Source organism: Anolis sagrei, chromosome 2 (assembly GCF_037176765.1).
Source record: "Anolis sagrei isolate rAnoSag1 chromosome 2, rAnoSag1.mat, whole genome shotgun sequence".
NCBI classification, from domain to species: Eukaryota; Metazoa; Chordata; class Lepidosauria; order Squamata; family Dactyloidae; genus Anolis; species Anolis sagrei.
The window spans coordinates 163481491-163769848 of NC_090022.1; the positions used below are offsets into that span (position 1 = coordinate 163481491).

The following is a 288358-nucleotide window of genomic DNA, read 5'->3' on the forward strand; positions in this document are numbered from 1 at the left end:
TGCTGCTCCTCCCTTGGCAGGCTCACGTGAGCCAGCCAAGGGAGGCTGCTCCTGTGCTCCATGCAGTCATGCCGGCCACATGACCTTGGAGGTGTCTACGGACAACGGCAGCTCTTCGACTTAGAAATGCAGATGAGCACCACACCACAGAGTCAGACACGACTGGACTTCATGTCAGAGGAAAACCTTTATCTAGGAAAATTGTGGAAGATCCAGTGTGGGAGAAAGAACTCTTGTCTGTTGGAGGTAGGTATGAATGTTTCAATTGGCCACTTTGATTACCATTTCATATCCTGACAGTTTTTAGGGAGAATCCTTTGTTGAGAGGTGATTAGCTGGCCCTGATTGTTTCTTGTCTGGAGTTCCCCTGTGTTTGAGTGTTGTTCTTTATTTACAGTTATAATTTTAGAGTTTTTTAAAATACTGGTAGCCAGATTTTGTTCAGTCTAGAAATAGGATGATTTCCCATTCTCTGCTCCTGGAATTATTGCCTAAAGAGGACTAGAAAGAACCCCCTCTAAGGGCCCTTCCACACAGCAAAATAAGGTATGTGCAATGTGCATAGGAATTTCTTTATTGATTTTTTTTTTAAAAAACCCTATAGTCCGGCCCTCCAACGGTCCGAGGGACAGTTGGAGGGTTTAAAAAGTTTGAGGACCCCTGTTCTAGAGCTTACAAAATTCTTAATTCCACAAATTCTCTGACAACATGGCATTGTGGCCTATGGATTCTGTGAACTGCTATCCAAATTTTTTTACCAGGTGCTGTTCAGCTTCAGTGGCAAAATTTCTCTTTCCTCTGTGTCAATGATAATCTCCATAATCAGGGATAGAACTCCAAGTGGAATGAAATCTGTATGAAAATTGACTTCAGATTTGTAACCTGCTCCAAAAATGCAGAACTGCTCATTCACCTTCCCAGAAGGTGAAAGATTTGCTCTTTTTTCCTGCTACTTTCCTCAGCTGTGATCATAGTTTTTCTATTTGGACATTGGTAGTCTGGCTTCTGCAGCTTAGATTATAGAGCAAAGCTTTTGGTGGGCTTCATCTCACAGCACCAAGCTGAGCAAGGTGGCTTGGTTCTTTTCAGGTGATCGGGTGGTACTGAAATCCCGCTCCCCCACTCAATCCCAGCTGCCCACTGCCCTATGTATAATTGATACCCGTTGCTCTCTGCTCTACCGCAATTATCCAGTCATTAGCCACCATCAATAATTAATTAACCCAGACAGCTGCACAGAGCTAGCCCTTGGATAATTCTTCTGGCCCTTCTCTGTCATTAACTTCCTTGAGAGCATGGAAAACATTTGGGTGGTGGTTGAAATGAAAAATCCAACTTTTCTGCTTCCATTTATAGCACACTCCACTAGGAAGTCTTCACATGTTAAAATTCAAAGGAAGCTGCTTTTCAGCTTTATTTCATTTCTTTGGGACTTGGGCTATTAAGGTTCCCTTCCAATTGTGCCCTTGAAACCCGATCTCTGTGTTTCCCAGACTCCTGACTTTCACGATCCCCCAAATCTGCTGTCCAGGGCACTTGGTAGACCTTACCATCTGGTGCAATCAAAAGCTAGTCCTGCTGCTTGCCAGAGAGGCAGCAGCAATTGGGGTGAGGACCACCTTACTTACTTACTTACTTAGGCAATCCCTTGTTGGCCGAGTAGGATAGTCTTCCAGGATTAGTATTCTTGTGGGTCCGTAGGTGGCTGTGGAGCCCTATTCTTGACCTGCATCTTCTCCCACAGTGAGGGCATTGGTTTCCAGGTGGAAGCCAGTCTTGGTTGGGGTTGGCTTGATGCGCCTTTGTCTTGGCACATTTCTCTCTTTATTTATTTATTTATTTACTTTATTTGTATACCGCTGTTGTCAGCCCTTAGGCGACTCACAGCGGTTAACTACAAGAACAGCAGAAATTCAATGCTACAACAACACTGTATATAAAAACAATTAACATCATAAACACCCTTTCACCCTCCATTCGTGCCTCTTCAAATTCTGCAGCACTGCTGGTCACAGCTGACCTCCAGCTGGAGCGCTCAAGGGCCAGGGCTTCCCAGTTCTCAGTGTCTATGCCACAGTTTTTAAGGTTGGCTTTGAGCCCATCTTTAAATCTCTTTTCCTGCCCACCAACATTCAGGAGTGTTGTGGAAAAACTGTTAATAACTTCAAAACTATTTTGTAAAATATTCATGGTGGATTTCTGGGGCAGTAGGATGACAGGATACAAGACCGTGATGACTATAAAATTGTTGAGTTGTCTGAGTGAGAGTCGATCAGTTAGGCAGATGGGCCCCAAAGCAAAGTTCCAAACAAATAAAAGTGACAGTGGTCCCTCACTGCATCTTCTCCCTTGTCCGGTTCTCTCTGTCTTTCCCTCTCTCCCTCACTTTATCACTACCTCTCTCTCAGTCTCGTCCCCTCCTCCTTTCAGGCCCAGAACCACTTGTCCCTGGCTGGGATGGCAGGCTCACCGTGATCTTGCTGGGCAGCCATGGTTGGCCAATCCTCTCTTTTAGCCCAGTGCCTGTTCAACACTTGACAGAGCTTTGTACCAGCAAAACGGAACAGGCTTTGAAATTGAAATGAAGTGCCAGGTGGGAGATGGGATAATGGGAGATGCTCAGGAGAAGAGGCAAAATGCTGTTGCAACAAGTGGGCTACTTTCTTGGCTGTGTTGTAGGTTTTACAGGAAAGAGTAGAAGACATTATTCCTTTCTAAGAAGTAATGATGAGGTGTTTTTTTATTCTACACGGATATAGAACTATGATTCCCCCATGAATTGCTGTCACTGTGTCCTATGGAGTCATATGTAGTACTAGTTGTCCCCTACCACACATTGCTGTGGCCCAGTCTGTGTGTATGTGTTTTGTGTGTCTATATTTGTGTGTAGATATTTGTGAATATGTGTATGCATATACATGTGGTTTTGCGCATGCATTCATTTTGTGCATACAACACCGCCTGAGCTCTGCAAGTGCAGTATTTTTCCAAATGAAGCAGAGTTTGAGGACCGGGACATGCGTAGGGATACCATCAGAGGCGGCCCTAGGTAATTTTCAACAGCAAGCAAACAGTATTTTGGTGCCCCCTGCCCCCAACCAATCATTGATATATATTTTCTGTTCGTCGTGGGAGTTCTGTGTGCCATATTTGGTTCAATTCCATCATTGGTGGAGTTCAGAATGCTCTTTGATTGTAGGTGAACTATATATTCCAGTAACTACACTTGCCGCACTTGCTCCCTTGCCTGGCCCGCTTTGGGTCCGGAGGTGTGCCTGAAGTCCCTGGCATGTGCACCAAAAGTCACCTCTTCTCCTTTCTCCTCAGCCATTGGGACCAAGATAGAGAGACATAGAGTCAGAGGTGGAGACGCCCACCTTTCCTGAAGGTAGGTGCAAAAACAAAGGAGGGAGCGGAGGTGGGAGATAACTCCAGCCGAAGGGGCTCTCTCTCTCTCTCTCTTGGTCCCAATGGCTGAAGAGAAAGTCAGGAGACGAGGCAACTTTTGGTGCGCACACTGGGATCTTCAGACACGCCTCCGGACCCGAAGCGGGCCAGGCGTGGTGGCTCCGCCCCTTGGCCCACCCACGGATTGGGGAGAGGAGAGGAGGCGGGTGGAGCACCGGTGGATTGGAAAGGGAGCCGGTCATGGGGAAGGGATTGAACGCGAAGAACGATTGAGCGCCGGCTCTGCTCGTGTACCTGGTGGCAGCATGGAGCCGGAATGAGAGGGGCTAGGCGAGGCTCAAGGGCCCGGCCCCTTTGGGAAGAGGATTGCCCGGCAGCAAGGCAAGAAAGCCGGGGCTCCCCCCGGACTGCTAGGGCTGTTGTGAGCTGAGGGGGAGCTCCTCAAGTGGCGGTCGAGGGGCATTTACAGAGGTGCCTCTGCGCCCCTGGCAAAAAAAAAGTGTTCTGCGACCGCTTACTTTGCATAATGGACGAGCCGCCCCTGGATACCATGGTGCTTGTTTATAAAGCTATTGTCCTCCCAACCCTGCTATATGCCTGCAAAACGTGGACTTTGTACAGACGTCACATGAAACTCCTAGAACGATTTCATCAGCGCTGCCTCTGGAAAATCCTGAAAATCTCTTGGGAAGACAAGCGGACAAATTAAAATAAGATGGGACCAGCATTTGGGTACCGTATTGTAATAGGTAAATGATAAACGTGGGGGTGGGCTATTTCCAGGGACCTGTTAGAATGACCAGGGTAATATATAGGCTGCCTCGAGTCCCCTTGGGGAAATGGTGGTGGGATATAAATAAAGTATTATTATTATTATTATTATTATTATTATTATTATTATTATTAAAAGTAAGCTCTCCAATGTCTAGATTTATTCAATTACTTCTGAAGATGCCTTCTTGGACAAAGATAATGGTTTCAAATATCTTCCAGTTATAAATGTATCCCCTTCTAAGGTAAGTATTCTACTTTCTTTGTATAATGTTAACAACTGTAAAAATGCTGTCCCACTGCATCGCCCAAATAGAGTAGGTTTGAAGATTTGTTCCATGCCAGAGGTGCCCTAAATCGAGGGTGGCAATCATGCAGCCTTCCTGATGTTGTTGCATTGCAGCTCCCAGTGTTCCTCTCAACTGACTACAACAGTGAGGACTCCTGGGAGTTGCAGCCCAGAAAAAGCTAGAAGACCATATAATTCCCATTATTTGCCTAAATTCAATTGCTGGTCTTAACTAGAGTCAATCCTAAATAGTACACCAGTTGTTACAGTGAGTCTTCTTTGAGATAAGGAATTGGGGGGGGGGGGGACGACCCATTTAATTATTATCATTAGCATTGAGAAAAAACATTTAATTTTTTAAAAACCTAGGGAAAAATCTGTCTCACTGGGTGTCAGTGGTTTTCAGAGTGAGCATATTTGGCAGGCATGAACCTTCACCCTGAGCCCTGGAGGCAAAGGAGTAGATGGCAGAGAACCCCAGGCACAAAAAGGGACTGTCTGTGGCTATTTTAAGCCTCCAAACACCAGCACAGGAGCTGTAGCTGTCAAAACCACTTAGTGGCCAAGGCTGGGTGGGCTTCCAGGAGGCCATGACCAGATAGCCATTATCTTAGCCAGGCCCGTGGCCAGGATTTTGATTCCGGGGGGGGGGGGGCTGAGTTTGATTCGGGGGGGGGGATGAGTCTGAGTGAAAGAGGGTCTACCCTAGCAAACCTTTTGTATCATTACCCCAATACCACCATGCATATGGGATATATTGAGTATGGTGATCAGATCATGATATGAATAAACATAACAGTTTAAATAATGCACCAGTAAGGCCTTCTCACGAACCACCATGAGAATTTCGGGAGGGGGGGGGGTTAAGCCCCTCAAGCCCCCCCCCCCTCCCCCAGCTAAATGCCTGATCTCAGCACAACAGAAGAAGCAAAATGGGGCTCACCATGCCCAGGATTTCTTTGGACCCTCCACAGTTGAAGTTCTGGAATGTGTTCAGCAACTTTAGATAAGAACCGCCATCTGTCTAGTCCATATAAAGGGATTTCATCACAAGAATGATATCTACATCTCCTTCATCTTTTGGGTTGTTTGCCTAAACTCAAATCAATATGCGAGCCTCCACCAGTATGCATCTGGTGGCCTGCATCAATAGGAGCATAGTGTCTAGATCTAGGGAAGTCATGCTACCCCTCTATTCCGCCTTGGTTAGACCACATCTGGAATATTGTGTCCAATTCTGGGGACCACAATTCAAGAGAGATATTGACAAGCTGGAATGTGTCCAGAGGAGGGCGACGAAAATGATCAAGGGTCTGGAGAACAAGCCCTATGAGGAGCGGCTTAAGGAGCTGAGCATGTTTAGCCTGAAGAAGAGAAAGCTGAGAGGAGATATGATAGCCATATATAAATATGTGTGAGGAAGTCACAGGGAGGAGGGAGCAAGCTTGTTTTCTGCTTCCCTGGAGACTAGGACACGAAACAATGGCTTCAAACTACAGGAAAGGAGATTCCATCTGAACATGAGGAAGAACTTCCTGACTGTGAGAGCCATTCAGCAATGGAACTCTCTGCCCAGGAGTGTGGTGGAGGCTCTTTCTTTGGAGGCTTTTAAACAGAGGCTGGATGGCCATCTATCAGGGGTGATTTGAATGCAATATTCCTGCTTCTTGGCAGAGGGTTGGACTGGATGACCCATGAGGTCTCTTCCAACTCTTTGATTCTATGATTCTATGCATCTATGCATTTACACATAACTAGAGAAGGCTCCTTCTTGAGTGCAGCCCCAGCCCTCTGGAACTCCCTCCCTGAAGTAATAAGGTCTGCTCCATCTTTGCTCAGCTTTAGGAAGAGGGTCAAGACTTTCTTATTTAACACAAGGCCTTTAATTGAGCCATGGCATGAGTTGGGGATTTTATGATCGAGATGGAGGAGGGGCACATCGGGGAGGAAGTTATGGTTTTAAGTGAAATGTGGGATTTTATTGCTAGTTGTTTTATCATGGTTTTATCTATTTGTTCTCCTGATTGAAGGATTTTAATGTTGGCATTCTGTTTGTGAGCCACTTTGGGTCCACGTTGCGGAGAAAGGTGGGATAGAAATATGCTCAATAAATCCTAAATATATCAAAACAAAGTACTGCAGACCTCAATTTTTGCTGTGATTAGGAGTAAAAGACCCTCAGAAAAGTGGGGGAAAGGGAATAAAACCCTACTTTTAAAAATCTTTTGTGACTAATTTATTGTTTTAATGAATTATTTTTAATGTTTTGTATTTCTAGGTGCAAAGATTACTGCAGACGCAGACTGCAGCCAGGAAATCCGGAGACGCTTACTTCTTGGGAGGAGAGCAATGACCAATCTCGATAAAATAGTGAAGAGTAGAGACATCACACTGGCAACAAAGATCCACATAGTTAACTATGTATTCCCCATAGTCACCTACGGATGTGAGAGCTGGACCATAGGGAAGGCTGAGTGAAGGAAGATACGAGGGGTATTTTTTAAGTAAGGTCCGTTTTGTTGTAGCCGCTAGTAGTTTGCGTGCATACTGCAACGAGCGTGTGCGTCATGTACCAGCATGCCTTGGGAACAACTGTGCTCAGTTTCTGCTCTGTAGCTAGCCTGTACAGTTCTGTTCTGTGCTTTAAAAATGTTTAAGACTATCAACTCACCCTCCGCATGTGAGGTTCGCTCAGTGATGCGGTTTTTGTCAGCAAGGAACCTGCCTGCTGCAGAAATTCATCGACAGATTTGTGAAGTGTACGATGATACTGTTATGAGTCAAAGCAAAGTGCGTAAGTGGGTACGACAATTCAAAGATGGCCGTGATAACGTCCATGATGAGGACCACTCTGGTCGCCCTTCTTTGATTACAGATGGCAGTGAACTCTTGGTTATCGGAGCAGGCGGCAAGTTTTTATGAAGAGGGTATTTTAAAATTGGTTCAGAGGTATGGTAAGTGTTTGAACAAACTTGGCGACTATGTCGAAAAATAGAGTGAAGTATGTGGAGAAAATGTGGAGGCCGTGACAGACTTTGTATTTCTAGGTGCAAAGATTACTGCAGATGCAGACTGTGGCCAGGAAATCAGAAGACGCTTACTTCTTGGGAGGAGAGCAATGTCCAGTCTCGATAAAATAGTAAAGAGTAGAGACATCAGACTGGCAACAAAGATCCACCTAGTCAAAGCCATGGTATTCCCTGTAGTAACCTACGGATGTGAGAGCTGGACCATAGGGAAGGCTGAGCGAAAGAAGATCGATGCTTTTGAGCTGTGGTGCTGGAGGAAAGTGCTGAGAGTGCCTTGGACTGCGAGAAGATCCAACCAGTCCATCCTCCAGGAAATAAAACCCGTCTGCTCACTGGAAGGAAGGATACTAGAGACAAAGTTGAAGTACTTTGGCCACATCATGAGGAGACAGCAAAGCCTAGAGAAAACAATTATGCTGGGGAAAGTGGAAGGCAAAAGGAAGAGGGGCCGACCTAGGGCAAGATGGATGGATGGCATCCTTGAAGTGACTGGACTGACCTTGAAGGAGCTGGGGGTGGTGACGGCCGACAGGGAGCTCTGGCGTGAGCTGGTCCACGAGGTCACGAAGAGTCGGAGACGACTGAACGAATGAACAACAACATGTACTTTCTGAAAATAAATTTACTTTTTTGAAATAAACTTTCGTTGTGTATTTATGTTCCAACGGACCTTACTTAAAAAATACCCCTCGTATTTAGCAACAACATCAAAACATAGAGTCACAACATGAACAAAAAAAATAACAGCAACAGCAACATAAGCAACAACACATAAATCTTAAAAGAAAAAATCCTGCCCGCTCTTCATGTCTATTTGTTAGGGCATTGGGTCAGAATAATTAAAAGGCTGGGTCAAGACTGATACAAATTGAAATAAAATGGGACCAGCATTTGGGTACAGTACTGTAATAGGTAAAATGACAAAAGCAGGGATAAAAGCTATTTCCAGGGGCCTGTTAGGAGAATGACCAGGGTAATATATAGGGGGCTAGATCATGTCTGGACAGTGTCTGAGCTGAGATAGCACTGGTCACTCTTGGAGATTTGCTGAAACTACCAAGTCTTCAAGCTCTTATGAAAGGAGGGGAGGGATGGGGCCTGTCTTATTTCCCTTGGAAGGGCGTTCCAGAAGCGGGGGGCCACTACCAAGAAGACCCTCTCTCTCATCCCCACCAACTGTGATTGTGACAGGTGGGAGTGAGAGGAGGGCCTCCCCAGAGGATCTTAGAGTTTGCGCCGGTTAATAGATGGAGATGCGATTGTAAAGATAGGCAGGGCCCGACCTGTTCATGACCATGACCTGTACCTTGAATTTGACTCGGCAACTTATTGGCAGCCAATGAAGGGTGGTATACTCCCTATAGCAGGGGTCCTCAAACTTTTCAAACAGAGTGCCATGTCACAGTCCCTCAAACAGTTGGAGGGCCGAATTATAATTTGGAAAAAAAATGAATAAATTCCTATGCATACTGCACATATCTTATTTTTAGCACAAAAACACTTAAAAACAATACAATAATTAAAATGAAGAACAATTTCAACAAATATAAATTTATTAGATGCCAGGCAACCTGAGAGCTATTTCAATGGGAAGTGTGGGCCTGCTTTTGGCTGATGAGATAGGATTGTTGTTGTTGTGTGCTTTCAAATCGTTTCAGAGTTAGGTTGACCCTGAGTGAGAGCCGGGTAAATGACCTTGGAGGTCATATCCGGGCCTTAGTTTGAGGACCCCTGCCCTATAGTTTGCCCCAGTAAGGAGCCTGGCTGCCACCCGTTGTATCAGTTGTAATTTCCAGGCCATCTTTAAGGGCAGCCCCACGTAGAGCGCATTGCAGTAGTCCAATCTGGATGTCACCAAGGAGTGGACCACTCTGGTCAAATATGTTCACAATTCCTTTTGTCAGTTCATAGAATCATAGAATCGAAGAGTTGGAAGAGACCTCATGGGCCATCCAGTCCAACCCCCTGCCAAGAAGCAGGAATATTGCATTCAAATCACCCCCGACAGATGGCCATCCAGCCTCTGTTTAAAAGCTTCCAAAGAAGGAGCCTCCACCACACTCCGGGGCAGAGAGTTCCTCTGCTGAACGGCTCTCACAGTCAGGAAGTTCTTCCTCATGTTCAGATGGAATCTCCTTTCTTGTAGTTTGAAGCCATTGTTTTGCGTCCTAGTCTCCAAGAAAGCAGAAAACAAGCTTGCTCCCTTCTCCCTGTGGCTTCCTCTCACATATTTATACATGGCTATCATATCTCCTCTTAGCCTTCTCTTCTTCAGGCTAAACATGCCTAGCTCCTTAAGCCGCTCCTCATAGGGTTTGTTCTCCAGACCCTTGATCATTTTAGTTGCCCTCCTCTGGACACATTCCAGCTTGTCGATATCTCTCTTCAATTGTGGTGCCCAGAATTGGACACAATATTCCAGGTGTGGTCTAACCAAAGCAGAATAGAGGGGTAGCATTACTTCCCAAGATCTATTTATTTTATTTATTTCTGGTACTTTTACCCCGCCCTTCTCAACCCCGGAAGGGGGACTCAGGGCGGCTTACAGAAAAGGCAGAATTCGATGCCTATACAAATTATACATAATATACAAGAACGTAATTAAAACAGTTATCACAATTAAAACAGTCAACAGCCAGTACATAACACATCATATAAAACATCATATAAAAGTCATTCTTATAATCAGCGTTTCGTTTTCCAGAGTTCCATAGATCCAATCCGTTAATCATTTCCTAGTCATCATCGAAGTTCTTTCTTTATCTGCCCGCTTGTCCAAATGCCTGGTCCCAGATCCATGTTTTTAGTTTTTTCCTAAAAGAAAGGAGCGATGTTGCAGATCTAATTTCCCCAGGGAGTGAATTCCACAGGTGGGGGGCCACCACCGAGAAGACCCTGCTCCTCGTCCCCGCCAATCTCACCAATCTCGCCAATCTCACCAATCTCACCCCGCCAATCTCAATCTCGATCTAGTTCTTTGGAGTGTTGTCTCTGCTGACATCCTCTCTTCCCATTGAGAATAAAGCCTCTGATTTTGCCTTCAACCCATTTGTGTCTCATCTGGCCTTCTGGAAGTTTGACACTCTGGATTCCAAACTCATGGTTTTAGCAGAGCTGAAATTTCATAACACTTGCATAATTCTGCAGTATTAACAGCATTCCCATACATAATTATGAGCTTCTTAATGTCATTGCAAGGCCCACTGCAAACTTGAACCAGATGACTCCCAATACCTTTCCAGACCATCATTTCTGTTCCATTTATCATTTCCCCAAGCACCAGTTCTCTCCTGCAGCTCTGAGTCTTGAATGGATTCATGGCATACCACTTCAGAGATGGTTGCTGAGCACAATAAGTGTGCTGTGGCTATCTGCCTCAGATATGCAAAGCAGCCTCTCGACTTATGCTGACACAACAGTATCCAAGGAACACTGAATTTCTGGCGATGGCTATTTCACCCTGCACCTGCTCCAGCTGCATCTGCTCAGCTAACTGCTGCGCCGCAGATGCCTTCCTCTGAATCTGCAGGCTTGGTGGCTTCGGTTTCTCACTCTTTTGCCTCCCTGCAGCATGCTGCAGCCTCTGTTTCACTCCCAGCCCTTCCTGGCAGTTCTGCTCCACTCTCTTTCCACCCGGGCAGCCTGCACAGTATTGTCCGTGGAGGAATAAGTATGGGCTGATTCATATAGCAATGAATCCCTAGTACTATTGTGAGATACTGGTGTTAAAACCACAATCTGCTGAGAAAGCTGAAGGAGGAAACTGGGCTTTCTTCCATGGGAGACAGTTATGGCTGGATTGCCCGTACAATCAAATACGGTCCTAGAGAAGGAAATGAGCAGGTTAAAAGGTGGCACAAATGTACTGACACTGTTGGATCATATTTTGAATATGATCATGTTGCAACACATGAACTCATCACATGGACTAATTTGCTTGTTGTAGGCCAGGTACTCTCCCCTTTTACCATGGAGCCCATCCCACGATGTACATCTACTTCTGGCAGGGCTCCGTGGCAAAAGGGAAGAGGAAGTGGTGTATGCCGCTGCATCAGCAACATGGGAGGCTTCCCATGTTGCCTGTGCAACAATGAGGGGAAGCTGGGCGGCAGACACTGATGGGGTGATATTGGAAATATAGATATTTATACTTATATTGTATGTACATTAGAAGCACTGAAAATTATTTATTTATTTATTTATTTATTTACTTTATTTGTATACCGCTCTTCTCAGCCCTTAGGCGACTCAGAGCGGTTTACAACAATTTAGGTATACACAATACAAAATCATTAAGCATTTAAAAGCAATCGCATCACAAATCATTAAACATCAATATCAATACATCACTACATCAATATAACAAATCCATCAGGTCTCATCAATGAAATCAGAATCCAAACTCGTTATCCGATATTCCGTGTTCCGATAGTCAATCAATCACACTGCTTAGTTGAATGCCTGTTCAAACAGCCAGGTCTTTACTTTCCTCCGGAATGCCAGCAAGGGGGGGGGGTCGATCTAATATCTGCAGGAAGGGCGTTCCACAGCCGAGGGGCCACCACTGAGAAGGCCCTGTCTCTCGTCCCTGCCAGGTGTGCTTGTGAAGCCGGCGGGATCGAGAGCATGGCCTCCCCAGACGATCTTAATGTCCTAATGAAATGTAAGAAAAATCAGGTTATCTCTGTATTAGAAAGTCAAGCTGACAGGACAAAGGGAAGCTGAAGTACTGCAAGAAAGAAGATTCCATCTGAACATGAGGAAGAACTTCCTGACTGAGAGCCGTTCAGCAGTGGAACTCTCTGCCCCAGAGTGTGGTGGAGGCTCCTTCTTTGGAAGCTTTTAAGCAGAGGCTGGATGGCCATCTGTCAGGGGTGATTTGAATGCAACATTCCTGCTTCTTGGCAGGGGGTTGGACTGGATGGCCCATGAGGTCTCTTCCAACTCTATGATTCCATGATTCTAAGTATCTGTGTCCAAGGAACAGGCAAGAGGAGGGTGAACATTCCAGGAGGAGGGAGATAAGAAAGGCCTGGCACAAATAGAGGTAAAAAGTAAGGGGTTTCTCCCCCTTCCTCCTGACAGTTAAAAAGTAGACCTCTTGATGGATCTAAGCTGAATCCTACTTATCGCTAATGCTGTAAGCTGCTTTAGAAAAAATATGAAGACATGCCCCTTGCATGTAGAAGTGCTCTGTCGCGTGCTGGGCTTGAAATGAATTGCTTTTAAAACAGGACGTGCAACTTTAGCCCAGCAGGAAGCCAGGGGGCCCGAAGAGAAATTCGTAAGGATTTCCACCATAAACAGTCTCTAGAGGGCTTGTAAAATATAACAAAGTCTTTTATTGGTGAACAATCAACAGAAACTTCTTTTGTCTTCAAAAGGTTAAACAAATGCTTCCAGGTTTTTGTGCAGCTGGTGGCTTCTAACTGTTACTTTTACTCTAAAGGAAAATCCCTTTCCAAACTTCTCCAAGGCTGACTGTGAACCTAAACCTAACTGATGTGGGCTCCACTACCGGGTTGAACTGCGTCTCAAAGCACCGAGTGGACCTACCAGTAGGCCTGTAGTCACTTCAGTTGGAGTTCTTAGATATTCAAAGCTGTTTTTCCCTCTGAAGTTCCTCAGAGTTTTAGGGCTGTTTCCCTGGAAAGTCTTTGGAGACTCTTTTCCTTCTGTTTCTGTTGGAATTTCTGTAACCCTGAAAATTCTTAAAGCTGTGGGGATGCTTCCCTGGAAATTCTTAAAGGTTGAAGCTTTTGTACAGGGGAAGCTTTACACACATCCTATACATAAGTTAACCTTGCTGAGACTGACTGAAAATGGCTCCCTTCCCTTCACAATTGTCCTGAACAGGGGGCGGAACCAAACTTAACGATGATGGACAGGAGGCCTGCCCTATAACTGCAAACTTTAACAAGAAGCCACCCTTCTGCAGAATCCCAAGCCTTGGGCTGCAAGCAAACACTTAATACAAGGCAAATAAAGTGGGAGCTTCTGGTACAGCTGTACCAGCACAAGAAGGCATAATTTGATATTTCTATGATACAAAAGTGATGTAGTGATGATGTTATGTATGTAGAAGCACACATTTTTTTGCCTGCATTTGAAGATGTATAAAAGGGAAAATCAATACCTTTATCTTCACTCTGGTTGGCTTTTGGATGTAACTCCATGCCAGAGTTTCAGCTGAAAATAAACGTACTTTTCTGCCTCCCAGAAAGGATTGCTCTTGGTATTATCTCTCCTATCTGTCGCTACAACACTTTCCCCAGTGGGATGGGACCAAGGCTAAGTCGGGTGATGCAGGGCATGGGATGATGGGTTCCCCATCCCTCCCGTTGGGCACCCAAGGATTTACAATGATGCGTGGTGAATCCTTAGGTTAATGTGATAAAGTCCAAAGAGTTAGTTTACACATGTATGCAGTTGAATATGTTTCATGTTGTTATTAAAGGAGTTATGACATAACAAGAATTATTTTCAGTATAGTCTTCATATGTATGCTGCTGAATACATATAGAGAGCATCCTCAGTGTTGAGGAGATGAGTAAACACAAATTGGAGAGGGTTTTTTTAAAGGGCGGGTACAAACATAAGATCAGGGAAGTAGTGAGTGATCCCTTCATCAGCATTCTGGCTTTGGCCTTACGCTTGCTATATTTCAGCATAAACTAAATGTCTACATCAAATATTTGGCTGGCAGTTTTGAGTCAATATGTGAACTGCTATAGTTCTTGGCTGCATCTCTCTTTTGTCTCTTCCCATTTTGCTGTCCTGCACCCTCTCAACTCTAGTTTCTGTGCCTCTTTATCATTCTCTTCTATTACCCCCCCCCCCAGTTTACTCGTTCCCAACCTCTGGACTTCCAGGTGTTTTGGACTTCAGCTTACTGGAGTCCCAGTCTGGCCAACTGTCAGGAAGTCTGAGAGTGGAAGCATAAAACACCCAAGGGACCAGAGGCTGGGTCCCATTGCCATTATTCCCTTTCCTGGGTGGTTCTTCCCTAGACCGCTGGGAAATTCCTCCTTGTTTTCCTTTATGCTCTGGCAGCTCAAGCAAAGGAAAGCCACAGACCAACCATTCTGCCTTGGATCTAGCCACCCTTCCCTGACATAAGAGCATTAGCATCACAAATCTTAATTTTAGATGGAAGGGGCAGTTGAAGTTACAAATGGCAAGACTGAAATTCATTGGGATGTACAGCTAGCACTGCATTGCTCAAAGTAAAGGGAAACTGAGTAGGGGTATCTTTTCTTCATATGAGAGCTCATTGTTTTCTGTCCCTCTCCCCAATGTTCTAGAAATGGCTTAATGTTTATAATTCAATGCACCATCAAATGTAGATTTTTAAACAACTGAATCCCATATAATAGTTTTGGATAGGGTAAGATAGATAGGGTTGGGATTGGGGATTACTAGGTTTGGATCTCGGAAAAGTAGAGAGGAGGAGGGGAAAATAAGGGAAGGAAAAATTTGTAGTCTTCCAAACTTATTTTTTGTGGTTGTTTAATAAACTATAATCTCTTTTTCTTTTCAAACTGTGTTTCTCCTGTATTGTCGAAGGCTTTCATGGCCGGAATCACTGGGTTGTTTTAGGTTTTTTCGGGATATATATATATATATATATATATATATATAATTTTGGGTATTTTTACCCTGCCCTTCTCAACCCCCGAGGGGGGACTCAGGGCGGCTTACAAAAAGGCAGAATTCAATGCCTATACAAATTACACATAATGTACAAAACCATAGATAAAACAATTATCACAGTTAAAACAGTCAAAACAATCAGTATACAACACATCATATAAAAACTATTCACATGCTCAGCATTTGTCTTTCAGAGTTCCAAATTCCATTCCATTAGTCAATTCCTGTCCCTTGTCAAAGTCCTTTCTTTATCTGCCCGATTGTCCGAATGTCTGGTCCCAAATCCATGTTTTCAGTTTTTTTCCTAAAGGAAAGGACTGATGACACTGATCTAATTTCCCCGGGGAGCGAATTCCACAGGTGGAGGGCCACCACCGAGAAGGCCCTGCTCCTCGTCCCCGTCAACCTCACTTGTGACCTCACTACCTCTGAGGATGCTTGCTATAGATGCAGGCGAAACGTCAGGAGAGAATGCTTCTAGAGCATGACCATATAGACCGAAAAAAACTACAACCCTGTGCTTCTCCTTTTCTTTCCTCTTCATTGGGACTGTTCCTTGTACTTATCTATTGGTTTACAGTATTATCATTCTTTTCTCTAAGTTCATATAGTCTTTAAATAGTTGCCAATCTGTTATTTTCTTTGGTCTTTCTGAATTTTTCATCAAAAATTGAGTTAATTTATCCATATCCATAATTTCCATGACTTTGGTTAACCATTGGTCTTTTGTTGGTATTTCTTTTGTTCTCTAGTTTCTTGCATATACAATTCTTGCTGCAGTTGTTAGATAATTAAAAATAATATTTTTATTTGTGTCCATCTCTATGTCTGTATCTGTTAGTCCTAATAGAAAGTATTCTAGTTTAATTTTAATTTTAAGTATTTTCTGGGATATTTCTACCTATATCATACATCATGGTTAGGAAATATGTTGTTGTAAATAAGACACACTGAAGCTTGAAATTATACAATTGGGTTGTTGTAGGTTTTTTCCTGACATTTCGCCTGCATCTATGGCAAGCATCCTCAGAGGTTGTGAGGTTACAAGCTCTGAGCGTGCTTGCCATAGATGCAGGCGAAACGTCAGGAGAGAATGCCTCTAGAACATGGCCATATAGCCTGAAAAAACCTACAACAACCCAGTGATTCCAGCCATGAAAGCCTTCGACAATACAATTGTACAGTTATTTATTAAAATCAAGCATATTAACCTTTGCATTATACACAGAAAATTAAGATAATAAAGTGCAATATTAATATAAAAATTATGAATAACATTTAAAATAATCCTAAATGAGAAGGGTGAGCCTTGTGTACTGCTATCAATGTATTAATGTTATTAATGCAGTGTGGATTAATTTTTAAAAATTCTTATAGCTTCACACTTTTATTAACTGTTTGTCATACAATTCAGAAACAATCAAAATTAGATTTCATACATGTCACCTATTTACAGTATTGTACTGCAAACAAGTCATTGCATTTATATATTCCTGCAGATTTTTTTGTTTCGTTTGTCGTGTCATGGCAACCAGTCAATTATATTACATTTCTAACAGAACAAAACAAACAAACAGACAAAATACAAAATTTGCGAGTTTGGTAGTTGATTAAATGTCCTTTGACTAGTATCTGGCCACTTGGAGTGCTTCTGGTGTTGCTGCAAGAAGGTCCTCCATTGTGCATCTGGCAGGGCTCAGGTTGCATTGCAGCAGGTGGTCAGTGGTTTGCTCTTCTCCACACTCACATGTCATGGATTCCATTTTGTGGCCCCATTTCTGAAGGTTGGCTCTGCATCTCGTGGTGCCAGAGCGCAGTCTGTTCAGCGCCTTCCAAGTCGCCCAGTCTTCTGTGTGCCCAGGGGGGAGTCTCTCATCTGGTATCAGCCATTGGTTGAGGTTCTGGGTTTGAGCCTGCCGATGCATGCTGGACTTCCCAACAATGCATGACATACTCACCTGCCAACACTTGCTGATTATGACCTGCTGGTGGACTTGACCACTGCTAAGCTATAACTTGCATTTGTGTGTTCATTTGGACAGTAAAGTAATCACTGTGGCTCTATACTGCAGAATTTGAAGAGGCATGAATGGAGGGCGAAAGAAAGAGGAAGGCGCATCAAGCCAACCCCAACCGAGACCGCCTTCCACCTGGAAACCGATGCCCTCACTGCGGGAGAAGATGCAGATCAAGAATAGGGCTCCACAGTCACCTGCGTACCCACCAGGACACCGATCCTGGAAGACTATCCTACTCGCCCACCAAGGAGCGCCTAAGTAAGTAAGTAAGCAAGCAAGTAAGGCTCTATGTTACATAACAGATAAAACATGTACAAAACATCTTTAAAAATATTCTTCTGTTCTTTCCTTATGTTTCCACTGCTCCCTTATTTTTAATCCTTTCTCCCCATTGCACCCCAAACTACCACTGCCCCTTGGATCATTCCAATACCCCCACCCCCAAAGATGGAGAGTATATAGCCCTCTCGGCAGGCATGTAGCCGGGGGGGAGGGGGGGGTTGAGGGGCTTCAGCCCCCCCCCCCCCGAAATTTTCATGGTGGTTCGCGAAAAGGCCTTACTGGTGCATTATTTAACTGTTATGTTTATTCATATCATGAACTGATCACCATACTCAATATATCCCATATGCATGGGGGTATTGGGGTAATGATACAAAAGGTTTGCTAGGGTAGACCCTCTTTCACTCAGACTCAGCCCCCCCCCGAAACTCAGCCCCCCCCGAACCCCCCCTGAAAAAAATTTACCCCCCTCCCCCTGAAACGAAATCCTGGCTACGGGCCTGCCTCTCGGTGTTGGATTGTAATTCACATCAGCCTTAACCAATATAGCCAATGATGAGAGATGGTGGGAACTGCAATCCAATAACATCTGGTGAGTTATACATTCCCTATTCCAGATTATAGGAGCCCGTGGTAGCACAGTGGGTTAAAACGCTGAACTGCTGAACTTGTGACAGAAGTTGCAGGTTCGAATTCGGGGAACGGTGTGAGCATCCCCAGCTTCTGTCAACCTAGCAGTTCGAAAACATGCAAATGTGAGTAGATTAATAGGTACCGCTCTGGCGGAAAGGTAACGGCGCTCCATACAGTCATGCTGGCGACATGACCTTGGAGATGTCTACGGACAACACCGGCTCTTCAGCTTAGAAATGGTGATGAGCACCACACCCCAGAGTCGGACACGACTGGACTTAATGAAGGTGGAGGCATTACTTTTCATTCAACCCTCGTATGTTGTGTGCAAAATAACAATTAGATTTTCAGATAAAGTCCATTTGAATCCACTTCTTCCAGAAATCCCCAAACAACTTAACAACTGATCATGTTGTGGGGTGGATTCTGTCAGTTGTAAAAAATAAAATGTCTCTTTTCCAAGATCTCTTTTGGGGCCTTGTGCAGTCCTGGAGGCGCTTGGGCAGGTGGGGTAGTAACACTATATTACACCATTTTTGTTCCTGGGTTATAAATGTCATTTCCTAATTGGTTTTATTATAAAAACATGGAAAAAGTTTATTAAACTGCAACAACATTGTTTTTGTGGGATATCTTGCAGCACATTTTGCTGTCGTTTTTCAATTACTATCTCATCGAGTCTCAACCAATTCAACATTGTTTGTGGCAGCCACAAAACAAAGTTTCCGGAGTATAACAACTACTTTTGAAGTAAGTGCCACACAATTAAACAGGAAATAATGCTTTCAAATCAGGATCAGAAAAAAATCCAAATATTGTTACATAGGTCAATCGTTAATAATGATAATGATAATAATAATAATAATAATAATAATAATCCTTTATTTATACCCCGCTAACATCTCCCGCAGGACTCGGTGCAGCTTACAAGAGGCCGAGCCCAAATACATCAATAAAACACAACAACAATACAACAGTAAATAACTCATAACAAAGCAAAACAATAACAATAATATCACGACGCATTTAAAACCTGTGGCAGGGCCAAATGTAATGATGCATGCCATGGTATCCCATCACCCACCCCCTTAGGTTGTCCGAGTAGGGTAGTCTTTGAGATCAGTGTACTGGTGAGCCCGTAGGTGACTGTGGAGCCCTATTCTTGATCTGCATCTTCTCCTACAGTGAGGGCATTGGTTTCCAAGTGGAAGGCGGTCTCAGTTGGGGTTGGCTTGACACGCATTCCTTTTGGCATGTGAAAAGAAGCAGGGGAGCTGAGGGATGATTTATTGTTGCCACCAATTTGAAAGGAACCAGTATTCAGGAGATTTTACCCCAGTTCCCAATTTTAAAAAGACAGCCGATTTGCAATGGAGGTTGCCAATTAGGAACCAAATTTACCATGAAGTTAGAAGGGAGGCTGTTCAATTGCACCTCCTCCTTTATTAAGAAAGTAATAACTTAATAGTAATTACACTGTATATACTGTAGTGTGACTGGAGAGAAGAATGTAGATTTATTTGGTTACTTTTCCCTACGTTTCTGCCACCACGTGAGGTAAGTTGTAATATTGTGAGAAATGGCACTTTGTACACAGAATAGATGGAGCTGAGGCAATCTTCAAATAAAAGTTAACAATTTTATTAAGTACACAGCGTGTTGTTGCAAGACGTAACTTTTCCTTGTTGCACTTGGAATAATACTTGTAACTTTAACAATTCATTCTTTCAAGTAACACAGTATCTTTCTGATGTAGAGCACTTGTTTCAGACAAAGTTTCCATACAGGGATGTTTCCCTTAGTTGATCCTCCCTAGATCAAATACTAAGTAAACTATTCTTTAGCCTCTCCTTAGACTAAAAGAATTCCAGCTATGTTTCACCATTCGGCTGCACTAGCCTGAGAAACTTCCAATAGCCAAACCCAGCTTTTCAAAGCCTCAAAGCTTTGCTTCACAAGTCACCAGTCACATCACCCGGCACCTTTCCTTTCCTTCTCTCCCAACTCCTAACTCTCACTCCTCTGAACCTAACTCCTGACTGCTCACTCCTCTAAACCTAAACCCTAACTGATTTTTAACTCGTTTTTTCAAACTCTCCCCTCTAAGCTCCTCCCACTTCCCTCTCTCCTGCATCGGTCTCCATGGCAACGCACATGGAGGACTCCTCTGACTTAGGCCGCTCCAGCATTACTGCAGCCAATCTAAACACAAATACAGTTAAAATCGTACAATTTGTAATCAACTCTTGTACAGCATGTTTCTCTCTTTCGCCCTCCATTTGTGCCTCTTCTAATTCTACAGCACTGCTGGTCACAGCTGACCTCCAGTTGGAACACTCAATGGCCAGGGTTTCCCATTTCTCAGCGTCTATACCAGAGTTCTTAACGTTGGCTTTGAGCCCACCCCCACTGCCCAGCTGTAGGCAAGAACAGCTCCTTCTTTAGCCTCCTCCTGATGTACAACACCCTCTCTCTTCTGTGTTCCCAGCCCAGCCATATGGCTGCTTTAGGGACGTATACCTTTTCCCAAGCCAGTCCCTGAGGTCATGCATCCAGCACCTGGCTCCCTGACATGACCCAGGGCACAGTCCCAGCTTCCTCATTAAAGAAAAAGCATGTTCAATCTCTCATTCCCACTTTGACCAGAAGAACACCAGGGGAGGGAAGATGAATTCTTGCTGGGTTAATTGCTGGCATATGGCTTCCTCATTCTCTCTGGCATGGGAGTTTTGAGGGGGAAGAAACAAACTCAGCGTCTGAGAACAGAATCTAAGAAAACTGGAATGGGGCCAAGAAAGCCATCCTAGCCTTGCCGGTGCTGTCTCCCAAAGCAAAATATTGATGTTTAGATTTTAGCCTTTAGAAGGAAAGGCTGCTGTGAGCTATATCCTGTGACTATAGGCAGGTCCACCTCTAAGGGATGTTTGTGACTAATCAGCCATTCTCATTTGCCAATAGGCAATTTAAAGGCATGTTAGGTACAATGTAAATATAAAGTGATGTATTGTGGGAGTAAATTTCAAAGGATTGGTTCTGTTGCAACCCTTTCCACAATCCAAGATTTTAGCTATTCCGAATGTCACTAAAAGCAAGTGTTTCCTTTAGGGAAAAATTGAAATCGGGGTTTTGGAACCAGGCTTTTGGCTAGTAGGCACAGGGGCACTTTGTGCATTGAATTGGACCATGATTGTTATGACAATGGAAACAGCTATGTGATAGGGCTGGGCGGTTTCGTTTCGTTAATTTGTAATCGTTAAAAATTCGTTATTTTTTTATATAACGAAGCGATAACGAACCATTCTGGAGCAACTTAAAAACGAAACGAATTTTTAAATTCGTTTCGTAAATGCTTCGGATTCATTATGTATTCGTTTCGTTATCGGTTTGAGGTCGTTTTGTTATTATTTCTGCATGTCTGGGGCAAGTTTTATAGTTGTTTTTTGTTTAATTAGTTAAAAAAATTATAATATCACACCAACAGTCAACAACAGAGGGAGAGGGAAGCTTCAGAAGTTCTCCCTGTCCCATTTGGAGGTTTTTTAGCGTATTGCGCGGTCGCGTCCGCCATTAACGAATCGATTTGTTATTGTTTCGTATTTGTTTCGTTAATGTTTCGTAATTTTTTTAACATTTACGAAATTTTGTAAATATCGAACTTTTTAAAAGAAAAATTTCGGAATTCTTTTAAATATCGAAATGCAAAAACCCCCCAAAAAACGAATCGATTTTAGAAACAATTTTTTCCATTGTTACCCAGGCCTACTATGTGACTGTATAATAAATGGGTTGTTGTAGGTTGTTGTAGGTATATGGCCATAGTCTAGAGGCATTCTCTCCTGACGTTTCGCCTACATCTATGGCAAGCATCCTCAGAGGTAGTGAGGTCTGTTGGAACTAGGAAAAATGGTTTATATATCTGTGGAGTGACCATGGTGAGACAAAGGACTATTGTCTGCTGGAGCTAGGTGTGAATGTTTCAACTGACCACCTTAAATAGCATATAATGGCCTGACAGTGCCTAGAGCAAACTTTTGAAACATTCACACCTAGCTCCGGCAGACAAGAGTCCTTTGTCTCACCCTGCTCATTCCACAGATATATAAACCCTTTTTCCTACTTCCAACAGACCTCACTACCTCTGAGGATGCTTGCCATAGATGCAGGCGAAACGACAGGAGAGAATGCCTCTAGACCATGGCCATATAGCCCGAAAAAACCTACAACAACCCAGAGATTCCGGCCATGAAAGCCTTCGACAATTAATGTTTTTTTTTTTTTTAATCTTTCACATATTTATGGTTTTATATTGTTGATATTGCGGCATCGAATTGTTGCCAATGTTAGCTGCTCTGAGTCCCATCTTGGAATTTGAGAAGGGTGGGGTAAAAAGGCAGTAAATAAATAAAATAAATAATAAAATAAAATTTTACATAATAATTCAAAGATGTCCCCCCTTGGAGGTTGAGAAGGGTGGGGTGAAAAAGCTGTAAATAAATAAAATAAATAATAAAAATTATATAATAATTCAAAGATGTCCCTCCTTGGGGGTTGGTAAGGCTGGGGTGAAAATGCTGTAAATAAATAAAATAAATAATAAAATAAATTTTTACATAATAATTCAAAGATGCCCCCCTTGGGGGTTGAGAAGGGTGGGGTGAAAATGCTGTAAATAATGCTGTAAATAAAATAAATAAATAATAAAATAATTTTTTACATAATAATTCAAAGATGTCCTCCCTTGGGGGTTGAGAAGGGTGGGGTGAAAATGCTGTAAATAAATAAAATAAATAACAAAATAAATTTTTACATTCTAATTCAAAAATGTCCCCCCTTGGGGGTTGAGAAGGGTGGGGTGAAAATGCTGTAAATAAATGCTGTAAATAAATAAAATAAATAGTAAAATAAATTTTACATAATAATTCGAAGATGATTCCAGTAGGATGGAGCAGCAAAGAAGAAAAGGCAAAGCTGAGCTAAGAAGTAGCAACAACAACAACAACAACAACAACAACAACAACAAGCAATGCAAGCAAACACTCAAGTTGGGTAAGAAACATGGATTTGCAGGGTCAAAGAATCTGAACAGATCAATAATGAGAAATTGTTTTAAAGATATGGTAATTGGGAGGTGGGAGCTAAATCCTGACATCATTTTAAAAGTTAGAAGAGCAAGATTATACTGGGCCCTAAAAGAGAAAAGCACCCAATGAAGGGAATTCAATACTTTCCTTTCCTATAGTTTGAGAACTTAAGAGTTACTTGATGAAGCTGCCTGGCAGCTGAATCTAGCAAAGGAAGTCCATCTTTAGACAATGTATAATTAATGTAGCACATTTGTAAAATGTGCTGATGGCCCAGCAATGTAGTCTGCTTATAAAAAGGACTAGCCATGATGCAGAGAAATAAACGCATTACTTTTGTCTTATCAGAATCCATGGAAACTCTGTGTCTGAAGGCAGCATATCTCTAAAGCAGTGGTTCTCAACTTATGGGTCTCCAGGCTACAACTCCCAAAAATACCAGCCAGTTTGCCAGCTCTTAGGATTTCTGAGAATTGAAGGCCAAAACATATGGGGACCCACAGGTTGAGAACCACTGCTCTAAAGGATGGTGAACGATGCAGGAAATGCTGTTGCCTTCACCTGGGCTTTCTAGTTGCCATTGGAAGCAAGTTGTTGGACTTAGGGCTGGGCAACCACGGAAAAATTTGTTTCTAAAGTCGATTCGTTTTTAGGGGGTTTTTGCGTTTCGATTTTTAAAAGAATTCCGAAATTTTTCTTTAAAAAAGTTCGAAATTTACGAAATTTTGGAAATTACGAAACAATTACGAAACAATTACGAATCGATTCGTTAATGGCGGACGCGACCATGCAATATGCTAAAAAAACCTCCAAATGGGACAGGGCGAACTTCTGAAGTTTCCCTCTCCCTCTGTTGTTGACTGTTGGTGTGATAAAACAAACAACAACTATAAAACTTGCACCAGACATGCGGAAATAATAACGAAACAATTTCAAAACAATTTCGAAACAATTTTTAGTTGCTCCTGAATGGTTCAATATCGCTTCGTTATCGAAAAAATAACGAATTAATAACGAATTATGAAATTAACGAACGAAACCGCCCAGCCCTAGTTGGACTGCAGAACCCTGTCATCTACAATCATAGAATCATAGAGTTGGAAGAGACCTCATGGGCCATCCAGTCCAACCCCCTGCCAAGAAGCAGGAATATTGCATTCAAAGCACCCCGACAGATGGCCATCAAGTCTCTGTTTAAGAGAAGGAGCCTCCACCACACTCCAGGGTAGAGAGTTCCACTGCTGAACGGCTCTCACAGTCAGGAATTCTTCCTAATGTTCAGATCGAATATCCTTTCTTGTAGTTTGAAGCCATTGCTCCGCATCCTAGTCTCCAGGGAAGCAGAAAACAAGTTCGCTCCCTCCTCCCTATGACTTCATCTCACATATTTATACATGGCTATCATGTCTCCTCTCAGCCTTCTCTTCTTCAGGCTATACATGCCCAGCTCTTTAAGCCACTCCTCTTAGGGCTTGTTGTCCAAACGCTTGATCATTTTAGTTGCCCTCCTCTGGACACATTCCAGCTTGTCAACATCTAATCCAGGATCACATTCCTTCCCTATAAACTCACCCTCACCCCGGAATCACAGATAGTAACCTTTAGCTACAACCAATAGTATCTATATTCCTCAGAGAGTAGGACAGAACCTCACCGCAGCTGACGATTTGCTCTGCTCATGTTCACAATCTGTTTCAGCACCACAGACAGCTCCCATCATTTTGTTCTCTGCCCTGCTAATCATAATCGTATAAAGCCAAACGTCCAGAATTCAAGTAATCTGATTTATTTTTGGCAGCCCTCTGCTACAAAATCTTAAAGTCTCTTTCCAAAGCTCAGGTCACCCAGAGGTGGAATACATTCAGTAAAAGGGCAGGGAACTGAAGCTTGACTTCCAAAGCTGCCTCAGTGTAGAGTTCCCATAAAAATCAGTTCTCGTGTAACTCATATGAGAACTGAGAGCAAAATTCAGATCATAGAATCATAGAATAATAGAGCTGGAAGAGACTACATGAACCATCTAGTCCAGTGGTTCTCAACCTTCCGAATGCTGCGACCCCTTAATACAGTTCCCCATGTTGTGGTGACCCCCAACCATAAAATTATTTTAATTGCTCATTCATAACTGTAATTTTGCTATTGTTATGAATCGTAATGTAAATATCAGATATGCAGGATGTATTTGCATTCACTGAACCAAATTTGGCACAAATGCCCAATTCACCCAAATGGGGTTGAGGGGGATTGTTTTTGTCATTTGGGAGTTGCAGTTGCTGGGATTTGTAGTTAACCTACAATCAAAGAGCATTCTCAACTCCACCAATGATGGAATTGAACCAAACTTGACACACAGAATTCCCATGACCAACAGAAAATACTGGAAGGGTTTGGTGGGCATGGACCTTGAATTTTGAAGTTGTAGTTCACCTACATCCGGAGAACACTGTGGACTCACCCAATGACTGATATGGGCCAAACCTGGCACGAATACTCAACATGACCAAATGCGAACACTGGTGGAGTTTGGAGAAAACAGACCTTGACATTTGGGAGTTGTTGTTGCTGGGATTTATAGTTCACCTAACAATCAAAGAGCATTATGAACTACACCAATGATGGAATTAAACCAAACTTGGCACACAGAACTCTCATGACGAACCAAAAACACTGGAAGGGTTTGGTGGGCATTGACCTTGAGTTTTGGAGTTGCAGTTCACCTACATCCAGAGAGCACTGTGCAAACAATGATGCATCTGGACCAAACTTGGCAAGAATACTCTATATGCCCAAATGTGAACATTGGTGGAGTTTGGGGAAAACAGACCTTGATATTTGAGAGTTGTAGTTATGGGATTTATAGTTCACCTACAACTCAAGAGCATTCTGGACCCCACTAATGATACAATTGGGCCAAACTTCCCACACAAAACCCCCATGACCAACAGAAAATACTGTGTTTTCTGATGGTCGTTGGTGACCCCTCTGACACCCCCTCGCAACCCCCCCCAGGGGTCCCGACCCCCAGGTTGAGAAACACTGATCTAGTCTAACCCCCTGCCATGCAGGAAAAGCGTTATTAAAACATTCCTGACAGATTATCATCCAGCCTCTATTTAAAAGCCTCCAAAGAAGGAGCCTCCACCAGTCTCTGAGGCAGAGAGTTCCACTGTTGAATGGCTCTTACAGTCAGGAAGTTCTTCCTAATGTTCAGGTGGAATCTCCTCTCCTGTAATTTGAATCCATTGCTCCATTGAGTCTTAGGCTCCAGTGCAGCAAACAAGCCTGTTCCCTCTTCCTTATGATATCCTTTCACATATTTATACATGGCTATGATGTCTCCTCTCAGCCTTCTCTTCTGCAGGATAAACAGACCCAGCTCCTGAAGTTGCCCCTCAAGGTGTCCAGACCTTTCGTCATTTTAGTTGCCCTTCTCTGGACATGCCCCAACTTGTTAATATCCCTTTTCAATTGTGATATCCAAAATTGGACACAGTGTTATTACAGGCAAGGCACCATGACGTCCCTATATCTAGCACTATACTTCTTTTGATGCAGCCCAAAATCTCACTGGCTCTTTTAGCTGCTGCATCACATTGTTGGCTCATGTTCAATATTGTTGTCCACTAAGACTCCAAGATCTTTTTCACATGTTGTTAAGTCAGGTATCACCCATCCTGTATCTGTTCTCTTTTGCCAACTGAACTGCTGACCTGAAGGTTGCCAGTTTGAATCTGTGAGATGGGGTGAGCTCCCATCTGTCAGGTCCACCTTCTCCTCCATGTTGCTACTTGGTATCTGTCATTTTACTACTGTTATAAATTGTAATGTAAATATCCGATATGCAGGATGTGTTTTCATTCACTGGACCAAATTGAACACAAATACCCAATATGCCCAAATGTGAATGCTAGTGGGGTTGGGAGATGATTGATTTTGTAATTTGGGAGTTGTTGTTGCTGGGATTTATAGTTCACCTATAATCAAGGAGCATCCTGAACTCCACCAGAGATGGATTAGATCTGAACTTGGCACACAAAGCTCCCATGACCAACAGGAAACACTGGAAGGGTTTGGTGGGCATTGACCTTGAGTTTGGGAGTTGTAGTTCACCTATATCCAGAGAAGCGCTGTGGATTAACACAGTGATGGATCAGAACCAAACTTGGCACAAATACTCAATATGCCCAAATGTGAACACTGGTGGAGTCTGGGGGAAATAGACCTTGACATTTGGGAGTTGTTGTTGCTGGGATTTATAGTTCACCTATAATCAAGGAGCATTTTGAACTCCACCAGAGATTGATTTGAACTGAACTTGGCGCACAAAGCTCCCATGACCAACAGGAAACACTGGAAGGGTTTGGTGGGCATTGACCTTGAGTTTGGGAGTTGTAGTTCACCTATATCCAGAGAACCGCTGTGGATTCACACAATGATGGATCTGAACCAAACTTGGCACAAATATTCAATATGCCCAAATGTGAACACTGCTGGAGTCTGGGAAAAATAGACCTTGACATTTGGGAGTTGTTGTTGCTGGGATTTATAGTTCACCTATAATCAAGGAGCATTTTGAACTCCACCAGAGAACTTGGCACACAAAGCTCCCATGACCAACAGGAATACTGGAAGGGTTTGGTGGGCATTGACCTTGAGTTTGGGAGTTCTAGTTCACCTATATCCAGAGGAGCGCTGTGGATTCACGCAATGATGGATCTGAACCAAACTTGGCAGAAATACTCAATATGCCCAAATGTGAACACTGGTGGAGTCTGGGGAAAATATACCTTGACATTTGGGAGTTGTTGTTGCTGGGATTTATAGTTCACCTATAATCAAGGAACATTTTGAACTCCACCAGAGATGGATTTGAACCGAACTTGGCACACAAAGCTCCCATGACCAACAGGAAACACTGGAAGCGTTTGGTGGGCATTGACCTTGAGTTTGGGAGTTGTCGTTCACCTATATCCAGAGGAGCGCTGTGGATTTACGCAATTATGTATCTGAACCAAACCTGGCACAAATACTCAATATGCCCAAATGTGAACACTGCTGGAGTCTGGGAAAAATAGACCTTGATATTTGGGAGTTGTTGTTGCTGGGATTTATAGTTCACCTATAATCAAGGAGCATTTTGAACTCCACCAGAGATGGATTTGAACTGAACTTGGCACACAAAGCTCCCATGACCAACAGGAAACACTGGAAGGGTTTGGTGGGCATTGACCTTGAGTTTGGGAGTTGTCGTTCACCTATATCCAGAGAAGCGCTGTGGGTTCATGCAATGATGGATCTTAACCAAACTTGGCACAATTACTCAATATGCCCAAATGTGAACCCTGGTGGAGTCTGGGGAAAATAGACCTTGACATTTGGGAGTTGTAGTTGTTGGGATTTATAGTTCACCCACAATCAAAGAGCATTCTGAACTCAACCAACAAGAGAATTGGGTCAAACTTCCCACACAGAATCCCAATGACCAATAGAAAATACTATGTTTTCTGATGGTCTTTAGTGACCCCTTTGACATCCCCTCACGACCCCTCAGGGGTCCCGACCCCCAGGTTGAGAAAAACCGGTCCAGATATTTTTGAACTGCAATTCCCACCATTCCTGGTGAGTTGCAGTCTAGCCACATTTGGGAAGCCATTATTCCTCCAATTCATGCCCAGAGAACTCAAAAAGAGAAGCTGCAGAAAGAGAGAAAGGAAAAGCGGGGATCCCAGGGAAGCTCTTACAGCAGAAGAGCATTCCCATCCACTTCCTGAAACATACAGAACAGTAGCCATATCCAACTGAGTGTATCATTCCGTTTCTGGCATGCCATTGCTCCTTCAGATAGAGGGAAGGCAAATCTTCATTCCCAGCATGGGTGCCTCGGCACATCCTCGCTTGCTGCTTCCCGAAAGGAAAAGTCATGCTATTGCTCATAGAAAAAAACACCTCATTTTAGGTATGGCGAGTGACCTTAGAAGGCATGTTATTTTGGGAAATCAAACAAAGCATCCCAGTGACATTTCAAACTAGGCAAAAAGAATATGTCGCTGACTCATTTTGAGCAGGATGACGAACACTTGATCTTCATTTGCAGTGGGAAGGAGGAGAAAAATGGCCATGACATATATGCAAAATATTGGTGAACTGAAAACAAGATGACCCAAGCTGGCTTTTTCATGTTTTAAACCAAAAGGAAATGGAGACGAGGTGCAAAATATAGACAGTGTGTGATGCAAGAGAAATCAAGCATTTCCTCCCCTGGCCTGTATATGTTTATATATTGACGTTGACGCACATCTATAATTACCCAGAAAGGGAGATTTAATTACTAGTTATTTAGACTGCTGCTTCTTACATCCTAGTGAGGACGTGAGGAGTGTTAAAAGTATAGAGAGAAATCCTCTGGAATATGAAAGGAGATAGCTTACTCCTCCTGCTGGAAGGAAGTAGGGATGCAGATTTGAAAAGGAAGCCCATGTCCCTCCCACCCGCAGCTACATCTGGGGAAATGTTTAGGGCTGAGCAGACATTTGGGGAGGATTTATTGTTATTGTTGTTGTTTTTGTTGTTGTTTATTCGTTCAGTTGCTTCCGACTCTTTGTGACCTCATGGACCAGCCCACGCCAGAGCTCCCTATCAGCCATCACTACCTCCAACTCCTTCAAGGTCAAGCCAGTCACTTCAAGGATACCTTTCATTCATCTTGCCCTTGATCGGCCCCTCTTCCTTTTTTCCTTCCATTTCCCGCAGCATCACTGTCTTCTCTAAGCTTTCCTGTCTCCTCATTATGTGGCCACAGTATTTTTAGGCGATCCCTCGTTTTCTGAGGAGGATTGTCTTCCAGTGTACTTGTGGGTCCGTATGTGGCTGTGGAGCCCTATTCTTGCTCTGCATCTTCTTCCGCAGTGAGGGCAGGGGTGGCTCATCCATTACATGAAGTAAGCGGTCACAGAACACTTTTTTTTGCCAAGGGTGTAGAAGCGCCTCTGGCTGGAGGTATCTCCCACCTCCGCTCCCTCCTTTGTTTTTGCGCCTACCTTCAGGAAAGGTGGGCATCTCCACCTTTCTCTCTCTCTCTCTCTCTCTCTCGGTCCCAATGGCTGAGGAGAAAGTCAGGAGAAGAGGTGACTTTTGGTGCACACACCAGGGTTTCAGGCACCCCTCCGGAGCCAAAGCGGGCCAGGCAAGGGAGCAAATGTGGCAAGTATAGTTACTGGGATGTATAGTTCACCTACAACCAAAGAGCATTCTGAACTCCACCAATTATGGAATTGAACCAAATATGGCACACAGAACTCCCACGACAAACAGAAAATATATATCAATGATTGGTTGGGATGTGTGTGTGTGCCAAAATACTGTTTGCTTACCGTTGAAAATTACCTAGGGCCGCCTCTGAGTGAGGGCATTGGTTTCCAGGTGGAAGACGGTCTCGGTTGGGGTTGGCTTGACGCGCCTTCCTCTCGGCATGTTTCTCTCTTTCGCCCTCCATTTGTGCCTCTTCAAACTCCACTGCACTGCTGGTCACAACTGACCTCCAGCTGGAGTGCTCAAGGGCCAGGGTTTCCCAGTTCTCAGTGTTTATGCCACAGTTTTTAAGGTTGGCTTTGAGCCCGTCTTTAAATCTCTTTTCCACCAACATTCCATTTTCCGTTCTTGAGTTCGGAGTAGAGCAACTGCTTTGGGAGACGGTGGTCGGGCATCCGGACAACGTGGCCGGTCCAGCGGAGTTGATGGTGGAGGACCATCGCTTCAATGCTGGTGGTCTTTGCTTCTTCCAGCATGCTGACGTTTGTCCACCTGTCTTCCCAAGAGATTTGCAGGATTTTCCAGAGGCAGCGCTGATGGAATCGTTTCAGGAGTTGCATGTGATGTCTGTAGACAGTCCACGTCTCATAGGCATATAGCAGGGTTGGGAGGTCGGGAGTTCTTCAACTTTGTCTCTACTATCCTTCCTTCCAATGAGCAGTTGGACTTTATTTCCTGGAGTATGGACTGGTTGGATGTTCTCGCTGTCCAAGGTACTCTCAGCACTTTCCTCTAGCACCACAGTTCAAAAGCATCTTATCTTCCTTCGCTCAGCCTTCCCTATGGTCCAGCTCTCACATCCGTAGGTGACTATGGGGAATACCATTGCTTTAACTATGTGGATCTTCGTTGCCAGTATGATGTCTCTACTCCTCACTATTTTATCGAAATTGATCATTGCTCTTCTCCCAAGAAGTAAACGTCTTCTGATTTCCTGGCTGCAGTCTGCGTCTGCAGTCATCTTTGCACCTGGAAATACAAAGTCTGTCATTGCCTCCATGTTTTCTCCTTCTATTTGCCAGTTATCAATCAGTCTTGTTGCCATAATCTTGGTTTTTGTGATGTTTAACTGCAACCCAGCTTTTGCACTTTCTTCTTTCACCTTGATTAGAAGACTCCTCAGCTCCTCCTCGCTTTCGGCCATCAAAGTGGTATCATCTGCATATCTAAGGTTGTTAATGTTTCTTCCAGCAATTTTCACCCCAGCCTTGCATTCCTCAAGCCTCGTACATTGCATGATGCGTTCTGCATACAAGTTGAATACGTTGGGTGAGAGTACTCTGGAACATGCAACATATAATTGTCTTTCTTTAGGGGTCCTTTTCAAATCTATGATACTATATCTGTGTATGTGTGAATCATATATATCTATCTATATCTATGGCTGGATGGCTCTTTGCCAGGAGGGCTTTCATTACGTTTTCTTGCCCTGGTGAAGGAAGTTGGACTGGATGGCCTTAAACATTTCCTGTTGGTCATGGGGGTTCTGTGTGGGAAGCATGCCCCAATTCTGCTGTTGGTGGGGTTCAGAATGCTCTTTGATTGTAGGTGAACTATAAATCCCAGTAACTACAACTCCCAAATGTCAAGGTCTATTTCCCCCAAACTCCATCTGTGTTCATATTTGGGCATATGGAATATTCACGCCAAGTTTGGTCCGGATCCATCATTGTTTGAGTCCACAGTGCTCTCTGGATGTAGGTGAACTACAACTCCCAAACTCAAGGTCAATGCCCACCAAACCCTTCTAGTGTTTTCTGTTGGTCGTGGGAGTCCTATCTGCCAAGATTGGTTCAATTCCATCATTGGTGGAGTTCAGAATGCTCTTTGATTGTTGGTTAGCGATAAATCCCAGCAACTACAACTCCCAAATGACAAACTCAATTTTTTTTGAGTGAAGGACATACATTGAGTTGTTAGATGTATGCTGTCCAAATTTGGTGTCAATTCCCACAGTGGTTTTTGAGTTCTGTTGATCCCACAAATGAACATTACATTTTTATTTATATAGACTAGCCATCCCCTGCCACGTGTTGCTGTCGCCCAGTCTGGTGGTCATGGGGGTGTAGGAGGTTTGGCCCAATTCTATCATTGGTGGGATTCAGAATGCTCTGTGATTGTAAGTGTACTATAAATCCCAGCAACGACAACTCCCAAATGTCAAGAGTCTATTTCCCCCAAACTCTACATTTGGGCATATTGAGTATTCATGCAGAGTTTGGTCCAAATCCATCATTGTTTGAGTCCACAGTGATCTCTGGATGTAGGTGAACTACAGCTCCAAAACCAAAGGACACTGCCCACCAAACCCTTCCAGTATTTTCTCTTGATCATAGGAGAACTGTGTGCCAAGTTTGATTCAGTTCCATCATTGGTGAGGTTCAGAATGCTCTTAGGTGAACTATAAATCCCAGCAATTTTTTTTTTTGGTCGTGTCAGGAGAGACTTGAGAAATGGCAAGTCACTTCTTGTGTGAGAGAATTGACTGTCTGCAAGGACGTTGCCCAGGGGACGCCCGGATGATATGATGTTTTATCATGCTTGTGGGAGGCTTCTCTCATGTCCCCGCATGAGGAGCTAGAGCTGGTAGAGGGAGCTCATCCGCCTCTCCCCGGATTCGAACCTGCGACCTGTCGGTCTTCAGTCCTGCCAGCACAGGGGTTTAACACACTGCGCCACCGGGGGCTCCACATCCCAGCAATAACAACTCCCAAATGACAAAATCAATTTTTTGGGGTGAAGGCCATACATTGAGTTGTTAGGTGTATGCTGTCCAAATTTGGTGTCAATTCCCCCAGTGGTTTTTGAGTTCTGTTGATCCCACAAACGAATATTACATTTTTATTTATATAGATTAGTAGTAAGGACTAATATCTCGCCAAGAACTAATGGTTTTTGTACTCCCAACAATATATGGAGGCTCATTTATTTATTTATTTATTTACTTTATATACCGCTTTTCTCAGCCCTCAGGCGACTCAAAGCGGTGAACAACATCAATACAAAACATCAGGAGACAAGTATAGGGCAATTAAAAACAATTGTAACATAGGTTCTTGTGGGTTTTCTCGGGCTCTAGGGCCATGTTCTAGAGGCATTTCTCCTGACGTTTCGCCTGCATCTATGGCAAGCATCCTCAGAGGTAGTGCTGCTCTCCTGATTGTCCTCACTACCTCTGAGGATGCTTGCCATAGATGCAGGCGAAACGTCAGGAGAAATGCCTCTAGAACATGGCCCTAGAGCCCCAGAAAACCCACAAGAACCTAGTGATTCCAGCCATGAAAGCCTTCGACAATAAATTGTAACATAAATCATTAAACATCCGTATAACAAGCATTAGCGCTTCAACAGTAAAATCAGAATCCAGTCTCGTCATCCATTATTCCGTATTCCTATGTTCAATTACACTGTTTAATCAAATGCTTGTTCGAACAGCCAGGTCTTCACTTTCCTCCAAAACGCCAGCAGGGAGGGGGCCGATTTGATATCTGTAGGCAGGGCGTTCCACGGCCGAGGGGCCACCACTGAGAAGGCCCTGTCTCTCGTCCCCGCCAAGTGTGCCTGTGATGCAGGTGGGACAGAGAGCAGGGCCTCCCCAGATGATCTTAGTGTCCTAGTCGGTTCATAGGAGGAGATGCGTTCGGAGAGGTAAGTAGGGCCAGAACCGTTTAGGGCTTTATAGGCTAACGCCAGCACTTTGAATTGGTTTTCGAAGTAAAACACAGGCCCCTCTCATCAAATCACAGCTCTTCACATGCAGTCTCTTTCTCTTGAGCCGATGAGCAGTCCAGATGAGTTGCCATGTGATGGTTGCTAAGCCTACAGATGTATGTGTGTGCAAGCATACATGCATGCTGCAAAGGCCGTGGTACATAATGGGCAACTTACATTTTGCAGAAGGAAAGGGTCACCTTTCCCTTTCCATGCATTCCTCCATAACACCATGCCTTGTGCATCCACAGCATGGCAGGCGTGCAATTCCCTTTTACTCCCTTGCTGTTCTCCTGATTGTTTTGGATATCTGAAATGACTGCCAGCCAAGCCCTTGTTCCAGAAGCAGTGGCTGCATCCTGGCAACTGCTCCGGCCCTTTTTATCAGAAACTGAAAGTGATCTTTCCCCAGCTTCTGCCGCTGGCTGCGTGTGATGCCCTCGCCTAGGTGGACTTGCTGCAGATGTTCATTTCCTTTGCTCGTATTCCTTTCCTTTCTTGGAGCATTCCTGCCAGTGAGCAAGTAGCCTGGTAAAAATTTCTTATTTCCAGCATTATACGTGAGAGTCAGGGCATGAGAAGGTATGGGTGGGTGCGGTCAGTTTGGGCTCATCTCTTCCACTGTGCAATCTGCGTGCGTGGCTCATGTACTTCCTCAGCGGAATAGGCCCGGCGTAGCTATAAATCACCACCGGACGTAGATACAAAACCGTTACCTAGTTATGCATGCGTGTGCCTCTCCCTTGCTGTTTCCCTTGAGACTTACTGTAATCCTCTCTCTTCTCTTCTTTTTCTTCCTCTCTTTCTCCCTCCATCAGAAATGGCGACGCTACTGAAAATGAGCAGATGCCCACAAGACACAGAGCGGTACCTCCTGAGTGCAAATGAGGTAGGGGTGCTGTCTGAAATGAATCGGCTTCCCTCAGTTATTACCAAATGCTCCCCTCCCCATATGCACATGACCAGGAATATCTGGAAGGGCACAGTGTATGGTACCCATGGGGAAGGGATATTTTGGGGCTGGGGGCATATATTCAGTATGTAGCACTTTGTGTAGAAGAGAAGCTATGGTGGAAAAAACACTGGATCTTGTAGCCAAGGGGATGGTGCATTGGCAGGCTGTTTTTTCTTGACTCTGCCTTTGATGGAGGTTGGTTAGTCTCTCAGGTGAGGCGCTGCGAGGCTGCAGGGCTCAGTGGATCTGGAGGAACTGTCCACAGAGAGTTGGGGAAAGAAACACTGAGGGTTTTGTTGTTGTTGTTGCTGCTGCTGCCTCTGGCACATGCCTTCTCAACAGGTTGCTCAATATTTCATAGGGCGGGAGAAAAGGAATTGAGGGGGTGAGAGGCAGGGGGCATGTCACAAAAAGGGGCGGCTCAACCATTACGCAAAGTAAGCATTTGCAGTATAGTTGATTTTGCCCAGGGGCTCTCTGAAGGCGCTCTTGGGGGAAAATAGACCTTGACATATGCAAGTTGTAGTTACTGGGATGTATAGTTTGCCTAAAATCAAAGAGCATTCTGAACTCCACCAATGATGGAACTGAAGCAAATATGGCACACAGAACTCCTGACTTGGCCACGGTAGTCCACGCTCTTGTTACATCCCGTTTAGACTACTGCAATGCTCTCTACATGGGGTTGCCATTGAAGATGGCTCGGAAGCTTCAATTGGTCCAGCGTGTGGCAGCCATGATACTAACAGGGGCGGCACACAGGGAGCATACAACCCCTCTGTTGCGCCAGCTCCATTGGCTACCAATTTGTTACCGGGCCCAATTCAAAGTGCTGGCTTTGGCTTATAAAGCCCTAAACGGTTCTGGCCCAAGTTACCTATCCGATCGCATCTCCACCTACGAACCCACTAGGACTTTGAGATCTTCCGGGAAGGCCCTGCTCTCGATCCCACCTGCAACACAGGCACGGCTGGCGGGGACGAGAGACAGGGCCTTCTCGGCGGTGGCCCCTCGACTGTGGAACGCCCTTCCCAAGGACATTAGATTGGCTCCCTCATTGATGGTATTCCGGAAAAATGTGAAAACCTGGTTATTTGAACAGGCGTTTGAATAGGCAGTGCAATGAATTTCAGGAAATGGAACTACGATTGACGAGTTTGGATCATGATTCTAGTCATGAGACGCCACTTGAATGTTTATTACTGTTAAATTGTTTAATCTGTTTCTGTGTTAATTGTTTTTAAGTACCTTGTTGATGCCGCATTGAATTTTTGCCTTGATTGTTTGCCTTGTTTTTGCTTGATTGTTGTAAACTGCTATGAGTCGCCTTAGGGCTGAGAATAGCGATATACAAATGAAGTAAATAAATAACGAACAGAAAATATATATCAGTGATTGGTTGGGGGGGGGGGGCAAAATACTGTTTGCTTACCATTGAAAATTACCTAGGGCCGCCTCTGGTCACAAAGGGAATCTTCTAGAAGCATCCAGAAATATTGAGAGAAAGAGAAAAGGAAAAGTTTTCAAAACAACATGGTCTCTGGAGGCCACACAGATTGCTGCTGGTAGACCAGAACTCTTCGGTTCTGAGTTCAATATGATAAGGCATGCCTACATCTGTAGATGACAGTGATTGAGAAATCTTGTCTTTGTGCTTCCTTTGGACTAAATCTACCTAGCGTTCAGCATGTGAAACTGGAATTACTCGTTGGAAGGAACTACTAGGAGGAAAGCGATTATAGCCTTAAATCCTCTTGTTACATAGTTCTCAGCAGAGTAGTCTCTTTGAATCAATGGGATATACGAGGGGTATTTTTAAGTAAGGTCCGTTGGAACATAAGTACACAACAAAAGTTTATTTCAAAAAAGTAAATTTATTTTCAGAAAGTACATACTTCACTCTATTTTTTGACATAGTTGCCAAGTTTGTTCAAACACTTATCATACCTCTGAACCAATTTTAAATTACCCTCTTCATAAAAACTTGCCGCCTGCTCCAATAACCAGGAGTTCACTGTAATCAAAGAAGGGTGACCGGAGAGGTCCTCATCATGGACGTTGTCACGGCCATCTTTGAATTGTCGTACCCACTTACGCACTTTGCTTTCACTCATAACAGTATCACCATGCACTTCACAAATCTGTCGATGAATTTCTGCAGCAGGCAGGTTCCTTGCTGACAAAAACCGTATCACTGGGCGAACCTCACATGCGGCGGGTGAGTTGATAGTCTTAAACATTTTTAAAGCACAGAACAGAACTGTACAGGTTAGCTACAGAGCGGAAACTGAGCACAGTTGTTCCCGAGGCATGCCGGTACACGACACACGCACTCGTTGCGGTATGCGCGCGAACTACTAGTGTCTACAACAAAACGGACCTTACTTAAAAAATAACCCTCATAGCTACCAGTTTTAATCAGTGTCTGATGTGGTTAGATTTGGAATTCTCTCTCCTGGCTCGTTGGACTAATTGCAGCTTCTGGGCACTCTTCAGAAGCAACCCCAGGTAGAGAGTGTTGCAGTAGTCTATATGGGATGTAAAGCTGTTGACCTCCCAACCCTGCTATATGCCTGTGAGACGTGGACTGTCTACAGACATCACAGGCAACTCCTGGAACGATTCCATCAGCGCTGCCTCCGGAAAATCCTGCAAATCTCCTGGGAAGACAAGTGGACCAACGTCAGTGTGCTGGAAGAAGCAAAGACCACCAGCATTGAAGCGATGATCCACCAACATCAACTCCGCTGGGCTGGCCACGTTGTCCGGATGCCTGACCACTGCCTCCCAAAGCAGTTGCTCTACTCCGAACTCAAGAACGGAAAACGGAATGTTGGTGGGCAGGAAAAGAGATTTAAAGATGGGCTCAAAGCCAACCTTAAAAACTGTGGCATAGACACTGAGAACTGGGAAGCCCTGGCCCTTGAGCGCTCCAGCTGGAGGTCAGCTGTGACCAGCAGTGCTGTAGAATTCAAGGAGGCACGAGTGGAGGGTGAAAGAGAGAAACGTGCAAGGAGGAAGGTGCGTCAAGCCAACCCCGTCCGGGACCGCCTTCCACCTGGAAACCAATGCCCACACTGCGGAAGAAGATGCAGAGCAAGAATAGGGCTCCACAGCTACAAGGAAACCCATAATGGAAGACCATCTTACTCATCCAACGAGGAATCGCCTAAGTAAGTATGGGATGTAACCAGACCGTGGACCACCATGGCCAAGTCAGACTTCCCAAGGTACGGGCGCGGCTGGCGCACAAGTTTTAATTGTGCAAAAGCTCCCCTGACCACCACCGAGACCTGGGGTTACAGACTCAGCGATGAGTCCAGGATCACTCCCAAACTGCGAACCTGCGTCTTCAGGGGGAGTGTAACCCCATCTAACACAGGCTGTAACCCTATGCCCTGTTCGGCCTTGCGACTGACCAGGAGTACCTCTGTCTTGTCTGGATTCAATTTCAATTTGTTCGCCCTCATCCAGTCCGTTACAACAGCCAGGATGTTCAGGACTTGGACAGCCTCCTTAGTAGTAGGTGGAAAGGAGTAACAGAGTTGGACATCATCTGCATACAGATGACACCGCACCCCGAAAGTCCGGATGATTTCTCCCACTTTAGGCCTCTCTCAGTAATCTCTTCTCCACTCCAAGCTCCTAGCTCCTTCTCCTTTGACACTCCCCGGGGAGTCAATTCCACAGATGAGGGGCCACCACTGAGAAGGCCCTGCTCCTCGTCCCCGCCAATCTCACTTGTGACAGAGGCGGGGCCAAGAAATAACGAGTGCAAAATAATAATAATATTAATAAGACAAAGGATTAAATGAAGAGGAGGTTTCGTCAGTTGGGATAGTCCGCTTTGATGTTCAGGACTTGGACAGCCTCCTTAGTAGTAGGTGGAAAGGAGTAACAGAGTTGGACATCATCTGCATACAGATGACACCGCACACCGAAAGTCCGGATGATCTCTCCCACTTTAGGCCTCTCTCAGTAATCTCTTCTCCACTCCAAGCTCCAAGCTCCTTCTCCTTTGACACCCAGTTTCAATCTCCCACTCAACAGGGTTTTAAAACGTCCCCTTAAAATCATTTTTTTCTTTTCTTCTAAGTTAAGCTCCACCCACTCTCTCCGAGCCAATCACTAACTCCTCTCATTTCCCTCCAAGTACCTAAGCTCGCCCCCTTCAGGAAATGAGATTTCAAAATGGATGCCCTGGCACCCTTTCCAAAATGGCTGCTGAATTTCTTGGGCCTACTTTCCTAGGCTTTTCCAAGCCTAACAGGTAGGGAATTCACTACAGAAGACATCCAAAGGGAATAAAGGACAGGTGTTGGCATGGTTGTGAACAAAGAGGGGTGTTTAATTTATTATTATATATTTGCTACATTTGTATACCGCTCATGTGCAATATCACTTGGATAGCAAAGATTGTTATTTGCATAGCACTGTAAGGATTTGCGGTGAAACAAAAACCCACCCACAAGTTTTTGGCGGGAAGCAAGCTCTGCCCTTCTGAAGGCAATTTTAGCAGTGGAGTGAGAAATAGAATAAGCCCTTTTTTCTAGACTGGGTATCAGCAGAAATAAGAAACCAATATGAAATAGAACTTGAAGAAGTTACTTTTTAGACTACCAGAATTCCCAAAAAGCAAGCTCTGGTGCAAGGTTGGAATAATGATAGTTTTAATGTATTGTCGAAGGCTTTCATGGCTGGAATCACTAGGTTCTTCTGGGTTTTTTCGGGCTATATGGCCATGTTCTAGAGGCATTTCTCCTGACGTTTCGCCTGCATCTCTGGCAAGCATCCTCAGAGGTAGTGAGGTCTGTTGGGATTAGGATAATGGGTTTATGTATCTGTGGAATGGCTGGGGTGGGGCAAGGAGCTCTTCTCTGCCGGAGCTAGGTGTGAATGTTTCAACTGACCACCTTCATTAGCATTTGAAGGCCTGGCTGAGCCTGGGAAAATCTTTTGTTGAGAGGTGTTAAAATGTGCCTGGTTGTTTCCTCTCTGAATTTTGCTGTTGTGATTTTAGAGTTTTTTAATACTGGTAGCCAGATTTTGTTCATTTTCATGGTCTCTTCTTTCTGTTGAAATTGTCCACATGCTTGTGGATTTCAATGGCTTCTCTGTGTAGTCTGATATGGTGGTTGTTGGAGTGGTCCAGCATTTCTGTGTTCTCAAATAATATGCTGTGTCCAGGTTGGTTCATCAGGTGCTCTGCTATGGCTGACTTCTCTGGTTGAAGTAGTCTGCAGTGCCTTTCATGTTCCTTGATTCGTGTTTGGGCAATGCTGCGTTTGGTGGTCCCTATGTAGACTTGTCCACAGCTGCATGGTATACGGTAGACTCCTGCAGCGGTGAGAGGATCCCACCAGGGACATCTTAACACCTCTCAACAAAAGATTTTCCCAGGCTCAGCCAGGCCTTCAAATGCTAATGAAGGTGGTCAGTTGAAACATTCACACCTAGCTCCGGCAGAGAAGAGCTCTTTGCCCCACCCCAGCCATTCCACAGATATATAAACCCATTATCCTAATCACAACAGACCTCACTACCTCTAAGGATGCTTGCCATAGATGCAGGCGAAACGTCAGGAGAAATGCCTCTGGAACATGGCCCTATAGCCCGAAAAAACCCACAAGAACCTAATGATAGTTTTCCCTGCTTGTTTTCTGCTGCCCTGGAGACTAGGACGCAATGGAGAAATGGCTTCAAACTACAAGAAAGGAGATTCCACCTGAACATTAGGAAGAATTTCCTGACTATGAGAGCTGTTCAGCAGTGGAACTCTCTGCCCCGGAGTGTGGTGGAGGCTCCTTCTTTGGAAGCTTTTAAACAGAGGCTGGATGGCCATCTGTCGGGGCTGCTTTGGATGCAATTTTCCTGCTTCTTGGCAGGGGATTGGACTGGATGGCCCATGAGGTCTCTTCCATCTCTATGATTCTTGGGACTTTTAATACTTCTGTCCTTTGGATACAGACTTTGTCCTGGAAACCAAGGCATAGTAAAGGGATTTTGTTGGAAAGGGCTGAGAGATCTGAAAGGAAGTGAGTCCTAGATTCTCATCAATAATTGTGATAAAATGGCAAAAATTAAGATGAAAGGAAATGGCGTTTTGGTTAACCGAGAGAGATAGGCAAAAACAAAAGAAAAAATGTGCACTATTTCCATGGAGAACTATCTCAACATTTAGAGCCCTTCCAAACAGGCCCTATAATCCTAGGATCAGATCCCAGGTTTTCTGCTTTAAACTGGATTGTATGAGTCCACACTGCCAGATAATCTGGGATAAACAGAAAATCTAGGATCAAATCCTGGGATATAGGGCCTATCTGGAATGGCCCTTAATCTTCTGGAAAAGAAACTTCCAAACACAAAATAAATGCACAAACATATGACCTGGATTTATGTTATACACATGTAAAATCTACACTGGAGAAGGGTTTTTTTAATGTCAGGAGCGACTTGAGAAATTGCAAGTCACTTCTGGTGTGAGAGAACTGGCTGTCTGCAAGGACATTGCCCAGGGGTTTTACCAGCCTGTGGGAGGCTTCTCTCATGCCCCCACATGAGAAGCTGGAGCTGACAGACAGGAGCTCACCCCACCTCACAAATTTGAACTGCTGACCTTTCGGTCAGCAGTTTTGCTGGCACAAGTGTTTAACCCATTGCACCACAGAGGGCCCCACTGGAAAAGTAATGGAGTCTCACATCACTTTAACTCCCATGGCTGAATGCCATGTTATGGAATGCTATGGATTTGTAGTTTGGTGAGGCACCAGCACTCTTTAGTAGATAAGTCTAACGAAAGAACATGGAGCCATGACAATTAAAGTAGTGTCAAACTGTATTTGAGATCTGTTTTAGTTCATTTTAATGTTGTTTCTATACTTTGCTGTTTTTAATTGTTTAATTGAGATTGTTATACGTTTATTGTGTTTTTAAATGTGTTTTTAGTTAGTAAACTCTGTTGTTCTAGGCTTGGTCCCACTTGTAAGCTACCTGAGTCCCTTCAAGGAGATGTAGCAAGATATAAAAATAAAATTGTTGTTATTGTTGTTGTTGTTATGATTCTACACTGTAGAGCACAATTCAAAGTGCTGGTCTTGGCCTATAAAGCCCTATATGGCTCCAGCCATCTTACCTGCTTACGTTCTGCCTCGTAGTTTAAGATCCACCGGGGAGGCCCTGCTCTCGGTCCCACCGGCCTCACAAATGCGTCTGGTGGGGACAGTGGACAGGGCCTTCTCGCTGGTGTCCACCCGCTTGTGGAATTCACTCCCCAGCGAGATTAAATCGGCATCCTCCCTCCTTTCCTTTAGGAAAAAACTGAAATTGTGGTTTTGGAACCAGGCTTTCGGCTAGCAGGCACAGCGGCATTTTGGACACTGAACTGGACCATGATTGTTATGATAATTGGAAACGGCTATGTGATTGTATAATTAAAGTTATCGTTTTTAATCTATTGCATATTTATGTTTTTATATTGTTGTTATTTTGATATTGCGGCATCGAAATGTTGCCAGTGTTAACCTCTCTGAGTCCCCCCTCAGGAGTTGAGAAGGGTGGGGTAGAAATGTCGTCAATAAATAAACAGATGCACCCTGGGTGGATCTCAACTACTCAGAGGAAAAGGTGTACAATATATATACACACTTCCCAGATTCAGCATCAGCTTCACCAGGTCAGGCTAGGAAAGAGTCTTTCATAAGCCGGATCGGGGTATAGGGTGACAACCTGTGCTTGACGGGGTTGCACTCCCCCTGAAGTCACAGGTCCGCAGCTTGGGTGTCCTCCTAGACTCATCGCTAACGCTTGAAGCTCAGGCGTCGGTGGTGGCTGGGAGGGCCTTCGCTCAATTAAAACTCTTACGCCAGCTGCGACCATACCTCGTGAAGTCAGATCTGGCCATGGTGGACCACGCCTTAGTCACCTCCAGATTGGATTACTGTAATGCACTCTACGTGGGGCTGCCCTTGAAGACGACTTGGAAATTTCAATTGGTCCAATGGGTGGCAGCCAGGCTACTAACTGGAGCGTCTTACAGGGAGTGGTCAACCCCCCTGTTTAAGGAGCTCCACTGGCTGCTGTTCATTTTCTGGTCCCAATTCAAGGGGTAGGTTCTGACCTACAAATCCCTGAACGGTTTGAGACCCACCTACCTGCGTGACCGATTTCTGTGTACTAACCCACGCGATCTCTTCGATCATCTGGGGAGGCCCTACTCTCGCTCCCACCCCTTTCACAAGCGTAATTGGTGGGGACGAGTGAGAGGGCCTTTTCTATGGTGCCCCCCAACTCTGGAACTCACTTCCCAAGGATATCAGGCAAGCCCCCACATTGGCAGTCTTTAGGAGGAGCCTGAAAACGTGCCTGTTCCAGTGTGCCTTCCCAGAATAAAGGAAATATTTCCCTGCAAAATGTCCTCAGAAGCACTTTAACTATCCATTGGGTTGTTCTCCCTACATTTCCTTTAAAACCCTCTTACTAGATACATCCTCTGTTCATGCCCAACGTTTATTTTTAAATTTTAAACTATTACATATGGCCCGGCCATAGGTTTTTAAACCCTTGCGTGTTATTGTCTATATCAGGGGTCCTCAAACTAAGGCCTGGGGGCCGGATGTAGCCCTCCAAGGTCATTTACCCGGCCCTCACTCAGGGTCAACCTTGGTCTGAAACTACTTGAAAGCACACAACAACAACATTCTTATCTCATCAGCCAAAAGCAGGCCCACATTTCCCATTGAAATACTAATACATTTATATTTGTTAACATTGTTCCTCAATTTAATTATTGTATTGTTTTTAAGTATATCTCCTTGAAGGGACTCAGGTACATTACAAATAAGATATGTGCAGCATGCATAGGAATTCATGGTTTTTGTTTTTTTTTTCAAATTATAATCCAGCCCTCCAACAGTTTGAGGGACTGTGACCTGGCCCGCTGTTTAAAAAGTTTGTGGACCCCTGGTCTATATGTTGAGTTATATTAATTGTATTGTTTTATTAGCATATTGCTTGTTGTTTTTATTGATGTGTTGTTGGGCTTGGCCTCATGTAAGCCGCTCCGAGTCCCCTTGGGGAGATGGTGGCGGGGTATACATTTTTTTTTGTCGTGTCAGGAGCGACTTGAGAAACTGCAAGTCGCTTCTGGTGTGAGAGAATTGGCCGTCTGCAAGGATGTTGCCCAGGAGACGCCTGGACGATTTGATGTTTTATCATCCTTGTGGGAGGCTTCTCTCATGTCCCTGCATGAGGAGCTGGAGCTGATAGAGGGAGCTCATCCGCCTCTCCCCGGATTCGAACCTGGGACCGGTCAGTCTTCAGTTCTGCCGGCACAGGGCTTTAACAAACTATTATTATTATTATTATTATTATTATTTCACACTCCCAATTATGGCAGTATGATTCCACTTTAATTGTTCTGGTTCCACCCAATTGAATCCTTAGATTTGCAGTGTTGGGGGGAGGGCATTTAGAAACCCCAGCCAGGGAGCTCATTTGGTGCAACTGACCAAACTACAATCCCCAGGAGTTCATAGGATGCTGTTGCTATGGCAGCTAAAAGGAAATCATAGTGTGTAATGTGAAAAGGATTTGAAACCTCAGCGTGTCTCTATAGGTCAATGTCACATTAAACAAGCCTGCAGATGGTGGACCTCTGGCCAATGGGTGGAACCCATGGTCCCATCTGGACTGCAACTTCTCTGCTATCCCTGTTCCTCAATAAAAGTTGAGGGATTTCCCTCTACTCCCATCCACATTGCAATGAGGTTTATATATATATATTTCCCATTGGAGCCAGTAGAGGCTTTTAAAAGCCTAACTGCAGCATGGCGGATGTCATTTAGGGACTATGCTCTGACTTCCCTCCCCTCTAGCTGGAAAAAGAGTCCGGCTTGGTATGAGGCAGCTTCCTGCAGTGTCTCATTTTAACTGAATCAGTGAATCAAGGAAACAGAACAGCAGGAAAGATGAGAGGGGACAGGACCTGGGATGTACTCTCTCAGCTTCGTTCCAGTTTTGAAATCTGTCCTAAGAATATATTTTTTTCATTGTCTTAGGCCAGCTCTTTTAACACAATAAAAGTGCCATAATCAAAGCCCTCTGAAAAGCTATTCTACTTATCACAACCAGTTGTTATAGTCTCCCTTCACAAGGAAGCAAGGGAAGCTCATTTGAGTATATTTACACCATGACATTTCCTTGCCCACAGAGCCCCAGAGATATTGTGTTGTGAAGTTACGTAGTTTTTGAACAGGAATGGGAAACCTTGGGGGCTTCCATTGTGCCAGCAGGCGCGATTGGTGGGGACGAGGGAGAGGGCCTTCTCTATGGTGGCCTCCCAACTCTGGAACTCACTCCCAAGGATATCAGGCAAGCCCCCACATTGGCAGTCTTTAGGAGGAGGCTGAAAACATGGCTGTTCCAGTGTGCCTTCCCTGAATAAAGGAAACAATTCCCTGCAAAATGTCCTCAGAAGCACTTTAACTACCCGTTGAGTTGCTCTCCTTACCTGCTTAGATATATCCTACCTCTGTTCATTGTCTATATGTGAGTTATATTAATTGTATTGTTTTATTTGCTTATTGCTTTGTTGTTTTACTGATGTATTGTTGGGCTTGTCCTCATGTAAGCCACTCCGAGTCCCTTTGGAGAGATGGTGGTGGGATATAAATAAAGTATTATTATTATTATTATTATTATTATTATTATTCATGCCCAGCATTTATTTTAAAATTTTAAACTTTATACATCTGGTCCGGCCATAGGTTTTTTAATTTTTTTGCATGTTATTGTCTATATGTGAGTTATATTAATTGTATTGTTTTATTTGCTTATTGCTTTGTTGTTTTTACTGACGTGTTGTGGGCTTGGCCTCATGTAAGCCGCCCCTTGGGGAGATGGTGGCGGGATATAAATAAAGTTATTATTATTATTATTATTATTATTATTATTATTATTATATCACCCAGCATATCTTGTTTTGCTGTGTTGGCAATTGCAAACATAGATTCCACTGCAATTTAGGACTTCAGCTCTGCAATTTTTGTTTATTTATTTATTTACAACATTTAGATGCCCCCCTTTTCACCCTGAAGGGGACTCAGAGCAGTTTACAAGATATATATATACATACAATATTACCAGCCATCCCCTGCCACACGTTGCTGTGGCCCAGTCTGGTGATCTGGAAAATAAAGTAATGAGAAAGTGTTGGTTTGTAATATATGTAATGTCTTGATGCTTGTGGGAAAACAGCATTTCTTGCTGTTTGTTGATGTGGAGATTGTCAGACTTGTCTACTCTGGAACACGCAACAGATAATTCTCCTTCTTTAGGGGTCCCTTTCAAATCTATGACTCTATATCTGTGTGTGTGTGTGTGTGTGAATCATATATATTTATCTATATCTATGGCTGGATGCCTCTTTGTCAGGAGGGTTTTGGCTACTTTTTTGCCCTGGTGAAGGGAGTTTAACTGCATGGCCTTAAGTATGTTCTGTTGGTCAGAATGCTCTTTGATTGTAGGTGAACTATGAATCCCAGCAACTACAACTCCCAAATGTCAAGGTCAATTTCCCCCAAACTCCATCTGTGTTCATATTTGGGCATATGGAATATTCATGCCAAGTTTGCTCCAGATCTATCATTGTTTGAGTCCACAGTGCTCTCTGGACGTAGGTGAACTTCAACTCCCAAATTCAAGGTCAATGCCCACCAAACCCTTCTAGTGTTTTCCGTTGGTCATGGGAGTCCTGTGTGCTAAGTTTAGTTCAATTCCATCATTGGTGGAGTTCAGAATGCTCTTTGATTGTAGGTGAACTATAAATCCCAAAAACTACAACTCCCAAATGACAAAATCAAAAAATTTTGAGTGAAGGACATACATTGGATTGTTAGGTGTCTTGTGTCCAAATTTGGTGTCAATTGGCCCAGTGGTTTTTGAGTTGTGTTAATACCACAAACGAACATTACATTTTTATTTATATAGATTAGCATAGTACAATGTCAGTATTATATATTACTATATTGTACTACACCATTATATTGTAATATTATTAGTAATATTACATGTAATATAAAATATAATAATAATATATTATTATTGTTGTTATTATCATTATTCTTATTATTGTTGTTGTTATTATTATTATTATTATTAGTATATTGTATAATATAATACTAATCCCTGACTGTTGACCATGTCGGGTGGGTCTTCTGGACCCTTCAGTCCCAAACACATAGAGCGTAATGGTTGAGACCTGCTTGTAAACACAGAACTGCCTCGCCATTTATTTACCATCAGGGAATTTGATTACATCAAGTGGTGATATACCAGGAAGTGAATAAATAATGTGGTTGCTTCTGTTGCTCTTGACAAAAAACATTAAAGCCCCAAGTCTGCTTGTATTTTTTGGGCCTGTGCTGAGAAGCTATGGCCATTGCACAGATTTAACATATTTGTAGTACAAATATGCCTGAAGAGATTCTCTCGTGTTCATCTAGTTTCAAGGAGAAAGGCAAAAATAATGCTGAGTGCGGCTGCTGCAGATGTTGTTTTCCAGTATCGAATATGACAACCAAAGCCAAGTCCAGGCTTGCCTCAATTAGACAAAGCATTACGTCAAACCCTCCAATGTGACTGTGGGAGCAACCGCTGGCCTTGAGAAACAAGGTTAGGTGGACTTCCTTCATTTTTTTCAGGCTAATAATAATAATAATAATAATAATAATAATAATAACTTTATTTATATCCCGCCACCATCTCCCCAAGGGAACTCGGGGTGGCTTACATGAGGCCAAGCCCAACAATACATCAATATACAACAAAAACATAGCAATAAAATCAAAGAACTAAAATACAAAACAAAACCATTATAAATAATACATCAATAATCTAAAATCACAACATTTGCAGTTTCTCAAGTTGCTCCTGACACGACAAAAAACAAACAAACCAACATTTAAAATGAAGAGATCAGTCTGAGTGGGCAAGGCCAGTCCCAAAAGATTAAAAACTTTAAAACACTGGGTTTTTTATTTGTTGTGTCAGGACAACCAGTCAAATTATATTACATTTCTAACAGAACAAAGCAAACAAACAGACAAAATACAACATTTGTGAGTTTGGTAGTTGATTAAATGTCCTTTGACCAGTATCTGGCCACTTGGAGTGCCTCTGGTGTTGCTGCAAGGTCCTCCATTGTGCATGTGGCTGGGCTCAGGTTGCATTGCAGCAGGTGGTCAGTGGTTTGCTCCTCTCCACACTTGCATGTCGAAGATTCCGCTTTGTAGCCCCATTTCTTGAGGTTGGCTCTGCATCTTGTGGTGCCAGAGCGCAGTCTGTTCAGCGCCTTCCAAGTCGCCCAGTCCTCTGTGTGGCCAGGGGGAGTCTCTCATTTGGTATCAGCCATTGGTTGAGGTTCTGGGTTTGAGCCTGCCACTTTTGAACTCTCGCTTGCTGATGTGTTCCAGCGAGTGTCTCTGTAGATCTTAGAAAACTATTTCTAGATTTAAGTCATTGACGTGCTGGCTGATACCCAAACAGGGGATGAGCTGGAGATGTCACTGCCTTGGTCCTTTCACTATTGGTTGCTACTTCCCGGTGGATGTCAGGTGGTGCAATACCGGCCAAGCAGTGTAATTTCTCCAGTGGTGTAGGGCGCAGACACCCCGTGATAATGTGGCATGTCTCATTAAGAGCCACATCCACTGTTTTAGTGTGGTGAGATGTGTTCCACACTGGGCATGCATACTCAGCAGCAGAGTAGCACAGCGCAAGGGCAGATGTCTTCACTGTATCTGGTTGTGATCCCCAGGTTGTGCCAGTCAGCTTTCGTATGATATTGGTTCTAGCACCCACTTTTTGCTTGATGTTCAGGCAGTGCTTCTTGTAGGTCAGAGCACGGTCCAGAGTGACTCCCAGGTATTTGGGTGTGCTGCAATGCTCCAGTGGGATTCCTTCCCAGGTGATCTTCATAGCTCGGGATGCTTCTCTGTTCTTGAGATGAAAGGCACATGTCTGTGTTTTGGATGGGTTGGGGATCAGCTGGTTTTCCCTGTAATAGGCAGTAAGAGCACCTAAAGCTTTGGAAAGCTTCTGTTCTGCCATCTCAAAGCTCCCTGCTTGAGCAGTAATGGCACGATCATCAGCATAGATGAAACATTGGGTGAGACAGCAGTGTAATGTATCTGGACAGGGATCCAGGGGATAAGTAGGATTTGATTGCACTAACAGGCAAGATAAAGTGCTTGCGAGGGCATTTGCAGAACTTGGTCAGGTCAGGGAATTATTATTCATTCATTCTGTGAAGGTACACTGGAATAGCCAAGTTTTCAAGCTCTTCCTGAAGATAGCCAGGGTGGGGGCTTGCCTAATATCTCTGGGGAGCGAATTCCAGAGCCGAGGGGCCACCACAGAGAAGGCCCTCTCCCTTGTCCCCACAAGTCGCATGGCATTCCATCATTGGTGGGGTTCGGAATGCTCTTTGATTGTTGGTGAACCATGTAGTTCCATGGCTATGGAATCATAGGAGATGAACTACAAATCCCAGCAACTACAACTCCCAAATGACAAAATCAATTTTTTTGAGTGAAGGACATACATTGGGTTGTTAGGTGTCTTGTGTCCAAATTTGGTGTCAATTCATCTAGTGGTTTATGAGCTATGTTAATCCCTCAGGTAGATAGATAAATAGATAGATAGATAGATAGATAGATTGACTGATTTATCGTGTCATCAGCAACCATACCATTGTGTTACAATTCTAACAGAACAAAACAAAGACACAGATTAAAAAGAAAAAGGAAAAAAAACCACAGAGATTTTGCAAACTTGGTAGTTGGTTAAATGTCCTTTAACCAGTATCTGGCCACTTGGAGTGCCTCTGGTGTTGCCGCAAGAAGGTCCTCCATGGTGCATGTGGCAGGGCTCAGGTTGCATTGCAGCAGGTGGTCTGTGGTTTGTTCTTCTCCGCACTCGCATGCCGAGGATTCCACCCTGTAGCCCCATTTCTTAAGATTTGCTCTGCATCTCGTGGTGCCAGAGCGCAGTCTGTTCAGCACCTTCCAAGTCGCCCAGTCTTCTGTGTGCCCAGGGGGGAGTCTCTCATCTGGTATCACCCATGGATTGAGGTGCTGGGTTTGGGCCTGCCACTTTTGGACTCTTGCTTGCTGGGGTGTTCCAGCGAGTGTCTCTGTAGATCTAAGAAAACTATGTCCTGATTTAAGTCGTTGACGTGCTGGCTGATACCCAAACAGGGGATGAGCTGGAGATGTCTCTGCCTTGGTCCTTTCACTATTGGCTGCTACTTCCCGGCGGATGTCAGGTGGTGCAATACCAGCTAAGCAGTGTAATTTCTCCAGTGGTGTAGGGCGCAGACACCCTGTGATAATGCGGCATGTCTCATTAAGAGCCACATCCACTGTTTTAGTGTGGTGAGATGTGTTCCACACTGGGCATGCATACTCAGCAGCAGAGTAGCATAGCGCAAGGGCAGATGTCTTCACTGTGTGGGGACATGAGAGAAGCCTCCTCGCAGGATTGCAAGACATCCGGGCATCCTCTGGGCGACGTCTTCGTAGACGGCCGATTCGATCCAGAAGCAACCAGAGAAAGATAGATGATAGATAGATAGATAGATAGATAGATGAGGGAGCAATGATTCAGGCCCAATTGCCTATGAAGAACCATTGTACGTTGTTGTTCGTTCGTTCAATCATCTCCGACTCTTCGTGACCTCCCTGTTGGCCGTCACCACCCCCAGCTCCTTCAAGGTCAGTCCAGTCACTTCAAGGATGCCATCCATCCATCTTGCCCTTGGTCGGCCCCTCTTCCTTTTGCCTTCCACTTTCCCCAGCATAATTGTCTTCTCTAGGCTTTCCTGTCTCCTCATGATGTGGCCAAAGTACTTCAACTTTGTCTCTAGTATCCTTCCCTCCAATGAGCAGTCGGGCTTTATTTCCTGGAGGATGGACTGGTTGGATCTTCTCGCAGTCCAAGGCACTCTCAGAACTTTCCTCCAACACCACAGCTCAAAAGCATCTATCTTCCTTCGCTCAGCCTTCCCTAAGGTCCAGCTCTCACATCCGTAGGTTACTACAGGGAATACGGCGGATCTTCGTTGCCAGTGTGATGTCTCTGCTCTTTACTATTTTATCGAGATTGGACATTGCTCTCCTCCCAACCATTGCACAATGGTGGTCATTTCAGGGCTTTGTTGAGATCTGGTGCCAGGTCAGGAGACACTAGCTTGAAAAGTCATCTGGGGGGCAGAGATTCAACCCTTCCTGAATTTATTTTCTGGCTACGGTCCTGCCCACCCTTGCAGCCAGGACTTGCACACCAAACGAGGCCCATTGCTGAAGTTGCATCTCTCCCCCTTTCCTTTTTCCGAGGTTGCAACTAGTGGACCACGCACTGCGGCTGCGCAGGACTCAGCGCTGGTTGGGCTCCTTCTTCCTCTTGGATGCTGATGCTGCGCTCTGCGCTCCTGCATCCCTCCCTCCTCCTCCTTCTCCCTGATACGTCTCTCCACCAACACCTGTTCTCTGCGTCCCCCCCTTACAAATTCCTTGGGGTGTGTGTATGTGTGTTGGGATCCGAATTAGCCCCCCCCCCCTTCCCGAGATAAATAAGAGGCAAAAGGGCAAAGAGGATGGAGGGGGTGCCATGCGTGATCTCTCTTTCATCCCTTTTACACACCTGATTTTGCCCAATTGCTGTCCCTAGGTGGGTGGGTGGGTGGCAGGGCGAGGCCTCCAATGGAGGGGGGGGGGTCTTAAAAGCCTTGGATGGACAGAAGGACCACTCCTTGGACTCTTAGAGGCCCGAGGAAGGAGGGACAGAAGGAGAGAAGGGAGCAGTGAGAAGAGCAAAGCGCTTCCTCCTCCTCCCTTTCCCCCCTTTTTCCTTTCCCTCCTCCTCCTCCGCAGGCATGTAGCTGGGGGAGGGGGGCTTGAGGGGCTTCAGCACCCCCCCCCCCGAAATTCTCAGGAAGGCCTGACTGGTACATTATTTAAACTGTTATCATGATCTGAGCACCATGCTCAATATATCCCATATGCATGGGGGTATTGGGACAATGATACAAAAGGTTTGCTAGGGTAGATCCTCAGCCCCCCTCCCCCAATCAAAATCTGCCCCTCCGGGAAAGCTGGGGGGGGGGGGCAGTGAGAAGAGCAAAGCGCTTGCCCCTCCTTCCTTTCCTTCCCCCTTCCTTTCCTTCCCCCCAAATCCCCGCGTGTACCCAGTCAAGGGCGTTTAAAGGACCATTGTGTGCCTCTCCCCACGCCCAGCCCCTCCCTCTCTCCGTTTCTTCCCCTTCTCTTTCCTTCCTCCACCTTTTCATCCCCCTCCTTCCCTTCCTTGTCTGTCTTCTTCTTCTTTCTCTGCTTTCCCTCCCTCCCTCCTTCCTTCCTTCTTTCCTTCCCTCCATCCCTTCCTCGGCGTGGCGTTTTCCCTCCGTTGGCAACAACAATAACAACAACACATCCACACATAACCCCCCCCCAATCCGGGAGATGGCTTGATCCGAGATTCCTCCCCCCACTTCTTCTCCTCCTTGTGGGAGATTCCCCCCCCCCCCGTCGTCCTCCTCTTCCTCCTTGTGGGAGATTTCCCCCCCCCCCCAGTCCTCCTCCTCCTCCACCACCACCTCCTCTTCTTCTTCCTTGTGGGAGATCCCCCCCCCCCAGTCGTCCTCCACCTCCTCTTCTTCCTCCTTGTGGGAGATTTCTCCTCCTCCCCCCCGTCCTCTTCCTCTTCCTCCTCTTCCTCCTTGTGGGAGATTTCTCTCCCCCGTCCTCCACTTCCACCTCCTCTACCTCCTCCTCTTCCTCCTTGTGGGAGATTTCTCTCCCCCCGTCCTCCACCTCCACCTCCTCCTCTTCTCCCTCCTTGTGGGAAATTTCTCCCCCCCCCCTCCTTTACTTCCTCCTTGTGGGAGATTTCTCTCCCCCGTCCTCCAGCTCCATTTCCTCTACTTCCTCCTTGTGAGAGATTTCTCTCCCTCCCCCCCTCCTCTTCTTCCTCCTTGTGGGAGATTTCTTTCCCCCCCCTCCTCCTCTTCCTCCTTTTGGGAGACTTCTCCCCCCCCCTGTCCCCCTCCTCTTTCTTCACCTCTTCCTCCTCCTCCTTGTGGGAGATTTCCCTCCTCCTCTTCTTCCTCCTTGTGGGAGATTTCTTCCCCCCCCCCACCGTCCCCCTTCTCTTCCTCCTCCTCCTTGTGGGAGATTTCTCTCCCCCCTCCTCCTCCTCTTCTTCCTCCTTGTGGGAGATTTCTCTCCCCCGTCCTCCAGCTCCATTTCCTCTTCTTCCTCCTTGTGGGAGATTTCTCTCCCCCGTCCTCCAGCTCCATTTCCTCTTCTTCCTCCTTGTGGGAGATTTCTCTCCCCCCCCCCCCCCCCGTCCTCCACCTCCTCCTCCTCTTCTTCCTCCTTGTGGGAGATTTTTCTCCCCCCGTCCTCCTCTTCCACCTCCCCTACCTCCTCCATCTCCTCTTCTTCCTCCTTGTGGGAGATTTCTCTCTCCCCCACCCCTGTCCTCCTCCTCCTCCTTGTGGGAGATTTCTCTCCCCCCGTCCTCCTCCTCCTCTACCTCCTCCTCCACCTCCTCTTCCTCCTTGTGGGAGATTTCTCCCCCCTCCCCGTCCTCCTCTTCCTCCTCTTCCTCCTCCTCCTTGTGGGAGATTTCTCTCCCCCGCCCCACAAGCAACCCCACAATCTCGGCGTCGCATCCATTTATCTCTTGCCCGCCCTCTTCCTTTCCTCCCCTCCCTCTCTCCCTCCCACCCGGACGTGTGCTACTGCTGCGATCCCCACCGCCTTCCTCTTTCCTTCCTTCCTTCCTTTCCTCCATCCTCTTTTGTAACGCAGCATCGTCTTTGAGGAAAGGGAGAGGAGGGGGGCTGCGAAGCGACGTCGGTGGAATCGGGGGGCCAATCCCTTCCGACCCGCCCCACCCGCAGAGAAAGAGGAGGAAGGGGAAGAGGAGGAAGAGGAGGAGGAAGAGGGGGCGGCCAAGAAGCCCGCTGCTAGAGCCATCCTCGTCCACCAAGGAGCCGCCGCCGCCGATACCCGGCTGGAGCCCGGCGCGCCCTAAGCATGGTCACTGTAGGTATTTGCCGCGTCCGTGGCTCCTCTTTTTTCGCGGGTGGAGGGGAGATGGGTGGGTGAGAAGAAGCAGTGTGTGTGTGGATGTGTGCTACATAGCCCCCCAAAGAAAAAAAACCCACTGGTACGCATTGGGTCTTTGTGCAAAGGCGTACAATGCTCTCCAAGGGAGAAATAGCACTGCTTTGGGATGGAGAAGGGCTGTCAACACCTCCCTATGTATGTATATAGGGAGAGATGTAGTTAAAGGATGAGCCACCTCTCCATCAGTGGGGCTGCTTGGTTTCTAGGGTGCGGAATTGGGGGGGGGGGGGAGAGAAGAGATGTCTAGGCAGCCCAAGCTGCCCTCTTGTGAGTGTGTGTGTATTCTGTATGTGTGTATATATATGTACACAATTTATTTATTTATTTATTTATTTATGTCAAACATTTGTACCCCGCCCTTCTCAACCCCCCCCAGGCACAATTCGATGCCATTACATATAAATCATACATATTTATATGTAATGTATGCACATATGTATGCGCGAGTATGTCTTATATCCCTGAATTTTATTTATTTATTCTATTTATTAAATAAATAAATAAATTTATTTATTTAATAAATAAAATAAATAAATAAAATTTATTTATTTATTTATTTATGAATAATTAATACCCTATTAGTTGTAGATTATTCTATTCTATGAGTTATATGTTTAACAACAACAGTAATAAATAACAGTATACAGGCATGTTATGTATACTATTGTATACCCCCCACCCCCAAAAAAAAATTCTCAGGAAGGCCTGACTGGTACATTATTTAAACTGTTATATTTATTCATATCATGATCTGATCACTTAATATATCCCATATGCATTGGGGTATTGGGATGAAGATACAAAAGGTTTACTAGGGTAAATCCTCAGCACCCCCCCTCCCAAATCAAACTCAGCACCCGCACCCCCCTCGAATCAAAATCCTGGCTATGGGCCTGATAGTATATTAGTAGTGGATTATTCTATTCTATTATGTCTGTATTATATACTACTAGTATACTATTAACATACACACAACAGGGCAGCTTGTGTATGTAGCCAGGCGCCATTGGATGGGAAGGCGCGCCCTCATTTCAGACCCCATTTCTAGAGAGGTTCCTATCCAAGGGGTAAATAATAATAATAATAATAATAATAATAATTAGTATTCGACTTGTGATTTTGTGATACGAAATCCAGCATATATTAATATTAATAATAATAGTTAATAATAATAATAATATAGATCTCATTTGCTGTGACATACTGTGCTTTTGTGTCAGTAAAATAATAATAATAATAATAATAATAAGTATTCGACTTGTGATTTTGTGATACGAAATCCAGCATATAGATCTCGTTTGCTGTGACATACTGTGCTTTTGTGTCAGTAAAATAATAATAAGTATTCGACTTGTGATTTTGTGATACGAAATCCAACATATAGATCTCGTTTGCTGTGACATACTGTGCTTTTGTGTCAATAATAATAATAAGTATTTGACTTGTGATTTTGTGATACGAAATCAGCATATAGATCTCGTTTGCTGTGACACACTGTGCTTTTGTGCCAATAATAATAATAAGTATTCGACTTGTGATTTTGTGGTACGAAATCCAGCATATAGATCTCGTTTGCTGTGACATACTGTGCTTTTGTGTCAGTAAAATAATAATAAGTATTCGACTTGTGGTTTTGTAATACGAAATCCAGCATATAGATCTCCTTTGCTGTGACATACTGTGCTTTTGTGTTAGTAAAATAATAATAATAATAATAATAATAATAATAATAACCCAATGTGTCTTGGAATGGAAGAAATCCAGCCTTTCCTTTCTTAGATGGTCACGCAGGGAAGGGAGAAAAAGCAAGGGCATCTTGAGAGGAGGAATGGGGAGCTGGGTGTGCCTAGAGAAAACACCCCTTCCTTTCCTAACACACATATACATGGGGTGCTGAGACTATGGAGATGCTTGGGGTCCAAGGAGTGGGGCGTTTGAAGGGCGCCTCGTCCTCTCTTTCGGGGCGTGCCTGACTGAAAGGAGCTTTGTACGTCTGGACGCGCCACTGACACGCGTGTGCCTTTGGGGGTGGGGGGCTGTGTGTGTGGGAGGGGGAGGAGGAAGAGGACGCCTCGAAATGGTTGAGATTTGGGATTGGGGGGCGGGGGAGCTTCCCTATGCAATGCTGAAGGTTATAAATTATTTATTTATTTATTAATTATTATTATTATTATTGTTATTATTATTATTGTGTGTCTGATGTGCATCAGAGCAGGAATAAGCCTGCCTTTGCTTTGGCATTGGGATACCTGTTTTGAGAAAAGGGGTGGAAATGGAAAAAGGGGATTAGTATCATCATCATAAGTAGCAATAGCAGCAGCAATCTCAGCATCCTGTGCCCCTTTGCCTGCCGCATCCTCATCTCCCTCCCACCCTGTGGGGCTGAAAGAAAGGGAAAAAAAGGGGGAGTGGGGGGAGGCGATAGTGAGAGCCTGTGCGCAGACGGGCTGCATTTTGCAGGCGAACAAAAGGAGCTGGCAGCCGTCGCCTTCGGGGAGGGGTTGGAGCGCCTCCCCCTGCCTCCCTCCTTCCCATTCCCCTTTCCTCCCTCCTCTGCGCGCGCTCCCGCTCTCCTCCTCCTCCTCCGTGGGCGCGTGCCGCTTGCAAATGCCACTTGGAGGAAGAAGGATGCAAAAGTAGAGGCAAGGCAGGCGCGCGCTCTGCTCTCTCGCTGGCTCGCGCCTTCGCCTTGAAAAGGGGAGGCAAAGGATTATTATTATTATTATTATTATTATTTTCCAGTGTTTCTACCCCGTCCTTCTCAACTACATTTGGCACCATTTGACGCCACTACATATAACAAAGCACTATAACAACTAAAACAATAAAAAGAACATTAATTGAAACAATAAAAACAGTATTAACCGCCCATATAATAATAATAATAATAATAATACTTTATTTGTACCCCGCTACTATCTCCCCAAGGGACTCGGTGCGGCTTACATGAGGCCGAGTCCACAATACATATCACCATTCCAGTCGAATTCCACATCCAAAGTGCTATTTATGCCTGCTGTCCAAAAGGAAACACGACTTCAAGCTCCCACCCTGGACCTTCCGCAGATATATAAACCCGATTTTCCTAGTTTCCGACCTCGCAACCTCCACAGATGCAGGCGAAATGTCAGGAGAGAATGCTGCTAGAATATGGCCATACAGCCCAAAAAACCTACAACAACCCAGTGATTCCTGCCATGAAAGCCTTCAGTAATGCAATAGAGGAGATGCTTGCACCTTGCAAGGATCCAAGCTCAATCCTAGGCCCCCTTCCTCACTTAATGATCCTCCTTATGGTCCCCTCTTCCTCATTGATGGGCATGGATCTGTGAAGGGTTCCATGACCAATCCCAGGCCCCCCTTCTTCACATATGGTCCTAAGAAGGACCATACAATACACTAGAGGAGGAGATGCCTGCACTGTGAAGGGATCCATGACCAATCCCAGGCCCCCCTTCCACAAATATAGTCCTAAGAAGGGCCGTACAATGCAATAGAGAAGGAGATGCTTACACCGTGAAGGGATCCATGCCCAATCCCAGGCCCCTTTCCTCACTTATGGTCCTCCTTATGGTCCCTCCTTCCTCACTTATGGGCATGGATCCCTGAAGGGATCCATGCCCAATCCCAGCCCCTTCCTCACATATGGTCCTAAGAAGGACCATAAGAAGGACCTAAGAAGGACCATAAAATAGAAGAGGAGATGCCTGCACCATGAAGGGATCCATGCCCAATCCCAGCCCCTTCCTCACATATGGTCCTAAGAAGGACCATACAATACAATAGAGGAGGAGATGCCTGCATCGTAAAGGGATCCATGCCCAATTCCAGGCTCCCTTCCTCACATATGGTCCTAAGAAGGACCATACAATACAATAGAGGAGGAGATGCCTGCACCATGAAGGGATCCATGCCCAATACCAGGCCCCCTTTCTCACATATGGTCCTAAAAAGGACCATACAATACAATAGAGGAGGAGATGCCTGCACCGTACCCAATCCCAGGCCCCCCTTCCTCACATATGGTCCTAAGAAGGACCATACAATACAAAAGAGGAGGAGATGCCTGCACCGTGAAGGGATCCATGCCCAATCCCAGGCCCCCCTTCCTCACATATGGTCCTAAGAAGGGCAAACGAAGGGACCCTGCTTGGGCCCCCAATACCCACCTGGATGCCTTATTATAGGGAGAGGACGTCTCTCTCTCCTCCCCCTTCCAAGCTCAAGGGAAGCAAACCGAAATGGCACAAAGACACGTTGACCTTGTAGCGATGCATCTCAGCCATTGCCCTTACCGCAATGTGCCCCCCTCCCCTTATTCTCGCCTAAGAATAAGAATCCCCGCTCCAATGTTTTTGTATAGAAAGGGCTTTTATAGAAGGGATTTTGGGTCCCCCCCCCTCTAAATCTATTGCATCTGCTGCCTTACGATTGTGCTAGAAGGAAAGGCAAGAAAGGGGGATGGCAAAGGGAAGGGTCAGCATCAGCAATGCAGCAGAAATGGAGACAGAGAGAGAAAGAGAGGGAGAGAAAGCAAGGGGTTCTTAAAGTTGCAGAGCAGGAGGCGAGCCTGACATGTGTCCCTCCCCCTCACTGATGGGCAAAAGAAAGCCTTTTGGGAGGGGTGGGGCTAATCAAAGGGGGGCCCTGCTGTTTTCTTTTTAGCCAGGATCCTTTGGAGGATGGGGCAGGAGCAAAGGCCCTTGTTTGATTTGTGCCCCCCCCCCCCCCCGCCACCCCATTTTGTCTGGAATCAGCTGGATCTTTGAAAGGAAACACAACGCCCATTTCTCAGCCCCCAGAAAGGGGGCTTTCCTATTGTTTATATTGAAATTTTGATGTCGGATGATGGAGAGGGGTTCAAATGAGAGGTGCAGCCCCAGTTTGTGATTATTTACTTATTTATTTACTGTGTTTTTACCCGGCTCTATCTCAACACTGGAGGGTTTGGTGGGATTATGGTGGGAATGAAGCCACAGCCTGGTCTTATCTTCCAAAATCGTTGCTCACGGTGTGATATCCAAAAATAAGCAGCATTGTTGAGGTCTTGGGATTTCTGCTGGAAGAGGCTGGAGCTCCTGGTTATTAATAACATTTGGCCCACAAAAGCGGTTGCCATAATAAACGTCTTCTGTCCTTAAGGTGCTGGAAGCCTTAACATGGCTACCTCTCTGGAATTCAGCCTACAAAACCCAGGGTTGGTTGCTCCTCCCCATGGACTGCTGTGTGATGTGTGGATGAAAGGGAGTGAGGGCATGGCTCCTTCCATTTTCAGATTGATGAATTATTATTATTTATTTATTTATTATTTGCATTTGTTAACCGCCACTCTCAGCCCGAAGGCGACTCGTGGCAGTGTACAGAACATAGAACATAGAGACAACAATTACAATGAATTCAAGGCCATGACACACATGTTACTAACACATAGCTAATTACTAAAACTAAAAATCCGCTTCGTCTTGTTTGGGTCATAATCAGTCTCGTAGTCATAATCATTAATATTATAATAACAATATTAATAATAATAATAATAATAACTTGGATTGTTGTAGGTTTATTCGGGCTATATGGCCATGGTCTAGAGGCATTTTCTCCTGACGTTTCGCCTGCATCTATGGCAAGCATCCTCAGAGGTAGCAACCTCACTACCTCTGAGGATGCTTGCCATAGATGCAGGCGAAACGTCGGGAGAAAATGCCTCTAGACCATGGCCATATAGTCTGAAAAAACCTACAACAACTCAGTGATTACGGCCATGAAAGCCTTCGACAATACAATAATAACTTGGTTTATATCCCACCACTATCTCCCTAAAGCAGTGATTTCCATTTTACAGATTGATGAATTAATAATAGTAATAATAATAATAATAATAACAACAACTTTATTTATATCCCACTACTATCTCCCTAAAGTAGTGGTTCTCAACCTTCCTAATGCCATGACCCCTTAATACAGCCCCTCATGTTGTGGTGACACCCAACCATAAAATTATTTTTGTTGCTACTGTTATGGATCATAACATAAATATCTGATATGCAGGATGTATTTTCATTCACTGGACCAAATGCCCAATACACCCAAATTTGAATACTGATGGGAGGGGGGCTTGGGGGTTGATTTTGTCATTTTGGACTTGTAGTTGCTGGGATTGATAGTTCACCTACAATCAAAGAGCTTTCTGAACTCCACCAACAATGGAATTGAACCACACTTGACACACTGAACTCCCATGACCAACAGAAAATACTTGAAAGTTTTGGTGGGCATTGACCTTGAGTTTTGGAGTTGTAGTGCACCAACATCTAGAGAGCAAAATGTAATGTTCGTTTGTGGGATCAACAGAACTCAAAAACCACTGGGGGAATTGACACCAAATTTGGACAGCATATACCTAACAACTCAATGTATGTCCTTCACTCAAAAAAATTGAGTTTGTCATTTGGGAGTTGTAGTTGCTGGGATTTATAGTTCACCTACAATCAAAGAGCATTTTGAACTCCACCAATGATGGAATTGAACCAACCTTGGCAGATAGGATTCCCATGACCAACAGAAAACACTAGAAAGGTTTGGTGGGCATTGACCTTGAGTTTTGGAGTTGCAGTTCACCTACAGCCAGAGAGCACTGTGGACTCAAACAATGATGGATCTGGACCAAGCTTGGCACAAATATTCAATATGCCCAAATGTGAACACTGGTGGAGTTTGGCAGGATACTCCATATGCCCAAATATGAACACAGATGAAGTTTGGGGGGAAATAGACCTTGACATTTGGGAGTTGTAGTTGCTGGGATTTATAGTTCACCTACAATCAAAGAGCATTCTGAACCCCACCAATGATAAAACTTCTCACACAGAACTCCTATGACCAATAGAAAATACTGTGCTTTCTGATGGTCTTTGGTGACCCCCCCCCCCAGCACCTCCTTGTGACCCATGACCTCCCAGGGATCCTGATCCCCAAGTTGAGAACCACTGCCCTAAAGTGACTCAGAGTGGCTTACAGAATAGCGCATAATAGTGCCATAAAAACACATAAAGTGGATCAATCCTCGTGACAATAACAATATCAAGTAACATAAGACAACATTTACAAAAAAATAAGAAAAAACAACTCCTCGAGTCTTAATCAATTCAACATAGTTTGTGGCAGCCACAAAAACACAGTTTTTGGAGAATAACAACTTCTTTCAATGCAAGTACTGCACAATTAAACAGGAAATAACACTTTCAAACAAGGAACAGGTCATTTTTCAAATTCTGTTACATAGTGTTACTTGAAGCTGATGAACATAGCAACATCCCAAATATACAAGACTGCTTTTTATTGGGGCAACCAAAAATAAACACAATACTGCATGAAAGCTTTCAAATCTTCACTGACTTCGGTGTAAGGTAACGGTGCTCAAAATCATACAGGAGAAGAAAAAAAAGATGAAGATGCTTGAGTCACAGGCCTATATTTGTCTTTAGATTTTGGTTTTGCTGATCTCTATTGAGATGGTCTAGAAGGATATCAATGCATGCCAAGGTCATTGCTTCCTTTGGCCACGGGGACCACGGGAGACAAAGAGTCATAAAATGTAGGCAATAAAATCCCATTTCCTTTGTTGTTGTTCATTTGTTCAGTCATTTCTGACTCTTCGTGGCCTCATGGACCAGCCCACACAAGAGCTCCCTGTCGGCCATCACCACCCCCAGCTCCTTCAAGGTCAATCCAGTCACTTCAAGGATGCCATCCATCCATCTTGCTCTTGGTCAGCCCCTCTTCCTTTTTCTTCCATTTTTCCCAGCATCATTGTCTTCTCCAATCTTTCCTTTCTTCTCATGATGTGGCCAAAGTACTTCATTTTGGCCTCTACTATCCTTCCCTCCAATGAGCAGTCGGGCTTTATTTCCTGAAGTATGGAGTGGTTGGATTTTCTCGCGGTCCAAGGCACTCTCAGCATTTTCCTCCAACACCACAGTTCAAAAGCATCTATCTTCCTTCTCTCGGCCTTCCCTAAGGTCCAGCTCTCACATCCGTAGGTGACTACAGTGAATACCATTACTTTCACTATGCGGATCTTGTGTGATGTCTCTACTCTTCACTATTTTGTCGAGATTGGACAATGCTCTCCTCCCAAAAAGTAAGCGTCTCCTGATTTCCTGGTTGCAGTCTGCATCTGCAGTCATCTTTGCACTTAGAATTACAAAGTCTGTAACTGCCTCCGTGTTTTCTCCCTCTATTTCCCAGTTGCCAATCATTCTTGTTGCCATAATCTTGGGGTTTTTTTTATGTTTATGTTTAGCTGCAACCCAGCTGTTACGCTTTCTTCCTTCACCTTAATTAGAAGGCTCCTCAGCTCCTCCTCGCTTTTGGCCATCAAAGTGGTGTCATCTGCATATCTAGGGTTGTTAATGTTTCTTCCAGCAATTTTCACCCCAGCCTTGCATTTGTCAAGCCCCCATTGCATGATGTGTTCTGCATACAAGTTGAATAGGTTGGGTGAGAGTATACAACCCTGCTGTATGCCTTTCCCAATCTTGAACCAGTCTGTTGTTCTATGGTCAGTTCTTACTGTTGCTACTTGGTCCTTATACAGATTCCTCAGGAGAGAGACAAGGTGATTTGGTATGCCCATACCACCAAGAACTTGCCACAATTTATTATGATCCACACAATTAAAATAGGTATTTTGTGAAACTCCCTGCCTTTCTCCATTACCCAGCGGATATTGGCAATTTGGTCTCTTGTTCCTCTTCCTTTTCTAAACCCGTTTCCTTTAGGAACAGGAAAAGTAACCTTCTTTGAGATCCAGGGTACTTCTGTGAGCTTGGAAACCCCAGGGCCAAAGGCAACTTGATGCTCATTGCTAGACGATGGCAATTTGACAACTGATTTGTAGTGTCAATGTCTTTATTGTGGGGCATTGCATAGCAGGATTTTGTGGGTTTTTCCTCTGTGAAGTCCTTTCTCTGGGTGAGGGACTAGTCTCTGAGCATCCTAATGTGTTTGAGGTGAAATAAAGTATCATGGGAACTGGAGTCCTAGATGATATACCTAAAACGTCTCTAACAAACACTTCAACACTGTATTGTTGAAGGCTTTCATGGCCGGAATCACTGGGTTGTTGTAGTTTTTTCAGGCTATATGGCCATGTTCTAGAGGTATACTCTCCTGACGTTTTGCCTGCATCTATGGCAAGCATCCTCAGAGGTAGTGAGGTACCTCACTACCTCTGAGGATGCTTGCCATAGATGCAGGCAAAACATCAGGAGAGAATACCTCTAGACCATGGCCATATAGCCTGAAAAAACTACAACAACCCACTTCAACACTGTTAAATCCTGTCCTTTCATCTGAGAAGGTATCAATGTACATGCAAATTGCTTTCTTCCCTTCCCATCCCATAAGATGTCTACCATTCCTTCATCCATTCTATTTTTTTCCTTTGGCCCACGAAAGCTTGCTTGTTTGCTTGCTCCCTCCCTCCCTCCTCTAACTTACCTGTAGTCTACCTGTGTTGGGTAAGTGCAGCATCTGCTTTGGTTGTGTAGCCCAGATTTTGCTCTTAATACTGTCAATCCAGTGCCAATGTGCGTAGGAGACAAAGGAAAAAAAAAGGAGGATGGTTGTTGGAAGAATACTGCAAAGAGCATGGATGTTTCAGGGGAAATCATTGCCATTTGTATATGTATCTGCACGTGGAGAGCTGGGTAGTTTCCATACTGATTCTGAAATGGGCTGACTCTCTTGTCCAAAACATAGCAAAACAATCACAAAAATCACGACGCACAGGTTGTTAAATGCATCATGATTTTTGTGATTGTTTTGCTTTGCTATGAGTTATTTATTGTTGTATTATTGTTGTTGTGTTTTTTGTTTCTGATGTATTTGGGCTCGGCCTCTTGTAAGCCACACCGAGTCCTGTGCGAGATGGTAGCGGGGTATAAATAAAGGTTTATTATTATTATTATTATTATTATTATTATTATTATTTTCCTTGAAGCCCTGAGGAATCATAGAATAATCAGGCTGGTGTGATGCTGGTAACCAGAATTTGTATGATATCTGGGGGAGTTGGAGTATTTTTTTGAGGAGGGGCACATCCCACAAGACTCTAGCTAGCATGGCAAGTGTCTATGCTGGGTGGGAGTTGTAGTCCAAAGAGTTAACTTCTCTGTGCTTCGGCTTGTTCTGAGAGAGGTGTCATAGGTCACTGCTTCTTAAATTGCGGATCCCATCTTCAATGGGTTCCCCTTTGCTTGATGTTGGGATCCTGAAAAATTTGGCAACAGTCAAAGGTTTCTGAATGCTACCCATTTACACCATAAGGTGCAGTGTTTACAATGGACTCTGCAGAAAATGCTTCTGCTGGACTTCATAAAAAAATCAAATCTGTTTCACCAGCCTTGTAAAGGCCGATTTATTATCAATTAGTATTATTAAATGTTTGATTTTATACCTATTTTATATACCTATATAGCCGCAAGTGGAAAAGGTTTAAGAGGCTCTGTCATAGGCAACCAGGTAACAAGCTTGGGGCCTTGCTTCAGAATTAGTCTGGTGGCAGAAAAGGAGGTCTATGAGGTTTTCGTCTACACTTCTGTCCAATAAGCTACTAGGTTAGGATTCTTAACATGCTCAGGTTTGGGTGGGTGTTGGGATATCACAGGAGATACTTCATCAGTTGGTGTGTGACCAGGTCATGGACCAGCTTCTAAAAATATGGTGATTATCACTCTTTGCTTCCTCCCCTCCCCCTTTTTCTAAACCTCTAGATTTTCTTTTAGAATGCTGATGATAATAATAATAATATTATAATAATAATAAATCTTTATTTATAACATCTCCCGAAGGACTCGGTGCAGCTTACAAGAGGCCGAGGCCCAACACATCAATAAAACAACAGCATAACAAATACAACAATAAATAAACTCATAAAACAAGCAATAAACATTAAAACAAAAGCAATAAACATTAGACAATAACACCACGACGCATTTAAAACTAAGGCCAGGCCAAATGTAATGATTAAAATTTTAAAAATGCTGAGCATGACAGGTGAGATGGATAGGTTTTTGGAGATAGGTGCGGTGTGCAGACAATCTTAAATCTCTAGTAAAGTGCATTTGGGACATGATGCTAGGAGTTTCCTATTCTGGGAAGGCACACTGGAACAACCATGTCTTCAAGCTCTTCCTAAAGACTGCCAACGTTGGGGCTTGTCTGATGTCCTTGGGGAGAGAGTTCCAGAGTCGGGGGGCCACCACGGAGAAGGCCCTGTCCCCTGTCCCCACCAACCGTGCTTGCGACGCAGGTGGGATCGTGAACAGGGCCTCTCCAGATGATCGGAGAGATCGTGTGGGTTCGTATACGGAGATGCGGTCACGCAGTTAGGCGGGTCCCAAACCATTTAGGGCTTTGTAGGTAAGCACCTGCACCTTGAATTTGAACCGGAAAATGAACGACAGCCAATGGAGCTCCTTAAACAGGAGGGTTGACCTCTCCCTGTAAGGAGCACCAGTTAACGACCTAATATTACAAATTAAGACATAGTTTACTTCTCTCAGATTGTTTCTAAACAGTTCAACCATCTGTGGCTTGAAAATATCCCCACCCAAGCAAACCTTGATTTCATCACTTTATTTAAGGGACTCCTTTTGACTACACCATGGAATAGGTATAATGCAGTTTGAGCATCCACAGATTTTGGTACCCATGCAGGGTCCTGGGATTCAAACCTAACAGAGGACTGACTACCTTTATGTAACACAATATACAGTATTAATCATTGCAATTTGTGATCTAGGTTTCCTTTTTTGCAGTTGTTTTAAAACAATGAGGGTATTTTGGGTTGGGGGTGAGATGGAGTTTGCATAATCTTTAAAAGATTGTATATTTTCCAGAAAACAGGCACCCATCCCTTGACTTCAGAATTTTCTGAAATTTTCCCCATTGTCAATGAATTGTGCGGGTAGAGGGCCATAACCAAGAGATCTGTTTGCAAAATCTCGTATAGTATCTTGGATCAATTCATTCCATATTTTCCTCTAACTCAGCAATTAGGTTTTGAATGGTGTTTCATTGGAAATTATGTGTAACATCATTGGCCAAAGTAGTTTGTATTTCCAGATGTGAGTTCTAGTCAGATTGCTTTATTCCTTCTAATTTCTGAAAAGATAATAGTAATAGTAATAATAATAATAATAATAATAATAATAATCTTATATAAATAAAAATATAATGTTCGTTTGTGGGATTAACAGAACTCAAAAACCACTGGTCTAATGGACACCAAATTTGGACACAGGATACCTAGCAACCCAATGTATGTCTTTCACTCAAAAAATTTGATTTTGTCATTTGGGAGTTTTAGTTGCTGGGATTTATAGTTTACTTACAATCAAAGAGCATTCTGAACTCCAATAATGATGGAATTGAACCAAATGTGGCACACAGGACTCTCATGACTAACATGGGCATTGAGTTTGGGAGTTGTAGTTTACCTACATCCAAAGAGCACTGTGGACTCAAACAATGATGGGTCTGGACCAAACTTGGCACAAATATTCCATATGCCCAAATATGAACACAGATGGAAGTTTGGGGAAAATAGACCTTGACATTTGGGAGTTGTAGACACTGGGATTTATAGTTCACCTACAATCAAAGTGCACGCTGAACTCCACCAAAGACAGAATTGGGCCAAACTTTCCACACAAAACCCCCATGACCAATAGAAAATACTTAAGGCCATCCAGTCCAACTCCCTTCCCCAGGGCAAGAAAACATAATCAAAGCCCTCCTGACAAAGAGCCATCCAGCCATAGATATAGATAGATATGATTCACACCCACAGAGATATAGTATCATAGATTTGAAAGGGACTCCTAAAGAAGTACAATTCTATGTTGCATGTTCCAGAATAGGCAAACCAAACAATCTCTACACCAACGCTGACAAAGAAACAGCAAGAAATACTGTTTACTGACAAGCATAAAGACATTATATATATTAGAAACCAACACTTTCTCATTACTTTATTTTCCACATCACCAGACTGGGCCACAGCAATGCCTGGCAGAGGACGGCTAATAATAATAATAATAATAATTTATTTATACCCTGCCATCATCTCCCCAATGGGGACGGGGGGCAGCTTACATGAGGCCAAGCCCAAACAACAAATTACAGCAAAATAAAAACAAAAACAATAAACAACATCATGATTACATAAAACATATAAATGCATAACGATATAAAATTACAATAAACACAATCACAGTGACAATAGGCAGGCTACATGTAATGATTAAAAGACAAACTAATTAAAAACTGATTAAAAAGACTCGGGTGAGATAAAATCAAAGTACTTACTCCAGGAGACCTAATGTTGGATGCAGCTGCTTGGAGTGCATATTTACATGGGAAGGATCTACTAAAACACATCTCATTGGGTTCAAAATATAAGCTTCCTTCACATTCAGCTTGGATAATTTGCATAGAATATGGTCAGATGAAAACAAAAATTATTAAGCAATTTCAAGTACATTAGAAAGAGGAAAAAAAAACACCAATTCAAAACTAAGGAGGAGGAAGAAAAGAAATAGGAAAAAGAAAAATATGCATTAGATTTGATATATAGGTTTGAAGCCAAGGACCCTATCTTGTTGTTCTCCAGATTTATTGAAATAAATAGCCAGGAAACATCTGGAAGACTAGAGATGGCCAGGCAAAAGGAATCTCTTCAAACTATCATAATTCGTATCTGATTATGTAGCAATAACTACACATCCCCCCTTTCATAAGAAATACCCATCCCTGAGGACTGGGAGTCAATCATTTTACAATTTGCCAGATTAGAAGAACTATAAGAAGTTTTCCTTCAACAAATCCCAGTAGTCTGAATGGGAAACCCTTACAGGTTTATTTTTTGAAAGACATTTGGTTTGGCTCCTTTAAGATTGCTCTGTAACATTAGGTTTACATTGCCATGGGAAACATTTAATGGGAATGACTTTGAGAGAACTTACTCTGAGCAGGATATGTGTTAGCTCATCCTGTAAATTGCATCGTATTTTAGCATATGCCTTAGCAGGATGTCCTGAGCCTGCAAGTGTTCAGCAAAGTTGCTTGCTTACATTTGCTGGATTGCAAGGCCTGCAACCAGAGGCGGCCCTAGGTAATTTTCAACGGTAAGCAAACAGTATTTTGGTGCCCCCCCCCCCCCAAAAAAAACCCCAATCACTGATGTATATTTTCTGTTCATCGTGGGAGTTCTGTGTGCCATATTTGGTTCAATTCCATCATTGGTGGAGTTCAGGTTGCTCTTTGATTTTAGGTGAACTATACATCCCAGTAACTACAACTCGCATATGTCAAGGTCTGTTTTCCCTCAAGAGCGCCCCTGGGCAAAATCAACTATACTGCAAATGCTTACTTTGCGTAATGGGTTGAGCCACCTCTGCCTGCAACAGTGATGTTTGGGATAGAATCATTGAGTTGGAAGAGACCTTGTGGGCCATCCAGTCCAACCTCCCACCAAGAAGCAGGAATGGAGGGAGCCAGTAAAATGGCACATACTCCAAGGTCTGTTCTATGTCTTTTCAAGACCATGTCGATGCCATGGGGAACGACTCCTTTGTAACATTGCAGAGGGTCTGGAGGCCCAGTCTTTGCACGGCAAGTATAGCAGATCATGTCTTTCATCAACTGTGCCTTGTTTTAGAGCTGTATCTGTGGCCCCATCTACAATCCATATAAAATCCAGATTATCTGAACTGAATTGAAATGTAGCTTTGACCAAATGCTCCAGGCCATAAGAAGACCTTTTCAGTTCTTCTCTACTTTCTAGTGCTTCCATTTATGAAGTGGTGGTCATAGAATCATAGAATCAAAGAGTTGGAAGAGACCTCATGGGCCATCCAGTCCAAACCCCTTCCAAGAAGCAGGAAAATTGTATTCAAAGCACCCCTGACAGATGGCCATCTAGCTTCTGTTTAAAAGCCTCCAAAGAAGGACCATCCCCCACACCTCCACCAGCTTTCTCTTCTTCAGGCTAAACATGCCCAGCTCTTTAAGCTGCTCCTCATAGGGCTTGTTCTCCAGACCTCTGATCATTTTAGTCACCCTCTTCTAGACATATTCCAGCTTGTCAATATCTCCCTTCAACATAATTAGCTTGGAAAACTTACCTTTCTAATAAGTGCAGACCTAGCTGAGTTTGCACAACTTAACTTTGTTGGACGGGTCACCCAGTCATGCTTTCTGCTGTAGACAATGCCTTTTTCTTCTCTGTTTGCTTCTGGATAGTGCTTTGGGACTCTCCTTGCTCAGCTGTTGGCCCTAGATCTAGCAGGATGTGGGTTTATTGTACAAAGAAGTATGACTACCTCCTTTTGCAACAACAAGTTGCATACACTGGTGCAATGGGAAGTTAATTCCCATGTCTGTCACTAATAGGCTACAGGTTTGCAGACTCTCTCCCTAGAAATACTGCCCTTAAACACAATTGTCCAAACAAAATGAAAGATATCAAAGGGGGAAATGGTTGCCTGGTCCACAGATCTGTAGAACTCCAGAACACATGGATCATAGTTAAGGGATTCCTGGTTTAGGATATCTTGGTGGATCCCTTGCCATGGAAATGATGAATGCACACTCACTTGTTGTTGCTATTATTATTATTTCATGCATGTATATACCAACTTTCTCCTAATGATGGGACTCAAGATAGCTAACAACATCTTTAAAAACAAAAAAAGATTTAAAACTATACAGAACTTTGGATAAAAATATAAATGTAAAAGTAATTTGAAAAGCAATTTTAAGTTTATAAAATTTATTAATCATTAAAAATATCTATTGACAATTTTTATTCAGAAAAAACTAACACAAAATCTGCAAACAGATATTAAAAAACAAGAATATATACCACAAGATAAAAGACAAAGACAAAAAACCAGCAGAAATGTATTTTTTTCTAATATAAAAAAATACTACTCCTCCAACCTTTAAACCAGGGGTCCTCAAACTAAGGCCCGAGGGCCAGATACGGCCTTCCAAGGTCATTTACCCGGCCCTCGCAAAGGGTCAACCAAAATCTGAAATGACTTGAAAGCACATAACAACAACAACAATCCTATCTCATCAGCCAAAAGCAGGCCCACACTTCCCATTGAAATACTAATAAGTTGATAATTTTTATTTAGAAAAAAACTAACACAAAATCTGCAAACAGATATTAAAAAGCAAGAATACAGACTACAAGACAAAAGACAAAAAAACAGCAGAAATGCATTTTTATAATATAAAAAAATACTACTCCTCCAACCTTTAAACCAGGGGTCCTCAAACTAAGGCCTGAGGGCCAGATATGGCCTTCCAAGGTAATTTTCCTGGCCCTCGCAAAGGGTCAACCAAAGTCTGAAATGACTTGAAAGCACACAACAACAACAATACTATCTCATCAGCCAAAAGCAGGTCCACACTTCCCATTGAAATACTAATAAGGTTTATATTTGTTAAAATTGTTCTTTATTTATTGTATTGTTTTTAAGTGTTTTTTGCACTACAAATAAGATATGTGCAGTGTAAATTGGAACTCAACTGATGATTTTTTTTCCAAATTATTATTCCGGCCCTCCAGCAGTTTGAGGGACTGTGACCTGGCCCCCTGTTTAAAAAGTTTGAGGACACCTGCTTTAAACATTGACTTTGTACAGATTTAAACTACTTTTTTTGTGTCAGGAGCGACTTGAGGAAATGCAAGTCACTTCTGGTGTGTGAGAATTGGCCGTCTTCTAAGACATTGTCCAGGGGATGCCAAGATGTTTGATGTTTTACCATCCTTGTGGGAGGCTTCTCTCATGTCCCCGCATAGGAAGCTGGAGCTAACAGAGGGAGTTCAACCCGCTCTCCCCAGATTTGAACCGTTGACCTGTCAGTCAGCAGTCCTGCCTGGACAAGTACCTAATCTAAGGGATTGGCATTCTCTGCCTGGTGACTTTATTTATTCAATTTTCCATGTCGATCAAAAGATGGAAAAACATTAATATGTCTGGGTTGTTGTAGGTTTTTTCGGGCTATATGGCCATGTTCTAGAGGCATTTCTCCTGACGTTTTGCCTGCATCTATGGCAAGCATCCTCAGAGGTAGTGAGGTCTGTTGGAACTAGGAAAAAAGGGTTTCTATATCTGTAGAATGACCAGGGTGAGACAAAGGACTCTTGTCTGCTGGAACTAGGTGTGAATGTTTCAACTGACCATCTTGATTAGCATTTGATTGCCTGGCAGTGCCTGGAGCAATCTTTTGTTGAGAGGTGATTAGATGTCCTTGTTTGTTTCCTCTCTGTTGTTGTGCTGTTCTAATTTTAGAGTTTTTAAAGTACTGGTAGCCAGATTTTGTTCATTTTCATGGTTTTCTCCTTTCTGTTGAAATTGTCCACATGCTTGTGGATTTCAATGGCTTCTCTGTGTAGTCTGACATGGCGGTTGTGAAAGTGATCCAGCACTTCTGTGTTCTCGAATAATATGCTGTGTCCAGGTTGGTTCATCAGGTGCTCTGCTATGGCTGACTTCTCTGGTTGAAGTAGTCTGCAGTGCCTTTCATGTTCCTTGTTTCGTGTTTGGGCAATGCTGCGTTTGGTGGTCCCTGTGTAGACTTGTCACCTCTCAACAAATCTCTCATCAAATCACCTCTCAACAAAAGATCCCTCCAGGCACTTCAAAGCCATTAAATGCTAATCAAGGTGGTCAGTTGAAATTTTAGGTTTTTTTTTAAATACTGGTAGCCAGATTTTGTTCATTTTCATGGTTTCTTCCTTTCTGTTGAAATTCTGTGCTGGTCCACTCTAGCAACCACCATGTCAGACTACACAGAGAAGCCATTGAAATCCACAAGCATGTGGACAATTTCAACAGAAAGGAAGAAACCATGAAAATGAACAAAATCTGGCTACCAGTATTAAAAAACTCCAAAATTAAAACAGCAAAACAATAGAGAGGAAACAATCAGGTACATCAAATCACTCTCAACAAAAGACTTCCCCCAGGCACTTCCAAGCCATTAAATGCTAATCAAGGTGGTCAGTTGAAACATTCACACCTAGCTCCAGCAGACAAGAGTCCTTTGACCCACCCTGGTCATTCCACAGATATATAAACCCTTTTTCCTAGTTCCAACAGACCTCACTACCTCTGAGGATGCTTGCCATAGATGCAGGTGAAACGTCAGAAGAAATGCCTCTAGAACATGGCAATATAGCCCGAAAAAACCTACAACAACCCAGCGATTCCGGCTATGAAAGCCTTCGAGAATACATTAATATGTCCTTTTCTCATAAGATGACACTTTACTAATTCAAAAAGGGCTCTATAAACCACAGAAGAGCCCAGCTTGGTTGTACAGTTGCTCTTCCTGCCACTCTTACAGATGACACAGGCGTCCTTCAGGTGCTGGTTCCTGTTTATGAAGGACATTCAGCACCTGGAGAGCGCCTGGTCAACCTGGAGGAGGAGCAGCCATAACATGGAGAGTGCCTTCACCACCGCCACCACCTTTCCTGGAATTAGTAGCATTCTTGGTCTCTGTTGTGATGTTAAGATCCTGCTTCAGCTTCCTCAGCCAGAGCAAAGCAATGGTGGCTATTCCACGGAAAGCATCACAGCCTGGCCTCACAGCACCCGGAGTACTCAGTATCCCGCTGTGCATGAAATATTCAGTGCTCGCTGCCATGTTTGCGTGAGAGGAAATTGGCGCACCATTTCCCTACCCACCCCCACCGTGCCTCTTGCCTATACATTATTCAGTCGTTTGCATCAGCTGTCACCAGAAGGTCCCCATTGCCATAGGCTGCTATGGGGTGGATACATTGTCCTGTTGCCCCAAATCTCCCCCATCCTAGAGCAGCTGTTTCCCTACTGTGATTTCTTTTGCATTATCCTTGGCGACCAATATCTCAAGGAGAGGAGGAGGACAAACGGCTCCTCTTTTGTCTCTCCTCCTCCAAGAGCCGTGGTCCTTCTTGTTGGCTTTTTTGAGGGGTGTCAGCGAATTAGGGATGCCTCGGGATGCCTGGAAGCAGTGGGGCTGAGCCGAAGGGGGCTGATGTGAGCCAGGACTCGGTTGTTCTATTTCCAGCTCGAGGAGGAAGGGAAGAGAGGGCTGTTTGTTATATAACTGCTGCAAGGCTCCACTGGACAAATCGAAATGACTCAGCAGCTCATCTTCCCCACTCTTCTAAAAAGGAGCAAGCCAGGCTCTGGGGCCAAGTCCACAGCACAAATCCTGTGGCCTTGCAAGGGATGGCGGGGTGTGGAAGTGTAGCTGTTACTCACATCTGCCTTTGTGTGTATGTATGCACATTCCAGTGGCAGGTGGTATTTGTATTTTAATGTTCCACGCATATCCTCCATCCATTTTTTTATGCTGCCCTGTCTCCATAGAGCTTGGTTTTACTGCATTTCTTTGTCCTTGTTAATCCCTCTCTATTTTATTTATTTATCGAGTCATCAGCAACCAGTCAATTATATTACATTTCTAACAGAACAAAGCAAACAAACAAACAGACAAAATACAAAATACAGAATGCAAAATTTGTGAGTTTGGTAGTTGATTACATGTCTTTTGACCAGTATCTGGCCACTTGGAGTGTTTCTGGTGTTGCTGCAAGAAGGTCCTCCATTGTGCATGTATCAGGGCTCAGGTTGCATTGCAGCAGGTGGTCAGTGGTTTGCTCCTCTCCACATTCGCATATCAAGGATTCCACTTTGTAGCCCCATTTCTGAAGGTTGGCTCTGTATCTCGTGGTGCCAGAGCTCAGTCTGTTCAGCGCCTTCCAAGTCGCCCAGTCCTCTGTGTGCCCAGGGGAGAGTCTCTCATTTGGTATCAGCCATTGGTTGAGGTTCTGGGTTTGAGCCTGCCACCTTTGGACTCTTGCTTGCTGAGGTGTTCCAGTGAATGTCTCTGTAGATCTTAGAAAACTATTTCTGGATTTAAGTCGTTGACATGCTGGCTGATACCCAAACAGGGGATGAGCTGGAGATGTCTCTGCCATGGTCCTTTCACTATTGGCTGCTACTTCCCAGCGGATGTCAGGTGGTGCAATACCGGCTAAGCAGTGTAATTTCTCCAGTGGTGTAGGGCGCAGACACCCCGTGATAATGCGGCATGTCTCATTAAGAGCCACATCCACTGTTTTAGTGTGGTGAGATGAGTTCCAGAGTAGCACAGCGCAAGGGCAGATGTCTTCACTGTATCTGAGAACCTGGCAAGGTAGGCAGGTTGCACCTTAAGATCACTGTGTGCTACTTTGCAGTTTGTCTTAGGCTGGATCTGCACTGCTTTATAACCCAGTTTCAGAATGTGTCCAATTCTGGGCAACACAATTGAAGAGAGATGTTGACAAGCTGGAATGTGTCCAGAGGAGCTCGACTACTCTTGGAGAACAAGAGGAAATTTGCACACCATTTTCCTACCCACCCCCACCGTGCCTCTTGCATGAATTGACCACCAGTATTTCAATGGGAAGTGGGGGCCTGCTTTTGGTTGATGATATAGTCAAGTTAATTAGGATTATTGTTGTTGTGTGCCTTTAAGTCGTTTCAGACTTAAGTTGGCCCTAAGTCTAATGTTTAGGGTGGGGGTCGGTTAAATGACCTTAGAGGGATGCATCCAGCCCATGGCCCTTAGTTTGGGGACCCCTGGTCTATACTAAAACCCAAAATGGGGTTACACTCCCCCGAAGATGCAGGTTCACAGCTTGGTGATGATCCTGGATTCATCACTGACCCTGGAATCTCAGGTGTCAGCGGTGTCCAGGAGTGCCTTTGAACAGTTAAAACTTGTGCGCTGGCTGTGCCCATACCTTAAGATGCCAGACTTGGCCATGGTAGTCCATGCCTTAGTCACATCCCATTTGGACTAATGCAATGCTCTCTATGTGGGGCTGCCTTTGAAGACAGTTCAGAAGCTTTATTTAGTACAAAATAGGATTTTGGCCTGCATCAACAGGAGCATAGTGTCTAGATCCAGGGAAGTCATGCTACCCCTCTATTCTGCCTTGGTTAGATCTCACCTGGAATATTGTGTCAAATTCTGGGCACCATAGATGTTGGCAAGCTGGAATGTGTCCAGAGGAGGGAAACTAAAATGATCAAGGGTCTGAAGAACAAGCCCTATGAGGAGCAGCTTCAAGAGCTGGGCATGTTTAGCCTGAAGAAGAGAAGGCTGAGAGCAGACATGATAGCCATGTATAAATACGTGAGAGAAAGTCATAGGGAGGAGGGAGGAGGCTTGTTTACTACTGCCCTGGAGACTAGGATGCAATTGAACAATGGCTTGAAACTACAAGAAAGGAGATTCCACCTGAACATTAGGAAGAACTTCCTGACTGTGAGAGCTGTTCAGCAGTGGAACTCTCTGTCCCAGAGTGTGGTAGAGGCTCCTTCTTTGGAAGCTTTTAAACAGAAGCTGGATGGCCATCTGTCAGGAGTGCTTTGAATGCAATATTCCTGCTTCTTGGCAGGGGGTTGGACTGGATGGCCCATGAGGTCTCTTCTAACTCTAGGATACAATGATTCTATGATATGACACTACTGAGGATCAATTCAAACCCAAGTTACTTACCAAGTATGCATTACAGGACATTGCAGTCACAGAAGATTCTCTGCTGATGGTCTCTGTCTAAGCTGCATTCCGAAACTGGGTTATATGGCAGTGTAGACCCAACCTTAGTGATAGGAGGATTTTGGTAGTTGCAAAGGCCTAAAAATCATCTCTTCCAGCTTGCCTTTGATGAATGAACATTATACCCCATACCATCTCTGCCCCAATCCAGACTTGTCCCCTTGATACACTTTCTCTCATCCCTTAGTGAAGGTCAACCCCATTGTTCGCCCCTTCTGAGTTCTCCCCTCAGACACACATTACTCCATCTACTTCTCTCACCCAGGGTTTTATCAATTTTATCCTGTCCATTTGGCCTGCCCACTGTGGTTTTATTCCTCCACCATTTTATTTTGTGTCTGCGTATTGTATATTTGTTATTGTTTGCATTTTACTTTGATGTGATTATTTGTCTGCTGTATTTTACTTTGCTGTATTGTAATTTTTGGGCTTGGCCTCCTGTTAGCTGCCCCAAGTCCCCTTTGGAGAGATGGTGACGGGGTATAAATAAAAATGATGATGATGATGATTATTATTATTATTTGAAACACAACAAGATGAGTCCACAAAATCACTCTGCTGGCTGTTCTATTGGATCACACGTCGGACGCTTCCCAAGTGTCTAGGACTGTGTGATGTATCGGCGAATAATGCATGCAGATCCCAGTAAGGTGGCTTTCTGCAGCTAGCAGATGGTAATTTTGTCAGCGCTGATTGTGTTTAAATGCAGGCCAAGGTCTTTAGGCACTGCACCCAGTGTGCCAATCACCACTGGGACCACCTTTACTGGTTTGTGGCAGAGTCTTTGCAGTTCGATCTTTAAATCCTCATATTTATTTATTTACAGCTTTTATATTCCGCCCTTCTCACCCCGCAGGGGACTCAGGGCGGATTACAGTGTACACATATATGGCAAACATTCAATGTCAATTTTTGACATACAAATTTATACAGAGGATATTTAACTTTTTCTGGCCGCCAGGGGAGCTGTCGCTTTCATCGTCCATCTGCGACGCTGATGAAGCACTTCCGCATTCCCCGCATGCTTCCCCGCTGGAATGCTTTGCTGGAGTCTTCTTTATGGCCTCATAAATCAGTTAATTTAGCCTCCCCACACTTTAAGGTGGTACCTAATTTTCCTACTTGAGAGATGCAACTGTCTTTCGGGTTGTAAAGGTCGACAACAGGCTACACACAATTGGTTGGAAACCCACTCCAACCCGAGCTGGCTTCGAACTCATGACCTTTTGGTCAGAGTGATCTTAATGCAGCTGACACTCAGCCAGCTGTGCCACAATCCCGGTGCAGTTTTTCCAGTTGTGTCAGTTTTTCCAGTTGTTTCTCTTCAATCCTTCTGTTGACTGGGATTGCAACATCAACGATCCATACTTTGTTTTTTAACATGATCGTGAGGTCAGGAGTATAGCGCTCCAAAACTCTGTCAGCCTGAATTCAAAATAATAATAATAATAATAATAATAATAATAATAATTAAATAGAAGGGGATAAGCTATCAGTCAGATTGTAGAGTAACGTTGTGGAAATTTTGGTCTTCCAGAGGTTTTGGACTTCAATTCGCAAGACTCTCAGACTCCCAGGCAGCATGGCAAGAGATGTTGGTAGTTTTAGTCAAAAGCAGGCAGAGTATGGGTTTTTTTTTTGTCCTAGAGAATACAGAGCCACAAGGGAATGTCTCTTCCCTCTAGGATCTGCTGGGCAGCATTCCTCAGCTCACACCTGTGTGCCACTCGCACCTTATAATAAAAGTCTCAGGTTACACAGATTGTGATGTTTCTCTACTAGTTGACAGTGTGGCAGATGTGGTGGCCTGTCATTTTACAGTGATCCAAGCATGTACAGAAGTACATTTCTGCCGCCCCCAGCATGCCGGCTGCAAGGTTCTGAAATATGGGGAAGCTCCTTTATCTGTCAGGCTTCCGGCAGTAATTAAAAAGCAAGGGTGGTGGTGGAAGAGGCAGAAACCTGATCTGAAAGGGACTCGTATCTGTTCGGAGGGTGACAGCAATGAGAGGAATGTCTCCTTACACCCCTTTTTCTACACCTGCATGCAGGTGCCCATAAGCAGCTTGTAAAAATCATATGCAGCTTTAAGGTGCTGCGGAATTGGGTTCACATAGATTAAAATTCATCGTGCTCTACCTTAGTGTATTAGTTACCCAGCTCCTACAACTTGCAGTATCTAAACCTGTTAGAACTGAACAGATTTGAGCTAATTATCCCTTTACTGTTGCGGGAAAGCAAAATCTCCTTACATATGCACACACACACACATACACGCATATCTCAGTTAGTTACACAATCATGCCCCATTCTGAACTCCACCAACAACTAACAGAAAATACTGGAAATATTTGGTGAGCATTGACCTTGAGTTTTGGAGTTATAGTTCACCTACATCCAGAGAGCACTGTGGACTCAATCAATGAAGGATCTAGACCAAACTTGGCAGGAGTACTTCATATGTCCAAATATGAACACAGATGAAATTTGGGGGAAATAGAGGGTTGACATTTGGGAGTTGTAGTTACTGGGATTTATAGTTCACCTAAAATCAGAGCATTCCAAACCCCACCAATGATAGAGTTGAGCCAAACTTCCCATACGAAACCTCCATGACCAACAGAAAATACTGTGTTTTCTGGTGGTCTTTGGTGACCCCTCTGACACCCCCTCGTGACCTTTCCCCAGGGGTACCGACCCTTAGGTTAAGAAATGCTGGCTTAAGGCCAACCAGCCCAAAAAATATAATTAAAGCCCTCCTGACAAAGAGTCAAACAGCAATAGATATAGATAGATGGATGGGTGGGTGGGTGGATGGGTGGGTGGGTGGATGGATGGGTGGGTGGGTGGATGGGTGGGTGGGTGGGTGGGTGGATGGATGGATGGGTGGGTGGATGGATGGATAGATAGATAGATAGATACGATTCACACACATATACGTATATGACAGATATAGTATCATAGATTTGAAAGGGACCCCTAAAGAAGGGCAATTATATGTTGCTTGTTCCAGAGTAAGCAAACCAGACGATCTCCACATCAACACTGACAAAGAAACAACAAGAAATACTGTTTACCCACAATTACATAAATTAGAAACAGCACTTTCTCATTACTTTATTTTCCAGTGTCAGTGTTGATGTGGAGATTTTATAGTTGTGTTTTCTCCAAACTTCATCTGTGTTCATATTTGGGCATAGGGAATACTCTTGCCAAGTTTGGTCTAGATCCTTCATTGTTTGTATCCACAGTGTTCTCTGCATGTAGGTGAACTACAACTCCAAAAGTCAAGGTCAATACCCACCAAATCCTTCCAGTATTTTCTGTTGGTTGTTGGTGGAGTTCAGAATGTTCTTTGGTTGCAGGTGAATTATAAATTCAAGCAACTACAACTCCTAAACGGTTAAATCATTTTTTTTGAGTGATGGTCATTGATAGATATCTTGTGGTCACCAGACTGGCCACAGCAACGCGTGGCAGGGGGTGGCTAAAGGGGTTTAGTTAGTCCAACCAGTTAATTAATGAAAGGATGGAAACCTACTGAAAGTAAGTTTAAAGCTGTAATAGAGCTTAGTTTTTACAATGCTTCCTAGCGAGAGACAGGGAGCCACTTTGCTGAAATCCCTGTCCAGCAGCTGAAATGCCAACTTGAGTCTTGGTAATTGGACAAACCTTTCAAGGAGGGGGTGTGATGTATGTGGGCAGAGTTGGTCACATTGTAACTCTGGAATGAAAATCTCCGCTCACATATGAAGAGCACAAGGCATGATCTGATGCTGACTTGTGATATTTATGCTCCCGCCTGCTCTGAATACGTGCCACTCTACTTTGCGAGCTATAATTTCAGAGCCATGCTCATATATACTGGCATGTGCGTTGCGCAGTGAGATTTCCCACTTCCACATGGTTGATCATCGAGATGGAGATGTTAATGTGAGAGGGCTGTGTATTCCTGGAAATGGGCCTATATTTTTGAGTGGGAGGAACCTTGTGTACTCATTTTTACATTGCAGAATGTATACAGCCTTTAGCACTGCTATAGATTTGGATGTAGGAAATCATAAGAAGAAGGAGGAGGAAGCCCCACTGCACCTTCCCCTTTGTTTGTACCTTAGTGTTGAGCACCCAAGAAGTATTGCAATATAAAAATGGAAAGACAAGTAATGATATACATTTTAATACATTTATTTATTACTAGCCGTTCCCTGCCACGCGTTGCTGTGGCCCACTCTGGTGGTCATGGGGGTTCTATGTGGGATGTTTCGCCCAATTCGTTGGTGGGGTTCAGAATGCTCTCTGATTGTAGGTGAACTACAAATCCCAGCAACTACAACTCCCAAATGTCAAGGTTCTATTTTCCCCAAATTCCACCAGTGTTCACATTTGGGCATACTGAGTATTCATGGCAAGTTTGGTCCAGATCCATCCTTGTTTGAGTCCACGGTGCTCTCTGGATGTAGATGAACTACAAATCCCAGCAACTACAACTCTCAAAAGTCAAGGTTCTATTTCCCCCCCCAAACTCCACCAGTGTTCACATTTGGGCATACTGAGTATTCATGGCAAGTTTGGTCCAGATCCATCCTTGTTTGAGTCCACAGTGGTCTCTGGATGTAGGTGAACTACAACTCCAAAACCAAAGGACACTGCCCACCAAATCCTTCCAGTATTTTCTGTTGGTGGTGAGAGAACTGTGTGCCAAGTTTGGTTCAATTCCATCGTTGGTGGGGTAAAGAATGCTCTTTGTAGGTGAACTATAAATCCCAGCAACTAAAACTCCCAAATGACCAAATCAATTTTTTTTTGAGTGAAAGACATACATTGGGTTGTTAGGTTTCTTGTGTCCAAATTTGGTGTCAATTCGTCTAGTGGTTTTTGAGTTCTGTTAATCCCACAAATGAACATTACATTTTTATTTATATAGATTGTGTCCTTACTGATTATTTACTTCATTTCTACCCCGGCTTTCTTGACCCGAGGGGGCACTCAAGGCAGCTTACAAATTCAATGTTGCACAGGTAAACAATAAAACACATCTCATAATAATATAAACAATCTAAGCATATAAGCAATTAAACTTGTAACAAACTACCAAACAGATTAAAACCACATATAAAACACTGAGTCATGATCGCATGCCCAAATCGTTTTCCAAAATCCATAGTCTATTATTCAAGCTGTTGAAGTCTCATTTCATAGTTTCCTATTCACCAAGCACCTGTGTAAAAAGCCAGGTCTTAAGTCTCTTTCTAAAAACCAGGCGGGATGGGGCCTGCCTGATGTCACTGGGGAGAAAGTTCTACAGCTGAGGGGCCACCACTGAGAAGGCACTGCCTCTCGTCCCAACCAATTGTGCTTGTGAAGAGGTTCCAATTTTAGTATATGTGCTGTCGAAGCGATGTGAGGGTGATCTGGCTGCGAAGAGGTTGGGACGGAGAGGGGGGCCTCCCCAGCTGATCTTAAAGCTGTTGTAGGCTCATAGAGGGAGATATCTTCAGATAGGTAAGTTGGACCAGAACTGTATAGGACTTTATAGGCCAAGAGAGAGAAAGGATTCCCCGAAGTACAAGGGCAAAAGGCCACTATACACAAAAAGTAATACAGTTATATAATCATGAGAATGTATATCAGAGCTATGCTGTAGTACTACATTAGCCTGTAGATGGATGAGAGGAGATATGATAGCCATGTATAAATATGTGAGAGGAAGTCACAGGGAGGAGGGAGCAAGCTTGTTTACTGCTTCCATGGAGACTAGGACAAAGAACAATGGCTTCAAACTACAAGAAAGGAGATTCCATCTGAACATGAGGAAGAACTTCCTGACTGTGAGAGCCGTTCAGCAGTGGAACTCTCTGTGGTGGAGGCTCCTTCTCTGGAAGCTTTTAAACAGAGGCTGGATGGCAATCTGTCAGGGGTGATATGAATGCAATATTCCTGCTTCTTAGCAAGGGGTTGGACTGAATGGCCCATGAGGTCTCTTCCAACTCTTTGATTCTATGATTCTATACAACATTCAATGTACTAACAGCTTGTACAAAGTATACTTAACAGAGATACACAATGCAAATTTCTAAACCAAAAAAATCCTTTATGTGGGATAAACACTTGATTCCTACAGCAAAATGCACAAGTTTATCAGTCCTTTTTGAAAACCAAAAGTTTATAAACGACCAATCCAAGTTTGTAAGTCTCTGAATCAAAAACTTTCTAATATGGGATAAACAGCTGATTCCTACAGCAGAATGCACAAGTTTGTGAGTCCTTTTTTCAAACAACAAAGTTTGTCGACATCAAATCAAGGTTTGTCAGTCCTTTTTTGAAATCCACAGTTTATAAACCCACTACCAGTTTTGACTATGTGGAGTCTTCCTCAGGTGGTAGTTTATACAAGTGTAGAAATCCTCAAATAATCCATTTTGCACAGTAGACAGTTCTTCAAGTCATGTGGACATTGTGTATCTCTGTTAAGTATACTTTGTACAAGCTGTTAGTACATTGAATGTTGTAGTACTACAGCACAGATCTGATATACATTCTCATGATTATATAACTGTATTACTTTTTGTGTATAGTGGCCTTTTGTCTTTATAGGCCAAGACCAGCACTTGGGCTCGGTAGCAGACTGGCAGCCAGTGGAGCTGATGTAACAGAGGAGTAATATGCTCCCAGAGGAGTAATATGCTCACTGCTCGCCACCCCAGTTAGAAATCTGGCTGCTGCCCGTTGGACTAGTTGAAGCTTCCAGGCCGTGTATACAGATACATATACAGATTAGATGTGTGAAATGTGAACATGTGTTTACTATGTATTTAGGAGCTCTGAGTTAGTGAGAGACTCTCATTCCAGGAATCATAGCACAAGTCATGTCCTTTCCCCTTCTATGATAGACTGGAAGCACCCACCAAAGCTGACATCACTATATTACACAACATTTCTTTCTCACTCCCATAATTGTCTGGGAATGAGACTGGGAGGGGCTGCTTTTTCTAAGGCTTTACTTCTTATTGTGACTACTTTTGATCTCACCTTTCTTCCAAAAATAAATTATGCCATCATGGTGAGATCAAATTAGGATGATATCATCTTTTCATGACTGTACTATGGATTTACAAGCTCAGTTTTGACTCTGGGCATTACAGGAAATTTGGGGAAACAATTAGTGGTTTCTGGAGGCATTGGATTGCTATTCTTGTAATTTGGCAGGGGATACTGGGAACTGTGGCCCAGTACATCCAAAGAGCACCCAGCTGGGAGAAGGCTGGACAATAGGATCTAATAAGATCTAATATCTCTCAGTATGAGAACCCAGAATGAAATTGTGTTGTGTTTGGGCCTCTTCAGATTACAGACATTCTCCAAGTTACAAACATTTGACTTACAAATGACTCATGGTTAAGAACAGGAAGTGAGAGAAATCTACCTCAAGGAAGGGAATATTGAGTATTCATGTAGAGTTTGGTCCAGATCCATCATTGTTTGAGTCCACAGTGATCTCTGGATGTAGGTGAACTACAATTCCAAAACCAAGGACACTGCCCACCAAACCTTTCCAGTATTTTCTGTTGGTCATGGGAAAATTGTGTGCCAGGTTTGGTTCAATTCTATCGTTGGTGGGGTTCAGAATGCTCTTCAATTGTAGGTGAACTATAAATCCCAGCAACTACAACTCCCAAATGACAAAATCAATTTTTTGAGTGAAGGACCTACATTGGGTTGTTAGGTGTCTTCTGTCCAAATTTGGTGCGAATTCCCACAGTGGTTTTTGAGTTCTGTTAATCCCACAAATGAACATTACATTTTTGTTTATATAGCTTGTTAGAGAAAATTCAATGCTTGTGGTGGGATTGCCAACCAATTAAGGATTCTTGCAAACTGAATTAGCAATTTTAAAAAACTTATTTTAAAAGTTGTTTTAAATACTTTTGAGAACGATGAGGAAGAGGCAGACTCTCAAGTAGTTAGAGCTGACAAAAGCCACCAGCCATGGTTAGGTGGAAAAGCTATCTTTCCAATTTTCCTTTTCATCAGATGTGCAGAAACAAGAAAGATTTGTACATTAATCCAGTGTGTGGGATTACATGCCCTGTACATATATCAGCGTAATCCTTAATGGTGATGCTTTTATGCTTTTAATTCAAAGACCCATGAGGACGTTTGCCACTCAACCCCATGTCTACAATAATTTTTTTCAGAAAAACCTAAAGTCCTAAAATTTCCTCTGAGGATTGCAGACTGCATACACATGCTTCAGAGTGCCAACTTGCAATGGTCCTACATGGATGCCTCTATGGCAGCGTTTTTCAACTTGGGGGTCGGGACCCCTAGCGGGTCATGAGGGGGTGTCAGAGGGGTCGCCGAAGACCATCAGAAAACACAGTATTTTCTATTGGTCATGGAGGCTCTGTGTGGGAAGTTTGGCCCAATTCTATCATTGATGGATTTCAGGATGCTCTTTCATTGTAGGTGAACTATAACTCCCAGCAACTAAAACTCCCAAATGTCAAGCTCTATTTCCCACAAACTCCACCAGTGTTCACATTTGAGCACATTGAGTATTTGTGCCAAGTTTGGTCTAGATCCATCATTGTTTGAGTCCACAGTGCTCTTTGGATGTAGATAAACTACAACTCCAAAACTCAAGTTCAATGCCCACCAAATCCTTCCAGTATTTTCTGTTGGTCGTGGGAGTTCTGTGTGCCAAGTTTGGTTCAATGCCATTGCTGGTGGAGTTCAGAATGCTCTTTAATTGTAGATTAACTATAACTCCCAGCAACTAAAACTCCCAAATGTCAAGCTCTATTTCCCACAAACTCCACCAGTGTTCACATTTGAGCACATTGAGTATTTGTGCCAAGTTTGGTCCAGATCTATCACTGTTTGAGTCCACAGTGCTCATTGGATGTAGATAAATTACAACTCCAAAACTCAAGGACAATGCCCACCAAATCCTTCCAGAATTTTCTGTTGGTCGTGGGAGTTCTGTGTGCCAGGTTTGGTTCAATGCCATTGGTGATGGAGTTCAGAATGCTCTTTAAAGTCAAGGTGTATTTTCCTCAATGTTCACATTTGGGCATATTAAGTATTTGTGACAAGTTTGGTCCAGATCCATCATTAGAGTCCACGGTGCTCTCTGGATGTAGGTGAACTTAAACTCCCAAACTCATGGTCAATGTCCACCAAACCCTTCCAGTATTTTCTGTTGGTCATGGGAATTCTGTCTGCCAAGTTGGGTTCAATTCCATCATTGGTGGGGTTCAGAATGCTCTTTGATTGTAGGTGAACTATAAATCCCAGCAACTACAACTCCCAAATGACAAAATTGCTCCCCATCCCCCAACCCCATCAGTATTCAAATTTGAGTGTATTGGGCATTTGTGCCAAATATGGTCCAGTGAATGAAAATACATCCTGCATAGCAGATATTTACATTACGATTCATAACAGCAGCAAAATTATAGTTGTGAAGTAGTAACGAAAATAATGTTATGGTTGGGGGTCACCACAACATGAGGAACTGTATTAAGGGGTTGTGGCATTAGGAAGGTTGAGAACCACTGCTCTATGGGTTGAGATTATGACATCGATCTAGGAGGGAAATGTTACTCTCTCCTTTCTCACAATCTTTTCCTTCTTAAAATCCTCCCTGCAAAACTGTCCCAAGAGTGTTCTTTGCCAGCTCAATCAGCACTAAAAGCATAAAAATGGATGTTTGGTTCTGACCCAGATTGGAGCTCATAGATGGTTTGTTGCTGAGGGTGAAAGACAGAGATCTAAGCTCTTAAAAAAAAAGTAAAAACTCAGCATAATGGATACTTTGATCCTGGAAAGACCTTGGAACAGCAAGCCACCCTTTTTCCCAGTAGTAAAAGGATTGTTCTGACTCTGAATGTTGTTGCCGAATCCTGAAACCGCTTTTTCCCAAATCCGAAGCATATGTGTGCGTGCCTTTCCAGAGCACATCCATTTCAAATACAGAGAAGCAGCAGGCTCTCCTACCCTCTGCCCTGCTTCCGTATATGAAATAGGGGGGTGCACCAAATTTTACACATGCATGCCCTTCAGTGCATTTGTGTTGTACTTAGACATCTGTAGCCAAGTACAGGGTGTAAAATGAGAACTGGCCAAGTCTCTCTAGTGTCTGTTGGAATTTGCTTTGCATCAGTTGTCCAACATGATGTATTCAGGGACTTACTGGAGTGCTTGTCTATTAAACATTAATTGCACAGTCCTGTACATGCCTACTCAGTACTTAGTTCTATTGCATTCAGTGGGGCTTACTCTCTGAAACGTACGATAGGATTGTTGGGGGGATGAGCAGAAGGTCCCTCTACACCAGGGATCCTCAAACTTTTTAAGCCGAGGGCCGCTCCACAGTCCTTCAGACTGTTGCGGCAGGCAGGATATAGTTTGAAGAAAAAAAACATTCCTATGCACACTGTATATGTCTTATTTGTAGTACAAACAAAACCAGGCATGTAGCTGGGGGGGGGGGGGCTCGGGGGGCTTCAGCCCCCCCCCCCCCGAAATTTTCATGGTGGTTTGCGAAAAGACCTTAATGGTGCATTATTTAAACTGTTATGTTTATTCATATCATGATCTGATCACCATACTCAATATATCTCATATGCATGGGGGTATTGGGGTAATGATACAAAAGGTTTGCTAGGCTAGACCCTCTTTCACTCACTCAGCCCCCCCCCAAACTCAGCCCCCCCCCGAAACCCCCCCTGAAAAAAATTCAGCCCCCCCCCCCCGAAACGAAATCCTTGCTACGGGCCTGAACAAAACTGAAAGAACAATTGTTGTTGTTGTTCATTCGTTCAGTCGTCTCCGACTCTTCGTGACCTCATGGACCAGCCTACGCCAGAGCTCCCTGTCGGCCGTTACCACCCCCAGCTCCCTCAAGGTCAGTCCAGTCACTTCAAGGATGCCATCCATCCATCTTGCCCTTGGTCGGCCCCTCTTCCTTTTGCCTTCCACTTTCCCCAGCATCATTGTCTTCTCTAGGCTTTCCTGTCTCCTCATGATGTGGCCAAAGTACTTCAACTTTGTCTCTAGTATCTTTCCCTCCAGGAAAGAACAATACAATATTTAAAATGAAGACCAATTTTAACCAATACAAACTTACCAGTATTTCAGTGGGACGTGTGAGAATGATTTAGAACGGGGGTCCTCAAACTATGGCCCAGGGGCTGGATATGGCCCTCGAAGGTCATTGACCCGACCCTCGCTCAGGGTCAACCTAAGTCTGAAATGAGTTGAAAGCACACAGCAATAACAATAATCCTATCATATCAGCCAAAAGCAGGCTCACACTTCCCATTGAAAAACTAATAAGTTTATATTTGTTAAAATTGTTCTTCATTTTAATTATTGTATTGTTTTAAAGCAGTGGTTCTCAACCTGGGGGTCGGGACCCCTGGAGGGGTCGCGAGGGGGTGTCAGAGGGGTCACCAAAGACCACAAGAAAGCACAGTATTTTCTAGGTTGTTGGAGCGGTCCAGCATTTCTCCAACAACCACCATGTCAGACTACACAGAGAAGCCATTGAAATCCACAAGCATGTGGACAATTTCAACAGAAAGGAGGAGACCATGAAAATGAACAAAATCTGGCTACCAGTATTAAAAAACTCTAAAATTGCTACAGCAAAACAGCAGAGAGGAAACAACCAGGTACATCTTAACACCTCTCAACAGAACATTTTCCCAGGCTCAGCCAGGCCTTCAAATGTTAATGAAGGTGGTCAGCTGAAACATTTACACCTAGTTTCAGCAGAGAGCTCTTTGCCCCACCCCAGTCATATAAAGATATATAAACCCATTTTCCTATTTCCAACAGACCTCACTACCTCTGAGGATACTTGCCATAGATGCAGGCGAAACGTCAGGAGAAATGTGTCTAAAACATGGCCCTATAGCCCGAAAACACCTACAAGAACCTAGTGATTCCAGCCATGAAAGCCTTCGACAATACAGTATTTTCTGTTTATCATGGAGTTTCTGTGTGGGAAGTTTGGCCCAATGCAGTCATTGGCAGGGTTCAGAATGCTCTTTAATTGTAGGTGAACTATAAATCCCAGCAACTACAACTCCCAAATGTCAAGGTCTATTTTCCCCAAACCCCACTAGTGTTTACATTTGGGCATATTGAGAATTCGTGCCAAGTTTGGTGCAGATCCATCATGGTTTGAGTCCACAGTGCTCTCTGGATGGAGGTGAACTACAACTCCTAAAACTCAAGGTCAATGCCCACCAAACCCTTCCAGTATTTTCTCTCATGGGAGTTCTGTGTGCCAGGTTTGATTTAATTCCATCATTGGTGGAGTTCAGAATACTCGTTGATTGTAAGCAAACTATAAATCCCAGCAACTACAACTCCCACAGGACAAAATCAATACCCTCCCCAAATCCCACCAGTATTTAAATTTTGGTGTATTGGGTCTTTGTGCCAAATTTGGTCCAGTGTATGAAAATACATCCTGCATATCAGATATTTACAGTACTATTCATAGCAGCAGCAAAAGGACAGTTATGAAGTAGCAATGAAACGAATTTTATGGTTGGGGGTCACCATAACATGAGGAAGCATATTAAGAGGTCGTGGCATTAGGAAGGTTGAGAACCACTGTTTTAAAGTGTTTTTTGCACGACAAATAAGATATGTGCAGCGTGCGTAGGAATTCATTCATATTTTTTTCAAATTATAATCCGGCCCTCCAACAGTTTGAGGGACTGACCCTCTGAGTCCCCTCAGGGAGATGGAGCAGTATATAAAGATTATTATTATTATTATTATTATTATTGCATTGCAGCAGGAATAGCTTAATATATTGTTGCTGGGGAAAATCGGTTTCCGCTCTTCCTTCACTTGTGAAGATTCCAGTTAAGCCCAGAGGGAAAATGGAAGCCTGAGAGGCATAGCGGACATAATCATCATCAAAACAGCCTGGCACTAATATCTGACTTGGTGAGCCCTGACTCCAATACATCACTGCCATTTCCTTCATTGAGATCAAGGTCACATACAGATATCTGTTCCTTACCACTTTTGTCTTTGCATCCTATGAAATAGATCAGGACAAGAGAGGGAGTGGTTGACCCAAGATCTATCAATATTATCATCCAATTCTCCAAAGTCTCCAATTCATGGACAGTGACTAGGGCTGCAGTCCTATAGCTAAAATGGGGAATATGTTGCAATGGGCAAAGTGTGATTTCTGGGGAAGCATTCATAAAATTCCACTGGCTGCCGATCTGCTACCGGGCTCAATTCAAGGTGCTGGCATTGGCCTATAAAGCCCTAAACGGTTCCGGCCCAAGATACCTAACTGACCGCCTCTCGGCCTATGAGCCCACGAGGACTTTGAGATCTTCCGGGGAGGCCCTGCTCTCGATCCCGCCTGCGTCACAGGCACGGCTGGCGGGGACGAGAGATAGGGCCTTCTCGGTGGTGGCTCCTCGGCTGTGGAACACCCTTCCCGTGGACATCAGGCTAGCCCCCTCCCTGTTGATATTCCGCAGGAAGTTAAAGACCTGGCTGTTTAAGAAGGCATTTGATCAAGAAGTGCAATGACTGGTAATTTGACCATAGGATGATATCGGATTGTGGGTTTGATGATGAGACGACTCGGAATGGCTTTTGTAGTATTGTTGATGTTTTGATAAGATGTTTTTCTAATTAATGATGAATTGTAGTTTATTTTACACTATGTTTTGTAATTTGCACTTGTTTTCCATGTTGTACACCGCAATGAGTCGCCCTTGGGCTGAGAATTGCGGTCTATAAGCGCAGTAAATAATAAATAAATAAAATGACTGTATATCTTTTAAGAGCAGTCATGGCTAAGTTTGTACAACCCATGCTGCCCTCTGGACTGATACTGCTTTATCACAATAGAGCTCAAACTAAGGCTCGAGGGCCGAATACGGCCCTCCAAGGTCATTTATCCGGCCCTTGCTCAGGGTCAACCTAAGTCTGAAACGACTTGAAAGCACACAACAACAACAACAATCCTATCTCATCAGCGAAAAGCAGGCCCACACTTCCCATTGAAATACTAATAAGTTTATATTTGTTTAAATTGTTCTTCATTTTAATTATTGTATTGTTTTAAAGTGTTTTCTGCACAACAAAAAACCAAGTCCCATAAGCACTTTATTAAAACTAAGATTGCCGCACACTGCACACTGCACTTGCCCTATAAGCCTTATATACGACCTGTCACATCAGCACTTTTAATCCTGTACCCATTACTCTGGCCCGGCCCAGTTTTATTGTGTCTTAGCGTATTGTTTATTTATTTATTTACTTTGCTTATATACCGCAATTCTCAGCCCAGGGGCGACTCACTGCGGTGTACAACATAGAAAACAAGGTGCAAAATACAAGACATAATGTAAAATAATCCACAATTCATCGTTATCAAAAACATCCTCATCAAATAGCAGATATATTGCTTGTTGTTATATTGCTTTAATTGTTTTTAATTTGCCTTAGGTTTTGTATTGTTATATTGTGTGTTGGGCCTTGGCCTTTGTAAGCCGCATTGAGTCCTTCGGGAGATGCTAGCGGGGTACAAATAAAGTTTAATAATAATAATAATAATAATAATAATAATAATATGTGCAGTGTGCATAGGAATTCATTCATTTCTTTTTCAAATTATAATCCGGCCTTCCAACAGTTTGAGGGACTGTGGCCTGACCCTCTATTTAAAAAGTTTGAGGACCCCTGACTTTTTTTTTTGTCGTGTCAGGAGCAACTTGAGAAGCTGCAAGTCGCGTCTGGTGTGAGAGAATTGGCCGTCTGCAAGGACGTTGCCCAGGGGACGCCTGGATGATTTTTGATGCTTTTCTCATCCTTGTGGGAGGCTTCTCTCATGTCCCCGCACGAGGAGCTGGAACTGATAGAGGGAGCTCATCCGCCTCTTCCCGGATTCGAACCTGCGACCTGTCAGTCTTCAGTCCTGCCAGCACAGGGGTTTAACCCACTGCGCCACCGGGGGCTCCACCCCAGGCTTAAAAAATAGGGGGCAGCCACAGGATTTCAGATGAGATGCATCCTCTTTCCCTAATCCTGGCTTAAAGAATAGGGAAAGAGGATGCATCTCATCTGAAAACCCGTGGCTGCCTCCTTCCTGCAGAATTCTGGGGCTTGGAGTTCAGGAAGGGGCCTTTAAAATGCTCTGCCAGATAAGTTCTGGGTCTCATTAAACTACAAGCCCCAGAATTCTGTAGGAGGCAACCACAGGATTTCAGGTGGGATGCCTAGTCTTTCCCTACTCTGACAGCTCTAGTGCAGGGAAACTTTCCAAAAAGAGATGTGGCAGATCCTTGCCTCAGATATATTGCAGATTTAACACCGGAAGCCCCCGATGGCGCAGTGGGTTAAAGCCCTGTGCCGGCAGTACTGAAGACTGACAGGTCGCAGGTTCGAATCCGGGGAGAGGCGGATGAGCTCCCTTTATCAGCTCCAGCTTCTCATGCGGGGACATGAGAGAAGACACAAGGATGATAAAAACATCAAATCATCCGGGCATCCCCTGGGCAACGTCCTTGCAGATGGCCAATTCTCTCACACCAGAAGCGACTTGCAGTTTCTCAGGTCGCTCCTGACATGACAAAAAAAACCCCAACAACAAACTCCTTTCTCTCCAGGAACCAATAAAAATCTGGCTCCCTTAAGCCATTTTTCCAGGTTTTGCAGATCCCTCCTCCCTGTCCTGTTTTTGCAGATTATATAAAATGGACCACCAAAAATGACAAAATATTTTGGTTCATACTGACTCAGGCCCAAGCCTACTAGAAGATGCAATTTTGCCTGTCACTGGCCCATTGAATCACAATGGATAATCCATTATCCCTAACTAGAACTAAGCTTGAGTTTATTCCTCCATTCCTCTCTCATTGCAGGCCAGCATTTGGGGGAACTCACTAAGCTTTTCAGTTTCTCTTCCACATTAGAAACTTAAAAATCTCTAGTTCTTTCCACTCTGTTTATGGAAAAAAATGTGACTTCATTGTCTTCTTATCAAATGCAAACCAAAGAAAACATTTGTTTTCCTCCACGCTGGCTGAACCCACTAAGTGCAGCTATTCCTAGCATAAGGAGGACCTGCTTGATTCAGCACCACAAACAGCACCAAATGCATTGTGTGGGAGAGCCTCACTGTTAAAAGTAAGATTTCTGGCAATTTTAAAGCCATGTGTGGCAACTTCGAAAGAATGGTGGAGGTGGGTTTGAAAAAATGGGAAAAAATCAGGAAAAAAAGGAAAATGGACTTGAGAGGAGATTTGAAATGTCCCAGAGGGAGGTTTCTAGAGGACTTGTTTCTCCTGCAAAATGTGGCCTCTCTCTTATTCCTTTACTGATTATTATTATTATTATTCCATTTGTTACTTTAGGAACATAAACTGTATCATAACTAATTTGTTTTGATGTGAAGTTTTCATATTTGGAATATTAGATATACAGTTTATTAAGACAACAACTACAACTAGAATTAAATGAAAAATATTTTATTAAAGATTATCAAATGGGTTTCTAACAATAAGGAACACCTGAATTGTAAGGAATCCCTTTGGTTTTGCCAATTTATGACAAGTAGGCAACTTCAAAAAAGGAATAGAATCATAGAATCAAAGAGTTGGAAGAGACCTCATGGGCCATCCAGTCCAACCCCCTACCAAGAAGCGGGAATATTGCATTCAAAGCACCCCCGACAGATGGCCACCCAGACTCTGTTTAAAAGCTTCCAAAGAAGGTGCCTCCGGGGCAGAGAGTTCCACTGCTGAACACCTCTCACAATCAGGAAGTTCTTCCTCATATGTATTGTAGATGCAGGCGAAACGTCAGGAGAGAATGCCTCTAGACCATGGCCATATAGCCCAAAAAACCTACAACAACCCAGTTCTTCCTCATGTTCAGAGGAACCATCTGCCAGATGGCCATCTGTCAGGGGTGCTTTGAATGCAATTTTCCTGCTTCTTGGAAGGGGGTTGGACTGGATGGCCCATGAGGTCTCTTCCAACTCTATGATTCTATGATCTGATATCCTATCTTCTTCCTTAATGGGACCCTAAGTGGTCTCACATTTAATTATGAATCCGAACAAGCTACATTAATTTAAACCTGGTAATACAAATGTGTGAATGACAGGTCACAGGTTCTAATCCGGGGATTAGAACCTGCTTTATTAAAACAACACGACTTGAAAACATTATAAAATTATTTAGAAACAGGGCAGTAACAACAAAAGTAGGTCAGAGGGAATGTGGCCATTGTGCTTTCAGGCAGAGGGAAGAGATCATCACTTCCTGGTTAAGACCAAGTGCTGGATGTTGCACTGATGTCCTTAATCTGAAGTGTTGTTAATCCTGGGCTACTGCTATGTTTGCTTGTGCAATTGCGCAACCCCAAGCATGGAGGCAAGCCTATTGGAGATCTACGTTTTTCTTTTCTTGCCAGAAAAACTGTTAGGGCTCCAGCAGACAAAAGTCCTTTGTCCCACCCTGGTCATTCCACAGATATATAAACCCATTTTCCTAGTTCCAACAGACCTCACTAGCTCTGAGGATGCTTGCCATAGATGCAGGCGAAACGTCAGGAGAAAATGCCTCTAGAACATGGCCATATAGCCCGGAAAAACCTACAACAACCCAGTACGGTGTTGAACTTAGTGTTGAACTAGGACCCCTTGGAGACCAGGATTTGATTCCCAGCTCAACCTGGAAGCCCATTGACTTGGGCATCCACACTGTCTCATCTCTCATGCAATGACAAACCCACTCTGAACAAATTGTGCCAAGAAAATCAGAGTGCAAAGTCATCAGGAGTGAGAGAGAGGTAACTTGAAGGCACGTAACAGCAATAACTACAGCCCAAAAGCTCATGACAATAAAAAAGAGCTTGATAAGCCATGAGGGGCACCAGCTATGTTAGGAAGCCATTATGGAAGCAACATCCATGTTAGCATGATGCTCTTTGAGGTGTGCTTTGATTCTGAGAAGAGAGGATAGAATAATGCTCAGTTGTTCCATTAATGGAGGTAACCTGAGGTCCGTGTTTAGATAGCTCTAGTCATAGAATAGTGAAAGGAACATAAGAATCTGTCATACAGTTCTGGCCCAGTGTACCTGTCCGAACATATCTCCTTCTATGTCCCACCTTGGAGTTTAAGATCTCCTGGGGAGGCCCTGCTCTTCGCCCCACCTCTGTTGCAAACGTGCTTGGTGGGGATGAGGGATAGGGCCTTCTCGGTGGTGGCCCCCCACCTGTGGACGAATCCCTGATGAAATTAGATTATCGACATCCCTCCTTTCCTTTAGAAGGAAGTTAAAAACATGGATGTGGGACCATGCCTTTAGGTAATCTTGCTGACAATGACAGTGACAATGATGACAATAGCTATGGAAATGGACTATGGACATGCTTGATGGAGTCTCTAAATACAGAATACGTCTCAGATTAGGCCACCAGGCTGTTATTGAAACAGAAACAGATTTTAATTAATTAATGTGATTTAATGTTTTAAATGTATGTAATTATTGGATTTTATTATGTATTTTATTATGTGTACATTGGAGGCATCAAACTGTTGCCTGCTGAAAGCTGCCCAGCTGAAGGGCAGTGTACAGATATCTGAAATAATAAAAATAAATAAAATACAGAGTTAGACCAGTAGTCCATCTAGTCCAAATCTGGGTTGTTGTACGTTTTTTCGGGCTATATACCTATGTTCTAGAGGCATTCTCTCCTGACGTTTCACCTGCATCTATGGCAAGCATCCTCAGAGGTAGTGTGGTGGAGAAACGCCAGGAGAGAATGCCTCTAGAAGATGGCCATATAGCCCGAAAAAACCTACAACAACCCAGTGATTCCGTCCATGAAAGCCCTCGACAATACATAGTCCAAAACTGTTAGTACTTGCTTGTATAAGTATTTTCCTTGCCCTACCAAAGATACTGAGGTAGCCTTATAAACAGTTGCCTTATCAATTGCCTTTGTATGTGGCTTTGCTTCCAAGATCAGGATATTTAGAGCAATTTTTGTATTGCACTGTAATTCTTTTTCTTTTTACCCAAACCTTGAAATATAGTTTGTATTAGCACTTCAGGCTTAGAAGGGACAGAAAGTCAGAGTCGTGATGATTAGGTACATTGAAAAGGAAGATGTGTCATTGCAGAGGCGGCCCTAGGTAATTTTCAATGATAAGCAAACAGTATTTTGGCACCCCCACCCCCAACCAATCACTGATATATATATTCTGTTCGTCGTGGGAGTTCTGTGTGCCATATTTGGTTCAATTCCATCATTGGTGGAGTTTAGAATGCTCTTTGATTGTAGGTGAACTTTACATCCCAGTAACTACAACTCACATATGTCAAGGTCTATTTTCCCCCAAGAGCGCCTCAAGAGCACCCCTGGGCAAAACCAACTATACTGCAAATGCTTACTTTGCGTATGGGTTGAGCCGTCCCTGTGTCATAGAGCGGTTCCAGTTTGCAAATACCTTAGGAAACCAATTCCACTTGAAACTGTTTTTCTGTGGCTCAACTGTGCATCGTCTGCATAAACAAACGACATGAAAGACTTGATGATATGTGTGAGCTGTAAACAAACTTATACAGGCATACATCCATTCCATTTTTGGCAGACTTATGAAACCTGAAGCGCTTCAGATGTGTTTGTGCTACATTTCCTGTCATTCTCAACCAGCATGGATGGTAGATATAGTTGCAGAAAGCACTGGCTCAGGGGCAACTGACACATCAGAACAGTCATAGTGGGAATGTAGCCTGAGTCATAAACTCTGACACCAGTCCTGCACCAGTATGACTTTGTTGCACATCCACCTTGTGATCCAGGGAGGCTCAGGTTGAGCAACAAATACAATTTTAGCTTCATTGTGAGCCCAATATATTCGTGATATAAATACCAGCAGCATACAAGATCATCACTGTTGTCATCAAGGCTCACATATTTGTCCCTATGGACTTGCACTGCTTGGAGTGTGGTGGTAAAAGTGATGTTTAAACATTTATCTCCCTTGCCCTTTCCCATTTTTCTTCCATAAATGAAAGTGTGAGGAATGAAGGATGTTGCTTTTAAAAATAGGGTGCGATTTTTCACATAATCATACGACTCCCGGATTGGAGCTGCTAAATACGTAAGCTTGGAAGGTTTCCACTTTGAGGCTCACAGTAAAGCATGCCAAGATGCCATAGCTAAGGGGATTGGCTAAGATGACAGCGAGGCGGCCTCAAGACATTTCCTTTGGTGGGCGTCTCGGTGCCTTTGATTCAAAGCAGGATGTCTTTCTATCTGGGAACTCTTGGGACTCTGTCATGGTGCAGTGCAGGGGAGATATTTTCTAGTGGCTAAAAAATGGGTCCTTTTGGAAACTGTTCTGTCTACATCTCCCTTCTCTCTTCTATCATAGTGTCTCAGTACTGCCGAACCAGCCTCCCTTCCTTTGGTCTGTAAGTGAGCCAGGTCTCCAACCAGATTTTATGCAGGACTGCAGAGAACGTTGCTGTCTTCTTGAAAGACCCTACAGAATCTGCCACAGATTATTTGGGGTGTAAGGACTGGCCATAGTCCACATGTTGTATGTGACACTTGGTTTACAGTGTTGTCAGGTTATCCATATCTTCCCTGCTCCTTGTTTCATCATCATCATCAACGGCATCATCTTTATTTATATCCTGCACCTATCTCCGCAAAAGTACTTCGGGGCAGCTCACAACATAAGTAAATACAATCTATATAAATAAAAATGTAGTGTTTGATTGTGGGATTAACATAACTCCAAAACCACTGGACGAATTGACACCAAATTTGGACACAATACACCTATTAGGCCAATGAGTGACCATCTATATAAATTAAAATGTAACGTTCGTTTGTGGGATTAACAGAACTCAAAAACCACTGGACGAATTGACACCAAATTTGGACACAATACACCTATGAGGCTCACAGAAAAGCATGCCAAGATGCCATTGCTAAGGGGATTGGCTAAGATGACAGTGAGGCAGCCTCAAGACGTTTCCTTTGGTGGACGTCTCGTTGCCTTTGATTCAAAGTAGGATTTCTTTCTATAGAGTGACCATCTATATAAATAAAAATGTAATGTTTGTTTGTGGGATTAACAGAACTCAAAAATTGGCAGCCAGCCAGTTGCCTCTGGGAAGCCAATTGACACCAAATTTGGACAGCATACACCTAACAACCCAATGTATGTCCTTCACTCAAAAAAATTGAATTTGTCATTTGGGATAGTTGCTGGGATTTATAGTTCACCTACAATCAAAGAGCATTCTGAACCCCACCAACGATGGAACTGAACCAAACTTGGCACACAGTTCTCCCATGACCAACGGAAAATACTGGAAGGGTTTAGTGGGCAGTGTCCTTTGGTTTTGGAGTTGTAGTTCACCTACATCCAGAGAGCACTGTGGACTCAAACAATGATGGATCTGACCAAAGTTGGCACAAATATTCCATATGCCCAAATATGAACGCAGATGGAGTTTGGGGAAAATAGACCTTGACATTTGGGATTTGTAGTTACTGGGATTTATAGTTAACTTACAATCAAAGAGCATTCTGAATCCCACAAATGACAGAATTGGGGCAAATTTCCCACACAGAACCCCCATGACCAACAGAAAATACTTAAGGCCATCCAGTCCAACTCTCTTCACTGGGGCAAGAAAATTTAATCAGAGCCCTCCTGACAAAGAGCCATCCAGTCATAGATATAGATAGATAGATATGATCCACACACACAGAGATATAGTATCATAGATTTGAAAGAGACCCTTAAAGAAGGACTATGATATGTTGCATATTCCAGAGTAGGCAAACCAGATACTCTCCACATCAGCACTGACAAAGAAACAACAAGAAATATTGTTTACGCACAAGCATTACTTTATTTTCCAGATCACTAGACTTGGCTACAGTAATGCGTGGCAGGGGACGGCTAGTATCTATATAAATAAAAATGTAATGTTGGTTTGTGGGATTAACATAACTCAAAAACCACTGGACAAATTGACACCAAATTTGGACAGAATATGTTTAACAATCCAAGGAGTGACCATCACTCAAAAAATGTCATTTGGGAGTTGTAGTTGCTTGGATTTATAGTTCACCTACAATCAAAGAGCATTCTGAACAGCACCAATAATAGAATTGAACCAAACTTTCCACACAGAACCCCCATGACCAACAGAAAATACTGTGTCATGTCTACTCAACCATTTTGGTTAGAAAAGGAAAACCGAAAAGCCTTCTATAGGAAGGAAGTCAACCAGTTCATGACGTATCTATCTAGTCTATTTTTCCGTTTACATCGCAGCCAGCCAGTTGCCTCTGGGAAGGCTACCAACAGGACATGAACTCAATCTGGGCTTCCAAGCAGCTTATATAGCCTCATATTGGAAGGCATATATATTTCTTAGTAGCCACTGATAACTGCACCATCCATGAAGTTGCTGCATCTCCTGTCTAGGTTGAAGAAGTGGTCTGTTGTGTGAAGTACTTTTTTCATAGATTTTGGATATGTGATTGTGATGTAGTCCATGGGTAACAGTATCTCGGCAGTTGGATTCTATCAAGCAATCAACACAAGATGGTTATTTTCCGAGTAAGAGGATATTAAAATTGGAACACAGTTGTGACACCACCATCAAAACATTTCAGTTTTTCATGGGACTGTGATGTGCTGTGTGTTTGTATCAGGTCCATACTGGCATGTTGAGGTTGGTTTTCTTCAGAGAGGCTTTGGATGTTATTTAATATTGTGCAACATTGTAGTATTCCCCTTGTACCTGAAATTGGGGCACGTTAACACATTGTGCATTTGATCACAAAAGAATCCATAGATCAAAGATTAAAACAATACAAATACTGATCCAATACAATATAGACTCAGGGTCCCTTCTGGCTTCACCACCAAACTTTGTATTGGTATGATTTTAGTTTTAAAACAACAATTATGTTATTTTTATGTGATTGTTTTATTGTACCTGGAAGCATTCTAATTTATTTATTTATCGTGTCAGGAGAGAACCAAAACAGTTGTATTCCATTAAGAACAAACAAACAAACAAAATACAAAGTTTGCAGATTTGGTATTCTATTAAATGTCCTTTGACCAGTAGCTGGCCACTTGGAGTGCCTCTGGTGTTGTGTAAGAAGGTTGTGCATTGTGCATATGGTGGGTCTCAGGTTGCATTGCAGTAAGTGGTCTGTGGTTTGCTCTTCTCCAGACCCGCATGTCGTGGATTCCACTTTGTGGCCCCATTTCTTAAGGTTGGCTCTGCATCTCGTGGTGCCAGAACGCAGTCTGTTCAGCACCTTCCAAGTCGCCCAGTTTTCTGTGTGCCCAGGAGGGAGTCTCCCATTTGGTATCAGCCGTTGATTGAGGTTCTGGGTTTGAGCCTGCCACTTTTGGATTCTCGCTTGCTGAGGTGTTCCAGAGAGTGTCTCTGTAGATCTTAGAAAACTATTTCTTGATTTAAGTCATTGGCATGCTGGCTGATACCCAAACAGGGGATGGGCCAGAGATGTCACTGCCTTGGTCCTTTCACTATTGGTTGCTACTCCCCGGCGGATGTCAGGTGGTGCAATACCGGTTAAACAGTGTAATTTATTATTTATTATTTATTTGTTTACTTCATTTATATACCGCTTTTCTCAGCCCTCAGGCGACTCAAAGTGGTTAACAACAGCAAAATTCAATGCAAAAACATCACAAAACGAATATGGGACAGTTAAAAACAGTAGCATAATTGATTAAACATCAATATAACAATCATTAGCGTCTCATCAGTAAAATCAGAATCCAATCTCATCATCCATTATTCCATATTCCTATATTCAATTGCACTGCTTAATCGAATGCTTGTTCGAACAGCCAGGTCTTCACTTTCCTCCGAAACGCCAACAGAGAGGGGGCCGATCTGATATCTGTAGGAAGGGCGTTCCACAGCCGAGGGGCCACAACTGAGAAGGTCCTGTCTCTCATCCCCACCGGGCGTGCCTGTGATGCAGGCGGGACCGAGAGCAGGGCCTCCCCAGATGAACTTAATGTCCTAGTTGGTTCATAGGAGGAGATGTGTTCGGAGAGGTAAGTAGGGCCAGAACCGTTTTATATTTATATTACATTTACATTTATATTACCAGGTTTAAATTCATGTAGCTTGTTCGGATTCATAATTTCTCCAGTGGTGTAGGGTGCAGACACCCCATGACAGTCCCGTAGCCAGGATTTCGTTTCGGGGGGGGGGGGATTTTCAGGGGGGGTTTCGGGGGGGCTGAGTTTCGGGGGGGGGGGGGGTGAGTCTGAGTGAAAGAGGGTCTAGCCTAGCAAACCTTTTGTATCATTAGCCCAATAGCCCCATGCATATGGGATATATTGAGTATGGTGATCAGATCATGATATGAATAAACATAACAGTTTAAATAATGCACAAGTAAGGCCTTTTTGCGAACCACCATGAGAATTTCGGGGGGGGGGTGAAGCCCCTCAAGCCCCCCCCCCAGCTACATGCCTGCCCCATGATAATGCGACATGTCTCATTAAGAGCCACATCCACTGTTTTAGTGTGGTGAGATGTGTTCCACATTGGGCATGCATACCCAGCAGCGGAGTAGCAAAGTGCAAGGGCAGATGTCTTCACTGTATCTGGTTGTGATCCCCAGGTTGTGCCAGTCAGGTTTTGTATGATATTGTTTCCAGCGCCCACTTTTTGCTTGGTATTCAGGCAGTGCTTCTTGTAGTCCAGAAGCATTAAAGAGAACAACACATCATTAAAATCCTGCTAATAAGGGAAATTGGGGGAGGCCTCTCTCTTTTGGACAGCTGACCAAAAGACCTGAACTTTGCTGCTCATCTGTCCATCAGGAAAGGGAATGGCAGGTATGGCATCAATGCTGGGCACCAATTCCCTCTTCAGTTAGGGATATGTACAGAGAAGTGCTGTATGTAGCATCCAAAATGGTATTTCTGAATGCCCTTATTTGCATCAGGGTGAGAGAAGCAAAAGCCCACATTACAAATCTACTGTTAAGTCGCCTTTGCTTATCTTTGTGCAACAAACCTAACCTCTTTGCCATTCTGGAAGGAGAATGTGGAAGTTTCAGTCTGAATTCCCAATATCTGCCTAATCCAGACATGGGTGACACAAAGCACACCTGCCTTCCTTCCTCCCTCCCTTCCTCCATCAGCCTTCATTCCTGCCTGCTTTTCTCTTTCCCTCCCTACCTCTTCCTCGCAAATTCAGCCTCTTGTTTTGCTCTCTGTCTGTTTCTCTCCCCAGTTCCTCTTGCTAGAGAGGAGGGAACTATATGTGTCATTGTTGGTGTGGGTGTGTTGGGTGCATGTAAGAATAGCAGCATTCGGTGGCTGGCAGTCCTTGTGCCTCCTGTCGCCTGGGCACTCAATGCTGCATTGTCCTGAATGGCTGGCTGGGCAGGCCATTGTTTTGCATGCTGTGCTTGTCTCCAGATGGGGAGAAGCGAGAAATGGAGGTGGCCGTGGTGGCCGGGTGGGGGAGTGATGATTGGCGGTGCACATTTAATTGCGTCCATTGTTAACTCTTGATGTTTCCTCCCTTCCCTTTCACACAATAAAGGCGGATGATTTAGTCTTACTGTTGGTTGGTGTGAAGATATGACTGAGACCAGGATCCTTGGATTTTAGAAACAGGGGATATTTGGCCTTATGCAGCATCTTGACCCTGAAAGGTTGCTTGTGCGGATGGAGGATAGGGATGTATTCCTAGGTAAAAACTTGGAGTGTGACTGCTCCATTCTAAAATAAATAGAAAACATAGTCTAAGCTGACCCTGCCTATCGAGAGCATTGTTGCCCCACCCCCAAATCCAAGAGGTGGATGCGGATGAACGTGATCTCTTTCTATGTGTCTTTCGGTGGCTGAACAAGTAGGGCACATGCTTCAGTCATATTTAGCAAGTGCCTGGATAGATGTCTGTGCATAACAGAGAGGGAGGAGGTGGAGGCAGCGAGAACAGGGCGTCTGATTCTTGCCACGCTCTGCCAGCCCAAACCCCCTTGCGGGCATGTGAACCTTGGCTACACAGAAGCCTCTCAGCCTGATGATGGGGTTGTGTTGCTAAATAAATGCCCAGAATTCTGCATTTCTCGCAGCAGAGGCTGGGTGAAATGGTACAATCACACAATATTGGGCACAGACTTAGAATCATAGAATCAAAGAGTTGGAAGAGACCTCATGGGCCATCCAGTCCAACCCCCTGCCTAGAAGCAGGAATATTGCATTCAAATCACCCCTGACAGATGGCCATCCAGCCTCTGTTTAAAAGCTTCCAAAGAAGGAGCCTCCACCACACTCCGGGGCAGAGAGTTCCACTGCTGAATGGCTGTCACAGTCAGGAAGTTCTTCCCAATGTTCAGGTGGAATCTCCTTTCTTGTAATTTGAAGCCATTGTTCCATTGCGTCCTAGTCTCCAGGGCAGCAGAAAACAAGCTTGCTCCCTCCTCCCTATGACTTCCTCTCACATATTTATACATGGCTATCATGTCTCCTCTCAGCCTTCTCTTCTTCAGGCTAGGATGAAGTATACTGGTTAATATTACTATGACCCAGAAAGGTCCGAGTTCACATTTTGTTTCATCTAGGGACTTGGTGAGATGACCTTTAGATAAATTATCCGATACTTGGTCAGCCTCAGTTTCAGGGATGGCTTAAGGTGAAGAATAAGATATGGCTTCCCTCCCGCACTACTCCATATAAACAGGATGATGCAACTGGCAGCTGAAAGATCTTGCTTCAGTCTGGCAACAGGAGATTGCTCTTCCACTGCTCACTCCAGCAGCACATTAGCTTAAAGCAGCATTTCTAAAGCTGAGGGTCAGGACCCTGGGAGGGTCACGAGGGGGTTTCAGAGGAGTCGCCCAAGATGGTTAGAAGACATATATTTCTGATGGTCTAATGCAGTGGTTCTCAACCTGGGGTCCCCAGATGTTTTTGGCCTTCAACTCCCAGAAATCCCAACAGCTGGTAAACTGGCTGGGATTTCTGGGAGTTGTAGGCCAAAAACATCTGGGGACCCCAGGTTGAGAACCACTGGTCTAAGGAACCCCTTTGACAGCAAAGACCGAAGATCTCTCCTCCTGTCCTTCTCTCCCTTTTTGGAAACAGGTAGCGAATCCTCCCACTGAAAGCCATCCTCTGCCATGATTGGCTGGCCTCTTAGCCAATGGGAGGGCTGTTTCTGAGGCTCCAAGTGGGGAGAGGAAAGGAGATGTGCTCGGCGCATGACACATGGTGCACATGTGTGGAGCAGGGAGAGCGTGTGAGGCTAGAGGGAGGTTCACACCAGTGAGTCCCTTAAAGGCATGGGGGTTCTGTGTGGGAAATTTCACCAAATTCTATTATTGCTGGGGTTCAGAAAACTATTTGAATCCCAGCAACTACAATTCCCAAATGTCAAGGTCTATTTTCCCCAAACTCCACTAGTGTACACATTTGGGCATATTGACTACTCATGCCAAGTTTGGTCCAGATCTGTCATTGTTTGAGTCCATAGTGCTCTCTGGATGTAGGTGAACTACAACTCCAGAACGCAAGGTCAGTGCCCACCAAACCCTTCCAGTGTTTTCTATTGGTCATGGGAGTTGTGTGTACCAAGTTTGGTTTAGTTCCATCATTGGTGGAGTTCAGAATGCTCTTTGATTGCAGGTTAACTATAAATTCCAGAAACTACAACTCCCAAATGACTAAATAATCCCCCCCCCCCCCCCCCAGTATTCAGATTTGGGCGTATCTGGTATTTGTGCCAAATTTGGTCCAGTGAATGAAATCGGATATTTACATTATGATCCATAACAGTAGCAAAATTACAGTTATGAAGTAGCAATGAAAATAATGTCATGGTTGGGGGTCACCACAACACGAACTGTATTAAGTGGTCACGGCATTAGGAAGATTGAGAACCACTGGCTTAAAGGGTGTTGGAGTAGCCTATTTGGCACAAAGTGCCCTGATTTCCAGCAACTCTCCATTGCCCCCCACCTTCTACTGTCTGCTGCCCCATTCTGCCTAATGGTAAGTTCCCACTTGTCCGATGAATATAATAATCCTGTGTTGCACAACATTGTTCTTGCACTGATCTCTCATAGGAGCACTTTGGAAAAGCTTTAAATGAATGCTGCATATTTATGAAATACTTCTTAAGCAAATTTCCTTTGTCTGCCCATGTGTTTGGGAAAAAATGTAAAAAATTAGGACTATTATTACATGTGGGACTTGAAATAAATAGATTGAATTGCAGAGATTCGAGCTTTATATTATAGCAGTGCTTTTCTGTGAGGTCTGTCTGTTTCATCAGCTCCAGGCTTCCATTTTCATCTCTTTACTGAGCTGTATTAAATGCCCTCCTACTCACCATGAATAATAATAATAATAATAATAATAATAATAATAATAATAATCTTTATTTATATCCCGCCACCATCTCCCCAATGGGGACTCAAGACGGCTTACATGGGGCCAAGCCTGGACAACATATTACAGCAAAATAAAACCAAAACATAAGCAACAAGCAACAGCATCAAAATTACATTTTAAAAAACACATATGAATGCAGTAACAAAATAAGGCCTTCCTTTCCTTAAATATGTTTGTACTTCCACAGATATTGGGCTTTCACTGAGTCTGCTGAAACTTCCATTTATTGGGACTCATTTGGATGGGAGATGGCTTCCAAGGGCTTGTTTTGAAGTGTTTTCTGATACCTTTTCCCATTTTGTGATGGTCCTTTTGTGAGTTACATTTGGAGAAGCAACTCATCACACGTTCTTTCATTCTAAAGTAATGGATAGACTGGAGCTCAGTGGAAATCTTTATATTTCCTTCTGGGAGTTGTAGGCCAAAAACATCTGGGGACCCCAGGTTGAGAACCACTGGTCTAAGGAACCCCTTTGACAGCAAAGACCGAAGATCTCTCCTCCTGTCCTTCTCTCCCTTTTTGGAAATAGATCGTGAATCCTCTCACCGGAAGCCCTCCTCTGCTATGATTGGCCAGCCTCTCAGCCAAGGGGAGGGCTGTTTCGGTTAGACCACACCTGGAATATTGTGTCCAATTCTGGGCACCACAATTCAAGAGAGATATTGACAAGCTGGAATGTGTCCAGAGGAGGGCAACTAAAATGATCAAGGGTCTGGAGAACAAGCCCTATGAGGAGCGGCTTAAGGAGCTGGACATGTTTAGCCTGATTAAGAGAAGGATGAGAGGAGATATGATAGCCATGTATAAATATGTGAGAGGAAGCCACAGGGAGGAGGGAGCAAGCCTGTTTTCTGCTTCCTTGGAGACTAGGATGCGGAACAATGGCTTCAAACTACAAGAGAGGAGATTCTATCTGAACACGAGGAAGAACTTCCTGACTGTGAGAGCCATTCAGCAGTGGAACTCACTGCCCCGGAGTGTGGTGGAGGCTCCTTCTTTAGAAGCTTTTAAACAGAGGCTGGATGACCATCTGTCAGGGGTGATTTGAATGCAATATTCCTGCTTCTTGGCAGGGGGTTGGACTGGATGGCCCATGAGATCTCTTCCAACTCTTTGATTCTATGATTCAATATGGAACATGTTCCAGATGAAGGTTTTGTGAATGGGAAAAAAGAGTCAAATTCTGGGTGTCCAGGCTAGCATTTGATGCCTGGGACTACGGAGATCCGGTACATCTATTACCTTAGCACAGTGGTTCTCAACTTGTGCGTCCCCTGATGTTTTGGCCTTCAACTCCCAGAAATCCTAACAGCTGGTAAACTGGCTGGGAATTCTGGGAGTTGTAGGCCAAAACACCCGAGGACCCACAGGTTGAGAACCACTGCCTTAGCAGGAATGCTGAAGCAACCATTAGGATTAGAAAAAAGCCATGGGTGTACTTTTCTCAACCGCTGAGGTTGGAATTGGACATTATGTGGCCAAGGTAGGATTTTGAAGCCCTTGTTGACCTCTGCCTAACAGGGTGGAAGGCAGAGGGAAGGCAAGAAGCAGCATCAAAGCTCTCTCGTCTTAGCCAGTTGTGCCCGTCATTGTCCCCTACTAATGAATATTCTTTGTTTGAAGTGACAGAATGTTTAAAAATATTTCAGCGCTTTCACAGATCGGATTATGCAATCCAGGCCACAGTGTGCTACAGGCAAATTTCACTGCACACCAAAAGAAGGAGAACAACAGCTTCTGTACTGTAATTGCCTTGTCACCTCCCACTGTCGAAGCAGTCATTCTCTCTTGCATCCTACTTGTAATGTGTGTCCAAGTCAGGCATTAAATTAATTGTCTCCAAGTCTCTATGTTCATACTGAACTGGAGAATGAGCATCTACTGTAAAACCAACTGGACATTTCTACATGTTAATAGATATGAAGAGATATGCTGTCTCTTCACTACACCATCTAAAAGGCTTGAGCCCGATAGAAGATGCAAGCAGAGGGGCACTCGCTCACCATCCTCGATTAGAAGTAGATGTTCGTGATCCACAATTCAATCTCCTAAAAGCCATTTTGATGCCAGGAAACTTTTCAGCTTGTCCTCAGATATCTTCTATGCCCCTCTAATAGCTGGATGCCTGAGGAGTTCTCATCTATAGCCTAATTTTCACTGATTCCACGTTATTCCACCAATAATAATAATAATACTAATAATAATTGATTTATATACCGCTCCATCTCCCCGAGGGGACTCAGAGCGGTTCCCAGGTAACATCACAAAACATACAAAGTAAAAAAACAACATAACCATAAGATTAACAAAACAAAATATAAGCATAAAAAAGGTCGCCATAATACACATATATTAAAAGTAATCCTGCCTGTTCAAGGCAATTTAAAAATGTAAAAGGCCAGGCCAAGATTTGTGCAAGCCCAAAAAATTCTAGGGGGCCCGGGAATTAAGTGCAATGCTATGGCAGGCAACAATAATATTAGGTACGGATCTGTGGCTGTTCATTCCAGGGCCGATTAGAGGAAAGAATCTGGGTAACTGGTAGGAAGAATAAGGCCGTCCCGTATTCAACAATATGTAGGGCTGAGTTAGAACGGGTCATTTCCAAAGGCTTGTTGAAACCATCAGGTCTTGAAGCTCTTACGAAAGGAGGGAAGGGATGGGGCCTGTCTTATTTCCCTTGGAAGGGCGTTCCAGAGACGGGGCCACCACTGAGAAGGCCCTCTCTCTCGTCCCCACCAACCGCGCTTGACACGGTAGTAGGACCGAGAGGAAGGCCTCCCTGGAAGATCTTAAAGCTCATGCCGGTTCATAGAAGGAGATGCGATCGCGGAGATAGGCGGGGCCCGAACTGTGGTGAAGAAATGTAATTTACTTATAGAGAATATGTGCTTTGTGTGTAAACAGTCCTAACTCAGAGTAGCTGTGAGTTTTTCAGGCTGTATGGCATTCTCTCCTTAGGACATGGCCACACAGCCCAAAAAACTCACAGCAACCCAGTGATTCTGGCCATGAAACAACACATGGATTAGTCCTAACTCTGGTTACATATGGAGAGCAGCTAACTGAGGATGGAAAATGCTCTTTCAGGAGAGTCTGCTGCTAGTTAAGTTGTGGACAGGTCCGTAGCTTGGGGGGGGGGGGCTTGAGGGGCTTCAGCCCCCCCCTCCCCAATTCTCAGGGTGGTCCGCGAGAAGGCCTTACTGGTACATTATTTAAACTGTTACATTTATTCATATCATGATCTGATCACCATGCTCAATATATCCCATATGCATGGGGGTATTGGGATAATGATACAAAAGGTTTGCTAGGGTAGATCCTCAGCCCCCCCCCTCCCCCCCGCATCAAAATCCTGGTTACGGGCCTGTTTGTGGGCAATACTGGAGAGGGCAAAGAAAGAGTCTGACCAAGTAAAAGGCAAGCTCCAATATGAAGCTTGCTGGAGGGACTGTTTATAGCAGGGGTCCTCAAACTTTTAAAGCAGAAGGCCGGTTCACTTTCCCTCAGACTGTTGGGGGGGGGCTGACTATATTTTGAGAAAAACATGGACACTGTAGATATATTATTTGTACTGCAAAAAAAATGAAAGAGCAATCTAGTATTTAAAATGATGAACAATTTTAACTAATATAAACTTACTAGTATGTCAATGGGAATGGTGGGCCTGCTTTTGGTTGATCAGATAGTCAAGTTAATTTGGGTTCTTGTTGTTATTGTTGTTGTTATTGTTGTGTGACTTGAAGTTGTTTAGACCAGGGGCCGAGTAAATGACCTTGGAGGGCTGCATCCAGCCCATGGGCCTTAGTTTGAGAACCACTGGTTTATAGCATGCTTGCAACATTTTCTTACAGTGTACATCGGGGGTCCTCAAACTTTTTATACAGAGGGCCAGGTCATAGTCCCTAAAACTGTTGGAGGGCCGGATTATAATTTGAAAAAAATATGAATTAATTCCTATGCACACTGCACATATCTTATTTGTAGCACAAAAAACACTTAAAAACAATACAAAAACAATTTTAACAAATATAAACTTATTAGTATTTCACTGGGAAGTGTGGTCCTGCTTTTGGCTGATGAAATAGGGTTGTTGTTGTGTGCTTTTAAGTCATTTCAGACTTAGGTTGACCCTGAGCGAGGGCCAGATTAATGACCTTTGAGGGCCGTATCCGGCCCCCGGGCCTTAGTTTGAGGACCCCTGGTGTACATACTTGAATATTTATTTATTCATTTACTGTATTTGTATACCACCCTTCTCAGCCCTCAGGCGACTCAGGGCGGTTTACAGAGGCAACAATTTGATACCCAATACACCATAAAACATTTTAAAGCATGAACACGTAATATAAAACCATAACAATAGTATTAAAAACATACATCAATTATGTCTCCTAATAAAAACATTGTCCAATCTCGTTGTCCAGTCGTTCCAACTCCTATGCCATTTACCTTGCATCTTGAAATGTTCAAACATGAGTTCAAAGCCAACTTATTAGTATTTCAGTGGGAAGTGTGGGCCTGCTTTTGGCTGATGAGATAGGATTGTTGTTGTTGTGTACTTTCAAGTCATTTCAGACTTAGGTTGACCCTGAGCGAGGGCCGGGTAAATGACCTTAGAGGGCCGTATCTGGCCCCCGGGCCTTAGTTTGAGGATCCCTGATTTAAAGTATAATCAGGCAATACTATCAAGGTCAGTGTCCAAAAAAGTGCTCTTCATAGCAGATTGCAAAATATCATGTGGTTCAGTGGTGGGCCATGTTGAGAATATTTGCATGTGAGGTATGTAATAAACAGATTCCATGTAGTGTTGAAGGTGCCTTAATCTATTTTGTCTCTGACAAGGTGGAATTTGTGTCGTTTTCTCTCTCAATGCAAGTATTTCCGACTTTTGCACCCCACATCCCTCCCAGTGCCTGACAGGAGCCCCCAGTGGCGTAGTGGGTTAAACCCCTGTGCTAGCAGGACTGAAGACCGACAGGTTGCAGGTTCGAATCCGGGGAGAGGCGGATGAGCTCCCTCTACCAGCTCCAGCTCCACATGTGGGGACATGAGAGAAGCCTCCCACAAGGATGATAAAAACATCAAATCATCCAGGCGTCCCCTGGGCAATGCCCTTGCAGACAGCCAATTCTCTCACACTAGATGCGACTTGCAGTTTCTCAAGTCGCTCCTGACACAACAACAAAAAAACAAAACAAAAACAAAAAATAGCCTTTCAATAGGTATACTCTACTTAGAATTAATCATTGGATTTAGGCCAGAGTCTAGCTTAGTTAAATACCATAAATTACTAACTATAAGAAATAATTACTGTTTCAGTGGCATCTAGGTCAACCGGAATGGCTAAACCTCTTACAAATGTATAAATGTAAATCTATTTTAGGGTCTTCTTTATACCCAAGTTTCTTCTGTATTTGTGTTTTGTTCTTCTCCTTTGTTCCCCTCATCCAAATTCCTCCATTATTTAACATAGTGTTCTCTGCTTATTATTTACATTCGTCTTCCGTTCTTGCTGTGAAATCCACCCTTTTCCATGTTTCTTATTTTCATTCTTTTTGCTTCATGGCCCTTTAAACATGGAAATTGCTTCCAAATGATGGCGATTTCGGTCTTTCCCTTCCCCATAAAAACAACTATCTTCATTCCGTTTATTTCGGTTAGCACGCTCTTAATTATTCAGCACACTTTTTTTGGCCTGCTCCTCTAATTCTTCCTTTTTTTGTTCTCCTCCCCCGTTTTTTTCCCCCTGCCGTTATTTTTAGATAGTAAGCCTCTGTTTGGGGCTCTGTCGTTTCATATATTTAGTGCAGCACCTATTTTGATTTTAGAGGTTCAGTTCTTATTACTGTCGTTATAATAATTGGGTTGTTGTAGGTTTTTTTGGGCTGCATGGCCATGGTCTAGAGGCATTCTCTCCTGACGTTTCGCCTGCATCTATGGCAAGTATCCTCAGAGGTAGTGAGGCTTCTCACTACCTCTGAGGATGCTTGCCATAGATGCAGTCGAAACATCAGGAGAGAATGCCTCTAGACCATGGCCATACAGCCCGAAAAACCCTACAACAACCCAGTGATTCCGGCCATGAAAGCCTTCGACAATACGTTATAATAATTGGCCTTGTCTTCCCAGGGATACCGTGAAACTGGACAATCAATTTGTCCTTTGTCCTGATGAATCAACACAGTGATGCTAATGTGATACTAGGTTGAATCAGTCGGAGTACAGTGTCTAGATCAGTGGTTCTAAACCTTCCTAATGCCGTGACCCCTTAATACAGTTCCTCATGTTGTGGTGACCCCAAACCAGAAAATTATTCTCATTGCTACTTCATAACTATAATTTTGCTACTGTTCTGAATTGCAGTGTAAACATCTGATATGCAGGATGTATTTTCATTCACTGGACCAGATTTGGCACAAATATCCCATACGCCCAAATTTGAATACTGGTTGGGTTGGGAGGGATTGATTTTGTCATTTGGGAGTTGTAGTTGCTGGGATTTATAGTTCACCTAAAATCAAAGAGCATCCTGAACTTCATCAACGATGGAATTGAACCACACTTGGCACACAGAATTCCCATGACCAACAGAAAATATTGGAAGGGTTTGGTGGGCATTGACCTTGAGATTTGGAGTTTTAGTTCACCAACATCTAGAGCAGTGTTTTTCAACCTAGTGGTCGGGACCCCTGGAGGGATCATGAGGGGGGTTTCAGAGGGGTCGCCAAAGACCATCAGAAAACACATATTTCTGATGGTCTTAGGAACCCTTTGCAGAAAAGGCTGAAGAACTCTCTGCCTGTCCTTCTCTTTTTTGTGTTGGTGAACTACAACTCCCAGAATTCAAAAACATCCCACCAGTATTCAGTGTTGGCCATAGAATCATAGAATCAAATTTTGATGCTGTTGCTTGTTGCTTATGTTTTGGTTTTATTTTGCTGTAATATGTTGTCATAGAATCATAGAATCAAAGAGTTGGAAGAGACCTCATGGGCCATCCAGTCCAACCCCCTGCCAAGAAGCAGGAATATTGCATTCAGATCACCCCTGACAGATGGCCATCCAGCCTCTCTTTAAAAGCTTACAAAGAAGGAGCCTCCACCACACTCCGGGGCAGAGAGTTCCATGTAGGTAGTGTGCCAAGTTTGATGCAGATTCATCATGGGCTAGGTTCAGAGTGTTCTTTTATTGTAGGTTAACTATAAATCCCAGCAACTACAACTCCCAAATGTCAAGGTCTATTTTCCTCAATGTTCACATTTGGGCATATTAAGTATTTGTGACAACTTTGGTCCAGATCCATCATTACAGTCCACAGTGCTCTCTAGATGTAGGTGAACTTAAATTCCCAAACTCATGGTCAATGTCCACCAAACCCTTCCAGTATTTTCTGTTGGTTGTGGGAATTCTGTCTGCCAAGTTGGGTTCAATTCCATCGTTGGTGGGGTTCAGAATGCTCTTTGATTGTAGGCGAACTATAAATCCCAGCAACTACAACTCCCAAATGACAAAACCAATCCCCCCCAACCCCACCAGTATTCAGATTTGGGCGTATTGGGTATTTCTGCCAAATTTGGTTCAGTGAATGAAAATACATCCTGCATATCAGATATTTACATAATGGTTCATAACAGTAGCAACATTACAGTTATGAAGTAGCAACGAAAATTATTTTATGGTTGGGGGGGGGGGTCACCCCAACATGAGGAACCGTATGAAGGAGTCTTTGTATTAGGAAGGTTGAGAACCACTGATCTAGAGAGCACTGTGGACTCAAACAATGATGGATCTCGACCAAACGGCATGAATATTCAATATGCCCAAATGTGAACACTGGTGGATTTTGGGGAAAATAGACTTGGTATTTGGGAGTTGTAGTTGCTGGGATATATAGTTCACCTACAATCAAAGAGCATTCTGAACTCCACCAATGATGGAATTGAACCACACTTGGCACACAGAACTCCCATGACCAAGAGAAAATACTGGAAGAGTTTGGTGGGCATTGACCTTGAGATTTGGAGTTGTAGTTCACCAACATCTAGAGAGCACTGTGGACTCAAACAATGATGGATCTCGACCAAACTTGGCATGAATACGCAATATGCCCAAATGTGAACACTGGTGGATTTTGTGGAAAATAGACTTTGGGAGTTGTAGTTGCTGGGATATATAGTTCACCTACAATCAAAGAGCATTCTGAACTCCACCAATGATGGAATTGAACCACACTAGGCACACAGAACTCCCATGACCAAGAGAAAACACTGGAAGAGTTTGGTGGGTATTGACTTGAGATTTGGAGTTGTAGTTCACCAACATCTTGAGAGTAGTTCACCTACAATCAAAGAGCATTCTGAACCTCACCAATTATAGAATTGGGCCAAATTTCCCACACAGAAACCCCATGACCAACAGAAATACTGTATTTTCCAATGGTCTTTGGCAACCCCTCTGACACCCCCTCATGACCCCCCCAAGGGGCCCCAATCCCCAGGTTGGGAAACACTGGTCTAGATCAAGTCATGGTGCCCCTCTATTTTGCTGTGGTCAGACCTCACCTGGAATAACATTGTTATCGCAATTCAAGAGGGATATGAGCAAGCTGCAACATGAAGAATGACCAAAATGTGATTTGAAGGGTCCCAGGTTATGGGAGACCAACTTATACTGACTAGCAGTGCCTCTCTAAAGTCCCAAGACCTCTAAAGTCTCTTCCAAATCTGATTTTTAAAGTTTTGTGGAGAGCTCCCTTTTTGTTTGCTGCCGGAGCCCTATGAGAGGGGAAGCATGTGGGTCCCACTCCCCTAAGAAGACCTTTAGCTGCACCTATGGTGTTTACAGACCCCATCCCTGCTTTACCAATCTGATTGGGGGGGGGGGCATCTTAAGCTGCCAAAGCATCGCATAGTGAATGGCTGCCATGGCAACTGGGCCCGCAGGCCCATGGGGCCGGCAACCTAGGACAGATGGCTGTCATGTGGGAAAGGGGGTCCGGCTGGACGAGGGGTGGAGGATAAACCCCGGGGGCGTGCATGTCTCAATCCAATTCCCAGGCCCAAGCTTTCTCCTATCGACATATGTTTGTTGGCAGGAGTGGGGAAGCAAGGGGGGCAAATCTCATTGTGTGGCTTTAAAGAGGATAGAGACGGGGGGATCATGCCAATTAAGGGTTTAGCCGGGCTAAAGTGGGCCAGAGCCTGAAAGTGATACCAGATTACGCTGTGTGATCCCGTCTGTGGGTTGCTGCGAGAGGGCAATTTCTTGTCTAAGGGAAGAACAGGAGGCAGTTGTTGTTCCAAAGTGATGCGCGAAGAAAGAGAGCATCTGCATCCGTGTCCAAATCCGGCCCATTTTTCTCTCTGCCTAACCTCCCTGAAGCCTCTAAGAAGGGACTGTCAACATTTGGCTTTGCAAATGTGCAGGGATGGGGAAATGCATTCTGGTTTGGAGATCCTGGGAGTTGTCGTCCAAAAATTACTATTTTCCAAAATGAACATGAGCCAAGGTGGTGTACTGCTTGCGCATTGGACTATGACTCTGGAGACAAGGGTTCTAATCTTGGCCAGTCTTGGAAAGCTACTTCAGGCAAACCACACTTTCTCAGCCTCAGCAGATGGCAAGGCAAACCTCCTCTGAACAAATCTTGTATTAATAAAAGGCCTGTGATAGGGTCACCATAATTTAGAAATTAATTTAAGGCATACAACAAAAATAACAATCACTGTCTCTGAGCATACCATTTTCCTGTACATCAAGAAACTGTTTTCTGTTGATTGATGCACTCGTATCTCAGACTGGATCTACACTGACATAATAATAATAATAATAATAATAATAATAATAATAATAAAAATAAAAATAAAAATAACAACAACAACACGTTATTTGTACCCTGCTACCATCTCCCCAAGGGACTCGGTGCGGCTTACATGAGGCCGAGCCCAAAACACAACAATACAAGCAATAATAACAACAATACAAGAAATTAAAAACATAGACAATAAAATACACAACATTATCAATAAGACAACATTATCAATAAGACAACATTATCAATAAGACAACACACATATAACCCAGTATCAGATTATCTGCTTTTTTTATCTGCTTCCAATTTCCCACTTTCCTATTACCTCGATTGTTCCCCCTCTTTCATTGTTATGATTTAAAATCTCACAATAAAAACTATTTAAAAAAAGATTATCTGCTTTGAACTAGATTATATGAGTCTACGTTTCCCCTGGTGGTGCAATGGGTTAAACCGCTGAGCTGCTGAACTTGCTGACTGAAAGGTTGGCGGTTCAAATCTGGGGAGCAGGGTGAGCTCCCACTGTTAGCCCCAGCTTCTACCAACCTAGTAATTCAAAAACATGCAAATGTGAGTAGATCAATAGGTACTGCTTCTGTGGGAAGGTAACAGTGCTCCATGCAGTCATGCTAGCAACCTGGCCTAGGAGGCATCTATGGACAATGCTGGCTCTTCGGCTTAGGAACTCACTTCGCAAGGACATCAGGCATGCCCCAATATTGGCAGTCTTTAGGAGGAGCCTGAAAATGCGGTTGTTCCAGTGTGCCTTCCCGGAATAAGGAAAAAATTCCTAGCAATATGTCCTCAGAATGCACTTTAATTTATTTATTTATATTTATTTCGGGCACTTCTACCCCGCTCTTCTCAACCCCCAGGGAGGGACTCAGGGTGGCTTACAACCGGCACAATTTGATGCCAACAATTAAACAGATAAAATACATAACAGCAATAACCACAATAGTTAAAAACAATCAATTAATACAATAACAACTAAAAAGCCAATCTAGTGGCCAAACGTTCACCGAGTTCTAAAATCCGTAAGTCCATTCAGCATTACCATAGACTTTTCCAAATTCTGGTCATCATTACCTTTGTCAGTCTGCCAGATTACCCAAAAACCTGGTCCCATATCCATGTTTTCAGCTTCGCTCTGAAGGAGAGGAGAGATGTTGATGACCTAATTTCCCCGGGGAGTGAATTCTACAGGCGAGGGGCCACCACTAGAAGGCCCTGTCCCTCGTCCCTACCAGCCTCACTTGTGATAGAGGTGGGGCCGAGAGCAGAGCCTCCCCAGAAGATCTTAAACTCCGAGGTGGGACATAGAAGGAGATACGTTGGGACAGGTACGCTGGGCCGGAGCTGTATAGGGTTTTATAGGTCAAAACCAGCACTTTGAATTGTGCTCGGAACTGGATCGGCAGCCAGTGGACTTTAACTATTGGATTGGGTTGGACTGCGTTCCCCTCACTTCTTTTAAAACCTTCCTACCAGATATATCCTACCTTGTTCATGCCCAGTGTTTATTTTTAAAATTTTAAGCTATTACATTTGGTCCGACCATAGGTTTTTAATCCTTGTGTGTTATTGCTTATTGTTTATTGTTTATATGTGATTTATATTAGTTGTATTGTGTTGTGTTGTTTTTGTTTATAGCTTTTTTGTTTTATTGATGTGTTGTTGGGCTTGGCCTCATGCAAGCCACTCCGAGTCCCTTGGGGAGATGGTGGCAGGGTATAAAGAAAGTTTTATTATTATTATTTATTAGGAATGATGAGCACCACACCCCAGAGTCGGACACGACTAGACTTAATGTCAAGGGGAAACCTTTATGTGAGTCTACATTACCAGATAATGCAGTTCAAAACAGGTAATCTGGGATCAGATACTGGATTATATAGCAGTGCAGATCCAGCCTATCTCTTCTTCTTTCCAAATGGTCAGAGGGAGATCCTTGTCTTTACAGAAGTCTCATGTAACCTAATTAACACCCATCCTTCCTTCTGTGATAGGATTTATATGACAACAGTGAGAGCTAGCAATTTCCCCACAAATAGCTACATGAATGGGAATTTGAAGTGATATTTCTCCCAGAAGTCATTACTGCCTCACATTGGATTGTATTTGAGCACATAAGTGTCCTGCATTGTCTAATATGTCATAGATACATATTGCCGTCTAGCAAGCACCCCAAGGTGCAAAAGAGGACAATAACACTTCCTTAATGTGTAACGATTGTATACCAGAAGAAAATTTGGCAGCTGCAGCTTTATAAATAAACATTTACTTATATTTGCCCCTTTGTAATAATAAAGGGAATTAAGTTACATCATTATTGTAATTTAGGAAGGGCCGAGCTTCTTTCTTTAGTGCCAATGTGACCTTTAGTTACTTCTCGGGTTGCCAGATGTCCATCATTGTAAGGGAGTCCTTTATTTGCAGGTCAGAGAGCTTGTCTCTTATAGGACTGGCATGTGTCTCTTATTGTGACGTCTGTTCCAAATCTCAGGGTTGGAAAGCTTTTCCTTTTATCTAGGCTGAATGAGATGCCTCCTCCAAATCCTCTATTTTGGAGTCTGTGCCCTTCGTAGAAACAGCAACGTGTGATCATGTAATGGATGGATGCTGACAATGTTAATTTTACCAAGAAACACATGGCTGGGTAAATGAAATCAGTACTTTCATTTGGTGTTGAGATAGGACACAAACTTGTTAACAGCTACTTTGTGATTGTCAACCCCTATGTGTCATTAATTTTGGCTGTCCTTTATTGTGGCTTTGAAAACCTGGCAACTCTAATTGCTTTTATAGTTATACTAGCCGTTCCCTGCCACGCGTTGCTGTGGCCCAGCCTGGTGATCTGGAAAGTAAAGTGCCAATGTGACTTTTAGTTACTTCTCGGGTTGCCAGATGTCCATCATTGGCACTAAAAGAAGAAAGTGCTGTTTCTAATATATGTAATTTCTTTATGTTTGTGGGTAAACAGTATTTCTTGTTCTTTCTTTGTTGGTGTTGATGTAGAGATTGTCTGGTTTGTCTGCTCTGGAGCATGCAACATGTAATTGTCCTTCTTTAGGGGTCCCTTTCAAATCTATGATACTATATTTGTCATATACATATATGTGTGTGTGTGTGAATCATATCTATCTATATCTATGACTGGATGGCTCTTTATCAGGAGGACTTTTTTTATGTTTTCTTGCTCTAGTGAAGGGAGTTGGACTGGATGGCCTTAAGGCAGTATTTCTCAACCTGGGGGTTGGGACCCCTGAGGGAGGGGTTGTGAGGGGGTGTCAGAGGGGTCACCAAAACCATCAGAAAACAGTATTTTCTGTTGTTCATGGGGGTTCTGTATGGAAAGTTTGGTTTAATTCTATCGTTGGTGGGGTTCAGAATGCTCTTTGATTGTGGGTAAACTATAAATCTCAGCTACTACAATGTCAAGGTCTATTTCCTCCAAACTCCATCTGTGTGCATATTTAGGCATATAGAGTATTCATGCCAAGTTTGGTCCAGATCTATCATTGTTTGGGTTCACAGTGCTCTCTCTCTGGGTGTAGATAAACGACAACTCCCAAACTCAAGGTCAATGCCCGCCAAACCCTTCTAGTACTTTCTGTTGGTCTTGGAAGTCCTGTGTGCCAAGTTTGGTTCAATTCCATCGTTAGTAAAGTTCAGAATGCTCTTTGATTGTAGGTTAACTATAAATCCCAGCAACTACAACTCCCAAATAACAAAATCAATTTTTTTGAGTGAAGGACATACATTGGGATTTTAGGTGTCTTGTGTCCAAACTTGGTGTCAATTCATCCAGTGGTTTTTGAGTTCTGTTAATCCCACAAACAAACATTAACTTTTTATTTAGATACATGGCATTTTTCACTAAAGATTTGGAGGAGCATTGCGCAAATGCTGGATCCTGTTGCTGAAATGTGGTTTACATTGCACGCCAATAGCTTGCTGCATGTTGTGTTTTAGTTTTAGTTTGTTGTGAGAAACAATATTTTTTTTAATCCCTATAACAGTAGTAAACTGCAGTGGTAACTATTCTGTCACGCGCTGGGCCTGAAATGAATTGCTTTTAAAATAGGACGTGCAACTTGAGCCTAGCAGGAAGCCAGGGCCCCCCGAAGAGAAGTTCTCAAGGATTTTCCACCACAAATGGTCTTTAGATGGCTTGTGAAGTATAACAAAGTCCTTTATTAATGAACAATCAAACAGAAACTTCTCTTGTCTTCAATAAAGTTAAACAAATGCTTCCAGGCCTTTATGCAACTGGTGGCTTCCTAATCATGTCCACAAGGGACAGGCAATTGTCTTCAATAACTGTTTCTTTTCTTTAAGGAAAATCCCTTTTTAACTCTTCCCAGGCTGACTGTAATCTAAGCCTTACTAATGTGGGCTCCGCTACCAGGTCGAACTGCGTCTCGAGCACTGAGTGGATCTACCAGTACGGCCAGGAGATTCTCCAGCTGGAGTTCTTTGGTCTTCCAAACTGTTTACCCTCTGAAATTCCTCAAAGCTTTAGGGCTGTTTCCCTAGAAATCTTTGGAAACCTTTGGATACTCTTAAGACTGTTCTCCCCCGGAAAGTCTTAAGGGTTGAAGCTTTTGTACAGGAGAAGCTTATATAGTCCTCTAAATTATCTTTCCTTACTGAGACTAACTAAAAATGGTTTCCTTCCCTTCCCAATTGCCCTGAACAAGGGGCGGAACCAAAACCTAACGATGATGGACAGGTGACTTGCCCTATGACTGCAACCAAAGGAAGCCACCTTTCTGCAGAATTCCTGAAACCTTGGACTGCAAGCAAACATATTACATCAAAATAAAACCAAAACATAGACAACAAACAACATCATCAAAATTACATGAAAGAAAATACAATAACAAAATAACATTACAATAAACAAAAAACACAGTCATAGTAAACAATGGGCGAGCCACATGTACAGGATAAAATGTTAAAACTCTAATGAGATAAAAAAAAGGAACAAATTATTTGCAGGGAGCTCATAATCCATGGAACATATACTCGTCTTGAAGGCTCTTCAAAAACAGACACCATTTCAGAAGGAAAATAATAATAAATACACTACAGCTAAAATAATATTTACTTGTTACTGTACTGATAAGCCCTTTAGGTCCTGTATTTATTCAGTCTAACCCAGTTTAAATTTGTGGGAAGAAAAAGAGCTTTCGGGTGGGTTCTTTCTCCCAGCTCCCTCCTGTTTTTCCTCTTTGTGTATATGTGCATGCCTTCCACTATGCCATCCTTTGCTTACATAATTAATTAGATTGTTTTCTCTTCCTTGCACATAATTCCCTCTGTGCGTTGAGCAGCATTTGACATTATGTTATGTTAGCTGCGCTTCCAAAGCTTTTAAAATTGTGATGAAAATAGAAGTGGCTGCAGTGAAGAGTGACAAGAATTATACAGCTTAAAAACAAGTCTTACGTAAGGAGACACATGTTGTGTGATCCTGAGTAAGCACATTTACTCAAGAGTAACTCTCACTGAGGTTATAGGATTTATTCTGTATTCTGTATTTATTCCGGTTTAAAAAGTTTGAGGACCCCTGCCCTAGACTGTAGGATCACCATAAGATGACAGGCAACCTGAAGATACTCACGTTGTTGTTGTTGTCATTATTATATGTATTTATACCTCCCCTTTTCTTTGCCAAAAAGAACTCAAAGCAGCTAAAAATAAAACCCACAACAATGCGAAAATTAAAACATAACACACATAAAACATTAAAATAGGTTCATTCCAAATAAGCATACAGATTTATGTTTTACTAGCCGTCCCCTGCCGCGCGTTGCTGTGACCCATATGGGGGTTCTGTGTGAGAAGTTTGGCCCAATTCTATCGTTGGTGGGGTTCAGAATGCTCTGTAATTGTAGGTCAACTATAAATCCCAGCAACTGCAACTCCCAAATGGCAAGGTCTATTTTCCCCAAACTCCATCTGTGTTCATATTTAGGCATATGGAATACTCATGCCAAGTTTGGTCCAGATCCCTCATTGTTTGAGTCCAAAGTGCTCTCTGGATTTAGGTGAACTACAACTCCAAAACTAAAGGACACTGCCCATCAAACCCTTCCAGTATTTTCTGTTGGTCATGGGAGAACTATGTGCCACGTTTGGTTGAATGCCATAAGTGGTGGAGTTCAGAATGCTCTTTGATTGTAGGTGAACTATAAATCCCAGCAATTACAACTCCAAAATGACAAAATCAGAGTTTTTTTGAGTGGAGGACATAAATTGGGTTGTTAGGTGTATCATGTCCAAATTTGGTGTCAATTCCCCCAGTGGTTTTTGAGTTCTGTGAATATCACAAACGAACATTACATTTTTATTTATATAGATTGATTTTTTTATGGTTTTTATTATATGTTAATGATTTAAATTGTATTTATGGTATTGTGGGCATTGAATTTTGCCTTGAGTCACCTGCGGGCTGAGAAAGGCGGTATACAAATACAGTAAATAAATAATAAATAAATACAGAGGTTTCAATTCGCAGCCTTAATACAAACCAGAAGGAGAGCCAACAACTTGAATTGGAAGCTGCAGATTACATTTTTTTAAAATAAAACATTTTAACAAGTGACAGTCTTTAGCGCCGAGAACAGATGAAGTCCTTCTGTGATAAAGACAAGAATTGCAGGCAAGTGGAAGCTCAAAAAAGTAACAGTGTTGGAGCTTCCCTCTTTTATAACAACCAGTTTGAGACTGAGGAGATATTTTAAAACACTGTGATGGAAGAAAGGAGACCAAAAGGTTGGTTCCACAGCAAATTTGCCCTTGCGCTATGCTACTCTGCTGCTGAGTACGCATGCCCAGTGTGGAACACATCTCACCACACTAAAACAGTGGATGTGGCTCTTAATGAGACATGCCGCATTATCACGGAGTGTCTGTGCCCTACACCACTGGAGAAATTACACTATTTAACCAGTATTGCACCATCTGACATCCGGGAAGTAGCAACCAATAGTGAAAGGACCAAGGCAGTGACATCTCCAGCTCATCCCCTGTTTGGGTATCAGCCAGCACATCAACGAATTAAATCAAGAAATAGTTTTCTAAGATCTACAGAGACACTCGCTGGAACACCTCAGCAAGCGAGAGTCCAAAAGTGGCAGTATCAAACTCAGAACCTCAACCAATGGCTGATACCAAATGAAAGACTCCCCACTGGGCACACAGAAAACTGGGCGACTTGGAAGGTGCTGAACAGACTGCACTCTGGCACCACGAGATGCAGAGCCAACCTCAAGAAATGGGGCCACAAAGTGCAATCCACGACATGCGAGTCTGGAGAAGAGCAAACCACAGACCTTCTGCAATGCAACCTGAGCCCTGCTACATGCACAATGAAGGACCTCCTTGCGGCAACACCAGAAGCACTCCAAATGGCCAGCTGCTGGTCAAAAGACATTTAATCAACTTCCAAGCTTGCAAACTTTGTGTTTTATTTGTTTGTTTGTTTGTTGGAAAATGCAATACAACTGTTTGATTTGCTCCTGACACAATAAATAAATAAGCAGATTTACCCAGTTCTGAGGTCAAACTAAACTCTAGTAAGAGAGGGGCAACTTGGTGGTTAATGAAACATGTATCATAGGGTGCCACTTTTTAAAACCATTGACCCAGTTCAGTGGGTCCAAACACGGATAACAGTCAAGATGTGGTTTTCCAAGAAAGCACTGCAGTTTGTATACCAACTTATGTCGATGCCGTGTCAAGAAAAGTGGCTCTAAAAACAGCAAATATGGAAAGAGAGCTTGAAAGATTTTTTTGCAAGATGAACCTACCTAGATATGCACTTTTTGGCACAGTAGCAGGTTGCAGAAATACTGCAATGTTCCAACAGACCTCACAACCTCTGAGGATGCTTGCCATAGATGCAGGCAAAATGTCAGGAGAGAATGTCTCTAGAACATGGCCATATAGCCCGAAAAAACCTACAACAACCTAGAGATTCCGGCCATGAAAGCCTTTGACAATACAATTCTGCAGCGTCCTGATGGTGCAGCTGTTCATGCCCCAAAAATCTTTCAGACTGTAACTTTGGCATCTGAAGGTGAGAGAGGATTACTGGCAATTGCAGTGTTTGTGCATGAGGAGGGATTTGCCATGCCAAAGCTAACACTGTTACAAGAATTAGTCTTGCATGTGGAAAGACCTTGAATGGGTATTCTTCCACACTCATGTTTAACCTTCTGCGCCCACAGCAACACTACAGTGGTTGCAAAATATTTGGACATCTTTTATACAGTTTGGGTTTGACAACAGATCTAAGCAGGCTTCCTTGAAAGCATACAGCATACTTTTCATCCTTTCACAATAATAATAATAATAATAATAATAATAATAATAATAATAATAATAACAACTTTATTTGTACCCCACCTCCATCTCCCCGAAGGTACTGAGTGTGGCTAACATGTAAGGTACCAGTGTTATTAATGGTCTACAATAGCTGGTTCTTTCAATTGAAAAAAAAGTTTGTCAGTGCTTACTCCTGCCTTTTATCTTATAGGCAATCTATTCTTATTGTCAACTACCTGTACCTGCCACGCGTTGCTGTGGCCAACCTTCCCTCTTTCTCTCCTTCTTTCCCTCCTTCCTTCACTCTTTCCTTCCTTCCTTCCCATCTTTCCTTCTCTTCTTCCTTCCTTCTCTATCTCTTTCCTTCCTTCCCCCGTTTTCTTTCTCTTCTGCTGTCTCTCTTTTCTTCCTTCTCTCTTTCCTTCTTTCCTCCCCTCTCTCTTTCTCTACATCTTCCCCCCTTCTTTCGCTCCCTCTTTCCTTCCTTCTTTCCCTTTTTTATTTCCTTCTCTCCTTCCTTCCTTCTCTAACTTTCCTTCCTTCCCCCTTTTTCTTTCCCTCCCTCTTTCTCCTTTCTTCCTTCTCTACCTCTTTCCTTCATTCTCCCTTCCTTCCTTCCTTCCTGCCTGCCTGCCTGCCTGCCTGCCTGCCTTTCTTTCTTTCTTTCTTTCTTTCTTTCTTTCTTTCTTTCTTTCCTCCCCTTCCCTCCCTCTTTCTTTTCTTTGTTCTGTATTATCATTTAGCTTTTGGAAGCTTTTAAAGTCCCTTCTGCTGTGTTTTTCAATGTTTTTATGAGTGAAGGACATACATTGGGTTGTTAGGTGTATGCTGTCCAAATTTGGTGTCAATTCCCCCAGTGGTTTTTGAGTTCTGTTAATCCCACAAACAAACATTATATTTTTATTTATATACACTAGCCGTCCCCTGCCACACGTTGCTGTGACCCACATGGGGGTTCTGTGTGGGAGGTTTGGCCTAATTGTATCGTTGGTGGGGTTCAGAATGCTCTGTGATTGCAGGTGAACTATAAATCCCAGCAATTACAACTCCCAAATGTCAAGATTCTGTTTTCCCCAAACTCCACCAGTGTTCACATTTGGGCATATTGAGTATTCTTGTAGAGTTTTGGTCCAGATCTATAATTGTTTGAGTCCACAGTGATCTCTGGATGTAGGTGAACTACAAAACCAAAACCAAAGGGCACTGCCCACCAAACCTTTCCAGTATTTTCTGTTGGTCATGGGAGAACTGTGTGCCAAGTTTGGTTCAATTCCATCGTTGGTGGGATTCAAAATTCTCTTTGATTGTAGGTGAACTATAAATCCCAGCAACTACAACTCCTAAATGACAAAATCAATTTTTTTGAGTGAAGCACATACATTGGGTTGGTAGGTGTCTTGTGTCCAAATTTGGAGGCAGTTCGTAGAGTGGTTTTTGAGTTCTGTTAATCCCACAAACGAACATTACATTTTTATTTATATAGATGATTAATACACATCAGCCTTTCTGTAAGTTCTAGGCCCATGATGGCGAACCTATGACACGTGTGCCAGCACTGACACGCGTAGCCATTTTCGATGACACACAGCTGCATGTGGCCGCATACAGAGAAGATGGGGCTGCATCCCAAGAAGGACATTTGATCCTCGGCTCCTACACCAGCATTTTTCTATAATGCTGAGATATATGGCATTATAGAAAAAGCAGGGAAGTTAAATAATTAGTTTTTGGTTTATTAAATACAGTTATATATTACAATAATAATTTTTTGTTATTAAACTATAAACATCATGAAATTATGTTTTTTTCTCTCGAAGTGACACCCCACTTAAGTTATGCTCGGTTTTTTGGCGAGTATTGACACACCAAGCTCAAAAGATTGCCCATCATTGTTCTAGGCCTTGATACTAATAACACTTCACAAACTGCTTTTTAAAGTTTACATCTAAGGTGTTTTTGGTGTGAGTATAACAACCATATTTTTTTGCAAAGACAACTAGAATAGATAAAGACCACCAGCAGAGAATTTTCTGTGGCTGTAATGCATACTTGGTAAGTAACTTGGGTTTGAATTGATCCTCAGTAGTGTCATATCATAGAATCATAGAGTTGGGAGAGACCTTATGGGCCATCCAGTCCAACTCCCTGCCAAGAAGCAGGAATATTGCATTCAAAGCACCCCTGAGAGATGGCCATCCAGCCTCTGTTTAAAAGCTTCCAAAGAAGGAGCCTCCACCACACTCCAGGGCAGAGAGTTCCACTGCTGAACGGCTCTCACAGTCAGGAAGTTCTTCCTAATGTTCAGATGGAATCTGTATTCTGGAATCGATATAATTTTGTTGTTGTTTTGGTTTAGTGTTTGTTTAGTTTACCAAAGAGTGGCTGTTTCTACTTTCCTCTGGTTGGTGGTATTAAGAGCTGAGTTGAATTGAAATTTGAGGCAGAGAACCTGGCTGCTTCTTGGGTGCCCAATTTCTTTGCTGGACATAGAGCCTTAGTATAGTCCATGAAACCCCCAATACATGGAGCCCCCGGTGGCGCAGTGGGTTAAACCCCTGTGCCGGCAGGACGGAAGACCGACAGGTCGCAGGTTTGAATCTGGGGAGAGGCAGATGAGCTCCCTCTGTCAACTCCAGCTCCTCATGCGGGAACATGAGAGAAGCCTCCCAAGGTTTCTCAAGTCGCAGTTTTTCAAGTCGCTCCTGACACGACAAAAAAAACAACACCCCAATACATTTCTTCTCACTAGTAGAGTCAGGCTACACATAATGAATTTTCCAGAATGGGAAACCTTGAATAAAAAGATAGGACTTAGCAACAGTACCTTTATTTTCTTGAGATAACGTAGATAAAGTGGTCCCCTCCCACATTCCCAAAAGAGATGCTGAGTCCTGAGTTAGCAGAGTACTGACATAAAGCTGAATCCGCAGTGCATTAGGTGGATTTAGATATGGAGCTCAAGGGAGCTGCCTCTCACCCACCAAATTCACAGAAATTTTGAATATTTTGAAGGAAACCCAGATGAGCTTTTTAGCAGTGGGATCTGCTAAATCTGTTTTTTTTAAGTGTTTGAACATTGGGGCCAGAATACTTGGAAAATAATTCAAGTGCTGGCTGAGTCATAACCATGGTATATATCAGAGTATTCATAAGAGATTCAACCAAGGATGGCTGGTAAATCTGCTGTTGAGGGGGTGGAACATCTACTCTTGACTTCGGCAATAGTCTTAAGTCGTGTGGGAGTTCTCTTGTGGAGATGGAAACAATATTCAAAAGTATTTTAAATGAGGTCAAACTCCATATTTCTCAAGTATCAGGGAGCCCTGACCAAGGACATCTTGACTAGAATTTTAGATTTGATTCTGCGCAAAATGTTCACACACCTCTTTTAAGTGTGTACAGAAAGCACCACTTTATGCAGGGAAATGTTATTTTCTGCGTAAATTAAGTCACGAACTGCAAATGGTCTTTGAAAATGATGCAGTTTTGGAACACTTCTTTTGCTGTTGAAAGAAAATTTCTAAAATTAGTCATTGCTTCCTTTGAGATCAAAATTTGTGAATAATGACATCCCTCCACTCCTGGGTGTTGGACCTGTCTTTTCAGTACCAACAGAGCTATCATATAGCTTGGGATAGCTGCACTAAAATCCAAGAGTAAATTCATTGCCCTGCAGGGATGGATCCCTTGGGTTTAACACCTTATAATTTTGAAAACCCTACTTTGTGTTGAACTTGGGTTTGACACAACCCTGCCAGTTTGAGTTTCCTTTGTGGAGAGAAAAGGTGGGGTATAAATCATCATCATCATCACAACAACAGCAGCAGCAACAACTTGCCATTGAGAAGTTAAAATGGTTATGTAAATCAGTAGGCTTGTTTGATACAAAAAATGGTTCAAAACTCATGCTGATTCGGTTCTAAAGTCAATTCTGATTTTCACAGAAAAAAATGTTCAAAACTTTGCAAAACTTCTGAGAATTTTGAATCCTTCGTTAATGGTTTCAAAGTGTTATTTCCTGTTTCATTGGGTGATCTTTACTTTGAAAGTAGTTATTTTACTCCAGAAAAGGGGGGGGGGGGCAAAGGGAAGAAATCCATCCACCCTGGTTAAAAATGCTTCTCTCACTTAAGACGGAAGCGGGAGGGAAAGGAAAGGAAGGGAATCCATCCACACTGGATTAAACTGACGCAGATCCATCCACACTGGTTAAACTGCTTCTCTCGCTTAAGACTGATGCAGGAGGGAAAGGAAAGGAAGGGAATCCATCCACACTGGTTTAAACTGATGCAGATCCATCCACACTGGTTAAACTGCTTCTCTCGCTTAAGACTGATGCAGGAGGAAAGGGGAAGGAAGGGAATCCATCCACACTGGTTTAAACTGATGCAGATCCATCCACACTGGTTAAACTGCTTCTCTTGCTTAAGACTGACGAGGGAGGGAAAGGAAAGGAAGGGAATCCATCCACACTGGTTTAGAACGCTTCTCTGGCTTGAACTGAGGCCAGGGAACAGAAGCGGGGGGAAAGCTGAATCATTTCCGACTCACTTAAGAGAAATGGCGGAAAAAGCTTCGGAAGGGCAAAAGGACTTCCGGTTTCCTTAAAAACTTAGAAATCGCTTCAAAAAGGAAATATTTCTGAATTTATTCTGAATTACGAAGGTTCTGACTGAACCTAACCATGTCTATAAATCAGGTATGCAGAGTGCACTTGAGATGCAGTAGAGCCTGTTTGCTGTTCCTGTCTTGCTTTTAGAACTTAAAAGTTTCAGTTGCAGGTGTAGAGTTCAAGAACCCAATAAATACAGTTAGGCATATGTATTGATAGTAAAGTGAGAGTGACATGTCCTTGATTGTCTCCAGAAGCAGAATTAATAGCAAGCCCTGCAGGGGTGAGAGGCATTTTTCTGCTATGGTGTCCACCAGTGGCCTGGGGATGGAGATAATAGCAGAATCAATGGCCTGATCAATAGTTTAACAGGGAATCACTTCTGGGCTATGATAACAGCAGCCCCACTGGAAGGCATCAGGAAATGGATGCCAGGCAGAGAGGCTTTATGGCAAACAGAACAGATGTCCTAAGAAGGAAATGGGTGGCGGCCGTGTAGATGGGAACCGTAGAGCTAGAAAAGCGGTGCTATTCTGCCCACGGTGTTTCCTTGGGCATGTCTGCCACCCCAGTAGATACATAAGCTCACACACTCTAGATAGCAAACTATTTTAAATTAATCTGTAACAGGACCGTACCCAGGGGGGGGGGGGAGGTTGAGGGGCTTCACTCCCCCCCCCCTGAAATTCTCAGGGCGTTTGCAAGAAGGCCTTACTGGTATATTATTTAAAGTGTTATGTGCTGGTGCGGCTATACCAGGAGCTCCAACTTTATTTGCTTTGTATTAAATGTTTTGCAGTCCAAGATTTCAGGGATTCTTCAGATAGGTGGCTTCCTTTGGTTGCAGTCGTAGGGCAAATCACCTGTCCATCATTGTTAAATTTTGGTTCCGCCCCTTGTTCAGGGCAATTGGGAAGGGAAGGGAGCCATTTTTAGTTAGTCTCAGTAAGGAAAGATAATTTAGAGGACGTGTACAAGCTTCTCCTGTACAAAAGCTTCAACCTTTAAGACTTTCCAGGGGAGAGCAGTCTTAAGAGCATCCAAAGATTTCCAAAGATTTCCAGGGAAGCAGCCCTAAAGCTTTGAAGAATTTCGGAGGGTAAACAGTTTGGAAGACCAAAGAACTCCCACTGGTGAATCCACTGGCCTAACTGGTAGGTCCACTCGGTGCTCGAGACTCAGTTCGACCCGGTAGCAGAGCCCACATTGGTAAGGCTTAGATTACAGTCAGCCTGGGAGAAGTTAAAAAGGGATTTTCCTGAAAGTAAAGAAACAGTTATTGAAGACAATTGCCTGTCCCTCGTGGACATGATTAGGAAGCCACTAGTTGCATAAAAGCCTGGAAGCATTTGTTTAACTTTATTGAAGACAAAAGAAGTTTCTGTTTGATTGTTCATTAATAAAGAACTTTGTTATACTTCACAAGCCATCTAAAGACCATTTGTGGTGGAAAATCCTTGAGAACTTCTCTTCAGGGGGTCCTGGCTTCTCGCTGGGCTCAAGTTGCACGTCCTATTTTAAAAGCAATTCATTACAGGCCCAGCGCATGACAGAACATGTTATGTTTATTCATATCATGATCTGATCACCATGTTCAATATATCCCATATGCATGGAGGTACTGGGATAATGATACAAAAGGTTTGCTAGGGTAGATCCTGAGCCTCCCCCCCCCCCCCCGAAACAAACTCAGCCCTCCGAATCAAACTCAGCCCCCTGAATCAAACTTAGACCCCTGAATCAAACTCAGCTCCCCCCGAATCAAACTCAGCCCCCCGAATCAAACTCAGCCCCCCCAAATCAAACTAACACCCCCCCCCCGAATCAAAATCCTGACTATGGGCCTGATCTGTAATTACATAACTCCATTAATTGCGTATGAAATTCTAGTGGTATACCATTTGAAGTTGTTGTTGTGTATGATGTGGGAGTTAAAAGAGTGGGACTGAATCGATAGTGGGAACTGCAGTTAGGTATGGGCAGCTGAACTTGTAGTTGCGTGGAAGTTCATAGAACGTGGTAGAGGTGAAGATGTAGTACAATTTTCTTCTACCCGCATCAATGATATATTATTATGAAGTTTGGCAATTCCAGTTCATTATGCGAATTATTCTGTACAGTAACTGTATGTGGGTATGTGGGGAGGGGGGCTTTTCTGGATACGTTTCATTTGTGGAAGACCCTCCTCTAAATCCATAAGCCCGTGGGAATCCTGGACATGCTGAAAGGCCTTCTTTTGTTCTCATCGCTTCCCATATCTCAAGCGACGCTGCTGTGCTGAAAATGGCTTCCAGAACTGAGCACTGATATGAGTCAGTGCTTCAAATCCCTGTGAGGTTAGAGTGAGATTGACAGAGCCAGTTGTGTGTAAAGAAACAAACCTGGGGCTGAAAGATGGAGTTGTGGATGTGGAAAACACATTTTGCATGGCTGTTCCTCCTTCATTCTACGAATCCCTGTCCCTGCAAGATACACCAAGGCCCCATATTCTGTGCTCATTTCAAACTGCTTTTTTGCTTGTTTACAATGTGTTTTGATTACTCAGTGTTATTTGGGGTTTTGCGTTTTACACAGGATATGGTGTGATATGTGTGGGAATTTGTGGGCTTTCAGATGATATTGATTGGGCTGAAATTCACATGACCTTTCAGTGTGCCAACTATATCTGGTAGAGGTTGCAGCCCCACAGTATTGGGAGAGCAAGTGCCACAATTGAGGAGCCCTGTGGCCCATATAAGTTGGACTTACATAATGTCTAGCTATGCACTTCGTTGAATTTGTTTCATGTGTGAGGGTCACTTTCATGTATCAGAAAATGGAGCCCCTGGTGGCGTAATGTGCCAGCAGGACTGAAGACCAACAAGTTGGAGGTTTCAATCCAGGGAGAGCATGGATGAGCTCCCTCTGTCAGCTCCAGCTCCCCATGCGGGTACATGAGAGAAGCCTTCCACAAGGATGGTAAAACATCAAAACATCTGGGCGTCCCATGGGCAATGTCCTTGCAGACGGCCAATTCTCTCATACCAGAAGCGACTTGCAGTTTCTCAAGTTGCTCCTGACATGAAAAAAAATATCAGAAAAGAAAAATAGTTGTTTGGTCCATGGTGAAACCTAAAAATAAGAATGGGCATTAATATTTGTTTCAGAATACTTATAATGCAGACCAGTTTTGGGCTTAGACATGTGACATTTTAATCACATGGATGGTGTGCCTTCAATGAATGAACAATAATCCCTCACCTTGACCAAACCCGGCATAAAATGCCCTCGGATGCACTTTATCTCACCCTCTAGTGCAGGGTTCCTCAAACTTTTTAAGCCGAGGGCCAGGTCACAGTCCCTCAAACTGTTGGAGGGCCGGATTATAATTTGAAAAAGACATGAATGAATTCTTATGCACATTGCACATATCTTATTTGTAGTACAAAAAAAACCCGACTTAAAAACAATACAATAATTAAAATGAAGAACAATTTTAACAAATATAAACTTATTAGTATTTTAATGGGAAGTGTGGGCCTACTTTTGGCTGATGAATAGGATTGTTGTTCTTATTGTGTGTGCTGGTACGGCTGTACCAGGAGCTCCAAATTTATTTGCTTTGTATTAAATGTTTTCTTGCAGTCCAAGGTTTCAGGACTCTGCAGATAGGTGGCTTGCTTTGGTTGCAGGTGTAGGGCAAGTCACCTGTCCATCATCGTTAAGTTTTGGTTCTGCCCCTTGCTCAAGGCAATTGGGAAGGGAAGGGAGCCATTTTTAGTTAGTCTCCGCAAGGAAAACTAATGTACAGGATGTGTGCAAGCTTCCCCTGTACAAAAGCTTCAACCCTTAAGACTTTCTGGGGGGAAACAGTCTTAAGAGTCTCCAAAGATTTCCAGGAAAACAGCCCTAAAGACCAAGAACTCCAGCTGGAGAATATCTAAGTCTTTACTGGTAGGTCCACTCGGTGCTTCGAGACGCAGTTCGACCCGGTAGCGGAGCCCACATCAGTAAGGGTTAGATTACAGTCAGCCTGGGAGAAGTTAAAAGGGGGATTTTCGTTTAAAGTAAAGTTATTGAAGACAGTTGCCTGCCCTTCGTGGGCAAGATTAGGAAGTCTCCAGTTGCATAAAGCCTGGAAGCATTTGTTTAGCTTTATTGAAGACAAGGGAAGTTTCTGTTTGATTGTTCATTAATAAAAGACTTTGTGATACTTCACAAGCCATCTAAAGACCATTTGTGGTGGAAAACCTCTGAGAACTTTTCCTTGGACCCCCTGGCTTCCTCCTGGGCAAAGGTTGCACATCCTGTTCTAAAGGAAATTCTTTACAGGCCCAGCGCACAACAGAACATTGTGCGCTTTCAAGTCATTTCAGACATAGGTTGACCTTGAGTGAGGGTTGGGTAGGTGACCTTGGAGGGCCATATCCGGCCCCCGGGCCTTAGTTTGAGAACCACTGCTCTAGTGCAATTAAACCCCATTGTTTCATCCCACCTGAACCTCCTTCTAGATGCATACACTACTTATCTCACCTAGAGTTTTTAAACATTTTAATCTTTGCAACCAGCCCTGCCCATCGTGTTTGACTATTGTGTTTTTATTTTGTATTGCGTGCTTATCTTATATCACTTTTTATTTTATTTTTTATCTTTATTATATTTTATTGATGTATTGTTTTATGTTGTATATTTGTTTTGATGTATGGTATGGCGACATCGAGAATCCAGATTATTATTATCATCATCATCATCATCATCATCATCATTATTATAATCTCTGCAGAGCAACCCTGACAACAGATGTCCCTTAGTATCTGTGAAGTATTGATAAGATAGAGAATTGTTGTTTATTCTTTGGCAAGTGCTGATAGATCAGGGTGTGCTGCTGTTGCTACTCTAGGATGTGTTGTTTGTGACACTGATAGGCTCAGAGTATAGCAACTGTATATATCAATGTGGACAACAGTGCACATGGCAGGGGACATTTCCCCCTCAGTCTGGTGGTCTGCACCTTTCCCCTCCTCCTCCTCCTTATCTTCCTCTCCTTCTCCTTCTCCTCCTCCTCCTCTCCTTCTCCGTCTCCTTCCCTTTCCTCTTCCCCTTTCTTCTCCTCCTCCTTTGTCTGGAAGTATGGGGAGATCCACTCCTTTTCGTCACTGCAGGGGAAAGTCTTGAGGCAGGGGAGGGGCGGATTCTACCAGACTTCCCGCACCTCGAGGAGGCGAGGGGGGGGAGGGACCATTGTTCATGTGTGGGTTTCCCCCTTCCCATCTGGTGGCTTCTCCCTCCTTTGTATATCCTCCCCAACTCTCTCTAATTCCCCTTCCCCAGCCCTCCCCCCCCCCCACTCAGTGAGATTTTACTTCTACATTTAAGTGAGAACAGAAAACACAATACTGGACGGGGGGGATCCCCAAAACTAGATTAAATGTGGGGATTCTTAACAAATATGAGAGAACTTGTCACTAGTGCAGACCCCTGCAGTAGACCTTAAAATTCATAACAGATGGACCCAGAGGTGGCCCTAGGTAATTTTCAACAGTATTTTGCCCCCCCTTAACCAATCACTGATATATATATTCTGTTTGTCGTGGGAGTTTTGTGTGCCATATGTGGTCCAATTCCATCATTGGTGGAGTTCAGAATGTTCTTTGATTGTAAGTGAACTATACATCCCAGTAACTACAACTCGCATATGTCAAGGTCTATTTTCCCCCAAGAGCACCCCTGGGCAAAATCAACTCTACTGCAAATGCTTACTTTGCGTAATGGTTGAGCCGCCCCTGGATGGACCAGTCTCACTTTGTCCTTCAAGAATATCATGCAACCATCACTCAGGTAACAAGTACTAGGTCTGGGCCTGAGCCGAACTTGTGGTAACCGAACCTGATACCACTTTACATTGGTTCCTTAGAGGAAATTCTAATCCAACTAATTTTCTGTGGTTGATCCCACTTTCTTTTCAAGCTTGTTTGGGTTTTGACCATCCTCAACCCCCAATAGAAATAAAAACATGGCTGGACTGGAAATAAGTTAACAACGGTGGGATCTTGAACATAGTGTTATAAAAAATACTTACCGTATATACTCGGGTATAAGCCGATCTGAATATAAGCCGAGGCATCTAATTTTGCTACAAAAAACTGGGAAAATGTATTGACTCGAATATAAGCCAAGGGTGGGAAATGCAGCAGCTACTGGTAATTTTCAAAATAAAAATAGATACCAATAAAGTTACGTTAATTGAGGCGTCAGTAGGTTGAATGTTTTTGAATCTATATAAATAAAAATGTAATGTTAGTTCGTGCTACCATCAGAACTCAAAAACCACTGCGGGAATTGACACCAAATTTGGACACAAGGCACCTAACAGTCCAATTTATGTCCTCCACTCAAAAAAAAAAATGATTTTGTCATTTGGGAATTGTTGCTGCTGCGATTTATAGTTCACCTATAATCAAAGAGCATTCTGAACTCCACCAATGATGGAATTGAACCAAACTTGGCACACAGGACTCCTCTGACAAACAGAAAACACTAGAAGGGTTTGGTGGGCACTGACCTTGAGTTTTGGAGCTGTAGTTCACCTACATCTAGAGAGCACAGTGGACTCAAACAATGATGGATCTCGACCAAACTTGGCACAAATACTCCATATGCCCAAATATAAACAAAGATGTAGTTTGCGGTAGAGAGACCTTGACATTTGGGAGTTGTAGTTGCTGGGATTTCTAGTTCACCTACAATCAAGGAGCATTCTGAACCCCACCAACGACAGAATTGTGGCAAACTTCCCACACAGAACTCCCATGACCATCAGAAAATACTGTATTTTCTGGTGGTCTTTGGCGATCCTTCTGACATCCCCTGCAAACCCCCCCCCCCCCCCCCCGGGATCTTGACTTCCTAGGTTGAGAAATGCTGCCTTAAGGCCATCCAGTCCAACTCCCTTCACCAGGGCAAGAAAACATAATCAAATCCCTCCTCACAAAGGGCCATCCAGCCATTCACATACATATATGTATATGACAGATTCAGTGTCAAAGATTTGAAAGGGACCCCTAAAGAAGGACAATGATATGTTGCATATTCCAGAGTAGGCAAACCAAACAATTTCCACATCAACACTGGCAAAGAAACAGCAAGAAATACTGTTTACCCACAAGCATAAAGACATTAGATGTATTAGAAACCAACACTTTCTCATTACTTTATTTTCCAGATCACCAGACTGGGCCACAGCAACGTGTGGCAGGGGACAGCTAGTAGTGTTATAAAAATACTTAAATCTGAATAATTAGTAAGTAACAGCTTCTCTCATATGCAAGGCTCTATGTGAAGGCAGATTAGTTAAGGATATTCATACAAAGACTTTCCTGATGCCTTCCAGTGTTATCATAGCCCAGAAGTGATTCCCTGTTAAACTATTGATCAGACCATTGATCCTGCCATTATCTCCATCCCTTCTGGTCAAGTCAAGTCAGGGATCCTCGTGTTAGTCTGACTGAACATCCTTGAAGTTCTCATTTTGGATGCATAAATGCTTGCACTTGGTACAGACTCCTGGGCTTGGCTACTCCTTAGTTCGTCATAGTAACCCCCTTCTCTACTCTCTCTTGTTTTCAGCAGATAATCAGCACAATGGAGACCCAAGTGTCCAATGGCCCCACAAGCAACAGTTCCCTCCCCAATGGGCCACTGATCAGTGCCAACGGTGCCACTGATGACTCCAAAACTAACCTCATAGTCAACTACCTGCCCCAGAACATGACACAGGAGGAGTTCAAGAGCCTGTTTGGAAGCATTGGAGAAATTGAATCCTGCAAATTGGTCCGAGACAAAATCACAGGTAAGACTATGGGAAGGGGGAGTGGTGGGATGAGACAGAGAGATTCTGGAGTACTTAGATATCACAACACATCATGGTATAGTGAAATTTTGGGTACACTTTTTAGAGCTTCACATCCATCATGGCAAACTGTATTATTGAGCAACAAAATGGCAAATTGGATTCAGTTTAAAGCCCCATCTACAGTGCCATATAGTGCAGTTTGAACTGGATTATATACATCTACACTGCCATACACCGCTCCAACAGGAAGGTAATGGCACTCCATGCAGTCATGCTGGTCACATGACCTCAGAGGTGTCTACAGACAACAGACTTAGAAATGGAGATGAGCACCAACCCCCAGAGTCAGACATGACTGGACTTAATTCCAGGGGGAAACTTTTACCTTTACCTAGCATTGGGTTTCAGACCTTCTTTGTGGAACGTTTATTGACCACTGAGGGAAGGAAGACTAAACGTGCCTTTGCTTGGGTCTAGCAGGGCAGTTTTTATGCTTGGATTCCTGATAAAGGAAGTTTAGTGTGGCATCTGAATTGAAACTTGGTATGAGTTAGAGATCCGCAACAAAGATCTGGATAGTTAAAGCAATGGTATTCCCTAGGGAAGGCTGAGCGAAGGAAGATCGATGCTTTTGAACTGTGGTGCTGGAGGAAAGTCCTGAGAGTGCCTTGGACTGCCAGAAGATCCAACCAGTCCATACTTCAGGAAATAAAGCCCGGCTGCTCATTGGAGGGAAGGATACTAGAGGCAAAGATGAAGTATTTTGGCCACATCATGAGAAGAAAGGAAAGCTTAGAGAAAACAATTATGCTGGGGAAAATAGAAGGAAAAAGGAAAAGGGTCCGACCAAGGGCAAGATGGATGGATGGGATCCTAGAAGTGACTGGATTGACCTTGAAGGAGCTGGGGGTTGTGACGGCCGACAGGGAGCTCTGGCATGGGCTGGTCCATAAGGTCACAAAGAGTCGGGAAATGACTGACTGAATGAACAACAACATGAGTTAGAGATGGGGATGTGGTGGTGCAGCAGATTAAACTTCTGAGCCCCAGAACTTGCTGGTGGAAAGGTCAGCAGTTCAAATCCACATAGTGGGGTGAGCTCCCATTCTTAGCCCCAGCTTCTGCCATATAATTCAGTTCAATGCAGTTAATCTGCATTCTGAAACTGCATTATATGGCAGTGTATATGTCCGGTGACGCAGTGGGTTAAAGCGCTGAGCTGCTGAGCTTGTTGACTGAAAGGTCGCATGTTCAATACGGAGCAGCGTGAGCTTCTGCTGTCAGCCCCAGCTTCTGCCAACATAGCAGTTCGAAAACATGCAAATGTGAGTAGATCGATAGGTACCGCTCTGGTGGGAAGGTAATGGCGTTCCATGCAGTCATGGTGGCCACATGACCTTGGAGATGTCTACGGACAACGCTGGCTCTTCGGCTTAGAAATGGAGATGAGCACCATACCCTAGAACAGGGGTCCTCAAACTTTTTCAACAGATGGCCAGGTCACAGTCCCTCAATCTATTGGAGGGCCGGATTATAATTTGAAAAAAATATGAATGAATTCCTATGCACACTGCATATATCATATTTGTCGTGAAAAAGACACATACAAACAACGCAATAATTAAAATGAAGAACAATTTTAGCAAATATAAACTTATTATTATTTCAATGGGAAGTGTAGGCCTACTTTTGGCTGATAAGATAGGATTGTTGCTGTTGTATTCTTTCAAGTTATTTCAGACTTAGGGTGACCCTGAGCGAGGGCCGGGTAAATGACCTTGGAGGGCCGCATCCGGCCCCCGGGCCTTAGTTTGAGGACCCCTGCCCTAGAACCAGACTCGACTATACTTAATGTCAAGGGGAAACATTTACATTTACCTTTATGAGTAGAGACATTAAGGAGCTCTCGTAGAGTGACTCTCTAGACTAGATTTGATGCCTTACAAGTGTAATTACCTCACATGTATAATCCAGAATTTACTTTGCTAAACATAATATTCAGTAATTTATTGTAATGTGCTGTGAGAGCCAACTTTTCACTGATAAAGAATTGGCTTGGCAACTACAATAAAATGTGTGTGGATCATAAACATAGGCTTTCAAGATACATAGAATAAATTATTGCTGGAATTCAATAAACAGGACATTAGATGTGGTAGATAACTAGTATTTATCAATAAGATCTAACCTCTCAATATACTCATGTAGCAAAAAAAGAGAAAAGAAACACAACAATCTCTTTGAAAACATTATTCCATTGATGTATGACTTTACAAATAATACAGTAGTCCATGAATTTCCACACACTGTCTTCATTTCTGTGCCGAGTTTTGTATATATGATGGAGACAGGGCCGTAGCCAGAAAAAAATTTCGGGACGGGTTGAAATTTTCGGGGGGGGGGGGGGTTGAATATTTTGCAGGAGGGGGTTGAAACCTGCCTCCTAGCTTACGCTGAAGCCAAGAGCACAGCAGGGGGCAGAGCAACCTTCAATAGCCCGCAGCTCCGCCCTTGTCAACCACCTCCACCAAGTCTGGCCTCCTTAATGAGAGCATTCAACATCCCCCCCCCCCCAAACTTGGTTGCTTCACTACTGTTTTGTTGCGTGCTGGGCCTGTATATAATTGTCTTTAGAACAGGATGTGCAACCTTTGCCCAGCGGGAAGCCAGGGGGCCTAAAGAGAAGTTCTCAGAGGTTTCCACCACAAACAGTCTTTAGATGGCTTGAGAAGTACAACAAAGTCTTTTATTGAGGAACAAACAGAAACTTCTCTTGTCTTCAGTAAAGTTAAGCAAATGATTCCAAGCTTTTAGGCAACTGGTGAATTCCTAATCTTGCCCACGAAGGACAGGCAACTGTCTTCAATAACTTCTTCTTTAAAGGAAAATCCCCTTTTTAACTTCTCCCAGGCTGACTGTAATCTAACCCTTACTGATGTGGGCTCCGCTACCGGGTCAAACTGCGTCTCGAACGCTGAGTGGACCTACCAGCAAGGCAGTAGATGTTCTCCAGCTGGAGTTCTTTGGTCTTTAGGGCTGTTTTCCTGGAAATTCTTTGGAGACTCTTAAGACCTTTCTCCCTCGGAAGGTCTTAAGGGTTGAAGCCTTTATACAGGGGAAGCTTGCACACATCCTATACATAAGCTTACCTTGCTGAGACTAACTAAAACTGGCTCCCTTCCCTTCCCAATTGCCCTGAGCAAGGGGCGGGACCAAAACTTAACAATGATGGACAGGTGACTTGCCCTATGACTGCAGCCAAAGAAGCCACCTATCTGCAGAGTCCCTGAAACCTAGGACTGCAAGCAAACATTTAATACAAAGCAAATAAAGTTGGAGCTCCTGGTACAGCTGCACCAGAACAACTACATCGGCTATTGCTGCAAGTAATGACAGTGTGATTAAATTGCTAATATTTGCTTGAGATAGTGCTTGCAGTTCTGAAGGGACCCTTGATTTTTTGCATCTCATAGACTTAGTATGGGGATTTGGTTAACCAGTTAAAATTCATGAGTAAACCAGGTTTTTAAAAAAAATCTGAAACATTTCAGGGGAGGGGGGGGTTGAACCCCCCCTCCCCCCCCCCCCCCCGCCCCCGCCACTCGCTACAGGCCTGGATGGAGATTTGGATAAATAAATCAGTATCATGGCTTCAGACCACCCAACCGTCTGGCGTGGTTATTTAATAAATATTTATTATTTATTTCGAACACTGACATAGTGAATTTCATAGAGCATTCATTGGGCAACTCCAGGATGCTTTACTGTTCAAGGGTTTCTGCTCTCGTACGGATTCCTCAAGAACAAATTAAATTAAAGAGGTGTTGATATTCCTTGCTCACCCATCAGTGATCTAATTTTCACAGCAAAAGGTATTACTCTGTCAGGGATTTATGCCTGGCTCACAGGGATTTATCAAATGCCTGCCTGTGATTGTCATAGTCAAGCTGGAATGTGAATCTAAGCTTCCTATATTCAACCCAATTTCTTGATGAAAATTGACTCCCTCCATGAGCTGCTATTATTCAGGGCTCTTTGTTTTTTCGTTCCATGGCTAATACCAGCTCCAGGGTGTGTGTGTGTCCATGTATCAGTTTGGAAAGGATAACAAGTCTCCCACCACAACGAGGGTCTAAAGTGCCCCATGACTCCTTTGAGCCTGATCAGTCAATCAACATTAGGAAGCGCATTTAAACATGTCTGATGTTATAGCTTATTTGGCCTTAAAGCAAATAGAACACAATATGCTTACTGCAAATATCATTAGCATTTCTTCATGTATCTATATAAATAAAAATGTAATGTTTGTTTGTGGGATTAACATAACTCAAAAACCACTGGACAAATTGACACCAAATTAGGACAGAATACGCCTAGCAACCCAATGAGTGACTATCACTCAAAAAATTGATTTTGTCATTTGGGAGTTGTAGTTGCTGGGATGTATAGTTCACTTGCAATCAAAGAGCATTCTAAACTCCACCAACTATGGAATTGAACCAAACTTGGCACACAGGACTCCCATGATCAACAGGGTTTGGTGGCATTGAACTTGAGTTTTGGAGTTGTAGTTCACCTACATCCAGAGAGCGCTGTGGACTCAATCAATGATGGATCTGGACCAAACTTGGTATGAATACTCCGTATGTCCAAATATGAACACAGATGGAGTTTGGCAGGACATAGACCTTGACATTTGGGAGTTGCAGTTACTGGGATTTATGGTTTACCTACAATCAAAGAGCATGCTGAACCCCACAAATGACAGAATTGGGGCAAACTTGCCACACAGAACCCCAATGACCAATAGAAAATACTTAAGGCCATCCAGTCCAACTCTCTTCACCAGGGCAAGAAAATGTAATCAAAGCCCTCCTGACAAAGAGCCATCCAGCCATAGATATTTGAGAAACTGCAAGTCGCATCTGGTGTGAGAGAATTGGCCTTCTGCAAGGACATTGCCCAGGGGACGCCTGGATGATTTGATGTTTTTATCATCCTTGTGGGAGGCTTCTCTCATGTCCCCGCATGAGGAGCTGGAGCTGATAGAGGGAGCTCATCCACCTCTCCCCGGATTCGAACCTGCGACCTGTCGGTCTTCAGTCCTGCCGGCACAGGGGTTTAACCCACTGCGCCACCGGGGGATATATATGATTCACACACACACACACACACACAGATATAATATCCTAGATTTGAAAGGGACCCCTAAAGAAGGACAATTATATGTTGCATGTTCCAGAGTAGACAATCTCCACATAAACACTGACAAAGAAACTACAAGAAATACTGTTTATCCACAAGCATAAAGAAATTACATATATTAGAAATCAACCCTTTCACGTTACTTTATTTTCTAGATCACCAGACTGGGCCACAGCAATGTGTGGCAGGGGACGGCTAGTTGATATATATATTTCATTCCAGACTTCTAAAAATTATTTTCCCAAACTGTATGAAATATCAGAGCTGCTTTGAGTCTCCCCTAGGTTGAGAACCGCTGCCCTAAACACTTGCAGCACATAATTGGCAAGATATGTTTCTTTTTAAGTTTTCTGCAAAAACAAAGTCTGCCAGTTTTCACATGGGCAGACTTTATCAAAGACCACACCTGCTCAGTAACCTCCATCAAAGACAAAGTGAATGAGTTGAGGCGGGGTAAAGGAGAGAGGATGTAGGAAGCGACACTGTGTAGAAATGTCATTTATTATGACATTTATGATTGTGCCCGATAGCACGTAGTGTCTGCTGTTGATTAAATACTACTATAGACAGGGCTGCATTTAAAAACTTGCACTTTAAGATCTAGCCCATTGGTGTGGCTGGAACACCACCACCATCTGTATTGCTGCTATCCATGTGGTTCCCCATCCCCATTTATGTACTGTCCCTGTTACTTCTGTGTAGCGGAGGGGGCAAAAAAGGAGGTGGGTTGGAGCCTGCGAACGAAAATGGGATAGGGAGGGAGGGGGAGGGGGAGAGAGGATGTTGGCAAGAACCAAAAAATCTAACAACGAGCAAAGTAGAAAGCAATTTCTTGACTATGGATGGCGGCATGGAGGGGGGGAGGTCTTCCACTAGCCGAGGGGCCCCCATAGAGGTCGTGGTGGGAAGGAAGAGATGCGGAAAAAGGAGACCTCAAATTCGGCCTAATTCGGAACGCTTATCCATATTAACAACCCCCAATCGGTCTCCTAAGGTAAATTGGTGTAACCAGGTGAGCGGACCCTCCGGCTTGAAGGTGGTGTTGTTGAACGCCAGATCTGTCAACGGAAAAACGACCTGGATCCAGGATTTAATCCTGGAGGAGCGGGCAGATCTGGCGTGCATCACGGAGACCTGGTTGGATGAAGCTGGGGGCGTAAATCTCTCCCAGCTTTGCCCTCCAGGTTTCTCCGTGCAACACCAACCAAGAGCCGGAGGACGGGGAGGCGGGGTCGCAGTGGTCTATAGAGATTCCATCCATCTGACCAGGAGCCCCATCCCGCAGACCACAAATTTTGAATGCGTCCACCTGAGGGTGGGTGACCGGGACATAATAGGGATTCTGCTAGTGTACCGTCCACCTCGCTGCACTACAGTCTCCCTACCTGAGCTAGCGGGGGTGGTCTCGAGCCTGGCGGTGGAGTCCCAACAGCTCCTTGTGCTGGGGGACTTCAACATCCATGCCGAGGCAACCCTCACAGGAGCGGCTCAGGACTTCATGTCCGCCATGGCAACCATGGGGCTGTCCCAACGGATAACTGGCCCCACCCACTGTGCTGGACACACATTGAACTTGGTCTTCTGCCAGGGATGGGAGCAGGGTGGCGGTGTGGAGGAGCTGTCTATCTCTCCGTTGCCATGGACCGACCACTTCTTGATCAGATTTAGGCTCACTGCGCCCCCTAACCTCTGCAGAGGTGGAGGACCCATTAAGAAGGTCCGCCCCAGGAGGCTTATGGATCCGAATGGATTCCTGACGGCTCTTGGGGATTTTCCCGCCACCTCGGTAGGTGACCATGTCGAGGCCTTGGTCGCTCTCTGGAATGGGGAGATGACCAGGGCAATTGACAGGATCGCTCCGGAACGTCCCCTCTCGAGTAACCGAGCTAAACCAGCCCCTTGGTTCACTGAGGAGCTGGCAGCGATGAAGCGAAGGAAGAGGGTACTAGAGAGCGTGTGGCGCTCGGACCCAAGCGAGCCAAATCGAACACGGTTTGTGTCCTTTCTAAGGGCATATGCCGCGGCAATAAAAGCCGCAAAGAAAACTTTCTTTGCGGATACTATTGCGTCTGCAAAGAACCGTCCGGCGGAGCTGTTTCGGATTGTCAGAGGTCTTTTAACTCCCCCTACCTCAGGTGGGAGCCCTGACAATTCGGTCACGCGCTGTGAAGCATTTGCTCGGTTCTTTGCAGACAAAGTCGCTTTGATCCGCTCTGAGCTGGACGCCACATTAAGTGCAGTCTCTGTGGATGTGACACAAGCACCTGCTTGTCCTATTTTGTTGGATTCTTTTCAGTTTGTGAAGCCCGAGGATGTGGACAAGATACTTGGAGGAATGAGGCCCACCACGTCCATCCTAGACCCCTGCCCATCCTGGCTTCTGAAGGAGGCCAGAGGGGGATTGGCCGAGTGGGTAACGGTGGTGGTGAATGCCTCCCTTCGGGAAGGCAAGATTCCAGCGAGCCTAAAACAGGCTATTATAAAGCCGCTGTTGAAGAAGCCATCACTGGACCCCACCAAATTCGAAAACTTTCGGCCTGTTTCCAATCTTCCCTACTTGGGCAAAGTCATGGAAAGCGTGGTAGCCTCACAACTCCAGGTATTCTTGAGAGACACGGATTATCTGGATCCGGCACAGTCTGGTTTCAGACCGGGACATGGTACCGAGACGGTCTTGGTCGCCTTAGTCGATGATCTGCGCCGGGAGCTAGACAGGGGGAGTGTGTCCCTGTTGGTGCTCCTGGACCTCTCAGCGGCCTTCGATACCGTCGACCACGGTATTCTTCTGGGGCGCCTTGCAGAGATGGGTCTCGGGGGCACTGCTTTGCAGTGGCTCTGGTCATTTCTGGAGGGCCGTACCCAGAAGGTGTTATTGGGGGACTCCTGTTCAACACCACAGCCTTTGACCTGTGGGGTTCCTCAGGGCTCCATCCTGTCCCCCATGCTGTTTAACATCTACATGAAGCCGCTGGGTGAGATCATCCGGAGTTTCGGGGTGCGGTGTCATCTGTACGCAGATGATGTCCAACTCTGTCACTCCTTCCCACCTGCTACTAAGGAGGCCGTCGAAGTCCTGAACTGGTGCCTGGCCGCTGTAATGGTCTGGATGAGGGCGAACAAACTGAAATTAAATCCAGACAAGACAGAGGTACTCCTGGTCAGTCGCAAGGCCGAACAGGGTATAGGGTTACAGCCTGTGCTGGACGGGGTCGCACTCCCCTTGAAGGCTCAGGTTCGCAGCTTGGGTGTGACCCTGGACTCGTCGCTGAGCCTGGATCCCCAGGTTTCAGCGGTGACCAGGGGAGCATTTGCACAGCTCAGGCTCGTGCGCCAGCTGCGCCCGTATCTTGGGAAGTCTGACTTGGCCACGGTGGTACACGCTTTGGTCACATCCCGCCTCGACTACTGCAACGCTCTCTACGTGGGGCTGCCCTTGAAAACGGCCCGGAAGCTCCAGCTAGTCCAGCGCGCGGCAGCCATGTTGTTAACAGGAGCAGGGCGTAGGGAGCACACAACGCCCCTGCTGTCCCAGCTCCACTGGCTGCCGATTTGCTACCGGGCCCAATTTAAGGTGCTGGTACTATCCTACAAAGCCCTAAACGGTTCCGGCCCAAAATACCTTGCAGACCGCATCTTGGCCTACGAGCCCACGAGGACCTTGAGATCATCCGGGGAGGCCCTTCTCTCGATCCCGTCTGCCTCACAGGCACGCCTGGCGGGGACGAGAGAGCGGGCCTTCTCGGTGGTGGCCCCCCGGCTGTGGAACGCCCTCCCTGCTGAAGTTAGACAGGCGCCCTCCCTTATGGCCTTTCGTAAAAGCCTGAAAACATGGCTCTTCGAGTTGGCCTTTAGCTGAGTGCTATATCTTGGCAATGATGACCGGAATGGACCACGACTATGAGACTGACTATGACCCATGATATGACGAAGCGGATTTTTAGTATAAGTATATGTCAAGTAGTAGTAGCATGTTATGTATTGTTCTGATTACTGTAAATTGTCTTTTCTATGTTGTTGTTCACCGCCACGAGTCGCCCCCTGGGCTGAGAGTGGCGGTAAATAAGTGCAAATAATAAATAAATAAATAATAAATTATATTTTCCTGGGATCAACAAATATGAAATGTGTTTTGGACCTCTGAGGAAGGGAAGTGGGTGTTGACTGCTCTGAATCATTTCTGCCCAACATGGAAACTGTCCTCCTTCATGCTTCTCATGAGGTCCACAAGCAGAATTGAGGTTTTGTGGGTTTTCCCCCTACAATAGTTGTGAGCCCAAGAGATAACTGTCTAGGTTTCTGAGTACAAGGCAAAGGTATAGTCTGATATGAGACACAGAAACAATTCCCTTGAATCCACACTTCCCACTCTTCTGTAGAATCAGTGCTTTTTAACACCATTTAAAATACTACAGCTCAATGCTATGGAATCCCAGGACTTGTAGTTTCATGAGGCACCGGGACGTCTTAACAGAGAAGGCTAAAGACCTTGCAAAACTACAAGTCTCATGATTCTATAGCATTGAGCTATGGCAGTTAAAGGTGTTGGTAAATCATATCAATATCATATAAATCTATAATGTAATGCAATGTGATGATGATAATAATAATAATAATAATAATATATTATTATTATTATTATTATTATTATATATTTATATTACATGTAATATTACTAATAATATTACGATATAGTAGTATGGTGCAATATAGCAGTGTTTAATGCTGATATTGTACTATGCTAATAATGTAATATATTTTATGTAATTATATACCTTGTAAGCTGCTCTGAGTCCCCTTCGGGGTGAGAAGGGCAGCATATAAATGTCGTAAATAAAATAGTAAATAAATAGGGTAGATGTGTGTCTACAGTGTGACTCAAGATACAAGATGCTCTCTCTTTGTCAGGACCTCACTTACATGTGTTATTTTCCTATCTGTATTATGTATACTCTCTCCTCTTAAACACACTCACACCAACAGTTATGCACTCCATTCATCCATAGACCCCCCATAGATACCGTAGTTCCCCAACAGACACACATTCTTCCCAGCCTATTTTATACCACCAAATCCAATCCCCAAGGTGCCGTATAGCACTCTTTTAAGCTTAGCAGACAGAAAGACTTCAAAGAGTGGATTATTTTTTTTAAAGAATTTTGTTTGGTAGACTGGCTAGTGTGCTTCAGAGTTGCAGCTTTATTTTATTTATTGTGTCAGGAGTGAACTAAAACAGTTGTATTGCATTTAAAAAACAGACAGACAAACAAACAAAACACAATGTAGTTTTGCACATGCATTATAATGTATTTTTTAGCTTTTAAAGTATCTTTTGCTGTGTTTTTCTGACTTTTTATGAGTGATGGTCACTTGTTGGCCTGATAAGTGTATTGTGTCCAAATTTGGTGTCAATTTGTGCAGTGGTTTTTGAGTTATGTTAATCCCACAAATGAACATTACATTTTTATTTATATAGATATATTATATTATATTATATTATTAGATTAGCACAGGAGACAAGTTGGAACAGTCCTCTGGCTCCCTCTTCACTTTTGCCCAGAACAGCAGTTGGTGCAGGGGATCCCTAACTGATGACACATGCAGGAGACAAGATGGAACTGTCCCCTGGCCCCCTCTCTCTTCACTCTGGCCCAGAGCAGCAGTTGGTGCAGGGGGAGGGGTACCCAACTGATGACATATGTAGGAGACAAGATGGAACTGTCCTCTGGCCCCCTCTCTTTTCACTTTTGCCCAGAGCAGCAGCTGATGCAGGGGGGAGGGTTCGCCAACTGATGACATATGCAGGAAACAAGATGGAACTGTCCCCTAGCCTCCTCTCTTTTCACTTTTGCCCAGAACAGCAGTTGGTGCAAGGGGGGGGGAGGGTTCCTCAACTGATGACATATGCAGGAGACAAGATGGAACTGTCCCCTGACCCCCCTCTCTTCACTCTGGCCTATAGCAGCAGTTGGTGCAGGAGGGAGAGGTCCCCAACTGACGACATATGCAGGAGACAAGATGGAACTGTCCCCTGACCCCCCTCTCTTCACTCTGGCCTATAGCAGCAGTTGGTGCAGGAGGGAGAGGTCCCCAACTGACGACATATGCAGGAGACAAGATGGAACTGTCCCCTGACCCCCCTCTCTTCACTCTGGCCCATAGCAGCAGTTGGTGCAGGAGGGAGGGGTCCCCAACTGATGACATATGCAGGAGACAAGATGGAACTGTCCCCTGACCCCCCTCTCTTCACTTTGGCCCATAGCAGCAGTTGGTGCAGGAGGGAGGGGTCCCCAACTGATGACATATGTAGGAAACAAGATGGAACTGTCCCCTGACCCCCCTCTCTTCACTCTGGCCCATAGCAGCAGTTGGTGCAGGAGGGAGAGGTCCCCAACTGGCGACATATGCAGGAGACAAGATGGAACTGTCCCCTGACCCCCCCTCTCTTCACTCTGGCCCATAGCAGCAGTTGGTGCAGGAGGGAGGGGTCCCCAACTGATGACATATGCAGGAGACAAGATGGAACTGTCCCCTGACCCCCCTCTCTTCACTTTGGCCCATAGCAGCAGTTGGTGCAGGAGGGAGATGTCCCCAACTGACGACATATGCAGGAGACAAGATGGAACTGTCCCCTGACCCCCTCTCTTCACTCTGGCCCATAGCAGCAGTTGGTGCAGGAGGGAGGGGTCCCCAACTGATGACATATGCAGGAGACAAGATGGAACTGTCCCCTGACCCCCCTCTCTTTTCACTTTGGCCCAGAGTAGCAGTTGGTACAGGGGGGAGGGATCCCCAACTGATGACATATGCAGGAGACAAGGTGGAACTGTCCCCTGCCCCCCTCTCTTTTCACTTTGGCCCAGAGTAGCAGTTGGTGCAGGAGGGAGGGGTCCCCAACTGATGACATATGCAGGAGACAAGGTGGAACTGTCCCCTGCCCCCCTCTCTTTTCACTTTGGCCCAGAGTAGCAGTTGGTACAGGGGGGAGGGATCCCCAACTGATGACATATGCAGGAGACAAGATGGAACTGTCCCCTGCCCCCCTCTCCCTTCACTCTGACCCAGAGCAGCAATTGGTGCATGGGGGAGGGGTCCTCAACTGATGATATATGTAGGAGACAAGATGGAACTGTCCCCTCTCCCTTCACTCTGGCCCAGAGCAGCAGTTGGTACAGGGGGGAGGGGTCCCCAGCTGATGACATATGCAGGAGACAAGATGGAACTGTCCCCTGCCCCCCTCTCTCTTCACGATGCATACACTATTCTAAATCTTGATATTTAGCATTTCTTGTTTTAAATGTTTACAGGCTTGTCATAATCAGAGGCCTATAGCGTATTTATTTACCTTGTTTGTAAATTTGGCCCTGACTTTAGATCTCGAGCTTCAGCATCAGTGATCCACCAATAAAAAGAACCAGTGAAGAAATTATGTTGAATTCTAGAGCCAAAGCAGACAGGTCATGTAAGATTTAGTCCTGTGATGTGATTATTTTTGCAAAACTTGTATTGGTGGGCTGTGTATGTGTTAATTCCACTGGAGAACTGGTGAAGAGAAGAGGATGCTCAACCTTTTCCAATTGTAACTATAATTGTGATGGCCCCTTATGTTTTTTCTTGCTGGGCTAAAAAGAGCATGGAGGAACCATTCTGTAATGCTATGTGGCAGGAGGTGAAAATAATGAGTAACTTTGCTGTCCCGTTTTAGCTCCCACCAAACACAACACTTGCCATACCTGCATTTCAAGTAAACAAGCACAGGCTAAACCACCTGGGGACCTTGCATAGCATATAACTATTTTGCTATGGTTCCCATTGAGTCCTGATTTATGCAGTGTAGTGGAAAACATTTAGAGAGATATTTAAATGCAGAGTTTTCCAAACCTTTCATGTCAGTAACACACTTTTTAGACATGTATCCTTTTGTGACACGGTAATTCATTTTTACAGGCAAACTGGAGATTAAACCAACTCCTTATAAGTATTTCATACAAAATATTTGTTTTACCGTATAAACAAGCTTTGGATTTTTTTCCTCTACACTTATGTACAACAGTTGATTCTTGTGCAGTTTTCTCTGTAGCCTCTCCACGTGCTTTGTCACAAATATCACTGTTAACAGATTTAATTTTTACCCATTTAAGTGGAAATGACTGCAACTCAATTAACAAATTGTGCAAATATGTGTTGTCAAAGTCTTTCATCACTCAGTTGCTGTGAATTTTCCAGGCTGTATGTACCAGAAGCATTCTCTCCTGACATTTCACCCACATCTATGGCAGGCATCCTCAGAGGTTGAGGGATCTGTTGGAAACTATAGGCAAGTGGAGTTTATATATCCATGGAATGGCCAGGGAGGGAGAAAGAACTCTTGTCTGTTTGAGGCAGGTTTTTTTTGTCGTGTCAGGAGCGACTTGAGGACCTGGCGTCCCTCAACTAGCTCCTCTCAATCCCTTGCAGCTCTATTTTTGCAGCTCTCAGTAGAAATTGTAAGTCTTTGAATCCCTTGCAAAGTTTTAGGGAGCGTTCATGTTTCTCCAGGGTGAGCAAGTGCAGAAGGAAGCGAAAATTTGATTTTTCTGAAAAAGCCTCCAGCCCATGCCCAGCTAGAACCAAGGCTCTCTGGTTTGTACGGGCATGTTGTCCTTGTGTGACACAAATGCCCCAAAATCCAGGGGTGAAAGAGAAGTGTTCTGTTGCGCACTGGGCCTGTAAATAATTGTCTTTAAATAGGACGTGTGACTTTGCCCAGCGGGAAGCCAGGGGGCCCAAAGAGAAGTTCTCAGAGGTTTTCCACCACAAATAGTCTTTAGATGGCTTATGAAGTATAACAAAGTCCTTTATTAATGAACAATCAAACAGAAACTTCTCTTGTCTTCAGAAAGTTAAACAAATGATTCCAGACTTTCAAGCAACTGGTGGCTTCCTAATCTTGTCCACGAAGGACAGGCAATTGTCTTCAATAACTGATTCTTTGCTTTAAAGGAAAATCCCCTTTTTAACTTCTCCCAGGCTGACTGTAATCTATTTCTTACTGATGTGGGCTCTGCTACCGGGTCGAATTGCATCTCGAACGCCAAGTGGACCTACCAGTAAGGCAGTAGATTCTCCAGCTAGAGTTCTTTGGTCTTTAGGGCTGTTTCCTTGGAGATCTTTGGATGCTCTTAAGACTGTTCTCCCCCGGAAAGTCTTGGATGCTTTTAAAACTGTTTCCCCCCAGAAAATCTTGAGGGTTGAAGCTTTTGTACAGGGGAAGCTTGCACACATCCTGTCCATTAGCTTTCCTTGCTGAGACTAACTAAAAATGGCTCCCTTCCCTTCCCAATAGCCTTGAGCAAGGGGCGGAACCAAAACTTAATGATGATGGACAGGTGATTTGCCCTATGACTACAATGTCTTTCAAGGAAGACTATGTAACCTATTTGGGGTTAATTTTAATGGTCAATTCTATATTGTATATTTTAATGCTATTGGAAACCACCTCGAGTCCATTAGAGAAAGGCAATATAGAAATTTCCCAAATAAATATATATACATAAAAATGTAATGTTAGAACATGGCCATATAACCCCAAAAAACTTACAACAACCCAATCTAATGTCCGTTTGTGGGATTAACATAACTCAAAAACCACTGGACGAATTGACACCAAATTTGGACACAATAAGCCTATCAGGCCAACGAGTGACCATCACACATGAAAAACACAGTGGAAAGGACTTCAAAAGCCAAAAAACAAAAATTACATTACAACGTATGTGCGAAACCACATATATATACGCAGACACACATATACATTACACAGATTGGACCACAGCAACATGTGGCAGGGGACGGCTAGTAAATAAATAAGTAAATAAATAAATAAATAATGTGGAAGGCCCCACAGGCTAGGAAAGGCTGCAGCAGTTTTATTTTACTCGGGCCTAGTAGAAAGAGCAATAAATCAGTTGAGTGCAACCTGCTTTTGCACATTGAATTCATTTTGCAGAAATTGAAAAAGGCAGAAAGTGAAAGAGGAGAGAAAAGCCAGGAAATGTTCAAAGAATACAAAAAAGTTGGAATGTATTTTTTTATCGTGTCAGGAGGGAGTGAACCAAAACAGTTGTATTGCATTAAAAAACGGACAGACAAAACACAAAGTTTGCAGGCTTGGTATTCTATTAAATGTCCTTTGACCAGTATCTGGCCACTTGGAGTGCCTCTGGTGTTGCTGCAAGGAGATCCTCCATTGTGCATGTGGCAGGGCTCAGGTTGCATTGCAGCAGGTGGTCTGCGGTTTCTCCTCTCCACACTCACATGTCGTAGATTCTATTTTGTAGCCCCATTTCTTAAGGTTGGCTCTGCATCTCGTGGTGCCCGAGCGCAGTCTGTTCAGCGCCTTCCAAGTCACCCAGTCTTCTGTGTGCCCAGGGGGGAAGTCTCTCATTTGGTATCAACCATTGATTGAGGTTCTGCATTTGACAGGGAGCAAAGGTGTCTTCCTAAGTTGCGAGCCTTCCTGTTGCACAACTTGTGGAAGCAGCAGTGCAGGATACTGGGGGGGAAATGATAAAAACTTCCATATGACCCTAGAGGCTTGAAAACACGCCACATATCATGTATTCATAAGACTGCACAGGATGTGAAACCTGGTAGGAAGGATAGCAATCATTACATACACCCCACCCACCCCCAATCCCACAATGCTTTTGTTCCTCCTCTTTCCTGTCTTTGGGCTGCCTAATTACTTGGTTAACCAGGTTTTGTCCAATCACAAGTGTCTGGTCCATCTTGCTTCAGATTTGGTCCCGATAGCTCAGGAAAAAATAGTGAAGAGTAGAGACATCCCACTGGCAATGAAGATCCACATAGTCAAAGCAATGGTGTTCCCCATAGTCACCTACGAATGTGAGGGGTGGACCATAGGGAAGGCTGAGCGAAGGAAGATATATACTTTTGAACTGTGGTGTTGGAGGAAAGTGCTGAGAGTGCCTTGGACAAAGCAAGAAGATCCAACCAGTCCATACTTCAGGAAATAAAGCCTGACTGCTCATTGGAGGGAAGGATAGTAGAGGACAAGATGAAGTACTTTGGCCACATCATGAGAAGACAGGGAAGTTTAGAGAAGGCAATGATGCTGGGGAAAATGGAAGGAAAGAGGAAGAGGGGCCAACCAAGGACTAAATGGATGGATGGTATCCTTGAAATGACTGGATTGACCTTGAAGGAGCTGGGGGTGGTGATGGCCGACAGGGAGCTCTGGCGTGGCTGGTCCATGAGGTCACAGAGAGTCAGAAACAACTGAATGAGTGAACAACAACAAAAGCTCAGGAAAAGGGAGGCTCCTGAACAGAACTGTATGTGGGTTGTTGTTGGTTTTTTTGGGCTATATGGCCATGGTCAGGAGAGAATGCCTCTAGACCATGGCCATATAGCCCGAAAAAACCTACAACCCAGTGATTCTGGCCATGAAAACCTTCGACAATACATATGTATGTGTTCTTGTGTGTATATGTTGTGTATGTGAGTATGCAAGTATGTATTTAAATTTATTTGAATGCTGACTCACCTCAGTATATATTTTTCTTTTGGAATAAATGGAAATTCCACATATGGAAGATTTGTATTGAATATTTATGCTCAATGTTTCTGTTAAATGTTATGTTTCTTTACAGTGCCACGCTTTTTATATTAAAATATTACTTTTGTATGATTTTCTCCATATTTTTCTTAGAGGTAAAATAATTTTCTCTTACCATTTATTTTTTCTCCTCTCTTTATAGCTTGATGACTCTTTCATTGTAACCTCTTTTCCATCTTTCCCACCAGGGCAAAGTTTAGGCTACGGCTTTGTCAATTATGTTGACTCCAACGACGCTGACAAAGCAATCAACACATTGAATGGCCTCAAACTACAGACGAAAACAATCAAGGTGAGGAGAGTGGGCTCAGAAGTTGGCTATAAAATGAGTGCAAGAAGGGAAGGCAGATTTGAATATAGAATAATAGAACAGAATCATAGAGTTGGAAGGGACCTCATGGGCCATCCAGTCCAACCCCCTGCCTAGAAGCAGGAAAATTGCATTCAAATCACCCCTGACAGATGGCCATCGAACCTCTGTTTAAAAGCCTCCAAAGAGAGAGCCTCCACCACACTCCAGGGCAGAGAGTTCCACTGCTGAACAGCTCTCACAGTCAGGAAGTTCTTCCCAATGTTCAGGTGGAATCTCCTTTCTTGTAGCTTGAAGCCATTGTTCCGTGTCCTGGTTTCCAGGGCAGCAGAAAACAAGCTTGCTCCCTCCTCCCTGTGACTTCCTCTCACATATTTATACATGGCTATCATGTCTCCTCTCAGCCTTCTCTTCTTCAGGCTAAACATGCCCAGCTCTTTAAGCCACTCCTCATAGGGCTTGTTCTCCAGACCCTTGATCATTTTAGTCACCCCCCTCTGGACACTTTCCAGCTTGTCAATATCTCTCTTCAATTGCGGTGCCCAGAATTGGACACAATATTCCAGGTGTGGTCTAACCAATGCAGAATAGAAGGGTAGCATGACTTCCCTGAACCTAGACACTAGACTCCTATTGACACAGGCCAAAATCAGAATCTGCAGAGATTTTCCTTTCTTTTGCCTCATTATGTTTACCTACTATGAGTCTTCAAAACAGAATAAGTCACATATAGATCAATATAATATAATGTAATGTAATATAATATAATATAATATAATATAATATAATATAATATATATTGTATAAACATATAATATTTATAATATTATAATGTAATGCAATATAATACTAATAATAACATGATATTATAATTATGTATTTATATTACATGTAATATTACTAATGATATTACAACATAATTGGTATAGTACAATATAGCAATATTTAAAACTGATATTGTACTATACTAATAATATAATATATTGTATGTATGTATACCTTGTAAGCCGCTCTGAGTCCCCTTCGGGGTGAGAAGGGCGGCATATAAATGTCGTAAATAAATAATAATAAATAATAATAAATATAGATTATGGAAGGACACCAGATTTGTTGGGGAAAATCTGGAATATGTTATTACTGTTGAAGGCTTTCATGGCTGGAATCACTGGGCTGTTGTAGGTTTTTTTCAGGCTATATGCCATGTTCTAGAGGCATTCTCTCCTGATGTTTTGCCTGCATCTATGGCAAGCATCCTCAGAGGTAGTGAGGATGCTTGCCATAGATGCAGGTGAAACGTTAGGAGAGAATGCCTCTAGAACATGGCCATACAGCCCGAAAAAAAAACTACAACAGCCCAATGTTATTACTATCTTTTTTTTTGTTACAATAGCATTATTAATATGCATAACACTGTTTGAAATAAGTACCAAAAATAACAGCTCCTGCCCCAATTTGTACACCTTGGCACAGCAGAAGACTACAGAGGAAGGGAATGAGGGTCAGGGAGAGAATAAGGCAGGGAGACTGATCTGCTCCTACAAGTTATTGTTAAAAGTAGAGGGATTGTGTTGTCAATATGGGAAGCTGACACAAAATGGTTGGTCCTTGCACTTCTTGGGGACGCTTCTAACTGTGCCTCCACCCTACCTAGGTGTCCTACGCACGGCCCAGCTCAGCTTCTATCCGCGATGCAAATCTCTACGTGAGTGGCCTGCCCAAGACCATGAGCCAGAAAGAGATGGAACAGCTCTTCTCACAGTATGGGAGGATCATCACTTCCCGCATCCTTGTCGACCAGGTCACAGGTAATAATAGCAACAACAGGACTTTGGCCCTGTACCAGTACCTCTGGTAGGAAAGCAGTGCCAAAGGGACCTAAAACGGGGAATAGAAGAAGAAGGAAAATGTTGCACTGCCCTAAGGGATTTCAGGGAGCAGAATAAGTAACAGCGGAGGCAGTAGTAATAAACTATATTACGGTCGATGACCAGATCATAACAGGGGGACCCAGTTCCATACATCCACATCAAACCTAAGGGGTTATATACTTCAAACTTCAATACATTTTGAAATCTAAGCTAAAAACCAATACAAGTAGTTATAAAACCTAACTGAACCCATGGGATAATCTAAAGAGAGGTAGTGGGGATGGAGCAGCGGAGGCATTTTTGATTGTAAGTAATATTGCCTGAAATCAGAAGGAAATCAGAAGACGTTTACTTCTTGGGAGGAGAGCAATGTCCAATCTTGATAAAATAGTAAAGAGTAGAGACATCAGACTGGCAACAAAGATCCGCATAGTCAAAGCCATGGTATTCCCTGTAGTAACCTACGGATGTGAGAGCTGGACCTTAGGGAAGGCTGAGCGAAGGAAGATCGATGCTTTTGAACTGTGGTGCTGGAGGAAAGTGCTGAGAGTGCCTTGGACTGCGAGAAGATCCAACCAGTCCATCCTCCAGGAAATCAAGCCCGACTGCTCATTGGAGGGAAGGATACTACAGACAAAGCTGAAGTACTTTGGCCACATCATGAGGAGACAGCAAAGCTTAGAGAAGACAATTATGCTGGGGAAAGTGGAAGGTAAAAGGAAGAGGGGCCGACCAAAGGCAAGATGGATGGATGGCATCCTTGAAGTGACTGGACTGACCTTGAAGGAGCTGGGGGTGGTGACGGCCGACAGGGAGCTCTGGCGTGGGCTGGTCCGTGAGGTCATGAAGAGTCGGAGACGACTGAACGAATGAACAACAAATATTGCCTGTGATGCTATTTTTGTAATGTAACACGATTTTTGTTCCTGGGTTATAAATGTCATTTCCTAATTGGTTCTATCATAAAAAGATGGAAAAAGTTGGTTGGGATATCCTGCAGCACATTTTGCTATAGTTTTTCAATGAATGTTTCATCCAGTCTCAATCAATTCAACATAGTTTGTGGCAGCCACAAAAACTACGTTTCTGGAGTATAACAACTACTTTCAAAGTAAGTACTGTACAATTAAAGAGGAAAAAACATTTTTGGACCCCAGAAACAGATTTTTTAAAATTGTTGTTACATAGTGTTGAATGCATTTAGGCATGGGCTCATGAGCCTATGTAACTCTATCCTGACTCTTCTATATAAATAAAAATGTAATGTTCGTTTGTGGGATTAACATAACTCAAAAACCACTGGACGAATTGACATGAAATTTGGACACTATAAGCCTGTCAGGCCAACAAGTGACCATCACACATAAAAACTCTGAAAAACACAGCGGAAGGGACTTAAAAAGCCAAAAAACAATCCAACAAGTGTCCATCACCCCTAAAAAAAAAAAAAACACACACACAAAACCCCAGCAGAGCAGGCTTTAAAAACTCAAAAATACACCATATATACATATACACATACACTCATATACATGTATACACACACATAAATATACACACACACACACACACATTACCACACAAATATACATATACACATTAGGCCTGTTTGATCAAGAAAAAATTTGTTTCTAAAATCGATTTGTAATTGGGGTGTTTTTTTGTTTCGATATTTAAAATATTTACAAAACTTTCCAAAAAAATGTTTTGTTATTTACGAAATTTCGTAAATATTTACAAAACATTTTGTAAGTGTGAATGTTGCAGTAATGGTCACCTTGATTAGCATTGAATGGCTTTCATTTCTCCCACCCTGGACATTCCATAGATAAACTCCATTTGCCTAGTTTCCAACAGACCTCTGAGGATGCCTGCCATAGATGTGGGCAAAATGTCAGGAGAGAATGCTTCTGGAACATGGTCATACAGTACATACAGCCCTGAAAACTCACACAACCGGCCTCCGCGCGCCATCAAATCGGCTCCGGCTCCTGCGCCCTCCTCCTCCTCCTCCTCCTCCTCCCAGCTGTGTTGCAGGAAGTGCCAGGAGGAGGAGGAGGAGGAGGGCACAGGAGCGCGCGTGCGCCATCCAATCGGCTCCGGCTCCTGCGCCCTCCTCCTCCTCCTCCTCCTCCTCCTCCTCCTCCTGGCACTTCCTGCAACACAGCTGGGAGGAGGAGGAGGAGGAGGAGGAGGGCGCAGGAGCCGGAGCCGATTGGATGGCGCGCGCGCGCTCCTGCGCCCTCCTCCTCCTCCTCCTCCTCCTCCCAGCTGTGTTGCAGGAAGTGCCAGGAGGAGGAGGAGGAGGGCGCAGGAGCGCGCGCGCGCCATCCAATCGGCTCCGGCTCCTGCGCCCTCCTCCTCCTCCTCCTCCTCCTCCTCCTGGCACTTCCTGCAACACAGCTGGGAGGAGGAGGAGGAGGGCGCAGGAGCCGGAGCCGATTGGATGGCGCGCGCGCGCTCCTGCGCCCTCCTCCTCCTCCTCCTCCTCCCAGCTGTGTTGCAGGAAGTGCCAGGAGGAGGAGGAGGAGGAGGGCGCAGGAGCCGGAGCCGATTGGATGGCGCGCGGAGGCCGGTTGTAAGGGTGAGCGCGCGCGGGCCGGGCGCCCAACAGGCAGGGGCGGTGCACTGCTGGGGTGCTTGGGAGCGCCGGATTGGCTCCCAGGCACCAGCAGCACTCAGCAGCCTCCATCCCATTAACGACACGAGCTGAAGCTCGTAAAATATATGGGGCTGCTGTTTCGATATTTTTAAACCCTTCCGGGTTTGAAAATGTGTTTTGAAATCGCGTCGGATGTATTAAAAATAACGAATTAATAACGAATTAACGAATTAATGAACGAAACCGCACAGGCCTAATACACATACATACACACATATATACACACAAATATGTATATAGACAAGCACACACATATACACAATATGCATGTAAACATATAAGCCAGTGGTTCTCAATCTGGGGTCCCCAGATGTTTTTGGCCTACAACTCCCAGAAATCACAGCCAGTTGACCAGCAGTTAGGATTTCTGGGAGTTGAAGGCCAAAAACATCTGGGGACCCCAGGTTGAGAATCACTGAAACACACAAATACACAAATATATACACACATATATACACCCACACGTATATACACCCCACCCCACCCCACACATATATATATATACATACACGCACGCACGCACACACATACACACACATGCATACACAAATATATACACACACAAAACACATATACACAGACTGGGCCACAGCAACGTGTGGTAGGGGACGGCTAGTTATGCATAAACCCATTCTTATTCTCGTAAACAAATAAAGAACTTCATCAGCTGGGTCCTCTTGTGAATATCAGAAATACTATATTGGGAGGTAAATGCCATAAAAGCACTAGAGCCTATCTGAACTTGGAAACTAAACAGGGCTAGCCCTGGTTCATACTTGGATGGGAGACAGCGAATAAATTCCAGGTTCTGTAAGCTATATTTCAGAGGAAGGAACTGGCTCATCAAATCCTAGAATCCTAGAGTTGGAAGACACCTCATGGGCCATCCTGTCCAACCCCCTGCCAAGAAGCAGGAATATTGCATTCAAAGCACCCCTGACGGATGGCCATCTAGATCAACAACAACTATGTATTCTTTGACTATGAAATTCATGGGGTCACCATACATCAACAGGCAACTTGAAAGCACATATACACACATACAGAAATACTATGCCCTACTTTTACATATTCTAGGCCTCATCATGTAAAAGAAGTACATCATATAATTCACGTGCTCCATATTGTCAGTTGTTTGTGCTGTGTGATCTGCCACTTCGTGGGACATCCTGAATGTTGGCATGCCCTTTTTCCAGCCCTTTTCCTTCATAAAGCAACGCAGCTGAGAACTGCGTATCTGGAGGTGATTGGGGTAAACTGTAGGGATGACGCAGATATCTGAAGTGGCTTGGGATTGTGTAATAGCTGGTCTATTTTAGCCTTTGTTTTAACCTTCGTTTTTAATTTTTGTGGTGTGAAATTTTACCTTGGCATTTTAATGATGATATGTTTAAATTCTCTTTTAACTTAATCAAGTTTGAATGTATGTTAGTTCACTATTATGGGAGTCTTAGGATAGTGATTATCGTCTATTTGTGTACATTTCTCTTTTTGTTTTTAATGTTGATACGGTCAATGGACTAATCAATAAACTTTGCTCACATGCCCTTTTTCAACAAATAACCTGCGTGTCCAGTGATTAACAGTATTGAGATCGGCAGTGTCATCTCCATAAGGAGCCACCGGTGGCGCAGTGGGTTAAACCCTGCGCTGACAGGTTGCAGGTTCGAATCTGGGGAGAGCACGGATGAGCACCCTCTATCAGCTCCAGCTCCTCATGCAAGGACATGAGAGAAGCCTCCCACAAGGATGATAAAACATCAAAACATCCGGGCGGCCTCTGGGCAATGTCCTTGCAGACGGCCAATTCTCTCACAGCAGAAGTGACTTGCAGTTTCTCAAATCACTCCTGACATGACAAAAAAATAAATAAATAGAAATGCACTTCAACCAGAAATCATAACTATTGAACATTAGACATTAACATGACCATAAGGTATTGAAACAAATCTGGACTTTTGAAAAAATTACAACTTCCAGAACCCCAGCCAGGGTATTCAGGGAGTTGACATTCCAAAAATTAACTTTGCCAATTTTGGAAGAATGTGTGATATAGAGAGGGTAACTACAGTGGGTCCAGGTGAGGGACTCAGGCCGGTTTCCAACAATAATATCACAAGCAATTGTTTAAAAACATCACTTTCCGTAATACACTAACACATTAAAATACCAAAATTACAATAATATAATTACAATGGTCAAGTCGTCACAATAAAATTGTTGTTCATCACCATCCATCCATATAGCCACGAGTTATTGATTCACTCGTCAAATGCCAGTTTCCAGAGCCAGGGTTTCACCTGTTTTCTAAAAGTCAGGAGAGAAGGGGCAGTTCTAATCTCCAGTGGGAGGGAGTTCCAGAGCTGAGGGGCCACCACCAAGAAGGCCCTGTCCCTCATCCCCACCAGGCGTGCTTGCGAGGCTGGTGGAACCGAGAGCAGGGTCCCTCTAGACGATCTTAACAATCTTGATGGTTCATAGGGTTCTTATGTTCCTAGGAATCTCTGGGGCCTAGATGAACTTCCTGGAGGCTTCTAGGAAGGATGATCTATTATTTCTGTGGCTGGAAGGAGGGCAGTTCTGGGAGTTGGGAGGAACTGGGGGCTGGGTATAATGTTCGTAGGCACATTTCTCGGTCCCACGTCCCCCACCCCGAAAAGCATAGTAACCTACAATACAATTTAAGTGATGTTTATCCATCATTTGTCTATTTCTATGTGATTTTTCCTCCTCTCTATACAGGCGTTTCCAGAGGAGTGGGCTTCATTCGTTTTGACAAGAGGATAGAAGCCGAGGAGGCCATCAAAGGTCTGAATGGGCAGAAACCCCTGGGTGCCAGTGAGCCCATCACAGTCAAGTTTGCCAACAACCCCAGCCAGAAGACAGGGCAAGCGCTGCTCACACATCTGTACCAAACCACAGCCCGGCGGTACACTGGACCCTTGCACCACCAGACTCAGCGATTCAGGTGAGACACCTTCCCCACTCCTTTGCTCATGGGCTCAAGAGGTCAGGTCTGTCTCTTCATCCAGTGCCCCTTATTTTTTAATCCCCTTGCTTGAGAAAGATATAGGACTCAGGTGCCAGGACTAGATGCATTTATCTTTAGCGTTTAGGTTTTCTATAGGGGTTGTGAGTTCACTAGCAAGTACAACACCGTAATACGTCATGAAACTTCTTTGCTTCCTCCAGATGCCCCTGTGACATGATCCCATTGGACCTTTTAGATCAGAACTTAGAGGTAACATATTTCTGGGAAATATGCTGCCTGCAATAATATTTTGGAGTAGTATGAGATTCATTTTACCATATTTTCTCGAGTATGATGCACACCTCAATTTTGAAGGTGTGCATTACAAAAAAAAAAATGCTGTTGAATGTAATGTGAGGCAGTGATGACCGGGAAAAGGCTCCTCTCTGTTAAGACTGGTGAGAAAATAGCGGTGGCAGCAAAAAGGCTGGTGGGGAGCTTCCTGCCAGCATTTTCATGGCCACTGCTGGCTTCCACCAGCCATTTTGCAGCCATCACCATCTCTTCGTCTTCCTTCCCCAGCCAGGATCTCTTGCCACACTATCGAATCCAATGCATATCTCAATTTGGACAATGTAATTTAGCCAAAAAAACCTGTGCATTAGATTTGAGTAAATATAGTATATGAAACGTAAATATAGTATATGAAATATAGTATATGAGTAACTATAGTATATGAAACTTTCTCTGTTTTTCTGAGGACAAGAATTTTCCTGGGGTATTTGGAGGGATTTTTTTCATGGACTACTGTAACGCCCTCTACATTGGCCTTCCTCTGTCGGTGATCCGGAAGCTCAAGTTGGTACAAAATGCAGCTGCTCGGCTTCTTGCGGGAATTCCAATGAGATGCCACATAACACCAATCTTACTACAGCTGCATTGGTTACCAATTGAGCACCGGATCACTTTCAAAGTGATGGTACTCACCTTTAAGGCCTTGCATGGTCTGGGGCCGATGTACCTGAGGGACTGCCTCACCCCCTACCAACCCCAGAGATCCCTCCGTTCTGAGGACCAAGATCTATTGGAAGTCCCCAGTGTCAAGACCTTGCGTCTAACAGCAACCAGACGCAGAGCCTTCACAGCAGTGGCACCATCACTCTGGAATACTCTGCCACCTGAAGTCCGTGCCTTGCGGGACATACCTGTTTCGACAGGCTTTTAATGTTTGATATTGCCGTTTTTAAATTGTTTTAAATTGCTTTTAAATTTTGTTCGATTTTAGCCATTCTTGTAAGCCGCTCCGAGCCCCAGGGGAGTGGCGGCATATAAGTCCAAATAATAAATAAATTAAATAAATTTTTCAAAAAGGATTCCGTCCTCCGCTCCCCCAAAAGCAACAAACAATGAAAATAACAGAAAACAAGTGATGTTTTTACTTCATTGTTATGTTGCTTATTTTATTGCAATTTGTATTTTTGTATTGTAATTTGTTGTTCGGGCTTGGCCCCATGTAATCCACTCCGAGTCCCCGTTGGGGGAGATGGTGGTGAGGTATAAATAAAGATTATTATTATTATTATTATTATTATTGGAGCCCCCGGTGGCGCAGTGGGTTAAACCGCTGAGCTGCTGAGCTTGTTGACCAAAAGGTCGCAGGTTCAATTCCGGGGAGCGGCATGAGCTTCCGCTGTCAGAATTATTATTATTATTATTATTATTATTATTATTATTATTCTGCCAACCTAGCAGTTCGAAAACATGCAAATTTGAGTAGATCAATAGGTACCGCTCCAGCGGGAAGGTAACAGCACTCCATGCAGTCCTACCGGCCACATGACCTTGGAGGTGTCTATGGACAACACCGGCTCTTCGGCTTAGAAATGGAGATGAGCACCACGCCCCAGAGTCAGACATGACTGGACTTAATGTCAGGGGACAACCTTTACCTTATTATTATTATTATTATTGGAGCCCCCGGTGGCGCAGTGGGTTAAACCACTGAGCTGCTGAGCTTGTTGACTGAAAGGTCGCAGGTTCAATTCCGGGGAGCGGCATGAGCTTCCGCTGTCAGAATTATTATTATTATTATTATTATTATTATTATTATTATTATTCTGCCAACCTAGCAGTTTGAAAATATGCAAATGTGAGTAGATCAATAGGTACCACTTCAGCAGGAAGGTAACGGCACTCCATGCAGTCATGCCAGCCACATGACCTTGGAGATGTCTATGGCCAACGCTGGCTCTTCGGCTTAGAAATGGATATGAGCACCACACCCCAGAGTCAGACATGACTGGACTTAATGTCAGGGGACAACCTTTACCTTATTATTATTGTTGTTGTTGTTGTTGTTGTTGTTAGTGTCGATGGCACTTGTTAGGATTTGCACTAAACTAATCCCCCAAATTCTTCTTCAGATTACTTCCTGAAATGGGATCCATTGGGTCTTATGAACCGTGTGTTCTGCTCTGTTTTCATCCCAAAGACACTGTGGATCAAAGCATCTTTAAGGAATCATGGCCTCTTTTTTCTTTCTCATCAACCCCTTTCTGTTCTTGAGCTGTGCCTCATATTTTGACCCAATGGCCACACTATAGGGGAAATGGGAATGCTGTCGCCCATTTGCTGTGAATGTGTTTATCCCACTGATCTGTAGGGGAGGGACACAAAATTATGGCATCTCCATATCTTTGCTGGGCTAAGTTGGGAGTAAGATTAAGTTGTTGTAGGGTTTTTTTTGGGCTATATGACCATGTTCTAGAGGCATTCTCTCCTGACGTTTCGCCTGCATCTATTGCAAGCATCCTCAGAGGTAGTGAAGTCTGTTGGAACTAGGAAAATGGGTTTATATATCTATGGAATGACCAGGGTGGGACAAAGAACTCTTGTCTGTCGGAGCTAGGTGTGAATGTTTCAATTGGCCACCTTGATTAGCATTTGATGGCCTGGCAGTGCCTGGGGCAATCTTTTGTTGAGAGGTGATTAGATGTCCTTGATTGTTGCCTCTCTGTTGTTTTGCTGTTGTAATTTTACAGTTTTTAGAGACGGATTTTGTTCATTTTCATGGTTTCCTCCTTTCTGTTGAAATTGTTCACATGCTTGTGTATTTCAATGGCTTCTCTGTGTGGTCTGACATGGTGGTTGTGAGAGTGGTCCAGCATTTCTGTGTTCTCAAATAATATGCTGTGTCCAAGTTGGTTCATCAGGTGCTCTGCTATGGCTGACTTCTCTGGTTGAAGTAGTCTGCAGTGCCTTTCATGTTCCTTGATTCGTGTTTGGGCAATGCTGCGTTTGGTGGTCCTTATGTTGACTTGTCCACAGTTGCATGGTATACGGTAGACTCCTGCAGAAGTGAGAGGATCCCTCTTGTCCTTTGCTGAACGTAGCATTTCTTGGATTTTCTTGGTGGGTCTGTAGATCGTTTGTATGTTGTGTTTCCCCATCAGCTTCCCTAGGGAAAGATTACGGAAGAAATAAAGAATACAGAAAGATTAGGTCTTGCAAGGGACAACTGATAGATTTTTTTTTTGTCGTGTCAGGTGCGACTTGAGAAACTGCAAGTCGCTTCTGGTGTGAGAGAATTGGCCATCTGCAAGGACGTTGCCCAGGGGACGCCTGGATGATTTGATGTTTTTATCATCCTTTTGGGAGGCTTCTCTCATGTCCCCGCATGAGGAGCTGGAGCTGATAGGGGGAGCTCATCCGTCTCTCCCCGGATTCGAACCTGCGACATGTCGGTCTTCAGTCCTGCCAGCACAGGGGTTTAACCCACTGCACCACCGGGGGCTGATAGATGAGATGCAGTCAGACAACATATGCAGGGCCACATGTTCCCCACCTCAATTTTAGAGGCTAGAATAAAGCTAATCTGAAAATTACTATGGCAAAATAGTTTGCAGTTGTAGGCGCAGTGGAGACGTTAAACTTGCTGACTGAAAGGTTGCAAGTTCGAATCCGGGGAGCGGCGTGAGCCTCCACTGTCATTCCTAGCTTCTGTCAACCTAGCAGTTCGAAAACATGTGAGTAAATCAATAGGTACCGCTCCGGCGGGACGGTAACGACACTCCATACAGTTATACCGGTCACATGACCTTGGAGGTGTCTACCGACAACGCCGGCTCTTCGGCTTACAAATGGAGTTGAGCACCACCCCCCAGAGTCGAACACGACTGGAATCCATGTCAGAGGAAAACCTTTACCTACCTTTACCTTAGGCCTGGCTGCTCCAGCTGCATTTTCTACTGTAGATTTCAGCAGCAGCTGATTTCATTTCTGCATTTTAATGCTCAGGAAAGGATTACTATCTGTATAGCTGGAAGGCTCAGTTTTATTGCTGAATCTAGTGCATGTCCAGATTTCTGTCAGGAGTTAGTAGCTAGAGAGTCAGCTATCTCAAGAGAGAAATGTCTGTGTTCGCCACGTGTCAGGGGTGCTGTGTATCTTGGGAAGCAGGATATAGGGCTGTTGAGAACCCTACGACTTTTCCGCTATGGAAATAATAATAATAATAATAACACTTTATTTGTACCGCGCTACCATCTCCCCAAGGGACTCGGTGCGGGTTACATGAGGCCGAGCCCAAACACAACAGTACAAGCAATAATAACAACAATACAAGCAATTAAAACACATAAGATAAACAATAAGATAAACAACATTATCAATAAAACAACACATAATTAAAAACAGCGGGAAGGCCAAATGTTAAGTTAAAATTGGAAATAATGCTGGGACATGAACGGAAGGTGATACTTAAAGAAATGTAAAGTGCTTTGGAGGACAAAGTGCTATGGGGTCATTATTCTGGGAAGGCACACTGGAACAGCCACGTTTTCAAGCTCCTCCTGAAGACTGCCAAAGTTGGAGCCTGTCTGATGACTTTAGGGAGTGAGTTCCAGTCGAGGGGCCACCACCGAAAAGGCCCTCTCTCTCGTCTCCACCAATTGCACCTGCGATGGTGGGATCGAGAGCAGGGCCTCTCCGGATGATCGAAGGGATCGTGTGGGTTCATATACAGAGATGCGATCACGCAGGTAGGCAGGTCCCAAACCGTTCAGAGCTTTGTAGGTTAGAACCTGCACCTTGAATTGGGTCCGATAGATGAATGGCAGCCAGTGGAGCTCCTTGAACAGGAGGGATGACCTCTCCCTGTAAGGAGCCCAAGTTAACAACCTGGCTGCCGCCCGTTGGATCACCTGAAATTTCCGGGCCGTTTTCAAGGGCAGCCCCACATAGAGTGCATTGCAGTAATCCAGTCTAGAGGTGACTAAGGCGTGGACCACCTTGGCCATATCCGCCTTCCCAAGGTAATAGATTTCATCTGGAGCAGGAAGACATTTTCTTGCCTTGTTTTGGAAACCTGTGAATTCCATCATCTATTTTCTTTTTCATCCTGTAGATAAAACACAGAAATGAATTGGACTATTTCCTAGACATCGAATAGGCTTGCACCTGTATTCTAAATCAAATTGAATCAGAAAAGCTGTTCAATAGGGATTCGGATCTTCACTGAATCTTCTCAAAAGTATCCACAAGTAATTTCACCAATTTTCTTCCCATTGCAAGAAAACCTTTGAAAACCACCGTTTTTCAAGGCTAATTGCAATTCACATGTGGTTGTTCTGCAGAAGCAGCAGCATTTACTGCATGGAAATCCATACCTCAATGCCAAAACAGTATATGTTTATTTGTTTATTTACGACATTTATATGCCGCCCTTCTCACCCTGAAGGGGACTCAGAGCAGCTTACAAGTAATAAATATATTATTATCATAGCACAATATTAATATTATATATTATATTGCACTATAATATTGTCCTTGCACAGAAATTGTAATTTTTGTTACATGTTACATGTAAAAAATTAAATGTAAAAAAATGTTTAAAAAGATATTCTTGCACAGTAAATGCTGTTTTCATATGAATTACCAATGTCTGATCTCTACATAGAACAAAACTCCAAATACAGTATTTTCTGTGCATGCATTTGTATTCCTACCTTGAAATATTATGTTCCATGCAGAAAATGTTGTTTTCTGTGCAAAACAGCCATGTGAGAAATTTGCACAGAATTAAGTCTCACATTTCTTGTCAGTCCAGGATTCTTTTCATCAAGGTTTTCCAACACTCAAAAAAAGCATATTTTTTTAACATTTTAAATGTATTTTCAACTATTCTTTCTAGCTGAGTAGCATTTGGATATCTGGTAGATCAGCTAGTCTGCATTTGTAAACGCTTGCTCGAACAGCCATGTTTTAACTTGCCTCCGAAACGTCAAGAGGGAGGGAGCAGATCTAATCTCCCTAGGTAGGGTGTTCCATAGCCAAGGGGCCACCACTGAAAAGGCCGTCTCTCATCCCAGCCAAACGTATTTGAGACAAAGGCGGGACCGAGAGCAGGGCCTTCCCAGATAACCTTAGAGTCCTCGATGGTTCATAAGGGGAGATACGTAAGTAAGGTAAGTTGGGCCAAAACCGTTTAAGGCTTTATAGGCCAAAGCCTGCACTTTGAATTGGGCCTAGTAGCAAACCGGCAGCCAGTGGAGCTGGCGCAACAAGGGGGTTGTATGCTCCCTGAGCGCTACTCCTGTTAGCAACTTGGCTGCTGTTCGTTGGACTAGTTGAAGCTTCCGGACCATCTTCAAAGGCAACCCCACGTAGAGAGCGTTGCAGTAGTCTATACAGGTTGTAATCAGAGCGTGGACTACTGTGGCCAAGTCAGACTTCCCAAGGTACGGGCGCAACTGGCGCATAAGCTTTAACTGTGTAAAAGCTCCCCTGGTCACCGCCGAGACCTGGGGTTCCAGGCTCAGCGATGAGTCCAGGATCACACCCAAGCTGCGAACCTGTGTCTTCAGGGGGAGTGTAACCCCATCCAACACAGGCTGTAACCCTATGCCCTACCAGTCATGGGTTCCCAATTCATGTACAGTAAACAATACAGTAGACAAATGTATCTTCTGTATGCGGCAATGTACCTGGGTCAACAAGCTTCCTTTCTGTCCAGTTGTTCCTGTACCCAGGCAGGAAAAATTGTAATGTCTGATGTGACATTTTGCTCCCTTTTCAAAGTAACATTGGGTGGCACCCATTTAAGCCTTGGAAGCTGCCCTGAGTCCCCTTGGGGAGATGGTGGCGGGGTATAAAAATAAAGTTATTATTATTTTACTGACACAAAAGCACAGTATGTCACAGCAAATGAGATCTATATGCTGGATTTCGTATCACAAAATCACAAGTCGAACACTTCCCAAGCAACTAGGACTGTGTGATGTATTATTATTATTATTAAGTTATTATTTATCACATATTTGTTTAGATTGCCAATCCAGTTTTTCTTTGGAACTCACCAGTTAATATCCACTCTCACAATTCTCTTGGAAGTCGGAGTCCAATTTTAAAACTGGAAATCTGAGTGGGAGAAGCATTTTTGTAAGTTTGAGGAGGGGGGAGTTTAAGCTGGATTTTGCCAAGTTAGAGGAAGGAGTTGTCGAACCAAATGCAGAAGGAAGGAAGCTATGATTTGAGCCTTGTAGGGCCAAAGACAGGGAGGTCAAAATGATATGCATGAAAGTTATATCTGAAAGTTGGTAGTTGGCTGTGCTGTCCATTATGGATTTGGTTATTCAGTAAGGAATTTGCATTCAGCGAAGATGTTAGATTGGCACAAGAAACACATCAAGACTTGTAGGATAGCAAATCAGAGTTTGTAGAATAAAACAGTGTGTCGGGTGTCTGTGTGAACAGTTCTATTTAAACTGATTTGTTTTGTTACTTTGTAGGCTTAATAGATTTATGTTTCATTTAATTATTTAAACTTTGTGAGTAGTTGCTATAATTTGTTATAGATGTTTTATTTATGGGGCTATTTGTTCATTTTGCATTGTACTATGGCATTGAATGGGGCCGTGGTGGCACAGCAGGTTAAACCACTAAGCTACAGAACTTGCTGACTGGAAGGTCGCTGGTTCCAATCCGTGGAATGGGGTGAGCTCCCATTGCTAGCTCCAACTTTTGCCAGCCTAGCAGTTTGAAAACATGCAAATATAAGTAGATCAATAGGTTCCACTTTAGTCAGATGGTAACGGCACTCCATGAAGTCATGCTGGCCACATGACCTTGGAGGCATCTATGGATGACACCGGCTCTTCAGCTTAGAAATGAAGAGCACCACCCCTCAGAGTTGGACCCGACTAGACTTAATGTCAAGGGGAAACCTTTACCTTTATGGCATTGAATATTTGCATATCTGGTAGATGAAAATACAGCACGCTAATACAGTTGTCATAATCTGGTCTTCTAGGAGCCCCCGGTGGCGCAGTGGGTTAAACCCCTGTGCCGGCAGGACTGAAGTCCGGGGAGAGGCGGATGAGCTCCCTCTATCAGCTCCAACTTCTCATACGGGGACATGAGAGAAGCCTCTCACAAGGATGATAAAAAAAAATCAAAAATCATCCCGGCGTCCCCTGGGCAACGTCATTGCAGACGGCCAATTCTCTCACACCAGAAGCGACTTGCAGTTTCTCAAGTCGCTCCTGACACGACAAAAAAAAATCTGGTCTTCTGTAAGCACTAAACAGATTTCAGTTGTTTATTTTGTCCTGTTGGTACCAATGATGTAGTGCTGGTACCTTCCCAAAGGGAAGACCCTCTCATTCTTTGTCCTGCTAATGATGGGAGATAATGTTGTTGAAACTTGCCTTAATTTCACACTTTAGAACAAAAAAAATTACAAAATGTTAAAGATTGCCCCAAACAGAGGACCCTTTGAGACAGGCCCGCCCGATATCCCTGGATCTGATCCCAGGATTTCTGCTTTAAATTGGATTGTATGAGTCTCCACTGCTAGATAATCTGGGATAAACAGAAAACCTGGGATCGGATCCTGTCTTGAAGGGAAGGGGAGGGGGCGTCCCTACTTCACGGAATTTCACTTATTGCGGGTGGTCCTGGCACGTAACACCAGCTATAAGTGAGGGACCACTGTATAGCCATAGTCTATGTTTTGACTTGTTCAATATTCTGTTATGCCAAGGCAGACTTCTTAAGATATACCTGGGCCCGAAAATTATTGTTTTCACTCAGCTCATTCACATCCCTGCACATGCGAATCAGCAGGGGAGAAAATTCATTTTATTTACTATGCTTCTATACTGCCATTCTCAGCCTGAGGGCGACTCATGGCGGTTTACAAAACGGCACAATTCGATGCCCACAACAGTACAAAAATAATTTAAACATTAAAAACATTTAACACAGGTAAAAATTCATTATAATTGACATTAGTAACACAATAAAAATGTCAACGGATATCTACGGATATGTCATGCCTAGAGGTAGCAAAACACGATTATCGAAATGTGTGTTTTTTAACAACTGGACAGTTTGTAGGTGTTTTTTACAAAACGTTGCTGTTTAGCGTAATTTTTTACAAGAGCTTCTAGGAAAGAATGTATGCATTGCTTATGATAGAGAGATTCGAATGGAAGGAACCGGTATGTGAGAAGGAAGGTATTAAAAATCTATGGCTTTGACCTCTTGGAAGTTCTGGAAACTCAAGAGGTTTCCAGTTTTTATTATTATTATTATTATTATTATTAAACTTTATTTGTACCCCGCTAGCATCTCCCTCAGGACACGATGCGGCTTACAAAGTCCAAGGCCTCAACAAACAATACAACAATACAAAACCTAGGCAAATTAAAACAATTAAAGCCATCTAAAACAACAAGCAATGAACAGTCCACTAAGGCACAATAAAACTGGGCCGGGCCAGAGTAAGGGTACAAGAGTTAAAAGTGCTGATGTGACAGGTGGAAATGAGGCTTATGGACAAGTGCAGTGTGCAGTGTGCGGCGGTCTTGGCTTTAATAAAGTGCTTGTGGGACTTGATAATGGAGGTTTCCTATTCAGGAAAGGCACATCGGAACAGCCAGGTCTTCAAGTTCTTTCTGAAGGCTGCCAATGTAGGGGCCTGTCTAAGATCTTTGGGGAGGGTGTTCCAGAGTCGGGGGGCCACCACGGAAAAGGCCCTGTCTCGTGTCCCCACCAAACGCGCTTGCGACGCAGGTGGGATCATGAGCAGGGCCTCTCCAGATGAACGGATAGAGCATGTGGGTTCGTAGATGGAGATACGGTCACGCAGGTAGGCTGGTCCCAAACCGTTCAGTTTTTTCCTTTATGACTGATTTCTTAAGAACCTGCCCTGTTGTAACAAAAAAAGGGAAGTGTAATGGCTATCACTGCGGTTTTATACAACAAGCAATTGCTATATGAAACCTAGACATACCTTTGCAGAATAAAGTCAATCATAAAAGCAGGGCTGGCAAATTGTAACTGTGAATGCTTTTCTAGATGTGTAGGATTATTTTTTTTAAAAAAAGAGTGAGTTAGTATTCCTTTCATCATCACCATCACGTTTGAAATGCAGCCTCCACTGCCCTTATGAATGGATGCCTGACCATGCCCCGCATTTCCCGAAATCCCAAAATATTTTTTAACAAAATAGGTGAGCTCTTTCCCCATTGCAACTAGTTTCAAAATAGATATTTAACTTAAATATATTAACTTCCTCTCAACCCGCAAAAGTGTATTTGCACATTAGTGCATCGCGGCGGTGCTTGCCATAGAATCCACGTGCTGCCGCACTAATATTGCCAAGCCAGATGACCTCGCAGGACCCTCTTGTTACGAGATCGTCTACTAACAATGGCCTCTCCTCATCTTCCTCTTCCTCCCACAGGCTCGACAATTTGCTAAACATGGCATACGGCGTCAAGAGGTAAATAGCCTTCCAAAGCCCGCTCCTCCTCGCCACCCCCCTTTCCCCTTCCCACTTTGGCCCACAGCACACCGCTGGGTTCTTAAAAGGTGACTGTCAGCCCCATTGACAGAGGCACGAGCCTTCTCTGCTCCTTGGCTTTCCATCCCCGTCTTCAGAGCAGCCACACTTCCCTTTTTAGAACCAAAATTGGGGATCATTGCCAAGATGTCGCCTGGAGACTTGAACATGTTTTCCTTTTCAGTGTGAACCCCCTTCTTTTTTAAAATCCCCCAATATTTGGTTGTTTTGCTCATTATTTCCCTTGATGTTGACGTTTACGTTTTAATCTCCTCTCCCAATACCTTTCCAATACTATGATTATTTTCAAATGCAAAAATGCAAGGATACAATTCCTTCCTCTTCTGCCCTAGGCCTACGGCATTTAGGGTTGTGTGTCTTGGGGACACACTTCAGACTTCAGTGCCTTTCTTTCCAATCTCTTTTTGGCCTGGCTAGATAGAAAGCCCTGCTGTTTTAGTCAGAAGACTAGCTGTTCCTCATGATTTATAGTCTTTCCTTTCTCTTTGTTGGGAATGCATTGGGTGCTTCTTGGTTTCATTTGTTGCGTTGTTTGGTAGGCGTGGGTCAAATGCTAAAGCTAAATTGGGAAGGTAGGAACCAAACAGACAGATTAACCCTTTCCCAAAGATTTGTGGGAAGCTTGGTGCAAACTACAAGAATGTCTACATATTTGTCTACTTCTGATATATACTTCCCTACCATTCTTAAAAAGGTAAATGCAATCTTATGTGTGGCTGGGTTGTTGTAGGTTTTTCCGGGCTATATGGCCATGTTCTAGAGGCATTTTCTCCTGACGTTTCGCCTGCATCTATCGCAAGCATCTTCAGAGGTAGTGAGGTCTGTTGGAAGTAGGAAAATGGGTTTATATATCTGTGGAATGACCAGGGTGGGACAAAGAACTCTTGTCTGCTGGAGCTAGGTGTGAATGTTTTAACTGGCCACCTTGATTAGCATTTAATGGCTTGGAAGTGCCTAGGGGAATCTTTTTTTTTTTTTGAGAGGTGATTTGATGTGCCTGATGGTTTACTCTCTGTTGTTTTGCTGTTGTAATTTTTGAGTTTTTCTAATACTGGTAGCCAGATTTTGTTCATTTTCATGGTTTCTTCCTTTCTGTTGAAATTGTCCACATGCTTGTGGATTTCAATGGCTTCTCTGTGTAGTCTGACATGGTGGTTGTGAGAGTGGTCCAGCATTTCCCTGTTCTCAAATAATATGCTGTGTCCAGGTTGGTTCATCAGGTGCTCTGCTATGGCTGACTTCTCTGGTTGAAGTAGTCTGCAGTGCCTTTCATGTTTCTTGATTCGTGTTTGGGCAATGCTGCGTTTGGTTGCAAATCAAGGAACATGAAAGGCACTGCAGGCTCCTTCAACCAGAGAAGTCAGCCATAGCAGAGCACCTGATGAACCAACCTGGACACAGCATATTTGAATTTTGAACCTTGTCCTTTCTATGTTGTACACCGCTGTGAGTCGCCCCCGGGCTGAGAACAGCGGTATATAAGCAAAGTAAATAATAAATAAATAAATAAATAAATAATTTGAGAACACAGAAATGCTCGACCACTCTCACAACCATTAAATGCTAATCAAGGTGGTCAGTTGAAACATTCACACCTAGTTCCAGCAGACAAAAGTCCTTTGTCCCACCCTGGTCATTCCACAGATATATAAACCCATTTTCCTACTTCCAACAGACCTCACTACCTCTGAGGATGCTTGCCATAGATGCAGGCGAAACGCCAGGAGAGAATGCCTCTAGAACATGGCCATATAGCCCGGAAAAACCTACAACAACCAAGTGATTCCGGCCATGAAAGCCTTCGTCAATACATTATGTGTGGCTGTCAGTGGTTTCCCATCTAAGCACTCCCATCTCTGGGGCAAACTGTTGTGGTCCAGTCTGCCCTGGAGATGCCTTCTCAGGTTCAGAAACCTAAGAAGTTTTTGGTTTTGCATCTTTGCTCCAAATACCCCACGTGTATTTCTGTGCAGAATAAACACGTTTGGACATACAAATATCAGGTGAAAATTGCACAGAAGCAATCATTTTCTTCCACAGTGAGGAGAAAACTATGGAAATGATTCATTCTTGCATGGGAAAATGAAATAACCATACATTTAGATCCCTGACGTGTTCCCATCAAGATAAATGGGGAGAATCTTTGTTGACATTTTGAAGAGATTTCCAGGTTCTCAATTTCTAGATTCAGTGCCTCATGACAGAATAGCATTGAGGTCAATGGGGCTCCCTCCCTTGTAATCATGCATAGTATAGATCAGGGGTCCTCAAACTAAGGCCCGAGGGCTGGATACGGCCCTCCAAGGTCATTTATCCGGCCCTCACTCAGGGTCAACCTAACTCTGAAACAACTTGAAAGCAACAACAACAACAACAACAACAACAATCCTATCTCATCAAGCAGAAGCAGACCCACACTTTCCATTGAAATACTAATAAGTTTATATTTGTTCAAATTGTTCTTCATTTTAATTATTGTATTGTTTTAAAGTGGGTTTTTTTTTCACTACAAATAAGATATCTGCAGTGTGCATAAGAATTCATTCATGCTTTTTTCCTCTTCAATTTATAATCCAGTTTGAGGGACTGTGACTGGCCCTCTATTTAAAGTTTGAGGACCCCTGGTATAGATAAAATAAAACATTTGTATAGTGGCTACTATTTTACTACACCTGGCTTGAAGCTGGAAAAGTAACCTGAAAATTAAAAATTAGCACTATTTCCAACTAATATTTGGAAGGTGCGGTGGTATCAGCAAGCAAATGTGATTTTGTTCAGACACAATTTCAATGCATCTGGGTCCAATACCAAAAACTACCATACCCACTGTGGTTTGTGTGAACCAGCCTAGCAATTATTTGAATTTTCATATATATTTTTTCAGAAAAATACATTAGATTTTAAAAAATGCAGGTGGGTCCCCACAGAGCACAGGAAATTAGGAAATTGGCCGGCAAGTGTTGAGAATGGTAACTGGGAGGAACAGGAAGAGAGAAGAATGTGTGTACTAGAGACGTGTCTTCTATCAATATCATAGCAAACTCAGACCTTGAATTAGAAGTGTATCGTCCATATTTTCTTTTGTCAACACTAGGCTTTAGCTTGGTATTTTATGGAAACCAAGATTCCCATGGTGGCAAATTCTCCATTGGATTCTAATTCCCACACTTCTGTGATAATCTTGTTCTTGAACAGGAAAGTCACAACTCTCTGCATTAGCAACGTTCTCCTTGCATTTTACAGATGTGGTTACTTTTATTTATTTATTTATTTATTTCGGTTACTTCTACCCCGCCCTTCTCGCCCCGGAGGGGACTCAGGGCGGCTTACAAAGGCACAATTCGATCCCGGCATCAACAAACAGTAGAATAAAAACAGTATAGCAGCAATTAAACAATTAAGAATCAGTTTCTGCATTACAACAATTAAAACCAGTAAAACCGATTCCACCAAATTAACGCTCAGCGTTCGCCATCTCATAGTCCAAATTCCAATTCCACTTTGTCAGTCCTGTCAGTCCTAGTCATCTGATTGTCCTTATCTAGTTGTCAGATTGCCCGAAGGCCTGGTCCCACAACCACGCTTTTAATTTCCTCCTGAAGGAGAGGAAGGATGTTGATGACCTAATTTCCCCCGGGAGTGAGTTCCACAGGTGAGGGGCCACCACTGAGAAGGCCCTGCTCCTCGTCCCCACCAACCACACTTGTGATAGCGGCGGGGTCGAGAGCAGGGCCTCCCCAGATGATCTCAAACTCCGGGGTGGGGCGTAGAGGGAGATGCATTCGGACAGATACGCTGGACCGGAACCGTATAGGGTTTTGTAGGTCAAAACCAGCACCTTGAATTGTGCTCGGAACTGAACCGGCAGCCAGTGGAGCTGACACAGCAGGGGGGTGGTGTGCTCCCTGTATGACGCTCCGGTGAGTAATCTGGCTGCCGCTGGCTGGACCAGTTGAAGTTTCCGAACAGTCTTCAAGGGCAACCCCACGTAGAGTGTGTTGCAGTAATCTATATACTTTGCTACTAGAGCCATGAAATCTGATGGGAGATCTCTAGCATACTTGCAGGTAGAACCAAATTGAGGAAGAGTCCAGTCTAGCCAGGATAATCCTTGAAGAAGTGTGGGATAAAATGTCACTCACCACCTAGATTTGCTTCAAAAAGTGGGGGAAATTTCACAGGTGGGAGCATACATTGGGTTTGACCTCAAATATCACACATTTCTACTAGACATAAAGTAACTAGTAAAAGCCACCTCAGTAGTGTCCAAGTCCTTTTCCTCTTGCCCTTTGGAGCTGGGATTTGGTGGGGTGAACTTTTGATGCCTCTCGCATTCTCTGGGTGGTAGACACTCTCTTCCTAGCCTGTCCATGATACATTGAGCTCATGCTGGTGGAATGCCAGCCTTACACCCAAAGTAGTCCTCTCTCCTTGATCTCCAGGTTCTCTCCCATCACGATCGACAGCATGACAAGTCTGGCGGGAGTCAACCTGACAGGAGCCTCCAGTGCTGGCTGGTGCATCTTTGTGTACAACCTCTCCCCCGAGGCCGACGAGAGTGTCCTGTGGCAGCTCTTTGGGCCTTTCGGAGCCGTCACCAACGTCAAAGTGATCCGCGATTTCACCACCAACAAGTGCAAGGGCTTTGGCTTTGTCACCATGACCAACTACGACGAAGCAGCCATGGCCATCGCCAGCCTCAATGGCTACCGACTGGGTGACCGAATCCTCCAGGTTTCCTTCAAGACCAGTAAGCAACACAAGGCATGAATGAGCGAATGAGCAAGAGGGGGGGGGGGAGGGGGGAGCGTCAAGTGTGCTGGATCCACCAGCCCTCTTCCCCAACTCACCATAAGAATGGAAATGTTCATTGACTCAATTGTTGCAGAATATTAAACCGCCAGACACCGTGATCTTCTCTGGGAAGCAGGAGGCTCCTCCCCTTCCTTCTCCCCTCTGCCCGAAAGCCCAGCGGGGAGCACGGATGCAGCAACATGTCCGCCACTTTTTGAAAATCCAACCTTGCTCTGGCAACGTGGCAGGGGAGACATCTGCTCAGAATAGGACACCTCTCTGTTTATATGCTTGGTGCCCCCAACCCCTGTCTCTCCCCCCCCTTCCCATTTTAGACTTTTCCTTTATCTACCCAAAGTCCCCAGTTGTCCATAACTTCTTTCACCTTGTGAATTCTGACCTCTCTATTGCTCTTTTTGGTGGGCAGGTTTTCTCACCCTGGAGGATCCATACTAGTCTCTGTAAGGTGTGATAGAAATACACACACACCCCAAATCCACAAAATCAAAGAATGTCATATATTCTGAGCTAGCCTAGGAGGAGGATTTATAACCAACCCAGCTCACCACCTTTGTTCTCCTTGAATGCGACACAGGACAAATGTGGTGGGGGGAAAAATGCTCTCATCTCATCCCTTGGTCTGAATGTTAGCGATATTGGTTGTCAATCCCACCACTTTGCCTGGCCCTGGATTAGAATGATGCTGTATTTGGATTTAGCCCTTACGTCCTAAATGTGGGTCCTTCTCGCTTGTCCCAAGAGAAGGCTCATTCCCTGGGAGAAGCTGAGTCCCTGCTTTTTCCCAAATTTTCAACCAGATCTGATCAATTGCTAACTTCTTTGAGCGTGGGCCATGGTGATACCGAACAAGGAGGTTGGGGATTTGGTGCCGAGTCCAAGATGCCTTGAGTTCACGTGGTTTTCAGCCAGTCTTTGTGTGGATTGCCTGAATCAGCTTCTTTGGGACTTAGTCACTATTTGAGAGTTAGATGGTGGTATAACTCAAACTCTTCTTCTTTTCTTTTCTTTGCTATCCCTCCAAAATGAAGCTTCCCTTCCCTTTCTTTTCTTGCTCCTAAAGAAATGTTTAATGAAGAATATGTAGGACCAAGCGTGGGGCCACCCGAAAGAGAGTCAGAGGAGGGAACGCAACCCCAGAGCTGTCTCTATTGACCATCCCGTGAGCTAGAAAGGTGTTTTTGACCAAGGGGAAGATACTGAAGTGGGGTTGGGCTGATGGGTGGGGTCTTCCTTTTTCTTTTTTCAACGTTAGATCAAACAAATGACCGAACAAAGGAGAGAAAAAAAAATGCTGAAATAGAAAAAAAAACCAACAAAAAAATTTAAAAAGATTTTACAAAAATCTATTTTTATAAAAAAGGAAAAGAGACCTTGTTGGAAATTTTTACTGGGATTCTTGAACTTCACACACACTCACAATAAAGGGAGAAAAAGATGGCATGCCAGACCACTCCTGCTGTGCACACCCCAATGGCTGCTTTCCAAGGCCCTTTCCGGACAATGGAAAAACAGCCAGTCATCTTTTACAGATAGGGCTACGTATGAGTAACAGAAGAGTGTAACCCAGAGTCCCAATGTAATGAATGAGTTGTGCTGGGGGTGTTAGTCGAGGCCTTGCTTTGGGGGAGGGACAGCCATCGTACTGTTCCTTCATGGTCCCTGTGGGCCCATCTACATTGCCATTTCTTATATGGCCAGTGAAGACTCATATAATCCAGTTCTTACTTAGGCAATCCCTCATTGGACGAGTAAGATGGTCTTCTTTGATTACTATTTTTGTGGGTTTGTAGGTGGCTGTGGAGCCCTATTCTTGACCTGCATCTTCTCCCACAGTGAAGGCATTGGTTTCCAGGTGGAAGGCGGTCCCGGTCGGAGTTGGCTTGACGGGCCTTCCTCCTGGCACGTTTCTCTCTTTCACCCTCCACTCATGCCTCCTCAAATTCTGCAGCACTGCTGGTCACAACTGACCTCCAGCTGGAGCGGTCAATCCAGTTCAACATTATATGAGTCTACATCAGTGGTTCTCAACCTGTGGGTCCCCAGAAATTTGGCCTACAACTCCCAGAAATCCCAGCTCTAAGGATTTCTGGGAGTTGAAAGCCAAAACATCTGGGGACCCACAGGTTGAGAACCACTGGTCTACATGATTAGATAGTGCAGTTCAATCTGCATTAAAATGGCAGTGTAGATGGGGCCTGAGAATCACACAATGGATTATTCTGCCCCTGCTCAGAATGACCCATTTGTTTGACTTCTCAGATGACCACTCGAGGAAAGCAACTTGTCCTTTCCCTCCTAAAATCTGAGCTTTCCCTTTGTCTCTTTCTCCCAAGTTCGGAAAGTGACATGGCAATGGAGAGACGAGGTGATGAGCTTGCTTTTTAAGAGCGACAGCTTAAAACCGACAGCCCTCGAGTGGTATGGTAGTAGCTCATGCAAAAGGATGCCTTGTGATGCCTTGTCCTGGCCGTAACACTCCCCGATCCATGCTCCACGAGTATCCCGAGAATCAATAGATGGGGAAGGAGACCCTGCCTTTCCCCCCAACAGAAGTATTGTGGGAAAATCTAGCCCCAATTGTATGTTTTAAGTAACATCCTAGGGAAAATAAAACCTCAGTTGCCTGGAAAGACCTGAAGATTCTTGTGCAAGAAACAGAACTTAGTGCCTCAGATCCAAAAGATTTCGGACGATTCTCTTCCTCTCTATCCAGGGAGCAAGCAAATTGCTTTCGAGATTACTTCTTGTTCCCTTTCTTTTACATTCTTTCTTTCTTCCCTTCACTGGGGCATTTGTGTGTTGGGGACAGGAAATAAGGCAAAGGGTGCCACCATTTTATTGCAACCACACCTTTTTCAGCGCTACGCTGCTTTTCCCCTCCTGCCAAAAGAACAGGAAATCGAGAATTTTTTTTGAAAAATTGATTTTTAAGGTTATGCGTTTGATACTAGCCTTAGTTTCACTCATATCCATTTCTGTAGGATGATTTAAAAACAAGCAAAAGGCAGCCTTATCAGAAAACGGTTGAATAAAATCCGTAAAACCAATACAGCAGTGTTGAAAAAGTTGTGGCCCTGCAGATGTTGAGTCGCAACTCCCATCCAGAGGCGGCCCAAGGCGGTACGCAAATTACGCTTTTGCGTAGAGCGCCCGTCTGGGGGGGGGGGGGGGCGCTCTTGAGGAACTCCCACATATTGCTTCGTGATTTTCGGGAGGCCTGGCTAGGAAGGAGCGCTGCTTAGGCCGCATTCCTTCCGAGCCAGGCCTCGCGATTCTCGCGTTATCTCCCGCGAGACAACCTTGGTGACCCCCAGGTTGAGAAACACTGTTCTAGAGAATGAATACACTTTAAATCTGGTTCCTTTCTCTTGCAGAATTCTGGGGTTTGTAGTTCAGTGAGGCTATTAAAGGCTCCTTCCTAAACTACAAACCCCAGAATTCTGGAAGAGGCAGCAACTGGATTTAAAGTGGATTCATTCTCTCATGTGATGAGATTATTAGAAGATGAAATCCTGGAAGTGCTGAGGACAGGGCACCCTGCAGTACCTACCTCTCATCAGAAGTAAAATACTGGAGAGGTTGCTGTGCTATATATTTGGTGTAATTTTATTGTCACTTCACTCCAGACAGCGTACAGGAAAAGACTGACAAAGGGCAAACTGTAATTCTGTTAGTTACTTACAGAGCTGTTACTATCACATAGTATCATCCTAAACTATGGGCATCTGAAAAGTTTGAATAGTGTCTCTTTGCATTTTGGATCCAGCCATCCTCAGGTAGAGGCCAAGGAGAAATCTGGACTGTGGTGTAATAGAGGAATAGGAAAACCAGCCCAGGGAATTTGCAGGTAGAGGTTGGGAAAGCTGATGGTCCTTTCACAAAAGGCCTAAGTTGGAGGAGCATAGTAGCACCGTGTTAGTCTGCTTTGGGACAACACAGAATTGCCTTTCCTGGCATGTCTGATCAAGGCCTTAATAGGGAAGAGTGGGCATCTTTTAGGGAAGCACACAGTTTGCATGGGCCCAAAGTGGACATTTGTCACTTGTCCCTTCGAGGCAGTCTTGTGTAACCAAACAATTAGCTCCCCCACCCCCCAGTTTGAGCAAGGAGAGGGAAATCAGAATTAAGCAGGCCTGGCCATTCTGCTGTCCACATCTCTTGGGGCTAAAGTCAAACCAGTCAGCAATTGCAGCCATATAGCTATGGCATGTCACATAGAATATGGACCTACACAGATACTCCTGGTTAATGTACGAGGGGTATTTTTTAAGTAAGGTCCGTTTGAATATAAGTACACAACGAAAGTTTATTTCGAAAAAGTAAATTTATTTTCAGAAAGTACATACTTCACTCTATTTTTCGACATAGTTGCCAAGTTTGTTCAAACACTTATCATACCTCTGAACCAATTTTAAAATACCCTCTTCATAAAAACTTGCCGCCTGCTCCAATAACTAAATCGTCTGTAATCAAAGAAGGGCGACCGGAGCGGTCCTCATAATGGACGTTGTCACGGCCATCTTTGAATTGTCGTACCCACTTACGCACTTTGCTTTCACTCATAACAGTATCACCGTACACTTCACAAATCTGTCGATGAATTTGTGCAGCAGGCAAACAAAAACCATATCACTGAGCGAACCTCACATGCGGTGGGTGAGTTGATAGTCTTAAACATTTTTAAAGCACAGAACAGAACCGTACAGGTTAGCTACAGAGCGGAAACTGAGCTCGGTTGTTCCCGAGGCATGCCGGTACACAACGCACGCGCTCGTTGCGGTATGCGCGCAAACTACTAGTGTCTACAACAAAACGGACCTTACTTAAAAAATACCCCTCGTATATATAGAACTTCACCACAGTACCCAGAACAGAAAGTGACCATCTCCCAATCTCTTACACAGTAGAATTAATCCTGGTAACTGCCATTAGCATGGAGAAGGGAAGAGGAGGAAAGGCAATGTTAACAAAAGTGGTTACCTGAATGGGCCTGGACCTGGTATGGGAGAATGAACTAGTCATTCTAGTTGCTTGGTCATCAACATTAATTCGTGTTCCTAATAAACATTTGGGTGGCTAAATTCACCTCCATGGCTCCAGATTAAGCAGTGAAATGGCAGAAATGTTCAACCTCCAACTATATCAGTGGTTCTCAACTGTGGGTCCCCGGATGTTTTGGCCTTCAACTCCCAGAAATCCTAACAGCTGGTAAACTGGCTGAGATTTCTGGGAGTTGTAGGCCAAAACACCTGGGGACCCACAGGTTGAGAACCACTGGTCTATATATTGTGCTATATTCAGAGTCACTTGCATATTTGGATGAATGTCCCCTAAGAAATCATGCCCCCCGGTGCCAGTCGTCTGCACTTTTCCATTTTGGACCCTCTCCCAGCTGCAGGTATCCATTGCTATCCAGCAGAAGCTCTTGACAGTGTAGAATCATAGAGTTGGTAGAGACCTCATGGGCCATCCAGTCCAACCCCATTCTGCCAAGAAGCAGGAATATTGCATTCAAATCACCCCCGACAGATGGCCATCCAGCCTCTGTTTAAAAGCTTCCAAAGAAGGAGCCTCCACCACACTCCGGGCTTGAGAGGGAGGGCTCAGACCTCATGTCTGTGCCGTGAGGCAGTTGAGGAACACGTCGGACCCAAGGGAGGCCCTGCCATTCCCATGCTTTAAGATTTCTCTCAGGAGGGTTTCTCTTTTCCTCTTGGCAGCAATAATCCTTTTGTCTTTTGAGATGTCCGCACTCCCCCTTTGGCGAGTGATTTCAGTGTGCTTTCCTTGTGCCCATCTCATAGAAAGTGGCCTCCTTGAGCCTCCTTTCTAGATCCTTGCCAAAGACACACTTCTTGTCTGCTGACATCTTCTGTTCAGCATGTCCCTCCCTCCACACGCAGTGGTTCTCAACCTGTTTTTGGCCTTCAACTCCCAGAAATCCTAACAGCTGGTAAACTGGCTGGGATTTCTGGGAGTTGTAGGCCAAAAACATCTGGGGACCCCAGGTTGAGAACCACTGCTCGACAGATTCTAAGTGAAGGGCTTGTGCCCTCCTGTGGTACCTGCCCACATTGCAGTCCATCTTGGTGTAGGTGTGTGTGATCATGGATATGGGCATTAGAGGAGAGATGGGGAAACGGTACCCGTTGTGGAAGGCAGGGGTGGACTTTAGAAAAGAAGTTCTGTGCCCGCTTTCTTCACTCTAAGCATCAAGAAACGTCCTTAGAATCACCACCGCTTTCCCCATCAGTTACATGTGTAGCTCCCAAAGCAATGCTGGGATCTGCTTGCTGCTCAGGGTTGTCTACGAAAGCCGTGGGTAGGAAGGCTTTGTGTCTCTTGATTATAGCATGTATACAGGGGTGGCTCAACCATTACGCAAAGTAAGCAATCGCAGTATAGTTGATTTTGCCCGGGGGGCACTCTTGAAGCGCTCTTGGGGGAAAATAGACCTTAACATATGCGAGTTGTAGTTACTGGGATGTAGTTCACCTACAATCAAAGAGCATTCTGAACTCCACCAATGATGGAATTGAACCAAATATGGCACACAGAACTCCCACAACGAACAGAAAATTGGTTGGGGGCGGGGGGCAAAATACTGTTTGCTTACCTAGGGCCGCCTCTGCATGTATATTTGTGTGTATATAAAACCATATCGAACAAACTTTAAAAGAGGTTTTCTTAAAGGGATCCAGACCCTCTGTGACGAATGACTGAGTTACAGCTCCAGCAACAAGCAGAGCCCTGGCTTGAACATCACCTGAACCAAACACCATGGCAGCAGGATGCATAGGAGTAGTACTCACTCAGCAATGGAGGACGGGGAGCTGCTCTGTCTTTTCAGAGGCTGACCCAGCCTTGCAGGGCCTCCACCCAGCCATTCATTCTGTGTCCACCAGGGCATTCTTGATCCTATCTCTGTCCAATAATTATTGTAAACATGTGAGCAGAATTAGCCCCAATCTGCAACCAAATGGATCTTTTATGTGTGAGGGAAATTTCTATTTCACTGAAAGCACTTGCCGTTGTCCCATCAGCCTTGGGTTGGAGCTCAGGGAAAGCCTTCTTGACAGGTCTGGACACCAAGTCTTCTCCCAGCTACGTTGCCTTTTCTGAATAATGGGACTCAAATGCTTGTGGAGGGAGATCACAGTTGATGTAAGAAGTGTGCTTGTGGGGGTGGGTGGGTGAGTGGTGTGGGTGAGTGACCAGGGTGAGACAAAGAACTCTTGTCTGCTGGAGCTAGGTGTGAATGTTTCAACTGACCATCTTGATCATAGAATCATAGAGTTGGAAGAGACCTCATGGGCCATCCAGTCCAACCCCCTGCCAAGAAGCAGGAATATTGCATTCAAATCACCCCCGACAGATGGCCATCCAGCCTCTGTTTAAAAGCTTCCAAAGAAGGAGCCTCCACCACACTCCGGGGCAGAGAGTTCCGCTGCTGAACGGCTCTCACAGTCAGGAAGTTCTTCCTCATGTTCAGAGGACATGGAGATGAGGCTCTTGGCTAAGGTGGACATCCGGCATTTAAGTAAGAGACCTTTCTTGGGTCAAAAGAACATTCATTCCTGGTTTGCAGGGCTCCCTCTGTGTGTGTGCGTGTGTGCGAGTAGTAGAGAGAGAAAGTTGCAGGCCAAACATTTCACCTGGGACAGTTTCTCCTTAACATGGGCCAACTTCTTGTTTGCTCCTTCCATTTAAAAGCAAGAGACTTGGGATATGGGGGAGGAAGAGAATAGGAAGAAAAATAAATCTGGTTATGATTTCACCCATCTGGCAGACATGAATGCCAGAAACCTTTGAGTATTGTCGAAGGCTTTCATGGCCGGAATCACTGGATTGTTGTAGGTTTTTCCGGGCTATATGGCTATGTTCTAGAGGCATTTTCTCCTGACCTTTCGCCTGCATCTATGGCAAGCATCCTCAGAGGTAGTGAGGTCTGTTGGAAGTAGGAAAATGGGTTTATATATCTGTGGAATGACCAGGGTGGGACAAAGGACTCTTGTCTGCTGGAGCTAGGTGTGAATGTTTCAACTGACCCCCTTGATTAGCATTTAATGGCTTGGAAGTGCCTGGGGGGAGTCTTTTGTTGAGAGTGATTTGATGTGCCTGATTGTTTCCTCTGTGTTGTAATTTTAGAGTTTTTTTTATTAATACTGGTAGCCAGATTTTGTTCATTTTCATGGTTTCTTCCTTTCTGTTGAAATTGTCCACATGCTTGTGGATTTCAATGGCTTCTCTGTGTAGTCTGACATGGTGGTTGTGAGAGTGGTCCAGCACAGAATTTCATCAGAAAGGAAGAAACCATGAAAATGAACAAAACCTGGCTACCAGTATTAAAAAAAAATCTAAAATTACAACAGCAAAACAACAGAGAGGAAACCATGAAAATGAACAAAATCTGGCTACCAGTATTTAAAACAAACTCTAAAATTACAACAGCAAAACAACAGAGAAGAAACCATGAAAATGAACAAAATCTGGCTACCAGTATTTAAAACAAACTCTAAAATTACAACAGCAAAACAACAGAGAAGAAACCATGAAAATGAACAAAATCTGGCTACCAGTATTGAAAAATACTCTAAAATTACAACAGCAAAACAACAGAGAAGAAACCGTGAAAATGAACAAAATCTGGCTACCAGTATTGAAAAAACCTCTAAAATTACAACAGGAAAACAACAGAGAGGGAACAATTAGGCACATCAAATCACTCTCAACAAAAGATTCCCCCTAGGCACATGATGGTGAACCTTTGACATGTGTGTCAGCACTGACACACCTAGCCATTTTCGATGACACACAGCCGCATACAAAGAAGATGGGGCCGCATCCCAAGAAGGACATTTCATCCTCGGCTCCTACACCAGCATTTTTCTATAATGCCGAGATATATGGCATTATAGAAAAAGCAGGTATGTTAAATAATTAGTTTTTGGTTTATTAAATATAGTGTATATATATATTACAATAATATATTTTTGTTATTAAACTATAAATATCATGAAATGGAGCCCCCGGTGGCGCAGTGGGTTAAAGCACTGAGCTGCTGAGCTTGTTGATCGAAAGATCGCAGGTTCGATTCTGGGGAGCGGCATGAGCTTCCGCTGTCAGCCCTAGCTTCTGCCAACCTAGCAGTTCGAAAACTTGCAAATGTGAGTAGATCAATAGGTACCGCTCCGGCGGGAAGGTAACGGCGCTCCATGCAATCATGCCGGCCACATGACCTTGGAGGTGTCTACGGACAACGCTGGCTCTTCAGCTTAGAAATGGAGATGAGCACCACACCCCAGAGTCAGACATGACTGGACTTAATGTCAGGGGACTACCTTTACCTTTACCTTATCATGAAATTATGGGGTTTTTCTCAAAGTGACACCCCACTCGGGTTATTTATTTATTTACTTCATTTGTATACCGCCATTCTCAGCCCTAAGGCGACTCATAGCGGTTTACAACAAGCAAAAACAAGGCGAACAATCAAGGCAAAAATTCAATGCGGCATCAACAAGGTACTTAAAAACAGTTAACACAGAAACAAATTAAACAATTTAACAGTAATAAACATTCAGTGGCGTCTCATAACTAGAATCATGATCCAAACTCGTCAGTCGTAGTTATGCTCGGTTTTTAGGCGAGTATTGACACACCAAGCTCAAAAGGTTGCCCATCATTGCCCTAGGCCAGTGATGGGCAACCTTTTGAACTTGGTGTGTCAATATTTGCCCAAAACCTGAGCATAACTTGGGTGGAGTGTCACTTCAAGAAAAAAACCATAATTTTGCAATATTTATAGTTTAAATAAGAAAAATGTAGAAAAATGTAGAAAAATTGTAGAGCCTTTTACAAATCATAGAATCATAGAATCAAAGAGTTGGAAGAGACCTCATGGGCCATCCAGTCCAATCCCCTGCCAAGAAGCAGGAATATTGCATTCAAATCACCCCTGATAGATGGCCATCCAGCCTCTGTTTAAATGCTTCCAAAGAAGGAGCCTCCACCACACTCCGGGGCAGAGAGTTCCACTGCTGAACGGCTCTCATAGTCAGGAAGTTCTTCCTCATGTTCAGATGGAATCTCCTCTCTTGTAGTTTGAAGCCATTGTTCCGCGTCCTAGTCTCCAGGGAAGCAGAAAACAAGCTTGCTCCCTCCTCCCTGTGGCTTCCTCTCACATATTTATACATGGCTATCATATCCCCTCTCAGCCTTCTCTTCTTCAGGCTAAACATGCCCAGCTCCTTAAGCCACTCCTCATAGGGCTTGTTCTCCAGACCTTTTATCATTTTAGTCGCTCTCCTCTGGACACATTCCAGCTTGTCAATATCTCGGATTGAATTAGATTGGCTCTTATAAGGTGTATTTCTCTGTATGTGGCCACATGTGTCTGTGTGTCATCAAAAATAGCCATGTGTGTCAGTGCTGACACGCGTGTCATAGGTCCACCATCACGGCCCTAGGCACTTCCAAGCCATTAAATGCTAATCAAGGTGGTCAGTTGAAACATTCACACCTAGCTCCAGCAGACAAAAGTCCTTTGTCCCACCCTGGTCATTCAACAGATATATAAATCCATTTTCCGACTTCCAACAGACCTCACTACCTCTGAGGATGCTTGCCATAGATGCAGGCGAAACGTCAGGAGAGAATGCCTCTAGAACATGGCCATATAACCCGGAAAAACCTACAACAACCCACCTTTCGGAGTTTTAGCCATTTCTGCATAGGTATCGCCCATGTCCTCAAATGTAAGCCAAAAGAGTCCAGAAGAACTTTTCAAATGTCAAAAGTTTGCTCTGTAGGGCTGCTGCTTTTTTTTGTTTAAAAAAAGAAAGAAAAATAAGTATTTATTTAATTTATTTGAGTTTATGGCCGTCTCCCTTCAGAAAGGAACCTCGAAGTGGGATCAACCTGTGTGTGAGAGTTGTACGACACTGACATCCATGTCCATGTTTCTTTCTTACTTCCTCTCCCCGCGCTTCTTCTTAAGGGCAGGAGGAGGAAAGTTGCTCTTCAAAACTAACTCTGAAAAGGGGACGCAATTGCTACCGCCTTTCCCGAGGCATCTCCTTTTCGTTCACAAATCACATCCTGAAAAAAAAAGGCACATTCGCTATTTTCCATTTTTTGAAAATTTATTTATTTATTTATTTTGGTTTGCTGACACACACAAAAAAAAGAAACAAAACAAACAACAACGACGAAGTCATCGTTGGGCGCGCGAGCAAGGGACGTTCTTTTCTTTTGCTCTCGAAAGCGGAAAAAAAAACGGAAAACAAAAACGAACAACATTTAAAAGACGAACTTAATGATAATTAAACATTTTAGCATTAGTTCGAGTTTTAATTGTTTAATGATTTAGAAATTAGTTTAGGATTTCTTGATTTTTTGACAATAAATGTGTTCACTTGTGTTTTGTAAGAGTCTGTGGCAGCTTCTGTTTGCGATAAAATGAGAAAAAAAAACACAAAAAAACTGGCACCATTAACTCTTGTATCTTTTTGCGAATTTTAGCTTCTTGTAGTTTTAACTTATTGTTAACTTAAATATTTATTACTGCCTTGTAAGAGTACATTTGTGTATATTTATGTTCTCATCAGAGTTGCAAGTTAAAAGGGAAATATCTTTAATTTGCTGAGAAGTGATTATTCCTAATTTATTTATTAAATAGCAAACAAAAAATTGATACAATAATAAACAATAAAAGCTTAAATGACAGGCTCTCCAACAGGGCAAAGTGCACAGAAGTAAAAACTTTTTAAAGCAACCTACAAATGTGGCATATAGAACAAAATCTTGATAGGCGAGTTTGTTTGTGAGGTTTGATGTTACATCATCTACTTTTGTCTTGTTGGGGAAAAAACACATTTGAGTCTTCATCCTAATTGAAAGGTAAGGGGAGGGCGGGAGGGGAACATGTAGCTTGTCATTTTCTCTATTTATTCTTGTGTTTTGTACCCTCTGCCCTTCACATGCTGCCACTCAGCATCCCTCCCACATGTTACAAAAATGATTTCCGTAACAATTTGCTTTTTTGGTTTTCAATATTTTAAGCAAGCACCACAGGTGGCGGAAATGTGTCGGCCAAAAGGACGTTTTTGACCCTCTCTGGCTCCGCTTCATGGAAATCCTTAAGCACAAGGGTTCAAATAAGCATATATCCCCCATGCCAAAAATGGAGGAGGAGGAGAAAAGCCCACTATATCCTAAGCAACGTCTGAAAATGAAGCAATAAAGGAAATTGAAATTAGGCAAAGCACATTGGGTGATAAATCCTGAAATTATTTGGAAAGTATTATTATTATTATTATTATTATTATTATTATTATTATTATTAACTTTATTTGTACCCCGCTAGCATCTCCCGAAGGACTCGATGCGGCTTACATGGGCCGAAGCCTCAGAACACAATACAGTAAAAACATAACACGACAATAGTAAACAAGCAAATCAAATAGTTAAGCAAATAACAACGACAATAACAATACATTATGACACTTTAAAACTGGGCTGGCCAACGTCATGGGGTACAGGGTTAAAAGTGCTGGAGTGGCAGGAGGAACATAGGAATGAAATAGTGCAGTGTGCAGTTATGTTAATTGTACTAAAGTGCTTCTAGGACTTGGGTAGAGGATTCCTAATCTGAGAAGGCACATCGGAACAGCCATGTTTTTAGGTTCTTTCTGAAAGCTGCTAAAGAAGGGGCCTGGCGAAGATCCTTTGGAAGGGCATTCCAAAGTCGGGGGGCCACCACAGAGAAGGCCCTGTCCCGTGTCCCCACCAAGCGCGCTTGTGACGTGGGTGGGATCACAAGCAGGGCCTCCCCAGATGACCGGAGCGAGCGTGTGGGTTCGTAGATGGAGATGCAGTCACGCAGGTAGGGTGGTCCCAAACCGTTCAGGGCTTTGTAGGTGAGCACCTGCACCTTGAATTGGGCTCGGAAAATAAATGGCAGCCAGTGGAACTCCTTAAACAGAGGGGTAGACCTCTCTTGATAATGAGCCCCGGTTAACATCCTGGCTGCTGCCCGCTGGACCAATTGAAGTTTCCGAGCTGTCTTCAAGGGCAGCCCCACGTAGAGCGCATTGCAGTAATCCATTCTAGAGGTGACCAAGGCATGGACCACCCCGGCCAGATCAGCCTTCGCGAGGTACGGTCGCAGCTGGCATTCTGGGGAGCGGCGTGAGCTTCCGCTGTCAGCCCTAGCTTCTGCCAACCTAGCAGTTCGAAAACATGCAAATGTGAGTAGATCAATAAGTACCGCTCCGGCGGGAAGGTAACGGCGCTCCATGCGGTCATGCTGGCCACATGACCTTGGAGGTGTCTATGGACAACGCTGGCTCTTGAGCACGACACCCCAGAGTCAGACATGACTGGACTTAATGTCAGGGGGAATACCTTTAACTGCACCTCAGTGGGAGTGCGCCCTACACTAGATGAAGACTTAGGTCAGTGTTTCTCAACCTTCCCAATTACACGACCCCTTAATACAGTTCCTCATGTTCGGACCAAAATTTGGCACATATACCCCATATGCTCAAATCTGAATACCGGTGAGGTTGGGAAGCGGAATTGATTTTTGTCATTTGGGAGTTATGGTTGCTGGGATTTATAGTTCACCCTACAATCAAAGAGTATTCTAAACTCCACCAATGATGGAATAGAACCAAACTTGGCACACAGAACTCCCATGACCAAGAAAAAATAATGGAAGGGTTTGGTGGGGATTTACCTTAAGTTTTAGAGTTGTAGTTCACCTACATCCAGAGAGAACGATGGACTCAATGATGGGTCTGGACCAAACTTGGCACAAATACTCAATTTGTGAGTTTTAAAGCAAGGGACACACCTTTTGAGTGTACACATAAGGCCCAGAATGGGATCCTGGAGCTTGTAAGTTATAAAATGAAGCTCTGGGAAGATGTAGGGTTTTTGGACTTTCTACAAAGATTGTGAATTAAAAAAAGATAATGACTGCTGGAAATAAACTAGCTGAACTATAGGATGAAGCTGTACAACTGTTTCCCCAGAATTAAGCCAACTGAATCTGGCTAGGATTGCATTGTTCTAGGCCAGTGGTTCTCAACTTTGTGGGTCCTCAGATGTTTGGCCTTCAACTCCCAGAAATCCTGGGATTTCTGGTAGTTATGGGCCAAAACACCTGGGGACCTACAGGTTGAGAACCACAGTTGTAGACCAAGTGTTTATTGAACCCCAAATATCTGAAAGGTTCATTTCCAGGTTTCCTGGAGAGTGCCATTAAGAACTGGCCATAGTATGGGACACCCTAGCACTACTTCTTTTTTCCCTGCAATTTGAATCCATTGCTCTATGTCATAGTCCTAGAGCAGCAGAAAACAACATTGTCCCTCCTCAGTGCGACATTCCTTCATACATAGAATCATAGAATCAAAGAGTTGGAAGAGACCTCATGGGCCATCCAGTCCAACCCCCTGCCAAGAAGCAGGAATATTGCATTCAAAGCACCCCTGACAGATGGCCATTCAGCCTCTGTTTAAAAGCTTACAAAGAAGGAGCCTCCACCACACTCCGGGGCAGAGAGTTCCACTGCTGAATGGCTCTCACAGTCAGGAAGTTCTTCCTTGTGTTCAGATGGTCATACTGCTTATTTCAGTAATACATCAGATAGATCTGAACCTTATTTATTTATTTCGCGTATTTCTACTCCACCTTTCTCAACCCCCAAGGGGGGACTCAGGGCGGCTTACAAAAGGCACAATTTGATGCCAATACAAACAATAAGAGAAAAACTTATCAACCACAATTATAAAACAATTAAAACCATCAGTTACACAACACATGGATAAAACCAGTCTAATGCTCAATGTTCGCCAGCTCAGAATCCATAAATTCATTCCACATTGTCAAATCCTATCCATTCCAGTTGTCGTTGTCCTTTGTCTATTTGCCAGATCACCCAAAGGCCTGGTCCCACATCCATGTTTTTAGTTTCCTTCTAAAAGAGAGGAGGGAAGTCGATGACCTAATTTCCCTGGGAAGTAAATTCCACAGGCGAGGGGCCATCACCGAGAAGGCCCTGCTCCTCGTCCCCACCAATCTCACTTGACCTAATTTCCCCGGGAAGTGAATTCCACAGGCTAGGGGCCACCACTGAGAAAGCCCTGCTCCTCGTCCCTACCAATCTCACTTGACCTAATTTATCCAGGAAATGAATTCCACAGGCGAGTGGCCACCACCGAGAAGGCCCTGCTCCTCGTCCCCACCAATCTCACTTGACCTAATTTCCCCAGGAAGCGAATTCCACAGGCTAGGAGCCACCACCGAGAAGGCCCTGCTCCTCGTCCCCACCAATCTCACTTGACCTAATTTCTCCGGGAAGTGAATTCCACAGGCTAGGGGCCACCACCGAGAAGGCCCTGCTCCTCGTCCCCACCAATCTCACTTGTGATAACCTTCAAGTGATGCATAATGATGAGGCTTGTGCAAAAAACCAAAACATTAGTGTGAAACAGGACATTGCAAGCTTAACTGCCTTCATTTATGGAACAGTGAGGCTGTTTTTGGTTTGCTTTGATGCCCACTTAAACGTGCTTGTGTTGTTACCTAGCCTCAGAACTGTCACTTGCAAGAATTTAGGTGTGTTCCCCATCTGTTCACAATGCCTTTTGTATGGCAACGAAGTTAAGGGTCAAGAAGAGAGCTACTTATTCTTTAAGGCAGCACCACACTTTTTAACAAGGCCTATTTCCCCAATATATATTTATTTAGAACTTTTATATACCGGCCTTCTCACCTCCAGCGAGGGACTCAGGCCGGTTTACAACAAAGGAATTCATACACAATAGTTTAAAAACATCACACCCAATAATACACTAATATAAACACATTAAAGTACTATCATATAATTATATAAGGCCAAATCGTTAAGATAAAATCACTATTCAACCCCATCCGTCCGTGTGGTCAAAAGTTATTGCCTCACTCATCAAATGCCAAATTCCAGAGCCAGGTTTTCACCAACTTTCTGAAGGTCAGGAGGGAAGGGGCAGTACTAATCTTCAGTGGGAGAGAGTTCCAGAGCCGAGGGGCCACGACCGAGAAGGCCCTGTCCCTCGTCGCCACCAGACGTGATTGCGAGGGTGGTGGAACGGAGAGCAGGGCCTCTCCAGAATATCTTAACATAGGGGAGAATCCGTTCGGACAGGCCGGAGTCGTTTAGGGATGTATAAGTCAACACCAGCACTTTGAATTGTGCTCGGAAGCTAATTGGCAGCCAGTGGAGCTGGCGCAACAGAGGAGTAGTATGCTCCCTGTATCCCGCTCCTGTTAGTAATCTGGCTGCCGTTCGTTGGACTAATTGCAGCTTCCGGGCAGTCTTCAGAGGCAACCCCATGTAGAGAGCGTTGCAGTGGTCAATACGGGATGTAACCATCCCAATGCATGAATGCAGGTCAGACAAGATTGAAAAATCCTAGAAAGTATTATTTTGGTTACTTCTACCCCGCCCTTCTCACCCCGAAAGGCATCACATAACAGCAATAAAACAAAATAACAACAATTAACAACAATTCTTGCATTACAACCATAAAACCAATAAAACCAATACAAACCAATTTCTCCTCATTGACGGTCAACGTTCGCTATCTCATAGTTCAAATTCCAATTCCACAACTGTCAGTCCTTTCAGTCCTATTCGTCTGGTTGTCCTTATCTAGTTGTCAGATTGCCCAAAGGCCTGGTCCCACAACCACGTCTTTACCTTCCTCCTGAAGGAGAGGAGGGATGTTGATGCCCTAATTTCCCCCAGGAGTGAGTTCCACAGGTGAGGGGCCACCACTGAGAAGGCCCTGCTCCTCGTCCCCACCAACCTCACTTGTGATAGCAGTGGGGTCGAGAGCAGGGCCCCCCCAAATGATCTCAAATTCCGGGGTGGGACGTAGAGGGAGATACGTTCGGACAGATACACTGGACCGAAATCGTACAGGGTTTTGTAGGTCAAAACCAGCACCTTGAATTGTGCTCGGAACTGAACTGGCAGCCAGTGGAGCTGACACAGCAGGGGGTGGTCGTCGTCTCAGGAGCAAGTCGCTTCTGATGTGAGAGAATTGGCCGTCTGCAAGGAAGTTGCCCAGGAGACTCCTGGATGCAGGCATGTAGCCGGGGGGGGGGGGGGTCGAGGGGCTTCAGCCCCCCCCCCCCGAAATTCTCATGGTGATTCGCAAAAAGGCCTTACTGGTGCATTATTTAAACTGTTATGTTTATTCATATCATGATCTGATCACCATACTCAATATATCCCATATGCATGGGGGTATTGGGGTAACGATACAAAAGGTTTGCTAGGCTAGACCTTCTTTCACTCAGACTCAGCCCCCCCCCCCCGAAACTCAGGCCCCCCGGGCCCCTCCCCCCAAAAAAATTCAGCCCCCCCCCCCCGAAACGAAATCCTGGCTATGGCTATGGGCCTGCCTGGATGATTTGATGTTTTTTATCATCCTTGTGGGAGGCTTCTCTCATGTCCCCGCATGAGGAGCTGGAGCTGATAGAGGGAGCTCATCCACCTCTCCCCGGATTCGAACCTGCGACCTGTGGTCTTCAGTCCTGCCGGCACAGTGGTTTAACCCACTGTGCCACCGGGGGGTGGTGTGCTCCCTGTATGTCGCTCCGGTGAGCAATCTGGCTGCTGCTCGCTGGACCAGTTGAAGTTTCCGAACAGTCTTCAAGGGCGACCCCACGTAGAGTGTGTTGCAGTAGTCTATTCAGGATGTAACAAGAGCGTGGACCACTGTGGCCAGATCTGACTTCCCAAGGTACGGGCGCAACTGGTGCACAAGTTTTAGTTGTGCAAAAGCTCTCCCGACCACCGCTGAAACCTGGGGACATCAGGAGTACTTGTGGACATCAGGAAATAGGAACCCCATGATATTATTATATTAGGTTCTTGTAGGTTTTTTTCGGGCTATAGGGCCATGTTCTAGAGGCATTTCTCCTGACGTTTCGCCTGCATCTATGGCAAGCTTCCTCAGAGGTAGTGAGGTGATAATATATAATATTATTATATTGTATTGTCGAAGGCCTTCATGGCCGGAATCACTCAGTTCTTGTGGGTTTTTCGGGCTATATGGCCATGTTCTAGAGGCATTTCTCCTGACGTTTTGCCTGCATCTATGGCAAGCTTCCTCAGAGGTGAGGAATTATATTGTTTGGAATATAACAAAAACACCTTAAGCTTGCCTACCTTTGTAGACTAGGCAGCCATTGAAACAACCTTTGTGCTTAATGAACTGCATTGAAACGGAGCCATGGAGTCAAGCATATTGGAGCACCGAAGCTGCATATTGGAGCACCGAGGTGTAATGGTGAGCTTTGCCTCTAGTTCCACTTGTCCGGTCAAAACGCCTTGTGGCTGGCTGTTCCGATCCTGCTTAAGTCCTAATCCTGCAACCACACCGCATCTGACTCCCTTCCCTGCATCTCAACCGGGGCATTTAGTTGCAAACCAAATTCTCTCGTGATCTGTTGATTCCAAAAATGGTCACAGCAATCTAGCCTCTTCTCAAGTATATTTTTTCAAGTAGCAATAAGTGCCAGTTTGAGTTTACTATTTAAACAAAAAAAAGGTGAAGTGGATCGATTCCGGGTTTGGATCAAGGGTGGGGAGGGAAAGAGAGAATTTCTGCATCCTGATGAATGAAGGCAGACACGAGAGCCAGCGAGAACAAGGGGGGCTTCTGACCCGACCCCACTGTTTGCTATGGAAATTTGCTTCCAGTGACGGGTCACAGGTGCAACATGGAGGGGAGCAGAGGGTTTAAAGAATTGTCTGTCTGTTGTAACGGCGAGTTCCTAATACCATTTTACATGCCCTCCACCCTCTCCACCAATGTATTTAGTCTGGGGCATGGAGGGGCTCGGGGGAGACGGCGACAGGCCTGGCGTGCCTGCCTCCTCCTTCCGAGCTCTTTAAACTTCACACGTATGTATTGGGACAGTTTTTAAAAACAATATTCAAAAAATAATAAAATCATGAGAGTCAGTTGATGTGGGAAGGGTTTTAAAAACTGCTGTAAAAAAAATAAGAAAAAAAATGACACTTTGCATTTAGTTTAGACTATTTATTACTGGGATTTCAGGCACGGCGGCTGTATGAATCTTTTACATGGAATTGTTTAATTATTTGTACTTTTCATGCCAGAAAATAAAAAAGTTCAGAATCTTATGTGAGTTTTGTCTCTTACTTCTGTGGAAGAAAAAAAAAATCTGCCATAAAAGTGGGGAGTTTCCCAAAGCTGTACTCCTAGGGGAAAGGGTTTATATAAAATGATCAAGGGTCTGGAGAACAAGCCCTATGAGGAGCGGCTTAAGGAGCAGGGCATGTTTAGCCTGAAGAAGAGAAGGCTGAGAGAAGATATGATAGCCATGTATAAATATGTGAGAGGAAGTCACGGGGAGGAGGGAGCAAGCTTGTTTTCTGCTTCCTTGGAGACTAAGACGCGGAACAATGGCTTCAAACTACAAGAAAAGAGATTCCATCTGAACATGAGGAAGAACTTCCTGACTGTGAGAACCGTTCAGCAGTGGAACTCTCTGCCCCGGAGTGTGGTGGAGGCTCCTTCTTTGGAAGCTTTTAAACAGGGGCTGGATAGCCATCTGTCAGGGGTGATTTGAATGCAATATTCCTGCTTCTTGGCAGGGGGTTGGACTGGATGGCCCATGAGGTCTCTTGGCAGGGGGTTAGACTGGATGGCCCATAAGGTCTCTTCCAAATCTTTGATTCTATGATTCTATGATCTGTGTAATGACCAGGGTGAGACAAAGAACTCTTGTCTGCTGGAGCTAGGTGTGAATGTTTCAACTGACCATCTTGATCATAGAATCATAGAGTTGGAAGAGACCTCATGGGCCATCCAGTCCAACCCCCTGCCAAGAAGCAGGAATATTGCATTCAAATCACCCCTGATTTGATGGCCATCCAGCCTCTGTTTAAAAGCTTCCAAAGAAGGAGCCTCCACCACACTCCAGGGCAGAGAGTTCCACTGCTGAACGGCTCTCACAGTCAGGAAGTTCTTCTACTCTACCAATGCAGACCATCTTCAGAATACTTCATCACATGCCGTTTGGAACTGCGTGATATGTTGTTGCAAACATCTCTCCTACTGACAGTGTGTGTTAAACTAGTTTCACATCCCAAATTCATAGAATCATAGAATCATAGCGTTGGAAGAGGCCTCATGGGCCATCCAGTCCAACCCCCTGCCAAGAAGCAGGAATATTGCATTCAAATCACCCCTGACAGATGGCCATCCAGCCTCTGTTTAAAAGCTTCCAAAGAAAGAGCCTCCACCACACTCCTTAGCAGAGAGTTCCACTGCTGAACAGCTCTCACAGTCAGGAAGTTCTTCCACTCTACCAATACACAGCATCTTCAGAATACTTCATCACATGCCGTTTGGAACTGCGTGATATGTTGTTGCAAACATCCCTCCTACTGACAGTGTGTGTTAAACTAGTTTCACATCCCAAATTCATAGAATCATAGAATCCTAGAGTTGGAAGAGACCTCATGGGCCATGCAGTCCAACCCCCTGCCAAGAAGCAGGAATATTGCATTCAAAGCACCCCTGACAGATGGCACATCCAGCCTCTGTTTAAAAGCTTCCAAAGAAGGAGCCTCCACCACACTCCGGGGCAGAGAGTTCCAAGTCACTTCTGGTATGAGAGAATTGGCTATCTGCAAGGACGTTGCCCAGGGGGGGCCTGGATGATTTGATCTTTTTATCATCCTTGTGGGAGGCTTCTCTCATGTCCCCGTATGAGGAGCTGGAGCTGATAGAGGGAGCTCATCCGCCTCTCCCCGGACTCGAACCTGCGACCTGCCGGCACAGGGGTTTAACCCACTACGCCACCGGGGGCTCAATGTAGTAACGGTGAGGCCGGGGACCATATTTTAGTTCTTGTGGTCCACGGACTACAGATTGGGAGCCACTACTTTCTATATATATTTGGCTGGAGTTACACTTTAAAATGTACAGTTTCGACTTACATACAAGTTCAAACCTACAAAACCGATCTTGTTTGTAACTTGAGGACTGCTTGTACAGCCCACTTACTCTGGCTTATTCATCAAACATACTGAAAGAGTGAGATGTAAACTTAGTGGCCATGTCTATTAAACCAGAAAAGAGCCAGACCTTATCCTCTGTGAGATTGGAGTTACTGAACAAGTTGGAAATCCTTTAACCTGTGCCCTTAGCTTTCTTTTCTAGGAGGATAAATGGCTACAATTTACATTTATGGGGAAAATACAGTTAAGTGATTGACTTTGGACATAGCCTGGGATGAAGGAAACTGTGCTTAGCATAACTCTTGCCACAGAAGCACCACCCCATTATGAGGCATGTTTTTGTTATGTAGTAGATCAAACTAAGGCCCGGGGGCCAGATGCGGCCCTCCAAGGTCATTTACCCGGCCCTCGCTCAGGGTCAACCTAAGTCTGAAACGACTTGAAAGCACACAACAACAACAACAAACCTATCTCATCAGCCTAAAGTAGGCCCACACTTCTCATTGAAATACTAATAAGTTTATATTTGTTAAAATTGTTCTTCATTTTAATTATGGTATTGTTTTTAAGTGTCTTTTCCACTACAAATAAGATATGTGCAGTGTGCATAGGAATTCATTCATTTTTTTTTCAAATTATAATCCAGCCCTCTAAATTTGAGGGACTGTGACCTCGCCCTCTGTTTAAAATGTTTGAGGACCCCTGTACTAGATTCTCTCTCTTTGGGTCCCTTCTTTGCATGTGCATGCTTTCAGCTGATAGTTCAATCCAACCCTTTTCAAGACATTAACAATTATTGGGTTGTTGTAGGCTTTTTCGGGCTCTATGGCCATGTTCAAGAGGAATTCTCTCCTGACGTTTCGCCTGCATCTATGGCAAGCATCCTCAGAGGTAGTGAGGTCTGTTGGAACTAGGAAAAAAGGTTTATATATCTGTGGAATGACCAGGGTGGGACAAAGGACTCTTGTCTGCTGGAGCAAAAAAATATGTTAAGCAATCCCCTCCCAAGAACACACACAGGTTCTCTCTCCACTCCTTACTGATCAAATGTTCTGACCAAAGGAAAGGATTTAAGAGGAGATGTACACATAACTGACTTTTTTTTTTTGTCGTGTCAGGAGCGACTTGAGAAACTGCAAGTCGCTTCTGTTGTAAAAGAATTGGCCGTCTGCAAAGATGTTGCCCAGGGGATGCCTGGATGATTTTGATGTTTTTATCATCCTTATGGGAGGCTTCTCTCATGTCCCCGCATGAGGAGCTGGAGTTGATAGAGGGAGCTCATCTGCCTCTCCCTGAATTCGAACCTGCGACCTGTCACTCTTCAGTCCTGCCGGCACAGGGGTTTAACCCACTACGACACTGGGGGCTCCTGCATAACTGACTGAAACCTAATCATAGAATCAGAGAGTTGGAAGAGACCTCATGGGCCATCCAATCCAACCCCCTTCCAAGAAGTAGGAAAATTGAATTCAAAGCACCCCCAACAGATGGCCATCCAGCCTCTGTATTGTCGAAGGCTTTCATGGCCGGAATCACTGGGTTGTAGGTTTTTCCGGGCTATACGGCTCCAGAACATGGCCATATAGCCCGGAAATCTTACAACAACCCATCCAGCCTCTGTTTAAAAGCTTCCAAAGAAAGAGCCTCTACCACACTCCGGGGCAGAGAGTTCCACTGCTGAACGGCTCTCACAGTCAGGAAGTTCTTTCTAATGTTCAGAGGGAATCTCCTTTCTTGTAGTTTGAAGCCATTGCTCCATTGCGTCTTAGTCTCCAGGGAAGCAGAAAACAAGTTCGCTCTCTCCTCCCTATGACTGCCTCTCACATATTTAAAAAGGAAATGCTTCTATTTTAATGTCCAGTCTCACCAGCAGAAGGTGGCGCAGTGGGTTAAACCCCAGTGCTGGCAGGACTGAGGACCGGTAGGTTGCAGGTTCAAATCTGGGGAGAGGCGGATGAGCTCCCTCCATCAACTCCAGCTCCTCATGTGGGGACATGAGAGAAGCCTCATAGAATCAGAGTTGGAAGAGACCTCATGGGCCATCCAGTCCAACCCCCTGCCAAGAAGCAGGAATATTGTATTCAAATCACCCCTGACAGATGGCCATCCAGCCATCTGGATAAAAACTTCCAAAGAAGGAGCCTCCACCACACTCCGGGGCAGAGCGTTCCACTGCTGAACGGCTCTCACAGTCAGGAAGTTCTTCCTCGTGTTCAGACGGAATCTCCTCTCCCACAAGGATAACCCACTGCGCAGGTGGCGCAGTGGGTTAAAGCCCTGTGCTGGCAGGACTGAAGACCGACAGGTCACAGGTTCAAATCCGGGGAGAGGTGGATGAGCTCCCTCTATCAACTCCAGCTCCTGATGCAGGGACATGAGAGAAGCCTCCCACAAGGATGATAAAAACATCAAATCATCCGGGCGTCCCCTGGGCAACGTCCTTGCAGACGGCCAATTCTCTCACACCAGAAGCGACTTGCAGTTTCTCAAGTCACTCCTGACACGACCAAAAAAACAAAAAACCAGCAGAAGGTGCCCCTGTCACTCTGGAAAGACCCGAGTGGATGATAGGGGAATAATCTCCTTACAGAACTGGATTTCTTTGCCTCTTCTAAATCCACATTCACATATCTCCCTTTTTATCAGGGGCAGCCCGAGGCCAGCAGCAGGCCTCTTTATGGAAAGAGGCTCAGATGGGAAACAATGGGGGCTGGAAGAGAAGGGGGCTCCCCTTTTGTCATGGAAATGCCTGGGCTTTCAGGCCGCAATCAAGGGGAGCAGGTGAAAGACACCAGCTTTGCCCTTATCATGGCGAGAGAGGCCCAGGTCCCCAAAGAGGAGGGGGCAGGGAGAGGGGAAGAAAAAGAGGCTCTGTTGGTTCAAACCCATCATCATCTCATCCCCACATTGAGGCTTTTCTTAGGAAATTACTGGGGGAGGAGGAGAGGGAGAAGGATGAAGAAGGGACACATGTGCGCACAGCCGATACCAGCTGCTCTTCGTTGAAGCAGGCCTGAAAAGGCCACACATTTCGTGACACCACAAACACTCTGCAACCCATGTATTGTCGAAGGCTTTCATGGCCGGAATCACTGGGCTGTTGTAGGTTTTTTCGGGCTATAGAACATGGTCGAAAAAACCTACAACAACCCACTCTGCAACCTCTTTCCTCACTTTTATATGCCACGGAGACACAGACTTGAGAGATGTTTCTTTATTGGAAGGGATGTGTGTTTGTTTCAGTGAGAATTCACCAGCAAACATCAGATTAGAAGAAAACAAAAAGAGTCTGGGACTGCCAGCACAGGAAGCAAGCTGGGCACAGGCTCTTTTCTCCCACTTGGGCAAAGTCTCGGGCTGAGAGAAATCTGGCTCAAGACAAAAGACAGCACTTTAGGATGACAGGCCCAGCGTTCTCCATCACTGTTGGAAAAAATACTAATCCCTTCTCCTTTACCTAGAAACAACAGTGAGGCTGGAGACAGCCTCCCTGATCGCCACTGCAAGACGAAAGGCCAGGCAGTTTCGCAGTCCTGAGCATGATCTGTTGGTGCCCTAAAGCAAGGAAGGACAGAAAGGGAGTGGGGTGGGGACCAGGGAGTGGGTGGGTGGGTTTATTCTGCAGGACTTGCCAAGGAAGATACCAGTATTTAAAAGCCCCAAGGTCCACAGGGGCAAAGCAGCACTAACTGTTGGAAAGGGATGCCAGGATCCACATGGAAAGGCCATGAGGATGGGTTCTGGGACAGAAGAGGCGATGAGTTCTGCCATGGGTCTTGGATTCTGCGCCTGGCTCCGCTGGCAATGGCTTCCATACATCTACAAGAACAAAAAAAATATTATTTTTTTTAGAACTTCTTCTTAACCTCTGCAGAGGGACTCAGTCCAGTTCACAACAAAAGATTCATAAACAAGAGTTTAAAACATCATATCCCATAATTCACTAAAACATTAAAATATGATCACATAATTACATAATGCCAAGTCGTCAAAACAGGCAAACAATTGGCCACAGGAACAAAGCTGGCACCTTCTTTGCCCCCTTTCTGAGGACACAGAAATAGGGTCTGAGAAGCAGATGGGGAAGTGCCAACGCTTAAATGGAGTAGCCTTTGGCAGCCTCCAGCTAAGGGCACACTACTCCTTGCCCCAGACCCCGCACAGAAGGGAGATGGGTCTTAAGAGCCATGAAGAGTCATGTTGAGCAAGACCAAAGGCTTATCTATCCATCCCAGAATTTATTGTCGAAGGTTTTCATGGCGTGAATCACTAGGTTGTTGGTTTTTTCGGGCTATATGGCTATGTTCTAGAGGCATTTTCTCCTGACATTTCGCCTGCATCTATGGCAAGCATCGTCTGAGGATGCTTGCCATAGGTGCAGGCGAAATGTCAGGAGAAAATGCCTCTAGAACATGGCCATATAGCCCAAAAAAACCCTACAACAACCTATCCCAGAATTCTGTTCATAAACAGAAGTTCACAGACAAAGACAGGAAAGTAACAGCATCCTTCAGGTCAGATTCCCCAGCACCTAACAGACAGAGGGATACTGGAGGAAATAAATATCCATAGAATCCTAGAGTTGGAAGAGACCTCATGGGCCATCCAGTCCAACCTCCTGCCAAGAAGCAGGAATATTGCATTCAAAGCACCCCTGACAGATGGCCATCCAGCCTCTGTTTAAAAGCTTCCAAAGAAGGAGCCTCCACTACACTCCGGGGCAGAGAGTTCCACTGCTGAACAGCTCTCACAGTCAGGAAGTTCTTCCTAATGTTCAGATGGAATCTCCTCTCTTGTAGTTTGAAGCCATTGTTCTGCGTCCTAGTCTCCAGGGCAGAAGAAAACAAGCTTGCTCCCTCCTCCCTGTGGCTTCCTCTCACATATTTATACATGACTATCATATCTCCTCTCTGCCTTCTCTTCTTCAGGCTAATACATGCCCAGCTCCTTAAGCCACTCCATAGGGCTTGTTCTCCAGACCCTTGATCATTTTAGTCGCCCTCATCTGGACACATTCCAGCTTGTCAATATCTCTCTTGAATTGTGGTGCCCAGAATTGGACATAATATTCCAGATGTGATCTAACCAAAGCAGAATAGAGGGGTAGCATGACTTCCCTAGATCTAGACACTATGCTCCTATTGATGCAGGTCAAAATCCCATTGGATTTTTTTGCCGCCACATCACATTGTTGGCTCATGTTTAACTTGTTGTCCACGAGGACTCCAAGACCTTTTTCACTCGTACTGCTCTCAAGCCAGGCATTGTCCCCCATTCTGTATCTTTGCATTTCGTTTTTCCTGCCAAAGTGGAGTATCTTGCATTTGTCACTGTTGAACTTCATTTTGTTAGTTTTGGCCCATCTCTCTAATCTGTCAAGATCGTTTTGAATTCTGCTCCTGTCCTCTGGAGTATTGGCTATCCCTCCCAATTTGGTGTCATATGCCTTCTAGCCCTTCATCTAAGTCATTAATAAAGATGTTGAACAGGACCGGGCCCAGGACAGAACCCTGCTTGTGGCACTCCATTCGTCACTTCTTTCCCCAAGAGGAAGCATTGGGGAGAATCACCCTCTGGGTTCGTCCATTTAATCATGACTGGGAGCCACTGATAGCTCAAATCAGTGGCTCCCAGAACGTGGTGGCTCCCAGAATCTCCAAGAATGTGGTGCAATTCCCTTTAAAAGTCTTGCAAATTGGCAGTCATCATTACGTCTCACAGTTTAACAATGTTCTATGTGAACAAACATTTCCATATTATCTCGGTTGAATCAGTCCCACTATTCAACTTCAGTGAATAATAATATAATAATAAAACTTTATTTATACCCCGCCACCATCTCCCCAAGGGACTCGGAGCAACATACATGAGGCCAAGTCCAACAGCACATCAATCAAACAAAAGCCAATAAGCAAAAACAATAAATACAATACAATACAAATCACATATAAACAATAACCAATAAACAGTAACACACAAGGATTTAAAAACCTATGGCCGGGCCAAATGTAATAGTTTAAAAATTAAAAAATAAACGCTGGGCATGAACAAGGTAAGATATATCTATTATAGGGTTTTAAAAGAGAGATGAGGGAGCGCAGTCAATCCTAAACCAATAGTAAAGTGTATTCTGAGGACATATTGCTGGGAATTTTCCTTATTCTGGGAAGGCACACTGGAACAGCCACGTTTTCAAGCTCCTCCTGCCAGAGTTGGGGCATGCCTGATGTCCTTGGGAAGTGAGTTCCAGAGTTGGGGGGCCACCACCGAGAAGGCCCTCTCCCTCGTCCCCACCAATCGTGCCTGCGAAGGAGGCAGGAGCGAGAGCAGGGCCTCTCCAGGTGATCGAAGAGATTGTGTGGGTTTGTACACAGAAGTGAATGACCTGCCCTCTAGCAATAATAGAGAGAGAAATCTGTTTTCCAAAGACAGAGAGGGAGAAAACCCAGTGCAAATATTTTAACCACAAGAGAGTTGTTTCAACTCCATAGTTGTTTTGGTTGCCCTCTTCTTTTTCAACCTTACAAAATCCCTTTTGGAACGGTAGGTAACATTTTAAGTGTGGCCGCACACTATGGCTAGCAAGATCCACCCTGCGGGGGCAAGAGAAACTAGGAGTTGCTAGTGGACTCACCTGCTCTCAGAGTTCATCATGATTGAGGTCTTTGGGTTCATGGCAGGCTGCCGGGGTGACAAACTCCATCAAGTACTCACAGCGGCTGGGCTCTGTAGTGGATGTGACCACTGTCTCCTTGCCACATGTAAGTTTCACCTGGGTTTAAGGAAGAAAGAAAAAAACAGGACAGTGGCTCTTGGGGTCCATCCACACAGTCATATAACCCAGAATATCATAGAATCAGAGTTGGAAGAGACCTCATGGGCCATCCTGTCCAACTCCTTGCCAAGAAGCCCAAAAATTGCACTCAAATCACCCCTGACAGATGGCCATCCAGCCTCTGTTTATAAGCTTCCAAAGAAGGAGCCTCCACCACACTCTGGGACAGAGAGTTCCACTGCTGAACGGCTCTCACAGTCAGGAAGTTCTTCCTCATGTTCAGATGGCAAGATAACCCACAATATCTGTTTTGAACTGGGTTTTCTGAGCCCACATTGCCACATATCTCAGTTCGAAGCAGATAATGTGGGATTTTATTCAGCGGTGTGGTTTTCCCATGGATACCAGTGCAGGGACTATTCTTAAAAACCAAGTCACTGTCTACTGCAAGATCCAACAGACCTGGTTAAACTAATATATTTGTAGCCCCCCCTTGCTTTAAGAAACTCCTAAAGGCATTTTTTTCACACATCATCATAACAAATCATAGCATCATCTAGTTGGAAGAGATTGTGGCACAGCTGGCTGAGTGTCAGCTGCATTAAGATCACTCTGACCAAAAGGTCATGAGTTCGAAGCCAGCCCGGGTTGGAGTGGGTTTCCAACCAATTGTGTAGCCTGTTGTCGACCTTTGCAACCCGAAAGACAGTTGCATCTGTCAAGTAGGAAAATTAGGTACCACCTTAAAGTGTGGGGAGCTAAATTAACTGATTTATGAGGCCATAAAGAAGACTCCAGCAAAGCATTCCAGCAGGGAAGCATGCGGGGAATGCGGAAGTGCTTCATCAGAGTTGCAGATGGACGATGAAAGCGACAGCTCCCCTGGCGGCCAGAAAAAAGTTAAATAGCCTCTGTGTATGTCTGTATATGTTTGTATGTCAAAAACTGGCATTGAATGTTTGCCATATATGTGTACACTGTAATCCGCCCTGAGTCCCCTGCGGGGTGAGAAGGGAGGAATATAAATGCTGCACATAAACAAACAAACAAACAAATAAGAGACCATCCAGTCCAACCCCCTGCCAAGAAGCAGGAAAGATGCTCAGTAAAAGAGAGAATGCTAAGTGGGGAAAGTAACTTCTCTTCCCATTATCATTCCTTATTTTCAAGTAACTATGCCAAGGATAGAATCATAGAATCAAAGAGTTGGAAGAGACCTCATGGGCCATCCAGTCCAACCCCATTCTGCCAAGAAGCAGGAATATTGCATTCAAAGCACCCCTGACAGATGGCCATCCAGCCTCTGTTTAAAAGCTTCCAAAGAAGGAGCCTCCACCACACTCCGGGACAGAGAGTTCCACTGCTGAACGGCTCTCACCTATTGAGCAAAAAAACGCGAAGAAACTACACAGACCATAACTTTATGTGTGTGTGTTTTTTAAGGAAAGCTGTTGCTCTAAGTGATGAAAGATGTCTATTATACCACATGGTTTTTCACCACCATCTGCCATTTAGCATATTGTGTTTTCTTATTGGTCACTGAACGGTAAATACAGCTTTCATTTGCGAGTGTGATTGCTGAGGTACATTTTCTCTGAGGAAATTCTGCTGCGAGAGGGGAAACAGCTTCATTATACAAAGTATATAAATCCCTTAAGGGCTGGTTCAGAGGTTCTTAACTTTAGGGTCCCCAAGAGCAATGGGGGTCCATGAACCAAGAGCAAAAATGAGAGCTCTCTCTTTTTAATTTTGTTATTGATTTATGGTGCACACAGGAAACAAAACCGACACCAGAAAAAAAAACAAAAAACAAAAAAACTGGAAAAAAAGATATACAAGTTTACAGAATGGTATATAGTCAGCACTCATTAAACATACGAAAAATCAACTTTGACTGTACGGTTATTGTTCTGTCGCACGCTGGGCCTGTAAATAATTGTCTTTAGAACAGGACGTGCAACCTTTGCCCAGCAGGAAGCCAGGGGGCCCAAGGAGAAGTTCTCAGAGGGTTTCCACCACAAATAGTCTTTAGATGGCTTGTGAAGTACAACAAAGTCTTTTATTGAGGAACAATCAAACAGAAACTTCTCTTGTCTTCAGTAAAGTTAAGCAAATGATTCCAAGCTTTTAGGCAACTGGTGAATTCCTAATCTTGCCCACGAAGGACAGGCAACTGTCTTCAATAACTTCTTCTTTAAAGGAAAATCCCCTTTTTAACTTCTCCCAGGCTGACTGTAATCTAACCCTTAATGATGTGGGCTCTGCTACCGGGTCGAACTGTGTCTCGAACGCCGAGTGGACCTACCAGTAAAGGCTTAGATATTCTCCAGCTGGAGTTCTTTGGTCTTTAGGGCTGTTTTCCTGGAAATCTTTGAAGACTCTTAAGACTGTTTTCCCCCGGAAGGTCTTAAGGGTTGAAGCTTTTGTACAGGAGAAGCTTGCATATGTCCTGTACATTAGCTTTCCTTGCTAAGACTAACTAAAAATAGCTCCCTTCCCTTTCCAATTGCCCTCAGCAAGGGGCGGGACCAAAACTTAATGATGATGGACAGGTGACTTGCCCTATGACTGCAACCAAAAGAAGCCACCTATCTGCAGTCCCTGAAACCTAGGACTGCAATCAAACATTTAATACAAAGCAAATAAAGTTGGAGCTTCTGGTACAGCTGTACCAGAGTAGTTATTATACCTTGACATTTTTATTAAAAAATGAGATTTCTTTGCTTCCTTTCACATTACTTTTTCTTGTCAAGGTGCCTCATCACACTAGAGAAAAAAATCCACTTAAAATCCGGTTTCTGCCTCCTGCAGAATTCTGGGGTTTGTAGTTTAGGAAGGAGCCTTTAACAGCCTCACTAAACTACAAACCCCAGAATTCTGCAGAAGGCAGAAATGAGATTTTAAGTAGATTTTTTTCTCTAGTGTGATGAAGTGGAAGCTGAATGTTAAGGTTAAGAATTTAGTTTCTCTAGTGCCGACTGCCCTCTTTTCACTTCAGATTAGTTTATATGAAGAAAACAATTCAAATGCTATAAAACTTTGGATCTATGTATTATTTTTTTTCATATCGTATGGTGGCTAACTATTCTCAAGGCACCACTTATTGACTCAAAGCACACTTGTAAGGGAAACAAGTGATGCAAACAGAACAGGAGACAGCCATGGAATTATACAGATGGAGACAACTCCACTGATGAGGCAGTGCTATGAGGACTGTCCTTTTTCAGCAGCAGCGAGTGCTATCTGCTTTGCTGCAAGTGTAAAAAGTGTAGGGATGTTACCTACCCATAGTCCTGTCTCCTCTTCCCTCTAGCTACCCCTGCGACACTAATCAACTCAGGCATAGTCTCAAATCTTTACAAAATATTCTAACCACTAACTGACCAGCCTTTGCATTTCCATTGTTCTAGATCAATGCTGCGACCCCTTAATACAGTTCCCCCATGTTGTGGTGACCCCCAACCATAAAATTATTTTAATTGCTAATTCGTAACTGTAATTTTGCTATTGTTGTGAATCGTAATGTAAATATCAGATATGCAGTATTTTCATTCACTGAACCAAATTTGGCACAAATGCCCAATTCACCCAAATGGGGTTGAGGGGGATTGTTTTTGTCATTTGGGAGTTGTAGTTGCTGAGATTTGTAGTTAACCTACAATCAAAAGAGCATTCTCAACTCCACCAATGATGGAATTGAACCAAACTTGGCACACAGAATTCCCATGACCAACAGAAAATACTGGAAGGGTTTGGTGGGCATGGACCTTGAATTTTGGAGTTGTAGTTCACCAACATCCGGAGAGCACTGTGGACTCACCCGATGGATATGGGCCAAACCTGGCACGAATACTCAACATGGCCAAATGCGAACACTGGTGGAGTTTGGAGAAAATAGACCTTGACATTTGGGAGTTGTAGTTGCTGGGATTTATAGTTCACCTAACAAAGAGCATTATGAACTCCACCAATGATGGAATTAAACCAAACTTGGCACACAGAACTCTCATGCATAACCGAAAACACTGGAAGGGTTTGGTGGGCATTGACCTTGAGTTTTGGAGTTGCAGTTCACCTACATCCAGAGAGCACTGCGCAAACAATGATGCATCTGGACCAAACTTGGCAAGAATACTCAATATGCCCAAATGTGAACATTGGTGGAGTTTGGGGAAAACAGACCTTGACATTTGGGAGTTGTAGTTATGGGATTTATAGTACACCTACAACCCAAGAGCATCCTGGACCCCACTAATGATAGAATTGAGCCAAACTTCCCACACAAAACTCCCATAACCAACAGAAAATACTGTGTTTTCTGATGGTTGTTGGAAACCCCTCTGACACCCCCTCGCGACCCTCCCAGGGGTCCCGACCCCCAGGTTGAGAAACACTGTTCTAGATATTGAACTACAGATTCCTATACATCCCTTCCTTGCCTAGGATCTGGTTCTGACTAAAAATTATCCACATACTTTTTGTACAAAAGGCACTGTCCCCAAGAGAGAGTACTTCCAAACTTAAACCCGTCCAAACCAGCCCTCCCAGAGAACTCACAGTGGTGGATCGGTTGGGACCCTGCCAGCATCCTGTTCCGTGTTCATATTTCATGACACTGAATTTGTTCTCTTCAGGACCAGTCCAGGAACCCCACGTGCTGGAAAGGAAGCAAAGAATGTGAGGGGACTCATGGCAGATCTGGAGGCCCAGGAATTGGGGTCTGGCAAATGGGGTCAATCCCACCCCATTTATTTATTTATTTATTTGCGACATTTATATGCCTCCCTTCTCAACCCAAAGGGGACTCAGAGTGGCTTACAAGTTTTATACACACACATACATACACACACACATATACAATACATTATGTCATGAGCACAGTACAATATCAGTGCAATATATCACTATATTGTACTATACAATTATATTGTAATATTATTAGTAATATTACATGTCATATAAAATATATAATTATAATATCATATTATTATTATTATTATTATTATTATTATTATTATTATACTGTATGATGATGCAGTTTTAAAATTTTAATTATTTTTTTTTAAAATGAAACAATTGAGGGAAAGCAGGAAACATTTATAGCTTTACTCTTTCTTTGGCTGCAACCAAAAGTGTACTACCAGAGATTTCAGCGAAGGAGAATGAAGCGGAATGAGAAGACGGCCTCTAAAACACAGCCTGAAAGATAGATCACCAGTACAAAGGATCTAGATCAGGCATAGGCCAACTTTGGCCCTCCCTCTAGTTGTTTTGGACCTCATTCTCTCATGCCTTGAGGTGATATCATTTCAGGGCTATCGAGGAAGGTGCTTTCACTCTACAAGTAAGGTTGCATCATCAGAGATTGCACAAGACAAGAGAATTGGGCTACATTTTAGGGTTTTTTTTTAAGGAAATCAGATATATCAGAGACTTTCTACACAGTTTTTAATGGGGAAAGATAATGCTTATCCCAGCTGATGTTAAGGGGAAACATTATGATCCACTGTTAAAGTAAGGGTACTTAGCATGCTATATATATATATATATATATATATATATATATACACACACACACACACACACACACACACACACACACACATACACACACACACACACACACCATATATTCCGGCATATAAGATGACTGGGCATATAAGACGACCCCAACTTTTCCAGTTAAAATATGGAGTTTGGAATATACTCACCGTATAAGACTACCCCTCTTCCAATGCACACCAAATAAAATTTTTAAAAAGCATCAGATTTGATTCCAATATGCTAATTTTCCTATTACTGTACCTCCTTCTCTGCCTCTCAGATCTCGCACATGCGCACCTGCACCAGTTCACTGCAATCTTCAGGAGCGAGATCTGAGAGGCAGAGGAGGAGGTACGGTAACAGGATACAAGGGCGGGCCAGACAGGTAAAAGAGATGTGTTTTTCTGGCCCCAGAGCCACTCTATCTCTTTTTTCCATACCCCGGGCGCCCTGGACGCCTGCAGCTTGCTCCACCCTTCACTTACACCTTCCCGGTGAGACGCCCCTTCACCTCACCATCGGGACCGCATTAAGTCCACGAATCCTGATTAATGGATTTTCTTCTACCATACTTGTACAGCGTTGCTCATACAGTCGCTGCATACGGCAGGGACGCGACCACTGCCATTTTTGAGCTCCCCCCACAATATGCAGCAACCACAAATTCTCCAATCTGGATTGGAAGTTTCAGCACCCGCTCTATAAGATGACTCCCACTGAATAAGACGACCCCCGTCGTATAAGACTACTCCCAGCATATAAGTCTACTCCCGGTGTATAAGACAACCCCTGACTTTTGAGATTTTCTTGGGTTAAAAAGTAGTCTTATATGCCAGAAAATACAGTATATATACACACACACACACACATATAGAGAGAGAGAGGGAGGGAGAGAGGTTGACAGGGCTCAGGGCCAAAGGTCATCCAGCAGACCCCACAGGGTGGGCTCAGGAGGCACACCTCTCGTCACCATGAGTAGCGCAGGTCCCAGACAGACCTTTGTTTCTGGAACTAAGAGAGAGTATCTGAGGCTCTTACCCAAGGCTGGTCTCCGAGCCACCATGCTTGGGTTTCTGGGACACTCTGTTAAAGGGACAGAGACGATAAACATACCTGAAAAAAATAAAACAGCGCAAAAGAGATCAGTAAACTCCTATATCACACATTTAACAATCTTTGTAACCAAATTGATAGACTGGATTTATAAATCAGGTGCTCAAAGAAAAATGTCACTACTTAGCACACTGCTGAAGCCATATGGAAAGTTTGTCAGCAGCGGGATAACCATACTCCTGGTCTAGCCTCTAGTCTCTGCGACTAAGGGTAAAGACTTAGGAGTGGATGAGTTTTCCCTTTAAAAACAACAGAATAATTCCAGATATGAAAAGCGCAGAAGAAAGAACTGAAAATGCTTCACCAAGTCCCACTAAAAGCTGAGAAACCAGCATCAGAATGGGCAATAAGGGAACAGTCTGCAGCCCTTAGAAGGCCTGGAAATGTTATCTTTTTGGAATAAAACTCCTGGAATCTGCAGACAGCAAGTCTATTAGCTGCTGGCTGGGGATTCTAGATGCCATAGTCCAAAAATGGGACTTTTCCAACCTCTATGTTGTTGTGATTTCTGGTTCTTGTCACCAATGCCCTTCATAGAAACCAAAAGCAATCAACTAAGAAAGGAAATATTGGGTATTGCTAATCATGATCTAGCTCTCAAAGAAAGGGATACCCATTCCTGAAGATTCCCTGTCTCAATCACTGCCCAGTAAAAAGAGTACGTGGGCAGCTTCTCTAAGATGCCATTTTCAAAGCTGGAAGTATTGGGACACTGCCAATACTTTCAAACCTGGCAGAGACCAGGAAAACAAAATCCTGTATTTGTTTGCATTCAATTTCATAGAGGGGAAAATTTCATGACCGCTAGGACAGATTTCAAAACCATGTTGTTGTTGTTCATTCGTTCAGTCGTCTCCGACTCTTCGTGACCTCAAAACCATGAGGAAGGGGATAATAGCAAGATGTCTGCTAAAGCCGGCTGGATCTTCACCTATCAGTCATCAAGTGAGGGGACATATCCAATGCCTACTGCTTTTTTCCAGAGGCCAACTTTGTGCTCGAAGGCTATACAAACCATGCCAGAAAGGTCAGATTATTATACATTACATAACAGATTAAGAAGGAGGGTGGGAATGGTTCTCATCTAGGTTGGCCACTTCAAAGGAGAGATAGAAGATTCCTTTTTGCCTTGTTATTGCTGTTCATTCGTTCAGTCGCTTCCGACCCTTCGTGACTTCCTGGACCAGTCCACACCAGAGCTCCCTGTTGGCCATCACCACCCCCAGCTCCTTCAGAGTCAAGCCAGTCACTTCAAGAATCCCATCCATTCATCTTGTCCTTGTTTGGCCCCTCTTCCTTTTTCCTTCCATTTTCCCCAGCATCATTTTTCATAGTCAAGAAAAAATGCAAGAAGTTCAGGGCCATTGCAAGAAATGTTGCTGCCTGGGGCAGAAAGGCAATGGTGCATCACCATCTAGCAACTCAAGATGGCTGGTACCCAAGTACCATCATTTTCTTCTGGCACAAGAGCCAGAAAATCCCCCAACACCTCTTCCTTACAATCAAAATTAAAATAAAATAAGTTGCAAATAATGTGCTGCCTTTATTTGGCCCAGCCCAATGGTAGAGCTGGCCCTGCAAAAGGTCACCAACTGGGCAGTACTTCCTGCACTCTGGCTCTTCTGAAGTAAAAAGCAAAGCCAGAAGGAAATGTTTCAAATGGCTAAAGGCTGAGGAGAGATAGAAAACCCACACAAGAGGAAACCAGTTATGTAAAGAGGTGGGGCACTTACTCATTCGTGGTAAGATCATAGCACTGGCCGTACAAGTACGAAAATTCTCCGTGAGGTCCAAAATCAAAGGAGATCTCTTTCTCCAGGTTCCTGGAAATGAAAGAAGAGAAAGATGCTGTTTAAGAAAAACTGCAGAGTAGTAATGGACCCAGTTACCGTTTATTCCATTTATTTCATGTTTTCGTACCATTTGTTTCATTCGGATGGCACAAAATGGTATATTCCCCTCTAGTACGGAAATCTCAGTGAAACGAAAGTAAAGTGGGAATGGTAACTGTTTGGTTGCCTGATTTTCAGCACTCGCCTGCAGGCCCTGTTACTTGGGGCCTTCATAACACATGCAAACTCTTCTTGGAAAAAGAGTACATGTGTAGCTTGCAAATCCAAAACACTTGCGCCTGCCAGGACCTGCAGCCAAGCGCTGAGTGCCTCTTACTCGGAACTTGGCTGCAGGCTCTGGCAGTACCTTCGGGAGCTTTGGGCCCAGGCAAGCCGCCAGCGAACGTGGCTTGTTCCAGCCCCGCACCGAGAATCCCAGCGTGGATCTAGCCCTAGCTCCGATGAAGAGACCTCAGCACTGGCGCAAGGTAGGTTTTCCGGTTGTAGGGGGAAACGGCAGGGGAAAGTTGTCAGAATAGTTGTAGTTATTTTACATGTATGTTTTTCAATGTATTTGTATTAGCATTGTAATGTATTAGTATTGCTTTTCAAAGATGGATTCAGTCATGTTCATTTATTGTTTAGTTTACACATGCAGTAGAATTGTTATTGTTACAAAGTTACAGGCCAGACAGTGAAACTGTGATAACACAAAATTCCTTTGCCCTGAGAAAACTAGGGAGTGTACCAGCCAAGAACATAGATAACACGGAAGGGCAGATCTTTCGTTTGCTGTGTGTTTTCTTGCTATGCTTTGTTCGTCGCCATCTTTTAGTTCCATCATGTAGTCTTTTGTGTATAGACGCTTTAAGTAAAAGCTACCTTAAAATTAGAATGCTGCCTGAGTTTGTTTATTTTGAAACCTCACGCTTGCTGTGCCGAGACTGGAGAGTCTGACAAAAATGGCAACAGAGCTGGCTAGTTTCATCCCTCTGGCCCTAAAACTGAAGGAACGGGAACGTGGGAAGCCCACCCATTGTCACCAATGGGACAAGAATATTTGTTTTTATGGGACCTGGGACAAAAAAGCTCATTTGGAAAGGGGCCTGTTTTCAGAAGAGGCACTCGAAAACTAAATACAAATAAAACAAGCAGAAACGGATAGCGATTCTATACAAATGCGCAAAACTACTGCAGAGACTAGGGTAACAGGACATTATAGATCCATGATGGCAAACCTATGACACATGTGTCAGCACTGACACGCGTAGCCATTTTCGATGACACACGGTCACATGCGACCTCATACAGAGAAGATGGGGCCGCATCCCAAGAAGGACATTTCATCCTCAGCTCCCACACCAGCATTTTTCTATAATGCCAAGATATATGGTATTATAGAAAAAGCAGGTAAGTTAAATAATTAGTTTTTGGTTTATTAAATACAGTTATATATTACAATAATATATTTTTGTTATTAAACTATGAAATTATTGTTTTTTCTCGAAGTGACACTCCACCCGAGTTAGGCTCTTTTTTTTTTTTTTTGCAAGTATTGACACACCAAGCTCGAAAGATTGCCCATCATTGTTATAGATTATAGGAATGTTAGAGCTGTTTAATTGTACTAAGTGGAAAGAAGCAAAATTTTATATATTCCAGCCTTCTTTATATTTCTTTCTTTTTTTTACAAAAAGGCCGTGGACTTCTAAGCCCTAAGGGTATGATCCTCTTACAGCAGGACTTCTAGAGTTCCCTCTATTTAATGTATATCTCAAATTATGAACAAGGTGAAGGGGGGAAATGCCTCTTGATAAGAAAAAAGCAGAAACCAAAAGTGCCAAGGGTGGAAACACGTAATCCTTCACCTGCTTTCAACAATTTCAACAGAAAGGAGGAAACCATGAAAATGAACAAAATTTGGCTACCCGTATTAAAAAACTCTAAACAGCAAAACAGCAGAGAGGAAACAATCAGGGACATCTAATCACCTCTCAACAAAAGATTGCCCCAGGCACTAATAATAATAATAATACTTTATTTGTAACCCGCTACCATTTCCCCAAGGGACTCGGTGCAGCTTACATGAGGCCAAGCCCGCAGTACATCAATAAAACGAAAATAATCAATACAAAACAGTAAATAAATCTCAAAACAAAAATAAACAATAAACAATAACAATACCAATACTATACAAGCATTTAAAAACCTATGGCTGGACCAAATGTAATAATTTAAAAATTAAAAAATAATGCTGGGCATGAACAAGGTAGGGTATAACTAGGATAGGGTTTTCAAAGAAAGGTGAAGGCGCACAGGCAATCCTAAATCAATGTTAAAGTGCATTTGAGGGCAAATTGCTAAGAGTTATCCTTATTCTGGGAAGGCACACTGGAACAAAGACTGCCAGCGTTGGGGCATGTCTGATGGCCTTGGGAAGTGAGTTCCAGAGTCAGGGGGCCACCACCAAAAAGGCCCTCTCTCTCGTCATAGAATCATAAAATCAAAGAGTTGGAAGAGACCTCATGGGCCATCCAGTCCAACCCCCTGCCAAGAAGCAGGAATATTGCATTCAAATCACCCCTGACAGATGGCCATCCAGCCTCTGTTTAAAAGCTTCCAAAGAAGGAGCCTCCACCACACTCCGGGGCAGAGAGTTCCACTGCTGAACGGCTCTCACAGTCAAGAAGTCCTTCCTCATGTTCAGATGGAATTTCCTTTCTTGTAGTTTGAAACCATTGTTCCGCCTCCTAGTCTCCAGGGAAGCAGAAAACAAGCTTGCTCCCTCCTCCCTATGACTTCCTCTCAAATATTTATACATATTTATACATATTTATACCAATTGCGCCTGCAAAGGAGGTGGGAGCGCGAGCAGAGCCTCTCCAGATGATCAAAGAGATCATGTGGGTTCGTACACAGAAATGCGGTCACGCAGGTAGGCAGGTCCCAAACCATTCAAGCCACACCAAACAACAGCCAGGCCATCAAATGCTAATCAAGCTGGTCAGCTGAAAAATTCACACCTAGCTCCAACAGACAAGAGTTCTTTGTCCCACCCTGGTCATTCCACAGACATATAAACCCTTTTTCCTAGTTCCAACAGACCTCACTACCTCTAAGGATGCTTGCCACAGATGCAGGCGAAACGTTAGGAGAGAATGCCTCTAGAACATGGCCATATTGCCTGAAAAAACCTACAACAACCAGGCTTCACCTGCTTCTTACTGTCTTTTGCTATGCAGGCATTTCAAATGAGAATGAGGGAGCGTAGGCAGAGAGGAGAACTAGCAGGGGGAAGTTAAAGGAGAAGAACATGTGCATTCTCGGGGGTCGGGTTAAGACAAGGGAGGGACAGGGCAGAGCATGGTGACAAACTTCTCAATAAGCTGCATAGATTGTAAGCAGTCAAGAGAAGTTGTTGTGAGGAAACAACAGCTCATCTAGGATCACCTACGGCCAGTTGTGTAAATTGCAGCTACTTCTCGGCTGCCAACATTACAAAGCCTAGAGAGTGACGTTGACTGGCTGGGCAGCAGCCCCGTTGCTTTGGCCACCACGAAGAGTTCAAACATTAACTTGGCATCATCCCCTACTTCCAAAACACTGGTAGAAGGCAGGCGTGGTCCGTGTCAGGGATTAATACCCTCTGCCCAACTCTTTGTTCCATGGATGCCTTTGTTTCTTGTCCTGCGCATCTGCCAGCAGCCCCAAAGGACCCCCACACAGGGACTTGTTGGGGAGGTCGGGTCCCATGGTTACCGCCTTGTCACCAAGGCTACTCCTAATTACAGTTCTCTCTCGCTCACTCATTCTCTTTCCCACCCAAGATGTAACACTCGTTGACATAAAAAGGATCTGCCTTGGCAGCCTCTTTGACCCAGTCACATCTAAATAGCTTCCAGAGGAAAACAACAGAACCCTTCTCCTCTCTGTCTTCCACTGTGCAACCAACTTGCTTCATCACCCCTGGGCTCTCCACCTTCCTTGGAGTGCACAAGCCATCCCAGGACTGCACTAAAGCTATGGGAAAGGAGCAGCAGCAATATTTATTTATTATTTATTTACTTTATTTATATACCGCTTTTCTCAGGTGACTCAAAGCAGTGAACAACATCGATACAAAACATCACAAGACAAGTATAGGGCAATTAAAAACAATTGTAACATAAATCATTAAACATTCGTATAACAATCATTAGCACCTCAACAGTAAAATCAGAATCCAGTCTCATCATCCATTATTCCGTATTCCTATGTTCAATTACACTGTTTAATCAAATGCTTGTTCGAACAGCCAGGTCTTCACTTTCCTCCGGGGGTTGATCTGATATCTGTAGGCAGGGTGTTCCACAGCCGAGGGGCCACCACTGAGAAGGCCCTGTCTCTCGTCCCTGCCAAGCGCGCCTGTGATACAGGCGGGACAGAGAGCAGGGCCTCCCCAGATTATCTTAGTATCCTAGCCGGTTCATAGGAGGAGATGCATTCGGAGAGGGACAGAACCGTTTAGGGCTTTATAGGTTAACGCCAGCACTTTGAATTGTGCCCAGTAGCAAACTGGTAGCCAGTGGAGCTGGCGCAACAGAGGAGTAGTATGCTGCCTGAGTGCCGCTCCTGTTAACAACCTGGCTGCCGAACGCTGGACCATTTGAAGCTTCCGAGCAGTCTTCAAAGACAACCCCACATAGAGAGTGTTGCAGTAGTCTATACGGGATGTAACCAGAGCGTGGACTACCATGGCCAAGTCAGACTTCCCAAGGTACGGGCGCAGCTGGCGCACAAGTTTTAACTGTGCGAATGCTTCCAGGCTCAGCAACGAGTCCAAGATCACACCCAAGCTGCGAACCTGCGTCTTCAGGTGGAGTGTAACCCCGCTCAACACAGGCTGTAACCCTATGCCCTGTTCGGCCTTACGACTGACCAGGAGTAACTCTGTCTTGTCTGGAATCAATTTCAATTTGTTCGCCCTCATCCAGACCATTACAGCGGCCAAGCACCGGTTCAGGACCTGAACAGCCTCCTTAGTAGCAGGTGGAAAGGCGTGATAGAGTTGGACATCATCCGCATACAGATGGCACCGTACCCCGAAACTCCGGATGATCTCTCCCAGCAGCTTCATGTAGATGTTAAACAACATGGGAGACAATATTGATCCCTGCGGAACCACACAAGACAATGGTTGTGGGGCAGAACAGGTGTCCCCCAGCAACACCTTCTGAGATCGACCCTCTAGGAAGGACTGGAGCCACTGCAGAACAGTGCCTCCAAGGCCCATTCCCGTGAGGCATCCCAGAAGGATACCATGGTCGAGAAACACACTCCCCCTGTCTAGCTCCTGGTGTAGATCATCCACTAAGGTGACCAAGACTATTTTATCATGGACGTTGTCACGGCCATCTTTGAATTATCGTACCCACTTACGCACTTTGCTTTCACTCATAACAGTATCACTGTACACTTCATAACTCTGTCGATGAATTTCTGCAGCAGGCAGGTTCCTTGCTGACAAAAACCGTATCACTGAGCGAACCTCACATGCGGCAGGTGAGTTGATAGTCTTAAACATTTTTTAAAGCACAGAACAGAACTGTACAGGTTAGCTACAGAGCGGAAACTGAGCACAGTTGTTCCTGAGGCATGCTGGCACACGATGCACGCGCTCGTTGCGGTATGTGCGCGAACTACTGGTGTCTACAACAAAACGGACCTTACTTTAAAAATACCCCTTGTACATCAGACAACATTATCAAAATGACATTAAAATAATAAAATAAAGTAAAATAAAATAAATATTCCAATAGATACAATCACAATAGAAATGACAATGGGTGGGCCACATATTCCGAATAATTAAAAAAAACAATTAACAGAATATGATGAGATAAAATAGGAGCAGGACGTTTAAATGGAACTCATAAAACACACAGAGTTGTGGGGCAGAACATCCTATTTAGAGGGCACGAACTCCATTAGACGAAAACGTTGAGGGGGTATAAAATATCATGCTGAGCACCTACTCTCCAAAGGCGCAGCGGAAAAGCCGGGTTTTGAGGTTCTTTTTAAATGTTTCCATTGACGGGGCTTTCCTGATCTCCCCAAGTAAAGAGTTCCAAAGTCGGGGGGCCACAGAAGAGAAGGCTCTCTCCTTCGTGCCCACAAAACGAGCTTGTGAGATTTCACAAAAACCTATTGTTCCCACTCTTTTTATGTAAATAACAAGAAAACAATAAAAACATTATTTTTAAAAAAGTCAAGCACCCTTAAAAGGAAGATGAGAACCTTAAACAAATGACTTTGGAGCATCTCTCTTCCTTTACGAATGGGAAGGCTGTCTTTAACTATCTAAAGAAGAAATGAAAAACACACACACACTGAAAAATGACACCAACAAAACAGGTCTCAGCTGCCATTCCAGGCTTCCATTAGTTGTTTACTTAAGTAGCGTATCCCCCACTAACCCCAACCCCTAAAAGGCTTGCTAATGGGCCAAACTGGAGATCTCCCTGGAGGAGGGAGGGGCTGTTTGTGCTGAAATCACAGCTGAAACCTCACTGGGTGGGAAACACGTCATGCGGAGCCGATTCTGGGTGGGTTTTTGGGGGGGGGGGGGCGTCAATTAAGGGTCCTGTTTTGCACCTGCTGTTTTAGGCCTAGTTGTCCCTGAGGTGGCAAACTTGGACCATCACTGTCCCAGTTCAGACAGAGGGCAGGGGGAAGGCAGCTTAACAAGACTCCAAGGTTTTCCAGACAATTTCGGCCAAACTCCAAATTACTATGAATATTAAAAACTAGGCCACAGGGGAGCGTGGTTGTAGACACCCCTTTCCTCTGACTTGTTTGTTTGAGAAAGAAGGTGATGGTGTTTTTTTAAGTTATTTTATTGAATTTTTTTAGAGGGAAAGAAAAGAGAAAAAAAGGAGGGGGGTAAAGGAGGTAGGAAAGTTTAATGGGTAGAAAAGAGGAAGAAGCTAACTATGGTTAAAGGAGTATGGAAGTTTCCTTACTAATGGAGATTGGAGTGGAAGGGCTGGGGGTGGGGGGAGGAGGAAAGAAAAAATGGGGTAAAAAGGAAAAAAGAAAGAAAAAGTTTATTGAAAAGAAAAAAGAAAAAAATGGTAAAAATATGTACAAATAAAAAATAAAATCTGTTTATATGCTTTGATGTTCTATAGTTTAATGTTATGTTAAGCAGACAATGTTTTGTCCAGCAGACAAGAGTTCTTTGTCCCACCCTGGTCATTCCACAGATATATAAACCCCTTTTTCCTAGTTCCAACAGACCTCACTACCTCTGAGGATGCTTGCCATAGATGCAGGCGAAACGTCAGGAGAAATGCCTCTAGAACATGGCCACATAGCCCGAAGAAACCTACAACAACCCAGTGATTCCGGCCATGAAAGCCTTCGACAATACATTAATGTTACGTTGTTTATTTTATTGTAATTTTGTATTTTTGTATTGTAATTTCTTGTTCGGGCTTGGCCCCATGTAAGCCGCTCCGAGTCCCCGTTGGGGGAGATGGTGGCGAGGTATAAATAAACATCATTATTATTGTTGTTGTTGTTGTAGTTTGAAGCCATTGTTCCACGTCCTAGTCTCCAGGGCAGCAGAAAACAAGCTTGCTCCCTCCTCCCTATGACTTCCTCTCACGTATTTATACATGGCTATCATGTCTCCTCTCAGCCTTCTCTTCTTCAGGATAAACATGCCCAGCTCCTTAAGCCGCTCCTCATAGGGCTTGTTCTCTAGACCCTTGATCATTTTAGTCGCCCTCCTGTGGACACATTCCAGCTTGTCAATATCTCACTTCAAAGAACTAACTTGTTGATGTGATCAATGTTCAGGACTGCCACAAATCACCATTCTCTCATTAATTTACAAGTACAGCTCTTCTCGGGTTGAAATGGAATAAGGAAAAACAATATTCAAAGAGCAGAAGCTGGGTATTGTTTCTTAAAAGAATGACAATTCCCAAAATCATTCAACCAGAGAGAATTCTAGGAATAGCAAAAAAGAGTAACGTTTCTGAGCTCCAGATGCGATTAAGCAGATTGGCACAGTCACAGCCAATGATAAAACCCTAAACTAAAGGCATGGCCAGACATCACTGAACCACAGGCTCCATTTAGGGCAACAAATGCACCTGCCTTTGTGCATCTTTAGTCCACTTCCACCGAGAAGATGACAGAAATCCAAAATAAGCCCCTCACCCCAAAGAGCCCTAAATGAAGTGCCTGTCACCAAGGTCAGTCAAGCTAAGCATGCCGAGGTCTCCCATCTGCTCCCTTCATCAGTCCTCCCAGCCTAAGAGCTCCAGAGTGGTGTGATTACGGCAATAATTATGTATGCAATCAATAGGAGACAGCTTGAAATTATTTTTGGCTTCTCCCCTTCTCCCTTCTCCCTTCCCCCATCTGGGACCAAGGAAGGGGAGAGAAGAAGATGCAATTAGAATGGCAAGTGGAGTCACAGCAGTGTCCCAACCTCCCTCTCCCCTCCAGTCACCCTCCACTATGTCCTCTCCTAATCTTTATGGGAAAGCTGGAAACTACACTATGTAACAAAATTTGAAAAATGTTCTGTTCCTGATTAGAAAGTGTTATTTCCTGTTTAATTGTGTGGTACTCAATATGAAAGAAATGTAGTTTTGTGGCTGCCACAATCTATGTTGAATTGGTTGAGATGCTAGGAGATATTAATTGAAAAACGATAGCAACATGTGCTGTAGGATGTTCTGCAAAAACAGAGTTGTTGGCAGTTTAATAAGCTTTTCCCATGTTTTAATGATAGAACCAATTAGGAAATGACATTTATAATCCAGGAACAAAAACTCTGTTACACAGGGCTAACATCCTAACAAGCTGAGCTGCATCAAGGTGGCAGGAAGTAGCCAGAAATGCCAAGACTGGGGGAAGCATTTTAAAATATCATCTTTCTAGTCCGTAAATCAAGGAAGGCCACCTTGTGACTCTCCACAGAATTCATATCAATTATTCCTTAACACAGGGGTCCTCAAACTATGGTCCGAGGGCCGGATACGGCCCTCCAAGGTCATTTATCCGGCCTTCGCTCAGGATCAACCTAAGTCTGAAATGACTTGAAATCACACAACAACGAACATATTCTCTCCTATGAACCATCAAGATTATTAAGATCGTCTGGAGAGGCCCTGCTCTCAGTCCCAACGGCCTTGCAAGCGCGTCTGGTGGGGACGAGGGACAGGGCCTTCTCGGTGGTGGCCCCTCGACTCTGGAACTCTCTTCCACTGGAGATTGGAATCGCCCCGTCTATCCTGACATTTAGAAAACAGGTGAAGACTTGGTTATGGAGACAGGCATTCAACGAGTGAGCCAACACCCTGAGATATGGATGGAGGATGATGAGCAAGGATTTTAGTGTGACAACTGACCATTATAGTTATTGATTGTAATTGCTGTTTTAATGTTTTACTGTAATATGTATTATGATGTTTTATTGATTGTATGTGATATTATGGTTGGAAACCGGTCTGAGTCCCTCAAGAGAGGTGAGAAGGCCGGTATACAAAACTTTTAAATAATAATAATAATAATAAATAACAACAACAACAACAATCCTATCTCATCAGCCAAAAGCAGGACCACACTTCCCACTGAAATACTACTAAGTTTATATTTGTTAAAATTGTTCTTCATTTTAATTATTCTTGAGGTTGGTTCTGCATCTCGTGGTGCCAGAGCGCAGTCTGTTCAGTGCCTTCCAAGTTGCCCAGTTTTCTGTGTGCCCAGGGGGGAGTCTCTCATCTGGTATCACCCACGGATTGAGGTGCTGGGTTTGAATCTGCCACTTTTGGACTCTTGCTTGCTGAAGTGTTCCAGCGAGTGTTTCTGTAGATCTTAGAAAACTATTTCTTGATTTAAGTCGTTGACATGCTGGCTGATACCCAAACAGGGGATGAGCTGGAGATGTCTCTGCCTTGGTCCTTTCACTGTTGGCTGCTACTTCCCGGCGGATGTCAAGTGGTGCAATACCGGCTAAGCAGTGTAATTTCTCCAGTGGTGTAGGGTGCAGACACCCCGTGATAATGTGGGATGTCTCATTAAGAGCCACATCCACTGTTTTAGTGTGATGAGATGTGTTCCACACTGGGCATGCGTACCCAGCAGCAGAGTAGCATAGCACAAGGGCAGATTAAAAAGTGTTGAGCCAACCTCAAGAAATGGGGCTACAAAGTGGAATCCACGACATGCGAGTGTGGAGAGGAGCAAACCACTGACCACCTGCTGCAATGCAATCTGAGCCCTGCCACATGCACAATGGAGGACCTTCTTGCAGCAACACCAGAAGCACTCCAAGTGGCCAGATACTGGTCAAAGGACATTTAATCAACTACCAAGTTTGCAAAATTTGTGGTTTTTTAATCTGTTTGTTTGTTTTGTTCTCTTAGAAATGTAATATAATTGACTGGTTGCCCTGACACGACAAATAAATAATTTTAATTATTGTATTGTTTTAAAGTTTTTGCACTCCAAAGAAGATATGTGCAGTGTGCATAGCAATTCATTCATTTTTTTTTCCAAATTATAATCCGGCCCTCCAACAGTTTGAGGGACTGTGACCTGGCCCTGTGTTTAAAAAGTTTGAGGACCCCTGCCTTAACACATGGGATCTTAAGCATCCATCATAGTAAGCACCCATAAATAAAGGGGTGAGGGAGAGAAACCCATTCTTGTTCAGGCATTGTGGGTGGGTGGCCAAGTAGAAAAGAAATGAAAGGGGAAGAGGGGAATATGGCTTTGACACATGAGAATGAAAAGGACCCTAGAAAGATACTTTTTCCTTCTGTACTTGAGAAAGATCATTGAAATAATCCTCTTGCTCAAGTAGGGTGCCAAAATGGCTGGTCACCTGGGGAGCCATGGAATAGCAAGTCTGGAATCATAGAATCATAGAATCACAGAATCAAAGAGTTGGAAGAGACCTCATGGGCCATCCAGTCCAACCCCCTGCCAAGAAGCAGGAATATTGCATTCAAATCACCCCTGACAGATGGCCATCTAGCCTCTGCTTAAGCAAAATACAATTTTGACAAGCCAGAAGGAAGGCTGCAAGGGAAGGAAGAAGGGTCAGGTCAAGCAGAGAGATGTATCATGGACCCAAGGAGAATTTATTGAGGGGTCTGGCAAATGGCATGGGTCACTCTGGGTCACTTCCATTCCCTACCTCACAAAAGAGAGGCTTCAGTAGGTTAAGTGATTAGACCAGGATCTCATTTTTTACTGATGCTCAAGTAAAACCAGGCTGGAATTACGTCATCCTCTATCCAAGAGAGAAGGCTAAAGAAGGCCAACAGTTTTGCTTGCTCCATGATAGAAATCTAGCAGCGCAATGCATCTGGGCTGAGTGGGATGGGTCAGCAACAGCCCACACACATACAAAGAAGAGGAAGAAAGGGCTTTTAAGTCATAATGGGCCAAGATCAAGGGGGGCATGCTCCACAAACCAGTGGGTGGATCATGCTGGGTCTTTAGGGTTCACTAAAGCAGGGTCACAACCCACAACTGCAGTTACCACTTGGGTCAACAGGAAGTGACACTCCACCACTCCAAGTCAAATAATTCCTATTTCTGACTTAGATTCTAGGAAGCCCTTACAGAATAGAAATATTAATTTGGAGTGACTGTCTATTTTTAGGTGGTACATGTGACTCTTAGGGGACCACTGCACTGCAAACACAAGCTTTAAAGGTATATGAGAAAGTCAACTGGTCTCACTTGCTAATGTTATATGTACACCCCAGAGTGCCTTGTAAGCCGCCCTGAGTCCCTGGGGGGAGGTGGTGGCGGGATATAAATTATTATTATTATTATTATTATTATTATTATTAAAAATATAAATTATTATTAGTATTATAAAATCTGGCTACCAGTATTAAAAAAACTCAAAAATTACAGCAGCAAAACAACAGAGAGTAAACAATCAGGCACATCAAATCACCTCTCAACAAAAGATTCCCCCCAGGCACTTCCAAGCCATTAAATGCTAATCAAGGTGGTCAGTTGAAACATTCACACCTAGCTCCAGCAGACAAAAGTCCTTTGTCCCACCGTGGTCATTCCACAGATATATAAACCCATTTTCCTACTTCCAACAGACCTCACTACCTCTGAAGATACTTGCCATAGATGCAGGCGAAACGTCAGGAGAAAATGCCTCTAGAGTAGACCATGGCCATATAGCCCGAAAAAACCTACAACAACCCATTATTATTATTATTATTATTATTATTATTATTATTATTATTATTACAAGCCAGTAAAGGTGGTTCCAGTGCTGATTGGCACACTGGGTGCAGTGCCTAAAGACCTTGGCCTACACTTAAACACAATTGGCGCTGACAAAATTACCATCTGCCAGCTGCAGAAGGCCACCTTACTGGGATCTGCACGCATTATTTGCTGATATATCACACAGTCCTAGACACTTGGGAAGTGTCCGACGTGTGATCCCATTCAACAGCCAGCAGAGTGTCTGCTGTGGACTCATCTTGTGTTTCAAATAAATAAATAAATAATAATAATAATAATAATAATAATAATAAAGTTTATTCTTCTAATAGTGGAAAGACAATCTTGATCTGGACCCCCTGCCTGTGGCTAGGTTCTGCACTTGTTTTTCCAGTGCTATACTTCATTCACCTTTCAATTTAAAATAACATGTATATTGTAAAAGTTATTCCAGTGTTTCAAATACAAGAGGTGACTTACATGACTTAGAAGAAGAGTTGTGTTTTTCTGGGGCCAGAACCACTCTATCTCTTTTTTCCATACCCCGGGCGCCCCGGAAGCCTGCAGCTTGTGGCCATTGTCATTTTTGAGCTCCCCCCACCATATGCGGCAACCACAGATTCTCCAATCCGATTGGAAGTTTCAGCATCCGTTCTATAAGACGACTCCTGTGTATAAGACTACTCCTGCGTATAAGACTACTCCTGCATATAAGATGACCCCTGACTTTTGAGAAGATTTTCTTGGGTTAAAAAGTAGTCTTATACATCAGAATATACAGTAAGTTCTCAAGGAGATGATTTCATAGGAGCAGGTGAGTCATACAGATATTCTCTTTCTCCCTCCAATGGCATCAAATAAACAATGGTGAGATAGTGCAATGCCTTGATGCTTTGGAGGCTGAGAGGGACAAGAAACTTTTGAATGGTGGTAAAGAAAAGCTGTTTTCAATCCCTTGCTGGGACCAGGTCCAAGGGATCTATCCAGAAAGGAGGTTTCAACCCTCCGCCATGTCACCTGGGTCTTGGATATTTCTTTTATAAAAGCTGGCTCAAAATCTAAGTTTACCTCTGGTCACAGATACAATACTCCAAAAAGCCATTTCCAGCTTCCCTGTCATGTCCCACCACTCTGAACCTCAGTCTCACAGCAACTATGTTCAAGGCTTATACAAGATATAACAGATCCTTTTCAAGCAGACTGAAATGCATCATAGAATTATGGGTTTAACTACACTGAGTCCCCTCTGGGAAATAGGGCGGGTAACAAAGAAAGTTTATTTATTTATTTACTCCATTTATACACCGCTTTTCTCAGCCCTTGGGCGACTCAAAGTGGTTTACAGTAGCAAAGTTGTTTATTATTATTGTTGTTGTTGTTGTTGTTGTTGTTATTACTACTACTACTATTACTAGTAGTAGTAGTAGTAGTACTAGTACTACTATCTGAAAGTAAGTCTACCATACTGATCTGATGAGATTGTAGACATGTGGGGGGCAGCTTGCTGGCTGTTCCCACAGCATACCCAAACATCATTTACTGAGAATGGATGGAAAGCTGATTAATGTGGGTCAAAAGCATACAAAAATGGGTAATGATGCCAAGGCTGCCACCAATCCTTTTCTATCAAAATGCACCACATTTTAGGGTGGTGTATTTTACCTGATTGAGTCCTCCATTTCTTTCAGGGACTTCTCAACCTCTTCAAATTGCTCCCGGGCCTTCTGTGCAGCTGGAAGACAAAAAAGAAAATTATTTTTTTCTACAAAATCAAATGAAAATGATAGTTCCCACTGTGGCTGCCTTGCAGAGTTTTATTCACTGCATCAGTGTTGTAGTACAGTGTGCTGATCAAGCTCCCACTAGTAGTAGAAGGGGAAAGAGGGCTGCTTAGGTGCTGGAACAAGAGCAGCAAAGGAAGAGAATTAGGGAGATATTCATGACACCTACAGATACTGAGTCATTTGAAGGTTTCACAGACTCTGAGATGGAGGAGGAGGGAGATGGGAGTACAGGCTTGAAACGGGTTACTCTGGAGCAAGAGTCAGATGAAGAAAGGGAAAGTAAGCGGATCTGTGAAATACTTAATGCTCCAACTGAGGAAGAAGACTTCATGGGGTTCACAGGGAGTGATGGGACTGGGAGTGATGACGGAGAGGAGGATGGGCTAGATTGGACCCGTGTACAAGAGATCAGGGACATATGTACTCAACTCACATCAAGTGATGAGTTTGAAGGGTTTTCGGGAGACTGGCAACCTGGAAATACATGGGGTGATCTAAGTCTTGATAGACGCTGGAAAAGTTGGAGGGACGGGCGGTGGCGAGCAGATGTGGAAGCAAAGGCACCTGAGAGTGAGGAAGACAGGGTGGAGTCCAGCTCCTCCTCTGATGAGGAGTTATCGGATAAAAGTAAGGTATCAAACTATTGGAACTTTGCAGTAGGCAAAGTGTTGTATTGGGCTTGGGACTTTGTTGCTGCCATTACTCTTGCCTTGGGTCCTGGGACTGCAGGTCGCCGTGCTTTCGTGCTGCTACTGACTGGAATCCTGTAAGTGCTGACTTCTACTTCCTTGCTGACTTCGGATTGTTTTTGGGACGACAACATTGCATTTTGGACTTAACTTCTGCTTTTGGACGTGCCTCGACTTTGGGCTGTTTCCTGACTACGTTTTTGCTTGCTCCCACCTTGCTACACTGTGTTTATTGAACTCTGTGATTTTGAAGCAGTTTGCTTAAAGTTTTTGTTATCCCAGATTATATTCCTATATAATCGGGATTATTCTCCAAGTTGCGTTTTTTGCATAGCAGTTTGCTACAGACTTTGTTTTCTTGCTAGATACACTGAGTTAAGTGTTTCTAAGCTATTTTTGTTACTTTAATAAACCTTGTTTGGACCTTTTACTTGTGTTTGGCTCCTTTAAGGCTTCTGGTTCATGACAATCAGCATCTCCAGAACTGCAGTCTGGGCAAGGCACTGTCTTACCAGTGAATTGGCAAAACATGCTAAGCAAGTGGTATATGTATGAGAGAGAATGTAGATAGGTAGGTAACTAAGTTAGTGCTGGGTGGCAGAAATGAAGACTAAATCACTTTTAGAGGGATTTGCAAGAAGCAGCACTGGCTACATCCACTTTGAGTGATTTGTTCTTCTGCTTAGTTACCCCTGAAATCTATATAAATAAAAATGTAATGTTCGTTTGTGGGATTAACAGAACTCAAAAACCACTGGACGAATTGACACCAAATTTGGACACAAGGCACCTAACAACCCAATGTATGTCCTTCACTCAAAAAAAATTGATTTTGTCATTTGGGAGTTCTAGTTGCTGGGATTTATAGTTCACCTACAATCAAAGAGTATTCTGAACTCCACCAACTATGGAATTGAACCAAACGTGGCACACAGGACTCCCATGACCAACAGAAAACACTAGAAAGGTTTGGTGGGCATTGACCTTGAGTTTGGGAGTTGTAGTTCACCTACATATGGAGAGCACTGTGGACTCAAACAATGATGGATCTGGACCAAACTTGGCATGGATACTCCATATGCCCAAATATGAATACAGTTGGAGTTTGTGGGAAATATATCTTGACATTTGGGAGTTGTGGTTGCTGGGATTTATAGTTCACCTACAATCAAAGAGTATTCTGAACTCCACCAACTATGGAATTGAACCAAACGTGGCACACAGGACTCCCATGACCAACAGAAAACACTAGAAAGGTTTGGTGGGCATTTACCTTGAGTTTGGGAGTTGTAGTTCACCTACATATGGAGAGCACTGTGGACTCAAACAATGATGGATCTGGACCAAACTTGGCATGGATACTCCATATGCCCAAATATGAATACAGTTGGAGTTTGTGGGAAATATATCTTGACATTTGGGAGTTGTGGTTGCTGGGATTTATAGTTCACCTACAATCAAAGAGCATTCTGAACCCCATCAATGACAGAATTGGGGCAAACTTCCCACACAGAACCCCCATGACCAACAGAAAATACTTAAGGCCATACAGTGCAACTCCCTTCACCAGGACAAGAAAACGTAATCAAAGCCCTCCCAACAAAGAGCCATCCAGCCATAGATATAGATAGATAGATATGATTATTCACACACGCAGATATAGTATCATAGATTTGAAAGGGACCTCTAAAGAAGGACAATAATATGTTACATGTTCCAGCGTGGGCAAACCAGACACCCTCCACATCAACACTGACAAAGAAACAGCAAGAAATACTGTTTACCCACAAGTATAAAGAAATTACATATATTGGAAACCAACATTTTCTCATTACTTTATTTTCCAGATCAACAGACTGGGCCACAGCAACGCGTGGCAGGGAACAGCTAGTGAGAAAATAAATTCTTCAAGTTACCTAAATCAGCAATCATACCAGGTAGACTACTGCTCATCCCATTTCACAGCAGAGAACTGAAGTCAAAAACACAACTTAGTTACTTGGATCAATATATAAAATGTAACCCTCAGAACCAACCACCCATCCACTCCATTGCAAATTCACTCTCCCACTTTCACCCAGAGCAGCCTCCTCCTACCAAAGATGTTTTTTCTGCATTTTCTAGACTACACTTCCCATCGATCCCACCTGTCCGAAATGAGAGCTGCTGCCTCAAATATCTGAAGAGTATCTGGTTAGAGTAGACTGACCTACAGTGTGAGAACAGGGAGACTGGTTGGCTTTAATGCTACAAGGAACAGCCTTTTATGTTTGTAAAGAGGGAGCTGCTCTGGTTGTTCAAAGCAGAAAGGGGGGAGGACACCACAACAAGATCAAATGGCTTGAATTTCTTCTCCACACAACACTGGGTCTATTCCAAATGGCTTGAAGGTATGGTAGGAAAAAAGAGACAAGGCATAATGGATCTGCTGCTCAAATGTAGTCTATTAATAGCTATCTAAAAGGACCACTTCCTTCTTACTGCAGACCAAGAGCTTACCACCAGCCAATTTCTATCCTCCTGGGGCACAGCTTAAGAGCAGACGGCGGATGTTGCTCTTCTTCTTTGCCCTTGGCGGATTGATGGAAGGAGAGCAGAAGCAAAAGCAGCCGAGCTTTCCAAGCACACTCCATAAGAACGTGCAACAGCTTTCTTTGCCCAGGTTTCTACCTTTTATTTGATTCATTTGCTTATTCTTAATACTGGTTAAGCAAATCTTCAAGACAGTCAAGTTTTGGAGCAGTTCACAAGACAATTCAAATCTCAAAACAACTGTGAAAAATTTAACACAAACAGTTCTTCTCCCTTCTAAACTCATTTCCAGAACTTAGACTCATAGAATCCTAGAGTTGGAAGAGACCTCATGGGCCATCCAGCCCAAGAAGCAGGAAAATTGCATTCAAAGCATCCCTGACAGATGGCCATCCAGCCTCTGTTTAAAAGCTTCCAAAGAAGGAGCCTCCACCACACTCCAGGGCAGAGAGTTCCACTGCTGAATGGCTCTCACAGTCAGGAAGTTCTTCCTCATGTTCAGGTGGAATCTCCTTTCTTGTAGTTTGAAGCCATTGTTCCGTGTCCTAGTCTCCAGGGAAGCAGAAAACAGGCTTGCTCCCTCCTCCCTGTGACTTCCTCTCACATATTTATACATGGCTATCATATCTCCTCTCAGCCTTCTCTTCTTCAGACTAAACATGCCCAGCTGTTTAAGCCGCTCTTCATAGGGCTTGTTCTCCAGACCCTTGATCATTTTAGTCACCCTCCTCTGAACACATTCCGGCTTGTCAATATCTCTCTTCAACTGTGGTACCCAGAATTGGACACAATATTCCAGGTGTGGTCTAACCAAGGCAGAATAGAGGGGGAGCATAGAATCAAGAATCAAAGAGTTGGAAGAGACCTCATGAGCCATCCAGTCCAACCCCCTGCCAAGAAGCAGGAATACTGCATTCAAATCACCCCTGACAGATGGCCATCCAGCCTCTGTTTAAAGGCTTCCCAAGAAGGAGCCTCCACCACACTCCGGAGCAGAGAGTTCCACTGCTGAACGGCTCTCACAGTCAGGAAGTTCTTCCTTATGTTCAGATGGAATCTCCTCTCTTGTAGTTTGAAGCCACTGTTCCGCGTCCAGGTCTCCAGGGCAGCGGAAAACAAGCTTGCTCCCTCCTCCCTGTGACTTCCTCTCACATATTTATACATGGCTATCATGTCTCCTCTCAGCCTTCTCTTCTTCAGGCTAAACATGCTCAACTCTTTAAGCCACTCCTCATAGGGCTTGTTCTCCAGACCCTTGATCATTTTAGTCGCCCTCCTCCGGACACAGCCCAGCTTGTCTATATGTCTCTTGAATTGTGGTGCCCAGAATTGGACACAATATTCCAGGTGTGGTCTAACCAAGGCAGAATAGAGGGGGAGCATGACTTCCCTAGATCTAGACACTATGCTCCTATTGATACAGGCCAAAATCCCATTGGCCTTTTTTTGCCACTACTTAACATTCTTTTGTCTCATTCCGCCTCCTTTTGCATCATGGATGTTTGGTTGTGTGTGATCTTAAAACTCTTAACCTATGTACAGAGCATAGAAAATTTGCCCAGAATAAGGGAAAATTCTGGATCTGAAGTTCATCATTGTGCTCTACGAAGTTTTCCCACCTGAACAATGTCTACTTTGATTGTGCTTTTCCTGCATGGCAGGGGGTTGGAATAGATGATCCATGTGGTGTCTTCCAACTCTATCTATATAAATAAAAATGTAATGTTCGTTTGTGGGATTAACAGAACTCAAAAACCACTGGACGAATTGACACCAAATTTGGACACAAGACACCTACTAACCCAAGGAGTGACTATCACTAAAAAATAATTGATTTTGTCATTTGAGAGTTGTAGTTGCTGGGATTTATAGTTCACCTACAATTAAAGAACATTCTGAACTCCACCAGTGATGGAAGTGAACCAAATGTGACACACAGGACTCCCGTGACCAACATGGGTGAACCAAATGTGACACACAGGACTCCCGTGACCAACATGGGCATTGATGGGCATTGACCTTGAGTTTGGGAGTTGTAGTTTACCTACATCCAGAAAGCACTGTGGACTCAAACAATGATGGATCTGGACCAAACTTGGCACAAATACTCAATATGCCCAGATGAGAACAGTGGTGGAGTTTGGGGGACATAGACTTTGACATTTGGGAATTGTAGTTACTGGGATTTATAGTTCTCCTATATACAAAGAGCATTCTGAACCCCACCAATGACACAATTGAGCCAAACTTTCCACACAGAACCCCCTTGACCAACAGAAAGCACTTAAGGCTATCCAGTCCAACTCCCTTCACTAGGGCAAGAAAACGTAATCAAAGCCCTTCTGACAAAGAGTCATCCAGCCATAGATATAGATATATATATATGATTCACACACACACATATATAGTATCATAGATTTAAAGGGACCCCTAAAGAAGAACAATCATGTTCCAGAGTGGGCAAATCAGACAATCTCCACATCAACACTGACAAAGAAACAGCAAGAAATACTGTTTATCCACAAGTATAAAGAAATTACATATATTATCAAACCAACACTTTCTAATTACTTTATTTTCCAGAACACCAGACTGGGCCACAGCAATGTGTGGCAGAAGAAGGCTATTTACTCTATAATTTGACTCTGACAATAGAGATAGATGGAAATAAAGCTTTCACCGATCATTGCTTTTGTTTACTGATGTACTGTGGGCTTGGCCACACCGCATCCCTTGGGGAGATGGTGGCGGAGTATAAATAAAGTATTATTATTATTATTATTATTATTATTATGTGACCACTGATATATATGGTGTCAAATCATTCAATGCTGTGCTTTTGTTCCAGTTTAGATTATTCTAATTTGCTTCCATTCAGATAGATAAAAGGTTTGGTAACTGGCTCAGTTCTGGCTCATGTGGGAAAATATAAATAATCATGTTATGCTGCTGATTTGCTTATGTAATGAGGCAATTAATAGCTTTGGGATATTGTATCTTAATATTATGCATAATAGACAGAAAAGCCTTAAACACGTATCGACAGTTGGAACATAGCAGAGAGAGAAATGAGGACTGGAAAAATTATTAATCCTGCTCATCACTTGACGCAATACCAGGGGGAAATGAGGAGGTTATATAATTACATATGAGCACATGCAAACATACTCAGTCATTCTCTTGTTTACTCCCATACCATCTATCACCCATCAGGCCATACCTCTAATTCCTCTGGTTTGCTGGAGTTGTGACATAATTCAGAAACCGGACAACCAGAAGCTGATGCATTCTGCCCAGTATCAGGCTCTGGGAGGTCTGTCTGCAAGGAAACTCTTATGCAAACAACTTGGCTTTTAAGACAAAGATTTCAAAGAAAGTGCTTGTGGAGATAATGTAATAGCTACCAAGTGTTGGGCACAAGAGCCATGGTTCCTGACAACTTTCTGGTGTTTTAAACATTAGCTCCCATATTCCCGACATTTGGCCAAGTTGGCCAAAACTTCTGGAGGCTGAAGTTCCAAATACCAAAGGTTGGAAATTAAGGAACTAAGGATGTGGAGGACTCTCTACCTTGCAGGGAAATGTTGGTCTAGATTGGATGCAAACTGCCTTTATTTATTAAGCCAAGTCATGCCAATCCTTGTGCCTAAGGACACTGCCTCTTTGAGACCACAACCTCCTTGTTATTTACACATAGGTTTCCGTTAAGTATGAACCAGGAAACTATTATTACCAGACCAGTGACTATGGTTAACTGCTCAGAAAGAAAAGAAGGTTTGAAACCATGGTTTGAAGTTAGTTTCAAAGGCTGTTTGCCATAGTTTTTTTTTTATCGGATACAACAGAAAATAATCATTAATTAACACAGGAAATCTATATAAATAAAAATGTAATGTTCCTTTGTGGGATTAACAGAACTCAAAAACCACTGGACAAATTGACACCAGATTGGGACACAAGACACCTAACAACCCAATGTATGTCCTTCACTCAAAAAAATTGATTTTGTCATTTGGGAGTTGTAGTTGCTGGGATTTATAGTTCACCAACAATCAAAGAGCATTCTGAACCCCACCAACGATGGAATTGAACCAAACTTGGCACACAATTCTCTCACCGGGATTGTGGCGCAGCATGAGTGTCAGCTGCATTAAGATCACTCTGACCAAAAAGGTCATGAGTTCGAAGTCAGACCGGATTGGAGTGGGTTTCCAACCAATTGTGTGTAGCCTGTTGTTGACCTTTGCAACCCGAAAGACAGTTGCATCTGTCAAGTAGGAAAATAAGGTACCACCTTAAAGTGTGGAGAGGCTAAATTAACTGATTTATGAGGCCATAAAGAAGACTCCAGCAAAGCATTCCAGCGGGGAAGCATGCGGGAATGCGGAAGTGCTTCATCAGCGTCGCAGATGGACGATGAAAGCGACAGCTCCCCTGGTGGCCAGAAATAGTTAAGTAGTCTCTATGTCTGTATATGTTTGTATGTCAAAAATTGGCATTGAATGTTTGCCATATATGTGTACACTGTAATCTGCCCTGAGTCCCCTGTGGGGTGAGAAGGGCGGAATACGAAAGCTGTGAATAAATAAATAAATAAATAAAATACTGGAAGGGTTTGGTGAGCAGTGTCCTTTGGTTTTGGAGTTGTAGTTCACCTACATCCAGAGATCACTGTGGACTCAAACAATGATGGATCTGGACCAAACTCTACACGAATAATCAATATGCCCGAATGTGAACACTGGTGGAGTTTGGGGAAAATAGAATCTTGACATTTGGGAGCTGTAGTTGCTGGGATATATAGTTCACCTACAATCACAGAGCATTCTGACCCTCACCAACGATAGAATTGGCCCAAACCTCCCATACAGGACCCCCATATGGGTCACAGCAATGTATGGCAGGGAACGGCTAGTATTCACTAAGAAGGAAGTAACAAAGGAGTGGCGTGGGTGGGCACAAATCTTATGCACAGATCTCTCCTTATTAAATCCAATTACATATTTTGTCTGAACTCAGCCAACATCTTCTTCTCCATCATCTGCCAAGCTATTTATTTTTTGCCAGTAAAGAACAAGCTCATAGCACCTCAGTGGTTCCTACCCAAACAATGCCAAAAACGTCTAAAAAGTTTCCTAGACTTTTATCTGGGAGGCTCACAATCCAGTCATCATCACATGTTTCAGTAAACCCTTTGCCTAGATGTTCTGTTTTAGTTTAAAGGTCCAACCACAATGTCAATACCAATGCTTTAAGAGTTTTTAAAAGTAAGAATAAACTGGTTCTTGGTTCTGATTCTGATTCCTACCTATATGCACTCAATATGCTCCACACTTTCCTCCCTAAATAACTGGAATGAGTGAAAAATAGAACAAATCATTTTCAGAATATCCAGCAAAGCTGTAAAAAAGAAATCTTGCAAATCACCACACTTCTATATATTTATGTATACAGAAAAATACACAACGCAAAATCCCGGCATTTTTCAAAAATACTGTATACACTCAAGTATAAGCCTAGTTTTTCAGTCCTTTTTTTAGGCTGAAAAAGTCTCCCCTGGCTTATAACTCGAGTCAATTTTATTTATTATTTTACTTTGTTATTGTTATTGTTATTATTATTATTACATTTATTATTTTATTAATGTTGTTATTATTACATTTATTATTTTACTCTTATTACTGTTATTATTACATTCCATTATTTTACTCTATTATTATTATTGTTATTTTACTCTATTTATTATTATTGGAGGACATGTAAGCATATTTACATTGAAGAAAGTTAGAATAATGGTTTAATCAGAGTTGGACAGTCTTATCTTGAATTACAGTTTTATGTAAATATTCAAAAACATTTAACCTACTGATAACTAAATTAATATAATTTTATTGGTATCTATTTCTATTTTGAAATTTACCAGTAGCTGCTGCATTTCCCACCCTCGGCTTATATTCGAGTCAATCCATTTTCCCAGTTTTTTATGGTAAAATTAGGTGCCTCGGCTTATATTCGGGTCGACTTATACTCGAGTATATACGGTAGTATGTTTTGATGGTTCTCAACAGCTGTCAATGGTAGAAATGCAGTCAAATCCCTTTAAGCTGTGTGAGCCATTTTCAACAGCCAACTCTGTTATTGATCGCTTCTCTCTTCCTGAACATTACTGATCTGAAAAATGGCATTAATTGCTTTGCAATGCTAATGGAAGTGATCTATTCAGGTGGGACATCTTCCCAGAACACAAAGTGCAGACATGCTTAGGGCTCCAAATTCATTTTATTATAGCTATAAAACAGCATTTTGCTTTATTTGGTACATTCTGACAAACTATTCTAAGGCACTGGAAGAGCCTGCCTGGAAACAGTTTGCATTTGGAAAGAACTGCAAAACAAGGTGAAAAGAAGCAAGGGAGAGGAGGGATGATTTATTGTTGCCACCAATTTGAAAGGAACTAGTATTCAGGAGATTTCACCCCAGTTCCCAATTTTAAAAAGAACTGGCCGATTTGCAATGGAGGTTGCCGATTAGGAACCAAATTTACCATCAAGTTGGAAGGGAAGCTGTTCAATTGCACCTCCTCCTTTATTAAGAAAGTAATAACTTAGTAGCAATTACAGTGTATATACTGTAGCATGACTGGAGAGAAGAATGTAGATTTATTTGGTTACTTTTCCCTGCATTTCTGCCACCACGTGAGGTAAGTTGTAATATTGTGAGAAATGGCACTTTAGACACTGAATAGACGGAGCTGAGGCAATCTTCAAATAAAAGTTAACAATTTTATTAAGTACACAGCGTGTGGTTGCAAGACGTAACTTTTCCTTGTTGCACTTGGAATAATACTTGTAACTTTAACAGTTCATTCTTTCAAGTAACACAGTATCTTTCTGACGTAGAGCACTTGTTTCAGACAAAGTTTCAATACAGGGATGTTTCCCTTGTTTGATCCTCCCTAGATCAAATACTGAGTAAACTATTCTTTAGCCTCTCCTTAGACTAAAAGAATACCAGCTCTGTTTCACCATTCGGCTGTACTAGCCTGAGAAACTTCCAATAGCCAAACCCAGCTTGTCAAAGCCTCAAAACTTTGCTTCACAAGTCACTCCGCCACCTTTCCTTTTCTTCTCTCCCAACTCCTAACTCCTCACTCCTCTGAACCTAACTCCTGACTCTCCTGAACCTAAACCCGGACTGCTCACTCCTCTAAACCTAAACCCTAACTGATTTTTAACTGTCGTTTTTTCAAACTCTCCCCTCTAAGCTCCTCCCACTTCCCTCTCTCCTGCATCGGTCTCCATGGCAACGCACATGGAGAACTCCTCTGACTTAGGCCACTCCAGCATTACTGCAGCCAATCTAAACACAAATACAGTTAAAATCATACAATTTATAATCAACTCCTGTACACAAGGGCTTCTCAGCAACATGGGTGGTTGCCCTTCTGAGCACCACGTTTCCCTCAAACTTGAGGAACTAGTCATTCCCTGGCAGATTTTGTATGCTGCTGCACAGAACTTTGCAACATTGTAGGTTGTAGCTGAATTAACATCTGCAAGTAGCATGGAGGTATAAAATTGTCCTGAACGGCCTGGGTGTTTGTATATCAGAGGTAAGACAAGCCTGGCATGGATATCCCTGTAGAACAGGCACTGAAGGAGCACATGTTCTATTGTTTCTACATGACCCGAGTCACAGGGGCAGAGTCTCTCTGAGAAAGGGATCTTCCGGTAGCAGCCTTCGAGTACAGCTGATGGGAGAGCGTGGCATCGAGCCAGGGTGAAAGCCCTTCGATGAATAGGAACCTCTAAGTTTGTTAAATATGCCATAGGGGAGGCAAGATATCTGCTGTCTTCATTGATAAGGAAGGTTGGAACCGAGGCCAGGTCTAGTTGTCGCTCTGTGTCTGTGATACGTTGTTTAATAAGTGCTTTGGCTTGATTGTAATCCATAGCGAATAGTAGACCTGGGGAAAATCCCCACAGCTGCCACTAAGAAACAGTGTGTGTTACAGAACAAAATCACAATATTACCTCAGCCTGATTAATACTGGAATGGTGGCAGCGGAATCATTTGAAGAAGCATTTTAAGTCTCTCAGTTCTAGTGTTTCCCAGTTCCTACCTTTTAAAAGGCTAAGTGTCTCTCTCCTTCTCTGTTCTAATCTCCCCTGATATTGGTATAATCAGTGGGATATATTTTAACAATTAAAATAAAGAGAAATTTAAATAAGCAGCTGTTTCAACAACCATAATCCCTCGTCCTTTTGACGGCTTCATATTTTTGGTGAACACACGTTTATGTTTTAGGAGGTGCCTGTGCGTTATAAAGGTCCTCTCCAGAAGATCGAAGGGATCGTGCAGGTTTGTGGTTGTAGCAAACATCAGAGAATGCACAACCATTGTGCTGAAGTCAGATTGTTGCACCAAGACATCAGGAAACAGGGTGAATTCAGACATTCTGTATCTCCTAAATATCTCATTCTCTGCACGATACATGATATGTGAAGTCATGAGTACTTGCTAAATTCAGAGGGCCTTTCAATTCAGAAGAGAAGGGGAAATGCAACTGTGCTATCATTATACTGTGACATCTGTCTGGGGGCAATGGAGGGGAACATTTAGCACACTCACATCCCACAAATGCTATATTTAGACCTCAGGTAGAGCTAAGAGCTTCTTTGTCCTTCCCATGGAAATGACTCAGTTTTCCCGCAGCTTTGTCTCTCTTACCAGCAAGAGATGAAATGGACAAATAATACTTCAAAATGCTTCTGCCCTGCTTTCAAAAACTCAAGATGACTCATAGAAATCAATAATGGATGCAAACACTACTAGATTCAACACAATGTAAGTAGATGAGAACATGAACACTTTTCACACAAGTGATGCATCTGGCTCAGTACACTCCTCGAAGCGAAGGGTTTTGAACACCTCCAGTTGCTCCTAAGGAGGAAAGGATGTGGGACTTTGGAAATAACCCCAGTGAAGACTTCACATTAAAGAGACGGTTTAACTATGATTTCTTTCTTTTTCATTTATTTATTTATTTTTTATTTATTTATTTATTTATTATTTTATTTATTTATTTATATTTATTATTATTATTATTTATTTTATTAATTATTTTATTTATTTATTTATATTTATTGCATATTTTCCAGATTAGATAAAAACCAAAAATACCTATGATAGAAAAAAGAGAAGAAAACTATCAATAAAGAGAGAGGAGAAATAGAAAGAAAAAAAGGAGAAGAAAAGAGAATAAATTTTAAAAAGAGTAAAGCAAATATATATCCTATATAAATAAAAATGTAATGCTCACTTGTGGGATTAACATAACTCAAAAACCACTGGATAAATTGACACCAAATTTGGACATAATACACCTATCAGGTCAACGAGTGACCATCACTCATAAAAATACCGGAAAACACAGCAGAAGAGACTTTAAAAGCCTAAAAAGCAAAAAGATGCCACAGCGCATGCGCAAAAACAACTTCCTCTGGCAAACAAAACACGCAATAGCATATCCACACTCTCATCTGGACTACAGCTCCCAGCATCCAGTAGACCAGGCCCTTTAGGAAAGGAGGATGATCCAAATGCACTGCTTCCAAGCTGCAAGCTTTCTTCTCCTTAGATTTCTTTGAGAGCATCCCAATCCCTGCATATTTCCAATTTCCTATTCCTGGACTGCAACTCCCAGCAATCCTCCAGATAGATAGGTTGATAGATAGATGGATCAGGAAGACTGCTGGGAGTTGCAGTCCAATAACAGGTAGAGAATGAAGAAAGGGGAGAAAGAGGAAGGGAAAGAAAAGATAGGGGATGAAAGGGGAGAAAAGGAAGGAAGGAGAGAAAGAAAGAAAAAAGGGAAGGAAGGCAAGAGGGAGGGAGGGAGGGAGGGAGGGAGGGAGGGAGGGAGGGAGGGAGGGAGGGAGGGAAGGAAGGAAGGAAGGAAGGAAGGAAGGAAGGAAGGAAGGAAGGAAGGAAGGAAAGAAGAGAAAGAGGGATGGAAGATTGGCCACAGCAACGCATGGCGGGTACAGCTAGTCTATATAAATAAAAATTTAATGTTCATTTGTGGGATTAACATAACTAAAAAACCACTGGATGAATTGACACCAAAATTGGACCCAATACACCTAATAACCCAAGGAGTGACCATCACTAAAAAAAAATTGATATTGTCATTTGGGAGTTGTAGTTGCTGGGATTTATAGTTCACCTACAATCAAAGAGCATTCTGGACTCCACCAACGATGGAATTGAACCAAACTTGGCACACAAGACCAACAGAAAACAGTAGAAGGGTTTGGTGGACATTGACCTTGAGTTTTAGAGTTATAGTTTACCTACACCCAGAGATCACTGTTGACTCAAACAATTATCGATCTGGACCAAACTTGGCACGAATACTCCATATGCCCAAATATGAACACCAAAGGTGTTTGGGGAAAATAGACCTTGACATTTGGGAGTTGTAGTTGCTGGGATTTATAATTCACCTACAATCAAAGAGCATTCTGAATCCCACCAATAATAGAATTGAACCAAACTTTTCACAAAGAACCCCCATGACCAACAGAAAATACTGTGTTTTCTGATGGTTTTGGTGACCCCTCTGACACCCCTTTATGACCTCCGCAAGGGTCCCAACCCCCAGGTTGAGAAATGCTGCCTTAAGTCCATCCAGTCCAACTCCCTTTACCAGCGCAAGAAAACATAACCAAAGCCTTCCTGACAAAGCTATCCAGCCATAGATATAGATAGATATGTTTCACAAAAACACAGATATAGTATCATAGATTTGAAAGGAACCCCTAAAGAAGGACAATTATATGTTGCATGTTCCAGAGCAGGCAAACCAGACAATCTCCACATCAACACTGACAAAGAAACAAGAAATACTGTTTATCCACAAGCATAAAGAAATTGCATATATTAGAAACCAACCCTTTCTCATTACTTTATTCACCACTGGGCCACAGCAACGCGTGGAAGGGGACAGCTAGTGTATGTGTGTGTGTGTGTGTGTGTGTGTGTATATATATATATATATATACTCTGGTTTCTATGATGCTAGCTACAAACATTACTGACAGGTGGACCAGAAGGGACGGAAGTGTGTGAATATCACAATCATCCTCCACTCATGTTACCTTCCACCACATTGCTGTTTGACACATGGCTCCAAAATCCATCAGTGCAAAATGTCACAAGTGTCTATTGACCTAGAAAACCAACCATGACCTCAAACCTGGGCTAAATACAATGCAGATTTCTCATTTCACAAGAGCCACTTCACCTTTCAAAATCCTACCCTTGTCCAGGGTCATTTCAACCTGAGAGCCAACTGACTAAAAGCAACAGGCTTTCAAAACTTGAGCACACTGAGGAAAGCTGTTACTGGGCAAAACCAATCTATCAGCCCTGGTTGCAATCTGTTGCTGATGCTTAACTCTTTCCTTCACTAGTGTCTGAGAGATGGAAGAGACTAGATGAAAAATGTATAACCTTTTGTCTGCTGGAATCATGTTCCTCATAAGGAAAATAAGCATCATGAAACTGGAAATGGCAATGTGGACTTGTGACTTAAATGGTGTTTCTTGTGCTACAACGTTTGAGGAATACTGAGGGACCCACTGGAGGCACCAACAAACTCTGAAGCTGGGTTGTTGTAGGTTTTTTCGGGCTATATGGCAATGTTCTAGAGGCATTCTCTCCTGACGTTTCGCCTGCATCTATGGCAAGCATCCTCAGAGGTAGTGAGGTCTGTTGGAACTAGGAAAATGGGTTTATATATCTGTGGAATGACCAGGGTGGGACAAAGAACTCTTGTCTGCTGGAGCAAGATGTGAATGTTTCAACTGACCACCTAGATTAACATTTGATGGCCTGGCAGTTTTTTGATGGGGCTTGTTAGTGCCTGGGGGAATCTTTTGTTGAGAGGTGATTAGATGTCCTTGTTTGTTTCCCCTCTGTTGTTTTGCTGTTGTAATTTTAGAGTTTTTTAATACTGGTAGCCAGATTTTGTTCATTTTCATGGTTTCCTCCTTTCCGTTGAAATTGTCCACATGCCTGTGGATTTCAATGGCTTCTCTGTGTAGTCCGACATGGTGGTTGTCAGAGTGGTTCAGCATTTCCATGTTCTCCAATAATATGCTGTGTCCAGGCTGGTTCATCAGGTGCTCTGCTATGGCTGACTTCTCTGGTTGAAGTAGTCTGCAGTGCCTTTCATGTTCCTTGATTCGTGTTTGGCCGCTGCGTTTGGTGGTCCCTATGTAGACTTGTCCACAGCTGCATGGTACACGGTAGACTCCCGCAGAAGTGAGAGGATCCAATTCCAACAGACCTCACTACCTCTGAGGATGCCTGCCATAGATGCAGGCGAAACGTCAGGAGAGAATGCCTCTAAAACAGGGGTCCACAAACTTTTTAAACAGAGGGCCAGGTCACAGTCCCCCAAACTGTTGGAGGCCGGAGTATAATTTGAAAAAAAATGAATGAATTCCTATGCACACTGCACATATCTTATATACAATACAATAATTAAAATGAAGAACAATGTTAACATATATAAACTTATTAGTATTTCAATGGGAAGTGTGGGCTTGCTTTTGGCTGATGAGATAGGATTGTGTTGTTGTTGTGTGCTTTCAAGTCATTTCAGACTTAGGTTGACTCTGAGCGAGGGCCGGGTAAATGACCTTGGAGGGTCGTATCCGGCCCCCGGGCCTTAGTTTGAGGACCCCTGCTCTAAAACATGGCCATATAGCCCAAAAAAACCTACAACAACCCAGTGATTCTGGCCATGAAAGCCTTCGACAATACATTGAAACTCTGAAGCTATCTGAAAATGTTATAACAGAACTGTAAATATTTATATGCTTTTCTACTGCCCCTTCCTCCCCGCTAGTATCCTCTCTTCCGGGTTTTGTAATTCTCATGTTCACTCCCTCACACACATATTCCTCTGGGCAATATCCTTGGCAGGAGTACCTCAAACACAGATCGATAGGCAAAGAGAGCTATAAAGATATCTGACTGTTTAGAGGTCGATCAGGCCAGCTCTGCTTTAATGCATTCTGCAAAGGCCTGGCCAAAAACTGAGCATCATTCCAGGAGGTGCTCATTCCCAGCAGTGACAACCCAAGTACAGCACTAAAATGATGATATTCTACTCTGCAGAGGCCCATTCTGGTGACTAGCTCTTGCTCTGGCTTAACAGTGAGAGCATGCTTGCTTTGCATAAAGACCCAGAAGAAGGCTGACCACCTCAAAGAGATGGGCAATTTACATAAGGGCATCACACTTAGAAAGCTGATGGAAAATACTTCATTTTATCTTCCTATGCAAATAAAAGCACTGTCACAAGACAGAAAGCAGCAAATGATGGTCAGTACATCATAATGGGGGACAATGCCTGGCTCGAGAGCAGTACATATGAAAAAGATCTTGGGAGTCCTCGTGGACAGCAAGTTAAACATGAGCCAACAATGTCATATGGCCGCAAAAAAAGCCAATGGGATTTTGGCCTGCATCAATAGGAGCATAGTGTCTAGATCTAGGGAAGTCAAGCTACCCCTCTATTCCGCCTTGATTAGACCACACCTGGAATATTGTGTCCAATTCTGGGCACCACAATTGAAGAGAGATGTTGACAAGCTGGAATGTGTCCAGAGGAGAGCGACTAAAAGGATCAAGCGTCTGGAGAACAAGCCCTATGAAGAGCGGCTTAAAGAGCTGGGCATGTTTAGCCTGAAGAAGAGAAGGCTGAGGGGAGATATGATAGCCATGTATAAGTATGTGAGAGGAAGTCATAGGGAGGAGGGAGCAAGCTTGTTTTCTGCTGCCCTGGAGACTAGGACGCGGAACATTGGCTTCAAACGACAAGAAAGGAGATTCCATCTGAACATTAGGAAGAACTTCCTGACTGTGAGAGCCGTTCAGCAGTGGAACTCTCTGCCCTGGAGTGTGGTGGAGGCTCCTTCTTTGGAGGCTTTTAAACAGAGGCTGGATGGCCATCTGTCGGGGGTGTTTTGAATGCAGTTTTCAGGCTTCTTGGCAGGGGGTTGGACTGGATGGTCCATGAGGTCTCTTCCAACTCTATGATTCTATTGGGTTAAAGCGCTGAGCTGCTGAGTTTGCTGATCGAAAGGTCGCAGGTTCTATTCCGGGGAGCGGCGTGAGCTTCCGCTGTCAGCCCTAGCTTCTGCCAACCTAGCAGTTCGAAAACATGCAAATGTGAGTAGATCAATAGGTACCACTCTGGCGGGAAGGTAACGGCGCTCCATGCAGTTATGCCGGGCTTATGACCTTGGAGGTGTCTACGGACAACGCTGGCTCTTCGGCTTAGAAATGGAGATGAGCACCACACCCCAGAGTCAGACATGACTGGACTTAATGTCAGGGGACTACCTTTACCTTTTTATGATTCTACATCTACTACCAATTTGTTGAGCAAGGAGATTATGAGCTTCCCAAGGGTTGTTATCAAGTAGAAGTACATCTTCAGCCAGAGATGGAGAAATATGTTGCTCTCCAGGCATTGCCGATCATCCCTTGCCACTGATTTTGCTGGCTAGGACTGACACAATAAGCAATCCATCAAAAACATCTGGAATATTCTCCTCTCTAGATTTAAGATCATAGACACATAAGGATTACTACCAGGTGCAATCCAGCTTAGAGTCCAGTTCAAAAGCAATGACGCAGAGCAGCCATGCCCAACGGGTGGCTTTCTTGGCCAGGCCGTTGCCTCAGGCCAATATTCAGCGCAAAAGACCCCAAAGTGTATTTACATGTTATTTGCTGTGGGATGCTTTGGGGCAGAGGATTTCTTTGTAAAGCTGTATCAGGGATGGACAGGAAAAAATGGGGAAGGAGTAGCTCAAACAGATGGTCACAGAGCAGATGGGGAGGTTTGTGGCAAAAACCTGAAACAAGCAAAAGCTGTGGATGGAAGCAAAAAATCCTGTGATACAACTGTTTGTCTATCACCAAATCATGTGGGATAACCATTCCCCCTGCCGTAAGGCAGGGTTGGTTTCCTCACAGGCTCAAACCATAGTTGAGAATAAACACTATATATTAATGAGGTCCAACTTTACACAAGGTCTACTGCAGGGATCCTTAAAACTAAGGCCCGAGGGCCAGATACGGCTCTCCAAGGTCATTTACCCGGCCCTCACTGAGGGTCAACCTAAGTCAGAAACAACTTAAAGCACACAACATTTATTTATTTATTTATTTATTTATTTATTTATTGTTCTTATACCCCGCTACCATCTCCCGCAGGACTTGGTGCGGCTTACAAGAGGCCAAGCCCAATAACATCATGAAAACAACAACAACAAAACAATAAATAACTCATAAAAAGCAAAAACAATACAATAATAACACAACACATTTTAAAAACATGAGGCGGGCCAAATGTAAAAGTTTTAAAAGTTAAAAGCTGGGAAGTTTAAAGGGGATAGGAGGAATGTTTTAGGAAAGGTGAACGTACAGACAGTTCTAAATCTCTCATAAAGTGCATTGAGGACATATTGCTTAGGATTCCTTATTCTGGGAAGGCACACCGGAACATCCACATTTTCAAGCTACTTCTAAAGACTGCCAATGTTGGGGCCTGCCTAATGTCTTTGGGGAGGGAGTTCCAGAGCTGCGGGGCCACCACCGAGAAGGCCCTGTCCCTTGTTCCCACCAATCGCGCCTGTGAAGCAAGTGGGATCGTGAGCAGGGCCTCACCAGATGAGTTCGTATACAGAAATGCGGTCGCAAAGGTAGATGGGTCCCAAACTGTTTAGGGCTTTGTAGGTAAGCACCTGCACCTTGAATTGGGCCCAGAAAATGAATAGCAGCCAACAACAACAACTTCAACAGAAATTTCAACAGAGATTTCAACATTTTCAACAGAAAGGAGGAAATGAACAAAATCTGGCTACCAGTATTAAAAAACTCTAAAATTACAACAGCAAAACAACAGAGGGAAAACAATCAGGGACATCTAATCACCTCTCAACAAAAGATTGCCCCAGGCACTGCCAGGGCATAAAATGCTAATTAAGGTGGTCAGTTGAAACATTCACACCTAGCTCCAGCAGACAAGAGTTCTTTGCCCCACCCTGATCATTCCATATAAATCCGTTTTCCTAGTTCCAACAGACCTAACTACTTCTGAGGATGCTTGCCATAGATGCAGGTGAAATGTCAGGAGAGAATGCCTCTAGAACAGGGGTCCTCAAACTAAGGCCCGGGGGCTGGGTGCAACCCTCCAAGGTAATTTACCCAGCCTTTGCTCAGGGTCAACCTAAGTCTGAAATGACTTGAAAGCATGCAACAACAACAACCACCCTATCTCATCAGCCAAAAGCAGGCCCACACTTCCTATTGAAGTTTATATTTGTTAAAATTGTTCTTCATTTTAATTATTATATTATTTTTAAGTGTTTTTTGCACTACAAATAAGATATATTCGTCATACCTGTTTCTACAGGCCTTTGATTTTTGATATTGCTGTTTTTAAATTGTTTTAAATTGTTTTTAAATTGTGTTAGATTTTAGCCATTCTTGTAAGCCGCTCCAAGCCCCAGGGAGTGGCGGCATATAAGCTCGAATAATAAATAAATAAATAAATAAATAAATAAATATTTGCAGTGTGCATAGGAATTCATTCATGGGTTTTTTTCCAATTATAATCCGGCCCTCCAACAGTTTGAGGAACTATGACCTGGCCCTCTGTTTAAAAAGTTTGAGGACCCCTGTTCTAGAACATGGCCATATAGCCCAACAAAACCTACAACAACCCAACAACAATCTTATCTCATCAGCCAAAAGAAGGCCCACACTTCCCATTGAAATACTAATAAGTTTATATTTGTTAAAATTGTTCATTTTAATTACTGTATTGTTTTAAAGTGTTTTTGCACTACAAATAAGATATGTGCAGTGTTCATAGGAATTCATTCATTTATTTTTTTCAAATTATAATCCGCTCCTCCAACAGTTTGAGGGACTGTGACCTGGCCCTCTGTTTAAAACGTTTGAGGACCCCTGATCTACTGGATCCACTACTTGTCCAGCAACGTTCGTAACTTGCAGTATCACACCTCAGAGTTACCACTTTCTTTACAAACACTTTTGGCAAATGTTTTGGGATTATGACACTGGATGAATTCAAGTAAACTACTATAGCTTTAGCCTTCAGCCAAAGCAATTTATAGCTCAACAGTGAGAGACAGAAGGTAGCTCCCCATAGCTGTGGTTTCAAATGTAATTAAGAACTTCTTTTCCTGACAACCGCATCTAAATCATTGCTGAGTCCCCATCCTGCTAAAAAACAATGTAAGCAGCTTTGCTTTGTTCAAAATCTGCTCAAAGAAAACGAAGAGGCCAATTTTCTTGCAGACACAAACAGCTTCCCTTTTCAGCCATGTGCTAAAAGCAGCAGCTCATCCCTTAGAGAAATAGCCTTTGTTTTGGGGCTTGATAGCACGTGTGCTCTGATTTAAGCTCATAAGCCTCTTTATGGCATTTATCTGAGCAGGAAGAAAAGGAAAAGTTACCAGGGTTTTACCAGTGATGAGTGAACTCTACTGAGGTGAGGATGGAGGTCTTTGACTCAAGAAGCCAGAAAATAAGGGTTGCATTTAAATGCATTTGCAAAATAAAATAAAGACCCCTCCTATGTGGGGTCCCCTAAGGTGCAATTCTCTCTCCTCTCCTCTTCAACATCTACGTTAGACCCCTTGCTAGTTTGGCTCGGAGTTTCGGCCTGAACTGCTACCAATATGCAGACGATACCAAACTCCTTCTGCGCCTGGAGCATGGAGCAACGTCAATTCCAGACAATTTCACCCTATGTCTGGAAGCTCTCTCGAACTGGCTACGTGCTAGCAGACTGAAGGTGAACCCAGCACAAACTGAGATTCTCTGGCATGGCCGCTCGGCAGGTCTGGCTCATCCGTTACCCACCTTCGATGGTGCCGCCCTATCTCCATCGACCACTGTTAAGAGCTTAGATGTCGTCCTGGATTCGCAGCTGACAATGGAAGCTCAGGTCGCTGCTGCCAGCAAACAGGCCTTTTTCTATCTACGACAAGCGAGGCAACTGGCACCCTACCTATCTGACAAGGCTCTGGCAACTGTCATCCATGCCACGGTCACGTCTAGGCTGGACTATTGCAACACCCTGTATGTTGGCCTCCTGATGTCTACGACTCGAAAGCTCCGTATTGTTCAGAATGCGGCAGCCAGGTTACTCACAAGAACACCCATGAAATGCCATATAACACCAGTGCTGCAACATTTACATTGGCTTCCAACTGAGTACCGTGGCCTGTATAAGATGTTAGTTCTGATCTTTAAAATTCTTTACGGCCAGGGTCCATCGTACCTTAGGGACCGCCTCTCCTTCTCCCATCATCGGAGGTCACAACTACCAGCCCAACGCGACTTACTCTATATACCGGGTCCTAGAGAAGTGCAGTTGGAAAGTACCAGACGCAGGGCTTTTTCTATTTCTGCCCCTGCCTTATGGAATTCCTTGCCGCCCTATATGAGAGCCATGCGTAACTTAGGACCTTTTACTCTAGCACTTAAGACCTGGCTTTTTACTAGAGCATTAGATCTCTGTTAATTTTTAATTTTTGTATGTATATATGTATTTTATCTTTTACAATTTAGCTGTAAATCGCCTAGAGCATTCTCGGATGGAGGGCGATTAATAAGTAATTAAATATGATGATGATGATGATGATGATGAAGAAGAAGAAGAAGAAGAAGAAGAAACTGGGCTCTACAGGCCAATGAATACTCCACCTCAGACATCAGAACAGCTGCAAGACCGAGAACAAGCCACCAGAGTTAAGACAAAGATCCACCTCACAACCTCTGAGGATGCTTGCCATAGATGCAGGCGAAACGTCAGGAGAGAATGTCTCTAGAACATGGCCATATAGCCTGAAAAAACCTACAACAACCCCTTGATTATGATCGATTTCATCTTAAAAGGCCAATAGTCCAGCTTGGAAGTGTGTGTGTGTTACCACTCCTAAAATCTCAGAAGCAAGAACTGTGGATAAACCAAGGCAATGGTTCAAAGCGAAACCTCAGCATTCGGAGATTGCCAAATCAATACTATGCAAAATAGAACAAATGACATAATTTTGAAAATAAAAAATAACATTTGTCTAATATTTAGAAGATACAGACTTCAAATGTTCTTGTTGTAGAATATGGCCTCCCTGGATGCAAAAGTTTAATTTATTTAAGCATGGGGTGTTGACAGCCCTGGCCAATTTTGTCTACCCTTAGAAAAGCAAATTATAGTTACCAACATTGCTTATAGTGCTTCCTTCCCAGCTGAGCCCACAGGAAACTCTGAAGAATATTAGATGCCCAAGAGAACAGCTGCAAAGGGAAATTGATATTGGATGCCCCTCTTTGTTGCCTCCAATTAGCAGGCCCCACTCACTTCTCTGTGCTCCTTTACATCAAGGCTGCCATCGATTGAAAGTGAACAAGCAGCGGAAAAAGAAAAAAAAAGAACACATTAAAGTGGCCTTCAAACGAATTCTCATTGCCACCAAAGAGGCCCACCTAGTGGCAAGGACTGCTCAAAACAAGGCATCTCAGGGAGGACCTTTCTTCCTGACTCCGTAACTATCTCTTGCTTTACAAATATGAAAACAAGAGTATCTTTGTCATTTATGATCATCTTATTTACTGTTTCTTCTGCTGACACCAAGAGGACTCTTTTCTTTTCCTAAGAATAAACCCATACACAACTATGGAAACTCTTTCTACGCGAAAGGCTGCTTTTAAAAGCAATGACCTACCATCAATCAGAGCTTGAGTGGCTTCATCATAAGGGGGCATTTTCTCTAGTTCTTCCTCTTCTGCTGCTGCCTTGACATCAGATGATGGCTTAGGTGGGGGGACCTGTAAAGGCAATCAAAGAAGCAGGCCGTCATTGTCACTTGCAATTCAACCCCCTCTCCATACACATCCAAATGAGAGAAAGAAAGGAGAAAGGAGTGTTGGAAAACTGAGCCTGAGAAACAAAGAGAGCAAGATATTGTCGAAGGTTTTCATGGCTGGAATCACTGGGTTGTTGTAGGTTTTTTCGGGCTATGTGGCCATGTTCTAGAGGCATTCTCTCCTGACGTTTTGCCTGCATCTATGGCAAGCATCCTCAGGAAAAGTGTTCTTAGAAAGGATTCGGAAGAAGTGGAGGAAGGAATCTGGAATATATTTTTTAAACAGTTTACGAGAAAAGAAATTAGGGAAACTAGAAACAAAAGATTGCTCCAGGCACTGCCAGGCCATCAAATGCTAATCAAGGTGGTCAGTTGAAACATTCACACCTAGCTCCAATAGACAAGAGTCCTTTGTCCCACCCTGGTCATTCCACAGATATATAAACCCATTTTCCTCATTCCAATAGACCTCACTACCTCTGAGGATGCTTGCCATAGATGCAGGCGAAACGTCAGGAGAAAATGCCTCTAGAACATGGCCATATAGCCCAAAAAAAACTACAACAACCCAGTGATTCCGTCCATAAAAGCCTTCGGCAATACAAAGAGAACAAGAACTTGGCCATCAGAACTAAGGGAGAACAGCAGGCAAAAACATGTTCTATAGTTGGTGCGTAATTCATGACTGATATCAAGGGTCAGTTCAAACGCTACTGTCTCCATATGAACATTCATTACTTGAAAGATATATAGTAGAAACTTTTAAATACTGTTACTCCCACATGAAACAGTGTAAAAAAAATGCTCATGGATGCTTTTATGTAAATATGTGCAGGCTTCATACCACAAAGTCATTTCCAACATATGGCATTCTCTTGGCAAGATTTGTTCAGAGGAAGTTTGCTGTTGTCCTCCATAAGCTCTGACTTACTCAAGATTACTCAATCACTGGGTTGCTGTGAGTTTTCTGGGGTTTATGGCCATGTTCCAGAAGCATTCTCTCCTGATGCTTCACCCACATCTATGGCAGGCATCCTCATAGGTTGCGAGGTCTGTTGGAAACTAGGCAAGCGAGGTTTTTATATCTGTTTATATGTGCATGTGTGTGTTGTTTATATATGTGTGTAGGCCTAGGCCTACTTGGGCCCTCCAGTCATTTTAGTCTTCAGTTCCCACTATTTTAGTCTTCAGTTCCCAGAACAAGCATGGCTGTTAGGAATTGTGGGACTTGAAGTCCAAAATGCCTGGAGGGCCCAAGTAGGCCCAGACCTTGAGCATGAGTTACTGAACCCTGTGTCTCTTTCGAGGCCTGTGCAGCCTCCTCTTGGCATGGCTCCTCCTCCTTCCCTCTCTTCCTTACCTTTCGCCTTTTTTGCGCATGCGTGGTAAGGTATTTTTTATTTTTTAAGGATTTTAAAGCTATTTTCACAGTTTTGGGTTTTTGTTTTAATTGTTGGTCATACCTTGCGGTATGAGACGTTTGGAGGCCAAATTTGATGTCAGTTGGCCCCATTGTTTGCTTGTTTTTAGCTTACTCATTGTGAACCTGGGGATCACAACCAGACACAGTGAAGACATCCGCCCTTGAGCTGTGCTACTCTGCTGCTGAGTATGCATGCCTAGTGTGGAACACATCTCACCACACTAAAACAGTGGATGTGGCTCTTAATGAGACATGCCACATTATCACGGGGTGTCTGCGCCCTATATCACTGGAGAAATTACACTGTTTAGCTGGTATTGCACCACTTGACATCTGCCGGGAAGTAGCAGACAATAGTGAAAGGACCAAGGCAGAGACATCTCCAGCTCATCCCTTGTTTGGGCATCAGCCAGCACGTCAACGACTTAAATCAAGAAATAGTTTTCTAAGATCTATAGAGACACTCGCTGGAACACCTCAGCAAGCGAGAGTCCAAAAGTGGCAGGCTCAAACCCAGCACCTCAGTCAATGGCTGATACCAAATGAGAGACTCCCCCCTGGGCACACAGAAAACTGGGTGACTTGGAAGGCGCTGAACAGACTGCGCTCTGGCACCACGAGATGCAGAGCCAACCTTAAGAAATGGGGCTACAAAGTGGAATCCACGACATGCGAGTGTGGAGAAGAGCAAACCACTGACCACCTGCTGCAATGCAACCTGAGCCCTGCTACATGCACAATGGAGGACCTTCTTGCGGCAACACCAGAAGCACACTCCAAGTGGCCAGATACTGGTCAAAGGACATTTAATCAACTACCAAGCTTGCAAATTATGTGTCTTTTGTGTGTTTGTTTGTTTGTTCTGTCAAAAATGTAATACAACTGTTCGGCTGCCTGACACAATAAATAAATAGCCTACTCATGACGCACAGAAGCGTTTTATATATTAAGATTATTATATACCTAAATTTAGTCCAACTTGTCTGATGGAAGCTGGGAAGATGTGTGCAATACAATACAAGCATAATAAGCATAGAGATTTTTCTAACACTTAAAGATGAGAGATGCCCAAAGGGTAAACAAGATCAGAGCTAAAGAGCCTCAGTTCTTATCTAGTATTTAACCTTGAACAGACAGCTACATCCCATTGTAGCAAAACTGAAGAACTAGTAGCTTGTTTTTATATGCAAGAGACTTGAGAGATTTATTTGTTGACATTTGATATCCCACTATATTGTAAAATCAGGGCAAAAAGTAAGTACCTAATGGAATAAATTGATTGAAATCTATTAAAGGGCTAACAAAAATAACTGCATTAGTGAAACTGGAAAGATTAATGTGTGGGGGAAGGATACCAGAATTTTAGAAGAGAAAAGCCAGCCCTGGTCTCAACATAGAGTGCCCAGTAAAGGAAGATAATATTTGAAGGGCCATTCCTATAAGGGAAAAGGCTAAACCACGCCCGGTGTGGCTTTCATCCAGATGGATAAGTGGAAAGGCACCTTCTGGAACTCACAAACATAGAATTCTATACAGATTTCATATTTGGAAGGAGCAGCTTCTTGCTTAGCTGTGTATGTATGGTTGGAACCAACACTGATTGCTAGAGAAAGTGTCTTCTGGAAGCAAAAGACTTCAAAGGGAGACATTACAATGAGTATTCTTTTCCTGACATACATGATTTTGCATGTATGAGAGAGGTCAACCCTCCTGTTCAAGGAGCTCCATTGGCTGCCGTTCATTTTCTGGTCCCAATTCAAGGTGCAGGTCCTCACCTACAAAGCCCTAAATGGTTTGGGGTCTGCCTACCTGCGTGACCGCATCTCCATTTATGAACCCACATGTTCCCTTCGTTCATCCGGAGAGACCGTGCTCACGATCCCACCTGCGTCACAAGCACAGGTGGTGGGGACGAGGGACAGGACCTTCTCTGTGGTAGCCCCCCGACTCTGGAACTCCCTCCCTAAGGACATCAGACAAGCCCCTATGTTGGCAGTCTTTAGGAAGAGCTTGAAGACCTGGCTATTCCGGTGTGCCTTTCCAGAATAGGAAACTCCAGCAACACGTCCCAAAAGCACTTTATTAGAGTTCTAAGATTATCCGCACATTGCACTTACCCAAATATCCTTATATCTCACTTAGCATACTCAGCATTTTTTAATCTGCACCCATTACACTTGGCCCAGCCTTAGTTTTATTGTGTTATGTGTACTGTTTTTACTGTTTGCTGTTACTGTTTTAATGCTTTGATTTGCTTTATGGTTTATGTGTGTCTGTTATGTTGTTGTTTTATTGAGGCCTTGGCCTTTGTAAGCCGCATCGAGTCCTTCGGGAGATGTTAGTGGGGTACAAATAAAGATAATAATAATAATAATAATAATAATAACTGAAACAGTTGGGATGGGCAAGGAACTGACGTATTTTATTTGTACAGATTAGTACCTTCATCTCTTCATCAATGCTGTCTTCATCAGTCTCTTCCTCTTCATCATCATCGTCTTCATAGTCATCCTCAGGAGGCAACTGGTCTAACTGGGCATCAGACTGATTATCTGGCTCTTCCTCTGTTGTACCCTTCAATGGAGGCTGTACATCATCCAAAGTCTAGAGAGGGAAGGCTGAGCTTAGTCCAATTCATACCTGTTCATGTTCCCAACTGGCAGCCAGAATTGTATTGCCAATATTATTAGCAGCAATACACTGACATCAAAGCCAAGAGAACTGTAATTTTATACATTAAGCATTCACTATATGAATATTACTAATTTTGTGTTGATATGAGAGGTAGAAGTCTATAGGAAATCCCAAGATCACAAACATCAGGAAAAAATTAATATATCAAGATTCTGTCTTGAAGAGTTTGAGTCCCCCGGCTCCCCGGGGTAAGAAAAGTGATATACAACTGAAGTAAAAAAAATAAATAAGAGTTCAGCAATAATGAATATCTGGGAGTCACTCTGGACCGTGCTCTTACCTACAAGAAGCACTGCCTGAACATCAAGCAAAAAGTGGGTGCTAGAAACAATATCATACGAAAGCTTACTGGCACAACCTGGGGATCACAACCAGATACAGTGAAGACATCTGCCCTTGCGCTGTGCTACTCTGCTGCTGAGTATGCATGCCCAGTGTGGAACACATCTCACCACACTAAAGCAGTGGATGTGGCTCTTAATGAGACATGCCGCATTATCACAGGGTGCCTGCGCCCTACACCACTGGAAAAATTACACTGTCTAGCCGGTATTGCACCACCTGACATCCGCCGGGAAGTAGCAGCCAATAGTGAAAGGATCAAGGCAGAGACATCTCCAGCCCATCCCCTGTTTGGGTATCAGCCAGCACGTCGACGACTTAAATCTAGAAATAGTTTTCTAAGATCTACAGAGACACTCACTGGAACACCACAGCAAGCGAGAGTCCAAAAGTGGCGGGCCCAAACCCAGAACCTCAACCAATGGCTGATACCCAATGAGAGACTCCCCCCTGGGCACACAGAGGACTGGGCGACCTGGAAGGCACTGAACAGACTGCGCTCTGGCACCACGAGATGCAGAGCCAACCTTCAGAAATGGGGCTACAAAGTGGAATCCTCGACATGCGAGTGTGGAGAGGAGCAAACCACTGACCACCTGCTGCAATGCACCCTGAGCCCTGCCACATGCACAAGGGAGGACCTTCTTGCAGCAACACCAGAGGCACTCCAAGTGGCCAGATACTGGTCAAAGGACATTTAATCAACTCTCATACTCACAAATTTTGTAATCTGCTTGTTTGCTTTGTTCTGTTAGAAATGTAACATAATTTGACTGGTTGTTCTGACACGACAAATAAATAGCAATAATGAACTACCTATATAAATAAAAATGTAATGTTCCTTTGTGATACCATCAGAACTCAAAAACCACTGGGGGAATTGGCACCAAATTTGGACACAATACACCTATCAACCCAATGTATGTTCTCCACTCAAAAAAACACCCCAAAAACACTTCCCACTGAAGGAGGAAAAAGGGGAGGGAAGGAAGGAAAGAGAAAAGGAGGGAGGGAAAGAAGGAAGGAGGGAAGGAGGGAAGGAAGGAAAGAAAGAAGTACCAAAGGAAGGAAGAAGAAAAGTAAAAAGGAAAGAAAAAGGGAGGGAAATGCAGGAAAGAAGTAAAGAAGGAAGGAGAAAAGGAAATAAAAAATGAAAGAAGGAAGAAAATAGGGAGGGAAGAAAGGAGACAAAGGAAAAAGTAGAGAAAGGGGGAGAAAAGGAAGAAAAGAGAGAAGGAAGGATGAAACCAAAGAGCGAAAGAAGGAATGAAAAAAAGAGGTAAAGAAGGACGAAAGGAGACAAAGGGGAAAAAAAGGGGGGGGAAGGAATAGGTAGGTACCTCTCTTTCATAATAGTCCAAATATCTACCTCTACTTTGAAAATTCTTACTATAGGCCATAGCAACGCGTGGCAGGGCACAGCTAGTATCATATATTTTTCTCTTCATTTCCCCAATAAACTGTTTTCTCTTGGGTATTTTATTTGAATTGCTGTGTTATTTAAAATATGACCTCTTATTAATCTTCCTTTTCTTGAGTGCCACCCAGTTTCAAAAACAAACAAATAAACAAATAGAAAATACCTTTCTAGAACTTCTAAAAATTATACTTTGTATTTTGGCACTTTTCTAGGGCCAGGACACTAGTATGGCAATGTATTTTCCCCTTAAAACATTCACTTTGAGCTGACAACCCTTTCATGCAAAACTGAAAATAGTGAAGGTCCGTTCACTTAAAAGTTCAGATTACAGGCAGTCCCCAAGATACAAACATCCACTTATAAAATGACTCATAGTTAAGAACAGGGGTGAGACAACAGGAAGTGAGAGAAATCTACCCTTTGGAAAGGAAATTCGCTCCTGGAAGAGTTATATGGGGGAAATGAAACTTTGTTACTAATCTTTGTTTCCACAACAAGCCACATTTTTTCACATTTTCCAATTATTACAGGGACAGAAAGTGAGGTTAAATCTTCTGAACAGGGGCACAGACCGCAAAAAATAAAGTAAAATAAAAACACCACAGGGGCTAACCTTTCCCTATGCTATCCAAAGCTAAAAAAATATCACATATTTGAATGGAGTTACACTTTAAAACTTTCATACAAATTCAACTAAAAAACAAACTTACAAAACTTAATGTATATATTCGAGTATAAGTCTAGTTATTCATTCTATTTTAAAGTGGAAAAAGTCCCCCTCGGCTTATATTCGAGACAAGGTTATTTATTATTTTACTCTGTTGTTATTATTATTATTATTATTACTATTATTACATTTGTTATTTTACTCTATTATTATTATTGTTATTACATTTATTATTCTATTATTACTGTTATTATTACATTTCTATTATTTTATTCTATTGTTGTTGTTGTTGTTGTTGTTATTACATTTATTATTTTACTCTATTATTATTGGAAGGATACGTAAGCACATTCAGATTGAAGAAGTTTAGAATAATGGTTTAATCAGAGTTGGGTGGTCTTATCTTAAATTACAGATTTATGTGAATATTTTATCTACTGATGCCTCAATTAATGTAATTTATTTATTTATTTACTTTATTTGTATACTGCAGTTTCTCAGCCCGTAGGCGACTCAACGCGGTTAACAAGAGCAAAAATTCAATGCTAACATCATACAAACCATTAAAAAACAATTAACACAATAATATACTAAGTAATTACACATCAGTAAACAACTCATTAGCATCTCATAACTAGAATCATGATCCAGCTCGTCATCCGTAGTTCCGTTTTCCTATATTCATTGCACTGCCTATCCAAACGCCTGTTCAAATAGCAAGGTTTTCACTTTCCTCCGAAATACCATTAATGAGGGGGCCGATCTAATGTCCGTAGAAAGGGCGTTCCACAGCCAAGGGGCCACCACTGAGAAGACCCTGTCCCTCGTCCCCGCCAAACGTAATGTAATTTGATCGGCATCTATTTTTATTTTGAAATTTACCAGTAGCTGCTGCATTTCCCTCAGCTTATACTCAAAGTCAATATGTTTTCCCAGTTTTTTGTGGTAAAATTAGGTGCCTCGACTTATATTTGGGTCGGCTTATATTTAAGTATATACGGTACTTTGTTTGTAACTTGGGAACTGCCTATACGTGAAAACCTGCCATATCTCTAATTCTGACCACATTGTAGTTGTCAGTGATGCATTGGACAACACATCCTATATGCTCTAGTCAGCATCACTAATGCTCAAGGAGTGCTACCATTGCCAGACCATGTTTCCAGTCAACCACGCTACACTAACTTCCTGGTCACCTGAAAACATGCAAATTTGTTCCAGGTCTTGGTCCAAGTTGGAAACAAAAAAAAAAGGAACTGCTGTACTGCAATGCCTCTCTTTTTGCCCGCTACCCAGATTAACATCAGTCCCTTCAAATTCCCAACACAGATCCAAGGTAAATGCAAGAAAAACAAGATGTCTTCACCAACTGTGGGCCCCTCTCACAGCCACAGTAGCCACAGTAGCCACTCAGCTGTCTGGCTAATTGGACACAGTCACTTGGACTGGTAAAACAAAAACGGACTGCACTTAAGATGTCAAAACAATTGTTTGAAGGAGATAATTGGAGCTATTAGGTGATATGGTCAAAGCAGACGAGACTGGCATACTGACCTCTGCCTTGTACTTCTCCTTGATTGCATTCCAAACTGTGTTCTGGAAACTACTCACATCCACCTGCAAAGAGTTGTCCAGCAAGGTCTGAAAAAAAGAGAGTCATATGTTAACTCTTACACAATTCCATATGTTCCAGGACCAAGTTGTGCTTCATATTAAATAAGAGTATTCTGTAAAAATCAACCAAATCTCTCTCCACTTCTCTAATTGCAGCTGATTATCTGAAAGGACAACGGGAAGTCAAACATACAAGGAGGCGATAGGGCCTATTCGAGGAGAAGATGGGGCAATGCTGACAGGGGATAGGGAAAAGGCAGAACTACTTAATGCCTTCTTTGCCTCAGTCTTCTCACAAAAAGAAAGTCATCTTCAACCTCAGCAAGATGGAGTGGATGAGGGATTAGAGGACATCCAACCCCAAATTGGGAAACAAGTCATCCAGGAATACCTGGCCTCTCTAAATGAATTCAAGTCCCCAGGGCCAGATCAACTACACCCAAGAGTACTGAAGGAACAAGCGGAAGTCATTTTGGAACCATTGGCAATCATCTTTGAGAGTTCTTGGAGAACGGGAGAAGTTCCAGCAGATTGGAGGAGGGCCTACTCTACATAGTTGTCGCAGCCAACGGTAGACCAGGGATGGGGCACATACGGTCTTTTGGATGTTGTAGGACCACAGTTCCCATCACTCCTCAACACTGACTATGTTGATATCCCCATACCATCTGGAAAGCCACCTGAGACGAGAAGTGCCATGCACCTGAGCTATAAATCTATTCTCTCCCAACATCTAACTCTGCTGTTCTATAGAGTCAAGCAAGAATGGAATAAGCCTTCTCTTTTCTCACTGCTACATCCCGGGCAACATCTCTGTAGATGGCCAATTCTCTCACACCAGAATCAATTGAAGTATGTTCTCATGTTGCTTCTGACATGACACAAAAAGAAAGCCTGCTACAGTACCTACCTGCCAGCAAGAGCTTGAACACATGCTTTTAAGAAGAGGAAATACAATGATGCTGCCACCTCGTGGACACCACAAAAACATTCTTATAATAAAAAAGAACAATATGAGCTCATCTGTTCTGAAAATCAGCCACAAGGATGCATTCTGATTAGTTACATATAGATATGACCCATCAAAACCTTGATTCTTTTCATCCTCAGTGAAATTTGGCTATGGAACTGTGTTACAAATGAACAGTATGACTAAAAGCAGACTGCACAAAAACTATAAAAATTAGAAAGAGGACTGGAACGAACAGCAAAAACCTTATGTGCAACTGGGAAAAGAATATGTACACATACAGATGATGATTGCCTTCTTTTTTGGTTAGATCAGAAAGCAGTGGTGGTTCATTCAAGTGCTGCTCATATGCTTGCTCTTAAGACACTCTGGTTTGTTTACAACTTTGTCATCTCCCGGATTCCAGCTTCCCTCTAAATACCAAGTACTTCTAATGCTGAGCTACAAAGATGAGTAAACCACAAGTCCTTGCAAATGAAAGGCCACTGACCAAGAATGACCCAATAATGTCAAATGTTGTGAGTTCCTGCTTAAATGAGCATAGCCTTTTCTGAAGGTTACCCATCTTACCTGGGCTTCTGTTTCTGAAAGGATCCCATCACCGTCCGCATCCAGCTCTGGGTGTGTCTGAAGCTCAGCAACAGATACTCTATAGAGAACAAACAAGTAGGGTCAAGCCTTCTGCAACATTGTGTACACACAGCCTGACATTGCTATTCCTACTACAACTGCAGTTGGGGTTTCTAAGATTTTCATTTCTCAAACAGAGGAAACAGGTGTTCTTCATGCATTGAATCTTGCAATGGTATTGTTATCTACATATATCATGCCTCAAAGAAAGGTTTCTGAATTGAATTTGATTGTTCTTAATTAACGCCAAGATGACTTCAAGTAATGGTGACCCTATGGATGAGAAACCGCCAGGTCACTACTCCTCAACCACCCAGCTCAGATCCTCAAACTCAGTGATGTGTCTTCCTTGACCAAGTCTCTCCATACAGAAGGCAGTCTTTCTCTTTTCCCACGACCTTACCAAGCACTGTGTCTTTTCTAGTGAAATGTCTTGTCATGTCTTTCGCCCCTGCCAGTCTCACAAGCTTGCCTTGTAAGCACAAGGGAGAGAGCTTTTTCCTCTGTGGCCCCCCCAACTCTGGAACGCATTACCTGGAGAAATTAGGAAAGCCCCTACCCTAGAAACCTTTAAAAAGAACCTTAAAACCTGGCTCTTCCGCTGCGTCTTTGGTGAGTAGGTATACAACGTCACACTATTGCTCAGCCTCAATGTTCTGTCATTGGAGTATACGTCCCGTCCCTCTCGTGGGAAAGCATGATTCCACAACCCCCGTTATAATGAGCCCTCCTCTGCAAATAACCTGCTTCTTTTTATCTCGCCCGAGTTTTTAATTCGTTTTTAATTAGTTTTATTTTAATCATTACATGTAGCCCGTCCATTGTCACTGTGATTGTGCTTATTGTAATTTTATATTGTTATGTATTCACATGTTTTATGTAATTATGATGTTGTTGTTTATTGTTCGCGTTTCGGTTTGCGTTTTCGGTTTTACTCTGTTGTAATTTGTTGTTTGGGCTTGGCCTCATGTAAGCCGCTCTGAGACCCCATCAGGGAGATGGTAGCGGGGTATAAATAAAGATTATTATTATTATTATTATTATTATTATTATTATTATTATTATATGTCCAGGATTGTGCACCGGGATTGTGCCACAGCTGGCTGAGTGTCAGCTGCATTAAGATCACTCCGACCAAAAGGTCATGAGTTTGAAGCCAGCCCGGGTTGGAGTGGGTTTCCAACCAATTGTGTAGCCTGTTGTTGACCTTTGCAACCCGAAAGACAGTTGCATCTGTCAAGTAGGAAAATTAGGTACCACCTTAAAGTGTGGGGAGGCTAAATTAACTAATTTATGAGGCCATAAAAAAAAAGACTCCAGCAAGCACTCCAGCAAAAAGCATGCGGGGAATGCGGAAGTACTTCATCCTTGTCGCAGATGGACGATGAAAGCGACAGCTCCCCTGGCGGCCAGAAAAAGTTAAATAGCCTCTGTCTATGTCTGTATATGTTGTATATCAAAACAACAGAATGTTTGCCATATATGTGTACACTGTAATCCGCCCTGAGTCCCCTGCGGGGTGAGAAGGGCGGAATATAAAAATATAAATAAATAAATAATGAATAAATGTCCAAAGTATGGCAGCTTCAGTACATTCATTCTGGTCTCTAAAGAGTGTTCCGGTTCAATTTGCTGTAAGATCCATTTATGTCTTTTTAGCAATCTATGGAATCCATAGAACTCTTCTCAAGTACTATATTCCAAATGAGTTAAAAGGAACATATAATCAAAGCACTCCCAACAGATAACTCTCCAGCTCTACTCGAGTGGGTGGCAACATATATTCTTGTAAGGAAAAACTCCTAGCAATATGTTCTCAGAATGCACTTTACTATTGGATTAGGTTGGACTGCGCTCCCTCCTTTCTTTTAAAACCCTATACCAGATATATCCTACCTTGTCCATGCCCAGCGTTTATTTTTAAATTTTAAATTATTACATTTGGCCCAGCAATAGGTTTTGAAATCCTTGTGTGTTATTGTTTATTATTTATATGTGATTTATATTAATTGTACTGTATTTATTGTTTTTGTTCATTGCTTTTTGTTTTATTGGTGTGTTGTTGGGCTTGGCCTCATGTAAGCCGCTCCGAGTCCCTTGGGGAGATGGTGGCGGGGTATAAATAAAGTTTTATTATTTATTATTGTTCCTCAAATAAATATGAGGAATGTTAAAATACAGGCACCAAAATGACAGCTTATGGATCATTATTGGCCCTGCATTATGCTTTGCCCACAGTGACTGGAACAGTCAATCATTGAGAGGGTAATCTAATAAACTCACATGCCATCTCCATCATCATCCAGCTCCATGAAAGCCTCTTCTGCTTTGGTTTGATCTCTTGCTGCTCTTTCAGCTTCTTTCTGTTCTGTTGCAAAGTAGACGGATCACAAATCTCTCTTGTTAAAAGAAACTAGAACATGCCCATATCTGCTGTCCACTCAAATACCCAAACAGTCGCATTTTTCATTTCTCTGCCAATCCAAAATCCTGTCCTAAAAGCTTGGACCTCAAAGGATCAACTAAAGAGAGAAAATCAAAACATGCATAAGCAGCTAGGGACCTGAAGACTGCTTCTCTGATTATTTTGATATTCACGATTGGCCAGGAGCACATAAAACCCTTTCATGCACAATGCACACACACCACAAATGGAGAGCCATGCTCAACATTTTGTTCATCTAAGTGCATATCTATGCTTATCTCAAACTTATAGAAGTCAAAGTTGAACAGGTATTGGGCCACCAAAATTATTTTACAGCACTTAATAGATGCATGACTCTTGCTTCCTGAAGCCCTGCTAAATATTTTCGGCCACTGCCTTATGATTTTGCTGTTTGTTTCAATTTCTAATGAACCGCATCAACGCAATGGGAGACTTTTCAAATCCATCTCTAGGTACAATATTCTTTCTCTTGTCGTGTTGGGCTTCACTGTGTTCATTTTGTAACATGGTAAATGCCCTGAATACCTGCAATAAATAGATCCTTCTTGATACTGACAAAGTTGGGTCTATTTAGTCAAGTACAGGGTGCAGCAGCATAACTTCCTTTTTAAAAATGCATGCCATTCAGTCGGTTGAAGACGTAGTGGAGTGTTAGTGGTCTCGTTTGAGAGGCGGGAGTATAAAGTTTTGTCCTGACACAGTTCAGTCGCCATCATGCATTGGAACAGTGAAAAGCATGCTTTTGCTGTTGAAGCCTACTTTTCGAGCGGATTTGGAGTGGCCGGCTCGCTCTCCAGATTTGGCCCCTTGTGATTTTTTTCTATGGGATTTTTTGAAATCCCATGTTTCTGTGAACCGTCCAAGGACCCTACAAGATTTGAAGACCAACATCCAGGAAGAAATGGCCAACATAACGCCTGCTATGCTGGCAAGAGTCATGACAAACGCCAGAAATCAGTTTACTCAGTGTATGGAGAATGGAAGACGTCACCTACCTAATTTGATCTTCAAAACTACGTAAAACAAAACTTTAGGTATGCGCCTACATTTTTTTCTGATTCACACAATGAGTTTTATTAAGTTTTGAAAAAAGGAAGTTATGCTGCTGCTGCACCCTTGTTTTCAATAATGGTTACGGAGATACTTTCAGGAAGTCACATCAGGACATGAAGTTAAGTACCTCCTGTCACTACTCCTTGTTCCCTTCCCTATCAAAAGTAATTGCTCATTTGCCTTAAATGCAGCAATTCCAAATCTATCATACCTATAGCCACTGGAAGATTGTCTTTCTGATCCCCTTTAAAGCCATCAAGCTCTGTGGCCATCACATTTTGCGGCATGCAGTGTGTTCTGCAAGTTAGATTCAAAATACACATGTGCACATATAGGCTCATATGACTTGGGAGAAAGTAAGAGTAAGGAGGAAACTCCCTTTCTCTTAAGCCTGAGATCTACTAGATCAGTGGTTCCCGACCTTTGGTCCTTCAGATGTTTTGGACTTCAGCCCCCACAATTTTATTTATTTATTTATTTATTTATTTATTTATTTATTTATTTATAGTATTTATATTCCGCCCTTCTCACCCCGCAGGGGACTCAGGGGGGATTACAATGTACACATATATGGCAAACATTCAATGCCAAAGACACACATCAGATACAGACAAACAGTCAGAGCCTATTTAACTTTTTCTGGCCGCCAGGAGAACTGTCACTTTCATCGTCCATCTGCGAAACTGATGAAGTACTTCCGCATTCCCCGTATGTTTTTGCTGGAATGCTTTGCTGGAGTCTTTTTTTATGGCCTCGTAAATTTGTTAAATTAGCCTCCTCACACACAGGTGGTACCTAATTTTCCTACTTGAACAGATGCAACTGTCTTTCGGGTTGCAAAGGTTGACAAGCTACACAATTGGTTGAAAGCTCACTCCGACCCGGGCTGGCTTCGAACTCATGACCTTGTGGGCAGAAGTGTTCTTAATGCAGCTGACACTCAGATAGCTGCGCCACAGTCCTAACAGCTGGTAAGCTGGCTGGGACTTCTGGGAGTTGAAGTCCAAAATACCTGGAGGACCAAAGGTTGGGAACCACTGTACTAGAACTATGAGGACCAGAGATCATGGAGGCAGGGCCCTGCAGTTAGCAAAGCAGTCAGGATCAGCCCTATAGGCACACAAGATTAACTTGCCTCCAAACAACCATAGTTTTGGGCAGCACCTGTTTGCAACAAAACCGTTTTAAATAGCCATGAAAATGGTCAAGGGCAAGGAAAAGTCATTCACTCAGGAACATTCTCCTGTAGGACAGAAGAAAAGAAAGAGTTGCGATGCTATCTGCCATCACTGCTCAACAATCAGCTTTTGATGGGACTCCATCATTTCAGAATTTGAAGACTATTGTTTTCCCCAGATTGCTATACTGTCAATGATGTTTCTCCAGCATACCACAAGCTATAGTTCTGATTTTAAAAACATTCCTTACATACCATATCTTTAAAAAGGAGACGGCTGGCTGGCAATCAGCAATGAAGCTCCAAGTACAGTTAATCCTTTCACATAGTAGTGTACTGACCTTCCCAGGCTTTCTGGTGGATGTCTTTGGCCTCCTTTTCTGGCTTTTCAGCAGCTTCTTTTTGTGCCCTGAGAGTATCCACTTGTTCCTCTACAGATTTCTTACCCTCCTGTAATTCAACCAGCTTTTTCTATACAAAGAAAAGAAAAGAAAAAGAAAAAGAAAAAAAAGGAAAGGAAATTAGTGACAGTGCACAAGCCTTCTAATAAGGTCATCATAAGCAACTGGTTGTTTCTTGCTTCAATACCAGAGTGATTAATTTGTATAATATTTATGAGAAAAAATGGGTCAGGAATGCTTATAAATCAAGTCCTGTTCAGCACCTGCATAAACAGAACTGCAATTTTAAATTCAAATATCCAAGGGACTCGGAGCAGCTTACATGAGGCCAAACCCAACAACACATCAATAAAAACAAAAACCATAAGCAAAATGAACAATACAATGAATATAACTCACACATAGACAAAACACGCAATGATTTAAAAACCTATGGCTGGGCCAGATGTAGTAGTTAAAACTTTAAAAATAAATGCTGGTCATGAACAGAGGATGTATCTAGTAGGAGGGTTTTAAACCAAAAGTAGAGAGCAACCCAATGGGTAATTAAAGTGTCTCTAAGTGTCTAATGGCTTCTACTGATCTAAAATGGACTCTGCATCCTGAAAATGCCCAATTCTAATCACATGGTCTGCAGTCCCTCTCACAACAAAGAGGTTAGGTAAAATTGCAAACCAATAATAATAATAATAATAATAATAATAACTTTATTTTTGTATCCCGCCACCATCTCCCCAAAGGGACTTGGGGCAGCTTACATAAGAACAATCCCAGTCAAACAGAGATTAAAATAGTCTCATTGTTTTTAGTGATGAGACGCTAGTGAATGGTTATTATAGTAATTGTGTATTAATTGTGTATTAGATTAGGCTGTTAACTGTTTTTATATTGGTGCATTGAATTTTGCTGTTTTCCTGTGTGTTGTGAACCGCTGTGAGTCGCCTCCGGGCTGAGAACAGCGGTATAGAAGCAAAGTTAATTAATTAATCAATTAATTAATTAATTAAAATATAACACAATTTTTCTTACAAATACGAACATCATAAAACAAAACTATCAACAAACAACCAATGCCATAACAAAGTGGCAATATACTGGGGCAAGGCAGGAGCTTGTGAAATACAATTGCAGGGACAGGGCTGGTGGAAAAGTGCAGGAGAGAAGTTTGGGCTAGAAGGGCCAAATCAATTAAGGTAATACAATTATAGGGCAGGGACAATGATAAAGTGCAAGAAGAAGATATTGAGTTACGACTGGAGGGGCCAGAAGAATCTAGTGAACTGAATAATCAAAAGCACAGTGGAATATCCACGTTTTTAGTTCTTTAGAGAAAGTGGACAGGGTGGGCTAAAATCTAATTCCCTCAGGGAGAATGTTCCAGAGCCGGGGAGGGGGGGGGATCACCCCCACCAGCCACACTTGGGACGGAGGTGAGAGTGAGAGAAGGGCCATCCCAGGTGAGAGTGAGAGAAGGGCCCTTACAACTTCTGCAGTTTTGTCGGGGAAGATGGAATCACGAAGATAGGCTGGACCCAAACTGTTTAGGGCTTTGCAAACTGTTTAGGGCTTATCGGCAGCCAGTGAAACTATTTTAACAGGGGGGGTTGATCACTCCCTGTAATTCATATATACAATACACACATACAATACAGTAAGCAATGATATACCTGACAAATAACAGGCTTGAGAAGTCTGCTATTTCCAACAGTCCCTGCATTTAACACTAACTGCTGCCTCCTTCTCCTCCTCACCTGTTTTTCTTCCTTTCTCTTACTTGCTTCTTCCATCAAGGCTTTTTTGATTTCAAAACCCTCTCTGGCCACTTCCGCCTTCTGCTTAAGTGCTTCACGTTCCTTTCGGCCCATCTCTCTGTGCCAAGGCAAAGAAGGTGATTGTTAGAATGTAGCCCAAATGTATCTTCTACTCATAGTATCCACTGGTACACAAAATGAGACCACAGTTATGGAGTGTTTAAGCTGATACCATACTATTGGAAACCTATGGAGTAGCTTAGGCAATTCACCCAAGAATAGTTCCCACATGCAATGCACGCAACACATCTATAAATCTATGGAGCAAGCACTATCAGGACCATGAATGATATTGCTGTTGTGTTTTGTGTATTACTAGATGGCCTTAAGGCAGCACTTCTTAACCTGGGGGTCAGGACACCGGGGGGGGGGGGGGAGTCATGAGAGGGTGTTAGAAGCGTCACCAAAGACCACCAGAAACACACAGTGTTTTCTGTTGGTTATAGGGGTTCTGTGTGGGAAGTTTGGCCCATTTCTATCATTGATGGAGGGGGGGGGGGATTCAGATTGTAGGTGAACTATAAATTCTAGTAACTACAACTCCCAAATATCAAGGTCTATTTTCCGCAAACTCCATCTGTGTTCATATTTGGGCATATGGAGCATCTGTGCCAAGTTTGGTCTACATCCTTCATTGTTTGAGTCCACAGGGCTCTCTGGATGTAGGTGAATTACAACTCCAAAACTCAAGGTCAATGTCCACCAAACCCTTCTAGCATTTTCTGTTGGTCATGGGAGTTCTGTGTGCCAAGTTTGATTCAATTCCATCAAAGAGTTCAGAATGCTCTTTGATTGTGGGTAAGCTATAAATCCCAGTAGCTACAACTCCCAAATGACAAAATCAATTTTTTTTTAATGATGATCGCTCCTTGGGTTAGTAGATGTCTTGTGGCCAAATTTGGTGGCAATTCGTCCAGTGGTTTTTTGAGTTATGTTAATCCCACAAACAAACATTACATTTTTATTTATATACAAACACATTATAAAAAGAAACTATAGCAAAATACTGTCTATACATCTCAGAAAGCTAAAAACAGCAGTGAACATAATGCACGGAAATAATAACATAGATTGGGTTGTTGTAGGTTTTTTCGGGCTATATGGCCATGGTCTAGAGGCATTCTCTCCTGACGTTTCACCTGCATCTGTGGCAAGCATCCTCAGAGGTAGTGAGATCTTTTGGAACTAAGAAAAAGGGTTTATATATCTTTGGAATGACCAGGGTGAAACAAAGGACTCTTGTCTTCTGGAGCTAGGTGTGAATGTTTCAACTGACCACCTTGATTAGCATATAATGGCCTGACAGTGCCTAGAGCAAACCTTTGTTGAGAGGTTATTAGATTTGTTGCGAGGTGATTAGAAACAACATAGATATCTTTAATATACTCTCTATTCCTGCAAACCGACATTAGTTTTCCTCTTTTGGTCTGTAAAAAGAAAACACACTTTTTACAAAACATCTGGGGTTTTCTTCTTTCTGAGATGTTCATGCATGTATTATTTAAGTTTGATTTTAATTGGCAGTACTGTATCATGTTTGTATATATTTACGACAATTGTGTTTAGAAAAGTTATGGATACAATCTAATGGCCTACAAAACCAGAATAATAACTTAGAAAGAAATTAGGGAGAAAGGATTTAGGGGAGGGTAGAAGGTAGACTTCTGGGTTATCTGAACTAGAATCTGATTCCCCAGCAAATGAAAAGCCTGCCCTACCTCCCAAATTAGGATACTAAAACAAAGCACGTGAGAAGCTGAAGTGGAAGTGGGTTTGCAGGTAAAAGAAAGAAGGACTTAGTCATGGAACAGAGAATAAGTTTCCAAAGTAACATTTGTAGATGAAGTACTGTTCCTTTCTTTTTAGAGCTAACTGGCCAATCTTGGAGTTCTTGCAAAACCCACATTCTTCTCAGCCCTGACTTAAAAAGTAACTCAACTCTATAGCCAATTATTGTGCAATATTGCAAAGTGAATTGCCAAGTTGAGTTTATTTATTCACTTAAATATTTTACCCTATTAGCGCTGAGCAAGGTAAAGCGATAAGAACAATTTAAACAATTCCAGCTTGAAATCAATGAGTAATTCAAACAATATATATATATAAAAATGCTCTGTGCGTAATGAGTACCTTAAAAACAAAAAAACTACTGGACCAAATGACCCCAAATTTGGCGACAAAACTCCTCACAATCGAAGGAGTAACCATCACTGAAAAAAACCCCACAAAAATACCTTTAAATTCAATATATTACTATATTCAATAGACTCATAGAATAGAATTAGAAGGCACACTACCATAGTATTGCGGGAGGACAGGAAGGAAGGAGAGAAGAAAGGAGGGAGGGAAATAGGGAAGTAACGTAGAAGGTAAAGGGGGAAGGAAAGAGAGAAGGAGGGAGGGAAAGAAGGAAGGAGGGAGGGAAAGAGGGAAGGAAGGGAGTGAAAGAAGGAAAGAAAAAGTATAGAAGGAAGAATACAAAGTAGAAAGGAAAGAAAAAGGGGAGGAAAGGCAGGAAAGAAGTATAGAAGGAAGGAAGGAGAAAAGGAAATAAAGTGAAAGAAGGAAGGAAACAGGGAGGGAAGAAAGGAAACAAAGGAAGAAGTAGAGAAAGGGGAAGGGAAGGAAGGAAAGAGAGAAAGAAAGATGAAACCAAAGAACAAAAGAAGGAATGAAAAAGAGGTAGAGAAGGAAGAAAGGAGAGGAAGGGGAAGGGGAAGAAAAAGGGGGGAAGGAATAGGTAGGTACCGCTCTTTCATAATAGTCCAGATATCTACCTCTACTTCAAAAATTCTTACTATAGGCCACAGCAACGCGTGGCAGGTCACAGCTAGTATAAATATAAATTGAACACCCTGTAATAGGCATCACATGTATATGAGACGTGTCCCAAAAGGCCAAAGGCTCTGACTTACTTGCAGGTGTTTTCACACACAATGCCACTGTTGTATTCATCTGTTGCATCACAGCAGTCTGAAGGGGAGATGACAAGAGAGCTATTAACACCTATCCACTTGGGTTTGGCTTCCCACCGCCAAAGCACCACAAGCTAGCAAAACCTACCACAAATCCCATCATTGATACGAGAGGAGGGAATGTATTGAGGGCGATAACCGGCATTGGAGCAGTGGAAACGGCCATTTGGGCATGCTGCCGTCCCTGGACAGAGAAGAAAGTGTGCAAGAAACAGTTATAGGTATGTTTAATAAATATGAAAAAGAAAACAAAAAATGTAAAGGAACTTTCCCATGAAAAGCTAAAGCCTTATTCAAAATTAACATAATTCTAAACCACCCTGTATCAAGAAAACTCCCACCTCCCTCCCACATGCAGGACATGTGTGTGTGTGTGTGTGTGTGTGATATATACACACACACACATACAATAGCCATCCCCTGCCACTCATTGCTGTGGCCTACGTGGGGGTCTGTGTGGGAGGTTTGGCCCAATTCTATCATTGGTGGGGTTCAGAATGCTCTTTAATTGTAGGTGAACTATAAATCCCAGCAACAACAACTCCCAAATGTCAAGATTCTATTTTCTCCACACCCCACCAGTGTTCACGTTTGGGCATATTGAGTATTCGTGTAGAGTTTGGTCCAGATTCATCATTGCTTGTGTCCATAGTGATCTCTGGATGTAGGTGAACTAATTGAATGCAGGCTGTAAATGGAATAACAATCTCCAAACACTTCCATAAGGGAATTATTTATTTATTTATTTACTTACTTATTTATTTACTTTGCTTCTATACCACTGTTCTCAGCCCGAAGGCGACTCACAGCGGTTCACAAAACACAGAACACAGCAAAATTCAAACACCAATATAAACAGTTAATAACCTAATCTAATACACTATTAATACACAATTACTATGAAACCATTCACTAGCGTCTCGTCACTAAAAATTATTATTATTATTAATCTTTATTTGTACCCCGCTAACATCTCCCGAAGGACTCGATGCGGCTTACACAGGCCGAGGCCTCAACAATTGACAAATGCACACAACACCAATGGGATTCTGTTCATGTTCCCCTCTTTGTGGTTCCTTCTTTAAATTCTGGATTAGAGATTACATATGGATCATATTTCATTTCTGAAAGGCTAATACCATGGTGCTTTATATGTCTACTCGGAACTGACCTTCACTGAGTATAATGGGACACTCCCAGAGGTGAACCTTATTACACCCTAAAAACATTGGTTGGAGGATGAACAATACTCTCTCCTTGGGAGAGACAGAGATCTATTGGGGGCTGGACAATCCTGTGAAATACATCAATAGTAATTAACAACAGAATTAAGATCTATTGGAGGCCAAGGTGTGTGAGTGGGGCATCTGAGGGATATGTTCCACTTACCTGGTTCATCTGTACCATCCTTGCAGTCACAATAGTCATCATTGACTCTGTCAAAGGGGATCGTTGCAGAGCCATCTAGGCAAGTGAATGGCTTTGATTCATCATAGAAGTGATGGTCTGAAAATGACAGAGACATTTTGACTCAAGCAAATGCAACATAAATACAGATCTAGAGATCAATGTCAAACAGCACACATGCTGGGTGACCTTAGACTACAATTAATAATTATGCTTTTGCAACTCAGCTCTTGTGAGTTCTATTTCCAGTGATACAGTGGAAATTGGGAAGATGGTATTTATTTATTTATGTATTTATTTACGACATTTATAGGCCACCCTTCTCACCCCGAAGGGGACTCAGAGCGGATTACAAGGCAGCAATCTTTAGGAGCTTGAAAACGTGGTTGTTCCAGTGTGCCTTTCCAGAATAAGGAAACCCTAGCATTATGTCCCAACGCACTTTATTAGAGATCCAGAATATCTGCATGCCCATCCCCTCCAAACACCCCACCTTGTCATGCCCAGCATTTTTAATTTTTAATTTTAATTATTACATTTGGCCCGGCCATTATTTTTAATTGCGTCATTGGATATTGTTAATGTATTGTTATTCTTTGCTATTGCTTTGTTTTTTGAGTAATTGCGTTGTTGTGGTTGCTGTTGTTTTTATTGTTGTATTTGGGCTCGGTCTCTTGTAAGCTGCACCGAGTCCTTCGGGAGATGGTAGCGGGGTACAAATAAAGGATTATTATGATTATTATTATTAATTACATACACTATATTATATTATTAGCATAGTACAATATCAGCATTAAACATTGCTATATTGCACCATACCACTATATCGGACTATTATTAATAATATTACAATGTAATATAAATATGTAATTATATCATATTATTGTTATTATATATTACAATGTAATATAAATATATAATTATATCATATTCTTATCTTATTATTATTATTATTATTATTATTATTATTATATAGGAGCCCCCGGTGGCGCAGTGGGTTAAACCCCTGTGCCGGCAGGACTGAAGACCGACAGGTCGCAGGTTCAAATCCAGGGGAAAGGCGGATGAGCTCCATCTATCAACTCCAGCTCCTCATGCGGGGACATGAGAGAAGCCTCCCACAAGGATGATAAAAACATCCAATCATCCGGGCGTCCCCTGGGCAACGTCCTTGCAGATGGCCAATTCTCTCACACCAGAAGCAACTTGCAGTTTCTCAAGTCGCTCCTGACATGACAAAAATATTATTATTATTATTATTATTATTATTATTATTATTATTATTATATTGTAGGGCCAAATTTTCTCTTGTAACAGCACAATTTGCATCATCCAGTTACTGATCAATGGTAACCTCACTTAGGATAACTGGTAATCAGAAATCTAACAACATCTGGAGGACTTAAGGTTGCCCAGCCCTGCATGGTGTCTTAAAAGAGCTAAAGGAATCAGGGTGGAGGACAAAAAGCAGGATTCTGTGTATGGATTCTGTGCCCAGAGATTCAACCATCCATGGCTGAAAATATTCCTCCACACTGAAGCAAAATATATATATACAAAAAGCAAACCTTGATATTGCTATTTTATGTAAGCAAACAGCTTTTTAATTTACAATGGGTCTTGAAAATCTACAGATTTTGGAATCTATGGGGGAGGGGGGCTGGAACCAAACCATAGATGATACTAAGAGTTTGTTGTACTATTCTCCACCATTCCTCTTTTTTCCAACTTGGCCAGAGGTAAAACTGGTTTGTTTTTGAGGTTTTTGGTCTTGCTTTCCAAAAACCTGGTTTCCTGCTAGATTTAAATTCAATAATGTGGCTCAAAACGTATTTTCCAAACAAGCAGCTAAAAGTTTACTTTGTTTATTTTGTTTAACCTCTGCTAGTTTCAAATCATAACCTCTGTTTTGAATTTCACAGATAGCTAGTATTTATGGAAATTAAAACTGAATACACCAGGATTTCTTGTTTGGGGCCTTGTGGGCAGAGGGGAAAAAGAGCCCAAGAGCCAAAGCTTGGGCTGGGTACAGACCCGTAGGGGGAGGGGGGGGGGGCTTGAGGGGCTTCAGCCCCCCCCCCTCCAAAATTTTCAGGGTGGTTTGCAAGAAGGCCTTACTGGTACCTGATATTTTTATTCATATCATGATCTGATCACCATGCTCAATATATCTCATATGTAGGGGGGTATTGGGATAATGATACAAAAGGTTTGCTAGGGTAGACCCCGAGCCTCCCCCCCCAACGAAACTCAGCCCTCCTCCCCCCCAATCAAAATCCTGGCTACGGGCCTGGCTGGGTACATTTTGACTCAGGCTTATAGCACTAAATTTTGGCTTGGCATTAGATGGGAGCCAGAGCATTGATCATGATGAGAAACTGTTCAGAGAATAATTAGAAAATGCTTCTCAACATCCCCATTTCTAGAAGTACTACTCAAGTAAACAGAATCACGCCAATTATTTGCAAAAAATTAAAAATGTTGTAAGAGATACATTGTACCCACAAGAGTAAATGCTTTACCCTTATTTGTGCACCATAACGCATCGCTTATAGCAGGTTACAGTGGTAATCTTAACGTCTGGTAGTCACATTTCTTCCTTACATACCATTTCTCAGCCAGAAATTATTAGAGAAAAAAAACTGCAGAATTTTAGTAGCAAAGCAATGATGTGCCCACAACTTGGCAGGTTAACATTTTGCTTCCAGTCACCATGACAATAAGAAAACAAGAATTTACCTCCTGACAGAACAACATGTTACAGAAGGATTTCTAAGCTGCCCAATAGCGTGGTATAATCTGCCAGAAACTCACTTGTTAGGGAGACACCGCGTGGGCGCTTCACTTCCACAGATGAGGCTAGACCAGATAGCAAGAAAAGAACTAGGGGCAGAAGAAGCATGGTCCACAGGCAAAAGTCGCAACAATTCCTGAGGGAGAGAGAAGGAAAGCAATATAAGAATACTAATTGACCAGACTAGAGTCTTACATAGTCCATTAATCTGTTGACAAAGTGACAAACAAATGTTTCTAAGAAGCACACATATAGCACAACACCTTCCCCATTGTGTCCCTATGATTTTTTTCGTGTCTGGAGCGACTTGAGAAACTGCAAGTCGCTTCTGGTGTGTGAGAGTTGGCCATCTGCAAGGATGTTGCCCAGGGGATGTTCTGATATTTTACCATCCTTGTGGGAGGCTTCTCTCATGTCCCCACATGGGGAGCTGGAGCTGAGAGACGGAGCTCATCCGCGCTCTCCTCGGATTCGAACCTGAAACCTGTGGGTCTTCAGTCCTGCCGGCACAAGGGTTTAACCCACTGCGCCACTGGGGGCTCTGTCCCTATGATAAAGACCTCCCTCCATATTAAAGTAACTTTAGTCTCAAAAAAGAAGTTTGTTTTATCAGGACTGGAAAATCCCTCAAAATTGACCTCCCAAACCTCTGGTTCGGCAGACTAGATTTTCTCAGCTTCAGATAAAACTAATAAGGAAACATGTTGTATTCCTGACATAATATAGAGTAATTGCAATTATTTTGATACTACAATTTTAAAATAATTATTTAGCTATTTTTATCGGCGGGGGGAGGGGGGGTGCAGTGGTGCGACTGTCCATTTTCATTATTAACTATATCATTCCAGGCCTGTAGCCAGGGAGGGCTTGAGGGGCTTCAGCCCCCCCCCCCCCCCAAATTCTCAGGGTAGTCAGCAAGAAGGCCTTACTGGTACATTATTTAAACTGTTATGTTTATGATCTGATCACCATGCTCAATATATTCCATATGCATGGGGGTATTGGGATGATGATACAAAAGGTTTGCTAGGGTAGATCCTGAGCCCCCCCTCACCCTGAATCAAACTCAGCCCCCCTCCTGACTACGGGCCTGAATCACACATACACACACATGGATCATAGAGTATAATTAGAACTGAAAATGGGATGATGGTAGCTACATGTTCTTTCCCACCTTAGACAATGTTTTGTACAGGATCATATCAACTAATAAAACCAATGCAAATAAACTACTTTCTACATTTATGCCTACCAAGGCTTCCTTTCCTTTCTTATCATATCTCCAGCTTGAAGTTATTCAGCAGTGCCAAAATTGGAAGAGTGGTATAAGAGAGCTGGAAAAATAGATTTTTTGTGTCAGGTTGTAGTAGTGTCGCTGCATTAAAATGCAAGAAAGTTTGATCTGGGAAATAATGGTTTTTCTATTATAGCTGAGTGCATCTATTTATTTATTTATGCCATTTATATCCCGCCCTTCTCACCCCGAGGGGGACTCAGAGTGGCAACAATCTACCTACAATAAGCAAGGTAAATGCCACCTAACCTCTGATTCCCTCAATTAGCATGAATGAACAGCACAACAGATGTATGGGGATCAATCTAGACCAGTGGTTCTCATACTGTGCTCCTCCAGATGCTGTGGATTTCAGCTCCCACAATTCTAACAGCTGCTAAGCTGGCTGTGATTTTTGGGAGCTGAAGTCCAAAACACCTAGGCCCGGGTTGGTTCATGGAGAGAGATACGGTCACGAAAGATTAATTCTACAGCATAGATGCCCTACTTGCTACGTCCAAAGCATGATTGCCTCAGTTTAGTCAATCTCAGGCTTGATTTGCTCACAGAAGCATTGCTCTTTTTGGCAGTCAACAGCAACAAGTGAGTGCTCCTTCAGCACCACATTTCAAATAATCTGATTCTGCCAGTTTGCTTCTCAGTCCCGCTTTCACAACGGCACACATGGCAATGGAAATACAGGGTGTTTCCAAACTAATTGTGTATTTCAAACCAGTGTATTTCATGACAGAAAAATGTTACAATTAAACAAAAAGTTACAAGCAGTATAATGAGGTACCAAGTTGTACAATCCATTTTGCGCCAGAAACAAATCTAAAAAATAACTCTGCAAATGGAGATTACCCCATTTATTCAAATCTGATGTTCACCTTTTTATGGCTAAATGGTCTTGCCAAAATTAGTGTGCACATTAGATTTGTGTCGTACAGTAATCTTAGTGCTGAGCCAAAGCAAAAGAGCCAAAGCTGGAGGTCGTATGTGAGGGATGTCACCTCTAATTTAATTGCCAGGCTCAATGCTGTGCAATCCTTGGATTTGTGCTTTGGTTATTTATTTATCATGTCAGGAGCAAACCAAACAGTTTTATTGCATTTTTAACAAACAAAACACAGAGTTTGCAAACTTGGTAGTTGATTAAATGTCCTTTGACCAGTAGCTGGCCACTTGGAGTGCCTCTGGTGTTACTATAAGAAGGTCCTCCATTGTGCATGTAGCAGAGCTCAGGTTGCATTGCAGCAGGTGGTCTGTAGTTTGCTCTTCTCCAGACTCGTGGATTCAACTTTATGGCCCAATTTCTTAAGATTGGCTTTGCATCTCATGGTGCCAGAGCGCAGACTGTTCAGCACCTTCCAAGTCGCCCAGTTTTCTGTGTGCCCGGGAGGGTACCAGCCATTGAGGTTCTGGGTTTTAGCCTGCCACTTTTGGACTCTCACTTGCTGAGGTGTTCCAGCGAGTGTCTCTGTAGATCTCAGAAAACTATTTCTTTATTTAAATCATTGACGTGCTGGCTGATACCCAAACAGGGCACAGACACCCCGTGATAATGCAGCATGTCTTATTAAGAGCCACATCCATTGTTTTAGCGTGATGAGATGTGTTCCACACTGGGCATGCATACTCAGCAGCAGAGTAGCATAGCACAAGGGCAAATGTCTTCAATGTGTCTGGTTGTGATCCCCAGGTTGTGGTTTGGTGAGGCATCAGCTTTCTTTTGCAGAGAAGGCTCAAGACATTGTAGACCTATGGCCACCATGATTCCATATCACTGAACCAAGGCAATTAAAGAGGATTTATTCTACAGCAGTGGTTCTCAACCTGGGGTCCCCAGATGTTTTTGGCCTTCAACTCCCAGAAATCCTAACAGCTGGTAAATTGGCTGGGATTTCTGGGAGTTGTAGGCCAACAACATCTGGGGACCCAAGGTTGAGAACCACTGTTCTACAGTATAGATGCACCCCAAGTTTTTCCTTTCCATTGATGACAGCTTTGGTGTTCTAAATTACAAAGAGGGCACTTTTTGCTGCTGCACATTACATTCGACAGCAAATATTTTATTGGTTTCACGGTTTTGAAAATTGAAGCTTGCCTTAGACTCAAGGAAATCTTGAGTCTAAGTATCTCCTTAGGTCTCATGCTGCAGGGACGCCACCCAGAAAATGGCTGAGGCCAGGGGCTGTGTGTGCTCTGGGGAAAGACATCTAGAAATAAGCAGTTGAAACTCTATGTCCCACCCTTTCAAGAGGTAAGAGTTTCATGCATCGCTGATGTGTGGTTGCAAAGTTTCAAATCTTGGTCCAGCTTGTGCAGAAGCCAGTATGGTCCGGACTCTGGAATGCAGTTCTGCCTCTTGACACTGGAGGATCTTATCCAGTCCTTTCACAGTCACCCTTCCAAATCTTTGCTTGCAGACCTAAATAGTGTATGTGGCAACTTCAGGCATGGGTTAAAATAATGACCTATGCTTATGTATAGAAGTAATATTTAAACTTGAGGTATGCATTAATTTTATGAACATTTATTTTTTGAAAATCATAGAGAGGAAAGAGTGTAATATCTATATTTTTTATAATTTAATTTAACATAGTTATTGTAGATGTACATAAAACACAGCTTTCCAAATTGTATTATGACACATTAGCATGTCAGTTGTAGGATGCTGCGTGAATGTAACACGAAATCTCTAAGGCTGGATCAACACTGTCACATAATCCAGATTATCAAAGCAGATAATGTGCCTCATTACCAACAGACCTCACCACCTCTGAGGATGCCTGCCATAGATGCAGGTGAAACGTCAGGAGAGAATGCTACTGTAACATGGCTATGCAGTCCAAAAACTCACAGCAACCCAGTGATTCTGACCATCAAAGCCTTCAACAACATATAGTGTGGTTTTGCTAATCACGCAGATTAATACATACGCAGTTGTTTAATTGAATACACATACATTTCTTAAGTAATTAAACAGAACTACAGATTAAGCAAAAAGTATAGAATCAAGACTATTGTGTGTTTTAAATCTATTTTATTGGCCCTGCCCATTGTGTTTGACTTCTGTGTTTCAAACGTCGTGATTTTATATTATTGATGTGTTATTTATAATTGGTTTTGTATTGTATTTTTATTTTTACAATTTACTGCTTGTTGTTGTTGTTCATTCGTTCAGTCGTCTCCGACTCTTCGTGACCTCATGGACCAGCCCACGCCAGAGCTCCCTGTCGGCCGTCACCACCCCCAGCTCCTTCAAGGTCAGTCCAGTCACTTCAAGGATGCCATCCATCCATCTTGCCCTTGGTCGGCCCCTCTTCCTTTTGCCTTCCACTTTCCCCAGCATCATTGTCTTCTCTAGGCTTTCTTGTCTCCTCATGATGTGGCCAAAGTACTTCAACTTTGTCTCTAGTATCTTTCCCTCCAGTGAGCAGTTGGGCTTTATTTCCTGGAGGATGGACTGGTTGGATCTTCTCGCAGTCCAGGGCACTCTCAGCACTTTCCTCCAGCACCACAGCTCAAAAGCATCGATCTTCCTTCGCTCAGCCTTCCCTAAGGTCCAGCTCTCACATCCGTAGGTGACTACAGGGAATACCATGGCTTTGACTAGGCGGATCTTTGTTGCCAGTCTGATGTCTCTACTCTTTACTATTTTATCGAGACTGGACATTGCTCTCCTCCCAAGAAGTAAGCGTCTTCTGATTTCCTGGCCACAGTCTGCATCTGCAGTAATCTTTGCACCTAGAAATACAAAGTCTGTCACGGCCTCCACGGTTTCTCCCTCTATTTTCCAGTTGTCAATCATTCTTGTTGCCATAATCTTGGTTTTTTTGACGTTTAGCTGCAACCCGGCTTTTGCGCTTTCTTCTTTCACCTTGATTAGAAGGCTCCTCAGCTCCTCCTCGCTTTCGGCCATCAGAGTGGTGTCATCTGCATATCTGAGGTTGTTAATGTTTCTTCCAGCAATTTTCACCCCAGCTTTGCATTCATCCAGCCCCGCACATCGCATGATGTGTTCTGCATACAAGTTAAAAAGGTTGGGTGAGAGTATGCAGCCTTGCCGTACGCCTTATATTGATGTATTGTATTGCTGGACTTGGCCTCATGTAAGCTGCCACGAGTCCTCTTGGGTAGATGGACTCGTGGGTAGATGGTGGCGTAGATGGTGGCGGGGTATAAATGGGTAGATGGTGGCGGGGTATAAATGAAGATTATTATTATTATTATTATTATTATTATTATTATTATTATCTGAATATGGACTCTTGATACCCCAGTCCAAAGCAGATAGTGTGGGATGTATTGCCTTGATATTCTGGGTTACATGGCTGTGTGGAATGGCCCTAAGTCTCTTCAATATGATCCAGTTCAAAGTAGATAATCTGGATTGTATATGGCAGTGGAGATGGGGCCTCAATGACTGTGTCGTGAGATGCTGCGTGTCATCAACGTGAAATGTTTGGAAAGCTTTGCAAATGTTTGGAAAGCTGTTTAAGGAGCTCCACTGGCTGCCGTTCATTTTCCAGTCCCAATTCAAGGTGCAGGTTCTTACCTACGAAGCCCTGAACGGTTTGGGACCTGCCTACCTGTGTGACTGCATTTCTGTGTACGAACCCACGCGATCTCTTCGATCATCTAGAGAGGCCCTACTCGCGCTCCCACCTCCTTCGCAGGCGCAATTGGTGGGGACGAGGGAGGGGGCCTTCTCGGTGGTGGCCCCCAGGCTCTGGAACTCACTTCCCAAGGACATCAGGCACGCCCCAACTCTGGCAGTATTTAGGAGGAGCCTGAAAATGTGGTTGTTCCAGTGTGCCCTCTCAGAATAAGGAAAACTCTCAGCAATATGCCCTCAAAATGCACTTTACCATTGATTTAGGACCGACTGCACTCCCTCAGTTCTCTTTGAAAACCCTATACCTGTTATATCCTACCTTGTTCATGCCTAGCGTTATTTTTTAAATTTTAAACTATTACATTTGGCCCGGCCATAGGTTTTTAAATGCTTGTGTGTTACTGTTTATTGTTTATGTGATTTATATTAATTGTATTGTATTGATTGTTTTTGTTATTGCCTTTGTTTGTTGATTTACTGTGGGCTTGGCTTCATGTAAGCCACACTGAGTTGCTTGGGGAGATTTATTTATTTACTTACTTTATTTATATACTGCTTTTCTCAGCCCTCAGGCGACTCAAAGCGGTGAACAACATCGATACAAAACATCACGAGACAAGTATAGGGCAATTAAAAACAATTGTAACATAAATCATTAAACATCAGTATAACAATCATTAGCGCCTCAACAGTAAAATCAGAATCCAGTCTCATCATCCATTATTCCGTATTTCTATTCCGGTGGCACAGTGGGTTAAAGCACTGAGCTGCTGAGCTTGTTGACCAAAAGGTCACAGGTTCGATTCCAGGGAGCGGTGTGAGCTTCCACTGTCAGCCCTAGCTTCTGCCAACCTAGCAGTTTGAAAACATGCAAATGTGAGTAGATCAATAGGTACTGCTCCGGCGGGAAGGTAACGGCGCTCCATGTGGTCATGCTGGCCACATGACCTTGGAGGTGTCTATGGACAACGCTGGCTCTTCGGTTTAGAAATGGAGATGAGCACCATACCCCAGAGTCAGACATGACTGGACTTAATGTCAGGGGACAACCTTTACCTTTACCTATGTATTACACTGTTTAATCAAATGCTTGTTCGAACAGCCAGGTCTTCACTTTCCTCCAAAACGCCAGCAGGGAGGGGACCGATCTGATATCTGCAGGCAGAGTGTTCCACAGCCGAGGGGCCACCACTGAGAAGGCCCTGTCTCTCATCCCCTCCAAGCGTGCCTGTGATGCAGGCGGGACCGAGAGCAGGGCCTCCCCAGATGAAATTAGTGTCCTAGTCGGTTCATAGGAGGAGATGCGTTCGGAGGGGTAAGTTGGGCCAGAACCGTTTAGGGCTTTATAGGCTAACGCCAGCACTTTGAATTGTGCCCGGTAGCGAACAGGCAGCCAGTGGAGCTGGCGCAACAGAGGAGTAGTATGCTCCCTGAGTGCCGCTCCTGTTAGCAACCTGGTTGCCGAACGCTGGACCATTTGAAGCTTCCGAGCAGTCTTCAAAAGCAACCCCACATAGAGAGCGTTGCAGTAGTCTATATGGGATGTAACCAGAGCTTGGACTACCGCGGCCAAGTCAGACTTCCCAAGGTACGAGATGGTAGCGGGGTAGAAATAAAGTTTTATTAATTATTATTATTATTTTGTCGTGTCAGGAGTGTCCTGTTGTGAGAGAATTGGCCGTCTGCAAGGACGTTGCCCAGGGGACGCCCGGATGATTTTTAATGTTTTATCATCCTTGTGGGAGGCTTCTCTCATGTCCCCGCATGAGGAGCTGGAGCTGGTAGAGGGAGCTCATCCGCCTCTCCCCGGATTCGAACCTACGACCTGTCGGTCTTCAGTCCTGTCGGCACAGGGCTTTAACCCACTGCGCCACCGGGGGCTCCATATTATTATTATTAATTATTATCAATTATTGTTAATTATTGTTATTATTGCAGTTAGTATATTGATGTAATTTTCTGTAGTTGTGGCATTTGTTAAGCTTTTTTTGTGAGCCCCTTTTCTTTTTGTATAACCAAAATGTATCTTTGCATGTAGTTAAAACATATATGTTGATACATCAAACTGGAAATGAATGGCCCCCGTGCCGTGCCTCCCCCTCCGGCTCTGGTGGCGGCTTCTGGCCCACCTTCAGCCCGGAAAGGCAGCCCCACTTCCCTCTTCTCGGCTCCCTCTGCCCCCTTTCCACCCCCTCACGGAGCCTTACCCTCAACCGGCCACGGAAACCCGCGTGGAAAACGGTCCGAAGTTCACCCGTCCGACGCCGGAAGCAGACGGCAGGACATCCGCCTCTGAGAGAAAGGAAAAGAGGCGGAGATTGCTCCTTCCTTCCCGCTTGTGCTTCTCCCGGCGCCATTTTGAGCGAGGCAACAACATGCCACTTCCTCGGGCGGCCATCTTGAGAGTGGCGGAAAATGCTTCTGCTGATTGGCCGCGGCCAATAGGTGCTTTGCATCGCAGCCGGTCACCATGGAGACGGGCCCAGCTTAAGGATGCTGAGGCGCTGCTGAGCCAGATGCAACCTGGCAGAGAAGGAAAGGAGAAAAAGAGAAGCCTGGCAGAAGCACCAAGGAAGCTATGCAGCAGAGGAACAGACTGTTGTAGAACCTTTTATTTTATTTATTCCCCCCCTATCGATCACAAGCACCATTTCCCTTGTTGGCAGCACAATTCCTGCAGGGTTGCCAATGGTTGCTGCAGACTAGTGACTTGCCATCAAGTCAATACAGTGTCGCCCCTCCTCCACCTGCTTCACCTTCTCCAGCTTTTGACTACCTGCCACTACCATGCCTGTGACAGAGGCCCAGCAAGGAATAAAGCCCCCCGTCCATGAGCAGATTGCAGATCTCCAGAAGAAGATACAGCTGCTAGGTAAGGCCTGCTCCAAAGGTGGAGGCCCCTTCCACACAGCTGTATAAAATCCACATTATACTGGATTGTATGGCAGTGTGGACTCAGGGCCCTTTCACACAGCCGTACCTTGGGAAGTCTACCTTGGCCACGGTAGTCCACGCTCTGGTTACATCCTGTTTAGACTACTGCAACGCTCTCTACGTGGGGTTGCCTTTGAAGACAGCTCGGAAGCTCCAACTAATCCAACGCTCGGCAGCCATGATTTTAACAGGAGCGGAGCGCAGGGAGCATACAACCCCCCTGTTGCGCCAACTCCACTGGCTACCGATCTGCTACCGGGCTGAATTCAAAGTGCTGGCGTTGGCCTTTAAAGCCCTAAACGGTTCCGGCCCAAGCTACCTATCCGACCACATCTCTGCCTATGAACCCACCAGGACTTTGAGATCTTCCGGGGAGACCCTGTTCTCGATCCCGCCTGCTTCTCAAGCTCGGCTGGCAGGGACGAGAGATAGGGCCTTCTCGGTGGTGGCTCTTCGGCTGTGGAACGCCCTTCCTACGGACATTAGACTAGCACCATCTCTAATGGCATTCCGCAAAAAGGTGAAGACCTGGCTGTTTGAGCAGGCGTTCCAATAATTAGTGCAATGATTGGTTAATGAACACTGGAATGGAACAATGGATGACAAATCTGGAACATGTTTTTGATGACGAGACGACAGTGAATGGGTATTGTAGTAACTGTTTATTAATTGTGTAATGTGTTAGGTTGTTAACTGTTTCTATACTGTAGCACTGAATTTTTGCTGTTCGTATTTGTTCTGAACCGCTGTGAGTCGCCTTCGGGCTGAGAACAGCGGTATATAAGTAAGGTAAATAAATAAATATAACCCAGAATATCACATTTCTTATCTTGGCACAGTTCATAGAGCAGTTGTTCTTTGGCAGCTGACATGCTTTCAATGTTGATTGAGATTATTGTCATGGTTGGTCCTGAAAAGGTCCGTTGGTTGTTTTGCTTGCTTGCTTGCATGCTGCAAGTTGCTTCTGAGGTGAGAGAATCAGCCGTCTACGAAGACGTTGCCCAGGGAACGCCCGGATGTCTTGCAATCCTGCGAGGAGGCTTCTCTCAGGGAACACCTCAGCAAGCGAGAGTCCAAAAGTGGCAGGCTCAAACCCAGCACCTCAATCCGTGGGTGATACCAGATGAGAGACTCCCTCCTGGGCACACAGAAGACTGGGCGACTTGGAAGGCGCTGAACAGACTGCGCTCTGGCACCACGAGATGCAGAGCCAATCTTAAGAAATGGGGCTTCAAAGTGGAATCCACGACATGCGAGTGCGGAGAAGAGCAAACCATTGACCACATGCTGCAATGCAACCTGAGCCCTGCTACATGCACAATGGAGGAGCTTCTTGTGGCAACACCGGAGGCACTCCAAGTGGCCAGATACTGGTCAAAGGACATTTAATCAACTACCAAGTTTGCAAAATTTGTGGTTTTTTATCTGCTTGTTTGTTTTGTTCTGTTAGAAATGTAATACAATGGTATGGTTGCTGATGACACAATAAATAAAGCACTTCAACCAATGGCTGATACCAAATGAGAGACTCCCTCCTTGGCGCACAGAAGACTGGGCGACTTGGAAGGCGCTGAACAGACTGCGCTCTGGCACCACGAGATGCAGAGCCAATCTTAAGAAATGGGGCTACAAAGTGGAATCCACGACATGAGAGTGTGGAGAAGAGCAAACCATTGACCACATGCTGCAATGCAACCTGAGCCCTGCTACATGCACAATGGAGGAGCTTCTTGTGGCAACACCAGAGGCACTCCAAGTGGCCAGATACTGGTCAAAGGACATTTAATCAACTACCAAGTTGGCAAAATTTGTGGGGTTTTTTCTGCTTGTTTGTTTTGTTCTGTTAGAAATGTAATACAATGGTATTGTTGCTGATGGCACAATAAATAAATAAATAACCCAGATATCAAGGCAGATAATCCTACAATATTTTTTTATTATTTATTTACGACATTTATATGCCGCCCTTCTCACCGCAAAGGGGACTCAGAGCGGCTTACAAGGTATATATACATACAATACACTATACTATTAGCATAGTACAATACTTAGGCAATCCCTCGTTGGACAAGTAGGATAGTCTTCCAGGATCAGTATTCTTGAGGATCCGTAGATGACTGTGGAGCCCTATTCTTGATCTGCATTTTCTCCCACAGTTGAGCGCATTGGTTTCCAGGTGGAAGGCGGTCTAGGGAAGTAATGCTACCCCTCTATTCCGCTTTGCTTTGACCACACCTGGAATATTGTGTCCAATTCTGGGCACCACAATTGAAGAGAGATATTGACAAGCTGGAATGTGACCAGGGGAGGGCGACTAAAATGATCAAGGGTCTGGAGAACAAGCCCTATGAAGAGCGGCTTAAGGAGCTGAAGAGAAGGCTGAGAGGAGATATGATAGCCATGTATAAATATGTGAGAGGAAGCCACAGGGAGGAGGGAGCAAGCTTGTTTTCTGCTTCCTTGGAGACTAGGACGCAATGGAACAATGGCTTCAAACTACAAGAAAGGAGATTCCATCTGAACATGAGGAAGAACTTCCTGACTGTGAGAGCCGTTCAGCAGTGGAACTCTCTGCCCCGAAGTGTGGTGGAGGTTCCTTCTTTGGAAGCTTTTAAACAGAGGCTGGATGGCCATCTGTCAGGGGTGATTTGAATGCAGTATTCCTGCTTCTTGGCAGGGGGTTGGACTGGATGGCCCATGAGGTCTCTTCCAACTCTTTGATTCTATGATTCAATGAAACCTTTTTTCAGCAAACGTTACCAAGAAAATTACACCAAACTTGGAAACAACCGAATGGCAAAAAACAACAACAGCAAGCTGTCTTCTTGATATGGGTTTTAGCAGGCTTCAGCCCCCCCCCCCCCCAAATTCTCATGGTGGTTCGCGAAAAGGCCTTATTGGTGCATTATTTAAACTGTTATGTTTATTCATATCATATTCTGATCACCATACTTAATGTATCCCATATGCATGGGGGTATTGGGGTAATGATACAAAAGGTTTGCTAGGCTAGACCCTCTTTCACTCAGACTCAGTCCCCCCCGAAACTCAGCCCCCCCCCCAACAAACATAAAAAAAATCACCCCCCCCCCCCTCCGAAACGAAATCCTGGCTACGGGCCTGGGTTTTAGACACCACTGCCTTTGATTTTCAAGATCATTATTTTCTCGAGTGGAAAAAATTCCTGAAAAATGTAAAAGTTATCTTATTTTCAGCCTCCCCGCCCCCTCTCAATATATAGGTTCCCTAGGTTTTTGATTGGGAAGAAGCCATGCTGCTTTTAGTTGTGCTTCTATTTACTGAGAAACAAAAACAAGGTTTCAGCACTAAAGTATATCATGTAATATTGCATAAGTTGTTTAGTCACAGTGAAAGTATAATGAACAAAATGGTATCTTCGTGGGAGGAAAGAAAGGTGATTCAAAATCACTAATTTGCCCCCTTCTTGATTAACTTTCTAAACTTTCTAAATATGAAAATAACCAGCTCTTTTCTGCTCATTATAGAAAGCGACCGGAAAGCTTCCTCTGAGAATTCGCAATGGGAGATTAACAAAAATAATGATTTAATTTTAAAGCTGAGGCGGGAGAATAAGAAGATGCACCAGAAGCTTGCAGATGCCTTTGCGGTAAGCCTTGTAACCATATTCTTTGATGACATGGATGAATATGCTTGCAAACAAGGAAAAAAGGAGGAAAAAATTGTAATATCTCCTCTTATCTTAGCCTCAGTTCAATTCCCTAGCAGCTTCTGTTCTTAGGAAAGATGAATATAAATGCAGTAATATGTCAAATTTGGGGCTCTGTCAACCTGAAGATCAAAAAACCAGGGATTCATCTTTCCCTTAATTCAATTTTGCAGGTTACAGTTTATTTCAAGTTATTTTCAAATATCATTTCTAAAATAATGAAACAAACAAGAATCCAAGAATGTATTTCAGGATTTAGTGTACTCAAAATTGTGTCCAAAGCAGTGTAAATACATATTATGGAAATCATATGTATCCAAATGATGAATACAATAGCAACAAATCAAGTGCTTGTTATCTAACTGGATGTTTCCACAGGCAGATGCAAGAAAAGGTAATATCTCTTTCTACATATCACCCACAATTTTCCAGGAAGTCCTCTGTCCCTATTTGTAGTTATACATTTCTATCATGCATTTCTCCTGGAGCCCTCGTTGGTGCAATGTGTTAAACCCTTGTGCCGGCAGGACTGTAGACCGACAGGTCGGAGGTTCGAATCCAAGGAGATAGCAGATGAGCTCCCTCTGTCAGCTCTAGCTCCCCATGTGGGGACACAAGAGAAGCCTCCCACAAGGATTGTAAAACATTAGACCCATCCTCTGGGCAACAACTTTACAGACAGCCAATTCTCTCACACCAGAAGTGACTTGCAGTTTCTCAAGTCGCTCCTGACACGAAAAAAAAAATTCTTTCTCCTAAAATTGCTACTAAATGTAGCATACAATTTAAAGATAACAATATGATTAAAATTATACAGAAATAGAATGGTGTTAAATTAATCACAGCATTAAAACACCCGAGAACTATCAATCTGTCTATGTAAAAAGTATTTATGTTTGTTTGTCTGTTTGTACCACAAGGACTGTTGCTAGGTGGTGGTTCTCTGTGATGTGATTGGATTTGTTTTGCTAGGTGACGGCTTAGCTGTTGCTAGGTAAAGTGGCCCTCTGTGATGTCAATGGGAAAGCAAGGTGACGTGTATGAGGGGAAGAGATGAAGCAAAAAAAAGGTACAAAGAGAATGATGTTAGAATTGAGATATTGTGAGGTAGGAGAAATGCTGGAGAAGGGAGAAAGGGGAGTCGGAGGTAGGAAAGAAAGAGAAAAAGAAGGGAAAGAAAGAAAAGGGGAAGTGAGGGAAGGGAAGGGGGAGAAAGACAATGGAGGAAAGACAGAAGAAAGAGAAGGGAAAGGGGAGAAGATATGAGGGAGGGAAAGAGAAAGAAGGGATGAAAGCAGGGGAAAGTGGCCCCCTTGCACACCCAGGCAATGCCCACTATATCTGCTTATACTTGATAAACACAGGTAAAAAGATACAAACAATTAAAACTAGTTGTTTAAAAACGAAGGTTTTTTTTTTGTCATGTCAGGAGCAACTTGAGAAACTGCAAGTTGTTTCTGGTGTGAGAGAATTGGCCATCTGCAAGGACGTTGCCCAGGGACGCCCAGATGTTTTTAATGTTTTTACCATCCTTCTGGGAGGCTTCTCTCATGTCCCCGCATGAGGAGCTGGATCTGTTAGAGGAAGCTCATCTGTGTTCTCCCTGGATTCGAACCTGCGACCTGTCAGTCTTCAATCCTGCCAGCAGAGGGGTTTTAACCCACTGCGCCACCAGGGTGATTTGGATCCTGTATACTGGATTGAAGTCAAAGAAAGTAAATACTGCATAACTGTGTGGTGGGTTTTGTTTGTTTTTTAGGGAGAGGAGAAAGTCATCAATGCTGCATTCCAGGATCATCAAGTTGAGCAGGGATCTGTGAAAAATAAAACGGGAGAGGTAGGTGATGTTGCAAATATATTTGAGAACACAGAAATGCTGGACCACTCTCACAACCACCATGTCAGACTACACAGAGAAGCCATTGAAATCCACAAGCATGTGGACAATTTCAACAGAAAGGAGGAAACCATGAAAATGAACAAAATCTGGCTACTAGTATTAAAAAAAACTCTAAAATTAGAACAGCACAACAACAGAGAGGAAACAAACAAGGACATCTAATCTCTTCTCAACAAAAGATTGCTCCAGACACTGCCAGGCAATCAAATGCTAATCAAGGTGGTCAGTTGAAACATTCACACCTAGCTCCAGCAGACAAGAGTCAGCTGCATTAAGATCACTTCTGACCAAAAGGTCATGAGTCCGAAGCCAGCCTGGGTCGGAATGAGCTTCCAGCCGATTGTGTAGCTTGTTGTCAACCTTTGCAACCCGAAAGACAGTTGCATCTGTCAAGTAGGAAAATTAGTTACTACCTATGTGTGGGGAGGCTAATTTAACTAATTTACAAGGTGATAAAAAGACTCCAGCAAAAGCATGCGGGGAATGCAGAAGTACTTAATCAGTGTCGCAGATGGATGATGAAAGCGACAGCTCCCCTGGTGGCCAGAAAAAGTTAAATAGACTCTCACTGTCTGTCTATATCTGTTGTGTGTCTTTGGCATTGAATGTTTGCCATATATGTGTACATTTTAATCCGCCCTGAGTCCCTGCAGTGTGAGAAGGGCGGAATATAAATACTGTAAATAAATAAATGAATAAAACTATTTTATATATGTATATATATATATAGGGTCATTTAAATACCGTGTTTCTTGGGCATAAAGGGTTTGTGAGTGAAAATAGTTTAAGAAGCTTTGATCAAGATCACTTTCATTGAATTCACTGTGTGCATAAATGTTCAGTCTTCTGCTCTTCTCCAAAGGGTGCTATTCTGATTGTTGATCACCGGCTATGTGAGACAGTCAATCAGTTAAACCAGCTGAAGTATCAGGTAGAGATGCGGAAGAAACGCTTGGATGAGCTTCAGATTCAATATAGTAACAAGGACAAAGAGATCAATGACATGCAAGCACTGGAAGAAGGGGACCTTGAAGAAGCCAAGGTGAGAGAACTCTGAATCCCCGGGAAGAAGGAGGCCAACATACTCCACAAGATATTTTCTTTCTCAGGTCTCATCCT

At 43.6% G+C, this 288358-nt stretch overlaps 3 protein-coding genes across 16 annotated transcripts in view; 2 read left to right on the plus strand and 1 right to left on the minus strand.

The window, feature by feature from the left end:
- Nucleotides 1-34641: 34641 nt before the first annotated feature.
- Nucleotides 34642-183372, plus strand: ELAVL3 (ELAV like RNA binding protein 3). 12 transcript variants are annotated; one of them, XM_067464024.1, is made up of 9 exons: nucleotides 34642-34714; nucleotides 35002-35072; nucleotides 134886-135108; nucleotides 152122-152225; nucleotides 153895-154048; nucleotides 159516-159741; nucleotides 170492-170530; nucleotides 175033-175361; nucleotides 182120-183372. In XM_067464024.1, the coding sequence occupies exons 2-9, from the start codon at nucleotides 35004-35006 to the stop codon at nucleotides 182143-182145; spliced, it is 1170 nt and encodes a 389-aa protein (XP_067320125.1). In that variant the 5' UTR covers nucleotides 34642-34714; nucleotides 35002-35003; the 3' UTR covers nucleotides 182146-183372. The 12 variants fall into 12 exon arrangements, with proteins under 12 accessions (XP_067320125.1, XP_067320129.1, XP_067320128.1 ...); XM_067464028.1 differs by having other exon boundaries at nucleotides 175054-175361; XM_067464027.1 differs by lacking the exon at nucleotides 182120-183372 and adding an exon at nucleotides 175500-178473.
- A 16308-nt stretch (nucleotides 183373-199680) lies between these two features.
- Nucleotides 199681-281025, minus strand: PRKCSH (PRKCSH beta subunit of glucosidase II). The gene is made up of 18 exons (XM_067464038.1): nucleotides 280925-281025; nucleotides 272844-272959; nucleotides 270012-270128; nucleotides 268711-268806; nucleotides 268563-268620; nucleotides 265588-265705; nucleotides 263777-263906; nucleotides 261043-261127; nucleotides 258700-258778; nucleotides 257100-257186; nucleotides 252865-253026; nucleotides 248859-248961; nucleotides 225672-225741; nucleotides 211647-211736; nucleotides 209839-209913; nucleotides 207814-207913; nucleotides 203116-203253; nucleotides 199681-200300 (listed from the first exon to the last, which is right to left on the minus strand). Exons 2-17 carry the CDS (start codon nucleotides 272929-272931, stop codon nucleotides 203122-203124), a joined length of 1590 nt encoding a protein of 529 aa, XP_067320139.1. The 5' UTR covers nucleotides 272932-272959; nucleotides 280925-281025; the 3' UTR covers nucleotides 199681-200300; nucleotides 203116-203121.
- Nucleotides 281026-281163: 138 nt separating this feature from the next.
- Nucleotides 281164-288358, plus strand: part of ODAD3 (outer dynein arm docking complex subunit 3) — a 43610-nt gene continuing 36415 nt past the window's right edge. Inside the window, exons 1-4 of one of the 3 annotated variants that reach the window (XM_060763557.2) lie at nucleotides 281164-281589; nucleotides 285158-285279; nucleotides 287099-287176; nucleotides 288102-288281. In XM_060763557.2, the coding sequence (XP_060619540.1) occupies nucleotides 281505-281589; nucleotides 285158-285279; nucleotides 287099-287176; nucleotides 288102-288281 (465 nt within the window). In that variant the 5' untranslated portion in view covers nucleotides 281164-281504. The remainder of the gene's footprint in view (nucleotides 281590-285157; nucleotides 285280-287098; nucleotides 287177-288101; nucleotides 288282-288358) is intronic. The other 2 variants (XM_060763555.2, XM_060763556.2) reach the window with 2 other exon arrangements.

Coding starts and splice junctions, on each gene's coding strand:
- PRKCSH (XM_067464038.1), bottom strand. CDS start 272,931: ATGCTTCTTCTGCCCCTAGTTCTTTTCTTGCTATCTGGTCTAGCCTCA. Junction 225,742..248,858: donor CACTCAAGCTCTGATTGATG/GTAGGTCATTGC, acceptor TTTGTCTTCCAG/CTGCACAGAAGGCCCGGGAG. Junction 209,914..211,646: donor TATGATCTTACCACGAATGA/GTAAGTGCCCCA, acceptor TATTTTTTTCAG/GTATGTTTATCGTCTCTGTC.
- ELAVL3 (XM_067464024.1), top strand. CDS start 35,004: ATGGCGACGCTACTGAAAATGAGCAGATGCCCACAAGACACAGAGCGG. Junction 135,109..152,121: donor GGTCCGAGACAAAATCACAG/GTAAGACTATGG, acceptor CTTTCCCACCAG/GGCAAAGTTTAGGCTACGGC. Junction 154,049..159,515: donor CCTTGTCGACCAGGTCACAG/GTAATAATAGCA, acceptor CTCTCTATACAG/GCGTTTCCAGAGGAGTGGGC.